Source organism: Centroberyx gerrardi, chromosome 16 (assembly GCF_048128805.1).
Source record: "Centroberyx gerrardi isolate f3 chromosome 16, fCenGer3.hap1.cur.20231027, whole genome shotgun sequence".
NCBI lineage: Eukaryota > Metazoa > Chordata > Actinopteri > Beryciformes > Berycidae > Centroberyx > Centroberyx gerrardi.
In genome coordinates this window covers 20800887-21050026 of record NC_136012.1, presented here as the reverse complement: position 1 = coordinate 21050026, position 249140 = coordinate 20800887, and the positions used below count along the sequence as shown (strand labels likewise).

The 249140-nt window shown below is 41.3% G+C and overlaps 11 protein-coding genes and 1 non-coding gene across 13 annotated transcripts in view; 10 read left to right on the top strand and 2 right to left on the bottom strand.

Annotated features, from left to right (window-relative positions):
• LOC139912507 (integrin alpha-6-like) overlaps window positions 1-4676 on the top strand; it is a 15414-nt gene extending 10738 nt beyond the window's left edge. Inside the window, exons 22-26 of the mRNA XM_078289028.1 lie at window positions 1-34; window positions 730-840; window positions 1421-1525; window positions 1876-2009; window positions 4440-4676. The exon at window positions 1-34 is cut by the window's left edge and continues 68 nt beyond it. Of these exons, the coding sequence (XP_078145154.1) occupies window positions 1-34; window positions 730-840; window positions 1421-1525; window positions 1876-2009; window positions 4440-4533 (478 nt within the window). The 3' untranslated portion in view covers window positions 4534-4676. The remainder of the gene's footprint in view (window positions 35-729; window positions 841-1420; window positions 1526-1875; window positions 2010-4439) is intronic.
• A 1017-nt stretch (window positions 4677-5693) lies between these two features.
• gpc2 (glypican 2) lies at window positions 5694-17488 on the bottom strand. Its single transcript, XM_071900335.2, has 11 exons — window positions 17314-17488; window positions 15175-15333; window positions 14223-14357; window positions 12787-12962; window positions 12568-12648; window positions 11895-12060; window positions 10779-10909; window positions 9055-9201; window positions 7893-8029; window positions 6899-7071; window positions 5694-5965 (listed from the first exon to the last, which is right to left on the bottom strand). The coding sequence occupies exons 1-11, from the start codon at window positions 17486-17488 to the stop codon at window positions 5694-5696; spliced, it is 1752 nt and encodes a 583-aa protein (XP_071756436.1).
• A 2678-nt stretch (window positions 17489-20166) lies between these two features.
• On the top strand, window positions 20167-49624 carry stag3 (STAG3 cohesin complex component). The gene is made up of 31 exons (XM_071900328.2): window positions 20167-20195; window positions 20376-20502; window positions 21245-21460; window positions 22399-22495; window positions 23361-23437; window positions 23860-24064; window positions 24749-24900; window positions 25790-25987; window positions 26413-26511; window positions 27330-27409; window positions 28662-28769; window positions 29309-29408; window positions 29813-29915; window positions 31835-31938; window positions 32904-32996; window positions 34121-34213; window positions 35727-35927; window positions 36565-36632; window positions 36741-36828; window positions 37930-38010; window positions 40347-40439; window positions 41110-41278; window positions 42213-42346; window positions 43031-43132; window positions 43707-43840; window positions 44446-44568; window positions 45390-45574; window positions 45721-45916; window positions 46706-46807; window positions 47186-47279; window positions 49574-49624. Exons 1-31 carry the CDS (start codon window positions 20167-20169, stop codon window positions 49622-49624), a joined length of 3702 nt encoding a protein of 1233 aa, XP_071756429.2.
• A 1246-nt stretch (window positions 49625-50870) lies between these two features.
• On the top strand, window positions 50871-62114 carry mcm7 (minichromosome maintenance complex component 7). The gene is made up of 15 exons (XM_071900317.2): window positions 50871-51037; window positions 53488-53567; window positions 54513-54677; window positions 55221-55345; window positions 55520-55700; window positions 55801-55938; window positions 56349-56498; window positions 56919-57033; window positions 57144-57275; window positions 57531-57614; window positions 58061-58272; window positions 58382-58647; window positions 58904-59072; window positions 60434-60543; window positions 61357-62114. Exons 1-15 carry the CDS (start codon window positions 51007-51009, stop codon window positions 61580-61582), a joined length of 2184 nt encoding a protein of 727 aa, XP_071756418.1. The 5' UTR covers window positions 50871-51006; the 3' UTR covers window positions 61583-62114.
• A 1582-nt stretch (window positions 62115-63696) lies between these two features.
• On the top strand, window positions 63697-65809 carry and4 (actinodin4). Its single transcript, XM_071900329.2, has 4 exons — window positions 63697-63751; window positions 63847-63891; window positions 64051-64196; window positions 64982-65809. The coding sequence occupies exons 1-4, from the start codon at window positions 63697-63699 to the stop codon at window positions 65807-65809; spliced, it is 1074 nt and encodes a 357-aa protein (XP_071756430.2).
• A 933-nt stretch (window positions 65810-66742) lies between these two features.
• On the bottom strand, window positions 66743-72893 carry cops6 (COP9 signalosome subunit 6). The gene is made up of 10 exons (XM_078289155.1): window positions 72832-72893; window positions 72222-72343; window positions 71635-71766; window positions 71292-71380; window positions 70577-70639; window positions 70431-70478; window positions 69999-70113; window positions 68467-68559; window positions 68112-68212; window positions 66743-67260 (listed from the first exon to the last, which is right to left on the bottom strand). Exons 1-10 carry the CDS (start codon window positions 72876-72878, stop codon window positions 67120-67122), a joined length of 951 nt encoding a protein of 316 aa, XP_078145281.1. The 5' UTR covers window positions 72879-72893; the 3' UTR covers window positions 66743-67119.
• Window positions 72894-73104: 211 nt separating this feature from the next.
• LOC139912535 (F-box/LRR-repeat protein 12) lies at window positions 73105-75751 on the top strand. Its single transcript, XM_071900365.2, has 3 exons — window positions 73105-73329; window positions 73456-73531; window positions 73967-75751. The coding sequence occupies exons 1-3, from the start codon at window positions 73229-73231 to the stop codon at window positions 75014-75016; spliced, it is 1227 nt and encodes a 408-aa protein (XP_071756466.2). The 5' UTR covers window positions 73105-73228; the 3' UTR covers window positions 75017-75751.
• A 635-nt stretch (window positions 75752-76386) lies between these two features.
• On the top strand, window positions 76387-80798 carry aurkb (aurora kinase B). Its single transcript, XM_071900316.2, has 9 exons — window positions 76387-76459; window positions 76972-77010; window positions 77288-77372; window positions 77458-77503; window positions 77737-77925; window positions 78484-78622; window positions 78868-79016; window positions 79266-79440; window positions 80168-80798. Exons 1-9 carry the CDS (start codon window positions 76451-76453, stop codon window positions 80339-80341), a joined length of 1005 nt encoding a protein of 334 aa, XP_071756417.1. The 5' UTR covers window positions 76387-76450; the 3' UTR covers window positions 80342-80798.
• A 280-nt stretch (window positions 80799-81078) lies between these two features.
• On the top strand, window positions 81079-81160 carry trnal-aag (transfer RNA leucine (anticodon AAG)). The gene has a single exon. It is a non-coding gene; the product is annotated as a tRNA-Leu (tRNA).
• Window positions 81161-82039: 879 nt separating this feature from the next.
• On the top strand, window positions 82040-98153 carry bod1l1 (biorientation of chromosomes in cell division 1-like 1). Of its 2 annotated transcripts, none has more exons than XM_071900296.2 (30): window positions 82040-82255; window positions 82656-82780; window positions 83250-83440; window positions 83996-84490; window positions 84889-85038; window positions 85276-85436; window positions 86070-86166; window positions 86393-86519; window positions 86635-86698; window positions 86809-88663; window positions 88771-88841; window positions 89067-89187; window positions 89364-89483; window positions 89570-89613; window positions 89735-89789; window positions 89962-90026; window positions 90213-90294; window positions 90938-90996; window positions 91109-91190; window positions 91604-91650; window positions 91983-92133; window positions 92707-92786; window positions 93009-93135; window positions 93471-93523; window positions 93715-93814; window positions 94063-94142; window positions 94407-94500; window positions 95207-95339; window positions 95906-95977; window positions 97076-98153. In XM_071900296.2, exons 1-30 carry the CDS (start codon window positions 82139-82141, stop codon window positions 97197-97199), a joined length of 5142 nt encoding a protein of 1713 aa, XP_071756397.2. In that variant the 5' UTR covers window positions 82040-82138; the 3' UTR covers window positions 97200-98153. The 2 variants fall into 2 exon arrangements, with proteins under 2 accessions (XP_071756397.2, XP_071756398.2); XM_071900297.2 differs by having other exon boundaries at window positions 93471-93541; window positions 93745-93814.
• A 9158-nt stretch (window positions 98154-107311) lies between these two features.
• On the top strand, window positions 107312-110115 carry nkx3-2 (NK3 homeobox 2). Its single transcript, XM_071900354.2, has 2 exons — window positions 107312-107915; window positions 108844-110115. Exons 1-2 carry the CDS (start codon window positions 107525-107527, stop codon window positions 109278-109280), a joined length of 828 nt encoding a protein of 275 aa, XP_071756455.1. The 5' UTR covers window positions 107312-107524; the 3' UTR covers window positions 109281-110115.
• Window positions 110116-116656: 6541 nt separating this feature from the next.
• rab28 (RAB28, member RAS oncogene family) lies at window positions 116657-146286 on the top strand. Its single transcript, XM_071900308.2, has 7 exons — window positions 116657-117066; window positions 123125-123221; window positions 126321-126409; window positions 128773-128902; window positions 140009-140112; window positions 140306-140383; window positions 144401-146286. Exons 1-7 carry the CDS (start codon window positions 116992-116994, stop codon window positions 144491-144493), a joined length of 666 nt encoding a protein of 221 aa, XP_071756409.1. The 5' UTR covers window positions 116657-116991; the 3' UTR covers window positions 144494-146286.
• Window positions 146287-249140: the final 102854 nt, after the last annotated feature.

Genomic DNA, 249140 nt, shown 5'->3' with positions numbered 1-249140 from the left:
ATTCCTTCCAAAAAGAAGGAAATACAAAACCTTGGTAAGAAATTACTGATGATAATGATGATGACTAATATTACTATATATTATATATTACCCATTCACATGAGCATTTGTGATATGTCAAAAAAACTGACAATATCCCATGTATTTCAATGAGACCTATGCGTTGACAGATGACATGGATTGATGGAGTGCATTGTCGAAAAATGTCGCAACCCTATCTGTCAAAAAACGTTTCAACTAGTTAAAGTCACAATTAAACTGCATTTTGAGAACATCTTGCTCCCTTAATGTGATGTACTGGATATTGGGCCTTGACATAACATGGAGAGGGGTCATTCAAAAGTGTCAGTCAATGGGATGCCAGTGAGAGAAACAGTTTTATTTGATGGGAAGGCAGGAGGGGCGGGATTGTTCACAAATCTGTGATGGTTTTATTGGTTGGAATCTTGATATAAAAACACAATAAAATAAAAAATTTATATATATATATATTGGCATAAACTGTCAAATAGGTCTCTAGAATAAGCTAAAAAAAAGTCATTTTTCATTTAAGTATGACTTTAAAGGTAAACATCATCCTCTAACAGACTTCATCAACCTTCAGAAGGTTTCGAGAGACACCCACAACAACACAACAACCGAGGTGGTTTCAGCACACACTCGTCCGTGAATTTGACTGATACCAAATGTCAAATGTCCCATGTGAATAATTATAACTCTGTTCCTCAGACCTGCTCAGACGGAGGGAAGTGTGTGGAGATACGCTGCCCTCTGCTGGGCCTGGACAGCGCTGCAGTGGTGGTTCTGCGTTCACGCCTCTGGCACACCACTTTCACAGAGGTGCTTACCTACAAAATGCCTTCCTCCCATATGTTTCAGATATATCAGCATACTGTTGAGCTCACTATGGACTTCCACAAGATATAGATCTGAGCATTTTGTGACCCTCAATCAAATCGCGTTGTTATAGTGGTGCAGTCATCTGACAACAGAAACAGAACGATATATCAAAGACAACACCTGTATTGTGTTATACGCTATGTTGAAACACAAAATAAGTTATCACAGACAGAGTTGGAGGCGACAGGCAGTTGGCTTCTTAACATTGCTGGCAATGGTGAGAACCGATCAATACCCTGCGGAAGTACGTCTGTGAACAAGCTCAATATATTTTTTATTTATTTATTTATTTATTATTTATTATTTAAGCAACTTTTGGGGCAACTCTGATGTGTAACATTTCCCAAGGACTTGCCTCAGCTTTGTTGCTTTTAGATCTTGTTTCCCAGGAAATATTTGAATAGATTTATCCTTGTGGTTCACTTTGTTGCCCTTTGCCAGGAGCATTGTCCATCAAAATGTCTCAAAAATGGTCACATGTATCACCACCCATGCAACTGTTTTGCTGCTCACTTACCAGGATTACAGCTCCCTGAACTACCTGGACATTGTTGTGGATGCTACTCTGAGCCTAACTGACTCTCCAGAGAATATTGGACTTAAAGCAGAGAAGCCTGGGACCCAGGTAAAGCACCTGGTTTCAAACATAGAGATTTTATTGAAATACTTTTGGCCAAACTTATCTTATCTCTTATCTTATTCATCTCCCTCCCTTTCACACTGGGTCACATGCAGGAAGTGGTGGGGAAAACTGACCTAAACCAAGGTCACCCACTTTTCAGGCTAATATGAATATGCATGACATAAGTTCATAGGATACATTATATTAAATACTATCACACTGACGTAACTAACATGAAAATAGGGTCTTTGAAAGATCTAAAAATTGGTGATCATAGACTGTTGAGCTTGTTGTTTACTCGCCTTTTGATGTATCTCAACTTTTCCGGTCATATGTGTCAATTTTGTTCGTAGGTGAAACTGACGGTCTTCCCTGAGAGAAAGGCTCAGTACTTCACCAAAGTTGCCTGGTGGATAATCTTCCTGACAGTCATGGCAGGACTCCTGTTATTGACTGCGCTTGGCTTCTTGTTGTGGAAGGTAAAGAAATCACATCAAAACAAATCAACCCATCACAGTCCTGCTGGAAAACTGTGCTGACACCAGTTGTGGAAGGAAGATTGCTAATATGAAATTGCTATTACATGTATTTAAGTAGCAAATGTAAAAGTACATACACAACATACAGTAGTATGTTTGAGGTTATTTTATTTTGTCGCGTAGTGTATTAACCTCAAGAGGCTTATTTCAATGGGCTGGTGGTTGACTAATGGTATTCTGATTGCTGACTCAGGCTTTTTTGCAGTCACATCCATGCTAAAAATGTATCTATTCATAGTACTAGAAGGTGCTGAATAAAAGCATCCACCAAATTATGTGTCAATTCAAATTCCATGTTACCTTAATTTTCATTAACTTTATATGCAGAGCCTGTTTCTTGAAAGTTAGAAGTAACTGAAGGTGTAATTAATGTAGTTTAATGGATGTAAGAAATAAGATACTCAATATGAAATGTAGTGAAATATATCGTCTCCTAAAATGAAATTAGTACAGATACGTGATAACCGCACATTAATAATACCGTCTTTTATTTTCTGCCTGTCCTTCTCAGTGTGGATGCATCCAGTGTCCCGTACACAACAAGAACTCCTCACTCCAAAACACAGAGGCTGCTCACCCTAAGGGCTGAAATGAGATGCCCGGGGCGTCCCGGTGCCTCGGCGGGATGGGACACGTCATGAGCCTGTGATGTTGTAGGTTTAAGTCTGGCTTTGAGTCAGCCGCCCTCTCTCTCCCATCCTGCCTGTATCTCTCTATTGTATACTGTCCACTAAAGCAGAAGGGCCTTGAAAATCTTGGGAGGGGCGTCCTGGTGGATCAGTGGTTTAAGGTGCATACCATGTAACAATCTGGGTTCGAATCCGGACTAGGACATTTGTTGCATGTCATCCGCCTCTTTTTCCCAGTCTTTCCTGTCTCTCTCCACTTTGATCTAATAAAGGCTAAAAATGCCAAAAAAGAAATAATAATAATAATAATAATCCTAACAAAGGAAATGCCAGAGTCTGATGATGTCTTGCAACATACTCAATACACATTTTTTTTTTATACAGAGTGTTATAACTCAAATGTAAATAAAGGTACAGTTGAATTTTAGGTGTTGTCTGTTTGGTTACTACATGCATTTTGCTACTATTGTAAACTTCCAGGAATAAGAGTAGAAAAAGGAATTTGCTGACGCATAATTTTCTTCAGTTGTTTTTTTAATGAAGCAGAAAATCTCACTTGTTTGATACCAAAAAACTGTTACAACAACATGAAAAAGGTTGTGCTATAGTTTCACCATAATGTAATGTGCTAGTAGTGGGAATGGATGAGAGGTCGCACTAAACGATTGCCTGATATTCAGTGGAATATTGTGGTCATGTAGCCACATCCTACATATTTGAATGTGTTTTGATCATTGCAAGCACATATGATTACAATACTGTTGCTTTTGTGAAATCGTTTTTTTTTCTTTTGCAGTTGTGCAATGTAATACTGTTTTTTTTAATTGATATCTCATACATTCGCCATGACCCTACTGACTTGAAGAGTTTCATTCCAAAATGAGATATCCACCTTTTGAAAAATTGACACATACTCTGACAATATGACTGCTGGGAAAAACACTGGTGAATAATAACAATGAAGTTTGTACCTATCTTGCACCTATTATTTACAAAATAGTGCCATTTTAGAGGGCGTAATCATCTTTGTCATTTAAATACTGAGTAATGAAAACAGGCAACAGTTTTTGCAAAAATGGATATGTTTTGGATTGAAACCCTTCTCTTGCTATCTATGTATTGTACAGGACTAACAGCCCGTTTGACTAGAAGTGTAATTCTGTTACGACCAAGAGATCTCACAGTTGCTCATTTGACAGAAAGTGTCCTTGCACATTTACACATTCTTACTGTACTCTCCATCTGTCTCGCTCTTCTTTGCTGACACCAGCCTTTTTTTTTTTTTTTTTAAATCATATCAATCGACTTTCAGCAGTGCCCTTCCTCTCTATCTGCCATCCCTTTTTAATTAAGATGACCAGTCCTTACTTTCAGTTTTTCTGTCTTGAACATTCTTCGATTTTCTCATCTTTGTCGAAACACATCATCGTTCAGCATATGGAAACTAAGAGACATTGTTTCTCTCAATTCTTGACAGTGTTTTGTCTGTCCATAATGTTTGACTTTCCTTTTGTCTTTCTATAAACATTCAATCCATTGTTCCATCGCATACTATGAGCTCACTCAACAATGTTTTCATTATCTTTTGTTGCTTTAGGAAAAATAAGTACAAAAGCGCACTATTAAAAAATGTCCCAACATCTTCTCAACACAACCTCAGAACCTTGTAACTTGAAACCAGAACGTACAACAAACAATATAAAACCATCACACACACACACGCGCACATGCACACACACACACACACACACACACACACACACACACACAAACGCGCACGCACACACAGCTCCTTAACAAGCTCTGGTTAAGACAGACTCAAAATACCAGAGAAAAAATATAGCTGGTCTTGTGGCCCAACATTTTACCAGGATTAAGTGTTCTTGTTGTGACCGATTTAATAACAAAATGTTTTAAAAATATGGTTTACAAGAAGTATGAATAGGTAAAACTGCATCTTTCCTTTTTTCAGAGAAAGTTAAAGACAAACCGCTGGATAAACTTAAGGGCCACTCACTTCTTTTAGAAGTTTTAGAAGAACACTTTGACCAAACCTTGCCTCAGAAATCATAACAATAAAGACAATGAAACATTACAAAATTAGAAATAAATTAAAGGCATCAATATATTACATGGGTCAACAGGTAACCCAAAATTAAGTTTGGCTATAAATACATTCCAAATAAACCCCTTGTTTGGTTTCAAGAGTCATATTGCTGACTTTTGTTTGTCACCCAAGTCTTATTTTTAATTTCCAACCCTAAATATGGAGATTTTAACTGATTAAATCAAATGTTATTGCTCGTATGGGACGAAAAGGACATCAATTGGACCGAAACCAAGATCACTAAAATGAATTAACTGAGTTTCATGAGAAGGACAGCACAGGAACGCACTCAAATCAAATCCGCTGCTCACTGAAACGACAAACAGTAATCACTGGCACAACTAATCTCTATCTCACAGATCAACAGATCAACAAACCATGAGAATGTAAGCTCCAACCACCAAACATGCTCCTAGTTCACCTGCCCTTCCAACACTTTCCCCCCCCAGACAGCATGTTCCTTTGTGGTCTGGGACAGCGCATCCTTCAGCACTAAGGCCCTTTCCCCATCATCTCCTACCTGCTTGATAATTCCTCAGTTCATTCAAGTGCTTTCCTGCATCATGAATGGTGCTAAAAAATGGACGTTTTTTAAGAATTACATTTTTTGGGCTGGCAGTACGTCACTTGTGGCTTGGACAATAGGAAAAATATTCAATATAACCAATCATATTTGATTATTTTGTGCTGCAAACAGGTTTTTGATTATTGCTAACCTGTAAAAGATTGAATTTGGCCCCAAGTGTATCTTTATCTCAACATTATTTTGTCTCTTTTCTGCTGGTGTAACCAAATGGAATATGTTTTGTTTTTATAGTGTGCTTTAAGACTCCAACAAGACCAAAAATTCCGTTCAACCTCTCAACTGTGGATGAACTCCAGACTGCAATAAGCAGCTATCTCCACATGGGGGCAGCAGTGCCCATGAGAGACAAAGACAACAGGGGGACCAGGGAGAATGAGAGCCGCCCGGCTGCAGATCTGGCCCGTCCGTTGTTCCTGTTCCACTTGGAGCCGTTTCTTTCTCGGACGCGGGGCGGCTTCACGGGGCTGGAGGCGGGGGTACGCGGGGGCTTGTTTTGGGGCGGGGAGTACGGCCCGTAGCCCGGCCAATCATCACTGTACCTCTCACCTCGATCTCCACCCCCTGAACCACTGCCCTCCTCACCTGGGACAGGAAGAGAAGAGGAGAGAGAGAGAGAGAGAGAGATTTCAGATTGGGGAAGGAGTTCAGGCCATATCCATTCTTTTCATAACCTCATTTTGTGTTTTGAATGGAAATACGCAAGTTACATCCAAGTTTTTCTCTCTCATGCTAGTGATGTCTCTCTCTCGCTCTCTCTCTCTCTCTCTCTCTTGCTCTCTCTCTCTCTCTCTCTCTCTCTCTCTCAGATTCAGATGAGAAAGCTTCATTGGCATGAATCAAGTATTATTGAGTGTTGCCAAAGCATATTACAACAGTACAGGATCAAATAATGTACAATACAGATGAATATGTTACAATGAATGATAGGCAAATTCAGTAATTATAGGAACTGATTGCATATGATTATATACAATGCGATGGACAATACATAGATTCATATGCAATGCATCCTAGACAATTTAGTCACTACCATCCCTGAGATTATAACACAATGAAACATTATCTGGCAGCAAGTAACATTGTTTTCTCCTCACCAAGAACCACTGGGTGTTTGAATGGGAGGGAATATAAATTAGGAATTGCACTTTCACTCTCTCTCTCTCTCTCTCTCGCTCCCTCTCCCCCTCTCTCTCTCTCTCTCTCTCTGGTAAGTATGCTATCCAACAATCAGGACACATTTTGGCATTGGTAGCCATTTCCTTTCAAACATTAATGAGTCAAGAGTGACCAATTTCGCCTCTAGCTGTCTCAGGTCTAATGTGGTGTGTGTCTGCATGTGTGTGTGTGTATATGACTGAGTAAGATTTTTGCTGCCCCACTGCACAAAATGACCATTGATTAGGAGAAGATAAGCTGTATCGCTGTTGTTGCAAGTCCGACTGGTCGATAAAGGTCATAGACATAAAAAAAGTGTCTAAGAGAGAGAGAGAGAGAGAGGCGGGGAAGAAAACTCACTGTCCATGAAGTCGGTGTCCTGTCCGGTCTGAGCGTGTCTCAGTTTGTTGGTGGCCACCCTCAGCTCCATGATCAGCTGCCTGGTCCTCACGTCCGGCCGGGCGATGTCCACCTCCACCTCGGGGTTGTTGATCTGGCTCACCAGCCCGTCGCCCGTCACATCCGGGAGGTACCTGGGGGTGCACACACAGATGAATACAAAAAAGACATGGGTACACACACACACACATATTGTACATACATTTATTTTTCTATCATTCATTGTGGTAGTTTCACATCACTGCTTTTGGGTTTTATTGTATGTAAAGCACTTTGTAAACATAGTTTTTAGAAAAGTGCTATACAAATAAAGTTATTATTATTATTATATTATTATTATTATTATACATCTTTTTAAAGCGATGTTAGGCAGATTCACACATTGGCGGCTTTCAAATGGCTGCAAAAAAACAGCTTGAAAAATTTGAACTTCAATACCCAGAAATTGTCACTTGAGGTGGATAAAGAAGTGTCCCTACCCAACATCAGAATTTTATTCAGGCAAATAGGACGAATCTGTTGGGTCTCAGTTAGTGAGGATGGGACACTCTTCTCCATTGCAGCCCCACTTTGTGATTTAGGCCGATAAGGCGGGTGTATTTTTACATATAAATCTTACCTAGTGTAGGTGTAACAGCGAGCATAATAAAAAGACAATGAGACATTATGCAGACCTATTGTCTCTCCCTCCGTTTCTCACAACACACACACACACACACACACATACACGTATATATATCCATGCAGCTACATAATGCCACTAATTCAGCCCAGATGCTGTGTTGTGCTGTATCTGTTCGCATCAAGGCAAGCAGACACACGTAGAGAGCATGTGGATGGCTGGTGGTAAGGAAATTAAATAAACCCATTTCCATCTGTTGCGTCCTGTCACCTCTGCACCCCTCCCTCCCCTCCTCCCTCCTCCCCTCCCTCCCTCCCCTCCCATCTCGCCCACCTCCCCCGGGTCTGCCCGTTCCAGCAGCGGTCTTCGTTAGTGACGTCGGCAGCCATCTTCTCATCATTGCAGATGGTGTGTGGGAGGGACACCCAGAAGCCCCGCATGGGCCGCAGTCGCTCCTTCAGCTCGGTAACCTGAATGGAGGCGGAAGGAAACTGGTTATGAGTCACGGCTTGTTAAAAGTATCCGTGTTTGGTGTGGCTGGCTGCGGGAAGCATATGGATGGCGCCGTGCTGACGTCGGGCAAAGAGAAACACTGACATGACACTGCTCCAGTGTTGACTCTTGAGCCAGATGCTTTTTCTCCTTTATAAATAGATATGAACATCTATTTCCCTCTACCTCTCTGCTTCACTCGTTTTCATATTTTTCCTAGCACTTCCATCTTTCACGACCAATACTGTCGGGACACTGTGGTCCTGACCGTTGCACTCCTTATTATTGGTTTCTTTTATTGAGCTTTGAATTGAAGTTTATTCTACTGCTGCACTCAATATGAGTTGTGCTGAATAAGAGTGTCAGCTCAAAGAAATATATAAAGTTGTATTTATGAAGTGAATAAAAAAAATGAGAGGCATGATGATGCAACTATTGTCCAGTAAATCTCTCCTCCACCTCCTCTACCTTTGGTTTAATTTGGTTTGAAAGATCTGATGTACTTTTGGGCACAAAGAAGTAAATAGCTCAAAATATCATATCGGTAACCAGAGGATAACACATACAAGTATTAAAATCACTTATTACCTATGTGGCACTCTCATTATCACTTTGAAATACTCCTGTCTGTTCAGAAATCCCTCTCTCCCACTCTACCTCCTTATCTGTTTTCAACACCACAACCCTCTTCCATCCATCGTTTTGCCCTCTCTACAGTTTTCTGCTCAGTTGCTCTGTCTGAATTCGCTTCAGTACATACCAGTTCTTTGAGTATACTAACCACAATACACACTGTAGCAAATTTCCAACATTTCCAACAAGCTAAATGGCAACATACTACAATTGAAACATACTGAAGCCAAAAGGCCAGCGCACAGACAGCAAGGGCCACATTTTTGTTGGGTAGATTAAACCACTTTAAATTTAGTATACAAAACAGAGTATTGATCAGTAGCTACTATGCAGAATTTAGACTTCCCCCCTCTCTCCCTGCTCCTCTCACCAATCGGTCCAGGTTGGTGCCTGCAGCAGTGGTAGGTTTCTCCTCGGGGCTGTAGGTGCGGAACGGCCTCCTGTTGCCCCCCGGCTCTTTGGGTGAGCGTTTAGACCGTCCCGGAGCTGGCCTGGGGCTCCCGCAGCCTTGGAACACCTAGCGTAAACAACAACAAAACAACAACATCAGTGTAAACAACTATGTCACAAGAGCATCCTTAAAATCATCACAACCTTTATTACAGTAAAGATTCATTAACTACTATGTGATATGAGTGTTGTAATTTACTTTTTTGTTGCACCCACTTTCCCTCAACATTCCTCTTCTACTTCTCCTTCAGTTAGTGATTTCCTACATTTCCCAGAATGCCTTTCGACAACCCCCAGAGAACGGGCCTTAACTTGCTGCATTCAGCTGTGGCTTATACATGTAGGTGGAGAGAGCGATAGTGATAGCACAGCGACAGTAAGATCAAGAGAGTGAGAGTTTTCCCAGTCAAAAAAAAAAGCAAGAGTATCACACCCCTTGCTCAAAATACAACCTGTCTTGTGGCCGCATTGCATTCTGGTCTACTGAGGCTAATGCCAGTGGATAAATTGGTCTCTCTGCCTCTTCTGTAATGGATTTCCTCCTGTATGATTGTTGAACGTCAGTGCAAAATGGTGAGTTTGGAAAGAAGCCCTTGCTCTTAGATTCTGAGGGACTGACACCAAAACCAGATGTTTATGTTGATATTTTAGATCACTGAGAAATTTTCTGTCATCAAACTCCATTGTAGCTGTGCCGGAAATATATCAAAATATCAAAATATTGAAATATCAGGAATAAGAAAAATATACCACTAATTAACAAAATGGGCCCAGAAATGCAAGATACAATGCCAATAGAAGGTTGTTGTTTTTTTTAACAGTGTTAGTGTTTTTGGGTGGATTTTTCCTTTACAAGGTGGACCTGGCTTCTGTTCAAAGTCAACTGCTTTGACAAATCAAAGCTGAGAGGAGGCACTCAGTGGGGCTTCAAAATCTTAACCCTGCAAAAAAAAAAAAAAAAATGGCTACGTCTGAAAAATGCTGTAGTCGCTTAGAACTTGGAACTGAATGTGAACTGGAAACTGTTGAAAAGGTCATCCATCACCTCCACGATTACATTCTGTTAGTGACAGGCAGTGGACACACAAAGAGGCTCAGCTGCCTCTTCCTTAAAGCGCTGATATCACAAGCCAGGCGCTCATCCTTGTGCTGAGATGCATGTGTGTCTCTCTGGTGGCTTAGCTACTGGGAAGCCCGCCATGTTTTAATCATATTGTGAGCCTGTAAGACATGTCATTCTCTCTGTGCATAATTCCTGTCATTTTTCACTGCTTACTGTCTCATTAAGCAGATTAAAATTAAAACTAAAGAAATAAAACAATAATCGAAATTATAGCTATGACATGGACTTGGAAGAGTGATTTTTCAAGACATTAGATGATGATTTCTATGCATACCCCATGGTAAATCCAATGAATAATACAATACACTACATCATTTTTGTGGAAGAATAGCCCAGAAATAAAGAAATACACCAACCATTCTCTATAATCAACCCCCAGTAAAATGACACTATTTTATCTATGAGGTGAGGTGTGTTTATTTATGAGACTCCATTCTTTTCATGTATGTATTTATTCCCCCCCCTCTAATCCGCCTCTTTATCTGCTTCTCTCCCCTCCATCCCTCCACCCTTTCCCTTGCCTTAGTGGAGATGCTGACGCTGTTTTCCTGCATGTGCATGATGGCCTCCGACACTTTGACAGAGATGGAGTCAGCTGCAAGCTCCATGTTGAACGGCCCCTCCAACTTCTCTGAAACCTGGTACAAAGCATCTGATAGAGGAGAGAGAGAGAGAGAGAGAGAGAGGGAGAGAGAGAGAGAGAGAGAGAGAGAGAGAGAGAGAGAGAGAAAGAGATGGCAGGGTGGTAAAGTTGGCTGTTCTTCCTTTCTCAAGAAAAACAAACAAAAAAACCCCACAAAAAAACAAGTGAAGCCGCTCTTCCTGCTGGTGGCCTGGTCCAGACTCCCATAGCTAAACATCCAAGACAATACTTTCTCTGCAGTCTCTTATTGGCTCACTAGTCGGCTTTGATTGACAGCTGTTCATGGGGGGGTTCGGGTTACAGTAGTGTTACGTTAAGAGCCAATGGAATTGTGAGTTCAGGTGGCGGGCCAACATCACAGAAAGAGAGGAAGGGAGGGGGTGGAGCGCATTAGAAATGTACATTAGAAATGGGTACATCGGGGTACAATGGGTTTGGGTACATTAGACATGGAGGGAGTGATGAAAGGGAAGAGGAAGCATTGTACAGGAAGACAGAAAACGGAGGGAACATGAGGGGTTTGATGAAAGGGGGAAGGAAACATGGGAAGACAGATCAATTGTAAAGGAGGAGAGAGGCATGAATGTTTAATGAATGGGGAATTCATTAGGGGAAAGGGAAGTGAAACGAAATGGGAGACAGAGAGCAATAAAAGGATTCCAGATTTAGGTATGGTCAATTTGATAATGATAATAGTTCAGAATACAGGTAAATGTCATCCTGACCAGGAGATTTTGTTGAGGAGCTGACTAAAGTGAAACAGAACTTGAATCAGAAGTAAAATAATACTTTAATTAATGCATTAAGTAAAGTATCTTGGCCGTGATTGTGCGGCGACTCTTCACGCTTCAGCTGAAATATGTATTATAACTAATCATATCAAAATTGAAATATATATATCATCCATACTACTCCAAACCCACATCAACAATAATATATAACTACAGTACGTATCATTCATCCTCCCCAAAACCCGCCTCTTCCCCTCACTCACCAATGAAGTTGTTCCATTCGGTGTCCAGGTCGGCCTGATTGGCTAGGCAGCCCTTCATCACGTTGAGGCACAGGGAGTGGCAGGGGCGCAGCGAGGGCAAACCCCGACACAGCGGGCAGTACCACTGACGCATCAGGGCTCGCACACACTCTGAACCTGCAGTCAACTGGAAACACAGCAGGGGGAGTGAAGGGGTTATGGGGAAAATAACGAATAAGGGAGGAATACAACCGTTATTACCATTAAAGCTGCACTAGGCAACTTTGCATGTTGGCGGCTCCAAATGGCAGCGAGAGGTAACCGTTTGAAAAATTGTCACTTCATTACCCAGAAATCATGTAATGTGGCTTCAGTAAACTGCACACAGCACGCTCATTTTTACCGACCTGGCCGGTCTGAGATGCTTTATACAAAAGGAAACCAAAGAGACCAGAGAGGCAAAAGAGTCCAGCTTTCTCTGGACAGAGATACACCTTTCAGTGGGGAATCTGTGTAATGATAAATATGTATCTGATTCTCAATGTTTGTGTGCATGTGATGGAAATTTAAAATGGGAATATGGTCTCTCTATTGCAGCCACTAGACATAAAAACATAAAAATCTTGCCTGTAGCACTATTCAATCTAGTGTAGCTTTAATAGTGGTACAGACAACAGTAATGGGAACCACTGACCTTTGATGCTTTGTTAACAATATCCCGCCCAGTGGCCAAGGCCTGAGCCAGCGCTCTGGCTGCGATGAACGCCCTGGACACCTGAACGTGAAAACCAAGAGACAGCAATAAGATCACTAGACAATTAGCAATCAGCATACACAATTGTTATGCTGTATCAAAGCCAATGTATTTCTGATACTGTCCATTTCAACCATCATTTTATCACGAGACACACACTTGTACACGCAGTTTGCGAGGCACATCCCCAAACGGCTGCAGCTGCTCGGCGTGCTTGCTGACACACTCCAGGTAGTCCTCGCTGAACTGATACTGGGGGTTGACCAGAGAGAAGACCCGCTCCACCAGTCTGGACCAGAACTCTGATAGGACCTCTGACAGACTGACACTGCCCCCTGTGGACAGAAGAGGAACTGTCATACCGGATCTGTTGATAATAACACTTCAGCAGGGCAGAGGCTTGAACTTGGGCCTTTTGGCTGAAGGACGGTCTCCCTACTCACTATGTCACCCTGCTCCCCACGGTGCCAGTTTAAAGGAATAGTTCACCCCAAAATTAAAATGCAGCCATTATCTACGGACCCCAATTTCAGTCGAAACTCCATTAAAAAGCTAAAAAAAAAAAATCATAAAATACCCATCAAATTTCTCCCAACAGCTTGTGCAGCACAGAGTGTTGTGAGTGAGGAAAATATAGGAGATAACGGGATAAAAGAAATGATTTTTGGGCCTACAGTGCAATTGTTTGGCTACAAAACAGCTGCTCAAGCTGTTTCGGGGAAATTTAGCGGACATTTCATGCTTTTTTTCAAGCTGTAAAAATGGAGAAAAAAAAGATAGCCTGTTACCTGGAATAATTTGGGAGAAGGGAGAAGTAAACGGCTAACTTGGTGGTCCTACAAACTTCAATAGGATTTTGTCTGACATGGGGGAGAATAGCTAATGAATAAATTTGCATTTTTGGGTGAACTATTCCTTTAATTATGCTTGGGTGCTTGTTGGTCTCCCTACGTAAGACGACTGGTAGCCAGACTCTGAATATGCAACACTCCAATCTGTAGTCTACTGCATAGACTCAAATTAGCTATACATGCTGTTTGGCAGACAATGACGGGTTGACTAAGCAGCAACAGCCTGCGACTAGACTCGCCAACTAGCGGTTGTCGTGCCAAAACAGAGCAATGCGGAACAGAAATAGAAACAGTCTGGCATCCGTGGGATTCCAACTCTCCTTTTCTCTTTCTCCAATTCTCCATGGCTTTCTAATACTCAATACTCAAAAGACACATCACTGCCTCTTCACTGCTGTCCATAGCCAGTATAGAGTGACCATAATAGGAACGTGGCCCAATACAGATACACTAAACTCCTGATACAATTATGAATCTTCACAGCTATAATATTTTTTTACCTGCAAGTTGAAATGCCTTGCTTTCCCACTTTGGAAATTCAGTTCTTTACATTTGATTTAAACTGTAGTACCTGATGGATGGTTTACTGCATCATGACAATTCAGAAAGTCAAGGAAAAGATAAACTAAATTGCCTTTCAAATATTACCCTCTATCTGAATATATCGGATTATGATTTGAGCTCTTATTCCCAGTCACCTCTTCCTTTAACAGCAGCTCAGACAGATCCTTTCACTCAACTAACCAGAATAATATCTGCGAAACTCCACAAAAAGCTCCTGGAAGACGTGTGCGTTCTGGGTGAAGAGCCGCCCGTAGGTTTTGGTAAACATCTGGTTCATAGACTTCTCCGACAGGTCTATGAGCTCCCTGAAGAACTCTAGAGAGAGACGGGAAGCACAGAGATTAGATATGGATCTGTTGCCCACCTCCTATTCCTCTAATATCCAAAACAGGTTTCTACGTAGGCGCTCAGTCCCCCCCCCCCCAGATTGACATCTCACAGGGAGAGTTACATCAGATGCTGCATATTGGTAAATGAGAGTAACAGCATGTACTCTTATTTGATTTTGTTATTCAGAGTTTTTCAGAGACTCATATACACTCTCCCACTCCTTTAGTATCTTTAAATGATTCATCATGTACATTACATAAGGAAATGAGGAGGAAAAAAGATGCCAGTACACCACAAGTAGGAGGAGAAAGTGTACATTCAGACCTATGCTGTGAATGTTATAAACCTGCAACCACACACAAAGAATTTAATGAGAGTGTGGGCACAACTGTTAGGTTCCCTCAAAGCCAGACAATCCCTTACAGCTGTCTTAGGTGGGTTTTACAAGCTGACATTTTGTTTGAATTCAGCAGAAGTAATCCCCATGTTGGCGATATTGATAACACCATTGCTCTGCTCTTTCCTTTATTGTGGCTTGGGCATCTGATCAGTTGAGGCAAACTTTGGCGCAGGAAAGCTTCGCTCTGATTGTCAATCAGCTGTCGCTCATTGCCACTGGCTTAGTGGGTAATGGAGGGAGGGGAGAGGGGGGCTAAGTGCGTTCGTCTTCCTGTTTTCTTTCAAACCTATACCTTATGTTTAAGAGGGCGGACTTTGTGTCAATTACAATTCTTTCACATCCAATTTCAAATCAGCTAAAGCTCCCGTTAACAGTGCTTACTAACTGTGGTCTGCATCTCACCATCAAACTTGCGGTGTCTCTGGGTAAAGGTGGTCAACAGGAACTGGCTGGTGTCTTCGATGGCCTTGAGGTAGTCCCTCTCGCTCTGCAGGGCCAGCGTCTCCTCCATCTGACTGGAGCAGCAGGTGTAGTCCTGAGGACAGAGCCGCAGGTGCTCACCTGCACCAACCAAAACCAAACCGGATCAGACAACAGACAACGGAGCACAAACGGGAATACTGATTGAATACTCTAAGTCACACATTTTGAGAAACTGTTATTTGGAGAGATGAGCTTATTTAACCTTTATCGTGACACACTGGCTTGTAACGCAACATATAATCAAATGGCGGTGCTTTGACTGCACAATACAGTAGCTCAACAAAGACCGAGGCCTATGCTTAATAGCGGTGTCAAGTCTATTATCAGGCCAAAACAGACGTTTTCAGTGCGACAGTGGGCCCTATCCATTCTCTGGCTCATCAGCCTGTGCTATTACTGTAGAGAAATCTTATCAAAGATAAAGGAGTAATAGAAAATTGTAATTTCCCTGCATGAATTATGCAGATTCAATCTGTCTTTCTTTGTCAACTCAGGTTGGGTCTTTGATATGTCAGAGGTAATGATATGCAAACGACGACCAGGGAAAAAAACACACAGCACTCTAGATGTGTAAAATGTTTCTCAGCCTAGAATCCTTTGTTTCAGTATATTTTACATCTAACATGAATATTAACTGTTGTGAATACGTTGTCAAAAGTCTAAATCCCAACTCCACCCTCGCAGATTTTCTCTCTACCTCTTTTGTTCTCTCTGTGTGTCTCGCTATTAGCCCTCTCTCATCCCTCTATTTCCATTTCTAAACTGCCTCTCCTCATCCCTCGCTCGCCCGGCCATCTGCTCCCCTGGCCCACGGGACAGTGAGCCAAGACTCAGGCTCTGATAACCCAACACACACACACACACACACATATATATATATATACAATCAATCAATATTGCAGTTCTGACTCATATGCAGAGCTGAATTGCCACAAAATAAATCTTCACACACTAGAACTCTATCTGGTCTGCAGTTTCACAAACATAGAAATTACTCATAAATTCGACTTAAAACAGCGAAAGCTCCAGGTCTGTCTGTGGGTAACTCTCTCTCTCTCTCTATCACTCTCTCTCTCTCACACACACACACACACGCACACACACACACACACCACTGCCATTCTCTCACTGACTTACATACAGAGCTAAACCTCCCTAGAAGTAAATCTTCAGACACTCAAGTACTGCATAGCCCTCACTTTCTCAAACACACACATTTTCATAAATTCCACTTAAAACCTTGAAAGCCTCTCTCTCTCTCTATCTCTCTCTCTCTCACACACACACACACACACACACACACATACACACACACACACACACACACACACTCAGATTCTTTATTTCTCATTTCTCTCTCATTTTCCAATCCCGTTTCTCTCTTGAAATCCGTCACCAAAACTCCAGATGAGTTAATATCCTAGATCCAACTCTGGCTAATCCTCATGTTATCTTTTTAGTCACCAGATTAGATTATCACCAGTCAGCAGAGCCGATGGGTAGGACTCAACAGTAGCCCACTAGGCAAACACTAATTAGGGGCGAGGTTCTTTGTTGCACCGGTGTTGGCAATTTGCTCATCCCCTTATCATCCTATTTAAACAGCACAGAGAGACAGAGGGAGGGGGGCGCAATTTGTTTTAAGCTTTCCTGCATTGTTTCTCCTTGTGAAAATTCACTATGATATTCCTATAGTGTGTCTATGATGCTCACTACTGAGTCTATAGTGACCTTATTGTACTTTATGGTATTTTTATCTCCAATTTTCTCACTATAATATTCCTATAATGACTTGTAGTGTGTCTGTGGTGCTCAATAGTGACTTTATAGTGATTTTATGGTGCTTAATGCTATTTTTATCTCCTGTAATATTGATATAATATTCCTATACTGACTTATCTGTATAGTATCATTCTAAAAAAATATATTATAGGATTACTACAGTTGTTTTTCTTTAGGGATGAGGATGGGACTGTTTCTAGCACTCCCCAAAACTGTTTAATAATTTTAATTTTACACAATCCCAGCCACAGGCTACAGTCACATGGAGAGTCTTACCGGAGATTTGAGTCAGCGGAGCGGTGCTGGTGCTGTAGCCTTTCTCTGCGTACACCTGCCGGGTGTCGGAGCAGCTCCTCCCCGCAGCCACGGGGCTCCGGGTCCCTGACAGGGCAGACAGCGTGCAGAGCAGCAGCAGCAGCGGGCACCGGGGGAGACACAGCCGGGTCTCCATCTTCACTGCAGGGCTCCCAAAAACCAGCAGGGGGATTTAGCAAAACAGACTGTGGGTACAGTGTGAATGAATGAGCAACCGGTTAGATGCACGCAAAAGTAACAGAATAACAGTAATCCCGAATCGTCTATGGCAACGAATCGCTTAAAAGAATCATAGTCTTATTTTTTTTTCTTTCCCCACAACAAGTCCGTGAGATTCAGATGCATCCAGACTGGGGTTTGGATCAGACATATGTTTTCATCGACCGTGTCAGTTTAGATTGTCCTTCCTTGGAGAGATGTTGTGCGTAGATGTAAGAGAGTGTGAATGAATGGGGCACTCCCGTCCCCCTGCTCTCAGCATCTGACAGCCTCCACTGCGTCAAGCCAGCAGGAGTTGGCCAGAAGAACACCGGAAATTGGGCGATGTCGCCTTCAAAATAAAAGCGTAACATCTGTCACAAAAACAAAACATTTAATAGCAGGGTGTCAGTGTTTTTTTTTGTTTTTTAAATCAGGGTGTCAGCGTTTTATTTTATTTTTTTCAAGATTTTTATGAGCATTTTCGCTTTGAGCGAGAGAGAGAGAGAGAGAGAGAGAGAGAGAGAGAGAGAGAGAGAGAGAGAGAGAGAGAGAGAGAGAGAGAGAGAGAGAGAGACAAAGGCCGGATTCAAACACAAGATGTTCAGTTTACATGGTATGTGCCTTAGACCGCATAATGCAGAATGCAAAAAAAAAATCATACCTAGGAAGCACTCAGGACTAAATATTCCATCTAGGGTTTAATGGGTTTAGACCGGATTTAGATCAGTGGAATTACTCACAAATGTTGCAACCTGTTTGGCGATAAGTATTTTATTTTGAAAGTCCTGACCGGAACTTATATATTTTTTACTCTGGCTGGCTTGACACCGGTCACAGCCTATCAACCACAGAACAATGGACCGTGCAGCATGAGGAAGGACCAACAGGGAGAGAAGGGTGAGGTGCCTGCGGCGGCGGGGGCGGCGGCGTGGGGGGGTGCAGGCCAAACCAGGCCAAACACCTCAGGGTCCTAAAATCAAACACACAGTGGAGTCCAGACAGCCAGACAAATTTTAGAAAGACACAACACAAATATCACAGAAAAACTATAAACTGTATTAATATCCTATAGTATAAAAATGTAGTGACACAAAATGACATTAAAATATAGTGTATGATAAGGCCATTGTAAAATCATTATTTAGTACCACATGCACACTATAAGTAACTACAGGAATATTATAGTTATTTTTATTAGTGTGTCTTTTACAAATGGGCAATATTTTCAGAAATCCTGATGTCATGGTTTGGAGAGACTGTTTGACTGTTATGCTGTAAAACACAGCCTACTAGATTTAACCTATCAAACATCCCTAAGGAGCTCTTTGCCCAATATCAGCATTAAAGATCAGTGGTTTTCAATCATGTGCCACTGAGGGCCAACCACAAGGGCCAACAGTATGCAGGTTTTAATTTCAATCAAACACTACACCAGTTTAGTGAAATTAACTGGTGTAGTATTTGGTTTAAATACAAATCTGCTTACTCTTGGCCCTTGATGACATATGAATGAAAAACACTGATACAGATCTTAGGAAGCTATGAGTGAATACAAAATGAGATGATTTGAATGCCCTTTATAGATAACAGCCATAGACCATAAAAAAAAAAAAAAAAACACAACAGTACTCCTACATATAACTGAGCATAGATACAGAGATTTTGACTTTCTGAAAGGACCAATCACCATCAACTAACCTTCAAGAAGGACCAATCATCATCTAGTCTGATGTGGCGCTGGCCAATCGGCTTCCAGAATTATTTTGCGTCTCTTTTCGCGCCCTTTTATTATCACACAGGCTCTGCAAAGAGAGAGAAAAGACATCAAGCATCGAAAAAACAACTGAACAATAATCATATCGACAAGTGGTAATGTTATGTAATTAGTAATCTCAACTGTTACATTGCTAATGATATGGTTGGGTTTAGGCTTTTGGCTGAAGTAGTTTGCTAGCTGCTTTTTTTGGCGCTAACGCTATAACATTAATTATAGCGATGGTCAGCTAAAGTGTCTTAGCTGACATTAACGTTACCCGTTAGCTAACTTAACTCTACTAAAACAATGAGGTCCATTATCAGAGACGATTTTGCAAGCTCTGACAAGATTTCATCCTCTCAAATAATGATTAAAAGGGCAGAAGTAGTTCAAGATTATAACGTTATATCTCTCATAACCTATGTCTGTTTTTCTTGTGATGGACGATTAACTTAGCTACCAAGCAAATTAATTTGTACGTTACTCATAACGTTAAATATGTTCGTGTCGTTGGAAAAATTGGCATATGCATTGGTATACTTGTTTACCTTAACTTACACATCATGGACTGGCTGTAGGGAGGCGTCCTCCAAATTTCGTAGGGAAAGGGAAAACAACAGGCTAGACGGGGCGTGTCCGATAATGGACGCATGTATGCTGATCAGCAGCTAAGTAATCTGTTTGCTAGCTTACTGAAGTTTCGCTGTAGTCAAGTTACGACAGTGCTAATGTTTGTCTTGTCATTCTGCCCTCTCTCCCACACAGTTATCTATCCACTGAAAAAAAATTTGCTTGCAAAGACGAGCTAAAGGCATATTCAAAAATCAGCGAACATTACTGCAGCCCCTTTCACTACCATGGCATTAGAAGAAGAGTCGGATTTCAGGTAAAGTTCAATTAGCCAGGCCTAATATTTTTACTTGGCTGTCTAGAGTAGCTATCTGTTAGCTAACTCTTGGGACTCACATCACAAAAGGAGCTTAAAAACTGTAATTTATAGTTAAATATATTAAGTTAGTCGTGGTAGTGATGATTTACTGATATATTCTGTTAAGATGTATCCTTAATTGGATATTTCTCCCTGTGCTAGTTTTGAGGAGATGGATGACATCTCGGATTCTGGCAGTGACTTTGAGACCCAGATGAAATCCATGAAGCGGACAAAACAGGCAGTGTCTGTGCCCGGACCTCGGGTAAATTAGCTAAATCTCCCACAAAATAATTAAATCTCATTTAGATGCAAGTTATTCTCCAGGGAGTAGATCAGGGCCCATCTGTAGGTATGTGATTTTTCTTTTCATGTCAAGATGTCATTTATTTTAGATAAACAATTACCATACATTTTATTGGGAGATTATATATAAAAGGCTTCTGAAAGTAGTTCTGGTGTGGAATCAGTTTATCCCTTTGAGCTCACTGCAGGTAAGGTGATTGCCAGGATTTAGTCACAGATCTTAGATCAGCTCTATTTTTTCCCTGAGACATTTGACACATGGATCCAAGTGTATCTCTATTAAAGCCTAAATAACTGCTTTGTTTGCAAACATTGTACCTCATATTTCTGCTATGATAAATGCCTACTATGTCTAGTAATCATTTCCAGAATTAAGAAAATGATCCCTGTTTTAAGATTGATCACTATGTATTTTTAAATTTACACAATTGATTATGGAAACGTTTCATGGGGTCCGATGAACCGTTTCAGCCCTCATGTTATCTTTCAGTTCATGTGAAAGATCAAAAAGGCTTAAATTGAAATCACAATACTTTCACCCGACAGCGGTGAAATGTAGAGCTAAACCTCAACAGCATGGTAGATGTTTGATTCAAGCCAACACCTTATCTCTGCCACTTGCTACCACTAATTCAGATGGTTACATCAATTCACCCAGAATCCCCTGCTGAGCTGCCCTTTCATTTCTCTTTCGTCCCAAGCCACCCAAGAGACCGAGGCGTAAAACTGCAGCAAGGCAGACATCCAGCCCCAGTGTCAGCCCCATCCCCACTCCTCCAGGCCCCTCCCCGCAGCAGCCCCTCGGGACGTCCAGGCAGGCCTCTCCTAGGCCTGTGAGGAGAGTGAATGAGGGGAACCAGGGTATCAGTGCAGGGGATATCTATGATGCCATCCGCTCTGGAAAGAGTGCCATGGTGGTGAGCAAACCGTTCAGTGGAAGAGGAGTGAGGGACTTTGTAAGGGGAGGGGGAAGGGGGTTTAGAGATAAACACATGAAGGGAGGGAGGGAGAGAGGGATGAGTAATGAGAGGAGAAACAAGGCCCTAAGAGCCGACAATGAGAGCGATTATCATGCGCTGTCAGTAGCTGACTGATGTGACCCTGCGGAGTTGCCTTTGATGCGTGGAGAGGAAGGAGTGCTTCCATTGGGTCCTGTAGTCAATGATTGACAGCACGCGTCCATCCCAGCCATTGTTGGGCTCTGAAGCACTGCTTCCCCAATCTCTTATGGGTAAAAACTAAAAAGAAGGACTAAGGCACAATAGAGGACAATAAGTGTGTTGAGCAGTAGAAAAGAGTCTGTCACTACAGTATACAGTTACAATGCAGATGGTGATTCTGGTTGAAGCCCCACTTCAGTCCACCCCACCTGCTCTGAGAGGGCCATAAAGCACATTGGGCAAATCTGGCAACTACGGTTCAAGACATTTTACTCAATGCTTTGCTAATTTTTGCTCTGTTCTAGGCTTAATTTTACTCCGTACTTCTATTGTATTTCCAATTTATTTGGCTTTAGAAAGATTGCTGTGTCATTATCAACATAACAGATGGCCCAAAGATATTCAAAAGTGGAGTATCTCTGTATGTGTAATTGTGCCACGGCTGACTGAAATGATTATGCAAAGGAGTCGGTGATTGAGACTTGAATTCAGAGGGGGCAGAGAAAATAAACCAGAAGCATAAAGGGGAAAGATGGGACATACAGACCCATATATGTTGTAGGAAGATAATAAAAGGCTGCAGGTTAAAGGGGCCACAGGCTGGGACGGGGCAAACTGTAACCACCCATTAATGAGAGCACCTCTGACCCGAGTGCAGTCTTCTCATTGGCTGCTATCTCGCTGTCAATCTTCAGACGGTGGTGGATGAGTGGCTGGACAGCTACAAGCAAAGCCGTGAGGAGGGGCTGCTGGTGCTCGTCAACTTCATTGTTCAGTGCTGCGGATGCAAAGGTCAGAGTTCAAGAGGGAGGCCAGGATATGGGGAGGGGGGGTAGGGGTCAAAGTTCAACAGATTATCTTTCTAATTTCAGCATAGGCATTGATCAGCACTCCACTATTGATCTCCCAGCATGCTAACAATTCAGTGCCTTGTGCCAGGCAGGCGCTGTCTTAATCCTCTGTCTATTGATAAGGCGATATTGTAACGTTCTGTGAGTTGGATGTGCTATCTAAACATCGTGGAAGTATCAAAACGCACGCCAACTAAATCCACACAATCCATATTAGAAAACCGAGCCTCTAAACGAGCTGTTTGGACTTCCGTAACTTTGTGGCGTCATAAAGGTTCGCTCATTATCATTTTTGTAAGAAATAATAGGCTAACAAAGTGTTTTTTTGGTTGCCATTGTCTACTTACCAGAGAGTTTTCCCTACCTGTAGCTGCCGGGCTGTGGTGTCTCACGTTTCACTCTTGAAACGGTTAGCAAATCAGAACAGAGGGTCGTTAATATTAATGAGCCTTAAAGACACAGCAACAGAAACAGCCTGTTCTTGGTAAGGCTCAGAGAGATGCTGGAAAATGAAATGTGTAAAAATGGATTGAGAGTGTTTTTGGTACATGACACCACAAAAAAACAGCTTTTAATGGACCTCAACACATAAAATAAAACACTGGAAAGTGTAGAATATGGGACCTTTAAGGAACGTTCTACTGATGTTGGGTCAAGAAGCGGAGAGGGAAAACAGACAGATGTTTACACCTGTATTAATTATTCAGGTGTTGATTTCTCCTTTAACTCAACTGTGGAACATTAAATTAAGATGAGTATAGGTTAATAGGCCTGTGATGTTCACTGTATATATTTTCTTTGTGCAGGAGTGGTGAGCAGAGAGATGTTTGACACCATGCAGAATGCTGAGATCATCAGCACGCTAACCAAAGAGTTCAACGAGGTGAGAAAGGAAAAGCATCAGTTCAGGTGTTCTTGCAAGTTTGTGAGTTTGAATCTAGTTCCCAAATACCCCATTGGGATTTTTTGAAAAAGGTTTGAAATTGAAGTCAGATATTTTGATATTCTGATGACCTCCGTATTCAAATAGATAGAGAGTGTTTTTGAAACCAAGTCTTGACAGAGTTGGGGGATGTAGCATTATTGGCCAGACCCAACACACACTAATGAAAATCTGATGCTGGTAAAAGGGCAAATTAGTGAGTTAATCACCACGTTTCGGAGCTCACTACGGGTTTGATGCTGTTGTTACAATACTTCTGATTGGCAGGGATAACCACAGGCTCTTGACTCGCATACCCATACCCAAGTAGAAGACGTTTCCTCACAGTTTCCTCACATTCCTTTGTTTTTTCCCCTCCCCAGGACTCGGTGAACTACCCTCTGTCCACACCGGGCCTCCAGTGGAAGCGCTTCAAGGCCAGTCTGTGTGAGTTTGCTCAGGTTCTGGTGCGCTCCTCTCAGAACAGCCTGCTCTATGACGAGTACCTCTTCTCCTCCCTGCTGGCCCTGCTCACCGGCCTGTCTGACTCCCAGGTCAGAGCCTTCAGACACACCAGCACCCTGCTCGGTGAGCACAGTGGCACAACGCACCCAACATATGCACACATATACACACACACACATAGACACACGTCCAGCTATAAGCACATGGACACACACAGAATCTGTATTGTAAAGTTGGAGCCTAAAGTTGGAGGAAAATGAAAAGAAAGTTTCCTGTCATGTTGTGAATGTCGGAGTGTGTTTGACTACACACTCACACGCTCAATCACACCACATGACAGATGTTCTAGTTATCAAATCACACGTTCAAAGACGGGCTCCATAATTAATCCAAAAAGCAATGTTGACTTCTGAAATTTCCATAGTTGCAAGAAGTTGCAATCTTTTTTTTTATCTTGGAAGAAAAGGTGTTGCAGACAACTTCCTCAAACAAGGTATCTTTGGCCTACAAATGAAGCTGCACATCAGAGAAAATCCATCATTATAGTCAAACAGAACAAATCCTAAGCATTAGCCTCCCAATCCCCCCATAATTACATTGAAAAAGTAATCAAAAGCTGTTACATATTTAATTCATATCACAGGTTATGAATGAGAAGCAGGGCGGTGTACTGAGCAGGGAGACTGTCTGCTGAAGTGTCCTTGAGCAAGACACTGAATCCCTACCAGCTTCAGTGATATAGGTATTTTTGTCAATATTGTGCAGTCTTAAGTGTGTATCTTGTCCATCTGTGTTTTCTTCTATTAGCCATGAAGCTGATGACTGGGCTGGTGGAGGTAGCTGTGACAGTGTCTGCTCAGCTGCAGACCAGCCAGCGGCGCTACAACATGGAGAACAGCAAGAGGGCGCAGGACAGAGCGTCTGACAGACTGGAGGTGCTGCAGGCCACCATCAGCGAGGTGACACACACACACACACACACACACACACACACACACAGTCACTTTCACATTAACATGCAGGTCAGGAAATTAAAGCTACGAGTCCACATTGAGTCCACATTACAAGGAACCTCTCTTACAGGTGCTGGCTTCTTTTACTTGTTGTTTTCATGGGAAAGGATGCGAAGGACCGCTGTGGCTACTCAGTGTGTTTGTGGAAAACACTGATGATGGATCTTATTACTTATTGTTTGACAAATGATAGGCTATTATGTTTTATATTGAAGTCAGCAAAATTTTTGGAGGGGAACTCTTAAGACTCTTCCCCTCCAAAAATTATGCTGAGTGCTTTCTTTTGTACCACATCGAAATAAGAAAGGTGCAATGGAGAAGTAAAATCATTAGGTTTGCTGAAGATGACTGCAGGCAGGTAGGCGCTCTGCCTGCCTGAATAACCTGCAAACTAAATGGTATAGGCTTGGTTATTTTGGGTGGGAAATGATTAGTAGATCAGTTAGGTGATGCAGGCTCCTTCACTAGCCTGTATGTTTTTGACCATCTCAAATTATGACATTATATCACTGCTCCCTTTTTTTTTTCTTGATCTCATATAGTCTACTGCCTCTCTGAAATCCAAATAATGGAAATATGTCGTATGGATGGAAATCTTTAATCCCCGGCTACTATAGAGGTTGGAAATTCAAAGTTTGAATGAAGTTGGTATGATGAGTATTTTTTTGGTGTGATGAGTCTTTGTGGTAGTCCAACCCTGCTTTGATGTGACGAAATTTTGTTTGCCCAGGCTGAAAATATGAAAGTCCCAGGCGTCAGGGCTACTGATTTGTTCACCCCTGCAGTGAGTTCTAACACTTGTGTGTGTTGTATGCATTGTCTGTATGCATTGTAGCTTCAGGAGAACAGGGAGGAATTGTCCTCCTTAATGAACGGCACTTTCCGGGGCGTGTTCGTGCACCGTTACCGGGACCGGCTGCCTGAGATCCGGGCGGTGTGTATTGAGGAGATGGGTGTGTGGCTGAGAGAAGACCCCGAGGACTTCCTCAACGACGGATGCCTCAAGTACCTGGGGTGGACCCTGTATGATAAGGTGGAACACACACACACACACACACACACACTAGACAGGAAATACATTTTCATCAAGCAGCAGCTGCAAGGACTAAAGCATTCCAACTACAGCAGCCACTTCCACTATTTTACAACACAAATATGATTTTCTGTCAAAATTTAACAGCATTTGGCCGGTGGATAGTGTTGATTTCCCAACCTGCTTATACATTCACACACATGCAAACATACCGAAGCAACTAGCATTTTATAATCCTGCTTGCTTGGCCTTCACAAACTCACATTACACACAACCACAGATACGTAGAGCTTGGGCTCACAGACGCATGCATGATCACACACACAAAGAAGCATCTCCACTGTGAGCAGACTTGGAAATTATTCTGCATGCTTGTTATAGTGCGTGTGTGTGTGTGTGATAATGCACTCTCTTCCTCCCTTCAGCAAAGTCCGGTGCGTCTGCAGTGTGTGCGCGCCCTGCAGGGTCTGTACCAGGAGAAGGAATTCATTGGGCGCCTGGAGCTTTTCACCAGCAGATTTAAAGTGAGGCATCCCTCTGGACTCCTATACCTCCTCTAATTCATCTCCTTCTCCCTCCTTCTCTTCCTCCTCCCTTCCCTACCTACATCTCTCCCCCTTTTCTTTCTTTCTTTTTTTCTTTCTTTATTTCTGTATTTCTTTCTCAGCCTCGCTCTCCTCCCTATTGTTTCTAGCTTTGCCTCAGTCTGCCCTATTGTATTGTTTTTTATTTTTTTTATTTTTTTGGTCTCTCTTTTGCCTGGTCTCCCCAAATGTTTTTGTTTTGCCTTTTTCTCTTTGCATCTGTTTTCCTTCTCCTCTCTCTCTTTGTCTCTTGTTGCCTCACTTTTCATTCTGCCTCTCTCATTATGTTACATCCTGCATTATCTCCCCTCCCCGTTTTTCTTTGGCTTAATTTGTTTCTTGGTTTTTACCATTCCTGTTTGTTCTTACTGTCTCTGTCTAGACCGTCTGTCCAGCTGCATTAATTGCTGCCAGTTTCTGATGGTTAATAATCTCTTCTCAAACACATGGAAACCCTCCTAAGCCACATGTGTTGCAGCAGATAAATGTTATTTTGTGGTATGGCTTAGCGCCTTCTCATCTTTGGGTTTGTACAACTGTGTATGTCTGTCTGTGTGTGTGAGTATGTTTATGCATGTCTGAGTATGTGTGTGTGTGTATCTGTGAGAGTGTGTGTTTATTTGCATGCATGATTATGTATATGTCTGTGTGTGTTTGTGCCTGCGCATGTCTGTATGTTTCTCTCTGTTTGTCTGCACAAATGTTTTTTCCTCTGTGTGTGTGTGTGTGTGTGTGTGTGTGTGTGTATGTGTGTTTAGGAGAGGATGCTCAGCATGGTGCTGGACAAGGAACCAGACGTGGCGGTGGAAATGGTCCATCTGTTGCTGCTGATCCAACAGTGAGTCTGTGGTGGTTTCTCTGTGCCACTATTTGCAACATGCAGGAATTTAGTTTTAGGAAATTCAAATGAATACTAGGCTAGAACTTTATATAATGAACATAAATTTGTCTTAAATATATACCTTAATATACAGGATATCAAGCGCCAAAATATTATTTTTCTTTCACTCTTTTCTTCTTTTTCTTATATCTGATGGTTTTAATGTTTTAATGATTGTTCTTTTTTTTTGGTATTCAGCCCATTTATTAAAATAAAATTCTTTGTTATCTCTTTGTTTACACCATATTACTGCATAGGGGCAGTGCTAGTCTAGAGGTCAGAGGTTGCTGGTTCAAATCCCTGAATAACAAACTCTCCCCTCCTTCAACACATACACAGCAAAACACCCCTGAGCAAGGAAAAAGTCCATATATGATCAGTCAAATTTCCCTGCATAAATACAGGGTTAAAATAATTAAATGCGGAATATATCAGGATTTTCCGCAAGTGATTGTAAGTCCAACTTCTTAACAATGAAAATTAGATTGGTTACTCATTAATGTGTGATACTCTCCTCACTAGAAAGGCTGATGATTCACAGAATGTGCTTCAGTGTGTGAGTCGTGAGCTCTCATGATGGTGAACACCTCGCACCAATGAGTCAAGCCAATGACAATTGACTACATAACAAGAGAGAGAACAATTTGTTACAGGATCCGAACATTTCAACTGCTGGTTCAAGCTCTATTTAATTGTATCAAGTGGTTGGAAAAGTTCATATTCATGTAAATTCAAAAATCCTACACAAACACAAGTACTTGACCCACTCCTCCACACATTACACAGTACAGTATTAACTCCATTAGGAAGTCCCACTCCAACACTAGGAATTAATAATAATAATAATAGTGATGATATTTCTTTGGATAGCACTTTTCAAATACAGGTACAAAGCACTATACAAGAGTAAATAAAAACAAAAGGTAGAAATAGTGAAAGCAAAGCAAGAAACATAAAAGCAAAGAAAGCCAATTAAAAGTAAAAGGGAGGTCAGTGACAATTAATAAAATATGATTACATAAAAGCAAGTCTATAAAAGTGAATTTTAAAGTGATTTGATACTGATGTAGCCAGCCCAAACTCCTCAGACAGGTCGTTCCAAAGTCTAGGAGCCTTGATGGCAACGGCCTGATCACCTCTTGTTTTCAATGTAACACTAAGTATCTAACCTGTATCTGTGTGTGTGCGTGTGTGTGTGTGCATGCATTAGGAGGACAGAGGAGGGCCTGAGAGAAAACGAATGCGGCCACATCTATCCCCTGGTGTTTGCTTCACACCGACGCCTGGCTTCTGCAGCCGGCATTTTCCTCTACAACAGGTAGGCTGTCGTCCCTCCATTCCCTACACTCTCAGGAAAAAAAGGTACAGAGTTGTACTTTTTTGTTGCCGTGGCTGTCAAAGGTACCTTTTTTTCTGACAGTGTCTCTACATGTGCCTAGTTATGTGTTTGACAAATGCGTTTCCATCACTATGTATCGCATCCTTTCTTTATCGAGGAAAACACCTTTCCACCTCAAGCGAGCATCAAAACCTTTTCAGGATATTGAGGAAATTTTAGCAAAATTTGCCCTTTCCATTCGGCCTTTGTAATACTGTACATAATAATTCAAATAATCTTTTTTCTTTTTTTTTTTGTTAATGGAAAGTTTCGTTAATTTTTACAACAGTGATGAGAGTCAGGATAATTCTGTTAATGATAACATTATCATTATTATCATTATATTATTATTATTAGTAGTAGAAGTATTATTCTCTGACAATACATGCAGCTAAGCTCTGTGTGTGTGTGTGTGTGTGTGTGTGTGTGTGTGTGTGTGTGTGTGTGTGTGTGTGTGTGTGTGTGTGTGTGTGTGTCAGGCTGAAAACTCTGATTGCCAGTGACGACCAGGAGAAGGATACAGGCGGTGGCAATGCAGCCTTCTTGCAAATCCTGGTCTCCTTCTACATCCAGAGTGAGGTAGTCTCTCCCTTTTCTGAATCTATGGTTATAAGCTCTTGATTAAACTGGTAGCTGGTCGGTTCGCTTCAAAGCTTATTTTCTGAAATATGTATGGGGAAAATGAATGGGAAATTTACTTACCGAACCTGGGCTACTGAAAAAAGGGGCAGGCATGTTTCAGCTTTATATCATTTATTGCATCATAGTTACCATGAATTATAGTCATTGTAGTTCGCTAACACACTTTCAGTGCTTGACAGCCTTAAATCATGGTTTGAACACCAGCTTTGTGCATCACAGCACCTGAAATTAATCTGAATCTGGCAGCTGTTAATCCACATGGGGGGGGGGGGCCTCCCCAAATATTAACATTATTTGGGAAACAGCCTCACTCTTATTCACTCCGTTTCCTCCCTTTCCAGTTCCATGAGCATGGGGCGTACCTGGTGGACAGTCTGTGGGGCGTGGCAGGCTCTGAGCTGAGGGACTGGGAGACCATGACGGCATTCCTGCTGCAGAAGGATGGTGACGGACAAGGTAAGAGCAGGGCAGGAAACTAGTTGGAAGTCATTCTAAATTTAGTTTTAGAGTAGAAAGGAACCTCCAAATAATGGTTGATTACCTGCCAAAGTGGGCGGTTGAGTTATCAGACTGCATAAGACATCCATTTCCCATCCGTGGGTAAGACATACTCCGTTATAATCAAGGTTTTTATACAGGTTTGGAAAGCTGACTAGGGCTGCAACTAACGATTATTTTCATTGATGATTAATCTGTTGATTATTTTCTCGATTAATGGATTAGTTGTTTGGTCTATAAAATGTCAGAAAATGGTGAAAAATGTTGATCAGTGTTTCCCAAAGCCCAAGATGACGTCCTCAAATGTCTTGTTTTGTCCACAACCCAAAGATATTCAGTTTACTGTCGTAGAGGAGTAAAGAAACCAGAAAATATTCACATTTAAGAAGCTGGAATCAGAGAATTTTGACTTATTTTTCTTAAAAAATTACTCAAACTGATTAATCGATTATCAAAATAGTTGGCGATTAATTTAATAGTTGACAACTAATCGATTAATCGTTTCGGCTCTAGTTAAATCCACATGTACTTACAGGGAAACATACATGTCAGTTTGTATTTGCATGACTGAACATCAAAAATATTGATAATTCTAAAAAAAGTTATAGAAAAATAACAGTTAGACAGTGCGGAGCTCGTACCGTCAGAATACTGTAGTTCCTGGACCAGAAGTTTCCGTGTGACTTCACCTCGCCGGTCACCGCGTCGATCTCGAACCGCTCGTCCCGGTTGTCTTGGAGAGCGTAGGTCACCACGGCGTTGGGGCCCTCGTCGTCGTCGCGGGCGACCATCCTGCAGACCTCCTGTCTGCCGCCGCCGGCGCACTGCTCAGGCAGCTTGACGTTAATAATTTACAACTAATCGATTAATCGTTGCAGCTCTAAAGCTGACTATGTCCAGGTATTAAAAAGTATAAAAAACAAATAAATATAAACATGAGGAACATAAAAAAGGTAAGAAAGTTTCCAAATTAACATTTGGAAATGTGTGAATTTAAAAAAATGGAAAATGTTTTTAAACCCTGTCTAACCTTCTGAGAGCTGAACATTTGACGTTTTCAACATAAACATACAGTATAGCGAACCTGTGATTTGATTTAGACTGTCAGGATCTGTCTGCTGAACCAAAGTGCTTGAACTTTCCCCTTGGGTTTCCCCTTTGGTGATTCACACGCAAATTCTCTCTGAACATGCATGCATGCGCTAGAACACACACACACACACACACACACACACACACACACACACACACACATTTCACCTCCCACTCACCACTACACTAGCACTTTCCCTTTTCATTTTCCCCATCAGGGCTATTTTATTTCCCTTTCTTATCATTTTATGCATTTTTATTTTTTCCCACTATATTGTGCTCTGTTGTCATTTGAAGGAAAATTCCACCCTCAGATACTCTTAAACTGTTAAATAAATAACTAAATAATAAATAAATCCTCAATCTGTGATGTTTAATGCATTCCAGGAGTTATTTTGTGATGTGTGTAGTGAAGTGTTTTTTTCTACTTCTTTTTTTCTTTTTTCTTTTCTTTTTTTAACAATGTAAGTGTTTTAGGGTGGATTTTTCCTCCATCCAATTGTGTCATTTTTTTTTCTTTCTTTCATGTGTTTTCAGGTGAGATGTTCTTAAAAGCCCCTTTTTTAATCTCACTTATGCCGAACAGTATTTTTTCTCTTTCTTTTTTGTCTTTGTTTTTACACTTACCCTTCTGTTTTATCACAATGCAAATAAAAACTCCAAACTAAACTATATCTTCTCCCTTCTCCTCCTCCTGCCTGGTTCTTCTGCCCATCCCAACCATCACCCACTCGTTTCTGCGCCTGTCTCTCTCCCTCTCTCTCTGTTGTCAGGTCTGATGTATGAGGAGGAAGGGGCTCTTATAGAGTTGATGATGTGTGCCATCAGACAGGCAGCAGAGGCAAACCCACCTGTTGGGAGAGCTCAGGGCAAGAAGGTGGGGAGACACACACACATACACACACACACACACACATGCGTATTTCCTCTGTAATCATATGCAGCCGTGATGCTTGGGGGAGAAATGTAAATTTTTAGTTTTTGCTTCACATCCATTTTGGTCCAAGGTATGGATCCTAGTGCAGGTTACAGTACTACATTTTTTTTTATTTACTTTAGATACGATATCATACCTAAAATAGAGCTTTAAAGTAGCTGTAAAACTACAGTATGCAATGTTTTGACATTAGAAAATAATAAATAAATAGGATATATCACACCATATCAGTCTGAGTCTGTGTGTGATTCTGTGAGTACGTGCGTAAATCCCCCGTTAGCCTGAAATTGGCTTTTCAGTGATGATGGGACATTTTTGGGTGTATACCATTTGCTGGAGTGCAGCTAGCGGTGATCTGGGTTGTGGCTGTCAAGCAAAGGGAAATCATAGCAACAACGACAATGGCGGAAAGCAGTAAGAAACGAATGAACAGCAGAGCTAAATGTGTAGCAGACAAAACCTGCTCAGAAACACAGGTGAACATCAGTATTGCTTTTCATGTCTCCTTCTTCAATGCCTGTGGTAGCTTTAGGAATTTCAGTTACCTCTGTCTCAGGCTATATGCCATTTCAAGTTAGACAGCTCGTCAAAGTGAGTGACAACTTTAGTGTTGGAACGTGTCGGGTCTTACAATATACTTTGTATCTCAAGACAAAAAGTTGCATATTGTAGCTTTAAACACCAGGGCTAGATTTGTGGTGTTTTTGAGAATTTGGCAAAGTGTACTATTTTAATTCACATTTTCTCTAGCAGTGGTTTTATTTGGCTGTGGTCACATGACATGGTACACACACACACACTCACACATGATATCTGCTATCATGCTTTTTGTCTGTACACTTGCATGTGTGCACGGTTGACCTGCCGACCTGTGGCCGCTCTACTGAATGAACATGTGGGATTAGATCCTCAGCATGAAGGATAAGAAGATCCAGGCTCAGGACAGGAGACGCATCACCGCCCACTTCATCCCCCTGCTGCCACAGCTACTGGCCAAGGTACAGACACCATTTAGAGCTGGGCGACATTTGACCTTTACTCACTTTAACAAGACATCATGGATAACATTAATACTGCATCTTATGAAATTCAATGCATTGTACATAAAACTACACATTAATTTGAGATTCGTGTGGCACACTACAGGTAGGAGATTTGAAGTGTCAGCAGTACTGGCACCTTCATTTCTACACCCAAGAGTAACGTTACTGTGTCATATTTTCTCCTACATTGCCTGTTCTATGGTCTGCTTCATACATTTTTTTTCAACCAGCTAGACCATATAGTGTTTGCATTTTGCCCATACAGTTGAACAATGTTTCCAGAATATACCCTGCTAGCTAAATTAGCTGCGTTGTTCGCAGTCCCATATTACAGGCCATTTTTGGATTTCATTAATTTTCCTCCTTCATGTCTTGACATCCTGTAGTCGATATCTCGACAAGAACACTCTGATTAAAAACATGCATCTTGTCCTCGACTTGAATCTTGCCTCAGAATAGGTCAACGGTCATTTGAATTAATTCAGCATGAATTTATCATTTTGAAAACTACTGTCCAAGACCCAGACATAGCCACAGGCCAGTTTCTGGGAGGACTAGTAGTCGTATATTTTAATGAGACTGAAATGGATGTTGAATTTAGGGCTGCAACTAATGATTATTTTCATTGTCGATTAATCTGTCGATTATTTTATCGATTAATCGATTAGTTGTTTGGTCTATAAAATGTCAGAAAATGGTGAAAAATGTCGATCAGTGTTTCCCAAAGCCCAAGATGACGTCCTCAAATGTCTTGTTTTGTCCACAACCCGAAGATATTCAGTTTACTGTCATAGAGGAGTAAAGAAACCAGAAAATATTCACATTTAAGAAGCTGGAATCAGAGAATTTTGACTTATTTTTCTTAAAACCAATTAATCGATTATCAAAATAGTTGGCGATTAATTTAATAGTTGACAACTAATCAATTAATCGATTAATCGTTGCAGCTCTAGTTTAATTAATCAGTCAATCAATTAATTAATTCATTTGTGTTGGTTATCCACATATTTTGTCTTTTGATCTCACATTTTTAAGTCCTGAACCTCTGTTTTCCTCCTCCTCCCATCACCGACCTCCAGTACTCAGCAGATGTAGAGAAGGTGAGCCTCCTTCTGAAGGCTCCGCTGTACTTCGACCTGGAGACGTACAGCAGCGCTGGACGACTGGAGAAGGTAGGAGGGGTGGAAACCTGGAGGACCAACAGAACTTCCCTGCAGTGATAATGAAGTCTACTTCAGATCGTGAACGGTTTCTTTTCCCTCCTTGCAAAGCCATAGAAAAACTGAAAATTGTGTTTTCCCACTCCAGTCAGGACAGCGGAGTCACGTCTGTCATAGGCTGAAAACTCATCAAGTGCCTCATAGCCCTCATGAATCATTTCCCCTCTCCCACATCTTCCTCCTCCACTCGCTTTAATATGCTCTTATTCTGAAGTTTAGAAAAATCCCCGCTGCCTTTCTCCTTTTAATTTCTCTCATTTCTTTTCCTAGCACTTCTCTCTAACATGTTCATGCTGCCATCACAGGAATATTCTTACATCTGTTGTAAGGGCGCTGATCATTGCACTCACTATTGATTGATAATAATGTTAGTGATCTAGGAATTGAAGCTTATTCTACTGTTGCGCTCACTGGAAGTCACAAAATGAAAATGTTCAGTTACTTCATGAAAGTTATGTAGAATGTTACATGTCACAAAAGTTTTGCAAAAAAAGTTGTGGAAATCTATAGTTTGTTTTTTTGAGAAGCAGCTGAGTGACAGTTGGTTGATGTACAGTGTGGGCACAGAGGAAGACTGCTGCCTTGGCTTCAAAATTATAGAGGTTCACATTGTAGAAAGGGGCATCCATGCATTAAAAAAGTGAAGAGGGAAAACCCACAATGAATTACCAAAATTGAAATAAATTCTGAAAAACTGAATCCATTTATTTAAGAGTTCAGTGCCTTGGATTCATTGAGTTCTTGCCTGTTTTGAATGACTGTTTTAATGCACTCTACCCAAATTTCAGAACTTTTGGCTGTATATGTCTAAATTTGTTGTAGCTTGGCAAATCAATACTGTGGGATGTTCAAATAATCTAGTGAGTAAATGTTTTAACATTTGAAAATAGAAATTCACACAATTAAATATGGAAATTACATGATGTCATGAGTTACTACTGGAACTGTCATAGAATTCCATTGTAAAAATTCTCCAAACCCATACAGTTTTTATAAATGTGTTTTCTTGTGGCTTGTGTCCCATTTAGGGCCACACAATTAATTGTGTGTAGTTGTATATTGTGATTTGTAGTTGCACAATTAATAATTGAAGATTTTTGGCCTATCAGCAATATTGAATATTATTGTCCATTAGTCAGTGCAAATCTCAGTTTCAATAAACTTCAAATCATCTGGCAACAAGCAGCGAACTGAAGAACTATGTTAATCTGTAGACTAAATTTGCACAGTGCAAATAGCTATCAATAGCTGTTATCTCCAAAATAATAATGCAAAGGAACAATAAATCAAAAACCGTAATAAACTAAACACTACAATCACCTGACTTATTGACACACCAGCACATGACAGTAATCACAATGAACGCTGGCTGGCTGCCTCCATACGGGTCAACAAGTCAGTATTCTTCCTCTCTTTGACGGTCTGCTCCCTCCATCTTTCCCCCATTCTCCCTTCTCTCTGCCAGTATCTGGACCTGCTGCTGTCCCAGGTGTGTGGCATTGTGGATAAGCACACGGACGCCGGTGTACTGGAGGCCTGCACCCGCCTGGCCGGCGCCCTCTGCTCCGACAGCTACACCTTCTCCTCCCGCGCGCAACTAGCGTTCAGCCAGCTGCTGGACGGCCTGACCGAGTGCTTCAACACCTACTTTAATGATCTGCTGCAGGTGGGCAAGCACATCAGTGAAGCACCCACATGGTCAAATATAACACATGATGAAATTACACACACAGTGGTAGCAATTGTAGAAGTCCCTGCTCATGCATTTATCCTGCAATAGCATTGCAAACAGTAATTTTGGGAACATTAATGAAAATAGTATATATTGTAACACTATTCATTGTTATTTTACGTCAGTTGAAAAGAGAGTGGCTCTATCTTGGGGATGGAGCCAAAGTGCAGCAGTAGTCCGAAAAAGCATGCAGTAAAAAGTTGGACTACAATGGCTACATTTGTACATAAGGTGTAAAGGAGTACACACTTACTCATATATAACATGGAATAACACTATCAAATACAGTCATGGTGCAGGCATGTGCTGGGGAACACAAAACAGCAGGCAAAAAGTAGAAAATGATAATCTCCCATTAGAGATAACCAGTAGCTGTGTGTTCAAAAATACTGAAAGTCTTGAAAAAATGAAAAATCTCATCTGTCAGGGTGTTGCATACAGACATGTCTATCTAGTTAAGTCATGTTTGGACATGGTATCCCTGTAGTAAAAATGGGTAGATGACAACTCTTCCCTTAAGAGTGTGTGTGTGTTTGTTCTTGCACGTGTGTTTGTGCATGTGTGTACTTAGGGTACTGCGGATGAAGATGACAGGTATAGAGCAGCCGCCGCTTTGAAGAGGATTGCAGCCTTCAGCAGGTAAGTGTGGGTGGGTGGGTGGGTGTTGTGTGAGAGTGTGAGCATGGCACATGGCACAGACTATTCCTTACACAGAAGTGTGTGTGTGTGTGTGTGTGCGTTTCCCAGTGCCAAGGACCTGACAGGCTGGAAGCTGTTCGACCCATGCTTTCAGCTACTGAAGAGCAGCTTGGAGTCCAGAGACCTTGACAAGGAGGTGTGTGATAATCACACACAATTTGATATTAGGATGGCAGGGTGGTGTAGTGATTATGGAGGCCGCAATTTAAGGTGCTTCAAACTGTCGTGACAGCAAGCATCTGCTCTGCTGAAGTGTCCCTGAAGCAAAACACTGAACTGGGAACTGAGACCTGGTTCCATTGAGGAACCGACTCCGATGTTTGCCGTATCAATTCCCAGATTTTTTGCTGCTCTTTTTTAAATAGAAAAAATGCACAGCCTTTAATTTACTAAAGTCTTGTCTCACTTCATTCTCCCCTCATCTGCTGTGTGTGAGTGACCGCAAGGTTGTGATGTATCAAAGCGTGTAGCAGCAGAGCGAGCATGGGAAATGTTAGAAAGAAGAGATGTGGCTACACAAACTAGACTAGTGCTGTGCACTTCAACTATAAGGAAATTGCTCCTGTACCACAGAGAACTGAACTGAACCCACACTACGTCGCATCACAACCTTCCAGTCACTCACTCACACACACACACAGTGTACAGTTGTGTGATGTGTGTACAGTTTTGGAAGCTGGACTCATTTTAGAGTCAAGGGTATTGTAAGTAACACAATAATAAATCAGTGCGGTATGAACAATCAATCTGTTAAATTCATTCTGCAGTATTTTGTGATCAGTAGCAGAATTTCAGTCAATTCATTTGCAGACTAAGTATTTTGGGGGTGCTATAAGGTCTTTAGAGCTAATCTGTAAGAGAAACGATAAGGGAATTGTGAAGGAATCGGCTCATAGAGAAGGAATTGTTAAGTGATCTACATTGATTAAATCGTTTTTGTTCCCAACCCTAGGTAATGTTCATTCTATCACATTATCACATATTAACACAAGCCACCAGTCAAACGCTGTTAAATCTTGCCTGGTGGTTGTTTATATGGTCAGCCACTTGGCAAAAAACCTATGGGAGATTTGTGATTTTTAAAAATCCTCTTTTTTTTTTCCATTAAAATTCAGTTTCTGGTGGAGAATTTGGCTAGTAGAGCAAACATTTAGTTTCCCATCCCTGACACACACACACACACACAGTCTTCACATCCCTGTGGTAAGTTGATTGACTTCCCTTTTTGTAATTTCAGCTCATGGTGTCGGCTCTGAAGTGTGCTGCCTTCCACCTGCTCTGGGCCAAAGTGAATGTGGTCAGCTCCACGCCAACCGAGGTGCTCATCTCACATCATAAAACAACTTGATTCCTCTTTCTCCAATCCCTAATGCTGCTTTCATACTTCATTTGATGTTTGGAAGCAGGAACTCTGTACTGAGGTCGGTCTGCTGAGCTGGTGATAAGGCTGTTATGTCAAAGTGATGTAGCAGTGATTCATCTCACTAGTTATGTTTCCATCCAACTCTCAAGTTAATTTTTAAGTAAACTTTTGAAATCTTGCAAAAAATGTAATGCAAATTAGTTGCATTTTCATCAGCTGTGTTAAAGCAAGTAAATAGGCTTCATGAGCTTAGCCACGTCAGAAAACATGTATCATAAGAAAAACAGAATTGATTAGTATTTGGTAAGTTGTTATGCTTTGTCAGTATGTATTTGAAATGTGTTTCCATCACTGTTTGTCACACAACTTCTTCATCAACACATTTTAGCAACATTTGCCTTCTCCATTCAGCCTTTCAAATTCGATACATCATGTGAGGTTATGTTTGCCATGCAGCTTTCCAGTGGCTCCATCTGAACAAAGGGTTATAACTGAAGACCTTCAGCTGACCTGCATGGATCAAATCCATTTCATAAAATGAATCTGATCCTGGGATCTGACTGAGTCACATTTGAAGCCGTTGTAAAATACCCAATAAATGTACACCTGTTACTGCACTGCAGTTAAATATTATCCAGCACTTAAAATGGATGATTTTAAAGACAGTTTTGACTTAATAGGGGGATGGACAGTTGAGGACTATTATATTCCTTGGCAGAGGAAATAAATTGAAGCCCCATTATTATTGATTGTTTGAACGTTACTAGCATTACAGCAATTCCAATCCATCTCTTCGCAATTACTTTGTTTAGCTTCTGTTCAAGAACTGCTTAGCAGAATAACATTTAATTAAGAATAATTATGTAATCGTTACTGATAAAAAATGAAAGATTTATTTATATTCTTTTATATCAAAATTATGGAATCTTCCAAATTGCAACATACTGCATTTTTTATTGGGAGGACAGGTGTTTCAGCCTGCAAATCAACATGTTTATTGAGCATGTGTGATTTTTTTTGTTTTGTTTGTTGTTTATGTCTTTTTGTGTGTGCATTACTACCATTTTGTAATAGCAATAAGCAGCTAAGAGGCTTTGTGTCGTGCCAAACAACGCCTCCTATCTGTTCTCAACTCACTGTAGCTTTGTTTCTCATGGCTTATTGCTTAAGCATGCCACTGCTGGCCGGCACTATTCACACACCGAGAGAATGTCAAACACTCACTTACTGCTAGGGAGTGCCAGCCTACCTGATTAATACTTCCATGATGGCCATCGCCACCACAGCCAACCCATGTTGGGCATGTTGGTGGCCGTCCTGCGTGTTTCTGTAGCTTTACCTGCCTGTCTTGTTTACCAACTCACCAGCTGTGCAGGCAGCAGGCAATTAACACAGCAATCTGTTAAGAGAGCATCCGAACCCACGTTGACTCTCTGAGACGCTCTCTCTCGCTGGTTCACGTTCTGTCTCACTCTGTTTCTCTCTATGTACTTGTTCTCTCTCTCTTCTCACTCTTTCACTCTCTTGTTCTCTTTCTCTCTTGCGCTCTTGTTCTCACTCTTCCTGCCTCTCTTTCTCACACACACACACATACACACACACAGAGTCACTCAGGGCCTCATGATTACTCATGCAGCCATTTGTGTGTTTACCTACACCAGAGTTCCAAAGCAAACACAGGCAAATCCCTGATGTTTGATTATTTCCATCCCTTGTCCGTTCTCATACCTTGTATGGTCACTCAAACTGACGCCATATTCCCTCTTTCTGTGCACGCACGTACTCACACACACACAAATATAAAAAGACACACATGCAGGGTGGGACTTGGCTGATAAATTTGTCTATGCTACCAGCCACTTTGGCAACAGGGTGGCATAATGAGGCCTCCAGGTCCTCCGGACCTGAGGACCTGGAGGCCGTTGTGTTGGGAAGCTTCCCTAGAAAAATGTCCATGATCAAGACACTGAATCCCTAACTAACCCCATGCTTTGACCTTCCTATGGACAGGGGCAAGCGAAAAGACTATTTCCCTTCAGCTAACAATGTATCACATTATTGTTATTAGTAGGAGTATTAGCAGGAGTATTAGTATTTTTTTGACAGGACCCACCATTGTTTGACGTTCCTGTCTAGTCTAAAATCCCAATTGGTTGGTAAAAATGGGAGATGAATTTACAATTACCTGCCCTGCAAGTGTCTTATTCTTGTCTTAAACACACACAGATGTACACGTTTTTATGTATGTTTCACACATCTTCCCTCTTTCCCTCCATCATTCTTCCTCCCAGGTGGAGCTGAAGCATCTGAAGAAGGAGGTGCGTTCGTTCTGCAGTGTGTGTCAGTCATGTCTGTCTCTGGGCCAGGCAGAGATCAGAGACCAGGTGAGAGCTTTGTTACCATCGTCATCATCCTCATGATATATAGCTTAACAATGCAGCCATGTCATCAACAGCATTTATAACATTAAGCAACACTTCACAACGATCAGCTCGTAAAAAGACATATTAAAAAGAAAGAAAGATAAAATAGGTAAGGATAATAAAAATAAATAGAAATAAATAAATAACACCTGTTACACCTACATACAAATGATTTTGTAAAAGGCCACAGAGAAATTGAATGTTTTGAGCCTGCTTTTAATAGAGGTGACAGTGGGATCACATCTCAGTGCATCTGGAAGTTTATTCCAGCAATTGACTAAAAGCAGCTTCACCAGATTTTGTTTTCACCCTGGGAGCAACTAACAGACGAGTCCCAGATGACCTCAGAAGTCTGAGTGGATCATATTCTAAAAGCAAGTCAGAGATGTATTTTGGAGCTAAGCCATTTAGTGCTTTATAGAGAAGCCAAAAAAAAAGGGCCAAACAGCTTGCAAAAATCTGTTTAGTCTCTGCTGTTATTGGTAGCCAGGCATTGTGGGGGAGAAAGTCATTTTCATGTCCCTAAATGCCCTCATGCCATGTTGAACCTCTGTAATGTCTGAATCTTATTGAAATCAGAATTTAAGAATGAATTCAATTAAAGCCTGCATGCGTGTCTCTCCATCCGCAGGCATTTGAGCTGTTGTGCGACTTGCTGCTGTTGTATAGTGCGGGTTCGGTTCGCTCTGAGCCCGCCCTCCAGACGCTGGTCTACCTGCCCTCTGACTCCCTGCGCTCTGAGATGGCCGCTTTCCTCCTGGACTACATCTTCACCGGCCCTGAAGACGACGAGCTCACCGGTACCTCCTTCACCAAGTGAAGAGTTTTGTTGCAAAATGAGATGTCCACACTCTGGAAAATGTGACACCTATTCTTATTAAATGATCGCACAATTTTTTTTTTTGTGATCAATTATTTATTGTGTGTATAAGGAAGGGAGAGCACCATCACAGTCACAAAAGTGACACATGGCAAACAAAGCAAAGTGTACTACAACAGATTCCCCCCCCCCATTTCCCTTGTTTTCCTCCCACTCCACCCCCACCCTCTAACCCCTAACATGATGAACCAAGGCAGTGTACATAGATAAAAACACAAAAACAGCAAACAAACATTAACAAAACTACCAGTACAACCCACCCATTCCTCCCAACCCCATCCCCCTGCTACCCAGGAATCCCATGATCATTATAGACATAAACTAGCAGCATTCAGATGATCAAATTATTGCACAATTAAAACAAATCATGGTACTAATTATGGCGCCTTAAGTCCTTTATTGACAAAGTGATAAAGTTGACTTCATCGTCTATATTTTAGAAATAGTGAATAGTGACGTTCAGTAAAGGATTTTTTTACCCACCGTGGATGTGTTGTGTTTTGGAAATGAACTCTTCAATTTTAAAACTGCCAAAGCTCTCCCATAGGACACCTACCCCCATCTGTGCCTTAGGACATAGTTTTTGATCTCTTGTTTTGAGGATCTGTTTTTATAACAGTTCTGTTTTCGTATTTCACAAAGAACTGCCAATTCCCAAGCCAAACACCGCTTAACTCAGAAGCTGTGTGTCTCTCATTGCATGTTCTATTTTGCTTGTGCCTTATCAACACCTCAAAGCTTTCTCACTGCCTCTCCTGTCTACATCTCTCACTTTAACTATCGTTCTGTTACTCCCCCGTCTTCTCCTCTCCTGTCTCCCCCCCCCCCCCCCCTCGGCTCTCTGTCTCCTCTAGGTGAGGATGAGGAGGAGGTGAAGATAACCGCTCTACAACGGAAGCGCAACCAGCTGGCTGGCTACTGTAAGCTGGTCATCTATGGAGTGCTGGACCTCAGCGCCGCCACGGACGTCTTGAAGCACTACAGCAAGGTGGAGAGGGGGAGGAGGAGGATGGAGATCAGGGCTTAAAGAGAGATTGGCGGGGGGTAGGGGGGGGGTTAAGGGGCTAGAACCGGAGGGGAAGAAGGAAACTAAGGACAAGATGGGGAATATAAGGTAGAAGATAAAAATTAAAGCAGTAGTAATTTATTGGGGAAATTCGTGTGGCACTGAAACAAGCAATACATTACACAGAATAGAGTACAAGCCATTGTGTTCATTCCAAATCTATGGATTGTCTTTATCATACTAGTAAGAAATGGCCGCCTGGAAAAAAGATACGGAAATAAAAAGGACGAACAAGGTAGTGATAATGATAAACAAGCGAGCGATGGTAGGATAAGACTGGGAAAGTACTGATAAGGCAGAGGAAGAAAAGGGGATTGCTACAAGAGAAAAGAGAGAGTAAGATAAAAAAAAAAAAACAGGATTACAGGAAATATGTTTGTCAAAGGGAAAAAGCAAATAATGGAGAGGATGTGTGAGTGGAGGAGGGTGAGAAGATCTTTTTTAGAACCAGCGAGGGTGCTAAAAAATGAGTCAGAGGGAACAGTGGTTGAAAGAAACGGAGATGACGAGAAAGGAAGATTACTTTCACAGTTCAGACATCTAGCTCTTAACCGGAGCGACTAATGAAGAATGACTGTAATAACTTTCTTTCGTGGCTTTCTCTAGTTCTATAAAGACTTTGGGGACATCATCAAAGAGATGCTAAGCAAGAGCAAGCTCATCAGTCCGGTGCAGAGCGCCAAGACTGTCTGTCTGAGTCTGCAGCAGGTGTGTGTGCTCATATCTGAATATATTAATAATGAACCTTCAGACAGTGATTGTTTTTTCTCACAATGGTTGTATAGTGTTTTGGCATACTTTAACCAGTAAGTGGCAATTTTGTAGTTTGAATGATGAATAATAAATGATAGAAAATAGTAGAGATTGTGCGCTGTGCCCAGATGGCAAAATATAACTTCACTGAAGATCAGTGTAGTATCAAATATATGTGTGTTTTCTACATGGTTTACCTACTTGTACCAGATGGGTGGAGTTTACCACATTAAGACAGTTCAGATGGTGTCAGGCAGGTTGGCAATCACAGAAAAGTATACTAAATTGACCTTAAAATACTTTGCTGTAATTGTCTACTAATTATATTGCCCTGTGTGGTAAACCCCTCTAATCTGGTTCTCCAAGCAGGTTAAAACAAACACTCAAATTCTTTGAAAGTCCTATTTAAACTTGATCTGCCAGCGAACAAGTGGAATAGTTTTTCCATATCCAAAGAACTATTTGAATATCCTGTCTTTGGTGTGAGATATGTTGGCGGGCAATCGTGTGTGTGTGTGTGTGTGTTCAGCTGTTCTCAGAGATGATTTCAGAAGATGGCAGCGGGCAGGAACTTGGAGAGATTAGAGATTTGGCCAAGAGGCTGGCCATGAGCTTTGGCATCGATCTGCATCGCGTCCGCAAACCACTCATGGCCCTGCACATGTCAGTAACACACTCGCCTCTGAAAACACACTCAGACCAGACCAGTGTCTCCGGTCGAAGTTTCAGTAGATGTGGGGGGGTGGAGGTGGTTCATGCCTGGGCCCGTTCCAGGATCAGTTCCAGTTGGCGTTTAAGAATGGATCTCCTTTGAATATTTATATCATGATATATAGACAAATGTGCTGTAATTGCAAAAGCAGTTATTTTTTTGGGGGGGTGGTGGGCTGAGCAATACGGCCACATGATGAATTTTCATTGCATCTAACCTAACCCTAACCCTTTTCCAGCTGTGGGGGGGCACTCCCGCTAAATGAATTTAAAGGAAACACAGATATTTATCCTGCAACACACTGTATTTCCTCTTATATGATAATGAATATCAGCTTCATCAAACAAACTCAGAATTGATGGTGAAACATCACACTTTGAGGAGATGTTAACATGAAGTTTGGCGATAGCTGTAAGGAAGTATTTTTTTTTGTGTTTACTCTTTTGCTTTTCCTTGAGAGCACTTACACATGTAGCTCACTGTTTTAAAACCTTTCTGTGTTGTAGATTAGGTTATTATGTTTTAAGTATGGTGTGTGTGTTGTGTGTGCTGTTAGGGATGGTATACGTTTTGCATTCCGGGACCCAGTGGACGGAGGGCTGCAGCACCCCAACCTGGCCTTCTTGGAGATCCTCAGCGAGTTCAGTTTCAAGCTGCTCCTTCAGGACCACATCCAGCTGTGAGGAAACAAAAACACACATGCAAACTCATCTACATCTGCACAAATATGTAATCATATAAAGGAAAGTTCATGTCAAGTGTTCACATATACCTTCTTCTTTCAATCACTCTTTCATTGAATCTTAGAACTTTAATACTCACTGAGTAACAACATAAAAGCAGGTCTGCTGCTGTCACGAGAAAACTGGAAATGTCATGTAGTTTCATTTTATGTATATAATGAATTTGTATCAGAATTTCCAAGCTACTAAAATCCAATAGATCTATGTGTAATATTCCAGAAATCATAGCAAAGCAACTTGATTTTCTGCCTTTTTCCCATGTACAGGTTGGAGAGGTTAGATTTTCTGATGGAGAAAAATTGATTATATCTCAGTGATTTTTGTCCAATGAGCCAAAACTAGTAGTATACATTTTTTTTATATTTTTTTTTTTTTGGTGTTTGGTTTTTTTGGAATATACATTTTTGTATATTCAGTAAAAGCAATTGATTGGATCTATAATATTGGAAGTTCAGATCTCAAATTTGATATCAGCAGTGGAAAAGTGGAATCGGTGAACTCCTAGTCGTTTTTTGCTAGCCAAATCTAGATTTTGGACATTAAAATAAGCTTTTCAAAGCAAGAAATAATTCAAACATAGAATTTTCAGTTTATGTACTAGTCCAGGAAATGTTACTTTACTTTGTACATCAGTCATGATAAAACATGGAATTTGATCTGGCATAATCCATAGAAACCCAATAAAATGCAACCACTGAACAAAGGTTTTTCTTGGTCTTTGTCCTCATCCCTCCGTCTCCCTGTCATCCCCTCCCAGGTCTGCCTTCCTGAAAGCAGAGTGTCCCAGGGCCGCCCTCTCCTGGCCGGCAGTCAGAATGTACCAGCGCTCCTTAGAGATCCGCTCCTCATCCAAACCCAGAGAGGAGGGAGGAGGGGAGAGGAGCAGTACCCTGACCCCACATGACACCCCTGCAGCTAAACGCAGGAGGACCGCCGCCGAGGGTGAGATGGATGCACATGCATACACACATAACACCGTGCATGGGTACACAATACACATTAATGATAATACTAACAAAAACGAATTGGGAATAATAATGTGATGCTCTGTTGATCCATATCATCCAGTTGACCCCTGTCACCTCCAGGTTCGGTGTCCAGCGCCAGCAGAGGATCCTGGTTGGACAGCAGCAGTATCCATAGCAACCTGCCCACCCCGGCCCTCACTTCCACAGTCCAGCGACAGCAGGTCAAGCAGCCGGCCTCCACGCAGCCCGGAGCCACAGACTCCGATAATGGCAGCGGCCTCACTGAGCCGGAGTCTGAGGATGAGTTCTCCAGAGGGTGTGTTGAGTTTTATGAAGTGACACATCTGAAAAATATCTACCAGCTCCATACCAGGGTTTGGGAATTAACACCAGCTGCCTGCCAAATGCTGGTAAATGTTGGCTTTGGCTGGAAAGTTGGTCTGTCTACCAGCGAGGGAGTCAACTATTCTCAGTTCTGTTCTAAAAAGCAATATCGGGAAAGTGTCTGGTCAGTTTTGGAATCAACCCGCTAATGTGGCCAGTAGAGGAAAACGCTAGTTCCCTGCTCTGGTCCAATTTTGCAAATGCAGAAATATTTGCAGCTTGTTCATTGAAGTTACTGTTGACAATCTTGGTTTTGTCTGTTGTTTAACATGCTTTGTCTTAATTTGGATAACTCTGTATACAAAAGACCATGTTCTTCTCACATCTCTCAACTCATATACTCAGATATAGATGGATAGATAGAGAGATGGGTAATGCTAGTGACAGACACAATATGTGAAAGTCAACTTGCGGCCTTCGAAGATGCATTATAGAAACTAAATCTCCCAACATGGGCATAGATACACAGCTCTTACAGGGTTATAGGCTGAAAGCAGAGCACTTTTTTTTAAACACATTAGGTGGTAAATCACAAAATTCCCCAGCTGCTTTGACTATTTTACCAGCCAGCTAGAATCTAAATGATGGCTGGTTCAAAGTGGCTGATAGACAAACTTGCCCGCCGTAGACAAAATTTACCAGCATTTGGCTGGTGGCTGCTGTTAATTTCCCAGCTTGGCTAAAAGTAGTTAAAGGTAGTTCAATATTTTCTGTTCTTTAGGCCCCAGATGCGAAAGGTGAAGCCCAACAGACGGCGGCAGCCCTCCTCCAGCCTGTCTGGCCTCGCCTCCGATCAGTACAACCTGGACTCGCACCTCAACTTGTAAGACTGTAATCTCTGCTCAGGATTTGAGAAAAGGATATAAACAGTTTGATTCCAGAGCCTTTATAGCCTTTACTTTATTTCTGGGTGGTGTTTGGGGGCATATTCATTGTTCAGTAACACTAAAATAGAGAGGATCAGGTCTCTAAAAGTGAAATGATTTTGTCACCCAAGGACTTAAAATGCAAGCTATCCTTTCAAAAGTACAATAATTTGTTTTTATCTTTGCTGTCACTTTGGAAGAGTAGCTGTCACTTTTCCAATGGTGGATGAATCATTTTGGAATTAAAATCGTCATATTTGTCTAATTAAATGGTTAACTATTATTTGCAAAGACCTATCAGCTAAGATTGATGTTAGATTTGTGTGTGTCCCCAGACTGTCTCTGATTGAGGAGGGTAATGTGGAAGAAGAAGAGCCTGTGATTGAGGACTTTGAAAGCGACTCTGACAAAGATACTGCCTATACACTGGTAAATAAATAAATAAACCATCATACACCAAAAAGTATTCTCAATGAAGCACTGACAGTGTAGCTTTTCAATCTGCCAGTGTGTACATTATTACTGTTATGTATATTGTGAATGTACGCATGTCAGATTTTTTAACAGCTTAAAAAAGTAAAACTATAAACTTAAAAAGTCAACTATTGTAGCAAGTGGTATATGAACAATACTGACTAAGAGCTTTATACAAAAGGCGAGGCAATGAATGAAAAAGAAAACAAGAAACCCACATATCGGATTGATGCATGCAGAGTATTCCTGATGAAGACCGGGGGACCGGGAAGGAAGCGTATCTTTGAAGCAAAGTTTGGAAGTGGAAGTGTGAAATGTTATGTGGCCAAATCCAACACACACTAATGCAAATCTAATTAACTTAAAAGCAAATTAGTGAGTTATAATGCAGTTATAATTAATGAATCAGTTCTAACTTAAGTTATATTAAACATAGGAATGGCTATAATATACAGAGTTGATCTGATTTGGGCATTTATGATTCATTGTCTCTAATGTATAATCAAATTAGGTTGCAGCATCTCAGTGTGTTAATGCAGTATCTTGGTTTTCTTTTTTTTTTTTCTTTTTTTTTTTATTACAGGCAAAAATACACATAACACGCATGACAATATGACATGACAATATATCCTCACAAAAAAAAGAAAAGAAAAAAAATAGATAAATAAATAAATAAATAAAATAAAAAAAAACAATAAATAAAAATAATAGGATCCCTTCAGTAATTCAAATAATTAGATTGACAGTACCAGTGCATTTTGAAACTGAAATGTACATATGACAGGTAGTGTATTTAGAGTTTTATATAGTCCCACTCTTCACTAGAGCAAATTTTTTCCCATTTCATATTGTGTTGTGCTACTTTGTAATGGTTTGTAGCAATTATTTTTTCCAAAAGGAATTGGCTTCGCACTGTATTTTTTAAGAAACTTAGATTCAAATTAGTTCTTGATTGAGCTTTAAATATAAATATTTTACCTAACAGAATAATTGTATTTATTATCTGGGGACAGTTTTCATCCAGAACCCCCAACATAATGTTTAAAGGTGTAAATTTAAAATAAATATTGAGTGGCCTTAGCCAATTTTGGATATCGGTCCACAAACTTGCAACATATGGACAATAGAAAAACAAATGCAACTGGTCTTCCTCTTCCTCATTACAGAATCTACATAATGGTGATTGTTCAATATTAAACATGTGAAGTTGTTTTTTAGTAGCAGTAATTTTGTAGAATATCTTCAATTGAAAGATTCTGGAGTAGGAATCAATTGTTGTTTTGTAAATAGTTCTGAAAAATTGTTTCCAAGGTATCAAAATATTAAATTCATCTTCCCAAAAGGAACAGACTGTATGTGGGAAAGCAGTAAGGCCTCTGCTCTGTAAAATGAAATTATAAATTATTTTATTTATCTTTGTTTTGGATAGCCATTTCTGACACCTTGTAATAGGTGCACAGACCTGCTGTCTGTATCCACTCTTTTTTAGTTTCCGTTTCCAGTTAATTGGGATAACTGAAATCAACTGATTGAAATTAAAAAGATCACATATCTGACCATACATACAGCAAAATTGATGGTATGAAAGGAAATCACCCGTGTTATCTAGTATATCATTTATAAAAATGATTCCATTTCTCTGAAGTGTTTCCCATAAAAAGGGCTTCCCATCTATTAACAGTTCTGAGTTCATCCATATTACCTGATTTTGGATATCATCTGGGGGGTAATACTGGAAACTCAACCAAGCCTTCAATGCATCCTTAAAAAAGGGTGAGAGATTCGCTAATATTCCTTTAAATAGCCATTCAAAGTGGTGAGATTTTAATTGAAAAAAGGGAAACAATTTGCTGTCAAAGAATAAGTACACAGAAGACAAGTTTTGACTTGTTCTCCAGAGACTGTTATGGTAAATTTTATTAATCCAAGATGCTTTTAGGGATAAATTCATAGCTGCAATATTTTTTAGATTTAATCCACCATTTTCATATGAATTATATATATATTGCCTTTTAATCTTGTCAGGTTTATTATTCCAAAGGAACTTAAAAATGTTTTGTTCAAAACATTTAAAGAAGGATGCCTCTGGGGAGGGAAGTGCCAGTCTCAGTGTGTTAATGCAGTATCTTGGTTTTCTTTGCTTGGCGTCAATGATTTCACAGATGACAAAGATGGGTAAAAACAAAATGAAAGACTCTATCGCTGGTCATGCAAGCTCAGACTTTCTTCCTCTCCTGTTTGCTCCGCAGCCTTCAACCCGCCACACCTCGACCAGCTTCCTTGAGGGCCTTTTCCAGTGAGAGACTGAGGCCAGCGCAGTAACTCTCCAGAAGTGCCTGCATTAATACATCTCATCACAACTGCTGGGGTTTCAGTGGCTTAAATACATTTGAGTGTACAGAATATTAGGGCCATAAAAATACACTGACAAGGTAAACTCGGGTGAACACTTTGGCCCCTTATTGATTTCACCTGTTAAATCCATTTCAGTCATTAAAGGGAGATGTAGTTGGAGGGGAAGAGACTCTTAAGTCTTTAGACAAAAGGGGGTTATTTCAATATTAAGAATGTGTTTTGTACACTCAGTAAAGCAATTCTGACATTACAGTTTTCATTATAATCATCAGAAACATGCCTTACTGTTAAATGTTCAAAAGGAAATGCTGTTCAGGTTTATTCAGATCCATTAGCTGGTACCAAGCTGGCAGTCATTGTTCCTGGGGTTCGCAAATAGTGTGTTACTGGTTGAGAATCAACTTTGTGGGTTATGATGAAAATATTTCACTTATTTGGTAGGGATAGCATTGTGTTTAATAATATCCTGCCTGGTTGTTTACTGCTGTTGTTTGTTTTTGTCAAGCACTTATTTCATATTTAATAAAAGACACTTTTTGAGCAAAGTAATGCTGCAGGTGCGTCATTAATAATGTCACAGGGAAAGATGTTCACCAATCCACAGGACATTACTGTAGTCTGATGACACAGTAGTAGTGCATCCAAACTTTTTGAAGGCACATTAATTCACAAATGTGACACAAACCTGCCCACAACTCAATTCAACAGACAGAAGATATTAGTAACTGGATGAATAGAGAGAGAGCTAGTCGCCAACACAGTCCAGCCCTGTCTATCCATAAATATGTATTACTCATGCATATCTTCAGAAATATATTTTTTTTAAGGATTCTATGTCATGACTTGGATAAGTTTAATACTACTTGCTATGATTTATGAGTTTAGGTCATAAACCTAACATTTTAGAGTTCAGATAGGTTTAACTTCCACTTAATTGTCTGATCATAACATTTGGACTGCAGTCTACATTGTCTGGGTTCAGACTCGGGTCATTCAGTGATATGAAATCCAATCACAGACTTTCGCGCCACTCGTGACAAGCAGGGCGGAAGTTTGTTGAGTCACGTGGCCACGCCATTGCCGCAACTTTCGCGCCACAACGAAGGCCCGCCTCTAGTAGCAGAAGGACGCGTTTTGATTGGCTGCCGAAGACGTCAGACTCGCGCCAGTTTTTGCACCGCGACCGGAGATCTCAAGCAGCAAGTGAATGAATAATCGTCTCCGGTGATAGTGAAAGAATAAAAGTGCATTTTAACTACATTTGGTTGCTGGTTAACGTGGGATTTTGAAACCAAGTTACTTCACCTGAGTGCCAACATTTGCAGTCATGGCTCCTAAGGATTATGCGGCTGAAAAAGGTAACGACTTGACTTTCATAAGACACCCCAACTAATCGCATGGCAGCAACAGGTTGGCCTAAATTACTAAACTTGTTACCACCCGAATGCGTTCTCCAAAATGTTATTTTTAAGACCAGTAAATGTGAACATGCACAACGTGGAGCGCATTGAGATTGCATCAACTTAAGTTTAAACATAATGTAATACCAGTGTGTGTTTGCAGTGCAGTCTTTCTGTAACGTTACTTATCTATGCCGTGTTCTTTTGTTCCTCTGCACTACAGTGTTTACACCACGAGGTTAACAGATTAAATATTAAATATTGTGGTGTTTTATTGTATAGTACATTCCGCATTATATATGAGGAACTGGTGTTCAACGTGAAGTTGCACAAACTTTACTGAACTAACGCTAGTGGTTACCCAAGCCAAAGCATTGTCGTGCGTGCTTGTGACTAGGTGACCCGGATGGATCTGGTTAAACAAAGGACAAGGCGCCAGTGAGCCAGCACATGGCAAATGCCCAATACTAACTAGCATTTTAATAATGTCAGTAGAAATGGTGCAAGTTTACTTGTTTTGGTCTAACGTAGAGCTCGACATTGCCCCTCTGGTAACACTTGACTCTTAATATTGTAGCAGTAACGTTAGTAGAAAATTAGTTAACGATAGGTGTTGCCTTGGATATGGTTAGCACAGGTTGTCGAAGTTTCCTCGAGTTCAATTTAGGGCTTTTTAAGACCATTTAATCTATTTAGATAATAATGAAAATAAACAATTATATACCCATCAGATCATAAGTAACGCTATGTCTACGTTACGACGAGACTGATTTCTCCCCGGAAAACAGCGCACCTTTAAGACATCAACACTGAAGTTGTAGCTAAGACGCTAAAATGCTATATTAAACGGTGTTGAAGACCTGTAAGGCCTTGAGTTTACATTGCATAACTTCATACGTTTTGAGATTTCCAGGACCCACAGTCCAGTAACGAGCTGTCCTCTGTCTTTTGACGGTAACTTATTGCTGTCTCACAAGCTAACGTTAGCCTGCTAGCTAGTTAGCCAACTCTCGTTAGCTGCCCAAAACTGCCATGTTAACGTTACATTAGCTAACGTTTCATATTAGCTGCATTTTAGGCGTTTAACTGGCGGTCTTATCCAGGGCTAGCAGGCAGCGGCTCAGTGTCTTGCTCAAGGGCACTTCAAAAGGACACAGCACTTTTGATGGACAGAATGGTTTCTGTGGGGGTCGAACCCGAAACCTTTTGGTTACGGGACCGTCTCTAACCACTGGCTTGGTGACCTGACGTTACAGCAAACAGTGAACGTCGACATATTGAACATTTATATCCTCAGATAACAGCCGCTTGCAGTATAAAACCCCAAATGCCCCCTGTAACTGAGATTGACTATATTTTTTAGAAATCTGACATTAACTATTGTCTTATGGCTTTGTCTAGATTGTGATTGCTTTTATTTTGCCTCTGACATATTAACGTTGCATTGCTTTTTTAAATTATCAGTTGGCCCATGCCTTCTCCTCTGTAAAATAAATATAGCAAGCTAATTTGTAAATACGTTTTACGGTTGCGATTATGAGTGTAACGTTATCAACCGTATTGTTTAAGTTAGCTCGCGTCCTCATAGCACTTAGTAATTTGGTTTTGAGTAGTTTTATCATTGTAGTATTAGTGTTTAACACAACACGGCTAGAGATGGTTGGTCATGATTTGAAAACAACAACCGGGACTATTTTAAGAGCGCAGGGATCGCGGAGGGTTCTCGGAGTGATGAGGCACAAAAGCCATGTGCTGCTTTGTTTACAATAACATCCTCGAACACAGAAATAATGTACCAGAGATGCAGATTTTTTGCTGTAGCGTCAAAGTAAGTTGCGTACTTTTATTATCCTGCAAGAGCTAGTTTCGTTTCTTGTACCGTGGAATTAAATATTGTTAGTAGTTGTGGTTCTTTCGAGAAGTGGGGGATATTTTCCCTAAAAATGGACACTGAACTGAGCGCGCCTGTTGTGTATTTACATTCCCATCCTTCTGCTATATACTGCGTAACGTCAGTTATTTCACTCTAAAACTATGATAGTAATTTTTTTCGAAGGGAATCTGGAGCCTACAGTACGTCAGCTGCATTAGTGCTTTACTGTAAGCAATAGTGACTCATCGAGATTACAGGATGCCATGTTACTCAACAAAGGGGGTCGTCGCAGGACAACAAATTAGCTCCCAGTCTCTAGGCCCACTGGTGGTGGTGGTGTTGTTAATCAACATTTTGAAACAGCTTTCATGCTGCTTTACTATTTTGATCAATAAATGAAAAGGTAAGATGGATGAACAAAGATTATCTATATATAGCCAACATAATGGACAAACAATCTCCACATAGTGTTTGCTAGATGTGGCCTGTGTTTTTGTTTTGTTTGTGCTGAAGGTTTTTTTTGTTTGTTTTACAGATAAATGCAAGAGGTTCCTGCAGGAGTTTTACACAGAGGATGACAATGGGAAGAAAGTGTTCAAATATGGAGCTCAACTCGTGAGTATAGGAACCAAATAGTAAATAGGCTTAGGTCTCATATTTGATTTAACACGCATAACATGTTATGGCCTTGACTGGGATGGTTGCTAGAGTGATGAACAATATTGATATAATCTATCAAGAAAGTGAATGAGTCAGGGGAAACTGTAGAGGTCTGGGGGGCTGATTAGTGGTGGAGTGCCATGTCAGATTACTTGATTTAAAAAGATGGATCAAGCAATTAAGAGATGGTAATTGCAGTCTGTGCTCTTTTTTTTTTTTTGGACAGTGTCTTTTAATTAGTTGTTGCTATACCTAATCCTTGGTTTAGTTTTCCTAAATCAAGAGTAATATTTAAGGAGATAAGTCTAAAAAGGTCACAGAATAACTTGTTGTTCGTAGAGATCACTCTTTAATATGGCTGCAAGACATTCATAAAAACAATATCCATGTTAAGTTTGGTAAATTATTTCAAACATCAGGAACTACATGTGACTCTTCCATTATCATGAAACTCCCCCCTGTCTTTGAGGAGATTGTTGGCATACATTTTTTTTGTACAAAAGTAAGATTATCAAAAGTCAACAAGCATAATAATAAAATATCAGCCATATGGTTATTAATTCATTCTTAAACTGGTATCATTTACCAGTTAAATGGTCAAATTTCTTTAGAATCCCTGGTAATAGAATATCGTATGACTGATAACCAAAAAAAATCAGGACATAATTTGATTGTGGAGTAATATGGGCTACTAGACATAATACAATGATTGGTCTGTTGCCCAAGCTTTTTATCACATCAGAAACTTGCCATGGGTTGCACTACCACAGCTTGTCCAAGTAAAAAAAAAAAAAAAAAAAATTCTAGAGGTGTCATTGTTCTGTTATTGAGCAGTGTCTCTAGAGTCCCGTCCTGTAATTGTTCAATGGCCCGGCTAATGACTTGTCTGGGTGTGTACAGGTGGCGCTGGCCCACAGGGAGCAGGTGGCGCTCCACGTGGACCTGGATGATGTGGCAGAGGAAGACCCGGAGCTGGTTGAGAGCATCTGTGAGAATGCCAAGCGCTACACCGGCCTGTTCGCTGACGCCACCCACGAGCTGCTGCCAGAGTACAGAGAGAGAGACGTACGTAGGGCCACGCAATGAAATGTGTGATTGTTAGTTTCCACAATTAATGGTAATACAATAGTGGTGATATTGAAACATTTTATTCATTTAGAATGTCCAGAATAGTCAAGATGTTGGTATAGGATGCAAAAGGTTGGAATTTTGTTCCTCAAATCATCAAGAGTAATAATCATGATCACTATGTAACAAAATAACTGGGATTATCTTTTCATTCATCCTCATGCAGCCCTAGGTATAAGCCATTATACAACTTGTGTATTTGGCATTTGTCTTATCTTTCGTCTGAGTATGATTGTCCACCTTTTTCCCCTCCTACCAATAGTGTTTATCCGCTCAAGTCTCCAGGAAACCCTCTCAGATTAAGTTCCTGATTGAGCGACAAATTTTAGTTGCATGTAATGTAGACAATCCAGGAATTGAAGCTTATTCAGATTTTGCAGGTTAAGGACAAGAGTGTCTGCTAAATGCCCAGAACGTAAAAAAAAAAAAAAAATGTTTTGATGTAGATTGGAAATTAACAAACACTTTGGTCATTCCCAGGTTGTGGCCAAGGATTCTCTGGATGTGTACATTGAGCACAGGCTGATGATGGAGCAGAGGGGTCGCGACCCCGCAGACACCCGGGACCCTCGTAACCAGTACCCACCTGAACTCATGAGGAGATTGTAAGTTGAACCAGATTCGGTTTGCACATGCCACTTTTCTATATAGAAAATCAGAACAATTACGTTTTCTCAAAATCTGACAAAATGCTTTCAAGTGTAGTAAAATGGATGCATTCACAGGGCATTTATTTGAATACAGATTCCTTGCTTATGAATTTCATCTTCCACCCACAGTGAGCTCTACTTCAAGTCTCCCAGCACTTCTAAACCCAAAGTGGTGCGTGACGTGCGCGCCGATAGCATCGGGCACCTGGTGGCCGTGAGAGGCATCGTGACCCGCGCCACCGAGGTCAAACCAATGATGGCTGTTGCTACCTACACCTGTGACCAGTGTGGTGCTGAGACATATCAGCCAGTAAGTGGTTACATCAAATGGCAAAAAACATTTTTAGACACTGTGCTCTTTTGTGTAAATGTGTAACTAAAATGGGCTTCCATCTCTTCCTGTCTTTCAGATCCAGTCCCCCTCCTTCATGCCCCTCATCATGTGTCCCAGCCAAGAGTGTGTCACCAACAAATCTGGAGGTCGCCTCTACCTGCAGACCAGAGGCTCCAAATTCGTCAAATTCCAGGAGCTGCGTATTCAGGAACATGTAAGAAGCTTTACAATAAAACATCTTTGCACTGTTGATGTTGCCTTTTGGTCCAGACACTGTCCTTCACGTGGGACAATATAAGTTGGACCAAGGAATGTTGTATTTGGTGTGAAAACCAAGGCTGCCACTAGATGTACAATTCGTTTTTTTTTTTTTTTATCACTTAGTCATTTGAGTTTTAGTTTATTTTCAGCACATTCTTAGTTATTCAGATGAATCAGAAGAATATTCAGTAATATATAGTAGCCTCTGATAGTTTGCATGATTTCATGCATCTCAAGGGACAACATGTGAGAATTCATGAAGATTCGTCTCCCGTATATGACTGTTTGATTTGTTGATGAAATCCTGTGACTATTAGTCGCTAACAGTGGAAGCTCTAATGAAACCACTTCTGTTATCCACAGAGCGACCAGGTGCCCATCGGGAACATTCCCAGGAGTATGAGCATCTACGCCCGCGGAGAAAACACACGTCTTGCCCAGCCGGGCGACCATGTAGCCATCACAGGAGTCTTCCTCCCTCTGCTGCGCACAGGCTTCAAACAGGCTGTCCAGGTACGAGGATTTGGAAATATTCTGATTTCTCTCGGCAGGTTGTCTGCCAGTTTGGCTTATAGTTTGACCAAAAATTGGGGTATTTTCTGGTTCAACCCACAGTGGATTGCAGCTGTGAGCTGGTGACTGGAGGGTTGCAGGCATTGCTCTTCTGGTGCTCACCATCACTACTGAAGTGCCCTTTAACCAGGCACTGAACCCCAAACTGCTTCAGTGCCACTTCACCGCAGTCAACCCTGAGCTCAAACCCCTCTAAAGAAATTCATATGGGTTTTTGTTTGTGGGTATCCAGGAGGGATATGCAAGCAGACAAATTCCTGTTATATCCTGGTTGAGGATTTAAACTTCATGTAACTCTGATTGACTCCTAGCACTTTATGTTTTCCCTTATAGTGTTCTGTTTGGTTGTGGTTCCTCTAGGGTCTTCTGTCAGAGACTTACATGGAGGCCCACAGCATCACACTCATGAACAAGACCGAGGACGACGAGCTCGGAGCGGAGGTGCTGAGTGAGGAGGAGCTGCGCAGCATCACAGGTAGGGGGTCTACTGTTGGACTTGAGCAAAATTAAACTACATAAACTGGTGTGACACAGCTTACTTTCTCACTCTGTCAGCGACTTAAGTGATTGTATCCTCTGTTGCAGATGAGGGATTTTATGAGAAGCTAGCAGGATCTATTGCACCAGAGATCTTTGGACATGAAGATGTGAAGAAGGCTCTGCTCCTGCTGCTGGTGGGAGGAGTGCAGCAGGCCCCGAAAGGCATGAAAATCAGAGGTAAGCACAGACTACCCCCTGATAACCTCCTTTTTTTAAACTAGAAGATGGGCAATTAGGTTTGTCCCAGATGGAATTTCAGTTGTCACAGCAGCAACACAGTTGACTCAAACGACAAAAGAAAATATGCAGTATCCCATGGAACATACTTAGTTTTGAGAAGCCCTGCACAAATAAATTAGATAGGAAACCAAGTATTTGACTCTATGGAAGCAACAGAAACTGCAACATTCTTGATGGCTCTTCTCCCTTTAGGCAACATAAACATCTGCCTGATGGGAGACCCAGGAGTGGCCAAGTCTCAGCTGCTGTCCTACATTGACCGCCTGGCTCCTCGAAGTGAGTATATTTGATATAAAACTCCTGTAACTGCTTCAATATAGTATCTGTCTTTTATTTTTTTTTCCTTTCCCTTGATGGCATAAATACCTAAACTTTAACTCTTGATGTAATGTTGAAACTAGAAATGGGTAAATTGCTAGTTGCAATACTGGCTTTTTTTCAAGTTTAGTCTACCTAGGTGCCAGAAGGGTGAGGTTTGCCACACAGAACAATGCATTGACTGCCAGAATGTTTAGAAAAATGCAGGAAAGCATGTGAAAGTCAATTTTGGAATACTCCTCTGTGAATAGCAAGTTGAAGACCAGTTTCGGAATTGTCTTGGATTTAGTAAAACCCGCTCATCAGGTACTTGGTACAGATTAAAACAAATGCTCGTTATTTGGCACTGCTATTTGATCCAGGTCTGATACGAACACTTTTCCTTCTTTCCCTCTTGTCTTCAGGCCAGTACACAACGGGTCGCGGCTCGTCCGGCGTAGGTCTGACTGCAGCGGTGATGCGTGACCCCGTGACTGGAGAAATGACCCTGGAAGGTGGGGCCTTGGTGCTGGCCGACCAGGGCGTCTGCTGCATCGATGAGTTTGACAAGATGGCTGACGCCGACCGTACTGCCATCCATGAGGTGATGGAACAGCAGACCATCTCCATCGCCAAGGTATGAGATCCATAGTTAACGCAATCTGAAGCTGGATTTGACAAATGAAGCTGGTTGTATCTCATTCCTATCGAACGCATCTCTTAACCCTCGTTTCTCTTCTCCCCAGGCGGGCATCATGACCTCCCTCAACGCCCGTTGCTCTATTCTAGCAGCCGCCAACCCCGCCTATGGCCGCTACAACCCACGGAAGAGCATTGAGCAGAACATCCAGCTGCCGGCCGCTCTGCTGTCCCGTTTCGACCTGCTGTGGCTGATCCAGGACAAGCCGGACGCCGACGCTGACCTGCGGCTGGCCCAGCACATCACCTACGTCCACCAGCACTGCCGCCAGCCGCCCACACACTTCACCCCCATCGACATGAAGCTCATGAGGTTTGTAGGAGAATAGCCCACAGGGGATCAGTTATTCTGGTTTAGGGTTTGTTTGGTGGGTTACATCTACTGCATTTTCCTTTTTATTGAACCAGATTAATCTCAGTCAGTTCAAGGATATTGGATATTTCCTCAAAAAAAAGTGGTTAAATGCTAAATGCCATTTTCTGTTATGTTGCACCTACCAACTATGTACTTACCCGTTGCCCAATTATTGTCTGGTGTAACTGCAACTTTGAAATCTGATTCCCTCCAGGCGCTACATCTCCCTGTGTAAGAAGCGGCAGCCCGTAGTGCCCGAGTCGCTGGCTGATTACATCACCGCCGCCTATGTGGAGATGAGGAAAGAGGCCCGTGTCAGCAAGGACACCACCTTCACCTCCGCTCGTACCCTCCTCTCCATCCTCCGCCTCTCCACTGCACTGGTGAGAACTGCACCACAACTCAATTTGTTTGGGTTTTGGCTGGGTGTCACTGGAAAGTTTTAGAGGCTGCTTCCAGTGCTTGAAACTCAGTGCTTTTTTCGAAAATGATTATTTTCAATGAATTTTGTTTCCCTTATAAATGACTTCTTCTAAATAGAATCTTTCCTCAGAAACTCTCATGAATAAAATGTTTTGTCTTCTTAAAGATCAAAACATTTTGCAAACACAATATTGATAGGGGTCTTTGTTTGATACCCAGCTCTAGTGATAATTATTGTCAAGCTGTTAATGGAGTTGGCTGATGATGATGCCTAGACTTCCTTCATCATAGTGTAGTCCAGTGTGCGCTAAAGTGCTTACAGTGCAGGTAGTTGTGATACCTGGCCTACCGCAGTGTGAGCACTTCTTTCACACGCTGGACACAAGGCCTCCAGTATGCCAAACACTGAGGATATTCATCATTCCTGACTGTATGCGCCATCATATAGGCAAGTGTATTGGAAATGCATAATTGTGATTTTTGTGTTTTGGATGTCTCAAAACTTCATGGAATGTGTCACAAGTTATGTGTACGGTCAGTTTTGTTTTTTAAATACTGAAATGCTACCTCTCAAATGAGTGTTTTCTGGTTTGGTGTCCTCTTGGCCCCTGGGTGTCAAAAGTGCTGTTTGTGCAGGTAGCAGTCATCCACCCTACTGCAAAACCAGCACTTCAGGCAGACAGGCAGGCAATGTGCTTCACGTTATGTCCACCAGGGGGCAAACCACTGCCGCAACTATTAACCTGTGCAAAAGAAATAAAGGACTACAGGACAGAAGAGTTGTAGTGTTCAAGATGCATCATGAATGTATTAACTTGCCCCACAGTTGCTATCAACTGTGTACTCTGCATTTGATCCGACGCTACAGATAATGTGTTGCACCTTCATAACCATAAAACTGAAGTGCTGGGGAAGGTTTGTCTGATCCTGGCCAGCTTTGCAGGGTGGGCAGTCAGCCTGTGTGCGTAGGAGCAGCTGTGCAAACCCATGCAAAACTGACCATGGCTGGAACCAATCATCAATATGTTCTACTTGATCTGCAAAGCATCCTGGTTCGTCCTTGGCGTTGTTGTCCGGTGTTTCATTTCAACCTATAGAGAGACTAGCTGGTGTTGAGAGGCGGAGACTTGGGCAATTGCCGGCCATCCCAGAGGGCATTGCACTTGTCTCGGTCTGACAGTGCCGGCACAGCGCAGCCTACATAATCTATATGACACACCCAGTTGATCTGTTGTCAAACTAAATCTATCCAGTGTTATTTGGATTTAATTGATCTTAACTCTGATCTCACCCTCCACCTCCAATCCTTCCCCTCCTGCAGGCTCGCCTTCGCATGGTGGACAACGTGGAGAAGGAGGACGTCAACGAGGCCATGAGACTGATGGAGATGTCAAAGGATTCGCTACAAGCTGACAAGTCAAATACCACAAGGTTGGTGTTCACACTGGAACCCCAGACCGGTCATAATGATAGCGTTGCGTCAGGTCAGACTCCAAATAACATAACAAGTGACCGGATGTCTGTATGTAAAGGTTTTATGTTATGACGAGTTGAGCGTTCGGCCCAGTATCCTCCTTTATGAGCGTCTCATGCCGTATATAATAGTAGTAGCTGCGAACCCCTGCAGGAAGTTGTAAAACTCCTGGATTTTTACAGCGCTCTGTTCACACGACAACGTGTTCAGGGAAGCAGGCGTTGGGAGTCGTGGCGTGTCGACCGTTAAGCACTTTGCCGTATGTTGCTCATGTCTGGATGCTGTCGGCTTCTCACCTTCTCATCTGCTGTCGACTTCCTGGAGGAGCTGTAACAATAGGGAGGGGGAGACACCATGTAAATGCAATTTAAAAGCGTGGAAGATGTAGTGACAGAAAAATAATCTTATTTGGCGAATAAAATCTTCTTTTCTTTCCTTCATCCCAATTATGTTTAAAAAAAAAAAAAAATGATTCACTGGCACTTTCTACAGTTTACATTTTAGGCATTTAACTGACCTTATTCAGAGCAACTCAAATTAGTACAACAGTAAAATAAGGGTAAATTATTAAATCACAAACATTCCAAGCAAATAATTCGAAGGGGTGCCAGGGTCAGAGCCACAGTAGCCAGGTAACAAAACATTTTAGTGTCCCTAGAGAGAAAATGTGTGATGGAGAATTGCCAGATAAAGAAATAAGAGCAAAGGGAGTAGACATTTATTTCTCATTTTGTTTTGAATCTCAAATTGTTTTAATTCCCCTTGTCCAGGACCCAGCGCCCAGCCGACGTGATCTTCTCTCTGCTGCGGGAGCTGGCCACAGAGGGCGTGGCGGGCCGCGGCGGAGCCGGCGGGGTGGTGCGCATGGCAGAGGCGGAGCAGCGGTGCGTCACGCGCGGCTTCACCCCCGCCCAGTTCCAGGAGGCCTTGGAGGAGTACGAGGAGCTGAACGTGTGGCAGGTCAACCAGGCCCGCACCCGCATCACCTTTGTCTGAAGACGTCGGTGCTGCTTTCACCCATGGGACGCTTCTTAATAAATGCTGTGTTGCAGCCGCCTGGGAAGAGAACTCTTTATAATGGACTTGACTCTTTATTTTTCCTCTTCCCGCCTATTATAACACGCATTAAAGTAAAGCAGGATCTGGACATTTTTAGCATGACCATTTTGACATGAGGAATAATGCCTGCTGTTGGCGGATTCCTAGCTATGCTTTTTGTTAAAGATTTATTTCACAAATAAAACACTTGTAAATATGTATTTTGTAAGCAGTCTGTTGGACTTGGTATGATGTGTAGTACTATCTGCAATATAGAGCTCCAGCTGCCAGTCTCTGACACTGAGCTTTTCTGTATATTTTATACATTGTGATCGAAATCGATCTTGAGGGACAAATGTTGTGGATTAGTTAGTCTTGCATTGTGGCTGGTTGGTCTTGCTTTGCTAGAGTTAATAAATTCCTGTTCATCACTATGCTGTTTGTTTTTTAACTCCCATGTGTACATGAATTGGACACCAACACTGCCATACATTACAATTTTCTGAATTTGTTTCACAATGGATCAGCAGCCTTTTTTTTTCTTTTTCTTTTTTTTTAAAAGACCAGTGGAAGCGTGTCACTATCATCCTTGAACACCTGGTTTGTTACTGCAGCAGCCTTGGGTAATTGCTGCTTTCAATAGCTCCTTCGTATGTCTTGCTCGTAAAGTTTTGTCAAACTACAGGGAAAACAGTGCTGCTTTATTTGTGACGTTAAAAACCAAAAATGGGAGATTAAGTGTCTATTGTTGCGTACTTTCAGGCTACTTTAAGTAATGAATAAAATGCTTTATTTAGGCCAGGTATCATCACCTCCAACAAAATTATACACATTTTATAAAGACATGCCTTTTTGTCTCCCAACAATAGTCATGGGAATCCAATATTTAGTATGGGGGGGAATTTAAATGACTCGTCCAGGTGAATGGGAATTCTTCACTCATTTTTAACGCTTGCCACTTTTATAGTGAACATGCCAAGGCAAAAAGGCTGCTCCATGTCTGTTTAGTACTTCAGCAGGCAGCGCACCGCCTCCTGCTCACAGAACTATGTTAGAAAAGCAGGTGTTCATGGGTAAAAATTAATAACCACCCTTTTTTACCAGACAGTGTTTTTAGAACTTTGATATCTAAAAAATCCATGATTAATGGAAGTTCGGGGTGGTGAGGCTGGTGTCCACATTTTTCCTTTTTTTGGCGGAGATATTGTGTTAGTAGGCAGCATTTTCCCCAGGGATGCAGCTCTGCTCCCTGTCCCAGCAGGTGATGCTTTCCTTCCAGACTTAATGGGGAGTTTCCATTTGAAGTCTGCGCTCTTTATGGCTTTGCTGCTCAAGTCCAGGGGCTTTTATTCTTAATTGGCGCCAGAAGCCCCATATTAAAAGGTATTAAAAGAGAGGAGGGGCCGAAGAGTATAGTCTCAGGTTTTGTGAAATTCTATTGGACGGGAGGTCATGTGTCAGGGTGAGTGACACACAGACCTGTATTTAACCCACCTGACTCCCTGTGTAGACTGAAGACAGCATCCTATGACCAGGTGAGTAAAGCATGATGTTATTGTGGGTTTTGTGATTCAGCATTCTAGGCTAGGAACAAAGCATTTTTTCAGTTACATGGTTGAAGTTTATCTCTTTGTTTTTGGTTTTTGGTAGTGATCAGTTTATGTATTCAGGACCAAAGTAGAAATCTAGGTTTACCTGGAGACTGTGTTGTCCTTTACAAATAGATTGTACACATCTGCAGGCTCTTGATCAAGTTGAATGTCTTAAATTCAACACTTTGTAAACTATTAATCTGATTAAACTGGTTTGCAAAGCTGATATTAATATCCATTTTGTGGGGAAAATACCTTAAATACGTCAGTGGACATCTAAATACAGATGAATACAGTATTTTTTAAAGGATAAATAGGTAATTTCTTGGTTGAAAAAAAAAATAGATAACACCTTTACACACTGGATTGTTTTAATTATCAGTTATCAATCATTTTGTTGACTTGGTGGCACTTTTATTCAAATGATGGACATCTAATTTTGCCGTGAAACACTTCCCATCTGGATTGCAGGGGGTCAAGATGATTTCTACCTTATGGTTGGCGGGGGCAGTATGCTGTCTGACGCTGGTCCCAGGTCAGTTCTGACTCTTAGTTGTACAATTTGAAAAGTCAAAATCATAGAAATCAAAGACATGATCCCACATCACATGATTTGTCTCCTTTTTACAGGTCTGCTGGAGGCCAAGTCGCTGCTGAATACCATCAAGCAGGAAGGTATCGTTTAACACTGCTCATAGAAACCTTATCTCTCCTATCCAGCCTTTAAAAAGATACTTATCAAGAGACACACAGTCTTTTATGTTGCTCTCTTTCTGTATGGCTGCCACAATCCTGAACTCAGTCTCTTCTTTTGAACAGAGATGGTTCCTCTAGGTGCTGTTGGTATCGGCTCAGCGAAAGCAAATGACTTCCTGACTCACTCCAGACCGAAGCGCAATGTGGAGCCCAGGTGGTACAGAGGGAGCCCAGACTTCCAGTCTTACTACCGCTACTACAGCAGCATCGGACACACTGAGGGGGTGAGAGAGAGAGAGAGAGAGAGTGAGAGAGAGAGAGAGAGAGAGAGCGAGAGAGAGCTGTATTTTGGTTTCATCGATACAAGTCAAAACTTTGCTGTTAAACTATGATGCCTGGCGGATGCTTTTATGCACATCACAGTGACCCCAGTGAAAGTCAAAGCCCTTTTTCTGCTGGAAAACTGAGATATTGGTTGTAAGATTGAAAGCCTCCAGTGAGCAAAAAAAAAAAAAAGCTGTGTATTGAGCTGTATACACAAAGTCCAAGGCTCTCTAAATCCAGTAAGGAGAAAAGAGACTAAAAATCTGAAATTTAAAAAGCCTCTTATTGGTTTATAGGTTTACAGGAATCAATTCTGAGATACTAGCTCTAAGATTGAAAACCTCCAGTGAGAAAAAAAAACCCACTCAATACAATAAAAGGCTTTTTACATTTCATTTATTTTTAGTCTCTTCTCTCCTTACTGGATTTAGAGAGCCTTGGACTTTGTGTATACAGCTCAAGAGTTTATTTTTCTCACTGGAGGTTTTCAGTCTCACAGCTATTACCTCAGATTTCTATAGATTTGATCCCAATGAGCAGCTATAAACTCAAGAACTTCACTACTTTTTCTTAATCCACAAGAGCAGCAAATGTTACTATCTGCCTGCCCTTTCCCTGGTAGTACAAGTGCCATGATGAATATTAACAAAGGCCTCTGTGGATTTGCCAGCCTGTTGGGTTTTTGTTTTTCTCCCCTTTGACCTCACTGTCTTTATTTGTCCTCTCTCTCTTCCCCTCCTCTCAGCTGTATGAGATAGACAAGCTGCGGATGCTGTACCAGCAGATGCGGTACCTGGAGAACGCCTATGGGCCCAACGCCTCGCACTTCCAGAACAAGCTGGGAGTGCCTCTCATCATGTGCGACCCAGCCACAGACAAGAAGTGCAAGCTCCCCCCTCCTCCCCCTCCGATGAAAGGGGCCCCGAAGCCCACCGAGCCCCCAGCGACCCCCCCTCCTGCTCCTCCCGCTCCCCCGGCCATCTCCCAGGCCGATGTGCTCTACCTGTGCAACGCCAAGGACCCGCTCTGCAAGCCGCACATCGTCTACCTCCCCGCCGGCGCCGTGCCCGTGCTGTGCGACCCCCGCTACCACCCCCACTGCACGCCCCAGAAGGCCCCCGCCCCGGTGGCTCTGCCCCAGCTCCCTCCTCCTCCTCCTCCTCCTCCTCCACCGATGAAGGCCGCCCCGCCTCCTCCTCCTCCTCCGCCTCCACCGGTCCTCGTTAAAAAGTCCCCCCTCCCGGTCCCCATCCGCACCTTCAAGGGCATGGAGTACGACTGCGACCCCTACTGGGACCCCGACTGCCTGATCGACCACCCGCCCAGGCCCATCAAGGGGAAGGTGGCTCTCCCCCCGCCCCCGCCCCCCCCTCCCATGGTGGAGGAGGAGGAAGAGGAGAAGGAGCCCGTGGAGGAGCTGGCGCCCCCCGCACCCGTCGTGAAGAAAGTGGCCCTGTACCCCTACCCCTACTACTACCCCATGCCCTACGACCCCAGGGATGACTTGTACGACCCGTCCCGCTTCCAGTACCCCCAGCCCGCTGCTGACGAGCCTGCAGAGGACAGTGAGTAGGACAGCCAAGGATGGGACGGCTGTTTTGTTTCTCTCTTTAATGAAAGACTTTGGGTTTTTTAACTGCAGATACTGATTGAAAACATCTAAGTTGCACCTTTCCATATTTTGGAGATTTCAACTATGTAGCTTTCTTTTAAATGTGCTGTTGTCACAAGCAGGTATTCTGACATTTCATGTAAATTACCTACACTAAAGCATTTATATGCTGCAATGTTCATATACAATTTATTACATTGACAATTGTAAATGTAGTATTTTACCATCATCGTCATAGTATCCAGTGTACTTTTCATTCAGCATGTAAAAAAAGCAGTTTTGTCAACACAAGCGTGTAATTTTGACTGATGAGGAAAATAAAATGTCAAAAAACTGTTTGTTTTATCGTCAATGAATGAACACTATTTTCACTATTAAGCTTGAATAAACTTCTGAGAAAGCAGAGGTGTGAGACAGTCCCACAGAAAGGAACAGTTGGCTCCTCCTTTAATGCCACATGGCAGGTAAACGCAGACTAGTAAAGAAGAAGTGCCAACTCGCAGGCTGGGGGAGTCATTATGTCTACTTCCACTGTGTATTTAATACCCATATAAATGCTGACTCCTGTTAGACCTGAGACTCTAAACTCCATAACTCGCCTTGCCCTCCCCCCCTTTTCCTGCTACATACGCCAGTCTATACCTCCAAAGGCAATGAACAGCAGGAACACAACTTCAAAAGGCGAGTTAACTGCAAACACACTCAGCCTTTTACACAATAAACCTGCAACTACACCGACTTCCACGTAGCTCATTTAAAGATGCAGCTCTAAACTTTTATGTTGCATATAGTCACTTAACGATAATCAAATGCTGTATTTTGTCTATTCGACTATCAGTCTTTTACACTTTATTCATTTAGGCTTTGGGAAAAAAGAAGATTTCAAGTCCCACGAAAAATCAGCAGATCATTTATTACATACAGAAACATGAAACAACAACAAAACAAAAAGGGGGGTAAAATAACATAACGGTTCATGTACATTGGATTCATCGATGTGCATACCCAAGATAAGTGTGTGTCAACTTGAGTGATTTTGTACACAGCTCTCTCTCCGTTCACATTACGGGCCGACTGGTGTAATGAAGTGCTTTTAAGATACACCCGGCTGAAAATGGTCAACTGATTTGAAAAGCTACTGTCTGTCTGTTTGTACGCAGGATCAAGAATTTATGTCTGAGCTAAACCCGAAAAAAAAAAAAAAAAAAAAGACAAGCAAAGAAAACATTTGCAGTGCTTGTGACCTCCGTCTCCTTCGGCCAACTGCCAACTCAAAAGAACAGTCCTCTCATCCTGCGGCCGATGCCCTGCCTGTCGTACAGGACATTGAACTTGTTGATGAACTGGTTCATGCTGTTGCAGGTCTTGGTGATGGTGCCTAAGTAGGCCATGAGGCCCACGTCGTTACATTGCTGCAGGGAAACAGGAAGCAAAATTACAGAAAGCACTCGTTCGGTAACACGACGACGAGTGAATCCGTCTGAGATCACCTAAAAATAGTTCATGAGCATTTAGTGATTTACATTTCTAATCTGAAGTTTTCTAATCTAAAGTTATCTCAATATAAAGTTATCTCTGCATAGAGGTGGTACCATCTTATGTTGACAATGTATTTTTGTGTGTATATTTTATATCTGTTTTTAACAAAAGCCCATCTAGGGACAAACGCTGCAAATTAGCATATGCTATAAATGTTATATGTGACATCAGACTATTGACTATGTGACTATGTATCTGTCCCTATTCAAATAAACATTGAATAAATGAATGAGCCATCAGCCATACATAGGGCTGGGCGATATGGCTGAAATCAATATCACAAAAATCATACAGATTTTCCCCAAATATCCATATATATATATATATATATATATATATATATGTTTATATATATTTTTTTTATATCACGATATGGCTCATTAATGCAAAATCATGTTAAGTAATCAAATTAATGTTCATCCCACTGAACTGAATGGCAGTTAGGGTGTGATGTCAAAGAAAACAGAAATTTTTCAATAATATTCCTACCACACCTCATTTTGTCAGAGTTTTAAAATAAAATTTGCTCGTTATCATCAATGTAGACAGCAGAATTGTCATGATATCCCAAAAAAAAATCACCAGATAACCACAATATGATTCCACTGAAAGACGATAAACGATAATATTGAATTGTTGCCTAGCCCCAGCCATACATCATACTTTCCATCATCTGTCTAGGGTTTCGATTTTTGTCATGTCTAAAAGAAGCGAGAGCGCTCACATCGTAGAAGTCGGTCTTGAATTTTATGGTGCTGAGGACCGGCAGTCTGTGGCAGAGCGCGTTGGCTTCTCTAAGTATCTCGTGGTTGAACGGCACCTCTCCTGCGATACGTGAAGTCCGACACAAAGGAGGAAAAACAAAATGAGTACAACACAGAAAACAGAAGGGTGAGGTAAGTTAACGCCGTCCAGACAATATCATCCCAAACAGGGGTATGCTATTACAGAGGTGTGTTTGAGGGGCCTCCCTTAATGGCGTCAGTGAGGAGGGGAAACAACATCTAATTTGCGAACATCTGTTTTCCAGACTTATTTTCACATTCTTGCTCTCACTTCCCCCGCCAGTCGCCGCTCACCTGCTTCCACCGCTTTGACGTATTCCAGGATGATCTTCACCCTGCTGTGGAGCATCTTTATCGCGCTGTGCTGGGCTATAAGGTGTTCGGCCACTAAGAGAGAGACAGGCAGAAAGTATCCCAGTTAAGCTCAATGATCGATTTACATGGAATAAGAGAGCCTGTAATCTGCCTCAACATTAGAGATGGGAGAGGAGCGCTTTCTCTACTTTCTCTACTTTCTCTACTCTACTTCACACACCCAATTAAGAACCTTCGATCATTTTCCTCTCATCGATTTTAACTTTGGGCATCTCAGTTGGTCTAGGCCTAATTAATGTCTTGATAGGCGAAGGGACTGAAGTTGAGCCAAGGACAGAGGCAAAAAATTTCCTTGAGTATCTGTTGATGAAAAACCAAACCTCTCCCACCATAAAATTCTAAAAGAATCACAAAAAGTAAAGGGATATATCCTTTAGGACTGGACTAGTTTTATCGGACACAATTTTCACAGTGTAAATAACCAGAGGTAAGAGAGGCGGGAACCTTTACTGACATGAGAGCATGCAGTCTGTCTGGGTTGCTGACATGGCAGATTCAGCCAGGAGTAAAATCAGAAATCCTACTACTATCATTACATTGCCATAATCCCATCCAAATAGGGCTTTACACACATTTACAATCTAAACACCCTTTCGGACAGGATCAGAATAACAAGGGAAATAAAATATTAGCCCTACTCCTCTGTTATTTTACACATGGCTCCAGATGTTTTTTTTAGCCAATCCCAAATTACAGACTGTCACAGACAAAAACAAAACTGCGTGTTTCTTGGTAATCAGGAAGTAGGGCGACTAACACAGAAATCATCTGCAAATGATTTGAACCACAGCGGCGTCTCAATGGACAGGACTAGAATTATCAGGCCACCACTGAGTGAGCTGAGAAACAGTAGATAAAGGAGCCCAAATTAATACTGGAGCTGAGGGGGAAAATCACCGACATGGTAACACCGGATGGGATTAACGTTAACGAGTAGCTCAAGTGATAATTACATTTATCCTAAATACCCTGGAGAAACCCGTCCCTTCTGAATAGGGCTTAAGGAAGTCCCGTATTCAAGACAAAATGGCCCATTGTGGTCCAAAGCCTATCTGCTGTTGTCCTGAGACTGATGGACTGCTGCACGCCCCAGTCCATCTCTTTAATCTTTAATGCTGAGTGGAAAGCATCTTCATATCCCACTCATAAATACAAATAAACAAAATACTCAGAACTTTACTACTGAAACTGAGCTAATGGCGACTCCAAAAAACAGTAAACATGCTTTAGTATCCTAACTAATACTGCTCTATCCTAGCAAGTCTCATTAGGTTTTCTCATAATTGAAGTAAGAGCTTTTCCAGGTTATTGTAAACTGAATGACATTTATATGAGCAAACTTAAAAACAGAATACCTGAGGGCTAATGGCTTATTGCTAACAGCTTATTTGGGTTGCATGTGAACTCATTCACCCTTCAACCCTAAGAACAGCAGCGACAGCCTCTCTTACCTGTTGAGTTTTCTCCTGTGCCGGTGGCCGTCATTCGAGCTACGTGGTCAACGCCAATCCTCTCTGCCTCTTCTGTGGCCAGAGTGTACGTCAGCTCAGCAAACAACATGGTAGCCTAGGATAAAACAAATCACGTTAGATTAGATGAAAATTTAATGATACCCGTTGGGAAATTGGATCACTGCAGCAGCAAAGGATAGAGATAAGAATACAAAATAATTACAACAAAAATAATGTATTGAAGATAAAGATATAGCGTCTTTGTCTTGCTAAAACACGACTCCTGCTGGTTTGAGAGAGTTGCTGCTATGTTGACTATTGAGATTAACAGATTAGCAGATGTTTGCAGTTTAAAGTTCTACCAATTTACACCAAATCAGGGTCTTCAAAGCTTACTGGCATATGTGTGTGTATGTTCAACAGAAACAGTACCTCGCCATTGATGATGTCGATCACAGATTCATATACGCTAACAGGAAGCTGAAGGAGGAAAGGACACACTGTTTATACCAGCTGTGTGCGAATATATAACCATGTTACACACATGCTCTTGCAATGGAAAAAGCTGCGGGACTCACATCTGTGTGTTTGGTCATTGGGTTGAGCTTGAGGAAGAGAGGGCTCTCAATGATCTCACACACCTGGCAGAGAAGAGGGAAAAGACAGTAAGCAAATGTACTCAATTTGAAATTATCAATTGACTAAACAGACTACGAGTTGATTTGACTCCCACTACCCACAACAAATAAAACTCAAATATATCCACTTTCAATGACATTAAAGGATAACGCTGGTGTTTTTTAATGCATTTCTTACCGATGAAATATGCTGCCCAGAGCAACGGCATGGCTCTTTGACGTGTTTTTAATCGTTTTTTTAATACAACAGAGTTCTATGGCTGCTGGGACATGGCTTCATCAAATCCTATGAAAATCTGTTATTTTCATAGGATTTGTTGACGGTAAGAAATGCATTAAAAAACACCAGCGTTATCCTTTAAAGCTGCCGAAGGTAGGTTTTAGAAGCTGACGTTTTGTTTGAATTCAGCAAAAGAAATCTGCATGTTGAGTGATCAGAATCTCTGCAATATCGATAACGCCGTTGCACTGCTATTGGCTTTCAAAGAAAATCTGACCAGTTGGAGGAAACTCTGGAGGAGGAGGGCTTTGCTTAGCTGCGCGCCGACTGCCACTGGCTGGGTGGGTGGTGGAGCGAGGGGAGAGGGGGGTTAAGGGCGTTCATCTGCCTGCTTTTCTTCAAAAATGACCTACCGTGGCTTTAACCTTTGCCTACCTGCTTGTGAATGTGGATATCTGATTGGTCGGGGGGGCCGCCTGTGGTGTACCAGCCCAAGAACTCCATTTCTTTAAAGACCTGTTTAACTGAGAGACAAGAGGGAATATTACAACTACAACATCCTAAAACAAGGATCTGTTTCAGCAACCACCTTACACTTTACTACCTAAGAAAATTGGAACTTATGGATATTCATTTACCATTTACACAGGATCTAATGTCTACTATCCCTTGGTCTATGAAACAAGGGTGAGCGCCTGTGTAGCGATCTGACTTGGATGTTACTTGAAAAGCACTGGGTGGGTGACAGCAGGTGGCACCACACCAACAAACCACTTACATTGTTCCTCCTTGGTATAGTAGTACTCCTTGTCAATATGCGCTCGGTCGTCTACGGTGTGGGACAGCAACTCAAAGGAGTTCATCACCTCGATGTTTCGACCCTCCTGCTTCCCAATCAGGGCTCCAATCACTGAACAGGAGAAGAAAGACCATGAATAATTTCTCGTATGGTTACTGATTCGTTACACTCATTTACAGAACAACTCAACTGAACTGTGTCATGAGATAGGATGAGAAACGTTTATAAGCGGTCTTCGTTGTGTAGACTTGTCATAATAATAGTATGTACTGGGTGGCAGCATCTGGACCGGTGTTGTGTCTTGATGTGAAGCTAGAAAACACTTGGCGGGATTACAAAGAGTGAACATAACATTACCCTGCCCAAAGTTACCTGCCTAGCTGCCTCATAATCAACAGAGATCACTCTTGTTTGTGATCTTATTATCTCAAACTACAAGTGTCCATTTATTCTACAAGGAAGTTGTGAGTTGTCATTCATTGGCAAAACAACAACACAGAAAACGTGTTTCCCCCAGCCAAGGGAAACAAGTTTTTTTAGGGGATACAAACTTTGGCACAACATACCCTGCATTGGTCGGCCCTCCTGCGAGCGGATGCGTATCCAGTGGTCTGATATGTTGAGGATGACGAGGGGATGCAAGGCCACAGAAACGCTCCCGGTGACCCCCGAGGCCATAACACTGGGGCTGGCTACAGTCAGACAGAAGCAGAACTGCATTAGCAAACCGTTATAACATTACATACTAGTTAGGCTTACGCTATAGCAGCAAAAACAAAACACATTTGACGATATGACAAGCTAAACTAGCTGGACGGCGGGGGTCTATCAGTGGTCCTTATTCTGGATTTAGTTGTTGTTAGAACAATGTTTTTCTTAGGTTTTCATATGCCGGTAGACCTCAATTTACGTTACTGATGCAAACTCCAGTGTAATAGCATATTATAGAGGAACACTGACTCAAACAAACTAACGTTAATGATTTTGTTGACAGCTTACAGCATAACGTTACGTTAACTGCTTGTTAACATGTTAGCAAGCTCGCTAACTACTAGGCGTAACACCATACTCCACTTAGCTATGAGCACTAACACCAACAATCTATACTGCACGTTACCATTTGCATGCAAGTTCATTCTAATATCACACAGAAATTATGAAATTACTATGAAACACTCGCCTGCCCCATCCACTTCCATTCCTCCACCATTGCTCGTCGCCATCTTGTCCGATAAACCGCGCAAGCGCACTGGATCGTTATTTACAAGACGCAATTTCAGAGAAAGGACGCAGGGCGGCACTGTTGATGCATTAAAATGTTATCAAATACCCATTTCTGCATATTTATACATCATGAATTTACCAAGTGCTTGTAGATAGCGAGACGGGCATCGATATACACATATTTTCTTGAGCATAGAGAGATTTACCAGAGCATGATATTTGATCCTAAACCTGCTAACTACCGCTAGGTCCTGCTGTCACTCTGGCAATCGTTTCTTCAGGATTCCTGATTCGAACGCAACGTGTGCGTCGGGATATTTAGTCCGTGTTCAAGAGTTTTGTTTACAAAATGGATGAATTCAAAACCTGTAATCTAGACTACTTCCCCGAGAACATTTTAATTGATGTTTTATCATATCTTAGTGTACGAGAGCTCGTCAGAGCTGGAAGGTAAGGGAAATTGAACTTTTACTGGCAATATTTTACTAGTTCTCCGTCGTGTGTAAAGAAAAGTCAGAACCCCCTTTGTTATATGACTCATGTCACATGATTATATATTTAACGATGTTCTTTCAGAGTGTGTAAGAGATGGAGACGTCTTGTTAAAGACCAAAGACTATGGAGACTTGTTGATCTCACTGCATGGAAAGGGGTAAGAATGTGTCTGGTAATGTTTGGTAATGTAGCTTTACTTTTTTTCTTTCCAGAAATAGACTATAGACTCAAGTTGCATATAGTTTTAGACTCAAGTTACATATACTGTTTATTAATTAGGCCTACTTAGTTGACATTATAATAAAATACTAGACATTATATAAACATACTACTGTAATTGCCTGTTGAAATAGATGATATTACAGATTAGTTGTTTCTGTCCAAATATTGACACAAAATCTCTCTCTTCTGCCCCCCCTCTGCCTCTCTCTCTCTCTCTCTCTCTCTCTCTCTGTCTCCTCACTCACACACACACACACACACACACACACACACACACACACACACACACATACATACACACACACACACACACTGGTATGTGTCTACCCCTCAATGGCATGGACTGTGCATGGTGTCCGTTGTGGGTCAGGTGACATCCCGCATACTTTGGGTTCTGCTGCGTCAGTACCTGGGTTGCGGGCTAAGATGCCTGCGGCTGCGTGGTTTGCTGCTCTCTGCCCGAGGAGGCATCTTTCTATCAGAGTCTTGGCTCAAAGCTTTGTCCACCAAGTGCCCACGTCTGCGCAAACTCTATCTACTGCACGCAGACTTGAGAGGCCTGCCCAGCTGCCAGCTCCTGCCCCCAACTTTGCAGGTGCTAGAGTTGCGTGGCTGTGAGCTGCCTCCCGGCTTCTTCAACCAGAGCCTCCCTAGTGAACCTGCTGGTCCTCAAGAGAGGGGAGAGACCACATCAAATGTTGGTGCTCAGCAACAAGGACGGAACCAGGCAGGAAAAGGGCTTGCCTCCCCATCAGGGATTGCTATTGAGAGGTTAGTCCTCAACAATGTGCCCTCTTTCACAGACCAGCACCTGCAGAGTCTCACATCATGGCAGAGGCTCAGTCGACTGGAGCTGCGCGACACCTTTCGTGTGACCGCCAATGGGCTCAGGAGCTCCGCCGCCAAGGACACCGGCTCTGGTGTGGAAGGCCTTTCTAGGCTCAAGTTTCTGGAAATAGGCATCACTGGGCGACAGGGCTACCAGTTGCAGATGGCCTCCTTGGGGCTTGGGGCTGGATGGCTCGGGCTGGAGGAGCTGAGTCTGGGTGGGAAGGAGGTAGGGCCGGGCCTGCTGTGTGCCAGCCGTCTAAAGGACCTTCACCGTCTGTGCCTGTGGGCCTGCACACTCAGCGAGATGCAGATACTGCGGAGCTGCAGGATGCTCCGTGAGCTCCGCCTGCTGGAGTTTTCGGAGGTGTTCTTCCAGCCTCGGCAGTGTCCGCCGGGCGGGGAGGGGGAGGGCGGGGGCGAGGAAGAGCGGGAAGGTGGGGAAGCTGTAGGTGAAGACGGTGACAATGACGACAACAAGAAACTAGATGTGAACGACCCCATTCCAAGTCTGCGTCGCTCGCTGGCTGTCCTGCTGCCGCGCTGCACACTAGTGTTCACCAACTGCTCTGTTCAGATAAATTCAGACTAAATTTACACGCAGCTTCAGATTAATTTGTATTATACTCTTCTAGGTAAAATGGTAACATTTCCTTCTCTTTAGTCTTAACACTTGTGTGACTATATTCTTGCTCTCCAAATTATTGCTCACATTAAAATAAAAGCCTGACACATGCATACAAAAATGCAGTACTGTTTTCAGGATACTCTTTTAAACTCAGTTGTGGCATAAAACAAATGAGAGGAAATGTTGCTGCTAGATTGTGAACCCACAAGCAGATGTGAGCTACAAATGTAGAGCACTGAAGCTTATTGTTGGCAGTGATCCACCTGTGTCCCGTTCCTTCTCCCCTTCTCAACAACTCATCCTGTCACAATACTGTCTGTTATAAGAAGGTGTATGATTTTGGTTTTGGTGTTACAGAAGCACAGCATATGATAATGTCACGTATGTCAACATTCATTCAAGTAATCTGACTTAATCTTTATCAAATACCCATCCCATGTTTTTTTCCTACATGCTTTTTAGAAAAGATAAGAAAAAGTGAATTGTGAATGTCTGTTGTAATGAAAACTGCATTAGATGGTCATTACTTGTTATTTCTGCAATATTCGTAGATGTTTTGAAGGAGGAATAGCATGGAAGATGTGTGCTCTTGACATAAACTGTGTTGCATTTAAAGCACTGGTTAAGAAGGTAGAAATTATCAATGGGAAACGGTCAAAAACCTTTTTTTTCTATTTTGAATAAACCAATCCTAAAGTATCCTGTTGTCTTTGTCTCGTAAGTCGATTGCATTATTCTCTAAAAGCCTACATAGAGATTTCTTGAGTATTTTGGTCCAAAGACTAGAGGTGTGTCAACAAATCCAACTGTTGATCAACAAGTCTGCATATAGCAACTTAGTCATGCCTGCTAGACACTCCCATGGATGTGGACACTCCACCCGTTTGTAATAAGCAGCCACTTGCCCGCACATGCTGCATCTGAATGGGAACGAGTGATAAAATATATTTCAGCATGCGACTGTAATGAATAAGGTGTTGATATGGCTTGATTTTAGTTTATCTTAACCTAAATCTTGTCTATGGTCTGTGTGTTTAGTACTGTAACTGTATTCACTGAAAAAACAAAGAATGGGTTTCAAAGTTTTGTCTTAAATGGTATGGGTCGTCTGATAAAAAGGCATTTTCATAATGCAGCCCAGTTGTAAAATACCATAATTTCCTTGGCAGCCATTCACAGGCTTCGCATGGAGGGTTGACGTCTGACTGACATTAGCATGCACGAATGACACGTTTCCTCTCGAAGGTTTTCTGACCAATGGGAACCTTCTGTGTGGAGCGTAGCGACCAATCGCGAACGTCAAGAGTGGCTTTTTGAAAACGTTGGCGGCCGGGGAAGTTCAAAATAGAACGACTGTGCATATCCCAGTAGCAAGGCCATACTGGACGTTTCTTCACTATGATGCAGGTAACGTTTATCATTTTTACTTGGTTAAAAGCGAAATAACAATGTCCGACAGCTGAGGCTTTCTCGCGATTTCAGTGAGCGTCAAGTAACTTGCTAATGTTGACACCTTTTTAGCTAACTTTAGGCTAGCTAACGCTAGATCAGCAGTGCTAACGTAACGTAACGATAGCTTTGCACAATTTTGCATAGCAGCGTTAGCTTGTGAATGCGTCAAAAAAGAATATCAGTCCCACGTTACAACGAAACATCAATATATACAGGTATCAAATATGGCAAACGTTAGCTAACCCAAACTACCCAGCACAGATGCAATAACATTATTTAGCTATAGGTAGTTGCTGTAGGTTGTTAGTAGCTCAACATCCTGCTGCTACATGCTGTGCGTACCTTTTGTCATTTTCTAAATTAGCAGCAGTCGGCTTGAAAATAATGACAAGTCTGTTTTATGACAAGAAATATAACGTTACGCTAAAATATAAGTTTATGCGAGATGTGTCTTATTTTCTTTACAGAATAAGGAAAATCAAGAACCCAGAGGGTTTCAAAGACCAGTAAGTTTTAATAAGTGTAATGAGATTTATAACTTATCTTACTGTGTTTAACTATCATCTCATCTTTTGCAAGAAAACGTATGTATTTGACAAGAAGATGCCATCATCATATTAAGAAGTTAAAGTAACTTTTAACTATTTGTCACTTTGTATCTGAGTCACGGTGTTAGCCGCCTTTATGAAACCGGTAGTGCCAAGAGTGACATAGACGATTGAAGTTGCTTACCAACTAGTTACTAACTACTGCTTTTTTGGTGTGTGTCTTCTCCTAAATCAGTTCACACCCCTTAGCACGATTGCAGGCCCACAGCGTGTCCAAGTGAACCCACGTCCTGCCACCACAGACAGAAATGCAGTCACAGGTACCTCCGCCTCTCCTCATAAACAGACATTACATATACACAACTGGAAAATGTGCCTTTTTTTTGACTGTATCATCATTTTTAGGCCCTGGGAGAGAGTGTGTCGCCTCATCCTCCACTTCACCCCCAAAGTGAGTATATTCCCATGCACACCTCTCCACACTGTTTGAGTCAGTCTCCTAACACTGCTTTTTTGGACTTATCTAAAAATGGGCACAAAATTCAGACAAGCATTGTGGTTCTGGGGACTGGTAGTCAGCCACGTTTGTTTATCACATTCTTTCAAACTGCTAAGTGGTAAGTTGCTACACGTTACAAATATTTAACACCAGAATATTTGTATCCATCCTTCACTTTTCATCAGGAAATTCACTATCAATGACTTTGACATTGGTCGACCGCTGGGGAAGGGCAAATTCGGCAATGTCTACCTTGCAAGGCTGAAGAAAGTGGAAGCCATTGTGGCTCTGAAGGTGCTGTTCAAGTCACAGATGGAGAAAGAGGGTGTAGAGCATCAGCTGAGAAGGGAGATCGAGATTCAGGCCCATCTCAGGTTAGTATCTTGAAAAAGATTCTTGTTGTCTATTGTATGTTGATGTTGAGCTAATTTGTTGCCCAAACAAATTCTACATTTATTAAGTAATTCTGATGATTCAGAACTGAATTTCAGCTTGTGTCTTTGTATTACTGAAGCAGTAAGTGCTTTTTTTTTATGCTAACCTCTCCAATGACTGTCATGGATATCTTACAGGCAAATGATATGCAATAAAATGGTCATGTTTTCTTTGGTGTGATTCTGTCAGTTTTTAATTATGTTTAGTTGTGTGTTGAGTTTGCTTTCCACAAGAGGGCTAACCAGGGTTTTTATGGTGCTACATGTCCCCCAAAACATTTTCTGTGATTGTTTTTGCCTCTGTTTTTAAACACAGATGATTTATCAGGTGGACTACAGATTCATACAGCTCACTCAAATTGGGATTTTGATCTCGTGTCATAAACACGTTGACTTGACTGTTGTAACCCTTGTCACGTTCCTCTTGCCTTGTTTCAGAAACATGACTACTGATTGTATAAAGTCCAGGCTGACAAAAAATGTAATTGCTCTCCTCAGACACCCCAACATCCTGCGCTTCTACAATTACTTCCATGACCGCACGCGGGTTTTCCTGGTGCTTGAGTTCGCCCCTCGGGGTGAAATGTATAAGGAGCTGCAGAAATACGGGAGATTCGATGAACAACGCACTGCCACAGTAAGAGTCAATGTTGCTTTCAAAGGGCAGAGTTTTGAATTTGTTGAATCTACTTTGTTCATTGTGGGACAGTAGGTTACGAGTCTTCACGTTATCCTGTATTTGAATGGCAGTTTAGGCAGAAGGCTTTAGTTGTCGTTCGAGGATGTTGGGCTGATTGGTGTGAATGAATATGATTATGGTTACTTTGGATTACTTTTAGCATTTGGTGATGTGATCTAACTCTAGCCTTTTAAAATTTTCAGTACATGGAGGAGTTGTCTGATGCGCTGATGTACTGCCATGAGAAGAAAGTGATTCATCGTGACATCAAGCCAGAGAATCTACTCCTCGGCTATCGTGGAGAGCTGAAAATTGCCGACTTTGGCTGGTCGGTCCATGCACCGTCTCTGAGGTGAGGGAACCACAGTCATAACCATCTTACTGAATAATGACAATATGATATATTATTGGGAAATGCCCTCTTAATTACAAGTGATTGTTTTTTTTTTCCTTTTTGGTAGAATTTTGCTGGTTAAATGTTAATGTCCGGTATCGTCCCATAATATCAACACACCAATATATCTGTTAGATCCTGCTCTCTCCTGCTATATCCTGTCACATAAGTCTACATTCAACTTTTAAACGTTTTAAACCCCTGTAGGCGTCGTACAATGTGCGGGACACTGGACTACCTGCCCCCAGAGATGATTGAGGGGCACACCCACGACGAGAAGGTGGATCTGTGGTGCATCGGGGTCCTCTGCTACGAATGTTTGGTCGGCAACCCGCCTTTCGAAACAGCCAGCCACTCAGAAACATACAAAAGAATTACAAAGGTTAGGATCTGTCTGATTTTTGCTTTGGGAGTCCAGTGCACACAATTTGAGAAATGTTGCGCTTATGCAAATGGTGGTTTGGATTAGGCTGTCATGCAGTAACAACATGCAACAGGGCAGTTTCAGCCAACCAACTGGATTGGTTGGCTGAAAAAAATGTTGACCCAAAATGTTGTTAATTGCCATAAAGCATGGCTAGCTTTGTGCTTCTGTCAGAGATGGAACTGGTTGACATGCTAATTCTTGTGGTAAACGAGGCTAGTTCACTCTATCTTGCTCTCTGCTGTTGTGTTTTTTTCCCCCTCATACCTATTGCATCTTCGTACCAAAATCACAGTAAAGAATGCCCTCTCAGGTACTGTTGCTGTACCATGCATTATTCATTCAGTTCTGTACCTTCCTCTGCCTTGCCTTTATTTCCTGGGGAGACTTGGGTGCCTAGTATCCTGAACTAGACCTCAATTTGCATCATGTCTGCCTCTCTGTCCCCTTTTCTCTTTTTGTTCAGCTCCTCTGGGCTGCACAGGGTGCCTCGCCTGCTGTGGCATCCTGTGGATCCCTCCCTACTGTCGTATTGTTATTGTCCTTGTACTAATTATCAAAAACTAAACCATCATGAAATATGCTTAAATCAGTTGAAATCTTAATCAGTAAAATCATAATTGGATCTACTGCAACAGAGACATGGTTGTAATTAAATGAACAAATGCCCTTTTGCTTCTACCAGGTGGATTTGCAGTTCCCCAAGATCGTCACAGACGGCCCGCGGGACCTGATCTCCAAGCTGCTCCGCCACAGCCCGCTCAACCGCCTCCCACTACAGAGTGTCATTGACCACCCATGGGTGCGCGCCAACTCCCGCCGGGTCTTACCCCCCGTCTACGCTACCAAGAAGCCCTGAACCCACCCAGGCTGTTAGCCAGCCTGCTTTCCACCTGAAGATGCTCCTTTTACCCGTCACTCAGGAGAGACTCGTGGCCAGTGTTTCTCCTCTTCACTGCCCTGGGTTTCACACTGCCATTATTCTGGCACATTTTGTAAACGATGGGTAGAAACTCTACCCACTTGTTTTATACTGTACAGTTTGCTGTCTTTATCTATGTTTAGTGGTCTTTTTCTATGTCTAGTGGGATCTGCAGTTGTTTTTATGGTCAGTTCTTGTCTGCAACGTTTTAAAATGGACATGACGGCTCTGCTTTGGATTTCTTGATCTGACGGTGCTGACACCAAAGTACTACTGCTAGACTGCCTCAAACTGAGTGTCTTCTCAAATAGTTCAAGATAAGGTGCTTAGAGTTTTTAGGGGGTGGAGTTGGGTTTTTTTTCCCCTCACTTTATACTTTTTAAATTTCTAATAAATATCCAAATGTTCTAAAGGCTTGTTGTGGAAGTTAAATAGAATAATGTGCTCTACAAAGTTTGCTGAAAACCAGGTAGTTGCCAGAATGAAGCAAAACACCAACATAAAAGGTTTTAATAGTTGCGTTGGGGCAACACAAGCTGCCAGAATGGCTTCAATGGTCTTCGGCACAGATTGCAGAGACGCGTGGTACTATTACAGGTAAATAATGTGGCATATGAATGGACTACTCGAATGGTTGGTATTCACAAAGCCACTTGACGATGACATGCACGTGTGGTAGCGTGGCCGAGCGGTCTAAGGCGCTGGATTAAGGCTCCAGTCTCTTCGGAGGCGTGGGTTCGAATCCCACCGCTGCCAGATACACGTTTTGGTTCTCTAACGTTAAATTTCAGTGACATTTGTGCTGCACAGAAGCTCTTAGCGTATTGCAAATTCGACATACTTCGAATAATTGCGATTAGGTAAAAGCACGCAAGAGTCGGTAACTTTGTAAACTAGCCCAAAGGAGAGTCAATTGTAAATGTATATGTATGACCATTTTCAAAAATATGTTAGTAAGTCATATAAATTCCTTGGGAAACACTAGCAATATTCAGGCTATCAGTGTCTTAGTTGTCCCCACCCAAAACACGAACTTTACTCATTGATTCACCGTGTAGTTGGCTTTTGAATGACTTTGAGAAACGTCTTGGGAAGACAACGCTAGAGGTCGCCAAATGATCAACTACACATCAACAGAGAGTATCAACAGGAAGCGAGAGGATTACATTCTGCCTATATCCGTCTTCGCTTTAAACTGGTTAGGGCAGTTAGGCTAGGAGGTTCAATCTTTTTTTCTGCGAGAGGGTAATGCTCTAGGTTTCAGCCGTTTCAACAAGTTACAAATAGCGCTAAGAGACACGACATAAGCGAAGAAAACAATTTTGCTTTGGCGATCCTGTTTTGCGCACGCGTAGCTAGCGATTCTACACGGCGGGCTATTTAATATGATTACAAACTTAAGTAATTGTATTGTATTGTGTTATTTGCAACCCAATAATACATTTCTATACAATCATATGGACGCGTTAGCTAGATGAATTCTCGTCCCATGCTGTTCCGGTCTAGCGGACAATGGTTTCCGTAGGCTGGATGTGAACTATCTTGATTTAAAAAAAAAAAAAAAAAGGTGTTCTTTGATGACAACGACCGCTTGTTTCCTTCCGGGTTAAATCCTGCTTCGAACTTTGGAAACCATAATAGAAAGGCTGGTGGATCCAAGCCGGGTATTTTACTGATGATTTGTTCGCATTATCATTTTTGATTGCTTAAAACTAGGCCTAACTATATCTACACATGGCTGGTTTACCGCCCGGAGACCCGCAGCTGGTCTCTATGATCGTCAACCATTTGAAAACGCAGGGACTTTTCGACCAGTTCAGGAGGGACTGCCTGGCAGACGTAGATACAAAGGTAAGGGTTGGCTATTTCAGACAACATCTATTTACCTCGACTTGTTTACATTTCTTGCTTGTAACCAGTGTTAGCTACTGTATTTTATGATGTATGGGTAAGTGACGAAGTAAAATTAAAAGCCGTGTTTGGACAGGATTGAAATCAGGTGTCTCCGCATTGCAAGCCCTCTTCTTGGCTACCAAAGCTAGAGCCCACCATGCTTAGAAACATACAGTACATAGAAATATTGTTCAAGTAAAACTGGTCATTATTTCACCATGGCTAGAAAACAACTGTGGTGGCTCTACCTACGCCAATGAGGAGACTTGACATATTTCCTTAATTTTAACAGCTGTGCCTCTGGTGTAATTACTTGTGTGTATGTTAATGTAGATTAAACGTTCAAAATCCCTTACAGCCAGCTTACTTGAACCTGAAACAAAGAGTGGACAACTTCGTTTCTAATCACCTCTCTAACCACACATGGAGTCCTCATCTGAACAAGAACCAGCTGAGAAACAACATCAGACAACTGGTGCTACAGTAAGTGACAGTTAAATGCTGAATTGAGAATATCTATCTCCTTCTTCTGCGCTTCTACAACAGTACAACCATGATACAATGTAGTAAATTAAAGTTCAATGACAACAAAGTATGTCTGTGCAGAACTATGTTTATTTTTGAGTCATAAATCCTTTCAGCAATGGCATGGAATGTAAACAACAATATAAAAATGTCATTACAAAGTACAAATAATATAATTTTGATGTAGAACTTGTGAACTTGTGATGGGTAAGTCATCTCATTTGTGATTACCACAGCAGAATAAACTGTAGGTAATATCGCGATTCATTTTTCTGCACCATAATATAGTATTATCACATTTTTGTATTGCGATATATTGAATTTCAATATATCCTCCCATCTCTAATTTCTAACTGTCTTTTATGTCTTTTATCTATTGTTTGTTTGTGTGCAAGTACCCAAACTAAAAGGAAACTGTTCTTCTTAGGTCTGGGATGCTGGAGCAGGGAGTTGACAGGATTGTGGCCCAGGTGGTGGATCCCAAAATCAATCACATCTTCAGGCCACAGGTGGAGCGGGTGGTCCGCCAGTTTCTGTCACCTGGCAGCTGTGTGGAGGAACCTCCTGTCCCTCTGCCTTCAACAGAGATGAAACTAGAAAGCGACGTTCTTGAGCAAGGTGCACAACATTTGATTCCTATGTCAGCCATGATTACCGTGTGTGTTATAACTGCTAGTTGTTTTTTTTTGTTTTTTTTGTGATGATCTTTTGACCCCTGAAGGAGAAAAATTCAAGCCTCCATGACAGCAAGCATCTGCCCTGCTGAATTATCCTTGAGCAAGAAGCCAAATACCTTCCAGGGGAGCTGTCCTATAGCTGACCTAGGGCTGGGCTATATGGTTGAAATTAATATCACAATAATCATATTCCATAAAATGTTTCGTACCTAATTTGTTAAATAAAATTTGCTTGTTATCAATTTAGGCAGCAGAATTGTGTATCCTGATATCTCAAAATAACCATATCATGACAATATGATCCCACCGAAAGATGATAAGCTATAATATTGAATTATCGCCCAGCACTAAGCTGACCTTGCGCTTTGACTTCCCTATGGAGGAGGTGTAAGCAAAAAGATGAATTTCTCCCTCAGGCGACCAACGGAGTGTCTGTCTCACACACACAGTTAACACTTATTATAACATATTTATGTTTATGTTTATGTGTTCGCAGCCTCGTCGTCTGCCCCAGCTACCACCACAGCCAGTGATGCCATGTCCATCCTGGACACTATCACCTCTCTCAACCAGGAGGCGAGCTCCAGAGCCAGCTCCAGTGGGGAGAGAGGACGGAAAGGCCAAACTTCAGAGGAGGCCATGCAGCTGGTGGAGGAGGGCGAGCAGGACATGAGTCTGGTCGAGGAAGGAGAAAACCACCATGATGGGAAGACACTGGAAGAGGCAGAGGAGGCAAAGCTTGCATCAGAGGTTCAAGCACTGGAGGTCAAGACGGAGGACACTCAGGAACAAATGGATTTGGCAAAAGAGGGAATCGCGGACGAGGTAAAGACCGAGGAGGAAGAGATGGGAACTCAGGAACAGATAGAAGAGGGGAAAGACAAGGCTGGCAGCAAAACAGCTGGAAGACCCTCAGAGGAGAAGCAGGATGATGATCTGCTGAAATCCCCGAATCAAATCAAGCAGAAAACCAGAGAGAGGCTGAAGGAAGGTGAGCTGCTGCTGCTGCACCGTCTGTATCGGTTTTCAGTTTCAGAGCAGAAAATTCAGAATATTACCAACTGAAACTGACCTCATCCAGACCACAAAACCTGACACTAAACAAGATAAAGTGTAGGATCTATTGTATACATTTTTCAGTATATTACAAATATTGGTATACTCTAGCTAGCAAGTATGCTCAGGTCTCTAAGGTCCATCATAATCTTATTAGTTTATCTTGGTTTACTACAAACTCAACAGAAACAGAATACATGTGACGGCATTAAGTGTTAGTTTGATAAGCACATTGCTGACTATTAATATGTATTGTTCCTGTTCATTTTACAGTACTTTTTAAAAAAAAAAAGTGCTATACAAATAATTAAAACGTATGTCTTTTCCCCGCAGAATATTCTTTGGAGGACTCGGACTTGGACGGCCTGAGTGACATTACAGTGAGCTCCGTCCACACCAGCGATCTGTCGTCATTTGAGGAGGAAAGCGATGATGAGCAGCCGCCGTCTGATTCGTCCGATGATGGCGAGCTTTTATCAGATGGTCCGTCTATATTAGTGGCTTTTTTTTTTTTTTTCCTGCATGAATCCTTAAGCCACCCTCCACACAGAAACTATACCATACTCCAGATATTTAACAAAAGAAGTACATTTTGAATAGTATATCATCAAATGTTAACGTGTTACTACTATAGAACTTGAATTTAGAGCACTTACAGTCGTAGAACACACATTAGTTATTTTAAATGTGTTTTTCTCTCTATCTTTGCACAAACTGAAGGTGAGAGAGCAGAAAAAATGCAAGCCAGTGCAGACACAGGAGAAGAGGACAAGGAGCACAAGCCTCGCCGGAAGGCCTACGTCCACAAGCCCTTCCTCTACTCCCGTTATTACAGCGACTCGGATGATGAGATCACTGTAGAAGAGCGTCGGAGATCTGCGGTGAGTTATACAGGCTTGTTCATACTTACTGGACAACATATCTACTGGAGTATCTACTGGATGTTTGCTTTCAATATGTAACTGAATCAAAGATTTTATTTGGTAAAAGAGTCAATGATGAACCAGTATAGATTCAACCTGAATTGGATTGACAGTAATCAGATATGGTTTCATTCAATATTTTCTGGGTGTTTTTTGTGCTAACGGTGCTATAAGTAAGGTTTTTACCGTCCCATAACACAAAATGACCATAATATATTTGCTGGGGTTAGATAGTGTTGTTGATCAATACCAATGACTCAACGATTACTGTACCAGGTGCTGAGATTTTCAGCTTTCAAAACTCACTTTCCAGGCCGTACCCAACACACATGCACACATATATTGCCATGAATACTAGACTACATTTGCCTGTGGCTTAATGCAATGCATGTGCTTAGCAGACTGTTGTGTTGAGGCAGATAGAAAAGAGTCTTTGTTTCTGGATACCTCTAAGATAAAAAATAGTTTTTGCAGGTGAACAGACAGATGTTGGCATCACGTTGCATCCTGAGTCTAAAATCTGTTACTTAAAGAGACACATTTTTATAGTTTTGTGTTTTATGTCTGATTAAAAATTCTCTGTTCTCTTAGGCCAAAGACAAAGAGGAAAGACTGCTCAAGAGACAGCAGAACAGGGAGCGTATGGAAGAGAAACGCAAACAGAAAGCAACACAAGCTGAAGAACAAGGTACTTCTGTGACTGACTCAGTGGTGATAAGCATGTGTCATTGTGCTTGCAGAATTGTGGGTTTGAATTTGGCTCATGACCTTTGTTGCTTGTCATCCCATCTCTCCCTCCCATCTTTCCTGTCACTCTCCACTGCATACTGTGTAAGGCTGGGTACACACTACATGACATGTAGGCCGAGTATCAGTACTCAGTAGTTAATTGCTGTGCTTAATTCCTTACATAGATCAGAGAAGACAGCAGAGGGGAGACTCCCCCGGCCTGGAGGGCCCCAGGGCCAAGGAGGCTCGCAAGGAAAGGAAAGTTCTAGAGAAAAAAATGGCTCTCAACAGGAAGAGGAAGCTAGACTCAAGGTGCGTCTTCAAAAGCTCAGACCAGATTCATGAGGCTGCTTCTGAACACAAGGTAATGTTTAGCTATTTATGCAATACACTCTGTTAAATTACATGCAAACTTTTCACCCTTCAGGAAAGAGGGAGACGTTTCAAGCAAGAGGAAAGGAGATGCAGGAGGAGAAGGCTCCAAGAAGGCCGTAAGTGAAAGTCACTGTGATTGAATAAAATAGATTTTACCACGGTTGACTAGTTTGTCATTTGATGAGTCATAAAAAATAAGTTTTGTCTTTTGTTGTCTCAAAATTAGGAAGTGAAATCTGCAACCTCAAAGACCCCACAACAAAAGTTGATCAGAAAAGTATCAGAATCAGTATCATCCGATGAGAGACACAGAAGGAGGAGCGGTAGCGTCTCGGAGGATTCCAGTGACCCGAAAAAGCTGTCTGACAAAAGCCGGACACACTCCTTCATCTTGGAGTTGGAACAGGGCTCCCAAGAGTCACTCAAGCAACGTTCATTTGGAAAATTTGATCGGCCATCCCGCAAGGAATTTCATTTTAAGGAACGCAAAGAGAAAGAACGCAGCCTGTCGGACGAACGTGCCAAGCTCAAACAGAAACAGGAGAAAAAAACTGAAGCCGATGAGTCTCAGCAGAAGGAAGGTGCCACTGTCAAAGTGTCCTCTGAAGATAAAGGTGAGAAAAAGGCTAAAGTCAAAAGTGACAAGAAAATGCCAGGAACCACAAGGGAAGGAAGGGCATCTATGTCGGAAGGTGCAGCTGACGAGGGGGGTCCTAAAGACGGCACCAAGAAGGGAAAAGCTCCTTCTGTGGAGGCTGCCAAAGCAGAGAAGGATAAAGAGAAAGAAAAGGACAAAATGAGGGAAAAGGACAAAGATAAGGTCAAAGAAAAGGAAAAGACCAAAGGAGAGAAAACTTTAGCTAAAAGCGACTCTAAGCAGCTGCTCCGCCCAGATTCTACTGGCTCCTCGGAGGACCGGTCTGACATGGAGCCCGGGCCAGACAGCGGCAAGAAGAAGGATAAACACCCCAAGGAAGTCCTGAAGAGGTCAAAGAGCCACACTGAGGACCGGCAAGGGGAGAAGCCCAAATCTAAAACAGATAATAAAGACAGTGAGAGGGAGAAGGCTAAAGCTGATCAAGACAGTCAGAAATCGAACAAGCCCACTTCTGAAATTGACAAAGATCCAAGAAGGTCCAAGCCAACAGAAAAAGGAAAAGTCGTGGAAAAACCCAGATCAAAATCCCGAGAGGAAGCAAAGACTCCATCATCATCAAAGACGGATAAGAAAGCTCAGAGTTCGGAAGTCAAAAGTAAAGGAGGTGCACCTGTCGGCAAACATGAGACAACGAAGGAGAAGAAAAAAGAGGGAAACGCAAAGGAGCACCGTAAGGTCCCAGAGGAACCTTCCCACGAGAAATCTGAGAGTAAGATTGCAAAGAAAAAGTTGGAAAAGAAGGATAAAATCCCCGAAAAGAAAGACGAGAGCCAAGAAGAGAAGAAAGCGTTCAGAGAAGACAAATGTGACAAGTCTGAAAAGTCTTCAGTTTCCTCACAGAGTCTTGAAGCAGAAGAGCTGCCTAAGAAACAAGTTCTCCTCCAAGACACGAGCACAGACTCCGATCCCGTCGCCACCACCGTCACCACCTCTTTCTCCGATGATACTTACGACGCACTGAGTGACATCACCCCCGAACCGGACGAAGGTGAGACCGAGTTGCGGCTTAGTGAGCTGGAACCGCGCTCCTTACCGACTGAGGCGGACGCTCTTCTGACTCTTATGGACATTTGTACATCAGCGGATGCGAGACTTCCTCAGGAGAGCAGTCGAGAGGTTGCGGCCCCTGAGATGACTCTTCAGGATGCCGACATGAAGATGAAAGAGGCGGCTCTGACTCTGCTTTCCATGGATCCTGATAGTACAGTTTCCGCCAGTTTAATTACACCAGGTGCCAGGGACGGTCCAGAGGTGAACCTGCCCGCCCCACAGCCAATGGAAACAACTACAGCCGAAGAGGGAGGGCAGCATCTTTCCAGGAATGTGCGAACAGTCGCAGATGTTGAGCTCACAGCTGCTGACCTGCCAACAGTTGTATCTCAACAAATTGCTGAGATTGTTGATGAAAAACCAAACGGTGCAGGTAAATGAAACATTTTGATGGAAAAATGTTTGTTTAATTCTCAATACCCAGCTAAGTATGTCAGAATGTTTCCGTAAGTTAAAAGCAAAATCTGTCTTCTTTCACAGATGTGTCGGACAATTCAGAGAAAGAAACGGATGCTTCAGCGGTACAAACAACAGTTTCACTTGCTCCACAGGTAAAAGTGAATGTCACATGTTATGTTTTTTAAGATTAAAGTGCTTTTGTCCTGTTAAAGGATGTCTTTCTTGCCTTGGTTTTCATCATGTGCTAGCCATCATTCCCAGTGTATCTTAAAATGTATTTTAAACACTTAGGAAATCACCACGTCTCTTGACAAAACCGGGTTAGGGTTTAAGATGTTGCTCCATTGTGCCAAATCATTGTTTTGTCTTCTATGTAGGATGGTGACACTACCTCAAATGATTGTCAAGCTCCTTTAACTGAAGAAGAAGACACTGGTGCAGAGATTGCTCCTGAAACACAGCCTGTTAACAAGTTGGCACCACCAGTTGACAAAGAAGGTAAACTTGTTTGTCTTTTATCTCAGCAAAAGGCCCTAGCCCAAATTCAAAGTTTGTATCTTGTCTTGTGATCTTCAAGACTTTTCTTTCTTGTGGTTTCCCATGCCAAGTCCTTTGGTGATACATTTTCTGTGCTCATTTAATTAGCTGTTATTTTACCTTCTACAATATTTCAGCTGCAGATGTTGTTGTGTCTGAATCAGAGGAGGTCAAAGGAAACACAGAAGAAAGCACAGTGGCTACTGTGTCTGATACACTTTCCACTGAACAAGTCTCAGAAATATCCAGTAAACAAGGTGAGGCATTAAAAATGTTCTAGCAGGAAAGAACCAACAGGCTCTCTTTGGCTGACAATTAACGTATCGTCTTATCATTAATTTAGATGAAACACAGTCAGATGTTGCAGATACGGAGAGGAGCACCAAGGTGAGTTACCAAAACAATTTGTTTACTTTATCAGTTATAAGTACTTTAACAGTTATATTTATTTTCATGTATTTTCATGCATGCCAGACTGAAATTCAAAGTGATTTGCTTTGAACAATAGGTAGAGGAGGTAGAAGCTGAGGACAACCAGACCAAGATGGACATTGATAATATTAGTAAGTGGCAATATTAGTAAACAAAGAACTCTGCAAAGCAATTCTGGCCGTCACGGTCTCTTTTTGGACAACAGAAAGCTTTTACAATGTGGATGATATTCAAATGACTTGATCAACAGGTTTAAATAAACAACCAGACAGCATTTTTTACCCTAATTATTTTCACCATTAGGTGAGTTGAGTGTGACACAGAAGGAGGAGGAGAATGTTGCACAAGAAAAGAGTGATACACAAAACGTAAGTGCTTATTTTTTAGACATGCTCACTAATATACAATTTGTTAACATATTAATTACATATTATAGTTGCACCTTATATTTTTTCATTCATTTATTTATATTCATCTGATCTGTCTGTCTCCTACCTGTCTATGTATGCGTCCTATTCCTCTGTTGATGTGTTTATCCCTTCAATTATTTTCAGATGGAGTCTGATGTCCCTGACAAGACTGAGGAGGTCGGAGGAACTGAACATGGGCAACAAGCCAAACTAGTTAAACAAATCAGTGAGTCATGTGACTTTGTTTTGTTTTTTGCCACCCACATGTATTGGCTTTCCTCAAATGACTGTTACTGCTACTATGCATGTTTCTGTCAGTCTTAAATTCTCTTTGATCCATATTTGAAGTATTTCAGTCCAAAATGAGATATCCACCATTTGAAAACCTACTTGTACAAAATGATTACTGGCGTGAAAGTGAAACTTAATATTTTATATAATCTAAAGCTTTACTCCCAAAATAATAGCATTTCAGAGAATGTATTTTTGTGTGTGTAATTTTATTATTTTTAATTGAGCAAATAATCATCAGAACATTTTTTTGTCTAAAATGGATATATAGTTTTTTGGAATGAAAACATTTGAATCCATTTGTTGATGTGTACTGTATCTGGTGTTAAGAATTTATTTTTGTTCCAAAATAAGACTACTATTTGGAAAAAACACCTACTCTTATGAAATGATTGATAGCAATATATATTATTGTACTTTTTAAAGGATAGTTGGCGACTTGAGTCTCTAGACTGGATAGTATTTATTTTATATACTGAACATTGAACTTCATGTTGTCATTTTTTTTCTCCAAAATAGACATGTACTCCTTTTCAAATAGAACTGTTCAGTTATTGCTGATGTTTTGTATTTTTCAGGTAACGTCTCCAGTTCAGACAGCCAGGAGGATGAGAAGGGATCAGACCCGTCAGAAAAGGTAACTGTTACAGATGCCACTCTCTAATGGGCACTAAATTAAACTCATAAATGTGCAACAAATTCAACGTTGACAAATTTCCTCCTTTGTTGATACCGCTGGTGTTTTTCAGGAGGAGAAAACAGAGGGAAGAGTAACACGCAAACGAAAGCTGTCCAGTCAGAAAGTTGAGAAGTCAGAAACCAAGGACTCTGGTATTGTAGCTAAGAGTTTCATTTGTCCAAATTTGTGACACCTACACTCACAAAATGATTATGGTCATTAAAATAAAACATTATTTATCAGTTGATTAAACACTTTTAGTCACAAAATAGCATTTTAAATGATATAATTGGTTGTGTTATTGTGCAATGTACATCAGGAAACTTTAAAAAAAAAAGAATAAATAGATGATATAGTTTTGGCATGAACTGAATTCAACTGAACAGCTCCACTGAGGTTAACTTCTTTGCTCCAAGCACCTTGATGGTAGTTTTTTGACTGAGAGGAAAGCGTTTCTCATTCCTTTCATTTCCAAGTATCTCAAGTGTGAAAGATGGGTACAACAATTCTGTGAAATGATAATTTATATGAAATGCTTTTTCTTTTTTCTTTTTAAATGGATCAGGTGAAGAGAAGGATGAAAAGGACAACCAAGAGCAACCATCTACTGAGGTGAATAAAACCTTTTTTCATATTGCTGCTGTCACCAAATAACTGCAATTGGTGTTTTTCGTTTTCTTATTTTGAATTGTTTATGTGGCCATTTATGTATTGAGTGATTTTTCACTCATTACATAAATGGCCACTCTTTGGCTCTTGAAACCTGTTAAAAATAATAGTATTTAATTTAAAAAATACATAAACATCAATGAGAAAATAACGATCCTTTCTGAAAAACCTTTTTGCAGATACACGTTTTTTTTATCCAACGACAACATTGTCTACGTATTTCGACTCCACATTTTTTGCTCATGCACTTTTGTCTTCTCCAGGAACCGGATCAGGAGGACGTCCAGGAGGCCAAAACGCCACGCAGGGGACGATCATCCAAAACCAGCGCTGAGGTGGAGGAGGACCAAGCTAAAGAGCCTGAGAAGGCGGAGGAGACTCCGACCCGCAGGGGGAGACGTTCAGGAGCCAAAGAAGCCGCTGCCGGTAAGCTGCTCCCTCTAAATTAGGGACAGAGTTCCTGTGAAGGTCTGGGAAGTCTGGAAAAGTTTGTGAAATGCACAAAAATTCTGGAAAAGTAAGGAAATCCTTACTTTCCTAAAACACATACTATGTAGTTGTTGAACATCTGCCACTTGTCGCAAATAGTTTCTTGTGGTAATCAAGAATAGTGTTCATCTTAGTTGACAGTCATAATATCCTACCACTATCTGTCATATATCATATTGCACACCAGACAAACTCTTCAAATCCAGTCAAAGTAAGATCTGAAAAAGTATGGAACTTTGAAATGGAAAATGTTGAGGAACCCTGTAAGAACGTTTCAGAATAATCAGTTCTTTGATCATGATGATTTTATCATGATGAAAAACAAAGTCTAATGAATTCAGTTGTATTCAGTTGTATTATGCATTATATTGTGCCCTTGCCCAATAATGCTAGTAAGAGTAATCAATTGCTATCAAATATTTGGTCATGCCAAGTACAGAATAATCTGTCTGTTTTCCTGTTTTGAGCTTTTTTATCAGTGATATTGCTATTATGTTGTCCTAACCTTAGGTAATCTGAAGAAAGACGAGAATAAGGATGAAGAGAAAGCTGAGAAATCCTCATTAGAGAAACCAGCGGAGAGAGAGGAGGTATGTTCAGACAAGAGCACCGTTTACATACATGTTAGGTACTTTACATCATCAGGTTTATTATTACAAGAACAGTGTGCTAGCTGTCAAATTTTGAATTGTAGTCCCTGAGCATCATGATTAAAACCATCTAATAGTCATAAATAATATTTTGTGGAGTACATTAGCATTGAGCACATTTCATTGTACCTTTTTGTAATTTTCCAAAATACCAACCTGTAGAGAAATGAAGAGGATAGTGGGTTGAAGAAAAGCGGTCAGCAAGGAAGCCAGGCCAAGTCGCCGTCGCCCCACCCAGAGGACACTGAGGGTGCAGCAAGCTCCGACTCCAAAGAAACCACTGATACATGTAAGTCAGGTTTTAATTCAGTAAGCATGGAGAGGTGGGGCTAAGTGGCTGGTAGAGCCGCACTCATAGATCCCCATCCAAACCACGTATTGTTAGATCTTCAGTGAACCAAATCTGAACAGTTAATTTGTTCATTTCGTACCTTGTTTTGATGTATTGTCCATTTACATATTTTTCTGTTTAACAGTAAAATAGTATGAATGAGCAACTTTGCAATGGTAGTAGATATAAAGGGAAGCTGGCAGCATTGCTAACGAGTTATCTGGCCCATGTGTATGAAAGGGATGATGTCACAAATTCTGCCTCAATTTTGTCCAATCAAATGTCCGTTGTAGGTAAACCCTCACTGAAAAGGAAGCGGTCTGAGGAAATGGAGGAATCTGTGGAGGTGAGATTTATTTATTCTGTTCATGGATCAAAATGTTGACTACATCTTGGTCTACTCTCGCTCCTTTTCAGCCTGCATTCCCCCTCTCATCATCCCCTCTGTGAAAGATACAGATACAAGCATCCACATTGTTACTTGTCGGAGTCTTGATAAGTTTAAGCCTGTGTGTTCAAAATTATATTATTTAATAGGAGACACAGGCTGTGGAGGAGGAGAAGGAGGAGGAGAAGAAGGAGGAGAAGGACAACGATCAACAGGAACAAAATGAGAAGCAGCCTATCAAAGACAGTGGTGAGGAAACACACACACACACACACACTTTAAACATTTTATTAAAATCCACGAAATTAAATGATCATTTATATAAAATTCAAATACCACATGGCTTAAAGACATAGAGCCCAGCTACTTATTACAGCAGAGACAAAACAGAATTTTGTAAAAGCACACATACAATCACAAGGTTTTGTGAGTCTGGCTGAGAATGAATTTACCTTTATCTTTACCATTTATCTTTATCTTGCCTTTATCTTTTCCAGCTTGTTCTCCCCCAGAGAGCCAGACAGAGGGTCAAGAGGAGATAAAAGAGGAGTGCTCCAGTGAGAACAAACCAGATGATGTATGTTGGCAATAAAATACAGAAAATGCATTCCTTATTGTAAAAATACATCTATCTGTAAGCTGTAAATATTGTGCATCCATTCATTTTGTATAATGTCGTTATTGTCTAGATGAGGACTAGTAAACCCTGTTGGATTTCAACCTCACCTGCACACTTTCAAATGATTTGTGCTTTCTTTTACTCACTGCTATTTCATGTAGCACAGTAAATGTAACACTGTAATAGTTGCTGAGTGGCCGTGGTTTTTGTCATCTTTCCTAGGGTGAGGAGGAGCAACCCCAAGACGACCAAGGGACGGCTCCAAAGAAAGCCGCTCGGAGGGGCCGGCCCTCCAAGGCAGCAGCTGAGGACTCAGGTAGGTCCTGCTCACACTGGGAGGGTATAAAGTCTCCGTTTAGCTGCTGCCAAAAGCTTATCTTGTTGTGTTGCAAAGTTCATGCAAAAATAAGTGCAGAGGAACAGCCTTGTATCGATTCTTGATCCAGGGTGAAATTCATATTTTTAGCTTTGTATTGCTCTGTTGTACCTTTTCTGGTGAGGTTACTATGCATCTCTGTGACTGCCTTGTGTCTTTCAATGATTCTTTTAAAGATGGGAAGTTGCATCACTGCTGGGTGCTTGAGCTTACATGGAAACTGAGCGGTTAACATAGTGGTGAATGAGAGTAGCGTTGCTTTATTTCTGCCTTCTGAGTTTTACAGATAATGAGCCTGAGTGATGAAACTGTTGGTAATGTGCTTTGCTAACTAATATTTCTTATGTTATCTAAATGCTTTTAAAAAAAGTGGGTTTTCCGTAATCCACATCTGAAATAATATAGCTCCGATGAGTGTTGTAGAGACATAAATGAATGCACTTTGGATAATAAACAATATCAAAACCCATTATACAAATAACAGGTTGATCAACAGGGAAACGGGAGGTAAATAGGAAGCCATGCCAACTGTGAAACCAAGTATTTCAGGTGTGTGGCCTGTGGTTCAGGCACCACACAGTGATGTTGCTGAACATTCCTTCATCAGTTTCTGTGTTTCCATGGCCAATTTTTGTCTTTCCAACAGATAAAAAGGAGAAAAAGGCAGAGGAGAAAGAAAGTGAGCAGAATGATGAGGAAGAGGATGATGATGAGAAGGAAGAAGAGGAAACCAAGACCAGAACTACGACACGGTCGGCATCTCGTCTGGAGGCTGAAAGGTAATTTTACAGGACATGGACCCAAATTAAAAATAATAATAATAATATAACTTTAATGGTACAAGCAACACTAGTTCTGCTCACAAGTCTGCCCACTTAATTCAAACTTTATTATCCCTTAAGGGAAATTTGGTTTGCAGACAGGGTTTATAGTAAAACCACGCAATAAAAACACGTAATTAAAACGCAGTAAAACCAATTAAAACCTCATAACATAAACACATGATAAATCAAATAACAAATTTCCAGGACATACACCATGCAGACAAACATCAGCTGATAAGACCAGACAAGGAGCCAGTAGTTGGATATTGTACAATAGAAAGTCGCTCATCCGTGCAAAATACAAAGTTGTTATACAGGCATGAGACACTACATCATCATCTGTGTAAATGAAGCAGTCTAAATGCAGGGGGGATAAATGAGTCCCTGGTTTTACTCCTGAATGTAGGCACTCTGAAGCACCCAGAAAGCATCATCACTGTCACATCCTATTAATTTAAGAAGGCGGAGATTTAGTACTAAAGTAACAACTGTTGTTTCATATTTGTTTTTGTTGCTCCTAGAAACAAGCCAAGTAAACCATCCACCCGGGCAAGTCGACAGAACGGTAAAGAGGAGACCGCAGCTGGCGCACGGTGAGTTCGCCTCACTGAGGTGCAGCAGAAACAGGCTTAAAGGGGAGTTCTACCAAAACCCACTTTCAGGTTGCTGCTCTGTGAAAGGAGACATTTTCCTAACGTTTTCCCGAAGTTTCTTTGAGATGTTTTGAGTTGAGTTCCCTCTCAAGGTAAAAAAACACAAAAATCACTATGACATTATTGGATTACATCACCTAAACTGGTTGAAAGAAATGTTGATATTATATTAAACATCTGGAATTATTTAAATAAATGATGATGTTTAATATGGGTACAGGAACATTACTGTCTTTCAGCCATCTCAAGCAATCCAATTTGATGATATCATAATTGTGTTTTTCTTTATCTTGAAGATAAAGTGGAATTTGAAAAATGCGGTGATGCAAAAATATAATCAGTCTGATTTATGTAGCTGAGAGCATTTTAACTGGAAATAAGATTGTGCACAGCATTTGAGAATGCTTGAAAAATTTCTAATTTCAATACAAATCCAGGGTATCTGCAGGTGCTTAAAGTCTGTCTTAAAGAGTAAATTATCTATATTTAAGGCCTTAAAAACTATTCAAATGGCTTAAATACAGTTATTAGACATCTTATTTTTTTCCACAATGCAATGACAGGTTTCTTTGCACTGCATGTCCACCCATAAATTAATGTGTTTTTTTTTCATTATATCTACTTAACTAAATATATGTGGACTTCATGTCCTTTTGTCCTTTTCCTTATCCTGCCCATTATAGTTTCAGAACTCAGTTTAGCTGTTTTCAAACAGAAACAGGCCGGTTTTGACAGCTTTGTTTCTTTATTTTGGTTTTTAAATTAGTCTTAAATTCTGTTCCACGTAGCATTAAGAAGGTCTTTTGGGTTTCTGAAACCTGCAGACACCCTGAAATCGGTATTCCAGATATACCCCCCCCCCCCTTCCTGGGGTACGCGGCTACGCCAAGCTCTAGTATTTGTGCATTTATATGTAATACCGAAATACTGGTCGTTTTCATAATAACTCTTGAATGTAGCTAAGGCACATTTTTGCTGGACCTAAATATGACACTTAGACAAACCGCCTGACACTTGCTCCTTGTTTCCCTCCTGCAGCGGAACGAGGGGCCAGGCAGCGGCGGCGAAGGGGGGTCGTAAACGAGAGGCCAGCCCCCCTGCGGTGCGAACCCGGGGGGGACAGAAATCAGAGGAGCCCCCATCCAAGAGAGCCAAACGCTGAAAACTCTTGACAGCAGTGGACCGGTTTGCCCAAGCATTGATTTCTAGCGCACTCCCGTACCAAAATGGATACCTGCTTTTATTGCGAGTGCGAGTCTTGTTTTCCAAGTCGGGAAGCTTCCCCGCTCAGTCTGCAGCTAGTTAGCACATCGAGCTAGTTGGGCTTCATTGACTGAAAGCTCTGGATAGTATTATACACTTTCCTGTGTTGGTAGGGCCTAAACCTAAGGATTTATGGAGGAATCCCTCTGAATACCTTCTACTACACCCATATGGTTTGGATCAGACTTCATCATTCCTTCGTTTATTCAGTAATGCCTAGTGAACCAGAGTATTTTGGGCCAATCAAAGGCCTAATGTGTAGCCGAGTTGTATTTCGAGAGGGAGAGAGAGAGGGAGAGAGAGAGGGGGTGAATTGAAATTAACTATCACTCACTCACAGAATGGCTTTCGCCTCAGTGCTGGTCGACACTGTTTCACCTTTACACGCAAAGCTGTTACACATTCAGATGTTTTGTATCTGTAAATCCACACGCTTGTACATAGAAATCAATGTGAAGCATCTCGCTGTCATTGTGAACTTAAATATTGAATATTCATTCTGTGAATGTAATGGAGGCGTTTTCCTCCTCACTATTTTTATGCTTTTGGTTTTTATACTAAGTACTCATAAGGTAACTATTATTTTTGTTTTTTGTAAACCTCTGGTAGAACAGCAGCATAGTTTTGGCCACTGACAGGAAAAACATAAACATAGAATTTGCTGTTTGTCTCTATAAAACGCATCTTCTTGCTGACAAATTTGTAAAAAACTCCATGTGGAAAGTACAGTTCCATACCATCTGAGCAACAAGTCAGTCTACATAGTTATGTGTGTTGTATTAGAGTTATATCCATTTGTTTACTGGTGCTTAAATGTTTTGCTCTGATTCCTCTACCTGTCAACATAAAGATGTTTGTCCCACAAATGCAAATGTACTGAACATTGTTTTTATACTTTGTTCCTTGTATAAACTAGTTTGTGGTTAACATAGTAATTTCTATTTTTGCAACATTGTTTTGTTTAAGTAGTGAAAGCACTGCAAATTAGGACTTAATGGTTTTATTGTTTCTCTTCAATTTAGCTCTTTCTGTGTTGGTTTTTTAAGTTTTCTGAGTTTTACACGGTCGGTGTTAAGTATAGTCGGAGTCGGTAACGGAGCATAAAAACATATGCTTGTAATATTCAGCATATACTTAAAATAAATAATGGTTTCACAGATTTTCACTTTACCATGAAACCAAGCGTGCAGCTGCTGAAGGAACCCCAAACTGCTGATCCTGTTTTGAAAGCTTAACACGTGTTGGGAAGCTTAAGTCTTTGTTTATGAAAAGGTGAAATATTGCACAGAGCTGAATATACAGATTTTTATTAATTTACCCCTATTATGTCTCAAATGTTATCTCTCCTGTGTTTCCTAAATGGATGTGCTGTCTGTAATGTGTAAATAGCCAAGACCTTTAACCAATCACCTGAGAGCGGAGAAGAGGAGAGGACATTCCTGCCTGCTAATGGAGGATAAAACTGACAAACTAAGAATGAAATATTCCACCATCATTAACACGTTAGGAGGCCTTAATCGCTGCACCTGAACGTACGGGATCCAACAGCATGAAGAAAGGTTACGGAAAGCCGAGTGAGGCCGGTTGAAGTTTTCCGACCATTCCTGCGGAGTGCTAAATTTGATTCCTGAAGGTGTTCCTCTCAGGTATTTCCTGGTGCTGGAATCCAAGCCCTAAATATTAGCCCAACACCTCTCATTTAAAAGTTTGGATCAGCTTTCATTTAGCCACCAAGCCTGGCAGGCAAACAGCACTCCTTTCAGTCAGGGATGCCATTGGAGGGAGTTTGAACCGTCATTTTCGTCATTTTAATGTAGTTTGTATTGTTGTCCAAAATAATTGTTTTGTTAAGCCAGCAGTTATCAGCAGTCCCTTTGTTGAAGAGACACTAGACGTTGTATTTATGAGATGGAAGACTGCTTAGTTGGTACAGGTAATTGTATTTTAGAGTTAGAGTTTAGAGTTGTAGTGGAAGCAGCAATACAAGGTACTAACTTAAATCCACTGGCCTTAAAGACCAGGAACAGTTTTAACCTCCTTTGGGAGCATTTTTTTCCACGTATAGGACAAGAAAAGGAGTGTGAGCTCTCAGTCACAATAATAATAATATATAATAAAGTTTATTTGTATAGAAATTGTATAGCACTAGTTACAAAGTGCTTCACATAAAACTGAAAAAGAGAAATGGCAAAAATAAAATCAGTAGATAATAAAATCAAATATAAGTGCAATGAGGAATAATGACAGGAAAGTATTTGAAAATCAAATTGTCTTTTCCCTGATTGTTTCTCATCTGGCACGATCTGAAATGTGATGATGCAGTAAATCCCATCTTTCTGATACTCCATGCATGTTAAAACAAAAGTATTATAACATTAATTGGTAACACTTTTCAATGGCCTTATTCCAGTGTATTAACCTGTAGAAAAGTATTGTAAGTACACAAAATTACTGTGTAGGTACTGGATGAAAATCTCCCAATAGCTACATAATGCACTTAAAACGGTGTAACACCATTCAAATGGCTTCATTAAAACAGAGTAGTAAGTAAGTAAGACTTTATTTATAGGCTATAGCAAGTTAGTGGTGTTACACTGTTGTAAGTACATTATGTATTGGGGAGATTTTCATCAAGTACCTACACAGTAATATTGTGTACTTACATTACTTCTCCATAGGTTAATACACTGGAATAAGGCCATTGTAAAGTATTACCCATTAATTAGATAATCTTGTGTTAATCTATTCTATAATGTAGGAATGTAGGTGTAAGACTGCTTTGGTAGTGCAGGTTATTTGGCTTCTGGCTGGACTCACTGCACTGACTTCAGATCAGTACTGACATCTAGATGTGTGAGTGGTAGAAAAAACCGTGACACAAGACACCCGCTCCATAAGCCGTCTCACAGTTTGATCACAACGCCTCATATCTCCTTCCCTCTCCTCTTAAGAAAGTCCGGTAGCGGGCAGCGGAGCAGTTTATCCTGGAGAGAGCTGTGGAAAGATGGTGGTTTCACACAGCTGTCAACTGGAATCGAGGGCCTGCTGGATGTGAGCGGGCCGTCTCCCCGGTGCTGCTGGGGTAAGGGGCTCGCTCCCACCGCCTCTCCATACTGGGAGTGGTCTTTCCTCTACTGGGGATTTGGCCAAGCCGACTGGCACTGAGCATAATGGTCTCCCATTCAGCCACTCCTCTCACAAGACATAAAAGTTAACAGGTGTTTAACGTCAGAAGCGTTTCATACGAGAGTCACAGAAATAGAGACAGGCAGCAGGGAGGGGCGGCGGCTTAACGTTTTTTTTCATTCTTCTGCAGTATTGAAATGATTCTGCGGCTGAGGCGAAAGTTGAAGCTGCTGACTCCGGATTGACTTCTGGCGTCTGAAGCTGCAACGAATAGGATCGGCCTGAGGTGTGTGTGTGTTTACTGACCAGCACGTTGAGGTCAAACTGATTGGTTGCTGTACAGGCCTATCAACATACTGTGGTAAAAATTGAGATGCCTTATAATGTAGGCCTAATTGTGCTTACATGTACAGAATATAAATTAGGAGTTTCATTCCAAAATGCAATATACCTCTTTTGGTAAATTTCTAAATATACACTACCAGTCAGAAATTTGGACGTACCACATTCTTCTTTATTTTTTTACTATTTTTCACATTTTAGAATGCAGTGACCAAAAAAGTGTTAAACAAATCAAAACTATCTTATATTTTAGATTCTTTAAAGTAGCCGCCCTTTGCCTTGATGGAAAGGCAAAGGCTTTGGAAAGGAATTCATACATAGGCATCAACTTCACTATTTATATTTGTCTAAAAAGCAAATTTCAAGCATTTAAGCATAAGCATTTAGATCAGAATGGGTTGAGGATAATGAAAAACACAGTACATTCAATCAGGTGTGTCTTTGACTGGTAGTGTATTTTCATGCCACTTATCATTTTTTCTGAGTAGATGCTACATTTTTCAAACAGTAGATATCATATGGACACTGTACAGTAAGGTATCAGCCAGTATACACCTGTTGGAGAGGTGAATGCCTCTGTAAAGCTGCAACATACAGCACTTGTCTTTATGAGAAGCTTCAAACACTGCAGCCCATGACATCCCACTTTACAGCCTGAAAAGAATAGGCCCATAATATCTCAAGAATTTCTAAATGGTGCTTGAAGTTTTCATAACTACATCAACTTGTACGCTCAAAAGTGGTATTTTACATGTGACATAAACCCCACTGAAAGGGCCCCCGCTCGTTTTGAAGGACATCTTTATTTAGGCGTGAGAAGAGGAGAAAGAAGCGGTCGCAGCCAGGCCCTTCCAAACCTGAGGAGCCTTTTATGATGTGCTTGAGCTGCTCGCATTACGTATTGCGTGCCAACGGCAGATGAAAGCTCGTTTGTCAGCACAGCAGACCCCCAAAAAATAAACAATAAATCACGTCTATGCACTATCTACACAAATTAATTGGACTGTAACAGCGGGCTATCCCCCCACTAAGACGTGCCTCTATGCCTCTGCTGCCGTGGCTCCAGTAATGTAGCCGATACTGGGATGTTTTGAATAGCTTCCAAGAGGAGGAGGAACCTACGGCGACCGCTCTCTCCTTGTCTCTTGGTTCCATTTACTGTATTAAGTGTGCTGTCCCAAGGGTTCTTCCATTTAGTGGTCCATCGCATGCGAGGATAATTTTTCTTTGGGGAAAGGAAAAAAAAAAAAAAGATTTGGAGGGTTCAGTCGTAACTTAGGCGACTAAAAGCATACTTAAAGCTGGCAGTGCCCCCCCCCCCCCCCCCCACCCCCACCACTTTCCAGTGTTGAGGTTGATTAAGGCTGCTATCATGGTGGATCTGAGATTTGGTGAGAAATTTCGGGAGACATTTTTGGGGGAGCGTTTATTGCAAATGACTCTTGGCAGTGCCCTCTCATGTGTTGCTCCATCTGAACACAATTTGGCAGCTATTCTCGCGCAAGAGAGGGGGGAGGGGGGGGGGAATGGCGTGCTGCGAGCCTCCTTCCTCATACCAGCACGCAAAAGGTTCAAGACCTGTCATAAACACACCCAGGAGAGGAGGGGAAACAGAGATGTTGCCATGGCACTGGCATGTTGCTGCATCAAGCAAGATTTCTGTTTAACACGTAAGATTACGGGTACGAGGCAGGAGAAGGGGCAGTGGGTGGAGGAGAATGTCTTCCACTGTGTTGTTAGCAGTAATAAGCCATTAACTTTACTTTTTTACTGGAAGCTGGTGGGAATTTCATCCGTGCATTACGCTGAGTATCCCGCAAAGAGGAATGTATAGAGCAGTCAGAGAAGAAGGGGATATTAATAAATGATGTAGAAAAATAAGCTGTAGTGGTTCTGGCATAGATGTATCTTTTCCCAGTATAACCATTAAGAAATGAATGTCTGATCCCTCCACATCAACTTTTTTCCATGAAGCCAGTCTCTCTTCCCAGCCAGCAGAGGGAGCCCAAACCTGCTTCAGCTTCATGTTGACTATAAACACACATATCTGTGTATATAAACAGCAATGTTTCTTTTTCATTTTTTGTTTTCTTCTCATCACTATACATTGGTAAGATGTTTGGTCAAATTTGATTCACACACACAGACTCAGCTGAGAAGGAAAAAGTACAATAAACCACAAGACTTGCAGAAATATTGGTTTTGGAAGAATGAAATTTGGATTTTTTCAGCTTTCAACCACTGCTGCAAATTCCTCATCTGGTAGTAAAATATTTTCAGATGGCTGGGTGCAACTGGATGCATTTTCACAATTGATTTTAAATTAATTTGCTGATTTTATTCTATTTTGTGTTTTTTTGGCAGATGATCAACTGCATAAATTTTGGGATGTACATGTGGAATCACAACAAACCAGTCAATCTGAGTCTTTTATTCATTGGATATCAGTTTTTTTATTTAGGCCAAGTCGTCTCAATGAAAACCAAGCTGCTGTTGGTGCTGCTGTTTACATTTCCTTCCACTTACAGCTACTTACTGCTTATTACTCTTCATCCCAGTGTGGTTACCAAAACACAGTGTAACCCATGGAGTCTGGCCGACATCACACTGATAGGCACACTGACTCACTTTGTTGGAGAAGTCTGGCAGACAAGAAAATCCTCCAATTTTATTCATTTTCCATCTTCCCATGGTAAAGCATTTTATATGGCTCAATTTAGGCTGGCACCCTCAGGATAGGATCAATAAACAACAGAATTGTACGAAAAAGGCAAAGAAAAGAAGTTGGTCGTTTCAGAATATAAAAGAATCCAAAACAAAGTGATGAACCACAGTTGTGGATCAGCCTTGGCTGAAATGAGCAGTTTCTAAAGGGAGAATGTTTTCAGAAGCTGCGAGTGCAACAGCAGTATGTGTGAAAATATCCAGACAGTGTCAGTGGTTTTTGCTTTTCCCTCTTCCAGTTGTGTTTTCATTGCTTGTGGTGATACAGGCTTTCATCCCCAAGGTCACATCCAGTCCTGAGACAATGCCACATAATTTTTTCACCATCATTCAATTCATTTTCGCAGAGCAAGACACTCATACAGTTACAGTGAGTTTAGGTTTAGTTAGATTTAGTAATTCAATACTGTAAGAAGAAACATCAGTCTTGTAAAAAGAAAACCTAGCCGCAGGCGAGACAAGGAACTTCAGCTGAAGCATTTTTAACCTTGTCTTGCTGGCAGGATTGGGGTCTGTCACTCTAAAATTCAATTAACTCGGGAAGTGGACTTTCTTCAAAATTCAAAAACTGTAAATGCTTTGCAATAAAACACCCTCATATGCAACATATAAAGACATTATTGAGTATGGAGACTCTCATCATACGAACTGCAGTTCCAATGTACATTTTGAATAGAGTGAAATCAAGGTGAATTGACCCCATCCCTGGTTTCTATAACAGCAAATGATGTGACTGAAAAATGCCCAAGATGTCAGAAGTCAGTGTATTTCCAGTGGCCACTAGATGGTATAATATATGCATGCAACAGGTTTGCACGAGACCATACCACTGATAAATTAAATTTTTGAAGATAGGTAGACCCTAGTTTATTATGAATATTATGACATATACTTGCATACATCATTTCTATTTTTTATTCTTCTCATAATGTTGAAAACTACACATCTATACAAGGGCCATGATACAAAATTTCTAAACCAGGAGTCTTAAATTATGCGTCGATATTGACTCCAGATATGAACTGACGTGGACAGGGAAGATTCAATTAATTTAACGGACCAACACTTTTTTTTGCACACAGTCAGCCTCAGTTTATTAATTTATTAGATTAATTTCACACACCTTTACAAACAGAAGCTCTATGGATCAAGCTTTCAGGAGCAAAAAATAATGAGAATGCTTTAAAGGTTTATTTTATCTGTTCAAAGTGATTTACATGAAGTTCAAGGTCGGTGAATCCCTGCATCAATTTTAAAGACAGTCTAGTCTGGGTGGGGGAAACCCACTGGGTGTAGGTTGGCCGCAGGAGGTTCATGTAGCCTACAATAGATTTAGAAAACAGGAATGAAAAATAAAAAAATAAAATAAAATTTAACAAACCAAAACAATAAAAGGGTAAATCCGTCCGTTTTTCCGTCGTTTCAACAGCTGACCGGCCGTCTGCATCTTCTTTTTATCCTTCGCACTGACAGACTCTGCGCTTTTCAGCACTTTTCGATATTCATGTCATCATAATAAAGACACATTTCAGTCTAAATCCAATTTCCAATTTTTCACATGAGCAAACAGACTTGCGTTTTAGAAAATCAAGTAGGCCTAGTAACCAAGGAAATAATAACAACAATAATAACAGTAATAATGACAATAATAATATTTATTACAATAATAATAATAATACGCCTAATAATAGTAATAATAATAAAAATAACAATAATGAAAACATTTCCCACATATATAAATAAATAGGGTGTTGCCCAGTAATGTCTCATAATGTTGAACATCAATTACACTTTTGTTGCAGCGGCAATGAATTCATCAGCCCGCTTTCATTCATATAATTTATAACAGACTAACGGAGCCTGATCAGAAGCATTTTAACAGCCTGACGAAATTAGAGCCGTTTATCAAAATTAGGTAAATAAATGAAGAATGATAATCCATTCAATTGGCCTACAACAATGGCATGGAAACCTTTAATTTTAAAAAGTGAAAAAATAAAATATTTTCATATTGGATAATATTCCTTAATCGTGCCTTGAAACCTTCTTTTCAATAGGCAAAGCTTGTCTGAAATCTATAACCAACTATTTTCCAAGTATGAAAATAGTTGCATTAGATCAGTTGAATTAAATTTGTCACCTTGCTCATTTAGCCAATCATAATATGCAGCTGCTGGTGTCACTTAACGAAAGACTATTTTAAGATCAGTGAAGTTTTGTTGGTTTGCAGGTGAGAGCGGCAGGAAAGATGTGAGAGGAAAAGGCGACGTGAAATACGACAAAGGTCATGATCCGGACCTGAACGCACCACGGCCTGCTGCTCCCCTAAAACACTGATCCACCAGAGACCCGCTGCTGCAGAGCCACAGTGAGTTTTCACGCTGTTTCCATCGTCCTATTCTGTAATTTTCACTGATTTCTATGGTTATCGAGGGTCAACATCACGCAGAAGAAAACACATAAACCCATTGTCTTTTACTCTGCAAAAAATGCATCTCATCAAGTCATGTATTCTCATATCCAGCCTTAAAAATCTTATTTTTCTTAAAACAAGTGAAATATTCTGCCAGTAAGGCGAGATAATTTCGGTTGTTTTCAATGGAGTTTCACTTGTCTCAGTAATTGAGTCAGTATTTTAAAATAAAGCCGATTAAGGTAGATTACGCCACTAGTATCAAGAAAAAGACACTGGATTCAAATTCTTGAAACAAGTTGATTTGCATTAAAACAAGTAGCATATAATTATCTCAGCATATTGTTAGATATTTCTACTTGTTTTATAAAAGATCATATTATCAGACACAATACTAGATTAAATGATTTATTAAGCCGGATATTTTTTGCAGTGCAAGAATCTGGTTTGCGCACAAGCTTACCTGCTCATGATGGTTCATAATGTGGCCAAGGGAAGTGGCAATAACGGTCAATAGCCGCTTAATAAAATCTCGACTGGGTATCGGCCTGTGTGTTGGTAACAATCTGGCACACATTGGTTGGTGTCCAAAATGTCACCAAAGAAAAAAAAACGCGTCACTTTACGCATTACGCACTGGACACCCATGCGGACCTGTTTGGATGCTGAAGGGTTAAACTTTAAAAGAGGACATATTTATTGTCCTGATGCTGCATTCAAGTCAAATGATAAAAATGGTAGATAGGAGACTTCTACTTGAAAATACCGTTCGTCTCAGCTTTCAGGTGGTAAACACCGTTCACTCCAGTTTCCAGCTACTTGTGATCTCAGGGTTTTTGTCGCTGGACCCTGGTTTTTCTGATTTACCGAATTCCCAGCATCACCAACACGGAAATCTCTGCAGTTATACGTGTAAGGAATGCTGTAGTAATTTCCTATTAAACGAACAAAATGAACGATTTTCATCACATAAGCCATTTTGTCATCACCACACTTAAAAACCCATGATAGGACACAACTTTCGTTTGTGTTTGTGGCTGAATTGCAATCTTTGTGATGTTGTAAAACATAAATTCAAACGTATCACACACTAAATTCATGTCTGTTAACTTTTAGAAGAAGCAGAGGAGCGACCAGCGTCTCCAAAAACTTAAATCATGGCGGTTGACGGATGCAACACGAGTTCCATCGCGTGAACACAATTCCACGTCCGTCCAATTTTACGGTTATTCCAATCCGACGTGAACGCAACGTGACGTAGTTTACAGTGGCCAATGGCTGAGCGGCGTTCCTCCGCTCTCGCCCAATAGGAGACGCAGAGGAGTCGCTGTCAGTCACAGGTGAGGGTGGATGGTAGAAGTGTGTGAAAAGGGCAGGAAACGGGAGCGAGCCCGGGCTGATGGCAGAGCTATGCGGAGGAGAAGCATCGTGCCTTCGGATATACGAGAAACTTTCCGCGGCTTCTCCTGCGGGGATGCGATGAGAAACCAACACTGGAGGGAAAACATACGCGACACCAGGGCTTCGCTGGGAGTAAAATGCGGATGAATTGACATTTGCTCCATTATCCAGGCCAGTTAATTGCTCCCTTGAAGACGAACAACTTCACTTTTTGAAAAATGGCCGTCCGTGGCAACTCACTGATGCCTTTCTCGATCCAAGCCATCCTGAACAAAAAAGACGACAGCCGGCACTTGCCAGATTTGGATATGTGCTTCTCCAAGACGGCGTGTTGGAAAATATTTGGGGAAATGAACGGCGGGTCGGCGGACTTTCCCACGGCGTGCAGAAGTGATGATGGGGGGGCTTGTGAGCCCACGGACCAGAAAAGTTATGACTCGGACTCGGGACTCAGCGACGACAATGACAGCAAGAATCTGGCCGTCTGCAAGTCCGAGAAAGACGGAGACCAGGCGTCAGATGTGCTGGAGGAGAGTCTGCAGGAGGAGACCGACCACGAATCTGCAGCTGTGGAAAACGCAAAGAGCGACTGTGAGCCTAATGTTACGGGTAAGTGAGTTAGATAATGTGCAACCATGCTCAGAAAAAAAAATATGGTTCTTCATGAGTTCTCTGGTTAGGGTAGAAGTTGTAGCCTATAAAGAACCACAATGACTCAGTGAACCCTCTGATGTGTAAAGTTAAATAAAAAAACGGGAAAACCAGAATAGAGAGTCCAGCGTGGCTCTTAAAACGCTCCTTTAATTATGCTAAAACCCTTTTGTCACAAGTCAAAGGCCAAGGCTATTTCTTTCATTGTAGGCCATTATTTGGACATTTCCAAAACCACTCCTGCGCACTTTTACGCACGAATTGGAATAGATGCTAATGGGAAAGCTTGGCTCATGGTCAAACTGTATTTGTTGCCACCCACAGGCCTTTAAACCGTTACTTCTTAAAGGTTAAGGGCAGCTCGATTTGGTGTCATCATAGGTCATATTTGTGTAAACTAACTTATGTTGCATGGACACGATTTCCCTTTGGATTAAAGTTGTGAATTGTCCGGAGACGCACAGCTGATTACAGTCTACTTTATAGGAAAAACAAACTCTAAACTGCAGTGGATAAAAAAGTCTGGACACCATTTGAAATGTTCTAGTTTTTACTGTCTTTAGGCCTGAATGAAAACTCACTAGATTAGACTTTTTTTTCCATTTTCATTTGGATAGGCCTACAGCAACCAACGAAATTAAGGTAAACAGACAAGGCCACTTATTTCTGACAACGTAGGCTATAAAAATAGAAAAGTAACACACCTTGCTGCCTAAGTGTTCACACCCCTTATAATCGGGAATTGATTTTTGCTTTAATCAATCACATCCCAAAGCATTCACCTTCACCTGAAGTCAACAGAAGTGACTCCAGTTAAATCAAAAAGCAGGAATTCACTGAGGGTTTCTTTTGTTGCATGGCGCACGTCTGCACGTCTCCCTTTCAGACCCCAGCGCCCTGGACGAGGGGGGCTGCGATAAGAGCCTGGACCAGCCCAAACAGAGGAAAAAGCGCTCCCGGGCCGCCTTCTCCCACGCGCAGGTCTTCGAGCTGGAGCGCCGCTTCAACCACCAGCGGTACCTGTCCGGGCCGGAGCGGGCGGACCTGGCGGCCTCCCTGAAGCTGACAGAGACCCAGGTCAAGATCTGGTTCCAGAACCGCAGGTATAAGACGAAACGCCGTCAGATGGCCGCCGATCTGATGGCGTCGACCCCGGCAGCTAAGAAAGTGGCGGTGAAAGTTTTGGTGCGGGACGACCAGAGACAGTACAGCCCCGGAGAGATCCTGCGGCCTCCGCTGCTCTCCCTGCAGCCGTCCTACTATTACCCGTACGCCTACTGCCTCCCTGCCTGGACACTCTCCGCCTGTGCGGGGAATCAATGAGAACTTCGGTGTATTTATTCTTTTTTTTGTTTTGTTTTTCTCCCAGGAAATCAAACTAATTACTTTTAACAAGAGGAGAAGACCTGAATGGACTGATAATCAGCTCAGTGTCTCCGACTGAACTGCCTCATCGTGTTGTCCAGGCCAGGGGTTCCCAAACTTTTTCATGTCAAGAAACCCCCAGATACTTAAAAAATGACCACCACCACCCCCCTTCGTCCCCATTTAATAAGGTGTTGCCAGAAGGAACCCCATCTAAGAAGATGTTTGTCATGATTTAGTATAAAATGTCTATACTATAGGCGGGGAGAGTGGACCTGCTCATTCATTGTCACTGTGTTAACCTCTAGGGAGTGAAAGAGTAATAAAATTAAAGTATTCCCCATCTGGCTGGGGACCCCTGGAAGCCCCCTGAAGGACCGCTGGAGGTCCCCGGACCCCACTTTGGGAACCAGTGGTCTAGACTGAAAATGTCACCTTTGTTGGTTTATGTTATATGCGCCTTCCTACCTCTGCAGTGATTGGAAATAGGCATATTCCCATTGACGTTTCAAATAACTATCTCTGTTACAGGTTGTTTTTCCTTGCTGTGTTTGTAAAGGTAAGATATTTCAGCACTTTTGAGCATATACATGACATTACTAAAATGTAAAATGCATATAGTGTGGGCATGTACAGTATCGGACCGAAAAGAGAAATTGTGGGTTTGTTGTATTATTGGCCTGAAAGCGATCTGTGGCAGGAAGCAGGCTGACAAACCAGTTCCTATTGAAATGTACCTATTTTCTATTGTGTAAATTGACTGTTTGTTTAGATCGAAAAACATTAAAACATATCAGGCATTACTATAATTTGGATGCCATTTTGTTTTAAAGTTTTTATTATGATGTTGAATATTGGGCCGTTGACTCATTTCCCTTTTCATTTTAATAACAATAACACCAACATGGCGGGACAGATGCTATAACAATAGCAACAGTTATTAACAGTAATAATAATAAGCGATATTTTAGGCCTTATGGGTTTACACAATCTGGTAACGTTATTGACACTAACTTTTTATTGGCAGCACGTGGAAAAACGCATAAGGCCTGGCGGCTGTCAACATGCATTAATGAAGCTAAAACTTAGCTGTAGATTTTATAATATATAGCCTAACTAATATACAGCCTAACACTATTATAGATGTTGCTTTCTTGCACAAACCGGGAATAAACGCGCTACAGTGCTGCATATTGCTCTTATTTTGTGGCCAAACGTCTTGTCAAAGTTTAGGAAAGGTTTTCTGAAATTGGCCAACGTGAGAGATTTACTCGGCGTAATAAATACCTTAATTATTAATTTATTATTGGTATAGACTCAATTTAGGACAAGTGTTGCTGTGTTTTGAGGGCACTAACACATTTTAAAAATGTTATAAAAGAAAATAGGAATAATAGCTACTAAAACCATATCTGCCAAATATAAAATTAATACAACAATCTTCCTATTATAATGGTGAGTCCAGCTGTAAACTGGTCTGTTTGAACCAAGTTGCCTGCATCTCTCATCTCTCTCGAAAAAGGCATCATGTTTACCATGATGTTCCTGTCCTGCCGCCCTGCAGTCAGCGCTGTGCTGCCGAGTTGTCATCTGGGCCACTATGGCTTCCTTCCCAAACACACCTGTCAGACAATGATGAATAGCTGTGTGATTCCCGGACAGGGCGGACTGACAGCTACCTTCAGGGGTGGATGTCAACACAAGGAGAGGAGTATTCCCGGGTTAAGGAGGCCCATGTCACTGCGCCTAAATTTAAGTCATGGAGGGAAAAGAAAATCCACATTTTGGGCTGTTTGCGGACACGCCGGATTGCACAGTGAATAACAGTCATTTAACTCTGTTTTCACATATTTTCACAACAGAAAAAAATAGTTTAAACCCGCCTTTACTAATTACTTTACTATAACTGGAATGGAATGTGAGCAGCATTAGACTTTATTCTGTCTCCAGTAAAACCCCGAACTTCAGTCTGGGGCAGCTGTAGATTAACCATCCTATATGTGTGTGAGGTGTGGGTCCTTATAAAACACACAGGGCCCTTATACACACCCGGGTGGCTTGTATACCAGGATGCTGCAAGTATATAAAAAGAGGATTCATTGAAACTACTGACCATCCGCCAGCTATAAGATTTAACACTTAAAAGTTCAGCGTGGAGATGAGATTTAAAGAAGACGCTGAGATTTGCTGGACATTGTCACAGTTATCACAGATTTTTCTTCTGCTAGTCGACACACGGGCAGCTACTGCAAGGAAGTCATATATATATATACTGTATATGTAAGTGTAATTTACACAGCAAATCTCAGTCATGAAGATCTCTCCATTTAGCATTAAGAGAGCTGAACTCTGAAGATTTACGCACATAAGCGCTGCTGTAGGTGGAACGAAATGCCAGGCTAAATGTACAGAAGGCCTTTGGCTGATCAGTGCCCCTTCTTCGTTAACCCTATGGAAAAACAATTCCCCTGCTTACCAACGGAGCCTATACGCCCCCAAAATAATGATCTCTAGATGCAGGTATACCGGCCACCCCAAGGCCACCGCCAGCGACAGTGATGCTGTTCATTGGCTGCGCTGGAGCTTAAAGGACTGAAGGATACTGAGGAGTGGACCGTCCCACATCACATCCTTCATACCTGCATGTAGAGATATCTGATATAGAGAGGAATATCCCGGCTGTTTTTCTTTTCAACCTGTGATCGCTGAAATGCAAACACCCCCATTGGTGTGCATTAACCCCATTCCAATGTCTCCCCGTTATTTTTTTCATATTGCAAGCAGTTTGATGGGAAATACACTAGCCTACCAACTGTATAGCATAAATACGTTGTGAATGGATACATAGGCTATTGTGAAGTCTGACTATAGGACTGAGTTCCCCCCAGCATTTCCAATGTAAAAAGCAGCCTCCTTCCGAGAATACAAATTTAATTAATGCAAAATTATTAAATTCGCACGCTGTTAAAGCATCATTCCTCCATTACGCACGAGTGTAAAGGACGATTACGCGCGAGTATTTTTACAACAAAAAATTAAAATCTTAAATAAACCATACATCCTATTCACATCTTATCTTAATAACATCTTAATATTTTGCCCTTTTTTAAAACATGGTCTGTCTCAGGAGATCAGGCTATATTTGTGCATATAGGCTACTCAGAAAACCTGAGATTGCAATTGATGGAATCAGATTTTACACTTCCACCACCTAACAGAAAACTGGCTCATTCCCTCATTCCTGCACTCAGTTCATTCTAAAGTTCATGTGATTTCTCTGTTATTTGATTTCTCTTGTTATTTCTATTGGGTTCATATATTTTCCCCTTCTTGTAAACAAGGCCTCGCTTTCACTGCTCTTCATGATCTTGTGTGTCAAGGACAATTCAGCGGAATGCTCTTGACTTCTGTAATGAGCCGTAATCACGGACATTATTTTCCTTCGCAGACAGACACGATCCAGTTGTTGTTCTAGATCACGTTACAGTATAAATGTTAGAAAATTGTCATTTAATATACATTCTTTGACACGTTATACATAGGCGTGAGTGAACGTGTGTAGACCCATGACTTAATTGAATTAAAGGCTATTCAGACTTGGGCTGCAAAAGCACAGTTATAAAAAGGCGTTGCTTGATGTCGGGTTCCTCCTGTTCACATAAAAGAAGTTGTATTTTTGCCCTGCAGTGAAACCACAAACACGCATCCTGTGAAAAGTGAAATAAATTTGAAAATGCTCAAATTCCTCGTTGACATGTCACTCCTACAGTTTTACCTACAGTTTATCACCAAATTAAGAATGTCCATCTTGACAAGTCGACAATCTGATAGCCTACCTATTGAGTTTTAAAATCTTATTTTTCTTCGAAGAGAGAAATAATGCCAATAGATAACTCCAGTTGCTTCCATTGCAAATCAAATTGTTTCACTATTCTTTTTTTCATGGAGTGATTCGTCGTATTTCAAGATACTGTCACTTATTTCTACAAAATTCCTGAAACAAGTGAAACTGCATTGGAAACAAATGTAGGCTACTCATCTCACCCCACTGGCAGGACTTCTCATTTTGTTTATAGAAAAATAAGATTTTAAGACTCTATACCAAGTTGAATGACTTTTAAAGATGGATATTTTTCAGTGTAGGGCCAATTAGAAACCAAGAGGATTTCTCGGGGAAATAGTGAACTCTGACTGAAATGTACAGGATCATGCAGCTGTCCGAGTGTCACCGGCGGTCAAAACAGCATGCAGACACTTAACATGATGATAGAAGCAGCCTGGTTTGTAGCAACACATCCAACAAGATGTTAGGGTCATAGACAAAATTCATTTTAATGTGCTGCAGGATGGAAGTCTCTATTATAAAGCCGACAGACATCTGAAACGTTTCTGATAAATGAATGCCCACCTTTATAGGCCTATAGACTGTTTCCCCAACTATTTTAAACAAATTTAGGTTATTGCGCCAAAACCTGCAAATGGAACTATTTTAGGTAGCTTAATAGCACTGTACTTTTTTTTCCCCAAAGCATTGGGAAATGTGTATACTAACCTATTTAATTGCGCAAAGGCAATACAGCATTAGGTCTAATTGTGCTTTTGAGGGAACTATACTCTATTTTATTCAAGGACATTAACGCTACACGTGTAGCCTATTTCTAAATCCGATTAAAATGAAGCATAGGCTAAAATTAGTGAAAATTTAAATAAAAACAATATAGGTCAACAAAGAGAGAATCTCAGTTGCATTGCCCATTCACGGGATGATCACTTCATTGATCTTTAAAATGAGTCAATTTTATAGGCCTATATATGAAATATTGCCCGATATATTAATTCTGAATAGATTTTTGTTTTTCTACAAATTTGGTGCATTTTCATGGACCTACTAGCCTATTTCAGTAGCGGGACAATGGGCCCTAGTTATAGGCTATTAATTATAAGAGGTTAAGTGGTCCGACACAAGCATGCGTTCAGTCTTCAAGAATTTTATTTATTGACAGCCTATGTGTCATTGATTGCTAGTTTGCGAATTGCTTGTTTCTGCGAAGGGCTCACAGACTCATTTTAGCGGTTAGGCTATTTTATAGGCCTATTGTTGATCAAGAATTCATAGCCTATTAGTTAATATTAGGCTGTATTAGCTGATTGACACATGGACTCAGACAGGTCCGAATTATTTTTTGAAACGATAGGCTATGGCTTTGTACATATCCGACCCAGTGAAAGGCTTATATGGCTGTTTAATGATTCAAATGCATTGCATTAACTTAGATTGTCTCTCCACAATTAAGATTCGTACGACACCATTGGCCTTAACCTTTCCGATAAAGTTTCTCTTCTAAGCACATTTAACAATTTTACGACAATTAGCGACGCATCTTTTCCCCAAAAACCTTTTTTTTGTCCAGTTGGGAAGCTGTCAATCACACCCTCATAAGCATTTTGGACTATACTGACCTGACACTCACTGCCACCTGCTTCAAAGTGGCCCAGGTGCGAATTCCTGTTCATCCCCCATATACAGCAACATGCTCCTTCCCTTGCAATAAAAGCAGTGTGAAAGATGAGGACCGTGATTGAACTTCCAGCTTTTTAAAAACACTAAAGCTCAGATTCTGCACTGACAATATAGCCTACGCAATATAAAAAAAATGAGGCGTAAATTAGGGAAATACATTAGGTTTCCAAGTATGACTGTGACGGCTTGTGATTGATCTGTCAAACTGAGGATTTGGTGGATTTGAAACTTTATTTTTTTCCATTTCTTTTTCTTGTGCATAACATCCAATTTACACAGGACATAGGCTAGGCTACAATAGTTCATATAGGCTATTTGCAGAACATCACACCTCGGTGTTCCCCATAGAGGTGAGAATAACTTGTTTATTTACAGTGAGAGGATTCTCCCTTCAACTTTTTTGTGTCTGATCACAGTCCTCGAGAGTAAAATTGTTCTAAAAGGAACTTTTTTCCTGACAGATTCATGGTCGGTAGGCTAACACCGATATCTAGAGTTCAAGGTCACTGACACGTTAAGGTTTTCATTGAATTCCCAATCGAGGATTTGTTTTTCATTGAATCTTCTAGTTATGGTGTAGATTTTTAGGATTTATAGCTGCAAGCTGCAAGTTTTGTTTTCATCTTTCAGAGTCCCTACAGATTTTTATTGCAAATGCCTAAAAAACATAGCCTACGTAATGATTTTACAATTCAAAATTAATATTAATATTCAAGTTAAAAAAAAAAAAAAATCCCAGTATGTCAGTTCTTCTATCAAGAGCTTTGTCAACTAATCTAAGAGTGAATTGTGTGTTTAAATCTTTTATTTGACTTTTTGCAGTGTGTCTACATTTTGTTTATATTTGCAATAAGGACTGGACCATAAACTGATTCTAAATCATTTACATATGCAACAATAAAAACTAGAGAGAGACATCACAAAAGAATTGCAGGAAAATGTGCTGTTTTATCAGTTTATCCAAACCATTCACCACTTCATTTGGTAAATACATCAATGTGACACAGAGCAATTAAATCACACAGCTGGATATAGATTAATCTAAGCTGTAGCTATTCCTGCAAACTGGAAGACTGTTCACAGTTCTGACTTTAGTAGTGGAGGAAACTGAAATACACAGGATACCACCGAGAACCTGTGAAAAGAGGATCTACACTGCACCTATATGGTTCTAGGGCAAAAACCCTTAATGGTGGCAATACGAAGCACGTTTAACCCTATTCAGACTGTACACTTTTAAACAACTCTCCTTTCAGGAGAACAGCTAAATCTCTGCTTAAATGTTGGCTAGAATGTAGGCTACGCTTTGTCCTTATAGTAGGTCTATAGGCTTAGATGACAAACATCTACATCTACAGCCTGATTACAGTTGGACCTAAGGAAACAAGTGTTTCTATGAGGCTTGTGGGTTTGTGTGTGCGTGTGTGTGTGTGTGTGTGTGTAGGGATGGAAGACTTATTACTAATAGGCTAGATACCTATTAGTACCTACAACACTCTGGCTATTGTTTACTTGTATTTTAAAAATGACTTTGCTACCAGCCCATAATATGGCTTTTCAAGGCAAATAAAGCATAATTATGCAGTCTAGAGTGAGACGGGGACAGAGAATCTACAATAAAAATATTCATGATTTGTTTTTTAAAAACTCTATACAAGCTGCTTTGATATGTTAAAATCCACCTTATTGGGACAATAATGTTTTTCTGTGTTGTGCTGATCAAGTTTTCTATACTTACACTTTGACCTTTGTTACCATAGCAACAGCAACGCGTCACGCACAGGACGCATCCATACAGGCTAGCAATCAGGTTTATGGTCTTTTCCTCTGAGGTGAAAATTAGGCGATTGATACCGATAATCAATGTAAACTAAAACGCCAAGCCGTGGTGTCAGTCTCTTATTTCGGTAGATATCTCCCTGCTGATCTGAAAGCTGTTTATGTCCTTCACGACAGAGTGGCTAAGCTAGCTGTGTGTCAGTGGATCAAGCCGAGCAGCAGTGTAGTAGAGTCAAAATGGCGTCTGGTTGCCCACTCAACGCTCATTTAATCCATCTGATTAACTAGATAAATTCAACAACCTGTGACTACGTTGCGTACAGCGATCGGTTTTCCCACACAGACACGGTCAGAGCACAGTTTAACGACATGTCGGACTCAGAAGAGGACAGTCAAGACCGGCAGCTTAAAATTGTAGTGATCGGAGACGGTGCATCTGGGAAGGTGAGAACATCACACACACAACGCTACTGAAGATTGACTTTCAAGTCTAACATTTCTGCAACAACATTGGCTCAGTGTCGGTTGCACGGCTGTTCACTCGGTATCCAACTGCTACGGTGCTGCTTTTGGTTCTTAAAAAGAGCTGCGGTTGCTTTCCAGTCACCATGGCGACTGATGCTAGCTCGGTTGGCTAATATTAGCCGCTGCTGGGGGTTTCACTCACAAAGTAGTTAACGCTAGCAACACATCGTAATATGCACACACAACTGTTAATATTCCAGTTTACGATTAAAGCTTAGGCAATGTAAGATAATGGCCTGAGTGTACTGTAGTTGTTACCTAAGCGATGCCACACAACTGTATCTAACGTTACACTGTGTTGTGGAATAACGTTAGTGCAATGTTAATTGTATTAGGGACATCTAACTCCCTAACTTCATTACCACAGTCAATGTAAACCTGCTGATAGGAGTTTTACCGTTTTTTGATACGTGCCTAACATCGGTTCAACACAGTGTGTTGATATTGACAGCTTCTATCTTTGTTTACATCTGGATTTCACGCTACTCGACTCTCACCAATGGATACCTGCCTGGAAAGTTACACTGTAGCAAGAGAAAATTGACATAAGAGCAATATGACAGCAGCTTATGACAGGAGGGACACGACTGACAGGCAATGAGAGATTGACAGATTGATTACTCTGTTCATAACCACCTGTTGCAGGAAATGTAGTGGTGACATGAGTGGTGACAACTTTAGTTTTCTGTTTATGCAACTGAACATCTTTATCAGATGCACATCATTAGAGCAGGCCTACGGGTAATATTCATATTAGCCTATATCATATAACCATAGTTAATAGTCAATACACTTCACAGATGGAGTTGTGAGGACTGGGCCTGCCTGATAGTCTGTAGGTTTTCCTACTGCAATGAGTACATTGTGCAGTCTATCCTTACTGTAATTCAACCATTTAGTCATTGCTTGCATTTTCACAAAGGCATTTTGCTTAAAGTTGTGTATGGATGCTGGCATCAGTTTGGTAAAAATCTATGATTCTTAGTGAATGTATACAGATGGCTGTATCAACTATCACCTATGGGAGGAGACATTGAGACTCAGGAAATATGTGCTTTAGAAAAATAGAATATGGTCAGATGGTGATTGGATTTCAGATAGGAAGTGATAGCCCCCTCAATGTCATTATTTTTCAGAGAGAGGGACGAAAACTAGCTTCAACTGCCCCCTTTCCTTGCCTAACCTTTTCCTGACTAGTCATTGTGCTTGGCTAAAATGAATGTCAAAATTAGTTTGCTGCTAAGGTAGCACATATTAGGTACCTAACGTTAGTACTAACGGGGTCGGACACTATGTGATGATTTGATGACACAAAGCCTGACATGGTGCCAGACCACATGCCTGAACCACCAGTCAGATTCATGAAACTGAGAAAAATGTACATTTTATTAACATTTTTAACTTCTTTATTAATAATAATACAGTTTTCTTGAAGTTGTCCATCCACACTTGGTCTTGGCCAAGGTGTAAAACAGGAGCAGGGAGTTCATCCCAGTCAGAGCTTCTCCAGATGGTTGAATATTCGAGAGGGGAGGATACAGTATGAGACTCTAGAAAAAAAAACTGAAAAACCATAGATAATTGACATGTAGCAATTACATTTCTAAAACGGGATCACTACTGTAAGTCTCTTCTGAATGTCAAATATAGCCTAATATTTCTTCAAGTCTTGTCCATCAAGTGGCCAGTTTGAGAGGGCTAATGGACATCTTTAGTTTTGATTCTGTCTCAAAGATAGCATAATGGATTTAAATCTGGCACAAATCCGTTCTTCTAAACCTATTAAGCCTACCCAGCCTTTAATCCATGTTGCATGTGCTATTGAATGGATCTCTTTCAGTGCTTTGAAGAGTAGTATGTGTCCAAGGTGCCACGTCTTCCAGTACTGGAGCCTATAGGTCTAAATTGTGAGGAAATATTTTATTGTTGACTTATTATGCTCTTATTGGCTAGTCTAATTTTGGCCACTCATCCAAAATTGGAACACATGAAAAAGTGCCTCTGTAAATTATTGGTATGGGACTAGTGTAGGCTTATGTAGCAATGAAGAGGGCCAAGGCTGAAATAACTGATTATAGAGGGTATTGATATCTAGCCCTAGTCCCACCTCTTGCTGCAACACCATTGGTGCTAAAGTTGGCAACCAGCCAGCTCAAGTCACCACATTTGCATGGCCTAGTTTTGAAATTGAGCGGGCCTATGTGCCTAAATCAAACCAGACAACAACAGGTAACGTGTTTGAGGATCATTTGTAATTAAAATATTAAGAAAAGAACATCAGGTTACATTGTTCCTATTAGAATAGTTTTCTTTTTTTTTTAATGAAATCCTGTTAATAATTTTGCGAGGTACTAGAGCTAGATAATGAATTTTTGAATTACATTTTTCTAACAGTTTGGGGCTGCTGCTGCTCAGTGAACTCAGGGTAAACACTGCAGTGTATTGTACTGAGTATGACAGTTGATAGAAGAAGGCTACAGTTTGCTTACCCTGACTCCTGCAGCTGGTGGTTGTTTTCCACTGGTTTACCTCTCTTCTCCTAGCCAAAGACCCCCATAAGCATTTGGCTGGAGAATCAGGCCCCATTTGAGAAAATTATGTTCTGGACACCCCCATCTGAGAAAATGTTGCTATTTTCTCATTTGACTGAGCAGAACAACAGTGGGAAGAGAGTTACGTGTGAAGGCCTCTTCTTATGAATGTCTGAGCTGAGAACGAATACCTCTTCCCTCAGTACATTGTCTCTCTCTGTTTGCTAAATCTACTTGACAACCTAGGTGCTGTCAAGGACTCCTGTTGGTCCCCCTTTCACAACCACTGGATTGAGAGAAAAAAAAATAAAACTAGCATTGAAAATGGGAAAAGCGAGTATAGCCACATGAATAGGTTGCACACATTTAGTTTATTTAGCCTAGGAAATTCAGTACGTTCATTAAAAGCCTTTTAAAAGATCTAGATGCAGTAGGCTTAACGTACATCCACAACAGTGGAATTTTTTCTTGTCACACCACACAATTATTTGCAGCAAAGCAAGGAGGTTGTCATGACGATACAGCTATGTTTCTTCTTCACTGCATCTTTGAATCCCCAAATGAATGAGTGTGAATGTAAGGCAGGGACTTCTAAGTGCTTTTCAGCTTCACCATCCCCTCTCGTAACTAATCTCTCCTTCCTCTGGGAGAAAGAAAATGAATGTAGCAGTAATGGTGAGACCCAATGAGAAAAATGAATGTTCTCATTCTGGAAAGTCGACATTTTCTTTGGGGGGACAGAGAACACACAGAACTCAGTTCCCAGTAGATACGCTACATTAATAACCCTCCTCACACTGCTGCCAGGTGTCAGCTCGTCACTGTCTGAATGACTTACCTGCTTGTCTGTTTTGGGCAGAAAACAGGAGCCCTGCCCCCCATTTTGAGTAGGCACCACTGACTGACATCTTGAATGCTATTTCCCCCCTTATTAATGTCAATTTGCTCAGCAAATTGCAATCGGATCAGTTTTTCTTGGACAGCATTTTTGGTGGTATTTTTGCTTGTGGTTGGTTGTCCATTCAGAAATATAGGGAGATGTGGGAAGGCTTGTCCACCTGAGCGAGATGTTTTTAAAATATGGAGGCTCAAATTTTAGCCAGACTCTTAAGGCACTGGGCCTAGCCGACACACAGGTCTATTTTTCAACCCAGGTTTTAAGTCACTCAGTGTTTTTTTTTTTCCTGAATAGTTGCTGTTCCCATAGGATAAAGAGAGCTTTGGATACAGGTCCTTCTACCTTCAGCGGTTACTGTATCTTTGCAGGCGAATTCTTCATTTCATCACTATTTTAATAATGACAGAATGGTGATGTTTAAACCTGTCATTTAGAATTAATGAGAATAAAAGAGCCAGTTTTGATTGCATGCTACAAAAATGCACTACATCTCTCATGAGTTGCGTCACGTGGACTTAAGACAGCTTGCCATTTTTTTTCTCCCTCCCAGTTTCTTCTTTCAGTAGAACTTCCCTCATTTCCCGGCATTGGTATCATTGGTGACCCTGTGCTGTTCTCTATTGGAGTGTCGGGATTACGCCAGCTTTTACATTCGCTGGTTAGTTCCAATTGTATGGTGGAAAAAAAGGGCTACGATGAGGGAGGAGAGCCAAGCTACTGGAATGCCAAGACAAATGGCCGACTAGGCCAACGTGAGCATGTGGAATAAATTTTTGCTGTCCGAGCTTGTTATTCCTGTGTTGTCAGTGATTGTTTGGGCTACTTAAATGGCCGATTTTCTCCTTGTTGCGTCAGTCACCTCCAGTAATTTTTCAATCACTCTTGAGCCTGTGACATGCTTTGCACGCTGAGATTTGAAAAGTCTATGGGTTGGTGAACTTTAAAAAGAATTAGGTGGATAAATCTTTATACTGCACCTCTAAGGACTGGACAGGTTCACCAAGAAAGGTTAGGCTTAAACATTCAATATGCTGAAGTCTGATTCCAAGATTACTTTTGCAGATTCAAGCTGGGATAAACTTGAAAGTTTGATATTAAAGGTGGCAGTCCCGACAACAAATGTGTTTCTTGAGAAAATCAAAGGCCTCTTCCTTAATTGTATAACATTTGGGTAAACCAGGATAAGGTTTATCTTAATTGTAACCCATCGTGCCTTTCCTAGAGGAATGCTATTTGACAGAAATCCAGTTTTATTTTATTTTTTTTCATTTTTCGGCTACACCTGAACCTGTACTGCTTACACAGGTGGGGTGAGAGTGGAAATAGATAAGGGCATGGGCCCAAGTGAATGCTTAGTGGGTTGAAAGTAAGGATTCAATTCAAATCCTCTAAGCTTGAGTGATTGTCAAGTAGCACATTAAATGCATTCACTGCTACATGAAGACCAAGAGAGTCCCACTGTTTCATTTCTCTGCTGTGTTTATGTAAGCACACTGCTCTAAAGATAGCTAATAGACATCCAGCACTTCATTTTTTCTTATCCTCATCCATCAAAATGAATTAAACTTGGCATGTCAAGTCTGTGCAATGAATTCCCATGGATTTCAGGAGGGCCCCTAACATGCCATTTTTTTCCCCCCTCGAACACAACAGTGACAGGGAGTGATGGAGTTTTGTAATTCGTGGTAATTATTGGGTCTGCAGTCTGGAGACATGACACATACTCAGACACCTGTTTTTCTAATTCACATTGATTTTCACTGTCACAACCACGGCTGAGTAGCGAGACGGCAGCGGAGGCAGACAATTACATCAGCGTATACCTTCCAGTCAGTCCTGACGTTTTGAAGGTGCTTAAAAATGGATTCGTAATGACGAAATGAACGTGCTAGAGAGCATTACACTGCCTGAGAATCATGGCTGTATACTGGGGACTCACACAGTATTGTTGTTGTCATATGATAAATTATACCCTTGTATTTTCGTAACGGCTTTGAATAAAAATATTGAAAATGAAATATTGGAAAAAGCTTTGTTTGCAGTTTGGTCAGTGTGAATGAAATCAAAGTATTTCTCTGTTGTGGAATGCATTCAGTAGCTCTGCTCAGCCCCAAAATATCTCACTTAGGAAACACTCTGATGTATTTTCCCTGGAAGAAATTTTGCAGCATCTTGCACTATGACTATTGCACTTGGCCATGTTGTGACTTTGACTTTTTCGTTTTCATGTTGTGTGTGTGTGTGAATATTGTTTATTGGACGAAGCTACTAATCGAGTCAAACTTTCTTCTTTATTCTGATGACTTTTTCCTTTTAAAACAGTTTCTGCTTCGAACAACGCTTTTTTTTTTGTCATGCTGATTGTTGGAGAATATTCTTTATTAGACGAAGCCACTCATGGAATCAACCTTTCTTCTGTATTCTGATAGCATTTTCTTTTTAAAACAGTCTTCGCCTCGAACGACACATTTTTACTCATGCTGATTGCTGGAGAAGCGTCTTGGCACTCATCCTCTCTCCGTCTCTCCCTTTTGTCTCTCCGTTTCAGACATCACTCGCCACCAGGTTTGCACAGGAGGCCTTTGGGAAGCAGTACAAACAAACGATCGGTCTGGATTTCTTTCTGAAGAGAATAAGCCTTCCAGGTGAGACACCTTCATAATCTTTTGGGAGTGCTAGCTTGTTCTGCAACTCAGCACGGACACGCGTGCTGCACAAGCAGGTAGCGGCAGATTGTAGACTTGTTAATGCAGTGAAATATTGAGGATATGTTTTTGGCAAGGTTGTATGCAGACAGGCTGCTCTGACTGTTAGTAATTATCTTTAAAACTGCAGTGTGAAATGTCAGATATTGGATGTTTGCGTGCACTTATTATTGTCAGTGTTTAAAAGATCCAGGGCGCTCGCTTAAAGTCTAATGAAGTGGCCTGTTGTATGTTTCAACCTTGAATTCTTCACAGATCCCATGCAGCACAAAAATTTTCTATCATAATTCTGTTTCTGGTATTTTGTGGTGGTGTTTTGTAACTTCCTGTCCTAGCGTTTCCAGGTAGAGAGATTCGGCTTGTTCTTCAGGTTAACTCAGGACTTTGAATGTGTCTTTTCTGGTAGCTGCACATTGTAGAGTCTGCCACTTCTCAGGCTTATTCACTCTGAAAGCTCTTCTCTCCAGAGCAAACACCAAGCTTTTTTTTCACTCCACAAGGCCAATGGACAGCTTATGTCCAAACGGGCGAGCCTTGCTCATAATTCTGTGGGCACAGTACAGAGTAAATACATTAACATTTTATATTCATATCGTTGATCCCCAGGTTCAACTGATCTTTGTCCTGCACCACATAAAACATTCATGTTCTTATTTGTTTATGTTCAACCCACAGAAATAAAGCCATGCTCTGTATCCCCTTTAGATCTGTAAAATAAATGTTTATTGACTAATGCTATATTTAGACGAAAGCACTCCATTTTGACTTCCTACCATATGAAATGGGGATTTTCAGCATTTTAAATGGCATTTCTAAAACTGTGCCAAGGCTTAAGCTCCAAAAATCTGCAAAGTGCCTCCATTCTTTCATTACTAATAAAACAACATTAAGGAAGGGCAAATTAAGTGCTAAAAGTAAAAGTTATGCTGATTTGTGAGTTGGCTGAAGTATTCTATTTTGATTTTGTTTCAGTTTCAGCTTATGGGACTTAGGAGAACTAAACCCCCAAAAATGTTGTGGTGGAGTCAAAATGAAAAGAGCCAACCATAAGCACATGCTGGACTTGACTCCTTAATAAGAACGGGTACAAATGCTGTTAATCGTAGAGCTGTGTGTTTCCAGTAATCGCTTTTTTAGTTTTCTGTAATAATCACTGATCTTTTGCATGTTAAACGGTAACCTTTGTTTTAATACAACCTACATCTGTATCATTGTGGCAGCTCGAACACTGGTTCAGCACCAGAGTTGTTAAATGGCCCATTTTCTGGGGAATTGGGTGTTGATGAGCTGATGAAGAGGAGGGTGGCTCTGCGAACTGGGTGGTCCAGAACTTCGTTAGGACCCCCACCCTGCCTCGTATTGGAGAGGTTGTGTGGGTCTCTGGGTCTCCGTGGGGCTGTAAGGGTCTCTGCAATGGGGGGGAGAATAGCCTATAGCCAGCGTTGGCCCCTCTCACCATGAAGGCCCGGCTTGTCAAACTTAATGTACATTTTCCAACGCGGGGAGAGGTGAGGCGAGGCCGATTGGCACACAACAGCCTCCTCTGTGTGTGCTTTTTATAACAATACCTCTTCCAGATGTCTCTGCCAAACCAATGAGGCGGTGGGTGGGGGGTCGGAGGGGGGGCAGGGATTGACCAGCGGTGAAACGAACTCGATAAATTCTTTCAAACTCTAACCTTTCGAAGCTGCTGTGTCTGAATCGGCCCCATCTCACACTTAAGAAGATCATTTTCTTGTCAACACGTGTTTTTGCCCGTCCTGTCTGCCTTTTTTTTTATCGGTTTGAAGGTTCCTCACCGGTGTAGTTTCTGCCCCTCGCGCCACATAACCAAGGAAAACGCCGGGGCTGTTGAGTCAGCGTGGATCTCTGAAACATAAATAAAGTTAATGTCCGAGCGCGGAGGATGGGTGGGGATCGCTCTCCGTAACACCAAGGGCCCCGTTATTCATTGCACCCTCCAATGTAGCTTTACATTGACACTGTATAGTCTAGATGTAGTCACTGTGAACCTCAGTGTTTCCTTCTCCCGTTTTAAAAAGGGGACTTATGAAGGGGTTGAGTCGTCCAGCCGTGTCCGCAGCGTACGCTCTGCTCCCCATCGCCGCTGCAGCCCAGCGCAGGCCCTCATCACACCAACATAAACTCCTCGCTGTCTGGTCCTCCCTCCTCCTCTTTTTCTTCTTCTTCTTCGTCTTCTTTTTTTTTTTTTCAACCACCCCCTTTCATTTTCCAGAGGAAGAAAATATTTATTTGGATTTGGTTTTTGTACCAGTCTTTCTCTCTCTCTCTCTCTCTCTCTCTCTCTCTCTCTCTCTCTCATTCACTCCTCCTTTCTCTTTCCACAGAAATCCGGACAAGAGTCTTCTTTTCCTCTTATTTTGTGTTTAATTATTGCTATTTTCCTTAACAGCACATAATTCTCCTCACTTTCCTTCACTTGGCAGGAAACGGCACAATGCAAACAGCTCTTCTCAGGCTAATAAGAGCTCGTTTTTTTTTACTGCCAGGGTATTGAGAATGTTTAAATTAGAGGGTAAGCATACCTATTCATCCCTCTCAATCTCTGGGCTGGATATTCTTGGATGTGAGGTGTGGGTGACCTGCCAGGCAAGAGCGGTTAGCATGAAAGATTAATCTCTGATTTATTGTTTCCAATATGTATATGAACAACGATGACTTTTATTATAGAAATCCCTCACCCAAAATGCGGGCTCCAGTTACGGCTGACTCGCAGTTTCCCCAGGATTATGAGCTTTGTTAAAACAAACGACTAAATGTTTCAAGAGGACAAAAACATCCGCAATGGAAACCCTCACAAATTGTAGCATTGTCAGTTTTCTGTTCATTTTGTCCGTTTTTTTTACATTAATCAACACACAAGGCATTACTTAGGAAAAGAAAAGAGGAACATAATCTCGACAAGAGGTTAAATCAGTGCACCCATTCTTTTTTTCACAGAACAGTTTTTTGTATTGATTTTTTTTACTATAAAATGCCATTCAAGGTCATATTTCTTTATGCTTTTTTTCACTTCAGGCAATTTGAACGTGACCCTGCAGGTGTGGGACATCGGAGGCCAAACGTTAGGAGGGAAAATGCTGGATAAATATGTATATGGAGCTCATGTACGGTAACACACACACACACACACACACACACACACACACACACACCACCCTCGGTTGCTACTTTTTTATTCTGACAGGCAAACATACAGTGCATCTCTGGTTTGTGCTGCAGCTTCTTGCTCAACTTGAATCTTTTACTCCTCAAACATCAAGAAAAAAAGGCAAACTGTCTTTGACTCCATCAGTCTCAGGAAGGATAGGAAATTTGCAAGTGTATCAACCATCTGCTGTATACGTTTGTCATAACGGTGAAAAACCTAGCAAAGGAAGAATTAGTTTCCAATTCCCAAATAGGCCTGTATTGGTGACTACGGTCAGGCTTATTATTCCAGCCTCGGCAGCTCCAGTCAGAGCCTGCCACTCCCTCCCTCTGGGGCCATATCATAATAAACTGTCATTTCAATTCACAGTGGAGCATAGCAAGTCAAATAGAGCTCCGAAAAATCGCCATATCTCTCTTTTTCACAGATCTGTTACACTTTTCTGTTTTGCAACAGGCTTAACAAGTGTTGATAATTTATTATAGGTGAATACGGTGAGCAAGAAAATTGACTTGCACAAAAAATTGAATCCCTCAAATCCCTCATACACACACACACACACACACACACACACACACACACACACACACACACAGATAAACACAAATATTATAAATGACAAATTGATCTCTATTCTTTCTTAGTTTGCTCAACATGTATCCACATTTAATTCAAATTTAAACTAGTTTCAATTTTGACTTAAGTAATGCTCAGTATGTGGTAATACTCTGCCCATGCATGAAGGAGCTTTGGGGATAATAGACTGCTCGCTGATCTGTTTACTCCCACCTGTGATTTAATTCTTTCTCTATGGAAAAATGAACAATACGTTAATTAAAATGACAGCCTGAGCTCTGTGCAAACACTGTAATTTGTGTCGGTGTGAGTTAGTTTGTACATATGGTAGCTAGGCAACATCCGCAAGTAGCTGGGTTGCTATAGACGACCACTATCTGTCACCTCCAGTATCTCTCAAAGCTCTACGTGTTTGGAGAAGGTAACTATTGATTTGGCCTGGTTTAAGATCACAAGCTCGTTACTGACATGGGAACCACACAACAAAGCACAACACTTAATGTTTGGGTGCAGGATGGGAAATTATCACCAGCCACAGCCATATGCAGGTACATTTTGGCTGTGGCTTTGTAAGTTTGTCTACTTTACCAGCTACTATAGCAGGTAGCCCAACATTTTTTTGAGGTTCTATTCCATTCTACAAAGCTAGTTGGCTTGTAAAATAGTGAAAGTTGCAGGCTCATTTAGCAATTTACCAGCCACTGCGTCTGGTGGTCGGAAAAAACTGATTTTGTGCCCTGCTTGCATGTGTGTACTGTCAGTCCATGTCTGCAGCACTTCCTCTACTGTCCCTCTCCCGCAACAGCAAGATGTACATCATCGCCACATTACGACACTTTGCTTAGGGAGTTTCTCACCGGCGCTGTATGGAACTTTCACACCCATTGTTCGGCGCAGCGGGGCCTGCAATCAATCATGGCCGTTTGGAGAGACGCAGAGTAATTGTCAGAGACGCAAGCTGACGTCACCGGCCTCGCGTGTTGTGACATTGCGTGTCCGCTGAACAAAAAGGAGCAGACACCCCTTCAGTGCAGAGACACAGTGTTGCTGCATCATGCAATCAAAGTAGATATATTTACCTTGGCTCGCATTCATTTCCAATCCTTTTCAAATAGCAAACGCTGAGCTGAACGAATAGCTGATTGTTGTGCTGTGTGATTATTTTGCTTGAATTATGCCATCGGCTCTTGTATCTACTGTTTACTTTTTGATTCATTTCTGTGTACATATAAACAGCTCCTTCTGGTGTGTGTGTTCGCTCAGACACGGTTCTCGCTTCGTGGCGTGACTGCTTCCTTAATGCTTACAGTGTTGAGGATTACACAGGGAGGAGGAGAATGTCTCCGACCACAACTTAAGTCCTTCATTCATTAGCTTAGACAGTAGATAACCCAACCTCACCCCTATTCTACGGCGAGTTTGTGCTGACAAAGCTGGGAACTGTCACGTTAAAATGCCTTTATGTGAATCTACAAAGTCTGACACTGGTCATAACAGTGTTGAGCTGCCTCAGATTATGTGTGAGTGAGTGTGTCCCCTTCCCTATCTTAACTACTCTTAGAAGAGGAGCAGTGCCACCTACTGCTCGCTTGCACGCTCAGTATTCATGTTTTCGAATATGAAGTAAAAACGAAACCGCATGCTCGTGTGTATCTCCCAGCGGGTGAATGTAAATATAAGGTGCTTGACTGAGAGTCCGATGACCGAGTTGACGTCGTTCCGCCGTCCTTTTTCCCGATGCAGGGGGTTCTCCTGGTGTACGACATCACCAACTACCAGAGCTTTGAGAACCTGGAGGATTGGTTCAGCATGGTGAAGAAGGCCAACGAGGAGTCTGACATCCAGCCTGTTGTCTCGCTGGTAGGGAACAAAAGTGAGTATTGCACACACACACACACACACACACGCACACACACATGCACACACGCGCACCCACACAGGTTCCTCGTCTTTCATCCACTCATGAAAACACCAAGCAGCAGTGAAGCAGCAGGAGTAAAGAGCAGAAACTCTTTATTACAAAAACACACTTACTGTATAGTGCTGTGAAAAACTGTCCCTTTTAATTCTGCAGTCTGTAGAGTTTGGAAATTTCAAAAGCAGTTGTGAATGAATGCAATGCAATTTTGGTTATTTTATCTGTTGAAAGGAGTATTAGACATTTTTTTTTACAATGATATATATATTTAATTTCACATGTCTGTGTTTGTGTGGAGGAGTGAGTGTTTGATGATAACTGATCTGTGCGATAAGCCGATTGATAAGAGAGTGAGGTTTTGGAGCGATGGGAACGCTGATGTTTGCGCGCTCTGGGGAGTGACTGACGATGATTTAAGATCCCCGGGCCAACGGACCCAGGGCACCGCTTATCTGCACCCCCACCACCCCACCCAGTCAGTACCCGTCTGGCCCCCCCCCCCGGCCCAAGCCTCCGCTCCTGTCCCGTAGTCGTTGGGTAAGGAGAGGAGAGGAACTGGACGATAACCAGACAGCTCTCCTCCGACCGCTCCCCCTATCAGCCCGCGCCCATCCACCCACCTCCAAAATAAAGACTAATAATGATGACTCTTTTTAAACATCCCCTTGACAGATGTGGAGTCGTGGCTGCCGCCGTGTTATTGTAAAGCGAGGCGTCGGTGTGTGTGTGTAATGATGACTGTCCACCTCAGCGGCGGTGATAAACGGTCAACAGAGTGGTGCCTGCACACAGGAAGCTCTCACTAATGTTACTCAACATGGACCATAGGTCATGGTTTAATTCGCCTGTCTGGAGCGGATTGTCTTGTCTTCGCATCCGTTGCATCTCCTAATGCCCCGGCTTTAACGGTGGGCGCCTCTGTATTTAGGCTAGGTTTTGGGTGTGTGGGTGAGTGTGTGTACTGTAATATTTAAGTAGTGTACATCCCGCTGTCAGGAACCCCCCCCCCCCCCATCCCTCCACCCCCGCGCCCCTTGCGCAGTCATTCTCCCCCTAATGGCTGTATTGCTGAGAATGGCCCGTGTGTGTTTTCTCTGCTCCTACAGGCTGAAAAAAAGAAAAACAAAATCCCACACAGATTGCCCTACCAGGAGCAATCAATTACCTTGCGAGACTTTATGAATCCCTGAACCCTCTCACGGACTCCTGTTTTTTTCAGGGGGCTTGAAGAGAGAGTTAGTCTAGCTATCTAGTGGGAATTGCCCACACAGACATTTCTGTTTTAGTTTCTCTTTTTTCCCCCCTCCCTCCCTCCACCCTCTCTCAGTCTTTTGCGAAGGAGCCTCTAACGCTTTTAAGCATCGCAGCATTTTTGTTTTTTTTCCAACTCGGGTGCCCGGCACGCATTTACAAAGAGTCGGGCATAAGAATACACAGCATTCTTTTGGGGGTAGTGTTGAGATTTCTTTTAAATGGTTCCCATGGAGTTGGACGGAGTGAGGTAACATGTTTGTGACAACTGAAATAGAAGTACAGACATAACAAGGAGCTTATAAAAACACTATCAGCTCCATCCAGATTTATGTCTCTGCGAGGGCTTGTCTTTGGGGAGATTCTTGCTCTTGACCCCTCAGAAATGTTAGTGTTGTTTCCAGTTATGATCTTTATTTATACACCTTATCGACATCCCCTTATGACCACTGGTTGTAGATGGCCTGTGCACAGCAGTGCTCATCTCAGGTGCTGGTTAGAGCAGGAAGAGTTATACATTCACAGATGATGCATAACGCACGCACTGAAAGACCCGTTACTGTGCTTTAAAATCTTTAATGCTTCTTTATTGCATCTGCAAATGCGTTGAATTAGCATGGATAAGGCTACAATCAAATGCAACTCTATTAGGCTTATTTATGTATGCTATTGGATACATTCAAGCTTGGATATCCAGAAGTACCCCATGCCTGCCTTCTAGTTTAATTTGAACACTCTCTTCATTATCCACTGTACCGTAATTGAGCCTGTGGACCAGACTGATTCATTAATGATGCTGTCCCCTCCTCTCCTTACCCTGGCCTGACTGCCCTCCTGTGCCATGTCACTGGTAGGGAACAACCTCTCCTTTCTTCAGCTTAGCATGGCCGGCTGGGGTTAAGTGTGCTTGTTAAGCACTGGTACGCTGCACCCCCTTGCCCTCCACATGCTGCCCAGAGCCTTGTGTTAAATAATGGCACCACTTGTAACAATTCAGAGAGGAAACCAATGAAATATTTTATTGAGGGCGCACATGTGTGTAGACAATTACTTATGCAAGCACACACACACACACACACACACACACACACAGATGTGTACGCACACGTGCGCTTGGGTATAGCGACGCACTCGTGGAGTTTCTGGGAACACATGGGTAATGGAAGAATGCTAAGCTCTTGGTCTGTCTAAACATACTATAACTGTTTATTACAGTGCAGCCCAGTGTAACGCCGTATGGTACACAGGATCCTCTCAAGAGAAATGTTGGCTTGTTGCGCAGTCATCTCCCCCGCCGCTCGAGTGTTTCGTTTTTAGTAGGGCAACGCAAGTGTGTGCTGTGTGTTTTGAAAGGGCTTTAAAGGATAAATTCTGTTGCTCTTTGCTTAACAGCTGCATTTGGACTATCGTTGACTGTTTGTCTTTTAGATTAGAGATTGTCTGAACTCACTGACTTAAAAAATATGGTATAGTGTAAGCAGTCCAAAAGGCTATTTTGGACCTTTTCTGTACAAATTATTTGTATTACATGAGACCGCCATCATTTTAAACTTGAAATTCATCATTACTGGTTGAAGTTAATATTTTAAATTAGGGCATATATTTCTCTGTAGGCATTAGGCCTGTGCACCCTTTCCTCATTCTGTCGTTTATCAAACCAATTTGTTTTTATTAAGAGGGGATCACAGGACCCCTGTTCACTCCCCACCCATCTCCCTTCTCATTGCTAGCTCCGTCTCCCTCAGGAACTCCAGAGCATCCATCATGGGCTCCCACAGCCCTTATTTGGGTGACTTAAATGGGTTCAGTTCTCTTAACCCCTCCTCATCACTCATGGCTTTTTGCACGGAGGTTCTAACACCGTTCACTGCCGATCCACTCCGGCCTGCCATGGGAAACGTTCCCCTCTGCAGGGAGATAAGGTCCCCGCATACAGAGAGTTTGTACACTCAGTGTCTCTCTCCTGCCTTTCTCTCCCTCTCTGTTTCTTTTTCCCTTTCTTTCTTTTCCACGTCTCTATCTTGCTCCATCTCTCAAACACACTCGCACATTCATTTTCATCCCTGTGCAAACACTAACTCTTTCACTCACACACTCAGACCTACTCTTAGGCTTATCTCTCACATGTGTGGACTAACACTTCGGCTGTTAGCTGCCTTTACTTACAGTAATGTCTTTTCATTGGCTCTGTGTCCCTGTTGTGTTAAACAACATGCGTGTGTTTGCCTTCTGCACGCTACGGCAGATCTCTCCGCATACCGTTACCCGTCGCACTTTCTCTCTCCCCGGTCTTCCATCCAGCCATGAGAAAGTTAAAACGAAACGTGGATCTCTCCAAACTCTCGATTCTCCTGAAGCATGCCCTTGCCACCAACATTGTCGGTCTTGAGTTGTTTGCCCTCTTGGCAAGGCCCAGGGTGGAGCTGAAGCCTTCCCCCTCCCCAGCTCCCTCACCCCCGTCACCTCCCTGCCCCTGTAAAGCTGCCACAGTTCCTGTCTGTTCAGTGTAGGCCTGCACATTTCTTAATAGAGAGATGCTCAGAAGTCCAGGAGCGCAGAGGAGCTCAATGCGCTTCTGTTTTTGGTTTAGCTCAAAAATGTTTTTCCTGGCTCAACCCACTCGTACTTAGGTCCTCTTACAACAAACTAAAAGGTCCTAATTGCCCCCAAGGGAAAGGTTTAGCCACAATAGACATGTGGTGGGACAAAAGCCCAGTACTCTTACCCCAGCACCCCCCACCCCTCCCCAGATAGAAGGGATGCACACGTCAGCAGTGTCTGTGTTGCACTGTGGGGAGGGCGACCACAGGTTCGACACCGTAAAACATTATATATACAGTATATAGACCCAGTAAGGCATGGTGCATGGTTGGGTAAAGATCTGGAATGTTTACAGTATACAGCGAATCCAGTGGTTCCTGTTTCTTTTCACATTTTATTAAAGGGAAGGGGTCAAAATGGACGTGTGTATCAAATTTGTTGAGTAACCGCATTGACTGTAGTGGGCTGTCTTTCTGGAGGTCTGGGAAAGATGGCAAGTAGAGATTCAGGTTACATCGAGGATATGGAAGCATGAATGAAGAATTACAGCTGTATTACACTGTGGCCAATAAGCCAATGTTAGTTGGCCGATAGGTGGTGTTTCCCACATGGGGCAATGCAATGGGTGCCAATCTGGTACTCCATACAGATTCAAATAAATAAGATTTAATTGCAACTACTATCTGACCCAGCTCTGCTCCTTATTCTCATCTCTCTTGACTCCCATGCCTGTTGAAACATGGAAAGTCCTCATTCATTTTAGCCATCCATAAAGCAAATATTGTTGCACATGCAGTAGATGATCAGTCTTCGGATGCCTTCTTGTGTGGTAAGTCATGGGCCATTTGAGTTGCACAGCACAGCTTAGCCACCTGACCTGACTGCAGCCTGGAACCCTCATCATGCTCAGGCTGCACTCTGTACTTTATTCCTTCGCTGCTCCACAACATTGATATGGAGGAATTCCTGGAAGAGGCCTTGCCGACACAGGGTTGGGTCGGCTAAATGACCGATTGATCTGGATCCACATGCATCGTATAGAATTTTGTGTGAAACATCAAAATGGGTTTTCTTTCCTTGTTGCAAAATCCATTTTTTGTAGTGTGAAATATGACATCACTGTCTTTGCACCCTATTCTTGCTTCAGGTTTTAATTTGGATAGTGTTTATTCAGGCAGTCGTGAGCAGAACGCACAGTTCGCTGCTGTGGCTTTAACTTGAATATGTAGGCCAGCTCATGAGGAGACTTTGTAATTATAAATTGACTCATGGAGATGCGACATGTACAATTACGAAGGCTCCCCCGTGCTTCATATGATTATTATGGCTCATAGTTACACTGCTGGCTCACAGTGGCGTGTATTACTGCTCGCCCATAAAAGTCCACTTAGTTTAACAGCGACAGGAGAGCTCGGAGGACATGGCCAGTGAAACCCCGGGCAGCGTCTTGTGCGGTCGGCTCAGAACTGGGCCTTTTGTTCACTTTTCATGGGTCCTGGGAGCCCGTTAACGCAGCCGGCGAGGCCCGCGGCCCCCGTGTTTTACTGTGGCAGTGACAGCCAGGCACTCCCACTCTCTCCCCGCCTGCACGGCTACCGCTGGACGCTCGCTGTTTTACATCCCCTCGCCGAGGAGGAGGACCACGCTCGATGTTGTTTTACTGGCCGCTGTAGAGTATCTGATTATGTTTTAAAGTGTGAGTGTGTGTGCGTGCGTGCCTGCGTGTTTGCCTGTGTGTGTGTGTGCCTGCACGTTCACTTCACGAAGAACGATCAGGTGACAAGATGAGCTGTGATCAATGAGCTGTCGACAGAACACTTCTGACCTAGTGGAAAGCTGGTCCCCTGACGGTCCCGGCCCGTTTTAGGCCACCGGGGCAGGGGCGCCGGAGCACAAAGAGCGCTCTGTCTCTGTCAGGATTCCCCCAGGACTCCTGCACGGGCCCCGCTCACCTCCACAACACCAGGCTGCAGCACTTCATCCGTCTGTACTCACTCTGTCCTCCATGTCATACAAAAAAGACTTGATGATATTATTTACTCACCCTCAAGCTTTAATATGCTGGCATTAATTACTTCTGCTTCCGCCAACGATGGCATCCTGATAGATCCAGGTATACAAAATCTGAAGTCATTAGTAGCCTGTGGGATTCGCTAATGATTGATGAAATATTATGCAGCTGCAATGATGCTGAAATTCTATTTTGCATTATTGTAGGGGCCAAAAGTAATATTTAAATAATTTTCAGTTTCAGGAGCTTTTTGCATTAAATTTAGATGTTCCAGTCCTCAGAAAATAAACATTGCTTACTGTAAACAATACCTACACTGTTAAGGTCTAATAAAATCTACTAGAGTACCGTTTGCCTGATTACTTCATGACTTCTGAATGACTGCATAGTGTCTTAAGAGTCAAGAAAACAGAACGGCTTTTTCTGTAATATTTTGGATAATTCTTGTCCAAAGACAAAATTGAACCAGGAACTAGACTATAGTCTTTTTTTGAAAGGGTAAAGTAGTAGTAATTGTTTGCTTTTACATTGTCCTGTCTATGATTTTTTTTTTTTAATAGACGGAGAGGCTTATGCTGTATCATGTGTTTAATGCAAAACCTAAAGCAGTAAAGCCCCTCTCATTTCATAACATCCAGCTTTTATGAGCTCTTTCCATGTCATGTAAACCAGTTGGACCCAATCATTTAAATGTTTCACATGAATTCCACTAGTAATTTTGTTTTATTGGCCACTTATGCTTACAAAGCTAAATTAATGTCTAAATCGATCAAACATCACATATAGAATGATTCATGATATTTTTACTGATTTTGTAAGGTTGTAAAGGTTTCCTCGTCGCTTGTACTAGAAAGTTTAAGAGTAAATAAAATGTCACTTCCAATTAACCTGATATATTCTATATCAAATGTTGGGGTGGATGAATGAAAAACTTAAACTGCGGCAAAATCCATCTGTCAAAGACTCCCTTCATTGTAGCTCAACATGAAGGCAGATGTTACTTTTTTAATTTGTATGAATTCATCACACAACAGTTGATTTCTAATTTTTAATTTTATTTGTACAATTATTTAATAGTTTAGTTTAGTGATGGGATATATTGCAAGACAACACCGGAAATGCACTAGGAAACATGGACACAGGGCTACACCACCTTTTTTGTGCCAGGTACTCATTGTAATGCAGGTGAATTGGACCTAGAGAGGGATTCATTTTATGGAATACAGAGTTAAAGGGGCATACCACTAAATTACAGCTTTAATATATGTTGTCAGATCCTAGGAAAGCTTGATCTGTTAGTGAATATTTAATGCAAGATGGGTTTTATTCTGACCATAATCTGCAGTGTTTCACCAATGTACAGCTCCATGTATAATGAGTTTGCAAGAGGTTACTATAGAAATAGAAAGAATAGATAGAAAAGGTTACTGTGAACTGTGACATTACCCAGGATGCTTTCAAGGCATGAGGGCACTTTTTCTGCTTCAGACCTGATGACACTGTTCTCATTTGGATGGTAAAGTTTTACACAAACTGTACAGTATGAGCTCACAAAACCAGATCCCTATTCATTGTCAGGAGTAGATGTTTTTAAACTGAGTGGTACACAGTGAACAGTTTGTTCAGACGGGGGTGAGGCCTTTCATAGCTTAGACTTTAAACTGTTGGAGTTGGTTTGATACTCTTTTCCCTCACTATACTGTCTGAGTTGGTTCTTGGTTGTCATTGAGGTGAAAGGGAGGGAAACCCTCTTAACAGGTCTTTCAGGCGGAGTGTGAGGTAATGTTGGAAGTGATAGGTTCTCCCCTGGGGTTGATTAGGCTCAACCCTGCAACTTTCACTAATGGGATATGACCCCTCAGAGCCCCGAGTCTCAGACAACACACACACCCCACCACCACTGCCACACTCAGACACATAGACACACACACAAACCACACATTCCACCCTCAGCCCCCATACTCCCCATTGCACCAACTGCTGTTTAGTTTAAATGAGGCTGGCGGCAATTAACTGTGTTATGTCAAGCTTATTCTCTGGCTGTTGCTCGCTCGATAAACTCTTCCACTTGGTCCCCAGCAGTCGACTCGGTGGAACAGTAACTAGGTGCCTGAGTTATCGCTGCATGGTTTTAAAAGCCCTCAGCGCTGAGGATCACACGGTGCAGTGTTGGATTTCAGGCTGGTTAGAAAAAGTATTGGCTTATTGTTTTGCCTGAGCAACGTGTTGGGAGGAAGGAAAAACCCACCGTCAGAGACTCTTTCACTGTTGGATAACATCAATCTATGAAGTTCAGTGCATTGTAGGAGTTATGTTTTTTTTGGTGTAGCAACATCCCTGTATGATTCTTGAAGGTCGGTATAAAATGGTGAGTCTATGAAGAAGCACTTGTTTAATTTTGAGGGACTGACACCAAACTGCTGACTGAATTTTCTACTATTAAACTCCATTGTAGCTGGGCTGGAATATCTCAATATGACGTCACATTGTGTACGTTTGGCCAGTTATCCACAGGAATAAAAAAAAAAGAAAGTGGGTCAATAGCTGTTTTTTAAACAGTGTTAAAGTGTTTTGGTGTGGATTTTTTTTTTCTCTTTAAGGGGTGATTTTAACCTGTTGTTGTGTCTAAGAGATGCTGCACTCAAAAATGGAGTGGTACGACTTCATTTCAGACATTAGCAGTTGATGCCCAATATACTCATCAGGGAGGGTGGCACAGTGTAGAGCACAGAGATATTGATTGGTTTAAAAAAACATGTGCTAGGCAGATTTCACCCAACCTCCTTACTAATTCCAAATTTTCAATGACTTCAAAATAACCTCCTGGGTCCAGGATAATCAGGTCCACCACTGAGAAGTTTCTTTCCACCAAGGTGATAAGTTATCGTCCGCACTGACACTAACTTGTGGGGAGGAACAACATCCATATTTTCTTCCCGTTTGATTCTGTTCCCATTTATGTAGTGGGTCAACACTATAACAAATTAACCAGTTATTTACGGTAAAAGCCTGATTCATCCTACAGATATTAATCTCCAACTGTTGTCTTGCAATTCACCACAGTGACAGGCAGACCTTTTAAATAAACACTCATGGTGACCAGAGCGAGGGAGGGCTATCGCTCTTGACGAGTGATGATCCCTTCCACTATCTCTATGCGCTCGGAGGCCTAAACAGTTTATTTCGTGTTTGCAGTCACTTCCTAAGGGGTAGTTAAGCTGATGTACAGTTTGACAGAAACGGAGGGAAACCAGATCATCGGAGGAAGATTGTTTCGACCTGATAAGTAGAAATGGGTACATTAGGGAGAAAAATGGAGCAAAACACTAAAACTGTGGGATTAGCCCTTATATTCAGTTTACACAGACAGATGCCACATGCTGCTGAAATCTACTGTGAGAATGTATGTGAACCTATTATTTTGTGACTAAAGGAAGCAAGTATTTGTTCCCGACTGATGTATAAGAACATGTACAGAATTTGGGAGTCTGTTTTTATATATAGCAGAGTTCTGTTTTAATAACCGTGGCAATTTGCTTCGCCTTCACATAACAAAAATTTCAAGTGATTGTCTGACAGACGACCTCACTCCATAGCTTTAGACTTTTTATTTTTTGATACATAATGTATTTTTTCTGCTGATAATTCTGAATTGACCCCCACCTCGATGCATATTACCCACAGAGAAGATTCACTTTTGCTTACATGTTTGTTACGGCAGCACAAAGAAACGTTACTCACTTGGACACATCATGGGTTTTACTTACAGTAACCCGCCACTCTTCCTCTGCTCCCGAGCCAGTATGTTAATGTTGGCTAATCTGACTGTGACACATGATTGATAACCTTTCCCAAGTGTGCAGGATCCAAAGGATTAGCGCTGTTTACTTCTAGTAGCATGCTGGGTACCTCCGCTCTTAATGACTGGAATTAATAACCTGCTGACGCCTATGAGACAGCTATGTTTATGTATGGGCAGAGACGTGACAGTCTGCTCTGGACGTTGAGTAGATGTAAAAGTGTCTGCCCTTGACCAGAAAGGTTTGTGTTTATAAGTCACTTATGGTGATGGTAATATTCTTTTTAGTCTAAAATGAGTCTTACCAAATGTGTTTTTTTTGTCTCTGTGGATTGGCCTTTCACATTTTTGGGTCATATGACTTACCGAGATATTAATAATACTGTAATACTGGAATAAGGCAGTGTTTACATTTCTCCCTTGCTCTGTATCTGTCTCTCTCTTTCTCTGCTTCTCTTTTTCTCCCTCCCTCCCTCATACACACATACACACACACCAAGGGGCATGAGAACAGGGTAAATCCTTGACAACTTGAATAAAACCTCACACAAAGAGTAAAACTCGGGGGGACGAGAGAAACGCAACACCGTACAGTAGCGTGACCTCCTCCAGCTACCATAGACACGTATGCACCAGATACCGGGCGTGGCCGCGTTGTCGCACAAAGCCAGAAATAAAGAGGGAAGCTATTGCTTTCAGCACCAAGACCCCCGGGTGACCTTCCCCAGCGACCCCGGCATGACCCCATAGTGAGGAAGGGAGAGAAGCAAAGCGCCTGGTATCACTGCACAGGAGTCGAATGCACAGGGACGCGACCACAATAGCTAGAAAGGAAGGCGCTGTCATTGTGCGCTCGTAGTAAATCAGCGTGAAGGTGACAGACCCAGTTCTCGGGCCCATGTGCCCACCTGCTTCAATATGCCGGCGTACTAATATGTCAAACTGTTTTCTCCGGCTACATTCTCACACTGAGTGTAGCCTGAAGTCTTCGGTCATCCATGCATTGTTGGGCTGGTTTGTCTGTTTCAGGTCAAATAGAGGTAAAGGTGCATGGCTTCAGGGTGGAACTGTACTAGTCCTAGGCTTACACTGTGGAATGTGTCACATCAAGCTTTAATACAGATGGGAATGGAAGCTTGAGGCCACTGAATTGATCATTTCCACCCTCAAACCCCCTGAGGTGACTTCCTCCATAAAGTGAAAAATAACAACTAATCTCTGGACACAGAAGCTAGATTTGAAAGCAGCATAACAATTGAATTATGCTATTTGTTCTCCATCGGACAGCTTGTACACTAGGCAGATCCTTTCCATCTTAACTCAAGTGTAAACTGTTATCTTTTCTGTTTAGGTCCAGACATGTGACAGTTAACCCCGCGAGAGTGCCGTATAACCCCATACGAGTCCTGTTCTATCTGTGTAAATTTTTCTGACATGTCACGCTGCGTTTTGTCCACAGTCGACCTGGAGCACATGAGGACAGTGAAGGCTGACAAACACCAGCGCTTCTGCCAAGAGAACAGCCTCATCAGTCAGTTCGTATCGGCCAAGACGGGGGATTCGGTCAGTACCAGCTAGCTCAATAAGTCACATCAGAAGTGTTGAACCAACTAGAGAAAAAAATCACTTTTAAGATAACAAACGGGCAGAGTACAGAATGATTTATCTGATCTTATATCTCCTCTTGTTCTGTTACATTTTCGACGTCCATTTCTCTCATCTCTCCCTTCTTCTTCTTCTTCTTCTTCTTCCTCAGGTGTACCTTTGTTTCCAGAGACTGGCAGCTGAGATTCTCGGTGTGAAGCTCAACAAAGCAGAGATAGAACAGTCCCAGGTGAGCCATAGTAGTCTCAAGGTCTTTCTCTCAAATTTCAGCAAAATTCCTATGTAGCTGTCTCAGAAGCCACATTGCATCTTAAATGTCTTCTTCGCTCCAAACCGGGATGGAAAGTAACATCAGCTGTTAGCCAAATGCTGTCAAATGAGCCTACAATTACAACTGACTGGTAAAATAGTGAAAGTGGCTGATGACTTCTTCAGTGGCCTTTCTCCTAGCATAACGCGTAATGCGATGCCTAAACTTAAGGGAGGTCACAGGGAGTGTGTTAGCCAGGTCAGCGGAGGTCACCACACACTGTAAAGGACCTTTTGTTGCGTAAACATCGGCTTGTTATGTCTGCCTCCTGTGATGGTCTACCTGCCACTGACACTGCCCATCTGTAAATAGACCCACGTTGACCACATTAACGCGTGAAGTCAGGGGTTAAAGGTAGGCAGTCTTGAGGGCGAGAAGGTTAGGATTGGCTTTCTGATTTATTTGGTTTATCTCTCACCATCGTGGCCGAAGCAGGGTCTCTGCTCGCCAGCCAGACCAAAGTGCCCCATGGTGGCAGCTGTAGGATTTACAGGGTCACCTCCCCCAGAAGCATTAATCCTGGGTCTGATATGACCGGTTGGAGCCACACTGGCTGGGCAGCGGCTGATGAGCCCAGGGGCTATGGAGAGGTCAGGACCTCAGGAGAAGGGAGAGCGTGTTATGGAAGGACCGGCCACATTCTCAAGCCCCTCTCCGCTGCTGTCGACAAACAGAAAGTGACCATCGACTAATGAAGCCATCCATCTACTTTCCTCTTCCTCACCTCCCTTGATAGCTGCCTCAATAAAGCAAAGTGCTTTAATCCAGGCTAATCAAGCAGGGTGAGTGGCTGGATCCAATCTGCCTGTCAAGGAGAGAGGTCAAGACCAGTTGACCGAAATGCAGAAAAACTTGAAACGAGTGTGTTTACATGAATTACATTGATTATGGATGCAGAAGGTCTGATACATTTCCGTGGAAAGAACAGCATAATTACCACATGAAGTTAATTTTTTCATTGTGTTAACTTGGTGGCCCTGGCTCACAGCAGAAAAGTTGGCTAGTGGACTTCAGTCATGAGTGGTTCGTACTGAATGGACTTACCAACCTCACTTGCTCCTTTCCGCCTGTTCTCGTTCAAACTAGGCTGGCCTTGCCTGCTTGAAATAAGGAAACAGTACATTTTTGGCAAATTACGGAGATAAGCTGCTGCCTTTTTCATCAGACTTTAACAGTCACATTCAGTAGGCCTAATGATTTTGTCTACAAAAACATATTTTAATTGGTCCTTTTTCCCATTGGTCTTACTAAAAAAAGACAGCGTGCAAAAAGTCTTAGTTGAACACAAATAAACAACCAAACCTTCAATTTGGGTTGTTTACATAAAGCCTTTTAAGCAATTTGTTAAATGTTGCCTTCACTTAAATTGGTTTACAACAATAGTCTTGATACATTTTAGAATATTTAAGGCAAACAGAATAATTGAAATTTGAGGCCACAAATTCACATAATCTATGAGTGTTATGTCAACTTTTTACAACATCAAGCACCCATTAACCATGCTCATGCTGCCACATTATACAAACATTTTGATAGTATTATTGCTGTAATAGAGACTGGGCAAATGTGGAAGCCTCCACTGCACTATTGAATGTACTGCATTCAGAAGGCTTGAGGAGCATGACCTCCGGAAAAACAAGAAAACTAGAAAAGCGCATAAGTTTGATTCATTTAGACGTCCTGACTCAAATATACTGGTACAACAAAAAGAAACAAAGTCCTACTATGGCAACCAAATAACCAAGTGTAGCTGGAAGAGTATACAAAAGTAACAGCTACAGCCAAACATTTAGCAGCATCTGTGGTGGAAACATCTAGATGCTCTTATACATTTCATAATTCATTCCAGGTTCGAGGGGTGAAGAGGAGATTGTCCAGTGACCTGTCCTTGTTTTTTATATTGCTGGAGATGTGAAGGAATGACATACTGACTTTGCGTCATGGATGTGGAGTTGAGGCTTTGAGCAGGTCATGGCTCCGGGTCTAGCTGGAGGGCTAGCGCAGCCTCATTATCAGCTGTCAGGTTTAGAGGGCTTAACATGAGGGTCGCAACCCCTGACAGTATTATATCTGCCTGGGAGCCCTCTCCGTCATGGTCCTCTGTCTGCTGGATCAGATAGCGCGGCCGCTGATCACTCACTGACTCCGACACCAGGCTTCGGCAGCTCGTTAATCAGACAGCCAACCAGGACCTGGGATTCAGCCATGTGGTCTGTTCTTCACTGGTTGTCCAGCCTAGAGACAGCAGCCTGTTGCACCACTTACACTTAGGTTCAAACGTAGGCCAGTTCGAACTGAAATTCCCACTCAGTCCGAGCCTACGCATTCCTAAAATTTTAACGGCTGCACCAACAGAAATGGTTCCAAGGTAACCATAAGTTACAACTTACAGTATAACTTACACCGATCCAATACTAGGTGTAGAGTCTTCTGTAAAATAGCCATAGGATGACACATGACAAAAATGTCAAAACTTGCAGGAGGACCTAGAGGAACAAATACAGTGTGGTTTACATCGGCAAAATGAAATTAGATCAATTTTCCACCCTATTAGTGATGGGGGGATTACAGTAGGCCTAGCTGTGCTTTTCCCCTGTTGAAATGAATGGTTACACTACCTGATGTCATTCCTTTTGTCTGTATTAGTTACATCTAGTTGTATACATATATTTATGTCTGTGGTTACTTTGTTTAAGCTTCATCTACTTAGTTGTCAGATGTTAGAATATCATTCCACGAGGATGACTAGTCTCCTGTAGCTCTGCACATTGATCTTCTGTTGTCTTGTGGTAATCTACTAGATAGAAAATTCACATATGAATCTCATGCTATATTCATTTTTTTTCAGTCTATTTCTCACATTTCTTTTTCATTTCTCTCACTCCATGACCCTCTCCTCATCCTCTCCTATCCATTTCTTCACCCTACCTTGCCTCGGTCTGCACACTTTTCTCTCTTATCGTCCTCTCCCACACCTCTATCCTTATCCTCTACCTTTTCTATCTTTTTTTTTTTATCCCTCTACTTCCCTCCATCTCTCCACTGCTCTGATGTGTTGAACGCTGCTCAGAGGATCGTGAAGGCTGAGCTGGTGGACTACCCACAGGATGAAGGCCCTATTAGACAAGAGACCAGCCAGCAAAGCAAAATATGTTCTGTTCAATAGTTGGAAGTATGTCTGCACAGCCAGACAGATATATTTCGGTATATCTGTCAGAGTCTTAGGCATAAACGGTAGCGTTGTCCTTTAAAGTAGTCATGGTAGTGGTAGTGTGTAGTGCCTGTGGTTTAGATTTAGTAGAGAAAGTAGAGAAAGCCATCAGGCTAGTAGAACCTAATCACACTGTTACTGTTGTAGTTTTAATCACAGAGGTGACAGAAATATGCTAAACCTCTCTTAGGAATTCAAACTATTTTGGCGGGTTGGTGGAGCGCGATCCAGTGAGGAAGACTTGGCCCTCAGAGTTCATGATGGTATCAGACCCGACCCCGGTTTGACCTCCGTCCGGCTCACGATTGGCTTAGGGTGCACAAACGTTTTGACATGGAAGGCCAAGGGCTGAAACATTGCGTGGATGTTGAGCCGTGTGCCAAAAAATGTGAATAAAAAATGCTTAGACATTGTTTATTTAGAAATGGAGCGTCTTAGGCTTTATGTCGTCAAAGTGCTGATTGTATTGCGTTGTAATGAACAAGTTATTTCAAATATTGTTACAAAAGAATGTATTTTCACTCTTTGGAAGTGCGAGCTCCACATTGGGTGACCCTAAAGATGATAAACCCTTTTTTGAATTTAACAGTTGAGTATTTTAGCACTTACCAGTAGTAACAAACACTACTGGTGCTGACTAGACCTTTTGTCCTGATTGTTGTGGCAGCTTTTTAATTCTCTCTCTGTGTGTATTTTTTTCTCTGTGTCTGTTTGCGTGTTTTCAGCGTGTGGTGAAGGCAGACATTGTGAACTACAGTCAGGACCCTGTGGCCAGGACAGTCAACCCCCCTCGCAGCTCCATGTGTGTGGTGCAGTGATACACCCCACCCTCCCTCACACACACACACACACACACACACACACACACATACACACACACACACACACACGCACAAAGCTGTCAGTTAAAATGTCTTCAACCAGTATTCGTTTTTTGGGGTTTTCGGGGTCACTGGACCAAATACTACAAATTATAAAGACCTTAATGTGTTCTCTGTGTTTCTGTGTGAGTTGTATGAGACGAAGAACAGACTGTGTAGCGGTTTCTAGGCCCAGTTTGGATATTTAGCAGAAATGATTTTTTGGGTGGTGTACCAAAAAGAAAAACGGAACCTCAGTCTTTTCCAGTTTACACACAGTTATCATTATGTTTCTCTGGTTCATCTTGGCTTAAAACAAAAGAAAAAAAAAAACGAGTCCTATTTTATACCATCTTCCTCATTTATTTCTGTAAGTGATCGTTTCATTGTGCGTTGCTATGAAGCTGGTTTCTCCAGGAGGAAGAAGACAGATCAGTCACTGTGGTGATCTAAAATATTTTTGATATATACTGTATAAATATATTTTCCTCTGCCATCGCTGTTAGGAATATTCTGTTCAATGTTTGGATATGCTACAGTATAAGGTGACACCATCCACACCTGCCAAGTCCGCCTCTGTCCCCGCAGCGGGTGAGTGGGATTCTGGGTAGCAAAACAGAGAGGTGAAACCAGGGGGCCGTCTCATAGGATTCATTGTTAAATGCTGGATGTGAAATCAATTGATGGCTTTTATGTCTACGGTGCTCTCCCCCGTTTTACAGAAGGGAAATGGGTGTTATAGAACTGTAGTCGACTGAAATGAATTTCTGTTTTCTATTTGCCAATTAGGGGCTTGCTCTTAGCAGTGCTGTGATGTAAACTGTGTAGTGTTATTTTACATAGAAATGTTTTGATTTTCCATTCTTTTGAAGAAGTTGTCATTTAATTTTAAATCCAAAAGGACATTTTTTTTTATGCTTTATTCTTCAGGTTATATCCACATTAATTGCATCTCTCAAATAGTATCAGCTTTCCCCATATTATTATTATAGAGTGTATGTTGCATTTTCTCTGCGTTTAATACATATATAAATGATTTAGGTGTATATTTCCACACTATGTGATATTCTGGGGAAATCCTTATGATAGAGGACAATTCAGATGCTGTATTAGTGTTGATAAGATAGATGAAAATGACTCAGGAAAAGCCTGAGTGTCAAGCTGAGCAGCTGAAACATAACAATCTATTAGAGGTCTCTACATAGCCTTATTCAACTGTCCGTTATAGAACAGAAGTTTGCATTGAAGAATGGCTATGATGCATAAAATGCTTCATAGGATCTTCGTTTTGACCAAATAGCCTATTTTAATAGCCTATTTTACAGTATGTGTATCAGAGGGGTAATTATATGCAGAAAGAATTGTCATATTGTGTCTTTAAGTGAATTTGTCAAAATATTTTCTTTGGATCACTGGTGTACTGAGGATGTCAATACTGGACCACAGACTACAGAATACAGGTTGACATGGTGGGATTTGACTTGGTGTCCACCTTTATGTCCGCCACATGTGTAAAACATGTATTTGTACGATAAAAGCCACCTGCATTATATGTGGAAGATCTCGATTTCAAAGCTGTCAAGATCTCCTCTCATTGACCGGAAAGCCTCAGATTGCATCCTATAACCTGTGGTCATGTAAACAAAATGTCAGAGTTACAGAAATTAAGAATGTACACTTTAAAGTGAATGTTTAGTGGACATTATTCAACAGCACACATCTTGTGTTTGTAAATAAAAATGCTACATGGAAAACCAAAAAAAATGTGTAGTGCCTCTGTGAATATGGAATCTGTTTCCGATCTTCTTCTTTGTGCACTGTGGTTCAGTGTTTTGAGATAATTCATTTCACTGAATAAGCCAATACATTTAGTTTGACTAGTATTGTTTTCCCAAAATACCAGATCTTTGACTGTGTGCAGGCCTTCTCATCACTCAACCTTTGTTAGTCGCGGCGCTGTCTGAAGTTAGCGGTATACTGTGCATGGGTCTAGGTTTCATTGCCATTTTTCACCCCATGTTGATAACACAAACCGATGGAAACAGGCCCTGAAGGTGCTCAGGTGAGCGGAGGATGACGGGAGCTGGACTGTAGCCGATGAGGGCATCGCAGATTAAGGATCCATGTGTTGAAATTTAAGCATAAGAACTGAAACTTGACCACCCCGGAGATCCCCCTCTATACAGGCTAACCTAAGTCTCCGAACGCTAATGAGGCACCTGGTCTTTGTTCAGTAAATCTTCACTGAAACGGGCCCTAAATCCACTCCGGACAGATGATACAAATGCCTTTATAAATGGTTGTAAGCTGTATTAATTAATCACTTAAATAGTCCAAGCTTTTGTTGCCTCCACAAAACTATAAGAGGGTTTTTGGTTTTGAGTTTAACCTTTTTTTTTTTTTTGCTGAGTCAATGTCACTGAAACCAACCCGGTATTTAGGAGGATTAAGAGCATTTGAAACCACAGAGACAAACAAAACAAAGACAGTATCTTTAATGTGTTTTACCTCGGTCCAGGTGTTGGTCGGTGTGTGTCCGTCTGGCCGCCGCAGAGCCACTACAAACAACACCGAAACCTAATGGAGAGTCAGGCAACGCAGCTGGGGTCATTCCAGCACACGTGCATTGTTTCGCTCGAGTGGACGTCTTAGGAATTGTCTCTGCTGAATTTTTGTCAAGAGCTGTCACCAACGCTGACAGGCGAGACTTGCCCTTGGCTTTGCTGCTGTTTAGACAGGTGTTTTTGCAAAGAAAACAACTGCAGCCCGTTTCCAGCTTAAAGCGCTCACAACAGCGACGTTCCCCTAAAAGATGGAAGGAAAGAATATCATTGCAGGGATAAAGCTCGGGAGGGGTGAGGCAGAGCTTGACAGATTGGCGAAAGTCAAAAGGGGGAATTTGCGTCGAAATGAATTTGTCTACCTGTTTCGTCTCGGTGGTTCCCTGTGAATCGTTTTTATGTGTTGGTTGGTTTTGTGTTTGCTTACTTGCAGTTTGGGTACACACACACCAGTGAGGATGAAAAAGTAAATAGACAAACTGCATGATGTACTTTTTAATATTTAGTTAACCACTGTGACACATTAAATCTGCATACTACTTTGTCGTCTAAGAATAAATTTAAGTTTATTAGGATCCCCATTAGCTGTTACAATTGCAGCAGCTACTCTTGCTGTGGTTGGCATAAAACAAAATACAAATAAAAATGGAGACAAAACAAATAACATAAAAAATAGACTAATATAAAATGACAAAAATAGAGTTAACAAAAGTCTTGGTCCCCCATTAAACCAAAACAAAAACAGTTCTTTGCCCCAAAGCCCCCAAAGCTTTTTCCCTCTTCTCTCTCCTGCATTTTCTTAAATTCAGTGGGCACAAGTTTTTTTTTTTAATATTCCTCTTTTTTTCCCCTCTTTCCTACTCTTCCTTCCCTGTCTGTGTTTCTCATTGCTGAAACTGTGCGATGACAGTCTGAAAACCACACACGACAAGTTGGTAAGAGGGCCATAGTTGTGGGCAGTGTTTTTTTGCGGGCAGAACGGGGCCAACACCCTCGTGATTACCCACTCACCCTCTTCCGTTTTCCACCTGCGCAGAGTGCCAGACCCACAGCGTTGAGGGAGTAGGCAGGACTGAGTCAACCCCTCTGATGAGCTCCAGTCCCCCGGTCCCCACACTGGCTCCTATTCTCTGTTACGGCCCGGCAGGAAGAGGAGTGACAGGCAGGGCAAGGCGAGGTAGGGCCCACGCTGGGGCAGAGCTGGCACCCGGTCACTCAGAGCGGCGAGGTGAGCCAGCAGCGCTTCGTTCCCAGGGTATTTCCGAGGAGCTGCTCTCGTCTCTTGTCTGTGGGTGTTACTAAGTGTGTGTGTGTGTGTGTGTGTGTGTGTGTGTGTGTGTACGAGGATGTGTGTCAGGACAGGAGATTGTGATCTGAGAACTCATGCTGTGGATATTCGGCTTGTTTAGACAGACCGGACTGTCCTCGGAGGTGCCGTGTTTCTGCTCCAGCTGAAAAGCACATGATTTATTTTAGGGGCAAAGGATGTGGGCATTCGGAGGGGTCATATTTATAGTCCGTTGGTCTGGTGGGAAGACCTGCCAGTAAAAGCACAGATTCTGAAAAAGAGGCACGGGGACAGAAAACTGAAAGTCTCCCTCTCTTTGGAGGGCATGGATGAATGCTATTTTCAGTGGGCTGTAATGAATAGCACTTAAAAAACTGAATAGCTCTTGTATCAGATTTTAGGTCCAAAGTATTGAGGGGAACAATGAGAGAGGAATAACAAAGCAAAAGCCTCTTTACAGGGTGTGTGATATTCATTCAATCTGACAAAAAAAAAAACTGTGGCACTGTAGATATGTTGAGATTAAAATTTATAGACTTCCATTTAACAAATCAATTGTGGAGCAATGCTCAGATTTAAAGTAGCCTAATAATCTGTGACATTTTCATATAAATGAATTTTTGTTTTGCTGCTTTGTATTGTCAGTTGATAATACAATATTGATTCGACCTATACTCAGTTCATGAAAGCTTTTACATTTGCTCTTCTAAACAGTCGGTGTCAGGAAAAATCCTCTGGCACACAGGAAATTATGTGTTTTACATTTGAATAAATAGAAGAAGAACTGGGTAGTTTGCATGAGCAGCTATAGCCACTGTGGCTGAACAGACAAAGAAAAGAGCGCCACCTACAGAAACTCAAACTTCATCAACAGTAAATCCAAAGAAAAAGACGTCACAGTCCCGCCTACACTGTTTGATTGACGGGCGATCTCTGGGAAGTGCAGTGCAGAAACACCACAACAACGAGTGCTTAGTACCAAAGATGTCACCAAAATAAAAAACAAGAATCTCGCGGATCATCACTTTAAGATAAAAATGTGTGTGAGCTGATAGACAAGATAAGGAGACGGTGCATGCGCATGTGTGCAGGCTACAGAGAAAGTCCCATCCCGTCGGAGCGAGTGATTAATGAACACGGTCTGTTCTCTGCTGATAATTGAGATCTCTTCTTACTCGCAGGCCTGCATGGATCGTGTGCTCGATAAAAGATCTCTGTTAGGAGGAACCACAATGATATCATCACAGAGAAATGACGGTAATGATCCAACACCTGGGCACTTATCCACTTCTCAGCCGCCTGAATTCGGCCTGTGCCATACCTCAACAAAGAGAGAGTTACTGGGTGGGACCAGAGTTGGGTGTCACTACTTACCCCATCAGTTAGAAGATAAATATACTGAATAAAAGACTGAATGCGTCCCGTGAAAATATCAGCAGCGAGGCAGATTACAAGGTCATTACTCAAATCTGCCCGTCTCTGTCTCTCTTGCTTTGTGATTCCTCCCTCATTGTTCACCAAAATACTTTGGATCCAAAACCTGATACGAGAGCCATTCAGTTTTTTAAGTGCTATTCATTACAGCCCACTGAAAATAGCATTTATCCAAAGACGACACTTTGTGGCTTTTCAAAAGGCTACTTAGGAGATACGGCAGGGTTTGGAGACACCGAAAAGTGTGAATATGCACATAGACGCTCCACTGCAGCACTTTTTGAGGTGGGAAACTATGGCTCTGGGATTAGGTTAATGCTTCTATGGAGAGAGAGAGGGGTCATAGCCAAAATGAATTGGACACTATTGCTAATTACAGAGGGTATATCCCTTCTGGATTTGTGGAGGTATGCTAATTCCATGTTCGCCGGTACCTCAAATTATGTCCCATTTCACTTGCGACAGAGTGGAACTTTCACTCCATATTTGACTGGAAAATTCATTCGGTATGCTGGAGCGTCTGAGAGAGACGGTGCTGCTCGGGCCTCAGCGGCCTCTGAGGAGAAACAATGGTGTTTTAAGGATGATATGCTAGACAAGTTCCTATTTATTGACATCCGTGAGTGACGGCTTCAGGTGTCCATTTCTCTCCCGGGAAAACCTCTTAAACCAGGAAAAGGTGTTGAATTGTGTTGAAAATGTGCGGCCTGTCTATCCGGTCTCTTTCCCGAGAACAAAAGGTACAGGAATATCTATTTTTCCTGCAGGTGTTGCTGGGAAAGTTGTGTTTGATGATGTATATAGAGGCTAAATATTGTCGCTTTCGGGTGAAAACCTTGTATCTTGTAACTTTTTGGGAAAGCAGCCTTGTTTTTAGTCCATATAAAGAAATTATCCAACTGCACACTGTGAGGCTTTGCTGACATCTTTATTTTTCTCACAGCATTTGCAAAAGGCTTATAAAAGGAGTGACCAAAGTGTTTCTCTTGTTTCCTCAGGTTTGCTTATGGCTACTCTTCAGCCTTGTTTTTAGCTTGACGGCAATGTGTTTTTGACATTATCCGGCAGGTTTTGATATGTTTCTTAAGCCGAAGAGGTTGAAGAGTTGAATGGAGCTTTGCAGTCAACTGAAGTGACTTACAAGGTTTTCATGATTCTTCTGAAACATAAAGTTGAACAAATATTTTCTGTAATGAAGAAAATGCTAATATGTCTCGGGCAGCTACACTTGCATAGGTTATTTCAAGCTTCGATTTCAACCAAACTCTTTTAATCAATCTCTGACAGAGAAATTGTCTTTCCCCTCCTCCTGGGAGGTCAGAGGTCAACATCTACAGAGCAGCGTCCCTGGAGCTGGTAGGGGTTCAGCGTCTTGCTCAAGGACACTTCAGCAGGGTGGATTTTTGCTGTCAAGGGGAATTGAACCCAGGCCTTCTGGTTGAAGGACAGTCTAACTAATCACTGCCCCCCCCCCCCCCCCCCCCCCGCTGCCCCAGCCAACAACAATATATAGTCAAATGAGAGACTGGCACGTAACACAGCAACACCGAAATGTTTTAAATCACGGGATTTTTCTTGAAATGTTTGAAAGAAATGTTTTGAGACAGTGCTTGGGTCATTTCTTGGTGGTAACAGACAATGTTCTTTCACTGCGCCCCGATCCTTGGATTGCGAGTAACAAAAATTGTATGTTGGAAAATGTAGCTGCCTCATATTGAGAAGCACGAAAGCATTGACATAATGCGAGGTGACGTTAGAATTCCTTTCTCTGTCCAACACAATGTGGGCAGTGTGGAAAACCTGGATGGTGTGATTTTTTTCAGAGTATCCATCACAGCTTCACAAACCCTTCAGGTCTCACTTATAGTACACAGTACTGTTAATCAGAACCAGCCTTTTCTGGGGATCTAAGGTCATCAGCACAGGAGAGGAAATTATTGATGGAAATAAAGGTGCTGGGCCAGACCTAAAGGTTCCCTCTTACAGACCTGGTAGATTTGGAGTTTCTAGACAGGCGGCGTTACGAACAAGGCAGAGTTGTTCACGTCTGATTTAAGGGCTGCTTTTGTCATGGCGCGGGCCAACGAAGGGCTCATGCTTTTGTTGGCTGTTTAGTCTAGTTCCATTTCTTGACCTGCATTGAAAATCCACTAAAAGTTAATAACTCTTTAATGTTTTCTTACTTTGAAAATAGCCTATTGAGAGAGTGGAGCCCGTGATTTACCGACTTCAGCCACTTGAGTTGCACATCAGGAATATTTTTTCTCTCTCCTATGTTATAACATATGAAATCATTTACAGGTGGCTACTAATTCACAGTGATCTGTCAAACCGTTTTAATCAAGACATCGAGCCATTACAAAACGTGGTGACATTGCGTGTGTGTCGAGGCACGGCGGGCCGCCATAATTTGGAAAGAGAAGTGCCATAGAGAAAAGTGTCACAAAAGAAGAAAGGGAGCCGTGAGGGTCATGTTCCCATGTGCAGGCTGTTGTGTGAAGTGTCTGGTGATTGCCAGGCTGTTCTGGGGATGCTGCTGGACAGGGAGGTGAGAGGCAGGTTAATTACTATACTGAGAGGGGAGGGTGAGATGCTTTACATAGCCCTTTGTGGCCTGCGGTCTTGGGTTTCCAGCGTGGGGAGGTGCGAGCAAAGGGTGGTGGCGATGATGGCAAAGGGTAAGGCTGCACGGGCCAAATCCGTCCCAGGGTCACCCCATCGATCATGGATGACAGAGCGGAGCCGCGGCTCCCAGGTAAAAAACATGCATTTACATTCTCAGTCATACTGTTACGTGCGCATGTGCAGGCACAGACACTCAGAATAGGACAGTGCATGGGAAGTCTTTGTAAATCTACATTAATATCCAGTTAAAACCAATAGTTCCCAGCAAAAAAAACATGTCCAAGGCAGTCTTTGTCATTGCATAAATCAAAAACATTGCACCAATATGTTGCAGCCTAGTCTGACCTTCATGGGGAACAATGCACAGCGAAGGACAAAAACATATAGGAAGCACTATAGGTGAAGTCAGACCTGCTATGAGGTCACATGACCATTAGGTGACAAAAAATACAGATATACAGTGCATAAGAAACTGAAACCAGATGGAATCATAGTCATTTTTTATCTATTCTTGCCATATGAAATAAAGGCTTTTTAAGTTTTGCAGTGAGAAACTGTGCCTTGGATATTTTCTCCTGGTTTTAACTGGATCTTAATGTAAATTTACAAAGACTTCCCATATATTGGCCTATTCTGACTCAGCTGTCATCTACATCCTAACAGCAGCTGGTCATTCTGCACTAAGGAACCAGTCACACTTTATTTGGATAGCCCGATGCTGATACTCACCTTACTATCAAGTGACTATAATGTGTCACTAAAACGTCTACTGACTTCAAGGTGATGCTCACGACAGTGTGAAAAGTAGCCTAGATATCCAGTGTCTGGGTTAGGGTTAATTTTAGTATCGGGTTTAGGGTTAGAGTTAGGGTCAAGTTAGGGTTAGGGTTAGTGTTAGGCAAAGATCAGGGTTAGAGTTACATAGTCTGGAGAGATGCAACAAATAGGCAACAGACACTTAGTTGAAAATCTACTTTTGTCACCTGATAGTTGAGTATGAACACTAGTAAAACAGTAAATAGTGTTATCAAGAACCCAATGCTCCTTCCCTTTTGATTTTCCAACATTAGCACAAGTTGTCCTCTCACTTTTCCTCTCACTGTCTCCCTTCCTCTCTCTTGCCCTCTCTCTCTCTCTCTCTCACTCACATGCACACACAGAAATATGATTATTCCACTTCGAACTAATCCTCTTGGATATTTACTCTATTCCTTATTCAAAACTTCAACTCTGCTTCAGGCCTTTTTGAATCCCTTCATTATTTTTCCAGTGGAAGGCTGTAGGGAGGAAACTCTTGATTTACAACCCCCGAAAGCTACTCCAGCGTGTCTCTGCAGGTACATTAACAAAAGCATAAATGCTGATATTTACCTTTCAGTATCGGAGTTCCATTAAAGGTTTGTATGTCTTGAGACCGCTATGTTGTCATGGCTATGTCTCGGTTTATTTTCTTGCCCCTGAACATAGTGCAGTGTTTTTGGAGTTCATTAAGTAAATGAACAGGTGTTTCCCCCCCTTAAGTCTTCATACACACCTAATGAGCCAACTTAAGTGTGTTTAAATTATTAGGCCATTAGGGACGGGAAATGTACAAAACGCTGAACACACAACCACATTAGGTGTGTGTACATGCGCCGCTAACTCATACAATGTGGAGTTTTCATATGTGATTCTCAAGCAAATCAGCAAGCTCTCTTTGTGTGTTTTTGAATGCTAATCGTATCATTAGTGATGACACACTTTTGAAAAATGGCAAAGTTGAAAATAATGATGTTTTTTCTGCTGAAAATTGGCCCGGGCCCCATTCATTTAATTAACCCCTTTATTAATGTAGTGCTAATGAATAAAAATAGGCTGGTGGATGCTCTTTGTGAGAGTTTTGGTAATTTGTTGGACGAAAGTTGAGGAAAAATAAATACATTTGCGGTGAACTTGATTTTATGTTTGGCTTTGGGTAAAACACTGATTTTCTCCATGGAGGCCGGAGCCAGAGAGAATTATTGTTGCCTTATTTAAAATATCTTGCTTGTGTATCCAATGTAAAGTGACCTTATCCCTGTGAAAGGAAGCCGATTATCTATGGTTTCCTTGGAGTGAAGTTAGATGGGGGGAACTGTATTAGAAGGCCAAATGGAGAAACTGGCAAACCTCACTGCAGTTGCTTTCAATTCAGTCAGCTTATTCTCTGGCTATCCTTTGATAACATAAGGTTCAAACTGAATTCGTCTCACACAATTAATCAATGAAATTAAAGCACAGAAAACCTTCCGTAATCTAGATGCTGTAAAATCTAGATGCTGTAAAAACGTCCCACTTAGTTCAGCCGGTAATATGAGACATTTTCCACAAAGTGCTTCGCTAAGCTGATTTAGCTGAAAGAAACACAAACAAAACATTTGACTTGCACGCCGGTTGGCACTTCATCAGCGCCCAATATCTCAATAATTCACCACAGTCACAGTTGGCCCACGAAAAAGAGAAACTGTGTAGCGCTCATGGGAGGAAAAACCTGATCTGTCTCCTAACAAGGGGGAAGTGTGAATATGACAAAGCCTTCCCATCTGACACCCAACCCAACAAACAGCCATCTGTCATCATTATAAGTGGCGCCTGATGTGCTGCACTTAAGAGGCACCTTGAATCTTTTATGCTCCACCGCCAATTAAGCTGGGCCAATTATCTTCTGAATTATTGAGTCAAATTTGGAAACCCAATCACTTATTCATAAACTGGCCAATAGCAGCGTTTCATAGTCAGAAGTTGGAGGGTACCCCACCCCCACCCACCCCCTAAAGTATGTCTTTACTGCGTTACTTATTCATGTATTTTGATGGGCTAATGTTGTCTTCGCATCAGCTCAGTGCCAATGTCCTCCCCCTTTAGCGAAGCCAAGTCTTTGGTTATTCATATTCCTGGCCCCGGACAATAGGAACCTCTTCATACTCCATAACAGATAATCCTCTCAACGCAAAAGTCACCTGTCTCAGGTGTATCGAGGGAGAATGTCAGCTGAAACACTATCGCCGCGATAGACCCCACAAAAAATATTTTCTCCCTCTTTTGTTCGTTTGACAGGACTTAACACCACTTACAGCCTTTTTGACAGCTCCTGGAATTATATTATCCGCCATTATGTTCTGGGGTGTGGAAATTAAATCATGCAACAGGGGATTTGATGACACATTATATTCATTTTAACAGGAGTCATTAATATCTGTAGTATCTGGTGACTAATCCCAAAACTGGCACAATGAGGGAGAGGGGAAGGTGTGGAGGGTTTTCTGTGTCCATCTCCTCCTGTCTGCCTTCCTCCTTCCTCTTTCCAGAACAAATTCACCAGAGAGCCTCTGAAAGGAATTAATCCCCATCGGGAAGAATGTGAACCTTGTCCAGTAGAACAAGTCCACTATGGTCTGCAACAAATTTCATCAAAGGTTTAAAGAGCAAGAAAACGTCTCTTTCAGAGCTTTTGTTTGGTCTGGCAGACAGGCGCCAGTTTATCGTCACTGTAAACTGGGTATTGGTCAGTGCTGTGTATTAAATTCCACCTTGATAGTCAATTATTGTACAACAATAAAGCAATTTCTACTACTACTGCTAGTAATAATCTAAAGCACTTTACAAAGGATAAAAGACACAAAATTGACGACAAAATAAATAAAAACAAGCTAATGAATATAAAAGCAAGGAGTCACAAAAGAGGTCAAAAACAAAAAGTTATTACATACAAGCAAGTCTATAAAAAGGAGTTTGAAGATGTGATTTAAAAGATGATCCCCCATGCTAACTGTCATCATCAGGCTCATCTGACCCTTGACACCCCATTTTTTCCCTGACTAAATTCATTTATAGCTGATCTCTTACAGTAGCAGCCATTGAAAATTTGCTGATTCATGTATTCGTCCTTCCTTGGCACTGCAGACAATTCTTTGTCAAACATGATTCCGAGGATTTGGTGTGAAAGGAGTTTAAGTGACATTTTGGCCAAAAATTAGTCTCGTATATCATTGGGAAGCTCATATTTAGGTCTATCTGATGCAACAGTAGTTCAGCTAACATGCAGCAAAAAGTGGGACATCTACAGTGCGTGACAAAGCCAAAGAACAGAGAGAAATTACTTCATCATTTATCTCCTGTCCCAACTAAAGTATTGCTGATACAGAAGCGCACACTGCATATTGTTCAGTAGCATTCATGGGTATCATTTTTGCAGATATGAAATCCAAACCTAAGCCCTTACTCATTACCTGTTTGTTTTTGTAGGGCAGCACAGCGGCTACGTCTAGTACACCTTATGTGTCCAAAACTATTGCTCACACATGTTATATTTACAGCTGCAGCAGCATCTTCTGCCACGAGACATTATTGCAGACCTGGATAGACGTTAGCCTATCCAATAGCAGCGACCCACCAGCTGTGAAAAGGGTTGCCCGTCCGCCTGGCTGTGCCGGTGCTGATGAGCGACAGCGAGGTTAATATTTGATGAGGGCCTTGGGATGATCCAAAGGTTGGTCTCTCAGAGTGTGTGATGTAGGGAACACCCAAGCCCTCCGCTATTGTTATCCCCCCCGTCCGGCCCGGCTATTCATAGACCGAAGGATTGGGTTCTGCACTCCCACTCTGAGAGTTTCGCTGAAGACAGAAACACAATGAAGTCAGAGTAACAAAGGTTGCCGTGCCCTTCTCATCACTATCACCTGAGCTCCTCCATAACGGGATTGCTAGGATGATGGACAACTTAAATAGAGAAAAGGGCTCATCTAAGTTTGCTGTTAATATTACACTGTAACCAATTGCAAATGCCATTAATCTAATGTATACACTGTATATACTTCCTTGTATAACCCCTATAAAATATATGTATATCTTTTCAAATACTGTATGTGCTATGAATCAAACATTCAATCATTACAACAATCAATCATTACATCAGCAGCTATTTAAAACATCAACAGTAAACGTCAGGTTTTGGTGTCAGTCCTTCAGAATCAAAGAGTGAGAGCTTCTTTCTAAACTCACTATTTTGCACCGATGTTCAACAATCAGAAATTAATCCATCGTAGAAAAGGCAGAGATACCAATTTCTCCACCAACAGTAGCCTACATAGACCAGAATGCAGCCACAAGATGTGTTGTGTTTTGAGTATGAGATGTGACTCTTACTTACTTTTTCTCACCTCAAAAAACTTTCCTGCTGTTACTCTGCAACAGCATTAGTAACAGCAACAAAGTGAAAGCTACACGTATAACCCACAGCTCAAAGCAACAAGTTCAGGCCCGTTCTCTGGAGGTTGTCAAAAGGCATTCTGGGAAATGTAGGAAATCACTAACTGAACTAGAAGTAGATGAGGCAGGTTGAGGGGAAAATATGTATGCCAAAAAAAGTAAATTACAACACTTCATCACAAAATAACTCCTGGAACGCACTGAACATCACAGATTGATGATTTTTCCTTTAACTAAACAGTTTTCTTGGTGATCTGATGAGTTTTCTATCCAGAGGTCTGCCTCTCCACTTCTTCTTTCCTCCTCTTCACTTTCAAGAAAATAGCAATAAAAAGCTTCTAAGTGGGTAAAGTTATGACAACACAATTATCAGCCTTTGTACGGCTGTGTTTTGGTTTCTGGTGAGCCGTAATTGAATGTGCGGTATGTAGAATACAAAGAACAGTGTCTGGGCCTTTTCCATAAGAGATAAAGACAAAAGTACCAAGTTGAGTTAATTTGACATGTAGGAGTCAGAGTTTATTTTTTCTCATTTTCAAAGGCAGGTTGGGGTTTTGAAGAGAAATGAGATTCAGAATCACTTTAATCACCAAGTACAATAATTACAGGAATTTGTCTTAGTGACAAAATCCTGTTAGAGACATATTGACAACTTATAGAGTTTCACAGTTCATACTGACACATGGTACAAGCATAGCAGGACCTCACATACAGCACAAAGGAACAGTGCAACATACAGCCTGTTTCATAAATACATTTTTATATACAGTACATTATTAATACTCACTGTATTATCACATTTTTTTTCTTGTTTTCTTGTTTCTGTTTTCTTGTTTTCTTGCTCCTGTTTCCAGGCAGTCATGGATGGAAATCTGACAACTGAGCAGAGGAAAATTACTAAAACTACTAAAATTATATAGCTTTTTTATTATTATTAAAAACTGTGTACCTACTTTTGAAACATATATATGGACAGCAGAATATAGTATTCCTCCTCACCCTGTCTCTTTGCCCTCACATGCAACTTTTTTTTAGGGTTTATTTGCAGATTTTTACAAAGACATCCAGTGTTTGTATGGAGGAGTAACAATACAGAGCAAAGTGATGATAAGGGCTTCTGCTGAGTTAATGCTGAGCTAATGCGTAGTGATAGTAATTCACCTGAGCTCAAAGAAAGAGATGAAATATACAGTATCATGTATCCCGCAGGTGTCTCTCTCTGGCTCAGCGTGAATCCGTGGGATTTAGCGCAGGACTTAGAGCTGCACTTTCTTTATACCATCTTTGGCAGCGTGCCTGAAGGAATCAACAGCTCCGGCTTTTTTAATGACTGTCAGGCCATCTATGAGGGATTTTTGGCAGGTTGGAAAGAAACATTGAAACTGATCCTCCTCTTTGCCTTTTTCTTCACAGCTCTTAATCCATAAACCATCCCTAACCAGGCCCATCTGGCATCTGGTCACCTCCTCTTCCCTCCCTCTTCCTTCTCCTCCTGACTCCTGACTTTTCCTCTCGGCCTGTGATTTCTCTTGGCCTGTCCTCCATCTTTTTGTGTCCATTATTCCTTCTTGTTCCGCGGTCGGCCTGGTGGTGAGAGAGATCATATCGTATGTGTGTAAAAATCTAATTCCTAATTATACAATGTGTAATATGGCGACTGATTACTCCAAAATTGTTCTCGGTCTGTCTGTCTGATCTGTTTGTCCATCTGTCCGTCTGTCTCTCTCTTTCCCCGTCTCTATATTCTCCCCATCTTTCCTGTATTGGACTCTCAAGCAATGCAAATAATGAGTGAGTTTATCTGCTGTATCAGCCCACTTTACTTACATTTGTATACAATGAATTGCACTTCTGATAAACATTAGATTACCTAAAATATACTCGACATTCAATATCAATTTTTGTTTTCACTGGCCAGTGAATTACCTAAAAGATAATCCAATATTTGATCTCCTGCTATCAAAGCGATCATATCTGGAGAATTATATAACCGTTCACTGAAAAAAAAAAAATCACAGTAAACATTGGGCGGTTTGAGGCAGGGAATTCATGAGAGCTACACTGAAAATGATAACATTGACACAGAAACCATTAGATTTCATAAGCTGCCCACACACATGCAGCGGCACGTAGCACGTTTTCAGGTGCCACTTATTTTTCCCCTTCTTCGCCCAGGAAACATGCGAGGAGAGGGCCGCTGCTTTCTCCTCAGCGCCCTAGCAAAGCCACAACACAAACAGCGGCGGCCATATCGGGCCCCAGCTGCCGACATGTCTGCTCAGCGGCGTATTTATTTAAACCTGCCGCTGGCCCTGGCGGTCCAATGCAGGCCTCGCCGGGGGCCTCCCCGGCTTGTTTGAGAATCCATTCACACCTGCGCATTAAATTACTGACACTAATGTTACTAGTAATGCTTGGACCGGCTCCCATTTTTGAACCCATAAACCTGCAGGAGCCGGGAAATATTGGACATGTTGAGAAAAAAAAAAAGGTGGCATGAAGGACAGATTCAGACATGATACAGGGGGTATTTTGTTAGATAAGCACGACCCTGTCTGTCCTGTGTTTTTATTTTCTAGCTCCACAAATGTTTGTGTCTGACGGTATTTTTTGCCACTCTGGGTGTGATTGAATAATATCAGATGATATCATACATGTGTGGGCGTTGGCAGTTAGGTTTAATATGTGTATTTTCATTGTCAGTGGGTGAGGATGACGTGAATATGAGCGCAGAGGCTTTCGGATTAGGCGCTTTAAAGCACGGTGCTCTGCTTCCTCGCTAGGCTGACAGTAAAACAGAAGACACTGTCGCCTCAGGGTGGGGGTGGGTGACACATTGTTTGACTGTTACCTGGTTGCTAAGGACTCAATGGCTTTTGAACTTGAGAGGTGTGGAGGCATGAACACCTGCGCGGCCCCCCTCGCAGAAAAACGCCTGGATACCTTTCACCTTGTCTCACTCTGCAGCACTCAGCAAGAGGCTGAGAAGAAAAGACGAGGGAGCCGAGAAAGGAAAGTATCCGAGAGACGTCTACCGGGTTGTCAGTCTGGGGTCAAGGGTCAAAGGTCGGCACGGAGGGGGTATGTCAGGTGTTAAGTGGAGCAGACAGGCCAATGGAGGGCTTGTTAAATGCTTACCTGCCGACCCGCTAACCTGCAGCCAGGTGGGAACACAAAGCATTGGGATTTACTGCAGGCTCACACAAACAGGATGGGGTTCAAAAGACCAGAGGAAACATACCTGATATGGTGAAAGGTGTTATTATTACAAAGTTAGACTGCAACATGAAGAGAGTGCTGTTTCACAAAAGAGACAATCAGGGAAAACCAGGAAATAATGACAGAAAAATTATAAATCGGAGTCCAATCAACTTAAATTCGACTTGGTGACGGTACGAAGCTTCCGTCTAAAATTAGATGAAAATAGCTCTTTGATTATCATACTTTATATAAAATAGACCTTGAAACAAACAGTGTAAAGTAAATACTGACCAGTTTTTCAGTCATTTTGGACAGACTCAGTGCATTCGCTCTCCAGTTTCCCTCCACACAATATACCCCGAGCAGCGTGAGTTTAAATCACAAAGGAATTACATTTAAAGGTTAAACGTGGCATCATTGCACTAATCCGCAGCATCAGTGACATGCGATCGTCTGAGTAAACAATCTGGGTCCAATTTAATTAGAATGCAGATTACCACGGCCCAATACTGCTTATACAATTTCCCCATATTGGGACGTTGATAACTGAGAATCTCGCTATTACTGATGAAAAGGCTTATTTGCTTAGTGCTGTGTGTGTTTCTCTAAGCCAAGGGACAAGGCTAGACAATGTTAATGATGATCTGTGACAGACGGCTGGGGCTGGTGTGTGTGTGTGTGTGTGTGTGTGTGTGTGTGTGTCTCTTCAGTGAGGTGTGTCCTGTTGTGGGCATTGTGTAGACCTGGCATTGAGCTCTCTGTCCAGCTGTCTATTACTTATTGATGCCTCATCACAATGTCCATTGTCCTGTGGGCACAGCATGGAAATACACACTGTTGAAGTGAGAAGGTAACACTTCGCTCCAAGTCCGGCGTGGCGAGGCGGTGTGTGACTCGCTGAGCTGAGGAGAGAGTGTGCAGATACACAGGGAGATAACGACAGTGAAAAAACGTCATCTGGCTTCAGACTTACCCTCGAAATTATGTGTTTTGTTCAAAATTAAAATATGACCATGCCAAGTTAATCCAGAAAAGGTAGATCTGTTAGTATGGGTTCGTGGTTAAGAATGATCACACAAAAAGCTGAAAGGATATGCAAAATATCAACTCAACAAACCAGTTAGTTCAGTCTCTTCGCCGCCTATTAAAACACTTCTGACAACTGGACCTGAGTCAAATAATATGTGCAAACACTTTAAGACAGTTTGTTTTATCCTACTTAAGTACCAGATAGGTGGGTTTTCCACACAGGGCAATACAGTGTGTGCCTGAGCATTTTATTAATCCCAGGAAAGTAGCTGACAGTTAATTTAATACTTATCTGAATTGTCCTAATGTGGTAGCTCCATATTTCTCGCATGCAATTTAAAACCAACACTATTTTGCCAACTAGCCCTGGGCCAAGTAATATGTGCAAACACTTTTATATGATTTGTTTTACCCTACTTAGGTGCCAGATACACACAGGACAATAAAGCATGCACCAGACTGTTTTAAATAGTCCCAGGAAAGTACTTGACAGTCAATTTAATATTCATTTCTGTGATTAAAAACTGCAACTTGTCTGTTTTGTCCTGATGTGGTAGACTCCACCTTTCTCATACTCCACGCAGGTTAAAACAAACACGATGTAAACATTATTTGACCCAGTTGTTCTACCAACCAGCTGATCAGAAATCAGTTGCACAGGGCTGCAGGTGAGCCACACGTCATCTGGTTCAGTTTTGATATGCTGCTCTCTCCCTTTTCCCCTAAATGTTACCAAGCGTCTGATCCGTACTCAGGGGGCTCGGCTAAGTGAGCAGCTATTGTTCATGTGATTGTGGCCCCAGCTCTTTAAGTTCTTCAAACCAGGAAATGTTTAAACGGGGCTAATTAGCCGGTATTCCCTGCAGTGCGTGGCTCTGGCAGTTCTTCACTGTGGTTGATCTGACAGGAGTCGTGGCCTCTGGGGTCCTGCGTATCAATTATGGGGCCTTTCACAGTTAGCCGTTTTGGAAACATTAGACAAGCTCAATCCCGGCTTTGCCCTTCAATGCTCTGAGTATCTTTTTTGGCTTTGAAATCAGGCAAACAGTTATGCGGACTTTAGGAAGGCATTCGACTCAGAAAGTGATTTTTTTTTTTCCCAGTCTGTGTGGACAACAAGAGAGAGATTACTTTTCATGAAAATACACTGGATTACTGGAAGAAGGTAAAGTACTTACTGACTCCAAATGCAGGACAGACAGCTAGAGGTTAATTTTGGGACGGACAACCTGTTGGTCTCTCCACAGGTGCAGGAGAAAAACAAAGTGAAGGCTCACTTTGCTATACTCAGAGAACGTACCATGGCTGTTACACTGACAGACCCCCCCCCCCCCCCCCCCTCCCTCCATGCCCCACTCACAGTGGTCAGACTCCCTCTGCTGCCGCTCCACTGTAAACACAGCTCCCCCTGGCTGCTCCTCACCTCCAAGTCATGTTAACTATACAGCAGTCTGCATCAGAGTTAGATTCAATTCACTTTCAGTTTGTTTAAGTTCAAAATGTCAATGTCAGTTGAAACTATAATCGATGTAACAATGATTGAGCTTTCATTTATTGTCTATAAGAAGCTTTTAATGACCAAAAGATTTACAAGTTCAGAATTTTAAATGAAATCCACTTCCTGAATCGGATGAATTGAAACTGAATTGCTTTTGAAATAAACATAAACTGGGTCTGACGATCATGGTCGACATGGTGCACATATGATGGACCATATATTAAGTATTCTCTATTTCTCAAAATTGAACAGAATTTACTGAATTTCACGATGATATAGATAGAAACCTGATTCCAGTATTGGGGTTAAATGAATTGAAATGTGCTGACTTTAAAATGTAAATTGTTCCTTCATTTTCAATTCTTTCTTTCTAGACTGGATATCAAAACCTTTTATGTTGAAATGTTTATAGGTTTTGAATTTTGAAGAAAATATATTTTAGATATCAACTGACTTGAGAGTGAAATGAAACCAGCACTGGTGAGAACATGACAAAGCACCGGTTATTTTTTTGCATGAAAAAAGACATTGTGCTGAAGTTTTTCCAATTTTAATTTGTCCTTGTGAAAAAAAAGTACGCCTCAAATTATCTAAAATGCAAGATAAACAAGAGTCAGAGACATGTGTCACCTTTTTACCAATTATCATTAATAAGAGCCGCATTTTGAGGGAGAGGCTTAAGAACAAAAACACTCGGCGCTGCTCCTCAGTGACGAAATTAAGTTGTCATTGGAGCGTCTGCCTAAATCCTGCACGCTTACGGGAAAAAAAAGACCATTCGGAGTTCAGAGTGCCATGTAACATTCAATTACAATTTAACAGACGGGTCTCTATTAGCTGGTGTCCATTTCATGGTTGGAAGCAGGAGGTCACGACCCGCTCCTCTGTGACGCTCTGACAGGTGCTTGTTAGGCATGATTTTAAAAAAGTACAACCAAACATGAAGATTAAGTCCAATACAAAACACACCTGGCAGACACAATCTCCACATCATCCCTTACTGGACTTTGTCTGTCACACAAATACACACACACACACACACACACACACACACACACACACACACACACTGGAGTGGAAATTCAAGCTGACAGTCAACATTTCAAATAAATATATTTCTCCGTCTTTTTGTTTTAAGATATTAAAGTAATTTCTATAATTGTTTGAAACAAGTCCACTTTTCCTAATTCCCATCTGTGTCCTTGACAACGGGGTCACAGCCGAGCCCCTCTTGGCAGCTGCGCCAGATGGCGAAGAGAGAAAGGAGAAGTGAAAGAAAGAGAGTGAAAAAAAAGAAAAGCAGAGAGAAAAGAGAGAGAGAGAGAGAGAGGGAGGACCGCTGTCAATGTCAAATGGAGAATTAGAGTTATTTTCCTGCCTTTTGAGCTGGCTTTACCTGTCCGCTGGCCCAGCAGACAAGCCGGTACCTTCAGGCAGTAAAGGTGAGTGGGGGTTGGAAAAATCCCTACCTGTTAAAAAATTGTTTGAACTCCTAATTGTGCAGAGCCTTTGGCAAATCCCGGGGTGTTAGGGAGGAGGCCTTGTCCAAACACAGAAGAATAAGACAACTATCCTCGCCCGCCTCGCAGGAACAGGAGTCAAGAACAAATACTCTGATAAAGAGATTGATGAAAGCTTGACAAAGGGAGTTTCTTGTTGCATTTGGACGCGTTAAAGCCGGGGACAGTCGTATGTTCTCGTTAGTACGGCCTTCCTCTACATTTAACAACCGTCAGATTTAGCTTGACTAGAATATCTGGCACTCAAACACAAGAAAATACTGCTGACATTCAAACAAATAAGAACACAAGCTTTGGATCGAACAGCTACATTTGCTGACTTGAAATGAAATGAATTATAATTATGAAAGAGCAGGACACAAAATGGTTTGACCCCTACTGGAGATTTATCCATAGAGAAATACCTACATAAGACACTCCACCTTGTGTCAACTCTAAACTCTCTTGTATCAACTGTGAATAAACTGACAAATTCTATTTAAAAGCAACACATTTTTTTCTGAGGCAACATAATGTGAAAACTAGCCAAACCCAGCTCTCCTGCATGCTGCTGCACTGACATTATTACCACTACGGTCTGTAATGTATTCAAGGTGCCTGATATTAAATTAATCACTTATGAATAAATTCTGCCATATAACATGATAAATGGTGATAAATGGCATTGACATTCAGACTGTCAAATGAAGCATTGTTGTGTCAGCCTGCGTGCAATTTTGAAGAATTAGCTGCAGCCTGTCTTGGCTGTAGACTGGGCTAGCCTGCATTTACAACCTTGGAAAATTTTCACAAATAATAGTGTCAGTCCCATAAAACTTTGTTTGTCCTGAATGCATACACAAATATGGCATGACAAGACAATAACCACCTCATGGTACAGAGCACAAATGAGACAGGACAAGACAGAAATGACGGGACACAGTAGCCACCTAATGGTACCAGACACTCATTACAGAAGACAGGACCCAAAATGATCTAACCCCCTTTTCTGAATTACTTAAGAAGAAAAATATTGCGTGAGCTGAAAAGACCATAAAGCTTTTTGCTTTAGCGAAGCCAGTTCTTCATTTTATTCTCGGCTTGTCTGTGCTTTTGCACTGGGCGAAGGTGGCATGGTCTTTGTAAAGCAGGCACCTTCTGAGACGGCACTTGGGGGCTTTACAAGAATGGGACGATAATGGTGTAAGTAGGTGTCAGAAAATATTCCATAAATAAACAGTGTGTGGCTAACTCGAAACATTCCCCACACACACTCGTTAAAATAGGCCCTTAAAACAACACTGACGCTGTTTCAGCCGGCCCACAGGCGAAGCAAACCAGAATAGTACGCTCTCTCCAGTGACAAAGCACTTGAAAGGTAACATAATAGGGGCAAGCCTGCAGAGATATAGCAGACTACACAGTGCGTCTACGTAAGACGCTTTTCAGCCGTTCCCTCTGTCAGCGTCCTCTTGGCCCAATTGCTGCTCAGCGCTAAGAGTTAAATCTGGTTCTTATCTCGCAGAAAGTCAAATGTAACCAAACAAGTGCAAGGGGGGAAAAAAAAAAAAAAGTGGGCACCGGTCTGCACGTGTTCGGTCCCAATAGAAGCATGAAAAATAAGCAGGCGCTGGACTGACGACATCCTGGGCTCCGCTGGGCATTCCTGAGAAAAGGCCCAACCACTCCTGCTGGGACTTTGGTGTCAAACTCAGTAAGAGGAGCCTGGAGAAATGGTTCGCTTTCTGTGCTTGGTCTGAATTTAACTGGATCAATTTAAATGGAAAGAAAATGACATGCAGTACATCTATAATAATTGTCGTTTAAAGGAGAATACCGGTGTCATTTAGAGTTATAGCCCATTTACAACAGTTATTTTGCAATTCATGCTGTATTCAATTTTTTAACATTTACTCATTTTTTTGTCATTTTTATAATACAAGCTTTACAGTGTCAAACCAAACTTGAAATTAAGACCCAGCGCCCTAAATAGAAAGACATGGATGTGACAATAAAGTTTGTAAGGCGACATGTTTTTGAGGGATTATTTCCTGGCAGAGTCTTTCTTCCTTTTCTTCCTGTGGGTGTCAGGTGATTGACAGCAAGCAGAGCGTAATGTAATATGCACACTGATGTAAAAAAACACTCAACTCGGGCACAATGAAATGACGATAACACAGAGAAACTTTGACGAAACCAGATTGAGGCTTCGTGTTTACCATGATGGATTATCTAGGTGTGTTTTTTTTACTGTACAAGAATGAATGGAATCAAATGGCTTCTTCTGAAGGTGGGAAATGGAATCACCTACAACTATGCTGACTGTGTGCAGACACCAGCAGGGGTAATGTGAAGGAGAGGGACAACATAGACGATTAGCACAAACTTAAAAAAAACACAGGTATTTTGCTTATGTAGTATTATATATCAAAATGATGTAATGCAACGAAATGCATTGGAATTCATATAAAATGAGGCCTTCACTCGCCCTCTCTCTCTCCCTTTGTCTCTGTCCCTCTCTCTCTCACACACACACACATGCATGCACACGCGTCAATGCTGCAACTTGTCACAGTCCATTACAGATGCAATCCGCCAATGTCTGCTCTTCAGCAGCTGGCAAAGGGCAACTCCATTCATCACTACATCTTTTCTACTTGTAGCCCCGTCCCTATTATTAGTGTTAATACAAGGCCAGAGGACATGGAGGGAAACAGGCCTGGCAGCGCTTAAAAAGCCCAAATGTCAGAATACGACATGCTGCCAGCTGCCGGCGGCTTTGATATGCTGAGGCTGGATGATGCTTATTTGATCGTTTCATTAGAAAATTTGGTCTAGGTGTCAAAGAGGTTCCCTATGTCTGTGCTGGAGCTATTAGGCTCAATTATAGCTGCCAGAAAGAGGGAGAACTGAGCTGGCTCTGTGCGCCGCATTCAGAGTGGCCTTAAAGAGCCACTGAGAGAGTCACAGAAATTGCCATTCATAACACCTAATGGCTTATGAATTAAGTTTTCCTTCTAATTATTCATAATCACACGCACATACATGGCTCATGCTTGCTGAAAAACACAAAAAAAGTAATCAAATATTTGGCTATACGGGGATTTTTATAGAAACAAAAGATTCATGGTCTCATCGGGGCGATCGAGTTTTCTTATCCATGTTGATCAACCTTGATAAAAAATATTCAGTGAAACACGTTTAGATGTTGAGAACTTGAATAGCGTCTAGAAAAGATATTGCAGATAGGTTTTTTGAAATGTATAATTCATTAAAATGACTAGAAATAATACAGTACATACAATAATAATAATATATTGCATTCTATAGTACAAAGTCATGTAGGATAATTTCTTTCCTGAGTTAATCCTATTTATAATATGTGTATCCCTGAGGAATAACAGTCAGGGCCATATTACCATTTCAAATGTCGATTTTCAAAATTGCTTGAATGACGTATGCGCTCATACATGCAATTTTTTTTTTTTTTTTTTTTGTTGGAACCACTTACAGATTAGATGTAATAGACATGCCGGGAAATGTGTAGCCGAAGGAATGTCGACCACATGTTCAAAAATAAATAGGCCTGTGAGAATTGAAACAAGCACCCATAAGGTTAATCAAACCTAATTTCTTCATGCTTGCTCTGCTTTGGTTCGCCAGCGTTTTCCCTGTCATTTTATTATTCTAGATTTCTTCTGGGCAACAGTAATCCAGCCATAACTGGGCCCTGCCACACTAAATTAGCTGCAAACAGACGTAGAACAGAGTGAATGTGTATATTTCTCACCTTTTGCGTAACACTTTGCAGTTTGAAAGACCGCATTCCAGCAATGCGTGGGGAAATTAACTAATTAGAAAATGGAGGAGAGGCGGATTTGGAGTGCGGCCTCGAATTACACAAAATACTTTTCTGCTTATGCTGTATTTCTGCGGCCGGTGTGGCGGCGGAGAAATTCTCTTCATCCGGAGTAACTCTGTCCTCTAATGTGATTAATTGGCTGGTCAGAACAAAAGAAATAAGAGGTTGAGAAAAGAAGTGGAGCCTTGCAGTTTTCCTCTCAGTTTTTTTTTTTGCTGCGCTCAGGGTGGCGTCTCTGGCATGGCACCGGCCCAGAGAGCAGGAGTGTTAAACCTCTCAGGCTGTGGGGGAAGAAATGACAGGACTCCCTCAAGCTCCCCTCTGTTCTTCTAATGGACTCCTCCGTCGACACGGCGAGGTTAGAAACATCATAAGTTCATATTCCCCACATGAGACTTTTTTTTTTTTTTTTTTTTTGCCTTCCCCCCATTTAGCGGTGTTGCCTTTCAGATTCCTCAATGGCTCCATCTCTTTCACCCGAAAGAATCGGAGTCCTATCAGTGAAATCAAAGGCGATTACACAGCTCACTAGTCATTTAGGATCTCTGTGGCCGTGGTAAGTATGTAATGCAGGCCGCAGCCCCAAAGTCTCTGTTTATTCAGTGAAAGTGCTCTGTAATTTATTTAAAATAATCTATTTTAACAAATAAAGAGGTCATTGAGTGAGCGCATTGCTGCAGGCACACATTTAAATACCTCTTTAAGAGTCTGACTGGCTGACAGGCTGCTGAGCTGGCTGGACCCAGTGGACACGGAGAGGCAGGCCGCCTGCTCTGAACAAAGTGATTCACCAAAATTTGAAGAGCAAGATCACATGGCTGGTCGGGGTTTATTTGCCCCCCGTTGATCTCTGGGCAGGACACTGAACATTGATCAGCGCGGTGAACCTTTTTCCCCTCTTCTAATTGAGACGGAGACGTTTGATTCGGATCCAGAGGGCTTGTTTGAAGAGGGGGTGGGCTCTGGCCCTTGTGGATGTTTGGGGGCTGGAGTAAATATGACGGATGGGATTACAAGGAAACCCTCTCAGCGATTTTGAAGGGCTTGAAATAGAGCTGGTTTTTCCTGCATACCAGTACATCTCCCCACTTGCTCTCTGTGGTAGCGTCAGACGCTCAGGTGCACTGTATCTACGTTATGTCTGTCTGTCTGATGGGATCTGACTGCACCACAGAGCCGTACGCATCAAAGGCAGTCAAAGAGCGGAGGCCAGTCCAACTGTAAGAGGCCCAGTTATATAAATGGAGCCAAAGTACTTTGCTTTATTTGGACTTGTTTGGGCTTATTTGTTTGTACACCACACAGCTTCATACTTGGCGAGTTGCTGAGCACAGTTTTTCCTCCCACTTTAAATACCTACAGTATGCAAGTTGTTGATGCTTGGTTATAAAACAACTTATTTCCATCATTAAATCTTATACATTATGGCTTTCTGTTATTTTAGCCAACAATAGCTTCATCAGTGTCTCCATAAAGTGCGTTTCTTCAGTTTGTACAGGCTGAACTTTTCCATGCCATATTTTGGCAAAACCATCTTGGACTGTGTATGTAGCACACTGGCTGACTTACCCACCAATGAATCACATACACTCAGTAAATGTGTGAGGTTCAAGGGCTAACAAAGTGGCTAATTTTTGAGCATATACACTGAGGGGAATGAAGAAGACTGACATTTCACCAAACTTCTCTACAAAAACACCAGTGGACCATGACTGGCATCTGGGGCAATAAGTGGTTGGTGTGTAGCGAGCCTCTTCTGTTCTGGCCAAAGAAAACCCGGTTTAGTGTAACCACCGTTTCCTAGAGGAACCCGAAGTTGAGAGGAGTCGGAGAGAATGGGTTAGACGTTGCTCAAGATGTTGTCATTCCAACCTATCGCTTATCCTTATGTACAGGGATTTAATCTAGATCTCACCGTCTGGCAAAATATGAGCATATTAGCACTTGCACAAACACAACTTTGTTTTTCTGAGGCTCCATTCGTTGTCACTCATTTTTTTGCTATCTGCAAGTTCATCCTCCCCAGATCTTGACAGATAATGTCTGTCTTACCTACTGAACAGTGAATAGCTCAGTCTGTATTGGCTGACATTGTGGTTAGGGTCAGTGAGTTAGGGTTAGGCTGATGGATTACTTTACTAATGATTTTGGCCTGAGAGTGAGCTTGTTTTAAAAGGCAGACATTCGGCAAGTCAGTTTGAGTTTCATACGATGTTATGGATTGGTGGGGTTGTGTGTAGAGCTCTTCTTCAACGGCCAAGCTCGACGCTTGATTATTTAATGTTCTTGTTTTACAAACCAGTCTTAATCTGCAGAGCAAAGAAACAAGAAATTCAATCAGCACAGCTAATTTTAAAGACTTAGGCTAGATTTCTTTTTTTCCCCAAATGAAACGCACAGGCCGAATGGTAGGTGCTTTCACTCATACAGTCTGGCCGTAACATAATATTCTGATTCACATCTGAGATGTTTGCATGTACTGTACCACCAGCGGAAGATGTCCTCCATGATTGAGCCCACCCAGACTGCAGTGTTGTGAGGGAGCATGCCCCTTACCTCCCATTGGGGGCAACAAGGTCCTGTGTCCACATATCAAGCCGGCCTGTCACTCACAGTAGGGGAGAAAGGGCTCTGTCTTGGGGTCAACACTTATGTTCTCCAGCTAAGAAAGCAAGACTGTCTCTCAGAAGACAGGCAGCAGCTCAACATAGCATCCATTGTGTTGCATCCATACAGGCAGACTAGAGCAGACGGGATGTGAAAAATGACAGTGAAGAGAATTAAAAAGACTCCGTCACTTTGTGCTAAAAGCATAGCAAGACTTTGCTGTTGGAAATTTGAATGCATTTATAATGTGCTGGTAATTTCATTATGCAAATTGCCCGTCACTATGATTATGTCCATGACCTGTCACAATTTGTGTCCAAATGATGTGAGTGCAATGCTTCACTACAGTGAGCACCCTGCCAGCCACAATCATGCCAACATTTTTCTTCACAAAAGTAGTTGTTAATTGCACCAATAAAGTACAGTTGTACAATTTGTGTTGGTGAGGCCCAGCAGCAGATTAAATGCATCTTCATCTACCTGTCTTTGTGCCTGGTGTTGATCTGAGGCAGGTTGTAACTTGTCTCCACACTTATAGGGATGATATCATGAGTAGTGTCTGCTTTACCAAAGGGCAGAGTGTCTGGTGCCAATTTGTCCATCTAGCTTTGAACCTGTAATTGAGTTAGCCAGGATTAGCATGTATAACACCCCTAATATGAGTCTGAAGGAGATAAAAGAAGAGGGGAAGAGTGAAAGACGGAGAAAGAGAGATCGACACATGTTTAGACCGGTGTCACCTCTTAACGTAATTTGGCACATGGGGCGATGTGCTTCTTCTGGTGTCGGGTTTCTTTTAAGTGGCTAATGCCTGTGGTGGGTGATCACCCATGGGGGACAAGAGAGGTCAGTGTTTTGGGTGGAACGTGTGGAGAAGGTGTGGGGGATCTTCCTGTCATTCACCGCTCGTTCCACTGAGCCCCGGTGACCTTTGACCCCCCCTCCCCCTCCCACCCCAACACCCAACAACCTCAACCTCATCATCCCCACCTCTGAACAGAACAGTACGCTCTGTAAGAAAATGGCAAACGTCATGTGATGTTATATTGTGTCTTCCAAAAACAAGTGAAAAATCTGCCTTTGGAGTGAAATATTTTCGCTTGTTTCCAATGCAACTCAAATTTCTTGAAGCAAGTGTCAAAATCTTGAAACAAGGCAGTTCACGCAATGTCTCCCAAGATAATGTCAAGGAAATTATCGAATGAAGGTGAGTTGCACGGGAAAGAATTTATCACACCCCATTGAAAGGTTTTAAGACAAGACATAAGATTAAATGACTTGTTAAAGTGGACGTTATTGACTCTACATGGGCCCAGAAATGTGCTCCTCTTTTTTTTCCAGGGGTGCAGGAATCCACGTCACCCCACACAGACGGTTCACATTAGTCATCCAAGGTACGCAGGAAAGGTTAAGATAATGTCCAAAGTGGAAAAAATTGGGCCGTTAACTTCAGACTGATCCTAACCAGGACGGCCAACTATTGGTCACCTGGGGCGTCCAATGGCTGCCACTCAGAGCCTCTTTCCTCCGAAGTTTCCATCTCATTTATTCCTGCTCTCTCTCTCTCTCTCTCTTCTCTTCTTAAGCGTAGCAAAGTACAGATGTAGTGGGAACCTTCAATCAGCTTCACGATGACACAACCTCTCCATTCTCATGCTCCTCATTCTCTCTCCAATGTGCCACCACCCCCACACACACACACCTGCACACATACACACACACACACACACACACACACACACACGCATACACACGCTTAGACACACTTTGCCCAACTGGCAGCCATCTGTTGATAATTATTGCCCAGTCTCAGCAGAGAACTTGTGATATTTAATATTTCCTCACCACTTGAACAAATAAGCTATAATAACTGCAAGGTACTTGACCACAGGAGTAGAGGAGATGTGCAGCATGAAAGGAACTGTGTGCACTTTGGGTGAAGCTGTGTTGTTAAACTTTCCATAGAATTTTAACCTCGGCATATACAGTATATATATATATATATATATATATAAAAAAATCAACTTGAAAATCCACCACCCACCTACCCCATACATCCCCAAACCACAAAAACTTAAACAGTGAACAAACATTATAAATCATGGCTTAAAAGAAGATATAAATAGTTATAAATACACACAAACACCACTAAAAACACACTCACACATACTGTACATACACACACACGCACGCACACACTCAAAGTTGATGCTCTTCGGAGGTGTTGCAGAACTGCTGAGCATCAAGAGACATTCACAAAACACTCATTAACTTCCTTTACAAAGCCGCCTTTGTGACCTGCCAGACCCTTGGCTACTCTCCGCTGCTCTCTCTCTCTCTCTGCCTCTCTCCTCTCTTTCTCTCAGACACACACACACACACATACACACACACATAGACGTACACACAGCTTTGTGCACGCAAGGATAGTTTCTAGCCCAATGAGAAAGAACATAAACACTAAATGGGATTAAAGTTGTGTTACAGCTACCTGGATATTTTTTCAGGTTAGGCTCCCTTGAAATATGAAGGGAGCCATGCAGCCCTTTAAGAAAAGAAATAAACAACTGTTACAACACCTATACCTACTAATGTTTGACTAATGTCCGAGGCCACCACACAGAAAAGATACCAGAATGAAAATATTATTTTTAAGGCATTTCTGCTTTATTAAATCAGTTACAGTGCAGACAGAGGATGACGACCCGGATTCAAACCTATGATACATGGATCCCCTGAATGAAGGAAACCATGGCAATTTAACAATGTTTGTTATTTCTTCATAACTGGCTGTTATTTGCTCAAAAGCAACAACATTACATTCCATTAATCTAAAACAAACTGACATTCGGTGCATTATTAATTTATTCATGAATGACAAAGAAAATAATAGACCTTTTTCACAGCAGCCATTTTGACGTGTCATAGCAGGGTAAACACAGGTGTAATAGCATTAATGAGGGTTCCATTCCATTTAGGTGTTCCAGTGCCAGGGCCCTGGTATTGTGCATGCTGGCTCAATGGAATGGCAGTGGAACACCTAAATGGAATGGAACCACCATTAATGTTATTAGTTACATCTGTGTTTACCCTGCTATGACACGTCAAAATGGCTGCTGTGAAGAAGGTCTATTGGTGCCTTCAAATGGGCTCGTGTTTACCATGTTCACGAGAAGAGTCCATATGAACGCCCCCCTCATGTGGTATTCACGACTTCGGAAGTGGAAAGTGGAGTTGTGACGTGTTTGTTGACGTTTTCAGAAATGGCGGAGGCCATGGAAGTAAATTTTTCGGTGGATGATAAGTTAATATATTGTAATTTTAGTTGTATAGAATTTTTCTTAGTAATTTTATAATATGTCTGAGGAAAATGTTGATATTCCCAACGGCCTCATCTTTTTCCTCTGTCATTATGCCTTTGCATTTCCTGCATTACGTTACCCGCTCGCTAGCTAGCTAAATTGTTAGCCTTGGTGGCTTCTAGACGCAGCGTTGCCTAGCAGCGGTGCTCTCACGACTTAACCACTTGAACGCCAAGCATATCGTGTACACGACTTCCCATGTCGTAACCATGAGCTCACGAGTTCCATTTGAAGGCAGCATATATCCCAGTCCAGGCCCTGACCCTAACCCTTATAATCAAGTTATGAAATGAAACAATTAACACCCCAACGTGCTCCAGTATTTTGAAATTAGTAAATTATATTGTATTTCTGTCAGTGTAACATTCAGCTATAATATGCTCTCACCCTCCCCCCTTTCCTCTGATGTCCGAGCCAGGTTTCTATCTAGGCAGTCAGCCTACTGTAATATCACAAGGGATGGTTACATCAGACCCTGTGTGTATTGATAAATGAGGCATTACATTGTGACAGCCACAGAGATCAAATCATTTGGTTTAACTCCATTTGAATCAACACATTTCCTGATCACAGCGGCGTGACAAAAGCTGCATTTTCACCGTAATGAGTTTACCACACGCACCAAGCCGCTCCTTCCTGCCTGCCCACAGATCAAAGTTAGCGACCTGCTCGGGTTTCACCAGCTCGCAGGACCGACCCGAGGCGGCGCGGCTTGTTTCACCTCCAGCAGATGAGTGGGGAAGGCGTGGGGAAGAGGTCAGCCGCACACTGGGGATTCCCTGACAGCAGCCTGCCAAGGACCACCAAGGCGATAGGTGGATGAAATGACAGGCCGCATTCTTATCCTCTCTCCCCGAGGGCAGCGGAGGGATAGAGAGGGAGGTTAGGTGGTATGTTTCACTTCGTTTTGGAGTTTGTACAGTATGTCTGTGTGAAGGTGTGTAGAGACATCTTCATGCACTGTGCAATTTACATTCAATACGCTCACTGTGCTGAAACGAGCTGAAGAGAGCTTGGCGTCTGAGCGTGTAAGATTCTATAAAGGCATACTTGTTAAATACGACTCGGGGAAAACTGCAGCGGAGTCAAGAGCTTAAAGATGTAGGGAAACAACCTCCATGATGGATGATAGAGAAATAAGTATATGGGCTGGGGGGGAAACTTCTAATTACGAGAAGGGAGGCACATGCTTGTTCGTCCCAAGGGGGGCTCTCAGAGCCTCGGCCTCATGAATTGAATAGTGTGGTGAGGGGTTTAGGGATGGACCAGAAGTGGCACCTTTGCCAACCACAGCGTACAGTCTGCCTCTCCTCCTTTTACCGCATGCAATTGCCCCTGCCACGTGCCGTGACCCATCACATAATCAAGCCCTTCTCGCTGCCTCGCACCGAAAAAGCCATGCATCTGAGTACATCCCCCTCTCATTTATTGCCTTATAAAAAGACTTTTGGTCAGGTTTTTGCATCTCTAAAATGAGCAAGCTGGTTTTCCCCCCACATAGTGCTCCATTCATCATAGGCCGGTGTAGGGAGACCTACTGCTCTTACATTTCCTGTAATTGGAGTGGCAGAGATCCAAAGGTTGGCATAAATATAAAAAGTAGCAAAAATGAATTATTTCCTGACAGTTGCTTGCTTTTTCCAAATAGTATTTTTGTAATCAGTTAAGTTCCAACGCGGGTGTCTGCATGTGTCTTTGTTTGGTTACAAACCAATTTGTCACTTTTTATACTCCCAACTTCCTCTCAGGTCAAGAGGCCCCTGTGGCGTCCTAACTGCTCTCCACAAGCTTATGGGCCTTGGTGGTGAATCTGGTGTAAGGCATAACTCTCCCTGTCAAAACAGAGAGGGAAACCATGATTCTCCACCATGTAGTCCTCTGCTACACAGCGCTAATAAGTCTGGAGACGTGAGGTCATTTTTCAGCGTTCACTTGTTAGGATTTTATGACTTGACTGCATTATTGGCTTGAATACTGTAATCTAAATTTAAGTTATTATGAATTTGACAACCCTTTTCATGTTGATGATATTTTAGACACCAGAATAGCATCGATTTACAGGTTTTGAGCACATTTTTTACAGTTTTCAGTGGGATATGGGATGTGGGTGCTAATACCTGAGAAGAAAGTTATCTCATTATCACTACAGGGCAACTTGATTTACACGGACTTGATGTTGAACTTAAAATGAAAAGTTGGAAATGCTCCTTCCCCGCTTGAACAACTTCTCAAAGTGGGCTGTTGTCCAGCAGCTACATGTAGTCACTTCAAGGTTTGTGTTACAGTACATATTGACATTTAAAGTTATGTTTCGAAATATTGGCCAATCATATATTTTGACAAGACAAATGTGAACCTCATTGAGCGTTTCTGTTTTTGGTGAAATGAAAACATGGGGAGATGGTCATTTACAGTAATGTTTTCTTCCAACGTTCATTGCTGAGTGTACATACTGTAGACGTGAAAATGAACTTAAGGCTTTTGAAAAAAGAAAAAAAGGAGACTGAAAAGGGAGCTTTTGATAGAATGAAATGCGCCCAGCTGTGAGCTGGACCCGACACATGTGATATATAAATAAACTTGTATCTCATGCCAAGTTTTCAACAAACCACTGGCTAAACGGAAGATTTTATTTCATATTAGAATTTCCACCTAGATTTTGAGATATCAGACTTTATGATAATAAGACATGATGGCTCTTAAATTATTTTAGCTTTGGTTCAGTTTAGGTGTAGAATTGGTTTGTCATAAACAGGGTTCTGTTTGAATGAGAGATAATATTATCCTACACCTGCAGAGTAGTAGAGTGAAGAAACATTTCAATTAATCATATGTCAATTATATGTCAGTTATTTCTAAGTATGATGTTAGACATGCACATTTTACTCTGAGTGAGCATAATTTTCCTTGGCATTGTTTAGGTTTTTGTTTTACATTTTTGCATGGGACTCTTAGAGGGAACTTAGAGGGGTTTCTTACTTCTTACTCCGTAGTTAGTAATAAACTGTTTTTATGCATACAGGTGTAGCAGTTGAAGTCATCTAAATAATTGAGTGTGTTTATATTTTTCTTTGCACTCTAATTATGCACTTATTCATTTACATATTTGCACGAAAAGGCTCTCCAAGCGGGATAGAAGTCACATTCAAAGGCCTTTTTGCTATTGGCGAATTGGAATACATACCTAAACTCTTGACCATCACACGCATTAAAATGTTTTCTTTTTCTGCGCAGTCAATCATGTGCTTTGACATACAAAAATAGACTGGGACACTTAGCAAAGAAAACCTCATTTATAACACGCTTCGGTGCATATATTACACATATTTAAGAAACACTTTTGAATGTTGTGGGACTGCTTCAAGAGGCACTTGAGGCAATGTTTGCTTTAATTAATGAAATGGAAATGGCTATTAAAATTAACACTTCAATTATCTTTGGAAACAGTGCCCACCTCATGTGGGTTAAGTTCAACCGCTTAAGAGTGGGGTTCTGTCCGGGAAAAAGGTGGACAACTTGGCGAAGAAATACTTCAACAACATGAAAGGGTGTTAAGAGCGTCGCCCCGCGCGAGGGGGTGCGTTGGGAGACTTTTTTCACGTTTACTCTTAGCTGGCTGCCTTTTAAGAGTGATAGAACGCAGGTTTCCTCTCCCATTCATAGGCTGTGAGTCTTGGATGCTATGTACAACGTGAAATATTTGTGTGGGAACATCATCATGGTTTGAATATATTGGCAATGGCAACAGGGCATAAGGGCTTCCCTATTTGTGCCACGAGATGAGAGGGTCTTTTTTCGCCGGCGCCAGAGGCCCCGAGAACCGTGAGTTGATTACATGGGCAATCTCATGTTCTTGCTGACAGTGGCCGTGTTTGCATAATGCTCTCTTGTTTCCTCGACAGTGTCAGAGAGGCTGTGATAGGTGCTTTGCTGCCGCAGAAGGCAAGGATGAGACGTGTGTTCGGGGCGTGTGTGTGTGTGTGTTTGTGTGTGTGTGGTGGAAGTGGGAGTGATCATTTGTCAGTTTATGTGTACCACACACCTCATCATTGGTTGGGTACGTGTTAAATGGGACAGTGAAGTGCAGGTTACATTTAAAAAAAGTGCTGAGAGCTTGAAACTGGCTGCTGAGGAATGAGGAATCTTAAAGTGATGTTGAACTTTGGTAGTACCTTGTGTTGTGTAGCGTCCTGGACATGATATAACCCCAAAATCGGTGATTCTCTGTTATCTGTTGCTCCGGTAGAAACGATTGGAGAATTGTATGTTTTTTTCTCTCTCCATTCACTGTCATTGTGTGGCGAAACAGGTCTGAAAATCACACTTCTAGCACATAAACGAACGCGAACAAAGCAGATTCTGACAATATATAAAAAAATCTAGTCCTGTCACTCACTTCTGGTTAAATTAATCGCTTTCTTTATGTTTATTAATCCTTTCAATTTGAACAAGTGAACACCGAAACACCGAACACCAACACCGAAATCCGGTCGGAGGAAACTTGTGCCGATGGAACGAAGAAAATTGTACGTTTACAAGTAATTGTAGATAGGTGAAAAAAGTGGGAGACAGGACTTTGACAAAGCAGATTCTGCCAATATATAAAAAACGTGTCTCTCTTTTTTCGTCTGTTTACAATTATTGAGAAACTTATTATTTTCTTTGTTCCATCGGCATAAGTTTCCTCCGAACGGATTTCCATGTTACGAAGCTACACAACCCAACGTACTACCAAAGGTCAACATCACTTTAAAGAGAAAAACAGCATTAGTTAGTATAAGAAACACAAGAAAGAAAGTGGTGCTGCTGCGCTGTCACAGTCACTGCTTGTAAAATGAATGTGTTTGGGTTCATATGCATCGGTCCTCCATGTTATTTTGTCAGGTGGGGCCATTATTACTCCCTCATCACCGCCCTTCCCCCAAGGTGAATCCCCTGAAAACATCCACAGCTCAGACCGGCTCTTTCCACCCTCTGTCAGCCTGCGAAGAATGGATCGTATTGTCAAATGTTATTCATTGTCCAACAGGAACACTACTGAACTAAACTCAGTGCTTAATAAACCCTTTTAAAATATGTCAGATGGTATTTAGAAAGTCCTTTTTGCTTGGTAATCAAAAACAATTCACATTTATACACACTGTGCCCAGCGGTCTTGACTTTAATCATGACAAATGCAGCACACGTTTCGAATATTTAGACATTTAGACATCGTGCGGAGTAGAGTAACTTTGAATGGATATTGATGAGGCATTATACATGACAATGAATATCATGTCCTAAAACCCTACCAACAACCACAACTGTCTTCAGCCTCGTCCTCAAACTTAAGACAGTGTATGACATTTATTAGCCGACATCATGTTTTCCACATTCGACGTTCCACTCCGTGCGAGGAGGGAACGGACATCCAAAATCCCCAACATGTTGTATTTGTTCTGGGCATTTCGCTGTGATTTCACATCAAGCGCAAGAAGAGAATCCTGTTTTTAATGCACATCATCATTACAGTAACAATGTGCTCTTTCGCGGTTAACATCTGAGGAACGGTCACGCTAAATATAACAAAGCGTAACCAAAGAAACATTCCAATTGTTCTCCAAAAGGAGCCATTATCTCCTACATTAACCCTCCATGTTACAGTGAAACATTTATGATGAGGAGCGTGGTGCTAAAAAAAAAAGCATTCCTCTTTTGGGTGTATATTGGAACGGGAATTCAACTTTCCCCACTCTGTTCTGCGGTTATTTATCACCCTTGACGGCCGGCCCAGGCCCACAGGAAGTGAAGCGTAAGTGCAACAGGAAGAGGAGAAGGTGGACGGTCCGATCCCCCGGCATGTAAATCAAGATTTTTTTATGAGGCCGGCCACCCTGGAAGATGAAGTGCTCTTGTTGTGAGAGAAAACAGTGGAGCGGTACACATGTCATAACATTGACACCTAGGAGGGGGTCGGCTGGGATCCATCCCCAGGCCGCGGCTCCCATGTGCCCTCTTGGCCCGTAACACCGCCGCCCCCAACCCTCAAAAACCCCCCTAAAAACCCATCCTTCTCTTGTCTCTCGCTTTTTCCTCCTCTCCTCTCCTCTCCTCTCGTCTTGTCCTCTCTCTCTCTCATCGTCCCACTGCCTCCCTCCTCTCTCTCTCCCGATCCACCTCAATCGGTCGCTTGCTACATCTCTAAGAGCAGCGGCCCGGCTTCTGTCCACCAAAACACTTTCTCAAACAATAAACACAGGGCCTAGGTGGTCCTGTCAGAGCTGCTGTCTTCATAGAATAACCAGCTACCACAGGAATCTCCTCCTCTGCTCTCTGTGGATAGCCGGCGCACTCACACATTCACTCACACGGTGCACCGAATTGTCAAAACCCCTTAGATTGTTTTGCTGCAGATGTCACCGTGCAAATGACCGCTAATTGGATTTAGTCCACACATTTGAGAGCGATACGCTTACAAAATGTTACCCAATATTAATTCTTCCGCACGCTGCCAGAGGTTAGTTTGGAAAAGTGTGGAAGCTGTTTATGCTGTTGAGTTACGCAGATCCGAGGGATATTTTTGGAGTATTGCGTGTGAAGAGGGCTTTTCCTCACAAAAAATCCACTAAGCTGCAGCATGTTATACTGGAATTCCTCGGGTGTGTTCACTGACCTAATGGTCACGTCAATAGCATGCGTGTGTGTTGGTGGCGACGCGGGGCCGTGTGGGAACGCCTCGGTATTTGTGTGGAAACAGTTTGTCACATTTCATTAGTTCCCTTAGCTCACTTTGTGTAGCGCATGCACCGGTTGCGTCTATTCCCAGTGTGGCTCTGCCAGTATTTAGACAAATATTACACACACACTTTATTAATTGACCTTTTCACTGTAGGTTACGCTCGACGGTGTGCGCTCGGACATCTTTGTTTTCATCGCCATTTGCCGCAGAGGCCGGGGTGATTTAGTGCTGTTGTGGCTGATCTAATTGCAAGAGCACCAGAAGTATTTTGCAGGAAGCTCTGTGTTTACCCCGAGTGTGTGACAGGAGCCCAAGAGATGGCTGGTATAATGGGGTTTATTTACGTTCACACTCACTTACACTGCCCAGTGTCTGGCACCCTAACTAGGGGGACACGTTCTTACTGCGAGACGTCATGGTGCCGCTGCAAACAGAAACTGTGTTCTCAAGCCGTGGGGTCAGTCAGAGGGATTATTCAAATTGAATGACCAGGCCATGGAATGAATGTGAGATCACAGTTCACTACGGTTCGGATATGGCCATCACAAAATCAACACCCTGGGTTTGAAACAGTTTAACAAGTTTATTTGTGGCAGCAAAAAGTTTGATTTGTATGCTGTCATTCAAAAAACACATTCAGGACGTTGCCTCACATGGAGGGACTTGTCATTAGCTACTCTACTTTGTGCATAAGAATATATATTGATATTTTCAGGATCATAGCAATTACACTGTAAGACTGACAACTATTTCTGAATGAAATCAGAAATAGTTGCACCTACATACAGCAAGAAATAAATTAAATGATATTAGAGTAAATTTACTGTGTTTAGCCGAGACTTAAAGAGGCTTGGACCCTGAAGCAAATTTACCTTCCTTACCTCTTATGTGAATTTGATTGTATTCTGGCGTGTACACACTGCTGCATGTTGTTTGTCTGCAACTTTTCGGTTTGTTTTGATGCCACTTTTTTTTGTCATTCTTGAAAAGTTGATTCTTAATGAAATTCTCAGGGGGAGGTATTTGTTTAATGACTTGAAATAAATAGAATAAATGAAAAATAAGACTTTATGTAGTAGCTGTAAGTTATCAGATATTGCTGAGTAATAATTTTAAAACTGAATCATTCTGTTGCAAAGGAGGCTACATTTAACACAAAAAGAAAACACAACAAAAGCATAATCACACAAAATAGTATATTTGAAAGAGGTACATAACATTTCTTTTTAATATTAAAACAATTCTATAATTCAACCAATGAAGGACATTTAATGTATAGTCACAGTATTGAAATGAGCATTATTATTACATAACATTACTGTGAACAGCTGTATGAATGAAATGAAATCAATACAGTGGCTAATTATAAAGTTATGATTTTTGCCTTTCCAAATATACGTGTTGTTCCAGGAATATTCAAAGACTTCACATGAGTTTGAAATAGACTTGCACAGACGAGCAGCACTTGAATTTGAAGCAACCAGTATATTTGGAGCCACTGTATATTTATGCTGGACTGTTTAGCTTGGCATCTCTCTGCTGATAATTTATGACACTTCTGGTGTCAATCTGCCATCACCTTCCTCATAAAAGGTCCCCAAATCATGAATATATTCTTTAGATGGCAAGAAATGCTCGTTATGAGCCGGGTTTGATTTGTGGAGTCTATCTTTTTCACAGTTGACTGGATATTTGGGTAAGAATCAATGTGTCTCAGAGCAAGTAAGTGAATTTATATACTTGGGAGTGTCTCCACGGCGGGCGCTGTGGCCAAGTGTGGGACACACACAGCACCACAACGGAAACCAGGAAAACAGCTTTAATTGAAGAAGAAGAAAAAAATCATATGTGAGCCTCTTCTACTGCAGTAATTCAGCATCATGAAATTCTGTACTTCCCTTTTCCATGCAAAAATATGCCGAAGCAAGCGCTAGCTAACAAAACAAAACATGAAATACTCAATCTAGCAATAATGGCCTTGAATTTACATTATCCATAATCGCTGTGTCACATTGCTAAAAGCAGATGTAGCCCATACCTTGCATGTGTGACATCATTTGAGTTTGTTTTGCTCTCTATGACAACCCAGGTCTTCCCCCTTTTGGAGGCCATGAAGCACTTAAACCCTGTAAAAGGGTCTCAATTCCCCCGAAGAATTACTCTTACCCATTGCAGCGAGGGTGGTAAAGTTAAATTACAGTTATGCCGGGAAGGACGGCATTCTCACCATGGTAGCGTACATGGTTAATGTCACCGTTCTGCAAGGGGAAAAAAGGTCAAATTTACAGGATTTCTCTTCATTGTTGGGAAACGTTTGCTCTCTGTGAGTCATTTTAAGTGACAAATGCATTTAGAAAGCTCTTGGATCGAGACACTCCTCGTTTTACGTTTCTCTAATCTTGCCATGTCGGTCTGGCATGGTGTAAGTTAGGCATTATAACAAGCTCTAGAAAGGTTTCAGTCAGAATATTCTCTATGGAAGCGAATGAGAGAGGAGGTTGGAAAGAGGGAAGGTCGGTGAATGTTTCATTATATCTTATGTTGCCTTCCCTGAAGCGCTCTCCAAAGTAAGCGAGCAGCGTGAGCCGGGGCCGAAACGCTCAACCCCCTTGTGACCACTTGGAGCAAAGCAACTCTCCACTTTCTTTTTTTCGCCCTCAAATGAGAGCCTCTGCATGGATTATGTGTTTGAACACAGTGGTGCTTTTTATTTAACTTGAGTTTCGTTTGCATGTTTGAAAGCGTAGAGTTTCACTCTGAGAAGGGGGCTTGACATGATTAAAACAGGGGCAATATTTTTAGGATGATAAACAGGCAAAGTGCAATAAATATTTTCATAAGCGACACTGCCATCACAAACATATTCAAGACGAAGGTTTTCAAGATGACTGATAAAATGTTGGGCTCGGGGATGCAGAATTTTCATGGAAATATTCACTGCAGCTATAATTATTGTGTGAAATATCAAGAAAGTAATCATGCTCATTAAGGAATATCTCTATAATGTGGTTAAAGCTGACTGTTTACAGGAATGTGGGAACAACATTTACATTATTAACTATCCAAAACATAATGCATCTAAATATCCAATTGGATTTAGCCAATATTGCCTGGACAGACAAGAGGAATCTGAACACAGTTGTGCTTTGTTAAAGACTCCCTCTAAAAAATAAGAATGATCTTAACTGCCTCATTTCACTAAACATGTAATGACACAGTGATTTAATACACACAGTGATGGTTATGTCTGTGTGTGTGTGTGTGTGTGTGTGTGTGTGTGTGGCTGCACTCCCTAGCTCCCTAGCTGTGTGCGTGCTCTTGGGCATATATGTGTGTGTGTGTGTGTGTGTGTGCAGCCGCGGTGCACAGCCGGCTGCTGGGTCTTTGCTTTGATTTCCCCGCTCCGGCATGTGCGAGGACTTAGCGGGCCGAGCTCCCAGACATCTGTTGAATATTAGGGGCAATAACAGCTGGGCGGACCTCAAACATGGTCACCCACTTCACCTCACTGTGTCTCTGAGGATAACCCCGGCTGCCTCACACTCCAGATGACAAGTGCCCGTTCACCGGCCTGCTGAGTTTGGGGCCGGCCGATCAGCCAAGCGCCCTCGCTTCCAAACAATCCATCAGAAGAGTCTCTCCCTCTCTCTCTGTTTCTCTCTCTCTCTCTCTCTCTCTCTCCGGCTCTCTCCTGCGGTGCATGGGAACATAGTGGGTGGTATACAGTGATTTCACCACGATAATATCCCACCATGTTTGATTTCCCATAATGTGTCAGCTTGTTGTTGAAATAAATTTTGGCTCCACGGTGGTTGTCCGTCAACCACTCTCCCGTGGCTTCTCCTTTGAAAGAGGGAGAGATTGAGAAGAAGAGAGAGAGAGAGAGAGAGAGAGAGAGAGAGAGGTCAGCCATACAGGCAGATGTTGAGGTCATGCTTTTACAAACGTCCAAGAAATCTTTTTTGTAACTCCAGTAGCGCTTGTTTCACAAGTTCAATTCAGTAACATATTAAAGCTGCGCTACTGACAAGTGGCAAGACTTTAATGTAAAAACACTCCTCCTCGTCTTATCAGCCTAAATCATCCTATTACCCTTAAATGAGACCCAGCAGATTCGCCTTATTTTCCCAAATAAAATTCTGGTGTTGGGTATGGTCACTTCTCCACCCAGAGGAAGTGATGAATCAAAACGTAAAGAGCCAAATCCAAACTGTCTCCTAAACAGCAGCAAGGAACGCTCCATCCAGAGAAAGCTGGACTCAACATTTGATCTTTTTCCTCTCTTGTCCCTTTAGTATTCTTTGGTATAAAGCATCGCAGACTTTGTCTCGCAGGTTTGTAAAAATAAGCGCGCTGTGTGCAGTTTACCGACGACACCTTACATGATTTCTGGGTATTGAAGTTCAAACTTTTCAAACAGTTACCTCTTGCTGCCATTTGGAGCCGCCAACCTGCAAAGTCGCCCGTGTGCAGCTGTAAAACTGAATATATCAGTATCAGTGATATCAATGTTAACAATTATATCAATAACCACATTCACGTGCAACTGCATTCACTTGCTGGAGCATATTGGATAAATTGTGCCCAACATTTTAAGACTTTAAGACGTACCGGTGCATTTTGGGTGTCGTTACGGAGTCACATTTTATGACCTTGTGATTAGTGTTTTTATGGCGGTAGGGAGGTCTGCAGATGGTCTATGTAAACTTGTCACACTGAGGGGCTCTTGTCGGGCGGCGAGGGGCAGAAGGAGCCCTCTGTGAAAGCTGCAGGAACATAAACAGAGGCGGAGTGCCCTCTTCTGGACGCATTTACATTTTACACTGGAGACGTTTGGCTGATGCTCTTGTCCGGGGGGAGTTAAGAGTGTGACAGTAAAATAAGCTTAAATTTGTAGATCACCAAAAGTAAGTCAAGGTAAAAGAGGCAAAGAAATGGCACTCAGACAATAGATGTAACAAATAGTTCTTTGTCTCTAAGACCTAGGATGATCATGTAAGATAGAAAAAAGATAGAAAGATTTTTTTGATCCTGTTGATAGTTAGCATGGACCAAATCATTGCAGTTTGGTAGAAATGTAAATGTTTGATATAGTTATTATTCTGATCTTTATTCTGTTAAAATGTTGTACATAAGATGAGCAGTGGAACAGTTGATATGTAATGTTACATATATTGTAATATTGTAATGTACTGTATGTATATATTGTAATGTATATTTTATTTTGTCTGCATTTGGCTTAACTTTGTCACTCTGGTGAGTGTGTATGCAGTGTGCTGTAATGTTGAAACAGACCTTCTTCAACTACTGCTCTAATGCTTCTACAAATAATAATACTAATAGTAATAATAATACATATATACATACATTTTATTTGTATATTGCTTCTATATACTCAAAGACGCTTTACATAGAGATACACAAATACATGAGATACACAAAAAAACACATAATAATGGATTTAATTATGAATTATTTAGATTATTTATTGACAATATATGACTTATATCTTGACTATGTCAGGTGCATCCTCTCATAAAATAACCAAAATGTGGCCACCGAGTAAAAAAGACTCCTTCAGCGTCTACTCTAAGTGTGTGTTCCCAGAGCCGATAAATGGTTTTAACAATGACACATATATGCTTTAGCCATGGTACATGTGCAAGACAGAGACCGAGTGTGTGAAACTGGAGCCTGGAAGTTAAAGAATGTGTAAAACGCTTAACACATGGCCCGTTAATGCCAGCTTGCTGTGCAGGATGTAAGGGTCAGCAGTATTTCCAAGACAACAGGACCTCCGTCATACCAGGCCGAGGGACGCTCTGTCCTTGGGTATTGTTAAAGGCAGAGACACACACACTCACTCGTATAATAATTGCGAATAATGCGAATAAGTCCAAGAGAATAGATTTTATTTCAACATCCTCCGTCTTTATACCTGCATATTCAACCTATTGATTTTAAAAGTAGCAATAATTACAACACAGAGTAACTTCTCCTTCTCTAAAGTCAAGATATGCATATTGGAATAATGATTTCTTGTTTGTTTTTGCTTTTTCACTAAAGAGCGCATGTACACATGCACTCACTTGAATCAGAAATTATCTGCTATTGTTTTCAGTGGTGAAGGGTTAGGGTTAGGGTTAGGGTTAGTGAATAAATTGGTGAATAAATTGAAAGTGAATTGACTCTAATCATGATATCTAGTAAGCTTCCTATCTCCTTTTCCTGAGCATCCTTATTCTCTGGTGAGATTTTCTAGGACAAACAGCATATATTAAATATTATGATTTAATATACATGAAACAGCATGTTCATAAAGTTTATCCCTTAATCTCGGGATATGGGCAGCATTGTTTATTAGGCCATGACTATTACAATTTGACATTTTATGAATTTTGTTTCTTTGGAAAGAAGGGCCTGCCGGCTGCACAGCATCGCTTCAGCGCGGACAAAACTCTTTACTCATTCACATGTGACTAAGAATGGTGTTTTCAATCCAACAAACAGCAGCCAACGCTTTCCAGCCATCTGTCCCACATGGAAGAAAACTCCAGTCTTAAATTGGGCAGAATATGACTTCTGCAAATAGGTTTAAGTGGCAGCAAACCCAGGTGAGCAGAGGAAAGTCTCCAGTGAGCCACAAAGAAAGAAAGAGCAGTTCACAGGGCAGAGGCTGGATCCAGGCGGGAAGAGCTAAATATTTTGTCATGCAACAAAAAATTAGGAAAACAATTCTACATAACCTCAGAAATAATGAAAGCAATGAAGTGTAAATACCAGGTAAATAAAATTATTATTATTATTATTAGTATTAGTAATAGTAGTAGTTTATTGATTACTATTCATTTTAAATTATTTTTAAATATTTGAAATAATTTATTTATTAACTTATTATTTATTGGTTTGTTAGTTAATAATTTGGTTCCTTTTTATTCAATTTAATAAAGGCAAAAAAATACAAGACTGTACTAATTTTTAAACTCAATGTTAGGTTCATTGCAAGTGCTTACTACTGTGCTACATTACAAATTTCCTAATTCATAGAATCTTTATTTCATTCTGCGGCAGTCAGACATGCCTATTTTTTTTATGACCGCCGTGCTGCTTCATTTTAGGACACAGTGGTTATATGAGTTCATAAAACTGTTAAAGCAGTGATATGGTGAATCAAATTTCATTTCACAAATCATTACTTTCAGCTCCTGCTGTTTCATTTGCAGCCCGCGCAAAACATTTCGAAGACATAATGAAGTTTGAGAAACTGAAGGACGTGTAAAATGGAAACTATGTAATGAGTACCATTAAAAAAAATTGCTCCATTGTGAGCTATATTGGGAGTGAAATACATTTCTGGATGGGATTACTCTAAATGACGCACACGCACATTGAGGATTAATGGAACTTCAAAAGTGTTTTTCTTCGTGATGCATCATTATGAAGCAGTGAATCTGTCAGCGAGGGAATCCATGTGCTTTGGTCACCAAGCTGGCCCTGCAATTACTACTGCAGCCTGCGGAGAACTTCACCTCCCTGTGCTGTGACATATGGAGAAAAGCTTGTCCACATAAAGCTCAAGCAAAAGGTGTTTTACTGAAGTTTTCTGGACCACATTTACATCCAGTGTAGACAATGAACTTGTTTCCGATGCAGATTTTATACTTTGTTTACAGTCTCTAAAATGATAATTTCTTGGATAGGTTTTGGTCCGGTGTTTTGCTTAAATAATGGATACAACCAACACAATTTGAGATTCGAGAAGCATCTTGTCATATCAGCTCTATGCAAAACAGAAGGCACAGACTGTATAAAGTATATGAAATGTGCTTTCTATCAGGCTTTACTGTGTGAACATGGTGCTACCTGTGTGACTGACTTAGTTCACATGTTGAGGGTTTGGCAGCTTGTTTTGACTTGTTTCAACATGTTTCTGCCTGACAGGATCACATGGATCTGAGTGAATACCCAACTACAGTGTCTGCACTTCAAGCTGGCCAGGTTAGTCAGAAATGTCTGCTGTTCATTCATTGAGGGATTGTGGGATATCGTTCAGCTCACCACCGCTCCACTCTGCCCGTTCTGGCCACATCTGAGCACCGGCTCCCTCTGTTACCCACTAAGTGCTTAACAGAAAGCCGTTCTGCTTGTGTAGCAGCTTTCTGAGTTGTTCCTCCTGCCAATCACAGCAGCTCTCAATGTGTCCAAGCTAATTAACGACAGAGTTAATCTCTCATAGAAACACCAGCAAGAGCTTTGTTCCAGTTTGGTGTCCATGTGTGTACGGGACGCCAGTGACATGCCTTACTCTGCATAGTTCCCTCCTTTTATGATCATCCTCTGTGGTAACCGTCCTCTAAGAAAGACATCTTTAATTTGTTTGGATTCTGCTGAAAAGGAGGGATATTATATCTATATTTAACTCGACAGTGCCTCTACTTGGACAAGTCAGCGGAGGCTAGCTTATTTTTTCAGGTGCTTGTACTTTGGAGAACGGTGAGCCGCAGCCTTGGAGATTTCCACACTGCACACCCGAGCTCAGTCCAGAGCAAAGACTTCTGGGAAGGCGGTGTGTGTGTGTGTGTGTGTGTGTGTGCGTGTGTGTGTGTCGGCAGGGTTTTAGCGACGGATGGTGTATAATGATGCCAGAATTAATCATGACATGGTCCGTTAATGTTGCCGTGCTGTAGGGCAGCAGAGAGAGGTGGACATGGAAGTTACCGTAACGCAGAAACACATGGGCTCTTCATTTACAGTGGCTCATTAACACCTATGATGTCATCCAGTGGGGAGTCGGCGATGCCTGGGATCCTCTTCCTGTTGACGGAGCCCCCTGGCCGCTTGGTCTCTGTACTACTTTCATTCATTAGGGTCGATGTATTACATTTTACAATTTTTTAGCATTCACATTCTTTTAGGCATTTAACTTTTACCCAGAGTGAATGAGTGAGCAGGTAGAGGTTTACTGCCTTGCTGAAGGACACTTCAACAGGACACCTGACTGTTAATTGGATCAAACCTGTGACCTTTCAGTTACGGGACAGTCTCTCTAACCATTAGGTCACCTTGTCCATTGCACCGAAATGAGGAATGACTGTATACATTACACTGACATTAATAAAGTGCTATCTTATCTTATTAATTCATTCCTTTTTTTCCCCACAGTTTTTTTTCCAATACATACATGAAGATAACAATAAAATATATACACATACATGCATACGAACATACTCATACCCACATGTACTCATATACACATTACCTATATATGAACAGGCATGCATCCTCACACATACACACCTTGCAAGCACACACACCCCACAAAACATAAAGAAATACAATTAATTACATCCCACCAACCCCAAAAAACATTTCTTTCCTCTTTCTTTCCACCATATTAGAGTTTACACTTTCTATGATGCACGTCGGCCTCTAAAGGCGCAGAGAAAAATGTGATTATACTGAATGTAATATGCTTCAGTGAAAACCTTGGTCAGAATCGGTGCCAGGATGCCTTTAAAGTTTTATAATACTCTATTGGGAAATCGTCCATCCCTGGTGACTGGCCATCACAAAGCTGTGAAGGCAGTCTTTTTAACTTCCTCTTCTGAGATTGGAGCATCAAGAGAAATTTGAGACTAATTAGTGGTTCTCAACATGGGGTCCAGGGACCACCAGGGGTCCTTGAGGCGGTTCCAGGAAGTTGCCAGCAAATTGATGAATCGTTAAACTTCACCATTTACAAGAAGTTAACACAATCAGAGAATGTAGAAGAATGACTATTTTGATCATACAGTAGTTTCACTGTTATCTCTCTACCTACAATACAGACAGCCATGGAATTCTGGACAAAATTGTATTCAACAATAAAAATATTTTCAGATTTGGGTCAAAAGATTTGAGACAAAATCTCATCAAATGGGGGCCCTAATGTGTACTAAATTAGGGGTTCCTGATATGAAAAAGCTTGAGAATCACTGCTGTAGAGCACTGAAGGTCAGCTGCAGGATTTTGAAAACCATTTGTAAAGATTCAGTATAACAGTAGAGAACATAGATATGCTGACAACATAGAAATGTATATTACCAGTAGTTATGGATGAAACAATTAACGTAGTGAACTGGACCCAACGTTGAGTCTTGGGGAACTCCCTTAGTTATGATCAAAAACTCTGAGTGCACATCACCCAACATCGTACATTGCAATCTGATTAATAAAAAACACTGGAAAAACTATAGGATCAAGTCCAGTGAACGAAATCCCCTGTTGTAGCCTCTGTAAAAGGGATCAGTCACAATATCTTTAACAACAGTGAAGTAGCAGAGATGTTATGTTCATCCCTAAATCCAGAGGTAAATGGTTAAAACAGCTGCCTTGCAAGGAAGGCCCTCAGCTGTTTATTTACTAAGGACTGCAGAATTTAAAGTTAGAGATTGGGCAATTATTATTAAGCGTAGCCTACAAGAACCTCCCCCTTATGTAATGGGAGTACATGAGCAGCTTTCCACCCAATTGATTGCATATAATGTGTCTCAGTGCTCCATAATCAAAGGGGCAGCGAGTTTGAGAAAAAATGGATCTAAACTTTCCTCCCCATTTGATTTCTTCGAGTCAGTGGCAATAAGTGCAATAACAACTGCAGATGATGCAAATGCATGACAAAGGTTAAAGTGGGGAGCACTATTCTCTCTCAGGTCAGTTAATGGAGACGGCCCTCATGTATCAGTGGGGTTATTATATTCTATATTATATAAAGAGGTGACCAGCAGCCATAATAAAATGGCTAGTAAAGGCAGAACTTATCTCCTGTTGTCCAGTTATTTAACAAGAGTTTGGATGAACAGGAAGAGAGGTAATGTCTTTACTTTTAGTGGAATTCACTGCCTTCCAAAACTTTGCTGGGTTACAAGAGCTGGTGATTTTAATGTAATTCTATTTAATTATTATTAGATTTTAGAGTGGGGACCATGACAATGAGAAAGAAAGGTGTTTTTTTCCCACATGGGTTCAGCAGATGCCAAGTATCTACCAGATCCTTCATCAACATATGAATGACTATCTCATCTTCTGATACCATTCCAAATAATTATCCAGTACTTGATTGAAATCTCCTCCTAAAGCCTATATTACCCTCTGCCATATGCTGCTAATAATATTATTTACACTGTTTTGAAACAGGATCATCTCTATTTGCTGCATATAGATTACAAAGATTCATCTTAATCCCAGTAATAATGATGTCAGTAGCCTACATACAGTATATGCCCTTAGTCATCCTTATATTGCTGTGAAAGAGTTAGGCTACATTCAATTATTTGTTAAAAATATTCACGTGGAAATAACCTATGCAATATCCCCACTTAATAGAGGATTTTTCCACCAATTTATCTGATCAAATTGTGTCTAGATAATGTCAGCTTGTTAGCTAGCTAACCGCAGTACCTGGTTAACTATCACTGTCTTGATGTTAACACATATGATTTACACACTAGCTAACATATCTAGTAGAAGCTAGCGTTAGTAAGTAGCCGCATGTTAACATCAGTTGCTGCTAAATTAGCCGGCTGGCTAGTAAGCTAGCTAACAAAGCCAAAAAAACACAGCGTTTGTTCAGGTTAACTGACGCTTTTCAAGCTAGTGATAGTGATTAGGACCAAAAGCACTAGGGCTAAAGACAAGACAATTTCCTGTGTCACATTAACCTAAATTTGCAATCAAATCTACCTTGACAGACTATTCACTTTCACTTATAACATTACTGATTTGACCTGCACCCACACCACAACAATCTCATCTCTCTTCTCCCTTTTTCTTGCCCTTTTTATTCTCCTCTCTCTTCCTCCCTCCTTCCCTGTTCTCTATCTCCCGGCTACAGCCTATATCTGGTGTACAAACAAACAACACAGCTTCAAAATAAACAGCGGTGCCACCCGACCCTCCGCTCCTTCGCTGCAGTAAACACATCGCCACTCACAAAGCAGCATGACAGATGTAAAGGCAGGCTGAGGGCTGAATGTGCTGAATCTGTGTTGCTATCCATCTGGCTGCATGGGGGAGAGAGGGAGTAAACAGAGGAGGGATGAGATACAGTACGCAGAGAGAAAGAGGGAGCAGCCGTACACACACACACACACACACACACACCCACACACACACACACACACACACACACAGGCCTAAGATTTTTTAAATTTAGATATGTTTATTCTCTCCCAAACCAGGCTACATGATATCATTTTTTAACTCCACTGCCTTTTTCTTATATTATTAAGACGAATGATGAAATGTTAATGATGATGAAATGTTAAGAGGCAGAGAGAGAGAGAGAGAGAGAGAGAGAGAGAGAGAGAGAGAGAGAGAGAGAGAGAGAGAGAGGGCAGAATAACAATAAGAGGAGAGATTGGTGACAAGATGAAAAAAGGTAAAAAGTTAGACTGGGCAGGATAAACCAGATAATGAATCATGAGAGAGACAGGTAGACAGAAAGAAAGAAAGAAAGAAAGAAAGAAAGGAAGAAAGGAAGAAAGAAAGAGATAAGCGAGACAGCGAGATGGCAGAGGCCTAACAGTAAAAAGAAAGATTGATGACGAGATAGAAACGGCTACAACAAAGTCAGAATGGGCAAGATTTGACAGATTGTGAATGGAGCTGGGCAGAGACAGACAGACAGAGAGACAGAGAAAAGAGAGAGAAGAGAAGGAAAGGCAGAATGGCGAAGCGGGGAGAGAAAAGAGAGTGCGAGAGCCCCGGTGCGGCGGTGTGTTTGTACAGCTGAGCACAAGCTGAAGAAGCCCAGGCCCCTCTCTCACACTCCATTAGGCCTTAAGCTCCACGGAGTGCTGCACTCAACACATAAACAGCCTCCTGGAACGCCTCCGGGACGTATGGGAGAGCGGGGGGACGCCAGGCCGGCCGGCGAGGAACAACAACCGCCTATTCACATCAGCACAATGCCTCCAAATTGCAGGGAGAGACTGCGGAGACAAGGGGATGGAGACAGAGGAGCCTGGCAGAAGACCAGTGGCTTCATTTGTAAAAAAAAAAAAAAAAAAAAAAAAGTTTCTGCTGTGTGGATTTCATGCTTACGGTGCGAACAGATCCCAGATGAAAAGTCGTCTTTATGTCAGTTAGTTACTTAGTTTTATCTAATTTTCTGTTATAAAGCTAAATCCTGTCATTATGCAAGATTTCATTTTTATTCGGGTTTCTTTTTTTTTTTTTATCATATCGCTGCTGTCAGGGGAAAACCTTGTATCTCCAAAGCATCACCTTTTCAGAAACTAAGAAAAAACAGCCGTGTTTTTAACTCGATGACAATGCCTTTTTGACATTATCCAATGAGTTTTGAAAGGGTTTCATTAGCCCAAGAAGTCGGATAATAAATCCTTAAATTGAAGTGAAAACAAGAAAATCAATCATTGAAATCTAGGATAAAGTCAAACAAACATTTTTATCAATGAGGCCCTGCCCCTCTCCTCGCTCATACTGTACAACCAGAAAACCCGTGTGTGTGCACCAATGCAACCGTGCATACATGTGTGTGTTCATATGTTAGCGCATGTGATTTTGTCTAGTCAGTAACAAATCTCGTACTGTAGATATTGTCATTACAAAGTTGTAATTCATAATCTTGAATCCCAGGGTTAGGCTTAGTTTCATAGAGATGAAGATATCCATCCATTGAGACCTTAAAAAATCTGGAAAAATATGCATTCATCTTTGTATTGACATGACCGTGACCGATCAAGTGTCATGGCGAGTGTTGATATTCCTCAACAGGGAACTAAAGTTAAACCAAATAAATGAAGAGGACAAGGAGAGGTTTGTTGGGAAAGTGATTAGGTTCTATTTCACAGTGAAAACAGTCTTTAGGGCGAATCGCAGCGTTGAACCTGTGCTTTTATTATGAGAGGGGAATCCATCCTGTATTGGCACATATACAAACACACACACACACACACACACACACACATACAGGTATATGCATACACACATATACACATTATGTAAAAGTACTCAGGGAGGCACACACTTGACCTGAGTGGATACATGCAGTGTATATACAATGTCCTGTTGTATAAACACAGCATACATTCGAGCACACTCACAAACACGGCCCCTTTTCCATACACACACACTTATAAGCCACCATAGGGCTCCTTTCAAAGTGGCAGGCAATATAAACAATGTGAGTTGACGTAAACAAGCATCATATTGTACAAGATGTAGGCCGCTCTGTGCAGCGGGGCTCGTTGGCGCTCGGGTTCTCAGCGCTGTGAAATTTCAAAATCAAGTCGGGGTCTGGATGTGACGTCCGACCTGGCAAGCCGTTTCAGTTATTGCAACATTATGTTCACCTCTCACCTAAAGGAAAATCCCCTCCTCAGACACTCTTACACTGTTGAATACCATCAGTCTGTGATGTTCAGTGGAATCCAGGAGTTATTTTGTGATGAAGTGCTGTGATTCACTTTTTTGTTGCGCCCGCTTTCCTTCAACCTGCCTCGTCTACTTCTACTTCAATCAGTAATTTCCTACGTTTCCCAGAATGCCTTTCAACAACCCCCAGAGAACGGGCCTGAACTTGTTGCATTCAGCTGTTGGTTATACATACATGTAGATGGAGAGAGAGATAGTGATAGTGGAGCGAAGGGTTTTTCCCGATCGAGAAAAAGAGAGAGTTATGGTCCTTACTCAAAACTCAACACGTCTTGTAGCTGCATTGCATTCTGGTCTATTGAGGCTACTGTTGGTGGAGAAATTAGTATTTCTTCCTCTTCTACGATTGATTTCTCCCTGTATGATTGTTGAACGTCGGTGCAAAATGTTGAGTCTAGAAAGAAGCATTTACTCTTTAATTCTGAGGGACTGACACCAAAATCTGACGTTTACTCTTGATGTTTTAGATTGTTAAAATACTTTCTGCTATCAAACTCCATTGTACTGTAGCTGGAAATATATCGATGTGACGTTATGTTGTCTACGTTTGGCCAGTTATCCATGGAAATATGTAAAATAAACCACCAAACAACAAAATGAACCCAGAAATTAAAGGCACATTGGCAATAGCTGTTTTTTTTAACTGTGTTTTAGGGAGGATTTTTCCTTTGGGTTAACCTCAGTTGGAGTATTTCATGATAAAGTACATTAGTTCTCTCCTCTTGGCCTGGGTCAAGCCTGGCGTCCTAGCAGCAGACCTACAGGAGCCGTGTCACCCCCACCCCGACCCCTCCACCACCCTCCGCATCCCCCCCCCCCCCCCACTTCCCCCTCGCCGACACCCAGATGGGCGCTCCTGCTTCAGGGTCAAGTGATGTGAGGGAACAGATAACTTTGGGCCGGTGCGGGGAGAGACTAAACACTCGCCACGGGGAATGTCATTGTTTTGGAGATCTTCAGGAGGGTTTTTATGTACTCAGCTGCTCCCTGGCTGCCGCGCGGCATCGGCGCTGGGAGTCCGGCGGAGTGCTGGATTCCTGTTCCACGCCGTTTGCTGCTATTCTACATGGTCAGGTCTTTACCACACACACACACACACACACACACACACACATAGAGGAAGAGCGAAGATGTAACAATTCAGACAAGAAATATATATTTTTTCTAGGGGCTATTATGGCTGTCTGTCAGTCTTGCTCTCTTGCATTTTCTCTCGTAAATTCTCCTGGCCCTTTTTCTCTGTGTTCACTCTCGGCGTAGCCTGGGATTTTTTCAGATAACACAACTGTACTTTAAGTTATTAACCAGTGGCATATTTTTTAAATATTTTGAAATTGTGGAAATTGTTCTGTCTTTCTTATATTTCTTATATTTTACCCTTCTCTGTGTTACCAGGTGTGTAGGTGGATATATGACTGCTACTACTGCTACTACTACTACTAATAATAATAATGCATTTACATTATTTGTAAAGCGCTTTTCAAGGTACTCAACGACGCTTCACAGCAAAAAACAACGTCAAAAAAAGAGAAAAAATTACAATTCAACAATACTCAAAAGCAGAAAGATAAAATGATTCATAGCAACACAGAAGTGACAATAAGAAGCATGGAATAAAACTTTATTGTGTACACAAGGTGGAAAATTGTCTTTAACCTCATCCAGGAAAACAAGAAGATGAAAGTACTGAATAGTGTGTCAGTGCCTCTACTATGGTTCGTTTATAACTGATATCAAACCATTTTTCATATCAAAAAGAGATAACAAGGCACCATTGTTTTCTTTTTCAATAAAGCAGTGCTGTAATAACGTGTTGGAGAGCCTGGTGACAGTGACTAGTTGTTAAATATCATAAACACACCAAGTATCTCTTTCACCACGCCAGGTATCATATTTTAAGACGTTCCATTAGTAACTGGCACCCTCTCAATCTTTACACACAAAAAGCATTCTGAATACGGGGCCCGTATTAACACACCGAAAATTGCCTGATTTGTTATGCGTGTACGTGCAGGTAAAGGCAGTTGTGTTTGCCCTTACAGTCAAACAAGACCCTCGACAGACTCTTCTTGTATTGTAGCTCGCTTGATGAATGTTGACCCTTTGGCACCGCAAATACATAAATGTTCTAAATGTGTCGATAGCATGCAAGGTATGTGTATTGCAGCTCCTCCACTTCTGGTGTAAAGGCACCTGGTTTAGGTCCTAAACCACACCTGCAGTTGTGTGTTTTAGTAAATTTATCTATGAAAAATATGAGACAAATGAGATGGACATGCTGGAATTTTCTTTGTTTTTACTTGAAGATGGCGACTTTCATGTCAGCCAATAGGATGGAGGCGTGATTGAAACTGCTGTATGATGAAGGTGTCTGTGACCCCGCCAGCCGACCCCACCCCCCTTCTCCTGACACACACACACACACACACACACACACGCACACACGCACACACACCATATCCACAACCAGAGTCCGGCACTTCCAAGGCCTGAGCCAGACATGTGATGTGCTGCTGCAGTGTGACGAGCGGAGCGTCACTGGAGTGTGACAGCCAGAGAGATGACTGTTTTCCAGGACTGTCGGTGGAGTCTTGGGCTCTCCGGACGCTGCAGCGAGGACCACACAGAAGAATGGCTCCTCTCCACCGGCTGCCTGATGATTAAGCAAGACGTAGTGTATTTTTCCTACGGCTCCATAAAGACACAAGCTGGGAGAGCTGTAAAAGGCGGTGCAGAAAGACAATCTGCTGGAAATAAATAAAGCGGAGTGGGAAAAGAGGGGACAGGGGTGAACACTTTGCTTCTCACCGATAAGTTCTGAAAAGCGGCCAGGACGCCATCTGCCTTTTACTTTGCCTGCTTATTTCTTCAAACGGTTAAAGCTTATTCGTGATGCGCTCATTGGTTAACTGGAATTAACCGTGATTCATGAAAGTAACAGGATTAGTCAGTAACCCCATCAATCATGTGACACACAAGTTGATATTAGATTCATATTTGCCTGCTACTCAAATTAACGTATGCAAAGTGAGATAAGGAAGAAGTAAGAGATTAGGTTTAATTGGAGTTTCCTTTACATAATCCAGCGGTGATAAAGTGCTGTGAGATATAATGCGCCCCTATGAGCCAGCACCTTCCAGTTCTTCTCTAGATTAATGGGCCGTGTTGGGAAAAGTGTGCAGTGAGGCGTGGAGCATAAATAAGGTCTTTAAGTAGCCTGCTATGGCGGCTGTGGGCTCAGCGGACTGCTCTGTCTACACAGGGACAAAGACTAGGCCGTGATTTACTGTCCATACATTACAGCTCAGCTCAGACAGATAAAAGGCTGACAGGAAGAATGCAGCCTGTGTGTGACTGTGTGTGATCTTTCAAAGTTACATAAACCAAGGGCGCTCTCAATGGAAAAGTTTCACCTAGATTCCACTTGAACACTTAGAGAAGTTTTGATGCTTGCTTAGACAACGTTTTTTTTGTTTTCTAAAGCACACAACTAGAAAATAGGTCATGTACCTTGTAAAGTGGTTGGTTTGTTTGTTGGATGATATAGATCTTCTGGGTCAGAATTTGGCCTAAGGCGTATCTTGCCCTAATCCAATCTTAACCCTTATTTTTACTTGCAATTTCAATGCAACTGGATCCTCTGCAACTTAAGCTAACTGCTTTACAGCTCTCCCCTATACAGCGTGAGTTAACTGCCTTACAACTTGACTCCATGCAACATAAGCCAACCACCTTATACCTAATACAACTTGAACGGATACCTTGATATTTCAAATTTTAGTTTTGTTCAGTTAACCTGGAAACAGGGTTCCCAGGGCCTTGAAAATGCTTGAGAGTTTGTGGATCTGAGAAAAACAAAACAAGGCCTTAACAGTTTTTGAAAATGAATAGAAGGCCTTGAAAGTATTTTTTTAATTAAAATATAGCAGCCAAATTCATCAATATGCCGCAGCTCAGGACCAATCAACACTTCACATCCTGACGAAAACCCTGCGATGGAGATTTGTGTTGATACAGCAGCAGTTTTATAATTAATGAGTAAAAAAAATGAGGCCTCTATGTCTAATTTTGACCAATATGTCTTAAGCATAAACATGACAATTTTAAGCCCTTGAATTTCACCTGCCAAACCTTGAAAGTCATTGAAAAGTGTTTGAATTTGACATCCAAGTGACTGTGGGAACCCTGTGGAAATGTCTTGTTCACATTGCATTTCTAAACAAAACCAAGGGGTGAAAGAGCAACACCAGCTGCAAGCTACAGGTAGGTAGCAGTTACATGTTTGTCAGTGTGCGTTTGGTCTATACTGTATTTCCTTTCACCTCTAACCTTTTGTGCAGTTTGTCAGTAGGAGCCATGTTGGTCACTGGCACTGGCAGTAATGATCAGACAAATACAGAAACACACGCATGTTTCAGATTCCTCAGTGGATTCCTTGAGAAGCAGGAGGGCGAAAACAGAACAGTAGAGTTAATTTAGCATCAAGAGCAGGTCTCATCTTAAGTAACCCTGAAACAGTGAGAGCAGATGTTCACAGGGACCTCAGCAGCTGGGTGCTGAATACTGCAGAGATGTTAAAGGGGAGGAGGGGGTGGGGGGGGGGGTGACTACATTGAAAGATACCACACTGGACAGGAGTCAACACACTTGATCCGTGAATTTAAGGGGCTGAACACTGAATACCACCCACCAAATACCACACACAGCTGTGCAGCCGCAGCGCAGCGTTAAGGCCGCAGCACCAACATGCCTCCACCACCAGAGTGATAACAGATGGCGATATGGGAGTCGTTTCGCAAAGTCCCGACGCTCCTAATCCAGAGGTGTTATGTGTTGGTGCTGAACTTGTATAACCCTTCACACTGCGCAGTTTGGAGCGGCGGAGGAGGAGAGGGGAGATGCTAAGTGGTCTAATCTCCTCTTTTGTCTGCCGTGTTTTGATGGAATCTCATCTGGCTGTTGCGTGCGCAGCCCAGATACGAAGACCTCGCTGTGGTTTCTAAACATAGTCCTGCAGCCCGTCGTTCACAGGAAACACTATCAACGCTGCAGGAGGCTGTGATGGCAAACAGGTAGCTCCTTGTATGACTCCCAGTATAACAATAGATCCACATCATTTTAAGGGCATGGCGATATAGCTGGTCGCACTCAGCGTCGAAATGCAGTGTCATGTAGAATATATTGTGTAGTTTTACTTTTTATACACAGGAATATGTTATAGGAATTACTTTAACGCTTCAACTTAAGTAGACTTTCGAATGCAGTACTTTCCCCAACTTTTCCCCAGAGTAGTATTATATCAGGGTATTTCTACTTCTATTTAAGTAAAAGATCAGTGTACTTGTTTCACAAGTTCTTGGCAATAGAGACACTGCACTCCCACCCCGATGCATATTATGGAAGAGCAATGTCGAAGAGTCAGTCAACTGCACCACAGAAGAAGAGATCTGGCAACTGAAGCAAGTCCTGATTTAGTAATCAACTGAAATAACAATCGAGTGCCAAATAGATCTGTGTGTTGATAGATCACTTTAGCGAGCGCCATGATAAATGAATGTGGTGATGAATGGTGTTAAACTTCACTGTGATCGGTCGCGGATCAGCTCTGCTGCTACGAATTACCTCACTATTTCAAGGGACAAATATTATCTTTTCAAAGTGGAATGCTTACAGTGCATGAGCAGAGGAGACCCTCTCCAGCTAGTAGTATTTTCTTTCAAAAGCCTTTGTTAGCGGAGCAAGTTGAGTTGAATGCTGAATGATTTTATGTTGACAAAACGCAGTGCGGTCAAAGAGAAGTGTTTTTGTAGATGTGGGTGAAAGGAAAGACCCTGTATGATTTGAAAGCCTATGTACAGTTTAAAGCATACAGTACATGGCACATGGCGAAGGCCTAGATAATTATAAAGGTAAAGATATTCAGCTGAATGAAACAGCCAAAGGGTGAAACCTTAAGATTCATATTATTCATACCTTCTCCCTCTGTTATATATCTTTGTATCACAAAGTTATGAGAAATTATCTTTACCCTATAGCTAAATTATACTGTCACAACACACAAACATATATTCAAGAGTCTTTAGTTTGCGAACAATATCAAATATTTGGAAAGCTCTTTTAAATGAAAAAAAGGCCATAAAGCAGCTTCCTCGCTTCATATGTGGAAAAGATCAAAATAAGCTGTACAGTAATCCTTTTCAATAAACCAAAAAATAAATCCTTGAAAGTTAAGTGCATAAACATTGTAGTGATCTCTATTTGGAAAATAAACTAAAGGAAAAAGACTGACAACATGTATCAGAACACAAATTAAAATTTGCCACAAAGCATACATCAACAGTAAACATAAACTGAGTAACACAAAGGAAAATTATCATACTTAAAGTATGGCATGACATTAAAACATTATTATTATTATTAGTAGTAGTAGTAGTATGTATATCATTTTGAGGAGACTAGACACAATGAAAATGTCCTTTCTTTTTTACTATAATCATTGTGCATTCAAGCAATGCTTTCCATTTTCTATTCACTCCTCTGTATTTCATCTTTCTACAATGTCACTTGTAAGCCCTTTGCTTCAACAGGGATTATAGTAAATAATGCACATTACATAGAACACTTCAGTGGATACGGATAGAATATGTCATTAAATTATCTTTTTATCCTATGCAGGAAAGCGAAGGATCTACAGCATACAGAAAGATACATTATAAAAATATACAAAGAGCCGGGACACAAAGAAGTGAAGCCTGTGTCATTTAACGAGTCTCCAGTCTGTACTGTCATCTCTGAGTTAGCATCTGCATTTACATTTTATTATGTTATTATATTGAGCTGATGCTCTTATCCAGTGTGATTTACAATGAGACAGCGGGTGGAGGTTCACGGTCTTATTCAAGGACGCTACAGCAAGATACATGAGCAAGATACAAACCTGTCATCTTATGGTCAGTGGCCTATTACAACTGCTATGTAATAACTTCCCACTAACATAATAAACCAGTAATGCAATACAAAATTTCAGTTAATTATGTAATAATCCTGTTAATGTAATGTTAATGTAAGTTTATCTTTAATGTAATAAAAGTTACCTACTGTTTAATCTAGTAATTATTACATTATTGTGTTTCATTGCAATAACTTGAGGGTTGAAATTTTCAGATTTCAGAAATTATAACTAAACTGATCATTGAATAATGGTCAAAACATAAATTTGGTCATTAACTATGGTGCTCCATCTGAAAAAGGGATGGATATATATGGAAGAAGTCTTTGGTGATCATTGTAAATGGATTACATTAAAAAGAAAAAACGTCCACCATGTTGTTAATGTAATTACACCCAATAATGTAATAATTATTACAGTAACATTAACAGGAAAAGGGTAGTCCTTTAAAGGTAACTTTTATTATATAAGCGGGAAATGTATTACATTCACAGGATTATGAGACTATTAACTGCAAACTGTTATTACCTGAATGGTTTATTACATTAAAGGGAAATTATTACAGTAACAATTGTAACATACAGCCGCTCTTATCAACCAGGCCACCCTGCTGCTCATCTGAGGACTTGTAATTCAGATAATACTAAATAGTCTTGTAAGCTGTAACAGAGGAGCATTTGCTGCCAGGGATTAATTTTAAGAAGATACAGTATGCTGCAGTGTATGGCTCTGTTAGGTTCAAAGCACATACAGTACATCTAGAGATCCACAGGGAGTTTGTGCTTTAATCTTGCAGGCTTCTAACGTCCCCACAAGAGGGGGCCCAAGCACTCAGATTAGCTCCTGTTCTCACATGAAACATGTTTTGCTGCAATCTAAATGATAAAAACACTAAATGCACAATACCCTTTCTCTCAAAAATTTGTTGTACTTTATTTAGTTTAATTTTAACTTGTGCAGAATGTGTCAAGAGTAACTGTTTTCTGTGCAGTGTTAAATAGGAAACTGTTAGGAAATTGTTGGAGATTTACCTTAGGATAGTAACAGCATGTATGTTTTGTGTCCATGGGACTTCTTTTGTTTTCCACTCACATGAAGAAAAAAAACATCATTGAACAATCATTGATTCTATTACCTTTGGTGGCAACATACTGTATTTTCAGGATCAATTTAATAGTTTATTTCACAAACCTCATTTGTTTTTTCTTTACATTTCACCTCAAAAATGTAATTTTAAAATTTTGTCCTGTGTCTAGTTCCAGTAAGACTGACTATAATACTCTTGGAGGAAGTCATTTTCCAGTCAGTAGAGGGAGACAGCAGCTGCTACAGGAGATTTATCCACTGCAGACATGAGACCAGTGATGGAAGATCATAATGAACACAAAAACTTCAAGGCTTTTCTGTCTTCCACAGAATCAGTGTGCCTTTATGGGTGAGGAACTGAAAGTGAATGTCTTCTGTAAAGATTAGTCATTAATCAATAAAATAATACTAATAATCCTAATCCTCCTCCTCTTATTACAACTACTATTAGTACTACTGTACTACAACTACTATACTACAACTAATACTACCTCTACTACCACCGTTACTGCTACTACTACTGTACTACTACCACTACCATTACAACTACTACTATTACCTCTACCACTGTACTAGTACTACTACCACTACTATCACTACTACTATTACTAGCACTACAGCTACAACAACTACTACTAGTACTACTGCTACTACCACCACTACTACTACTATTTCTCCTACTATTTCTATACTAGCCTACTGCTAGTACTACTTCTACTACTACTACTACTACTACTACTAGGAGGAGAAGAGGAACTGTTTGGAGAACTCAAGCCTTTCAGCCATCAGAAGGTGCATCGAGTGGTCTGGCAAGTAATAGTTGGAAATATATGATTTGAATGTTAAAATATACCTTTTCAGCTCTACAAAGTTTGAGAACGAACAGGCTGCAGTGGCTGTTGCAGACTGCAGGAAGATAGCTGCGAGACAGATAAAGGAAGAGGGAGTTTTTTGATGGCAGTAGGTTTGAATCAGACCCATGATCTTTGCTGCACATCATCTCCACTCTCCCCCTGTATTACCTGTCACTCTCCACTGTACTATCTAATCACGCAGACACGACACGCCATAACAATAACCTAAGAAATTGCCAGGTTTTTGCCGTGAGTAAAGCCCGGGCGTGATATCAAAGTGCACACTACCACTTGCCTTGTACACAGAGACAGAAGTCCCTGTTTTGCATACAAATAGATCTGATCCAGACACGAGTGATCAGATAAAGGGAGTGATCTGCAGATTAAGACAAAGAGCTTAAGAACTAAACCCAAATGAGACCATTTCAAAGCTTCCTCCTCACAGCAAGCCTCAGGCAAGGAGTTGCCTGGAGAGGAGAGAGACAGAGAGACAGAGAAGAGCTGCAGCACAAATTTAATAGATTACATTCACATACTTTAGAATCCAGTGTGAGACTTTTTTGGAAGAAAATCCATTATCTGTTTAAAAGTCAGAGGAATGTTCATGGTATTTAAAAGAAATGGAGATTATCGAATCTGTAAGCTACACTTCATTGCACATCTTCATCTTTACTCCCATATTTTCATTACATGTGATGATTGCCCGTACTAACAGTACATGACTTGTCCCAGTGAATGATTGTTGTGGTTCAAATGGCCCGAGTGTGAATCACCTCACTGTGTTACAGAGTGAAGAGATATCAGACATGGAGAGGCAGGGTTTTATAAGATTAGACTAGAGTGTCTTTGATATTGAAATAGGGTCCTTTGGGAACCTTGAAACCCCTCTTAACTAGACAAAAATGACAGTAATAATATCTGACTGTTATTTTGAAATGGAAAACTGCTCTCAGCAGCTTTTGGACTGCAGAGAAGCCACTGTAACAGAAGCACACTGCTTCTCTGAGTGGTCATTGACCTGTAGCAGCTGAGTTTATGTCCTTAGAAATGAAACGCTGTGGTTACCCTAAAGGACTACCTGATACACCGGGACAATCTGAACACAATTTTCATTCATTTCAAATGTTGAGGGCATGAGAATGTCTGACCTCAGTATGGGCTTGTCAAACAAAAGAGGCTTGTAACCTCTGGATAAAAGCTTCATTTTAGACCATTTAATTATATCAATTTGAGAGCCTCATCATCTGTGCTGCAAACAGTTCTTTTACAATTTACAAACAGTACAATTATGCTACAGATAATTTACAAGTACTTATGGCACTGTCTGTTAGAAGCAGCTCAGATGCATGGGTTGGTCAGGGTTACTGGATGCCAGTCTCACCAATAAGTTCAATATTTCTCATCTTTTCCACTTTGTCACCATAGCTTTACTATTACATTGCCCCGTAGTAGCTGCAGTGGCTTAACTCCAATAGAAAATGCATGGGACTTATCAGCACGTTCCTCAAGCTCCCTTCCAGTCAAGTACACTCTCTGTAAGATACACTCTCCTGTATTAACACCGTTTCAGGATATGCATCAGGGCAGCAAACCATTCAGTTCTTTTTACCCGAGTGATAGTCTTTTCCAGAGCTTCTATTGTTGTGATATGCAGGAATCAGATAAGTGAAACTTATTTGCATCAACACATTTGATATTTTGATAGAAGACCATTTTTTTTCTTTGTCTTCCGTCTCCAAGAGGATTACGTTTCAAGGAATTTTCATGAAACACCATTTAAGCGGTGCCGATAAGGCCTCCTTTGGACAGAGATAAGAGCCTATCCACACACATTATTGATCTTCCCCTGACCTGTTTGTGGAAGAAAAGCTGGAAGGGGTAAAGCACTTGTCAAACAGAGGAGCTGCACCTTGGGGAAAAGAGGTGGAAAGAGAATTGAAGGGAAAAAAGGAAGAAGCGAGAATATATGAAAATGAAGAAGAGAGTGAGAGTGAAGACAGTGAGAGAGGGGGGAGGAGGGTTGAGTCACACAGAGTATTTGTGTCCTTTGTTCTCTGCAAAGCACTTTTTGATGAACCTCTATGTAAAAGCACAATGTTTAATGTGACTTTGAAATGGAGAAGCGGTTCAGCCTTAAGTGTGAGCAGATATTGCCTTTCTCTTTCATTCCTTCATTGTGATTACAACCCATGAACAGGGAAGGAAGCCATGACTGAAACACTCTCTATCTCACTCTCTGATACACATGATGTACATCAGCCAGCAGCTCAGAATATTGCAAACAGAGGAAGACTTTTTATTTTGGCTACAGATTTTATTAGCTGCTCGAGAATGCTATTTTGAACAGTGAGAAAGTCGTGCCTACAAGAACAGAACAGAATAAGAACTGAGAAACTTGGCAGCATCCTGTAATGTTGTTGTTGTTGGTAATGTGATTAACATATATTTTCAACGCATATAACAATTGCTCATAGTCGAATGGCCTAGCAGTTATAGAGACTGTCCCTTGATTCCCACAAAAACCAGTGTGTGTCCTTGAGCAAGACACTGAATCCTGCTCTCATGCTATGTCCCTAAAAAATGTAAAAACACAAAAAAACGCTGGACAAGTGAAGCTAAATTGTCTCTGTCCCAGCCTCTCCCAAAACACGCTCCAAGCTTGATGCACAAAACAATGAAATTGGCCCATGGCAATCGCTAAAGCTGGAAAAAAGCATTGTCGTGTAGTGGCATGCCAACAGTGCACCCTTGCTGCGTGCTAGATGGCAGACGCACACTGGGGGCCGATGCACATGACCTTCTGCTATCAGAGCAGACACGCTCATTTATCACCGCAACCTTGAATCATTGTTTTACGCAGCTTGAGCCCTTATGCTTCTGCTCACGCAAAAAATAGAATAAGTGCATTTTCGTTTGAGGCAAGAGCAGAGTCAGGCAGCAGAACTGCGCCGACATTTGCTCTTTCTCACTGCTCCCCCTCAATTTACCACCTCTGTTACCGACCACATTAAAGTCCTCTCCGTACCCTGACCACAAAATATGCTTCGATTTTCTCCTCCTTCTTTTACAAGCCTTTCTTTATCTGGTTTCACCCTGGAACAAGAGACCAGCTGGCCCAGGGGGCCCTTTTTGCATTGTTTTGAGGAGATTGGATTATTTACGATGCAGGGCTACAGCTCATAAACCTGATGAGGATTCTTTGGCTGTGTGTTTATGTGTGTGTGTGTGTTTTTTTTTGTGTGTGTGCATGCACATATGTGTGTGGGTGTCTGCCCGTGTGTCCCAAACAAAAGAGTTGGAAGGGTCTCTAGAGGCGCAAGCTGCCAGATCACCCACAGCTTTACAGATATTATGTTATACAGTAGCTGAGCAAAGAGGAACAAAACAGAGCTGACGAGTGAAGGCAGGCTAATGATTTACTGTATGAAAGAGATGGGTAACAAGGCATTGTAGGTAGGCAGTGAAATACCTTCTGATATGGTTAAAAAGAAGGCTGGTTGGTAGATAAATGCATTTCTTAGTACGTAGGATAATGGAGGATTAGAGCAGCAGGGTGGCGTAGCGAACAGGGAAACCATCTTTCAACCTGCAAACCCGGGTTCAAGCCCCTCTGCCCTGCTGTAGTGCCCATGAGCAAGGCACTGAAGGGAGGTTTTCATGAGAAAGACTGGATGATGCAGGTTAGAATGACAGTGAATAGTGAGATGGCTCTACAGTCCATCACACCTTTGAATTCGTCTGTATTTCTGTCAGCACCGTTTTAATTCACAGGCTTTGCCAGGCAAAATGAACTAAAATTTAATAGCTGAGTGATTAATAGTGTACTCTTTGAATAAGTATTTCAGTGTCAGCCAAGTGGATGGAAAACTATTATGTTCCCTTACCCATTCTTTCTGAGAGACAGACAAACTGCCCACTCCAACCAATCACACCCACTTTCTATAAAATGCTCCAATTTGCGCACATGATTCACTCAACCCATCATCGTCGGAGAAAGGCAGAAATGATATTCAAGGTTGCGCTGTGGCATGTAAAATGAAAAGGTTTATTGCTTGGTGGGACAGGCGAGGTAGCAACGGGGGCAGAGGAGAGAGAGCAAGCGAGAGAGAGAGAGAGAGAGAGAGAGAGAGAGGGGTGATGGATAGTCCAACTTCCTACAGGAGAAAGGTTTGATTAATGGGCGTCCACTCGGCAAAACACACCAGCTGTGAGGGGAGATAAGTACCAATACAAAGAGCAAATTACTGTCTGTACTGTAATAATTAACCTCAGGGACCAACAGACACAGGAAGTACAGATTGCCTTCAAAACAGCCTCACTTCCTCCACCTCACACTAACTCTTTTTAAAAAAAAAAAGCAAAAACAAAAAAAGAAAAGTGTCTGTCTAGCGCTGAATCCCTGTTTTAGCTCCAGGATTTAAGGCTTTTTTATGGTTGGGTGAGCTGTTCCCAAAGATGTATGAGCAAATTACTGGCTGGAGTTATTTGAAAAGGGGGAGCCCATTGTGGAAATGACTGTCAACACACTGCTGCCAAGCTCATCCCCAGTGGAGAATGGGTATCCAAACAGTCTTCAGTGAGATATATGGACTGGAATAATTACTTGTCTCACGGTAGGCAGGAAAGGATACAAATAAACCAACTTTGTAGGCTTTGGGCAAGCAGTTGTGATTGGCTAAAGGGCTTTTAAAACTTTGGATCCAGCTGGAGGAGCTCCAGAGTGTGCTGGGAGTGTAAAGGAAGGGCCAAACACGTTTGCTGTAAGATGTTGTTCTCTGTGGATGGGTTGGTGGGGTGAAGTTTTAACTAAAATAATTGAACGGCCTGTGGAAACTACAAGCGAGCGCTCTGATACTCGACTCGAGCAAAAAAGCGGAAAGCATTCCACCTGCCTGAACCACTCACTGTGAATGTACATAATTATTCTTCATGCCTCGAGTTCCCAGCGGTTTCAAACCCATGAGCCCCCCTGGGTCTGGCTACACTAAAGTTAGTCTTTGATAACGGCTAATGACTGTTGCAGTGAATTCTTCAACCATAATATTATTTGAACCCGAGCTGATTAGAAACATGTGCTCGAGTGTTTGAATGTCAGAACGATTTATGGGTCTCTCACTGATGACCTTTCTACTCCAGCGTATACACCCATGTCTTACATCACTCCGCTGGACGCCCCACTGAGAGTTAGCCTTTATTTTCTACAACACACTCAAAAGCACAGCTCAATTACTTCCTGTACTTCTTGCTTGCTCAGTGGTTTCATGGTGTAGGTGTGCGTGTGTGTGTGTGTGTATGTGTGTGTGTGTGTGTGCACGTAGACGCATTTATATATTATGTAACACACAAGGAAATACATTTTTGGTATGATAATTAGGGATAGACTGATTTATTGGTTTGCTGATAAATCTGGCTGATATTAAAATTGGATATCGGCCAATCAGTGTTGCCTACCGCCGATATGACTGGGGTGAAGATATGATTTTGCTCATTCAGGAGTGTCGGGTCTGTAAAACCCGCAATGAAACCTGACTCACCTGCCACCCACCTAAAAGAGTTTCATTGGTATGGAGAGCTTCAATGGTGAGTTTTAGTGTCCCATGATGGTCTAAATGTTGTTTCAGAGGCTTTTCCACCTTGCGAAGAATAAAAATTCTGGTGTAAACACCAAATCCTTATAATTTCTTTGGAATTTTTTGGCCTGAAAATGAATATCGGCCCAAAATATCGGCTAACAGCAGCTTCAATCAAAAAATATTGGTATCGGCCTTCAAAAACCCAACTGTTAATATTGTGAACTCTGGAAAGAATGTTAATAACAATAGCAACTATTCTTCATTATTAACTCCAAATGTGGTGTTAGGCCACTTTGTTTTTCAAACACTTTTGAATTCCTATCTTGAATACAATGTGGGTGAAGGGCATGGTGAATCATAGATGACACAATTATTATAAGGACATAATTGTTACAGCGATACATTTATCTCCTCAAAGGTCTTATTAGATTTCTTTAGTAAATTGCACAAATCCAATCATCTAAAATAAATCACAGGGAATTAATGTTTGCTGCCCAGGGTTGAAATACCATGCAAGCTGGATAATAAGAATGAAACGCTGCACTCTGTTCCATTAGATGCCGTCAAACGCCCTTTTTCTTTTTTTTCAAACCATCTGTGCACATTTATATTTATATGGCAGCATGGTCGTATGTTTTAATATAGACCTGACTTCTGTTCTGTCATTGTTTAGTCTTGTCAGTATCTGTATTAAAGATAGGTGTGTCCATTTTTTGGATAACCTAATAAAAACGTAGCAACATCTGACAGTATAAGTGTGCTTTCTAATTGACCTCATTTACTGGAAGCAACAAAACAAACTCAAAAATCAGACAAACTAGACATAGTGGAGAAGAATATAGCTGTTTTAAAGTGTACTGTTGGACAAGGAACTAATGTAGTTGCTTTTTGTATTGCATTTGCCAATATGAACATTGCTTTGGCAATAAAACCTCAGTTACACTCACCAAATAGCTCCATATGGAAACAACATGGCTACAACTAAGGCATATTTCTGATATGAGATTGTTTGGAGCGTTCAGCAGAAAGGATGAATAATCATGATTGCGGTCTTTATATCCCGGGCTATCTGGCACTAACATACGCCAGCTGAACCACAGGGAGGCTCGGATGTAAAGCAGAGCTGTGTGCACATTGCGAGGCTGGAGGTTTGAAGTGGCGAAGACCTCTTGCACCCGCTCTTAAAGCCTGACCTTTACTGGCGCCCACCAACCGCTGCTTCCTGCACCCTGTTCTCTCTGCGTTTAGGAAGATAATCACGTCACAAACACGTGTCCGGCACTCCACACGCAGATTCTGTTGAACCGCACCGGTGGCGAACATATGCGATGAATGATAGAGCTCATTTCCCTTTATTAGCCCACCAAGAGACTGGGAGGACTTGAAGACTTCTGCAGACTTCCCCTTTTTTTCTTAGGTTCTAGGAGTGTTTACTGTGGTTTCACTCACCTCCGATTGGGTGGGTGGGTGGGGGGGGAGTCGGGGTGGAGGGGGTGGGTGGGTTGTGGGAGGGGGGAGGGGGGGTGCTCTCCTCTTCATGCTGGCTCCCTTACAGTCCTCCCTTATTAATGACTGCCTCTAAACAGCTGCCTTAGCAGGAGGGGAATAGATTTCAGCAATGCCCCAGCAACTCTCAACAGTGTTCTGTCAGGAAAAAGACACAAGGCAAATGGAGATAGAGAAAGGCATTAAAAACTAAAAATAGTCCAGTGGTTTTCTCTCACAGTTAGGCACTTAAAATTGGGCTTTAGCCCGGCATGAACTGTGGATGACAATGTGGAAAACTTTGCTGCTAAGGTACCGAAGACAAATATATATAGAAAGCCGCTGTAGATAAATGGGCCTTTTCTTTTTTAGCCACTTTTGATCACAGCAAAACGTTGAGCTGTAAGTTGATGCAAGGAGTTGTTTTGGAGGGGGCGGCAGAAGTCGGAGCTTATAACAGCGGAGTGGAGGCTAGGTGGAGAGATGTCCCTTTGTTTGTTTAAAGGGCAGCAGAATCGATGGCCCCGTTTTTTGAGGCATGGCTCTGACCTCTCACAGTGGCACCTGTATCAATCATGGGCCGGCTTCCTTCTCTGCCTCACTGCTCGTCACATTTGTCTCCTGCGGTCCGGACCGGGGATGGAGGCTGTCTATCTGCTCTCAAATGCCAGTCCACACTTCATGCCAGCTGTCAGCTAATAACAACTGATGAATAAACAATGTTAAAATGTGACGTGGACAATTCTTGAGGAGAAATCTATTGAGGGAAAAATAGATTTTCGGAAAAGAGACGTAACCGGGCTTTTGCTGTATGGCCAGTATGGGGGAGAATAAGAGAAGCTAAGTTTGGCATTGTTGAATAAATATGAAGCAATAATATTCTGACATTCGAGCAGCTCTCCCTGTCTGTGCTCTCAAAATAAGATTTTAAGGATCTCAAAATTAGATTTATTCAGATATACCTTGGTATTGTTTTTTTTGTTTTTTTTATCTTGGGAAATGCCTGCTGAAAATTCATTGATTGTACTGAATGAAAATCCAATTTCCACAAGAACTGACTAGTTTTTATTGATCTGCTTCTCTTATTGAGGTGGGAGCACCTGCACATTATCCAGTTGATGTGACTGTCTGAGACAGATCTTGATGTAAATGTTCCAGGCCAGTGAGCGCTATCATATTCCATGGTATTAGAGATATATATATATGTATATATTTCCTGACACATTGATTTAGCTCGTTCAAAATGTGCCTAAAAATCAATTGAAGTGACAGTATTTTAAGTAGATAATATTGTTTGTATATATTTAATGACAGCCACATCAAATGAAACAGCCCACAGAATATCAAAACAGATTCTTTTTTCATGTTATTATTTTTAACATTATTCTAAATTCTCATGTTGTTGAGCAGAATGGTGAGTACTTTGGATAAACAAAGAATGAAGATGCAATTTCATGCAATTCATGCAAACTTACAGCTAAATTAATACTTCAAAAAGTAAAGTTCTCCTTTACAATTGTTCCAAAGTTTCTCCATCTTATTGTCAGACTACAGAAAATTGGAAGTCTATTGAATATGTATTACCATTTATCTAAAAGTACCCCTTTCATTGTCTCTTAGGAAAGCAAAGCCGGGCTAACAGAAATTGTCTGAGAGGCATTTTGATGGAACTGCATGCTTTCTCATTGCGGTAACAACTACCTCTCTGTTTTGATGGATTGGGCCATGGGTAATCTGTATGTATGACCAACGCTTATGAGGCCACATTGTAATCACCCAGCCATTTCTCAGCGATCCAGGACTCCTGTCTTGGGCTGAAAGAGAGGGATGATTCCCATTATGGAGTAATTAGTCTTGTTGTCACCGCCGGACCTTGACAGTGAATCCACTTGCCGAGGCTCTAAAGGGATTTGGGTGTTTGCTACTGTTGAATCATAATCAGTACCGCCTTTATTTGCCAAGGACAACACTTTCAAATTTAACTCGGTGCTGTTCATGCATAATTGCATAGACTTCATAGACGTGACCTATGACTTGCACTGTACCACAATTTTCTGCCAATTTTACTATTGCCTTTTCATTTTCTACCTTGCAGTACCTTTCACTTTCTTGACATTTTGCTATCAAATGGTAGGCCATAACAATACTGCAGCAGGGTAGGGAAAGTACTTGCCAATTACTGTAACATTAAACTTTTGGAGGAGTTCTAGCAACAGGCTGTCATTATACTCTAACATCTGATGACGGGTGTATCTGTTTTCATATATTACTGGTAGCAACTTAATCTGCTCTCCTATATGGTCTATAAATAGTGATAGTTTCAATATGTTTGAATGTGTATGTGGTATGACAGTCAGGGGCATAGCCATCATTTCACCAGTGATGGGGACAGAATTAGTTCAGGACTAAGACCATTTTTACCAGCTTTGCAGAATGATCCTGTCCCATTAGACTTTTAAATGTAAATCAACAGGAGTTAAATAATTCATGAGTTTCGCCTATAGGTCTATTCATCATAACATGTATACAAGCGTGCTTTCATGTTAGTGCGCACCCTGTGAGATGGAAAAGCTCATTCATTAATGTAGCGTAATTGATTTTTGTGACAATCAGCTGTTTCATTTTTCATGTGTCCATGTTTTAACTTTTCACCTTCTCAATAAGGCTTTGGAGTGCTGGATCGCTCCATATCCATAATACCTATGAGAGCCAGGGAGAGATAAAACTTTAAACAATATTTAAAGGCTGTGGTCATTTCTCTCATTATCTCCCATACTCCAAAAATCTTAATAAGCTGAATTTAGTCCTTAAACTCACATCTTCTCTTAAAACAAGTGGTAAAAGGGGTGTGCTAGAGTAGTGGTTGTTAACCTTTTTGGCTCGTGACTCCTTAAAACGAAGTGATGCCAACTCGTGGTGTTATTAGTGGTGAACACTTCAACCAAAGAATCATTTTCCCTTTTCAGGTTGTTTCATTTGATTAATAATCCTATCAAGGCCTATCGAGGCTGGAAACAATTCAGTATTTCACAAGAAAAAAAGCAAACATTTGGGAAAAATCTGAAAAACAGACATGATAATAAATTTGTATAGTAGAAAGATGTTTTTTTTCCTATCCCATAAATCATCTCACGACCCCCTGGGGGGTCCCGACCCCTGGGTTGACAACCACTGTCCTAGTGGCTCAGATTCAAATCGGCCTGGGACCTGATTCCCCTCTCTCTCTCACACTCTTTCCTGTGTCTCTCTACTGCGTCTTCAAATAAAGGCAAATGCCCCCCAAAAAACTCTCGGTGATAGTAGTAAGTCATTTCATATCTTTGTTTCTCTAGATGTATCATTTATGCAAAACTTTTACTTTTCTTGAAATTGGCAATATCTTATCATAAGACAGATGAAAATAATGTTCCTTGATTAAATAAAAGTCGATTTTTGAACAAAGTTGAGTTGCATTGGAATCAAGTTTAATTATCTTAACAATCATCCAATAGGTAGATGTTTTTCCACTTGTTTTAAGATAAATAACACTGAATACAAGTTTTAATTGAAGTTAATTTGTTTTTCGCAGTGCAGCATCAGCAGTATGGTATGAAGTTGTGTAATAGCAGAGACCAAGCCAATTACTGTTCCAAGCCATACTGAAGACATACACTTGCCTCCAACTCTTGACTGTAAGTGGCTATAATTGCTACATTTAAGGTGTAGAGTTATATTAGAGATAATGCTTCTCCAAGGATGAAGCCGTTTCCCCACGGGGTCATCACAGAGTGGAGATAAGGGTTTTTGCACAAGAAATGCTTTACGGCTAATGTACTGTAGGTTCCAATTTCACCTCTGTAATTCTGGTATTGATTTCAACTTAATTATTCTCCTATGAGACAAAATCCATCTGGTGGTTAATGAGTGCGCTTCATGTGCAAATGGGATCGTTCTTACTCTGCGTTATCTGTGTGAGTGATGATGTCATCTAGAAACTGTAAATGTCAGTGTTTTATGCGCGTTCTTGTTCACGCAGATGAGCCGTACCTGGCATCATGGGAAATCTCATCACGGCGAATTCACGAGACAGAGTGAGACGCCCTAACTGGATCTGAAATACACCTGAGAGGCTTCGGCCTGATACTGATACACGCCTGCCTGACAGTAATGATTTCTGCGTATTGGATGCAAGGTGAATGATAAAGAAATGAGCCTCGACATAATTATTCTGTCAGTGGTAAATGCGAAGTAAACAAATCCATATTTCAAAGGCTTTATTGTACACACTCAGCTTTTCTGCAATACTGTTTTTAGGGATGTTCCAAATAATCTCAGGCAAATGTGTGGCATGCAGCAGTAATTGTAACTGAATAGCACTACAGTATAAAAGCCACCTTTGAGCTGATGTATTGTATTTCAACATATCACTCATTCTCACTGCACTCCTTTCTGCTGAAGCTGCTCGTATACGAGGCGCACGGCGGCCTCGAGGTGACAGAATGTGCTGAGTTACTTTTTCTGGCTTTCATTGTGTTTACTTGATCCACATCAGAATTCCAGTGGCGCTGAAAACTTCAACTTTCCCTTTTTTTTTTGACGGATATTTTGGTATTTGTGTTGCGTGCCCGCTCCGACAGCGAGTCTCAAGCTCAGATTTATGACTCTCCTTATGTGCTTTAATGTCTCAGTCGGAGAAAATAATTTAGAGATAACACGACGATGAAGCCTGCTGGATGTCAAGAATCAATACCGTTTGTTACAACACGTTGCAATCATTGTGTGAGGGTCATTGATTCCCAATAGGTGTGTGACTCACTACAGTAGCATGTAGCCCTCTCTTCTCCCTCTAATCGCCTCTCTAAAAGCTACTCAATCAGCGGAGCCTTCTGTCTTTTTAAATTAGTTAGTTTGGAAGTGAATGTGAAATAAAAATTAGGAGCAGCACCCCGGGGCCCGTCCACATTAACACATCAACATGCCCATCAATAGTCCATTGGCAAACTGTAATGTCCTCGGAGCTCATTGACTTCACTGTGATGCAGCTGATGTAGACTGACAGCGTCTTGACACATCAATAGTTTTTTACCAGCTGTCAACTCCCATCAATGGGGTTTTGAAAAAGAGGAGACATACTGTATGGTAGTGAAAATATGCTGTGATAGCACCGGGTGTAACCCTCACAAAACTTCCCAAAAAAAAAGAAAGAAATACAGCCTTGGTTTTTTTTTCTAGCTTGCTGACAATGCATTTTTGTGTTTATCCAATGGCTTTTGAAAGGGTTTCATCAGCCCAAGAGGTCAAAGAAGTTTCTGAGCCCATAGAGAAGCAGGTAATCCTTCCTTTGAAGTGAAAACAAACTTGGAGTTACATGGTTTTCACACAACACCGATATATTATATGCCTTCATATGCATTTTGGCAATAAATGGACTATATATTATCAGTGCTTTTGCAGATTTAGTAGATATTGCATGTAGTTAAATGTGAAAAGGGCAGCATCTGGTGGTTTGTGTAATCGTGCGGCTTCTTCATCTGTACTATATATATGTGTATGAAATATGCATTGTACACATGAACTGTTAAAAATTAAGCACAGTTAAATAACAGCAGCAGCAAGCAAGGCATTACCAAGTCTTTTTCTTTTCCTCTCAAACATTCCTGCATTTTGTTGCCCCTTAGTTTTCTTCTCTCGGTCTTTCGTTGAGCTATCTTCCTCTTGATCTCAGTGTTTTTGTGTTGTTTGCCTAATGCTTCCTTCAATTATTGATGGCTCCTCTGTATTTTAATCTTTTATATATTAAAAGTCAATTTGCAGGGAGCATGAATGCATTAAACACCCACAGCTTTAAAATGAAGAGCACGGAGTACAAGCCGAACCCTTTCACAAAAACAACTAGGGTAAAGCGTACATACAAAAAAAACAGACTCTATTATATAAGATTTAGTTTTTTGTTTTTTAATTTAGAGCACATTCAAAAGTACAGTACTATTTGGTGAGGAGAAAAGCAGTATTTTGATTAATACATATAATGAATGACATGATTGAATGACTTGGATGACACAAACTGGAAAATGAAATTCCCGTGAGAGAACAATCTTGTATCTGATCTTTGTTTTCCACAAGGTTTTAGAGGATATTTCCACAGCAGCAAGCTTAATGATGCACCACAGTATTCATGCTGTTGCACCCCACCTAAAAAAATACAACAGCATTACAAAAGCATCCTGGTCAAACGTGGAAAAATAAAATAATCATCCAACGTTATCTGTAATAGCATATATTTTTTTTAAAAATACAGAAATGCTGCTTTATACAGTACTTATGACAACACAGGAACAGCCTGTTGGCTCTTAATTAATTACACAAAATTCACCTGATCAGAGGCATAGATATTTCATCTTTAATGAGAAAGAAGAAGAGTGAGGTGACACCATGATGGCAGAAGAAAGACAAAGAAGAAAATGGGCCTTATCACAGCATGGGGCACTGGGAAGTCTCTCAGGGTGTGTCAGTGGAAAAGAGATCGTTTTCGTGCACACCCTTCAACTTGACCAGTGTGTGTGTGTGTGTGTGTGTGTGTGTGTGTAGGTGTGTGTGTGTGCACGTGTCTCAGCACTTGTGCTTAGGGGGCATTTTGGGCTTATTTCCAGTTTTGTTTCGGCACCAGGCTTTAACACAAAAACGTTTATATTTGAAGACATTATTATGGGGAAATCACTAATTATTAAAGTAATAATCTGTGACATTTTCTTATAAATAAATGTCCATTTTGCTACTCTCTGTTGCGAGCTGATATAACACAATAATGATTCAACCTGTATCCAGTTTATGAAAGCTTTTACATTTGCTGTCCTAAACACCCGGTGTCTGGTAGGTCTTTCCTGGGAAAAATCCTCTGCCGCACAGGAAGTGATGCGTGTTACATTGTTTGGAATAAATAGAAGAAGAACTGGGTAGTTAGCATGAGCAGCGATAGCCACCATGGCTGAACAGACAAAGAAAAGAGCGCTCAAACTTCATCAACAAGAAAATCCAAAGAAAAAGACATCACAGTCCCGCCCACGCTGTTTGATTGACAGGTGATCTCTGGAAAGTGCAGCGCAGAAACACCACAGCAATGAGCGCTTAGCAACAAAGATAAAGACATAATATAAAAAACAAGGATCTCACAGATTACCACTTAAACACTGGTTCTATTAATACTTGTTTGTATGTGGAAATCTGTAGGTGGAAATCTGTGGCTGGAAATCTGGCTAATTAACATCAACACATATATACAGATAATGTCTAGGTAATGTCATAAAATAATATGTATGATTTTATTGTATTTTGTTTATGTTTGTATTTTGTTTATGTCACTAGCATTGAAGGCAATTTTCTTGCTGTAAGTTTGACCCTGATATTGACAAACAGACGAAAGATATGAAAGACCAACAGCAGCAGTATATACTGACTAAAAATAATATATTTTCATTTTTTGGGATATAATTGTCATTGTGACAGTTGTCACGTGTCTGTCATGTGTCCCATGTGCTGGACATTATCTGCACAAGTCACAATGATGTATGAATTATATTAATTAATGTTAATAATTAATCACATCAATTATTATTCATTAAATTGAATTCCCTTCATGTTAAAAGTTCTATAATTAAGATAATTCATTTTATCAGTTGTTCATCTTACAGTATAATTATATTTCTACTGACATGTTTAATGAAATACTGTGTGACACTGACATGAAAAGACATGGCGACGATGTGAAAGAACAACAGCGACCGTATTAATGAGGTGGAAACAATACTGTGCTTCAACTTTACAGTAATTGCCAGTGTGACAGCTGATATGCGCCTGGCTTGTGTCATGTGCAATTAGAGATAAGTGTGTAGCTCTCAGGCCATATTTATATGAAATTCCTCTCATATTTGAGGTTCCACAGTTTGTATGGATGGATTTTTTTAGCTCATCTCTTGATCGATACCTGGAAATTAGTTTCCTGGTATAGTTTGAAGACAAATTACCGGTGTGTCATGCATCATAAGTAATAGGAGAGGAAGAAATACGGCCATTAGATTCAAGAGCATTCAAACTGGATATATGTTTTTTTTCTTAAGCATTTATTAAACAATCGGATAGCTGTCATGTTGCTTAGTAATTCCTCCAGCTTAGGTTTACAAAAATTGGATTGCCCTATCTATTGGTTCTGGGATAATTCTGGACGGAGGACCTGGTTTTAGTTGGAGCTCGGTGATAAAAAAGCCTGTCGCCTTGACAGATACCCGGCCGACTCTGGGGTTATATTGTATGTCATCTGACTGTAAATAACACCCTCTTCAAATGATTTGTCCTCATTCTCCTCTCTATAGAATCCGGCTTCAGTCAAATGCAGTCCATTTACCTCCATCACAGACCGGGTGGCATCGCTCGTTTCAGTGACATCCGCGGGTGACTTTTGTCAAGGTGTCAATGATTAAATGGTTAAATGGCACCAAAGCCGAGATCACTGCGCGCTTTCACTGGGTTTTAGAGGGATGTGTGAGGTTATATTACCGTTGTCAAGGTCAGCGGTCTGAAAGGGCTACAAAGCGTATTTATGCACACTTCCATTTGGCCCTTCCCCATGGGATCTGTAAAAATAAAATTACCCATCACCATCTCAGATTGTAGCATTCATCAAAAAGCACTTGTGCAGGCATTTATTCAAGTATTTACTCTCAGATGCCATCTCCGAAAGGTCAAAGAGGGATATTTTTTGTCTCCACGGATGTTTAGGTTTCCCTTTGCCACTCGATGATGATGAGAGCACAAAACCTTCCTGCGGTAGAGGGCAAAGTGGAGTCCAATTTTTCTGCTAAAGCACTTGAATGGGCATTTTTTTCCCCGCTGTGCTGTGAGGTTGTGTTTGCCTCAGAGTTTAAGCTTATCATTCATGTAGAGCTGCTTCAGATGAAGGCGGAAATCTCACAGCAGCACAATGGCAACAAAACAAAATAGGAAGGTCACAAAAAGGCCTTTAATGTTAAGGAATGTTAGATTCCTTTTGACAGTTTTGAAACTATGACACCCTCATGCTTATCTCCAAATATTCTCAATTCAAAAACCCATATTTATTTTTTATTTTTTTAAGTTCAATGTCACTTTGGTTTCATGCAACAGGGCTGATATGAACATCGTGAATGGCATTCACTACAAGCAAAAACAAAACGATTTGCCACCTCAGTCATACCAGTTAGCATTTGACAGCTGATTTCTGTTCAGTCTGTCATTATGTCCTTCCGATGTTCTGGTTTCTGCGTGAACTGCTGTGTAATATAGGCAATGTAATGAATGGGTCAACATTTGTCTAATTTATGGAATGAATGAACATTGTATTTACTGTCTGTTTGTGCACTGCTGGGTCTTTCCAGGTCGAGGAGCAGTGGTGGAAAAGGTACACAGATACCATAATGGAGAAATACTCCATTAAAAGTAAAAGTTGTGCATTCATAATTGCACTTAAGTAAAAGTATAGAAGCATTAGCAGTAAAATGTATATAAGTATCAAAAGTAGAAGTACTCATGGTCCCTTTCTGAATGTTAGATTATTGATGCATTAATCTGTAAGTAAGTATTTTAATGTTGTAGGTCTAACTGTTCCATATACTGTTGGGGAGTTTAAACTCTAACAAAGCATCATATTTTATGAGCATATTGTATGTTTTAAACCCTTACTCTCACTTCTACAAAGTAACTAGCAACTACAGCTGCCAGATAAATGTAGTGGAGTAAAAAGTATGAAGTCTCACAAAATGGAAATACTCAAGTAAAGCGCCAGTACCTCAGAATTGTACAGTACTTGAGTAAATGTACTTAGTTACTTCCCACATCCGTCGAGGACAAATTCCTTTGGAGCTAATAAAGGCCTGATTCTATTCTATTCTATTCTATTCTATTCTATAGCCACAGAAGCTTGTAACCAGGTCAGCACAGTGCGATCCAGCTCAATTAGGATTTGCTCTGCAGTTTGATAATGGCCATCGTTTCCCGACTCTGTATCTTCCTGCTTGGACTCAGACCAGTCGCTCACTGAACACAAGCTGCAGCTGACAGGTGGCGGCAACATGCTGCGCTCTCCTGTCTTCTGCGCCCATATGGAAGCACAAGATCACATTTTATTCTTCCAACTCCAAGAAAAGAGACATTGTTTGAACTGGCCGGTTCGGACTCCCACTTCTCCCCCGTGCTTTCTCACCATGGTGATAATGTAGTTAAATGTGGTTCCTGCGGTTCTATTCCTTGAATGAGTGGACCTTGCCATTTCATACTGGCAGACCGCAGACCTCCGCAAATCAATTTCCTTTTCCCCTGCACCCAACAGCTGTCATTCCACAGCAATGCAAAATCGGCAAGAAAAAAATATGTTGGTGGTGGTGCAAATTCCAAACAAACTTTCCAGATGAGCCCTGATGCGGCTTTAATCCGGCCTGGGATTTGTCGCATGTCATCCCCATCACCGTCTCCCAATCTTTGCTGTCTCTCTCTACTTTGAACTGTCTAATAAAGGCAGAAATGCCCAAAAATAATCTCAAACAAACAGTCAATGATGCAGAGGTTACTATTTTAGTGCAGGAAAGTCATCAAAGCATTTGTTTTCCCAAAATACTAAAGGAGTTTAAAGAGCTAAAAGAGTTACGCTACGCATAACTGCCTCAGTTCCGAAGTGATTATTTTTTTTATTCAAACATCCTAAGGTAGCTATGAAAGGAATGCTAATTTTCAAAACCCTCGGGCTATTCATTTTCTAAGATTATGGTCCTCAGCTAGCTCTGAATGAGCTGCTCTCAGGGCTTTTTTCAAGCTTTTGATTTCCGTTGCCTGGAGTGCTCAACAAGGCCCTGCTGCACCAGGGCTATTATTTCCGCCACTGCTAAGACAGACCTGCAGAATAACAATAAAACTAAAATTTCACATCACTGCCCTTTTTTCTCCTTTCCATCCCTCGCTCTCTCCAACTGTCACTCTTTCATTGTCTCCTTCTTGTGCTACAATAAAAAACTGAGGCATTTAATTATCTGAAATTGAATGATCTGAGTATCTAAAGTGTGCTCTCTAATTGTACTGCTGATCATTTTTTTCTTTTGTAAATGTCATTTGCAAAAGATCCACTTGCCATTTTCTGGTAGGCGTAAATGAAATTGCTTCATTTTTATTTTAGCCATTTATCGTGCTATTGCTGCTATTGAATGTCTCCCTGGGGGCAGATTCATCCATTTTTGGGGTTGAATAGATGCATTGCCATTAAGCTGCTGCAGGTATCCATCTGCATGACACAAAAGTTCACCTTCATCACCCACAAAATGAGGCAAAAAGATGAGCTCACATTGTTTAGAGTGTCATTCATTCTTCGCCTGCTTTCTTAAAAGGTTAGACCCAAGAGATAAAATGAGAAGTGTGTACATCAGAGGAATAGCTCCATTAATGTGAATGTGAGACTGTATTTGTCATTGTTTTCTTCAGGCTCCACAATGTTTGGCATACTTTTTATGCTAATAGCTTTACCACGGACTTACTCCCTCTCCAAATCTTTGCATAATTAAGTATGCTGGGGCTGAAAAGTTTATACTGAGGCACCAGACATGCTAACGAAATTGGGAAAACAAATTAGTCCTTCTTTTGCAGCTGGGGACAAACTGTCCTTAATGCAAGGCCTATTAGTGTATGTTAAAGTAGTATACAGTAGTATCAGGAGGTTTCTCTCATGCTGGAGATAAGATATGTGTACTTTATATATAGTGCATCCTTTAAGTCTGGTACCCAGGATTACTGGAACGTAGTTAACAATTTCAACAGTAATTGTGAAATGCTGCTTTTTGAGAATCTTAAGGAGGAATTAGACAAAGGAAATGTCAGCCGCTAAACTGGAAGCAACACAAAGACAAAAGTTCACGCTTCAGTCCTGCTGAACCACAGTTGGAAGCTGAATCTATGAGTTAGCCTGGGAAGAGTGGATTAGCTATAATAAGAATGGTGGTTCTGCTCAAAATGAGTCCTAAACCGGAACCTTATTTTAAGTGCACCATCCACAGTGGGGTTACTTGTGAGGCTTTGTTTACAAAGTAGTAATGGAGCACGCTGCACCGAAACTAAGAGGCTCCACAGAGTCGGCAGAATGCTGCACCATATGAGCCTGAACTGGTCCATTTCCCTCACTGAAGATGGAGACCCAGTAAGAAACTTGTGTATGAATATTATCAGCACAACTGATTTAAAAAGTTAATTTCAAAAGTTTGGTAACTACAGCCTCCTTCCCTCCTTCTATCTTCCCAAATATATTTTTGTTATAGTTTTGTATAAAATGGACAAGCATGAGTCTAGATTCTTAAACTATGGCTAAAACTAGCTTCAGTCTGCAATAAAAGCAAGAACAAAGGCATCATGGTAATTGTAATAGGATAAATACTATCAATAAGAGATAGCATATCTCTAGCATAGCTCATATTGATCAATGGATATCTGAACTGACACATGTACAGTAGTACCTTTCATCACAAATGAAAAGTTGGCCCAAAACTTTTTAGGACTGTGAATAAATAAACACTCATACTCAATTCAGCCAAATGACTCGGGAGCATCTAAATAGATCGGGACCTCTGCTGTGAGTGGAATGGTGAATGAGTAGAAAACACTGAATATCCGACGTAGATTAACAAATAGCTGTCGTCCGGTGTCAAAACCAGTCTGATGTGGTTCTATTATTGAATGCATAATACATGACCGACTGCACGACAGATTCAACTCTGGCATCAAGTATCTCGTTCAGAATCTTAAAAGGACTGCAGCGCAAACTCACCGATCGAGATGACTCATAATTCAAAGGATCTTTCCCCTTATTTAAGAAGGATGGAAATGATGGCTAGAGGGCTGTTTTCACTTCAGTGCTCCAGCGTGGTAATATACATGGAAGGATATCATACATTTTGTCACGGAATACTAAACAAAATCACTATAAAGTAGAGCATATCCTTTGTGAAAAGGCTTTATAAGAAAATCAGCCATGGCTATGAATGAAATGGATCGTATAAAGGCATGGAAAACATAAGTAGCATAATATGACATTCATAATGTCAAGAGGGACGTCTGTTTTACATGCGTAGTAGCCTACCTGAGGAAATAAATAATTAGATACAGGTAATAAGACCAGACAAAATGCCAGTCAAATATAATGCAAATGTCTATAGATTCCCTAATTCTGAAGACTGGTGTAGGGCAAATAGCATTACAAAAGACAGCAGGATGGAGACTGTATGCAAAGCAGATTTTGTGCATGGAATTGAACACTTTGTAACCACTACATTCAATTGTCACAAGATACATTGGCAATCAAAGCCTAACAGTGGATACACGCCTGCAATATCAATCTTGATTTGCCCAAGATGTGTCCTCTACCTTCTAAATTGTACCCCGACTGGTCCTGTTTGATGGAGTGCATATTGTGTTAGCAGCAACTAGGCAGGTGGATTTGTTTCTCACCCGCTCCACTTAATGGCATGTGAAGTAAGCTGATTCAATTCCCAGTACCCACACCTAGCTGAGTACACCACAGAAGGACAGTGCTAAAAGATTTATTGGAGAAGAGGACGTATGTGAAAGTTTGCCTGCGGGTTGATGTAAAACATTTAAGTCAAACCGGCAGCAAGCCTAGACGAGGCGAAAGAAGGAATGTTTTCCTTCTTTCAGTATTCTTGGTTAAATGAGAGTATCAAAATACTGACAAATACCAGATGTTTACACAAGGCAGATACCGAAAGTTGGGTATGACAAAAAAATATCCAATATGAAATGATGCCGTTTGTGATTAAAAATGGGTGAATACTGACACCTCATGTATTACATCTACTTATTTATTTTTTTTAAATGCTAATAAATCAACATATAACTTAACACTTTGACAGCTGGTGTGATGATTAAATATCCTTAAGTCTGCTCTATTTGGTGTTTTCATGGCCAACAAATGGGTAAACTGTGAAATCAAACATGTTGTGTGTGTCTGCTATCTATTCAAACCAAACTAATATGATTTGCATACGTGTTACAGAAGCTGCAGTTACCTCATCATCAATGTACATGTCATATACCAAGTTGTGTGTCTATGAGGAAATGTGCCTTACTTCTTGTGTCAGTGACCTAGACCATCTCTGCAAATAAAGGCTTTTCATAACAATGTAAAATAATTGCAAATAATGGTTTGGATCTGCCCTAAAAAATCAACCTATGCCTCTGTTCGCTCCAGTTACAGGTAATGGGGTTTAAGAGGCATTTAAAAGCCGTTCCCCCCTGTACAAAATAGGCGAGTTAAAGGGTCAGGAAATGACAGCAGTGTCAGAGACGTACTTTGCAATGATTAACAGTTTTCCTGATTCAGGGCGATGTCTATGCCACCATGTTGAACTCTCAGTTGCCACGTCTCATTATCCCTGCCCCACTAATGGAAAGAGGAGACAAATAATTCATCTGCCCTGATGGTGACACGGAGCATAACAGATCTCCATGGGGGAGAGCGAGCAGCATGTCAGTCAGGGGATGGAGCATTACAAAATAGTCTTGTTGAGGAAGTTACAGTGATGTATGTACAGTACAAACTGCTGTATATATTCATGTCTTGAGAGAGGTTTGCAATCAAAACATCTAATAAAGATACAGTCAGCTGCGTTCCTCACCTCCCAACTTTTTTCTTTTTTTTTTACCCTTTCTGGGTAGCAGGCTGCCTGTGAAAATTATTTTTACAGTACGAACAGTTCCTGTAGGTCTGTCTGTATAAACGTGCAAGGAGCAATGCATAAAATCACCATTTTCTTTTGAAAAACCTCACGCTACTTTGAAGGTTGTCTCCAGGGTGAATTTGCCCTGTTAACATGAAAGTTAATTAACATGTTGTGTTTGGGTCTTGGACTTATTTGCATTCCGTAGGCCTATATCTGTGGGTTGTAATTTTGTTAATGTTGTGTGGACCCCAGGAAGAATAGCTGCATGTTACCTGGGTAATAATGGGGATACAAATTAAATAATAAACAGGGTGGAAATGCAGAAGCTGTCAAATTGGCTGAGGTACAGATAGACACAGAGGAGAGGCTAAAACTAAACACTCATTGCTCATAGATTCCCATACAAACCATGTATTTTTAGATCATCAGTGAACCAAATGTAAACAATTGTTTTGTATATTTGTTTACCTTTTGCATGATGTTACCCACGCTGACTTCCATATACTCTGATGTCTCCGCTGTCACATTAATACAAATATTTCTCAATGGCAGAGCTGCTCCGGAGACAGAAATCATCAAAAGAAGCAGTTTTTCTGGCTAAGTAACATTACATTGAAGCCCAGAGAAAAAGTCAAGTGGTAAAAGAGCAGGAAAATAATATTATGAAGCCTATCACTCTTGCTACTAACTGAAAAAATGACTATCTAGGTAAGCTAGTTAACTAGGGTTATCTACAGACCTCCCAAGATTATGAATGCCATGGTCATGAATGAATGAAAAAAATAAGTCTTTGCCATTCATATTTTTATTTAGATTTTAACCAGAGGTCCTTCATTGCCGTTGAAGTTTGCAGTCTGAAAAGCAGTGGTTCTTTGGCTCTGCTCATTGAGGTTTAACTCAACCAATAAGGACAAGTCTGCCTCCGGGAAATGTTTGCATAACAAAAACTCCAGTCTGTTCACAGGTCGCCTCCACTTTTTCCACCTTCTGTTTATAGTGAGATGCCTTCCAGTGTTTCATATGTTTCTGTGTGAGTATTTGTGATATGAATGTATATGGGAGAGTTTCATTTGTGAGAATTTTTGTGTGTGTGTGTGTGTATGTGTGTGTGTGTGCACGCATGTATGTGAGCAGAAAAGTTGGAATTAAGTCCCACACAGCGCCTCATACTTGAAAGCCACAGTACTGTATGTTGACAATGTTACCTTGATGCATGAAGGCCACAGAGACCCACAGGAAATTCATTCTCTGCCTCTGTGTCATGAAATTGTTGACTGTTATGAAGCTTCTCTCACCTTCCAACCTTTTTGCCATACAAATACTGAGAGAGAGAGAGAGAGAGAGAGAGAGAGAGAGAGAGAGAGAGAGAGAGAGAGAGAGAGAGAGAGAGAGAGAGAGAGAGATCAGCACTCATAATCCTTTCTCCTACTATTCCCAAAGGGAATCTGTCTATACATGTTCTTTCTTCATGCCATTTACATTCTTTCAGTATTTTTGCAGTATTAGTCATATGATGCACATTCTTTAGATGTTTTAATCTCCCCAGAAGTGGAAAGAGTATCAAAATATCCTACTCAATAAGTATTTTTACTTTGTGTAAGTTTACTTAAATAGAATTGAAATTATTGGTGTAAAATCTACTTAAGTAAAAGTAATAAGTAGCTCCTTTAAAATGAGTTATATATAGTAAGATCTTTCCAATGCAATGCAAAAAGGAGGAGAGAGCTGAGTTCAAATAGGTTATTTTAATTGAAATAAACTGCAAAATAAAATGCATAAACAAAGTCAAGCATGATTCAGCTCAATGTAGCGATGTGTTAGACACGGTTATGTGCTGTGCTATGGAGCGCAGCCAGCTGAAGCAGGAATCTCTCCTCCCACGAATGCATTGTCAACTTTGATTATTGTTTACTTTCTATAAATGCACCGTTGATATCGCACATATTTTGTATAGATTGTGTTGAGCGTTCTAAAAATAATAAGTTTAGGAAATTCATCCCATTATTCAATCTATAAAAAAAACAACAAACAAAAAAACTGAAAATGCCCATCTCCATTATTCACAGATAAGCTACTACACTGATGTTTCTTTCTCAATTAGTAATTCACCTAGCTAGCAAGACAACAACCAAACAAATGAAAACCAGTATGCTGGATGGATGCCTTATTGCCTGTGAATGTTAACTAAGCCACAATAATGGACAAATTTGAGCATTTAAAGTTAATTTTATCTCTAATGGCCTGCACAGATTTGATGCAATTCACAATTGGCCAGTTTCTAGTGCAATGATTATACTGTAGGCAGCCGACAAAAGTTGCACTCAGTAATGGATGCAATCTAAAATGTGGCAAAGTACAATAAAAAGTAAAAGTAAACTTACTGACTTCAAACAAAATTCTAAAATGTAGGGATACGCAAAAAAAGCTGCTCACTTACAGTAATGAGAGTAAATGTAAATCATTACTTCCACCCTTGCATCTCTCATTGAAACAGTCAGCCGTGAAAAGCAGATTAGATGGTTAGATACAACTTGCAATCCAAATGATTCGTGACAGCTGGCCTTTCAGGAATGATGATTTGTTAATGCGATACTGAGCTTGCAAGTCAAAACCCCTTGCATAGGCGGTTAGCGAACAAGGGAATATTCCATTTTGTGCTTCTGAAGCGGACACCTGTGCAAATGGCATTGACTGATAGAAGAAGGATGCATGCGTTCTGTTACTGAAGTGCTTTTCCATTTAGACTGTGGAAGTTGAATGAGCTATTTTGTTTTTCTCAGGCTAAAAGACAATTGCTTCCTGAACTTGGTGTCTGCTGTGTAGTTTTGTGGTATGTGTGTGTGTAGGGGGGGAGGGCATTTTTACATTCACGTTTGTACACTTGATTGCTTGTGCATGAAATTATTTGTGTATTTCTCTGAACGTGTATGTGTGCTGAAAGAGAGTAGCGTGGTGGAGCCACAGGCATACAGGAACTGGTCATTGGAGATAAATATGCCAGTGGCTGGTAAATTGCTTTGGTTGTCTCTGCAGACAATGGTGAGTAGAAAGAGAAAATGCTCCCATCAAGTAATTCAGATTAATAGCTCCTGGAGCCACAGATACGTGTGGGCCATCAAGGCTCTTGGTGGGTACAGCAAACTTGCTAAAAGTTTCTCTCAGTGCCTACAACTTGCCTTTATTTTTTCTGTTTCTTCATGAGTATCTACAGTTCTCCTCCCTATCTGAGTTGAATAACCTGACTCTCATTTGCTTGTTTTCACATTCAGAGAACAAAGAAAGCTAAGCTGCACATTGTGGAGAGTTATTTCCCCTCATAATCTAGGTCAGGAGTAAAGAGCATATTCATGTGGGCAGGAAAGGTCAGTGGTGAGGAGGAAATATTCATGTAGCCTTTCGCAATGCATGACCCCCATTCTGTAACTCTGACTTTTTTGTAACTTGGTGGACCATAATTCTCCAGTTTAGCAATGTGTTGAATTTAAAACATTCCCACAGCCTGCAATCTAAACAGAGGAGCTGTTGACAACCAGCTGGAAGTTTTCAGGTCTCAATTCACAGAGAGCCTTAACCCCTTTTAGATCTTCTTGTACCTTTTTTAAGGAATTTAAGAGGTATCCTCCATTTCTGCTTGAGTAGTATTCTAACTGGGGCACAGTATGAGGCCTTTTAAGTCTTACCTGACCTGGATTATCAAGGGAGCTTCGCCACATATTGCAGAACAACATTAAAAACAATGTTGGGGAAAAAAAAAACCCAACAAAAACAAAACCAACACAAAAAATATAAAGCATGAACTTGGTTATTTCGGATTTGAGAGCCGCATTATACTGGGGGATGTTTGGAGAAGGAGACGCGAGAGTTTAAAACCTGGAGGACAGAGAGACGAGGTTTGCCATGTCCTGCCTGTGGTGCTGCTGTGTGCCGCGCTAGCTACCTTGCTAATTAAACCCTGCATATGTAATTCTCATGATAATGATGGGTGAGAGGCATAAAAAGGAATAAAACTGTTTTATCTCTCCCTTGGGTCTAGAAAAGATCTTCAGGAAACATTAAGGATTGAGCCCCTCTGTCCCATAAATACACATCTGCTGCAGGAGATAAGAATAGACGTAAAGTATGGAAGAGGGCAGGAGGAAATCGAAACGAGAGCGAGGGAAAAAAAATGTCTGAGAACATGAATTACAGTGTTAATATTGCTGTTGAAGTTCAGTTTGGCATGTTTGAGGTATAATTTGCATCTCAGTTTTAAGGAGATTACGGGTGTCATTTAGAGTTACAGTCAGTTTACTTCTGTCTACGTCAGGTTTACATTTCCCCCAATCATTTTGCAATGCACGGCAGATGTAATTCAATTTTTTCAACATTTACTTGCTTTTTGTTGTTTTTAAAATGAAAACTTTACACCGTCAAACCTAGCTTGAAATTATCTGCTGACGTGAATCGAATGAACCGGTCCTGAATCGATCCACTACCGTCAGACAGACTGAAAGAATTAGAGTTAGCTAAAAGAATCGTTCTTCCCACCATTAACCAGAGGTGGCGACTAGAGTCACACGACTTGGACTCGAGTCACAATTTGAATTGCTTGAGACTTGACTTGGCTTGAGTTCTGGTGTCTTGGGACTTGACTCTGTCTTTGATGACTTTAAAAGTCTTGACAAAACATCTTGTGTTTGTGTAAAGAAATCAAACTCATGATAAAAAGCATGTTTTTATCCTATTAAAACCATATTGTATTGAAAACTTGGACTGGACTTGGTAATCTACATTTAGACTTGGGACTTGACTTGAGACTTGAGCCTCAAAACTTGAGACTGACTTGGGACTCGAGCGAAGCTGACTTGGTCACATCTCTGCCACTAACTGACTGTGCAGACAGGGTGTTTGGAAAATCCACCCAATAACGGCTCCTGTTTCTACAGTAAGGGCTGGACTTTGTATTATTTTTAGCTGGCTGCATGCGGGCTAATTAAGAAGAGTTAATGAATAATAAAGTGTGGCCCAAGCATAAAGTATAAATGGTAAAGCAGTGGACAAATGAAGTGTGAGATGGAAAATGAATAGGATAATAACTAATAATACATTAGTAAATGGAATATCAAAAAGTCAAATTTAAATGCCTTTTTAAAAATCATTTTACAAATCAATTTCTAAAGTAATTTATCGCTTAAAGACAGCATTATGACAGAATTATTAATTGACACATTTAGTGAACAGTTCATTAATTTTTATGAACAGTTTTATTAATTGTGTAATTTAAATGTGAATTTAAATAATAATTTTACAAATTGCCTTTTTAATGTATCTTTTAATTAATCAATAATAATCACTGAACTAGTCTATAATAATAAGGTTGGCGCACTCGACGCTCTATAAATGAGAGGACATGAATGGGACAATAGCCTACAGTTTGTAACATACAGTATTTTTAGGTATTATTTCCTTGCAGAGACTTGCTGTGGGTGTCAGGTGATTGACAGGAAGCAGAGCGCAATGTAATCAAGATGGATGTCAGCGATTGGTGAAAAGTTTTGTCTACAAACATGGGCCTGCAAGATTTTTTTTGCCCAACTTAAAATACTGTTCCCTATGCACCAGCAAATGTTGTGTCAATGATATTAAGCAACATTAGCTAGCTAGTTAGCACAGACCTTTAGCAACTGGAAGAGCAACTTCACATTTAAAATGAATGTTTTAACCATTTATCACACAGAAGTTTCGATAGATTGAAGGTCATGCAGTACTAAAAATCAAACTTCATTGTATTTTGAGGATTATAAACATGTTAAAGGCATACTGAGCAGGATTTTCCCCCTTGAAATAGCATAAACTCATCCAAAAATGATCCTACTCAATCATTACTTATGGCCCATTGGTAGTGTGTGACAGTGTGTGTGTCTGCAGAGAGCCTGCCTTCTGCCTGGATTTTCTAATTTCGTAATGTCCGGGACGTTTCTGGGCGTCAACCTTTTGGCAGCAGGTGTGTGCGGCTGCAACCAAAACCACTGCTAAATCCTTGTATATTTAAAAGCCATGCTGGCTGCAGTAGCCGTCGCAAACTTTAAAACAGAGCAACTGGTCAGTGTGTAGCGTGAGCTGACAGCGGCTGCCGTTAGCGTAGCTTCATTGTAGTAGAAAAGCTGATAGCTAAGCTAGCCGGCACCTAACTTTCCAACAGAAAACAGGCCAACTCTGCATCGCTCTTCATCCCCATCCTCTCCTTAAATATTCTCCAACGGGTGAAAGCCAACAGATTCACTCTCATTTTGGAACGAGCCTTGTCTGCTTGGCGTTTTGCCTCGCTGTACTTTTTTTTTACTGGTTTTTACCGTTCTGGCAACCGCAGGGAGGAGGGGTCAACTGTGAAAGTTGTGTTTACAAGCCACAAGCAACAAAATCCTACTCAGTATGCCTTTAAAAGTAATGCTGTGTAGCATGTACGCCAGATAACTGCAAATCATGGCAGTTTCTACTTGGAATTACAATTTAAAGGGAGATTCCATTGCATTTTTCCAAGTAGGAAATAAGGGTTTCTGACTTTCCGACATCTCTGGAATGCAGCATAAGGCCCAGGACACCTGTTCAAAATGTATTTCATGATTTCAAAAATGTTGTTGCCATTTTGAAAATAAGGTTGTTTTTCTTCATCCCTGAAAAGCTGACTTTCTGGAGATACAGATTTTCCACAGCACCTAGTAGTAGCACCTAGCAGAGTACATAGTATAACTCTAGACAGTATAAATCTATTATGATCACTCTTCCCATGTAATCATCAAATCTGTTCCAATTAAGGTCTATTCATCATTGAGCATTGAGCATTATAGTGATGAATGTGGGTGTTATGACCTGGACAATAATCATGAGCCACATCTGTGCTGCGACTTCTAAAAACCCATGTGGGAATGAGATTTGTTACACATGACCGAAACACTAGGTCTGTATCTCACGGAGAGTGTGTGTGTGTGTTAGCATTCAGGGTGTGTTTCACCGTCTGTGCGCCAGTTTAGGGAGGGGACACCCGTTGGCTGTGAGTGACCACATGGAAATAACGACCACAGCATTGTTTTTGATTTGCAATGGTTGCCACCCCTGCTTTAAACTCAGCCCAGGGGTTGACGCATTGCCTGTGGATATAATGTTATTAAAAACGATGACCTCATTCACTTATTTATAGTATCCCCATGATGTCACATGCTTTCCCTACCAATATGGTGCTTTATACACAGCTCATGCTCATTGGCTGTGGCTGTCTTTATTACAATCACCTGTTATTCTCCTACCAAGATGGACGTGTGGTGATGTAACAGAATACTATGAACAGTCTTATTTTTTTGTTTTGTTATTTTGTAGTCCTGCAGCTTCATTACTTCGGCCATGTACTGTACATACTCCCACCGCTGGGCAGATTGCTTGAGATTAAAACTTTCTTGTTGAAGAACTCTTCAAAATGCTGACTACTCTGGACTGCAATTAGACTGAAATTACTCATGGCTACTGAACCTCCACCGCAGATATTACAGCATTAATAACACAAGATGAAACTTAAATGACCTCCGTGGGAGAATTGGGCAATAATACCCGAGAGGTTCTTTGGTGTGATTATGGATATGACAGCAGTCCAAAAGGTATGAGATAATACATGTGTGCTGACTCAAAATAGTATATATATAAGAATAAAACAAGACAAAACAAGACCGATTGTTCACTAACTGCCTAATTATTACAAGAGTTGACATGACAACCAATATAACCCATCTACCTGTGCATCATGGGAATTATCAGCACAGAACAGATCTTTGAACAATCAGATTTCTTGGTTGAACCTTCAAGCCATTCTATTGTGAGCATTAAAGATTTCACATACCATTTTACTATACTAATGTCAACTTTTTTTAAACTGTATTTTGTTTTTTTTTAACCCTCATCCTACCAACATATTTAACATACAAGGACTACCGACTGGGGTCCCTGGGGACCCCAAGAATAAACTACTGTAAGAAACAACCATCATAGCAAAATGTTAACTTATTTCTTCTCAAAACATTATTAGTTATGTAATTAATGTCATCTGAAAAAAAAAGATAATTATTATTTTAGGAAAGTTACAGTTAATTAAATTATGTATTGTATTTCTGACTTTGAACATGATCTTACCTTAGGAAGAGCAGTATTTAGTATTTAGGGTCGTCGACAGAGCACATGAGGAAATCTGTGTCTGCTGCATCTGTGTCTGTCTCCTTCAAAATGACTGACAGAGTGCCCCCCCCCCACCCGATAGTGTGTGATACTTTAAATTAGGACCCATGGCAAACATGAACTCAATAAATAGTTCCATCTATTAAAACTGCATAGGCAGAATTGGGTGCTTTTGACTGGGGTCCCCCAGGACCCCAATACATTGGTATTTTTAAAAAGCACTAATTAAAACAGAAACAGAAAACAATGATATGAAGTCATTAGGAACAAATTGATTGACAAAGTCATGAAAAATTGGAATGATAGAATAAAGCACCTGTGAGATATGACAAAAAGTATACCTCTGGGGTCTGCGGGTATAAATATTTTTAAATATCTAACTTCAGCCACATGTAAAGACTTCTTTGTAGAGCGACATGGATATTCTCTTGTTGTCATTTTTGACTAAAATGTCAGATAGAACATTAAAATTCCCAGGTGTCGAGTGTTCAAAGCTCTATATTGGTGATAAATTGAATTTCCCTTTGTCGAAGGCTTAGAACAGATGCTAACTTTCCACAGAAGTGTGTTTTATGTTAATCTAAAATCCTCTTGTTGATAAACACTACATGACACACAGCAGACTTCACGTGGCTGCAGACTGAGTTAGGTTGCTATTTACTTTGCTGATCCGTCTTCAGTGCATCTGTGACTTTTCAAGTAAGCCAACTTCATATTTCTTACCAGTAAAAAAAAAAAAGAAGAAATGAACAGAAGAAAAAAGGAACAGCTCTGAAAAAGTGTCACAGGAAAATTAAAACATAAAATGAAAACTGAATCTGCTTTATTCATATCTTACCAATATGCAGACTTCATTTAGAGACACACTTAATGTAAAATCCACCACAAACTCATCTATAACTAAAACACAAATATCTCACAAAACATATTTTAGCTTAATTTCCCATCTATATTTTAAATAAGGTGTCAGGATCTTCCTCTTCCACCAGGATCTTTGGCGTCTGAAGAGATTTGGTTTTCCTGACATGGATTTTGCCCCCATCTGATTGTAAAACCTGATTCAAACCTCCTCTACAACCTGCTGCAGTACTTAGTGTTAGAACTATAAAACTGCTGGGAGCCTTAGCCAGTGAAGTGTAGTTATTGATTGTTCGGGGACCACCACAGGCCTGAGGTGGGTAATTGCATGATGGGCTCCCATACTGTGCCTGCAGGGACAGGCAGAGGCCAGGAGAGATGTGCTCACATCGCCTCCTTAATGAACCATCAGGATGCCACAGAACTTTGAACTAGTGTTAGATCTGCCTGCTTCCATAAGGGATTTAAAAAAAAAAGTCAGTTGTGAATGTTTATTATCGGGCCGAGGAAAGTGAGACATGCGGGAGTATCTCTCAATACACAGTCGCACCTCAAACTTGGGCCGCTGCCTTCTGTGAGAGCAGTTGGGTTCAATTTGTGATCAGTTGAGGATTTTGTTGCCTTGGAGTTGCGGTCTTGCCAGTTTGAATGAAGGATATTATCCAACTGACAATCTGCCAGACACTCCAGCGCTTTTGAGCAGAACTGCTAAACGGGCAAACAGTTTAGTAGCAGCGAATCAATGAAGCTTTGTTTCAGTCTTTTGACTATACGTCTTGATGCCATCTAGAAAAAGGACAGGAAACTGTTTAAAGCCTTTTTCTGCTAGTGCTAAATATTTTCTGCACTGTTCACCGTTTTCCCCTACAACCTGCAGATGAGCTTTGTCCACCGGGCTGCTTTTTCTTTCATGTAATCTACTTTGAAGGGGAAACGGGGCCAGGGCAAACTGCCACCTCCGCACTGTCTCTGAAGATATGAGGGGTCTTGTGGCCTTTGTCTTGTGAAAATGCTGAGGTGAGTTAATGGGAAGTGTCTTCCCGGAGGCCGAAGGCAGCCTGTCTTGTCTCAAGGACTGGCTACCGTGAGAGCTTGTCATTTATCTAGACCTTGAATTAGGTTTTCACTTCGGCTGTGGCCTTCATCAGTAAGTAAAGCCAAAAGTGACAGTTATGGAACGTAATAATACAGCATTTGGATCAATCATGTTTTCACGTCACTTTCAGGATGGCTGCCTGACTTTGTTTATAAGATTAATACCTCCAGGCTGCTTCCCCAACTAAAATGGCCATCCTGAATTCTTGTGTGTGCTCCAGAATATCAATTTAGCATAGACCCAAACACTGCACACGCTATGATGTCAGCGAGCGAGACAGATGGACTCAGTGAGTGGGGGTTGTTTGACTGAGGTAAACTAACCTGTGATTTGGGATTTGATGGTTGAAAGGGTTGTTGGCTTGAATCAGCCGGGAGAGAAGTTAACAGAAGCATGCACTGCCGGAGTAATAGACTGGAAGAATGGGAACAGTTGAGCACCGAGCCTCTGTGTCCAGCAGGAAACTCCTGTCCTAAACAAAATAATGTAGGAACAACGCTCAGTCAAACAGCTCAAACACACTCATGACAAGCTTTTAAAAAAAAAAAAAAGATGAAGAACATTTGCTCTTGAAATGCAGCTTCTAAACTCAATATTTTTACTATGTTTCCACAAAACTACACAAAACTAGCAAATGCAATTGTCTTCTTATTGTTCCATAAATCCAACTACAATTTGTTACAGATTATTTTTCCCCGGCCTTAACCGGGATTTCAGGGACTAATCTGATTTAGAAGCATCTATCCATAAATCCCATTTTTCGGTTGTATTTCTGAGTGTAAGATCAAAGGTGATTCGACCTTTGCCCTCCAGGCCTCAAGGCTTTGGAGCATCATTAGGGTCATCTTTTAAATTCCTTTTACCTATCTTATTCCCATCATATGTGCCTGAAACCCTGTTTTCAAATCATTTGTTGCATTTTTATTGTTTTTCCCATTAGCTTTTATTTCTATTGTTTTATTAGCTGCATAAAGCTTTGTATTCTTGTTCTTATTGTCATTATTATTAGTAGTAATAGTAGTAGTGGTATTAGTAGTAGTATTATATAAGCCAATATTTTCATGATAGAGAGAGACATAAATGGTTGTGCAGAGTTGTTTGTCATACTTGGATCCCATATTTGGATTTTCTCACAAATTTCTGTGAAATGAGGTGCGATGACACCTTCTGAGGCCAGAATGCTAATGATAGATCGCTAAGTTGTACATAAAAAGCATCAGGGAGGAGGAATAATTATATATGCTGATCGAGCTCACAGGGTTTATAGAACATGCCCCTAATGTTCACCAATTCATTTGATATTAATGTATTTATAGAAAATCCCATACAAGTGAGTTTTAACCTTCAACGCTTTGACATGGGGGTTAAGTTCAGATAAAGGACAGAAAAGCTGTACTATATATTTGACATTGTTTCTAGGAAGCGAGCGTGCATCCCTCGAAGAAGCTAATGACCCAGGGAAACAACCATGTTAGGAAGGTTTCAATGTGGGCTTTGTGAGATCCAGCTGTCATGAGAGACTATTATGTTCGGTTAAATGGCTTTGATAGATTTCCTCTCACTCCCCAACCTCACATTTTAGACATTTCAGCAGGTGCACACGTGCTTGCACACATGCACGCTCACACAGACACACACCTGCGCGCACACACACACACACACACACACACACACACACACACACACACACACACGCTCACACAGAAACCTGGCAGCCTCAGCTTTGTACAGAAAGGTACATCATGTTATTATTGCAAATACGGCTCTAGTGAGTCTAAACCACATGATTACGTCAAATACAGAGCACGGGCAATTTAGACACTATTCAGGCTAAAAACAGACACACTTTCCCAAAGTAACTCTGAAAGGACACACACGGTGAAGATAAACTACACTATGTGAAGTGCGTTTTCATATTTCATGTTTCCCTTTTCCTCTATGAAAACTTGAAAGCACATTTTTACAGAAACAGAGCAAATGTGAAAGGCGACTCATGATGACTTTGTTGATAATCTCGCGCTCTGAAGGTTAAAGGTCACAGGATGATCGGTTTATTGTGTGCAGACACCGATTCAAAGCCCTCATGATGAAATATTGTATATAATGGACTCACTGACTATGTATCTGTTCTCATAATGTGCGATATCCTTGACACCTGATCTGTATTCTCTTACATGCCGGTGTTTTCAACGAACTCATATATCACACTTGACATTTCCCCAAAGACACAAAGTTGGAGTTAGTCCCCCTGGCCCATCCCACGATGCAAACATGTCCGCCCTTTATCAGGGTTTTGACTTCTGTTTTGAGCCCATTTTTGTATTGCAGCCATTATAAATGATGGTTACTATGATGATGTTACCTATGTTGATCTATGAAGTGTTTGTTCCAAAGTGAGACATCCCTATTTGTAAAAAGTAACTCTTACTCTCTCAACTCTACATGATGATGGTTGATGTGAAAGTAAAACTTATTTAAAACATTTCGGTTAGCAGCTATTTAAGACTTTTGCCTCCAAAGCATTTTGGGGGTAGAATTATCTATATCATGAATTTCAGGTAAAAAAAAATGTCTTCTTCGTGTTGTGTGGGGCTTTTCTGTTTCAGTATATTTATGTTTTCAGTTCCTTTGATTACACTTGTACTGCTTGCTCTTACCTTTGTTTTATTCCTTTACCTATTATCTGTATTCGGTGTTTTACTGTTTTTATTTTATGTTTTCCTTCTCATTTTATTGTAAAGCACCTTGTAACCTTGTTAAGAAAGGTGCTATATAAATAAAGTTTATTATCGTTATTATTGTTATAATCTGTTTTACAAGAACCAGACGTTTCTATGTCATACAATAAAATTCCTGTGGCCAAAGTTAATTATTGCCAGAAGGGTCGGCACATCTGAGCTCTGTGCACACCCAACATTTGTTCTGCCCCTTCCTCGCCTGTCGCCTTATCCCCCACTTGTGCAGTTTGGTTTGACCACCGCACAGAAATTAGGTATTTTCTTTGGAAGAGGGGGTAATAATAATCTGTATAATCTCTGTTTTTGTTGTAACTCCTCCAACATGGTGGCATTTCCCTCAGAACCATTTTTAACTACAATCCAAATATTCTCCATAAGGAATTTTGTAATAAAGGATGCTGACGTTTGGATATTTTGGATTGTAAGACAGGAGATCAATCATTAAATTGATCATCAAAATCAGGATTATTTGTGTGCATCTACACTATTTCAGCCATTCACTAGAGCTATAGTTATATTCTACAATTATATTCAACAGCAAATCAGAAAAGGACCATTACTGGTTTAATTTTTACTAACTGTATCTCCATTATGGTAAAAAATTATGTTTAAATAGGAAGACAAATCAAGAGGCAAATATGTTCCTCTTTGGCACTGAAGTGTTTGACAGTGTTATCTATCTAGTGTCTGCTGCAGACTGAACACTTTCTGTACCCAACAGCTGTGAGAAACCCTGGAGGCAAAGCTCCATCATGACTGACTTGCAGCACCTGTTCTGTTTGAGATGGACATTATTTGTCTGGAGAAATGGTTTATGTTCTGCCAACAAGCCTTCTCTCCTCCCACTCATTCATGCCATCTTGCGCACCATGTTCAGCTCCCAAACTGACAAGCCTCTACAGTCACAATAATACTAGGGGGAAAGAACTTCATGGCAGAAGCTAGCCTTTGCACAGCTTCATTTAATTTCTCATTAATTCAAGCAGACGCTAAAGACAACCTGCCATCTGGTAAATCATCATTTACTGCAGCCGATACTTGACCACTGTAAAGATCACGACCTCCGTCCCAAATGATTTGCGCATGCACCTGTGATCCATATATATTCACCTGTTTTGTTCCCTTGCATTTGCGGCTTGTTTTTCCTGCTGTGCCGGGATGGCATGAGGAGAAGTGTGCTCTTCACCTCATTACATGATCTATTTAAAAACTTGAGAGCAGATGCACCGGCAGGCTGATTAAATGATGGCTGATATCCGGAGCCACGTGTGTGCCTCTCCCATGAGAAGGCACCTATGCCACTCATTGTCGCAGCATAGTAATGTTCATATTCACTCCTGCCTGGTTCACTCCTCTCTGTGTCTGGGACTGTGTTAATGGCCACACTCGGGACAGTGGATCAGGCTGTGTCTGTCCATTTGTCCATCAAGTGTGACATATCAGGTAATTCCTCAAACACCACCGGTCTGATTTTGACAAAACATGGAGGGATGATGCTTCTGCGCACTGTGTTCCAGTGTTCAAAAAATTACCATTGGTCTAAAGGGGCCGCTATCATTAAAAGTCAACATTTCTAACTCAGATGTTATATGTCAGACACCACTGGTCCGATTTTGGCACTGTGTTCTAGTGTTTAAAACGTACACTGATTGGCCTGGTGGGGATGCTATAATCAGAGGTTAAAATTTCAAACTTTGAAAGGCCGAAATTGCTATACCACTGGTCCGATGTTGATGAAATTTGGAGAGATTACGCATTTTGTCAGTGTTCTGGGGTTTTAAAAATGACACTGATTGACCTAATGGGGATGCTATAATATAATCCTTCCCTCAGACACATATTCTACTTCCTTAAAAAAGAACTCATTTCACATTCAATCATCTTGACAAGTTGCAGCGTTACAGAGATCCACGGCAGTTTCTTTCACAAGTACACCCACATTGCCTTCCATCCCCCTACACATAAACTTCCCACGGTTTAGCATACATATGTAAATATGAAGAGCTTCGCTCCAGAGCAAGACATTAACAATACGGTTACACATTGGCAATGTAAGACATTAAAAGCTTCTGACATGAAGTGCTGTCGGAGTCACATCACGGGCGTTAGCACTCGGCTCAAGTGATTAAAAAGCTGTTCTGTCTATGCATCTCCCCAGCAACAGAAGTTTCTCTGAAGGAGACTCTCATTATTGCTGCCATTAGGTGACACCAAGGCAGATGCTTCTTTGAGGAAATTATTGCCATTTAGAAAACTGGTTTTAATGGATAGACTGTCATCACTTCAGAGCTCCTCTTCAGAGAACAAGGGGTACAAGGCGGAGTGACAAACTCAATTAATCACACTCTGGCTTGTTCACCGCAGGCTCAAGATGGTGGCTTTGTACCTGGATGCTCATTACAGCTTGGTTCTTGATATATGAAATAAAAATGGCACCCTAAATGTTTTGGCTTTTGTTTAAAGCTGATCTATGTTTAGCCATTCATCATGTTAATTGACTCTCCCCGGTTTGTTGTGCTGATTTGGTCGTTTTAAATTCCATTTTTCATTTCATACCTGAATAGCCGAGTCACTTTAATAGGATCCTGGCTTTGCCTTTAACACTTCTGAGGAACATTTTAAAGGCATAGCAGATTCAACAAATCACTGGAAAACAAAACAATTATTACAAGTGTGTTGGCAGCTGATGAAAACGTCACTTTATGGATGATTGGTGCAAAAATGTATGTTTACTTCATGAAGCAGCCTTTATGATACTAAAAGACTTTCCTTAATGTCCGCCTTTGTGTCTATTAATAATGAAATAGTCCAGAAGTTCACGAAGCAACCTTGTTCTCCAGGTGACATATTGTAACTCAATAGCAATCGTTGCTACTATTTTCCCAATTCTCGTCATTATTGTCAAATTAAGGACATTTCATAAATGAATGTGAGAATTCTACATTACCACTTTTACATAAATGTGTAATGTGGACTAAAAATGACATCATGTGTAAGATTGCATATGGAAATATAATAAAATACATACAAAGCTGTCCGTCCGTCCTTATGTCAAACATGATATCTCAGGTAATATCTCTGACACCACTGGTCTGATTTTGACGAAATTTGGAGGGATGACATATTTTGACTCTGTGTGGTGTTTGAACATTACAGTAATTGGCCTGATGGGGGCGCTATAATTAAAGGCCAAAATTCCTAGCTTTGAAAATCCCTAACTCCGACGCTGTAAATCCCGATTGACACAAAACTTGCCACACACATCCAGCTGTCCTTAAAAAATAGACTACTAAGCCTAATGAGGGCGCTATAATTGAAGATCAGTACTGTGATGTCTTTTTCTGTGGATTTTCTGTTTATGCAGTTTGAGTTTCTGAAGGTAGTGCTCTTTTCTTTGTCTGTTCAACCGTGGTGGCTATCGCTGCTCACGCTAACTACCCAGCTCTTCTTCTATTTATTCCAAACAAACTGCTGTTGTTGCTTTTGCTGTTGCTGGAAACATTAACGACCTACCTCACACTGGTTGTTTAGAACAGTGAATGTGACAGATGTAAACGGTTTCTTGAAGTGGGTATGGGTTGAATCACTATTCAGTTGGCGATAGAGAGTACCAAAACAGACTCAACAAACATTTATTTATGAGAATACGGCCGATTGTTACTTTAAATTAGCATGGTTATCTTCTCTCTGTCTACTCTGCATATGCCCAATGAAGAGATCTTTTTTCAACTTGTCGCGTGGTTCTGCACTGCTGAGGCGATGTCAGATGCAGTCTGTTTTGCTCTCCCATTTCCTCCTGATGCAGACAGAGAGTTGCGCCGTGGCTGTGAAACCCAGGTGTGCAGGCACACAGCTGTGTGTCTGTCTCAGCTGCTGCTGTACAGTCGCAATGATCCAACACTGTGGGGGTGAGAGGCTGTGCTCCACAATAGACACCAACAACATGCTGAATTAGTCTGGCACCGAAGATTAAATGTCTTATAGTATCTCTATCACTAATGTTCATGTGCTGCATTTTTTTTTTCATTTTCAACCATTCCAGTCATTCCTCAGGTATTAAACTCAACCTGTTTTCTATTTGCTACTGCAACATATTATTATTGCCAGTGGCAAGGTCTGAAACTATGCTTTAGGAAATCATGAGGAACTCTGCTTATTTCCACAAATTCTTGCACGTCCTTCAATACAGCATGCTGAATGTCCATATGCAGAATTTGGCATTGGGGAGTAGTGGATTCAAATGGGAAAATCACAAAAAATATAGTTGTGACCGACTCCAGTATAGGACAAGTGGAAGAAAAAACAAAACAAACAAAAAGATTACATATAATTGGAAAACAAGTGATTACCTGTTGGATTTCTTAGGAAGATGTCTGAAGGGCAAACAGCTTTTTATCCTCATGTTATAGACAAATGGCTTGAAATAATGGTTAACCTCGTTGTCAGTGATAATAATGCTATTTAAAACTGGAATAAATTGTCTGTTGAACTTCATGGCCTATTTTATGGATTTTTGAGAGCACAGGAATTCAAAAGTACCTGAAGGTCAAACAGAGTAATATGATGGATGCTTGATTAAAATTTTCATGCAGGTAAACAATGAACTGTAATGCCATTTTGGAAGAAGTCTTCCCAGCCTCAACAGCGTATTTGAACACTATCTAGACATTACGACAGACTTTGACACCACTAAAAGCGTTAGTTTTTTAAAGTTAGGACTCTGGATAGTGCATAATGGCTCAGCCACTCGTATGGAGTGCACCTTGATGTGGAGATGATCTGGCCTTGGTAAACCTGAGGCAATAAACCACAGCTACTCCTCCATGCAAAGCCCTAGAGATCCCTGTCAGATTGGATTTGTGTAAAACTGTCAGGCTGTAACATGAGAGGAGCATCTTTTATGTGCATCATGTTCACAATAGGACTCTGATCTACCTTGTTAAAGCTATGGCACTGGCCCATATCTCCTGCTCCAGTCCTAAATAATTAAAAGCACTTAATGTGTCAGTGGTCATCAGGGACTCGGTCCACACATTTGACCTACGTCTGACACACAAACTGGGTCAGAAAAAGACATTGCAAGACCTTCCAGGAATTATTGAGAAATCTCTGAGATGTGTCTCTCAGGGCTGTGAGGGAAAAATAGCCAATTCGATTTTTTTGAACCTTTACTTTGCCAGGAGGGACTTGCTGAGCACATATGCCTTTGTGTCTTTTCAGCAACACCCCGCTCCACACTCATTCAGCTTCGAAAATTTATACAAGACAGCTGCCCAGTGCAACCGCAAGTCTTTCACATATTTTGTTCTGTGATATTCTATTAATCCCCAAAGGAGAAATTCTCTCTTTGCTCGCCGATCTCCACAAGCAGGTCAAACCGCTGGGTCAGATACAGAACAGCAACCCTGGAGCTGGTTAAGGATTCAGTGTCTTGCTCAAGGACGCTTCAGCAGGGCGGGTGCTTGCTGTCAGAGGGGTTTGAACCCGGCTCTACCAAATAAATTACAAACCTTTATTTTAATGAACAGCTGCAGACAAAGAACGTTTCAGCACTAGGCCTTCATCAGTATTTCCCATGCATTAAATGGATATTCGTGCATTAAAATAAACATTTGTAATGTATTCAGTAGTGCGGACTTTCTTCTTTTTCTGAGTCTGCACAAGAAGAGTTTTGAGTTCTTCATCCCTACTCACTACCCCACCCTGCTGCCATTTGCCATTTGATTGCAGGGGAATAAGTGTCTCATTCACTTCCACTATGCTAATTTCCCTTATTGGGATTTCAACCAACAACCCATCCATCACTAGTTTCTCTAACCTTTGGGTCCAAGGTAGACTCTTAAACTAAAAAAAAAGAGCAGAGATGTTATAGGACAGAAAGTTGTGCAATGCTGGGTAAACTAATATCTGAAAAGGTCTGCAAATATTAGCATTCCATTAATGTAATAATAATATTTGTCAGTATTTGTATTTCGTTACTCTGCAAACTCAGACACCACAATAAAGGTAACCTATAAGGTAACATTCCCTTCTTTTTTCTTTTTTCTTTTTTTTTACCAAATTTAAGAATAAAAAGAGCATCTTGATTGACATTGATGTATAATACTGATGATAGGAGCTTTCAATTGTCCCATCATAACAGTTATCTGTCTGCGATGCCGAATCAGCAGATTGCGGCACTATAGAGTGTGGTTATGCAGGGAGCAATCTGACCCACTCCACCTGGCCTAATGCTGCTGCCGTATCGATCCGTCAAGCTGTTTGCGGACAGATACTGTGCAATTGGCGCTTCAAACCAGGCACTGCTGTTAATTTTAAAAACCCACCCACCGCTGTTGGTGATAAGAAGAGGTTTCTCTGTGTTGCTGATTGGTTGATTGGGCTGCAGATTACCTTTTTTCCTCAGGCTGCTGTCCAGAATTTGAGTGCTGGCGGTTGATTTTGAGATGAACACAACTGACATGGACTTTGACTCGCTTTGTTCCCCCCGAAGCCGAGGAGGACGAGGGAATCCGCTGTTACCTGACGTGCTTTTTCTCCGAGAAGCGGTTTGATCTCAGCACGACCTTCGTTTTCGTAACTGTGAAGTAACTGTGGAGTTTTTGAAAGAGGAGGAAGTCTCAGAGCATGAGTAGTGGAAGTCTAATTCAAAATGAAATCCTCACTGTCTGCAGCTATACTCAACATGACCCCATGTCTGTTCCATGCAGGCTAATTTCCATGATGTCTGGCGGAGAAGTCGGAGCTGTTAATATGTTGTGGCAAATGACAGACAGCAACTATGAGAGAAATTGGCGCCTCAGAATTAGTGACATGATTTAGGAGCAAGGCATAACAAATGTATTGTACGAACATCGGAGCTGCAGTTGTTTTATCGTTTGGGCCAACGTGTCCTGTATGAGTCCTTAGGCTTATTCAACTGTTTGACTTGAATGAAGATAAAATATAGATCTGCATGTCAACAACAGCATGTATTCATGAATACTGTAGCATGCTCCATAAATAATTTGAAACTTCTTTCACTTTTTGCCGTTGCTGAATCCTTATTTGACATTGAACACGCCAGTAATTCTCTTCCCAGAGTTAAAAGCAAGGTAACATGCTTGTAATAATCCCCCTACAGAATATTCATACTGCATTTAAAATAATCCCAGGATTCGATATAAAAAAAATATCCATTGTGTGGCCTTTTCATGTTCTGGAGAAGCTCTGAGGTAAACAAAAGCCACAGTAAAGTCGTTTTCTGTCGTCAAACACCCATCAGCCTGTCTTGTTCAGGTCAAGCAGGAGTAAACATCCATAGAAAGGTCAATTAACCTTGATCTTACTTTAATGTGATGGAGCATTGCTCATCACAGTCACTGGGAATTCACCAGGTGCTTGAAATCAGCCTTTGATCTCTGTGTACTTCAGGTGGATTAGCATTGCTTTGTGTTTTTCTCTCCCTTTTTTTTTATTTTTATTATTATTAAATCCTTCATAACTTTGTGTTTTGAGGTAAACAGCCACAACTGAGGGATTTTCTATCTGGGTTTCGTTTTGTTCTGATTTCGCCTGAGGTCAAGCGGAGTAAACACGGCTCTAAACAGACAGGCCCAACTGTTTTCTAGCTGTGACTTGCCGGGGACTGAGTGAAAATAGCGCGCGCCACTCAGGTCCAGAGTCCCAGCATCCCACATGTACATCTGTGCCAGTCCAGCTGGGTCCATAAATTCATTCAGGGACAAAAGTAACTTTGTAATCATCAACAAAATGCCCTTTTACACTGTTATGTGTCCCAACAGTGTGCTTTACATGGATTCTGTATAACTCACCTGAACTGTGTTTGCGCCATGAATTGTTAGAAATCAATTAGTTGTATATGGGAGATTATTGTCCACATACCTGATGAGGTGTTACATCTTGTAGTACAGGATCAAGTGAGGGCCAAAACGAAAGAAAGCCTCAGCACAATGAGCATGAACTCTTATTTTCCTCCGCCACGAAAAGATTATGTGACAACAGCACGACATGGACATGCTGTTTTCAAATGTTTTTCATGTGAAAAGGTTAGCTAATGGCTAAATTTAGCCTTTCATTGTGTTATTTCAATGTCAAACTACTGCCTGTTTCTAGTCGTGCCTCCTCCATGTAATACTTTCATGATGGGGAAACATATTTCTCTCCCTTTTTGCAGATGGAACATGTTATTCGCATTTAAAAACATCATGCTCATTTCACAGAATTATATGAGCGAGGGCAGGAAAGCCTATATTTTATCTTAAGTTGATCCCAGAAACATATGAACTTAGACATATATGGAAGATTTCATTTTAAAAATATAAGCTCCACTTTTTGAGCCTGTCAGTTCCGATGTACTGTTGGTACAGAGGGTATTGTTGAATATTTCTCTGAATGCTAAAACAATATTGTTAGATGATAACACAATTGATATTTACAGTTCAGCAATAGAGATTTTATGGAAAAATCAAACATAACCAACTGAATTTTAAGTCTGCAGCAACACAGAATGAAAAGTTTTTCAAGCTCGTAGGCTATCGCTAAAATGGTAGTAATCATGTATCGTGGATGTAATACATTATTGATCTTGGACCTGAAGCCTAATCATTTCTTCTTTGCCCAAAGCAATTTTTGTAGGTTTGCTGGAATGCAGAATGGTATCGATAAGTCATTATAATGTATCAACTTAGAATGATACACTATATTATCTATATGTTTTGTACATTAATAATAATTTGTAGAAAAGGCTTTTGTCAATGGTTTTTCAATTACAGGTCTAAATTGTCCCAGGTAAGTCAATAATATAAATTTGCTGTACTGGCATGACATATTGATAGTGTCATTTCAACTGAACTAGAAAGGATTGATGAACTTGACGAACCCAAGTACCTTCTGTCCGTGAGAGAGTGCAGGCTTGACTGAGCAGCGGGCTTAACGGGGGATTCATACAAGTTCTCACTGCACAAGTAAGTCATTTGTGTCCTGCCTCCGGAGTCGAGCCATCAGTTTTAATTTAACAGGTCCCTTGAGCTTCTTTCCTTCCCTCTCAAACAATCACCTTGAGGCAGTTGCGCTCATTCAACAAGTTCATTCTTTTTTTTTTTTTTACAGTTTTATCATTTAGATGTTAATTACTACGATCGTGTTTGTAATGATTTTCGAGGAGTTTGCAATCCAGCTGACTGTGGGAATTATTTTATGATGACATATAGCGGCATTATGAGTCCTGATGAAAAGGGAGAGGAGGCTCAATATTACACATTATGACAGTGAAATTATGAATGTCGCGCATGTATTGTGGATTAGGGTTAGGGTTAGTGGACATGCTTGGATGGGCATGTTGATGTACGGAGATTTATCTGTACTTCTCAAAAACCTTTGTGGAGTACCAGAGGGGCTAAAGGAAGATAATAACTGTCCAGAGACTAGCTAAGAAAACCCTTGTGATAAAAAATGTAATTTCATCACTTCATCAAAACCAGGAGTAGCGGTGCTACCATGGTGCTACTAAGAGTAGTACTGCAAAACAAAATATACTGCACCAGTCATCCTATTTAGCTCGAATGGTTAATGCATTATTGGGGTGAAACCGCTGTGCAACTGTAAACGAAGAGTGATGGAACTTTTTGATTTACCCACAAAATTTTTGACTCCTTGGATCTGAAATGTATGGATGAACCTTCAGGCATTTTCTCTCGTTC

Coding starts and splice junctions, on each gene's coding strand:
- gpc2 (XM_071900335.2), bottom strand. CDS start 17,488: ATGGAGACCCGGCTGTGTCTCCCCCGGTGCCCGCTGCTGCTGCTGCTC. Junction 12,963..14,222: donor GTTTCGCAGATATTATTCTG/GTTAGTTGAGTG, acceptor TTCTGTCCACAG/GGGGCAGTGTCAGTCTGTCA. Junction 10,910..11,894: donor CGAATGGAACAACTTCATTG/GTGAGTGAGGGG, acceptor CTCCTCTATCAG/ATGCTTTGTACCAGGTTTCA.
- stag3 (XM_071900328.2), top strand. CDS start 20,167: ATGGCATTAGAAGAAGAGTCGGATTTCAG. Junction 22,496..23,360: donor TCAGTGCTGCGGATGCAAAG/GTCAGAGTTCAA, acceptor TTCTTTGTGCAG/GAGTGGTGAGCAGAGAGATG. Junction 29,409..29,812: donor CCTTCTACATCCAGAGTGAG/GTAGTCTCTCCC, acceptor CTCCCTTTCCAG/TTCCATGAGCATGGGGCGTA.
- mcm7 (XM_071900317.2), top strand. CDS start 51,007: ATGGCTCCTAAGGATTATGCGGCTGAAAAAG. Junction 55,701..55,800: donor GTGCTGAGACATATCAGCCA/GTAAGTGGTTAC, acceptor CCTGTCTTTCAG/ATCCAGTCCCCCTCCTTCAT. Junction 59,073..60,433: donor TCCGCCTCTCCACTGCACTG/GTGAGAACTGCA, acceptor CCCCTCCTGCAG/GCTCGCCTTCGCATGGTGGA.
- and4 (XM_071900329.2), top strand. CDS start 63,697: ATGATTTCTACCTTATGGTTGGCGGGGGCAGTATGCTGTCTGACGCTG. Junction 63,892..64,050: donor GAATACCATCAAGCAGGAAG/GTATCGTTTAAC, acceptor TGGTTCCTCTAG/GTGCTGTTGGTATCGGCTCA. Junction 64,197..64,981: donor GCATCGGACACACTGAGGGG/GTGAGAGAGAGA, acceptor CCCTCCTCTCAG/CTGTATGAGATAGACAAGCT.
- cops6 (XM_078289155.1), bottom strand. CDS start 72,878: ATGGCGACGAGCAATGGTGGAGGAATGGAAGTGGATGGGGCAGGCGA. Junction 72,344..72,831: donor GAAGTGGATGGGGCAGGCGA/GTGTTTCATAGT, acceptor GACTGTAGCCAG/CCCCAGTGTTATGGCCTCGG. Junction 71,767..72,221: donor GGAGGGCCGACCAATGCAGG/GTATGTTGTGCC, acceptor TCTCCTGTTCAG/TGATTGGAGCCCTGATTGGG.
- LOC139912535 (XM_071900365.2), top strand. CDS start 73,229: ATGGATGAATTCAAAACCTGTAATCTAGACTACTTCCCCGAGAACATT. Junction 73,330..73,455: donor GAGCTCGTCAGAGCTGGAAG/GTAAGGGAAATT, acceptor ATGTTCTTTCAG/AGTGTGTAAGAGATGGAGAC. Junction 73,532..73,966: donor ATCTCACTGCATGGAAAGGG/GTAAGAATGTGT, acceptor GTTGTGGGTCAG/GTGACATCCCGCATACTTTG.
- aurkb (XM_071900316.2), top strand. Junction 77,926..78,483: donor GAGATTCAGGCCCATCTCAG/GTTAGTATCTTG, acceptor TGCTCTCCTCAG/ACACCCCAACATCCTGCGCT. Junction 79,017..79,265: donor GTCCATGCACCGTCTCTGAG/GTGAGGGAACCA, acceptor AAACCCCTGTAG/GCGTCGTACAATGTGCGGGA.
- bod1l1 (XM_071900296.2), top strand. CDS start 82,139: ATGGCTGGTTTACCGCCCGGAGACCCGCAGCTGGTCTCTATGATCGTC. Junction 91,191..91,603: donor GTCAGAAACCAAGGACTCTG/GTATTGTAGCTA, acceptor TAAATGGATCAG/GTGAAGAGAAGGATGAAAAG. Junction 94,501..95,206: donor GGCAGCAGCTGAGGACTCAG/GTAGGTCCTGCT, acceptor TCTTTCCAACAG/ATAAAAAGGAGAAAAAGGCA.
- nkx3-2 (XM_071900354.2), top strand. CDS start 107,525: ATGGCCGTCCGTGGCAACTCACTGATGCCTTTCTCGATCCAAGCCATC. Junction 107,916..108,843: donor CTGTGAGCCTAATGTTACGG/GTAAGTGAGTTA, acceptor TCTCCCTTTCAG/ACCCCAGCGCCCTGGACGAG.
- rab28 (XM_071900308.2), top strand. CDS start 116,992: ATGTCGGACTCAGAAGAGGACAGTCAAGACCGGCAGCTTAAAATTGTA. Junction 123,222..126,320: donor GAAGAGAATAAGCCTTCCAG/GTGAGACACCTT, acceptor TTTTCACTTCAG/GCAATTTGAACGTGACCCTG. Junction 140,384..144,400: donor CAGAGATAGAACAGTCCCAG/GTGAGCCATAGT, acceptor GCGTGTTTTCAG/CGTGTGGTGAAGGCAGACAT.